The sequence below is a fragment of the Podarcis bocagei genome (assembly GCF_964188305.1).
Source record: "Podarcis bocagei genome assembly, chromosome: 10".
In the NCBI taxonomy this organism is placed as follows: domain Eukaryota; kingdom Metazoa; phylum Chordata; class Lepidosauria; order Squamata; family Lacertidae; genus Podarcis; species Podarcis bocagei.
The window spans coordinates 35,403,979-35,692,336 of NC_138135.1; the positions used below are offsets into that span (position 1 = coordinate 35,403,979).

Genomic DNA, 288,358 nt, shown 5'->3' on the forward strand with positions numbered 1-288,358 from the left:
CCACTTTTGGTGAAACCAGAGCAGCACACGGAAATGCTGTTTACCTTCCCGCCGGAGCAGCCCCTATTTATCTACTTGCACTTTGATGTGCTTTCGAACTGCTAGGTCATGGTCTGCAACCTTTAAGACAAAAAGAGCCACTTGGACCCATTTCTGAAGGGGGGAAAAAACTGGGAGCCACAAAACCGGGAAGGTGACGTCGGGACGGTGCGTGACTAATGCACGCACCGCCCCCATGCGACGTCACAGCCAGTACAGCGCCCGCCACAGTGGGGAGTGTCAGGGCGCACAATGCGCCTCCTCCCCTCGCTAGTATCTGCCCCGGAGCCGCGGCAAAGGTGTAAAAGAGCCACATGCGGCTCCGGAGCCGCGGGTTGCAGTCCCCTGTGCTAGGTTGACAGGAGCTGGGACCGAACAACAGGAGCTCACCCTGTCACGGGGATTCAAACCGCCGACCTTCCGATTGGCAAGCCCTAGGGCTCAGTGCTTTAGACCCTAACCTGCCTGTGTCCAGTATAGCTTCTAGTTGAATCTACCTGCTCTCTTGCATTCTTAGCCAAGGTGCTGCTTCACATGCCACTGTTACGAGAGCGCATTTTTGACAACTGGACCTAGACTGAGGATTTTTCTTCACATGTAGTCTTGACAACACACAACCCTCTTCTTGCTTCTGTAAATATCTTTTTTGTGATCATTTGGGGATCAGGTATATTAGTTTTTGCTTTGATATTTTGTGTTTTCATTGTACTCTAAATCATATTGTCCTCCCTATACTGTTAGTTTTGTTGGGTTTAAAAAATGCATTATTTGATAGCAACATTGCATGTTTTAATGGCTTCAAATACATAAATAAATAGCAGAAGACAGATGGGCTTATATGTACATTCCTCTTTATTTAATACAGCACAGACACATGACACATACAAAAGGGGAAAAAAACACTCATGAAGGCCCTGCCATAGTTAAGAACAGGAACACTTACACTCAATTGAACAAGGCTCCCACTTCAGATCAGATATCTGCTAGCTAACTACAGATGCATTCTTAGAGGAAGTCTGTTGCAAAAAAAAATAAAAAAATCTGCACCCTGTTTGGAAGTGTGAAAACTGGGAATTCCTGGACTTCAGAGGCAGGCATGTCATGAAGAAAATTGCTTGCTTCTGACATCAAGCAATTTTGGTTCTGGAACAAATATATGTTATTCAATATGTTATTGTTCAGGTCCAAACCATGATATAGTGTGCTAGGAGTAAAAGTATTTGCTTCCCAGATAAATAGCATTTTAAAAATTGAGCAAACCTTAACGTACACTTAGAACTGGGGCAGGCAATTGTGACAGCAGCTTTCCCTTTTTCCTACTCCAGTTTTAGATGGATAGTAAGCAAGCACCAGTTCTAGTGAGGAGCCTTACATACTTAAAAAAAGAACAAAAATACAAAAAGGAGGGCGATAGGGGTATTTACAAAATTCATGGCTGGTACAGTACATCATTTAAGACACACTATGCTACAATCTTTCAGGTCCTGAGATTATTACAAAAAAGTTAATTCAAATATTGTGTTCAGATTCGGTTTGAGAGAGGAGGAAAAGATAAAATCATTTACGCCACATCAGTAGAACACATCTCCCTAAAAAGCAAAACCAAAAGCAGTTGGCACCAGTTATCAAGTAGCTGTGTTTGGCTACTCAAGCCCCCTTCTCTAAGAGAAGCCATTTATATTTGTTGCATGGAGTACATTATCACATGGAAGATGTTTTAGGAGAGTATTCTCCCCACATGAAGCCAAAGGTTTCCCCTTCAGTTACATAAAAACTCCAGTTCTAACTAGTAAAGTAAGCCTACATGTGGAACCTAGAACACAGTTACTGCTTCAGATGTGTTTGCCAAGTATGGTTTATTACAGCACCACTACTTGATAAGGAAGCTTGTTACATTAAGGAGGGGTATACAAACTAGTAATTTTTTAAAACTACTCGTGTCAATTTTGTCAAGTAGTGAGCTAACCATGTAGAAGTTTCCTCACTTTGTATAACCTCTTCTATTAAAATGTATAGCCAACTGAGCTAGGTATTAAAAGCTTACTTCTCCCCCAAGTGAATGTTAATAGGTGAAGAAAACACACACACACACGATTCAGCAGAAAGGTTAGAACTGCTAGCCTTTAAACTTCAAAGCTCTACTGTTGATTCCCTTTATTAGGAAATGCATTTTAGTCTTTTGTTCCAGAATAATTTCTGCTCAATGCTCTGAATTTATAATGACACAGGCACTCACTTATAATAAACATATTGTGACCTAGAAAATACCAACGGGTGAAATGTAATGTTTAGGTCTGAATGTGCTAAGAGGGGGAAAGGGGGAGAGCTAGTTTATAATGCTAAAAATTCAACTCTGCTCAGCAGGTTTGAGGTCAAGTTAAGCTTATTTTAAAGTAACGTAAGTATAATTGAGTTTTTGCTTGCTTGCTAGCAGTCCAAATACGCTAAAGCTTAGAATCTACCTCCAACACTGAGAATGAATGACAAAAGTGCACCAGTTGCAACATCAGGGAGTTTAGTCAGGCAATTATTTAAACCACAGAAGGTCCAACACTGAAATGTGCAAGAGGAGGCAGAAAAGTATCATGATTCTAACTTGACTTACATTTAGAGGAGGGTCTATCTAGAGGAAGAGTTAGTTAAAATGTCCAACTGACATTTCTCTGTGTACAGGTGAGGTATTCATTCACTTGCAGATTTATCAAGTTCTGTTTGCTGATGGTAATGAAGGATATTTCTCCCATAGTTACGTGTTTCATGTCTGCATATTTGATAATGTCAATCAAGGCATTACATCATCAGATTTTAATATCGTTCTTAAAGCCATGAAGTTTCTTCATGACACTAGCTTTGAACTGGTGAAATTCTTTTTGCTTTTTATCTAGTTTAATTTCCATGTTACAAAAATATTTCTGTAGTATACACATTCAAAAAGCTATATCTTGTTTCTTTGGGTAAACGTCACACCAGCATGGGAAATGTATATGTGCTACTGAATGATAAGTCTAGTTATATGCATAGTTTATTTTACTGCCTACTGAATCAAACTAAGGCCTTGTAGAGAGAAGGGAAAGGCTGAAAACAAAGACCATCCCTGCCCCCCTGTGCTGAAAAACAGTTGCTTCTAAATAAACATTGAGTGCTATGCCTACCATTTAGCTTCCTCTGAATTTGCTTGTTTCTACCAATTTATGTTTTATGTCAGGAAAGAGCATACCCAGTTGTTATCTTTGCTGCTAAATGTCAGCACAGCAAGTGAAAAATCCTCAGTCCTTAAAAAGGTGAAAAATAATTGAATGTCGTGTACACTATTTAACTGTCTACAATAGGAATGGGTGAAGGCTTCAGAAAATTATTTGTTATATGGAACAAATACACTCTTATCCTGCACAAGAACTGCTCCACAATGCAACATTTATTGTAAGATAAAACTAGAGAACCCTGGTTTTCTGCTGTGCCAAACGAAAGGATAATTCAATTAGGGAAAAGAACTGAAAATGGTCTAAACATGGAGCTTGCGTTTCCTGGAGCGAGTGAGTTGAATGGTTCCTTAGCTTAATCTCAAAGCTCTTTTAAAACTTCAACCACCAAAAAATTGGTGGGAGCTGTAAAAAGGCAAAATTGAGCAAAACGGTCCTGAGAAGTGGATTCAGAGAAGAGTAAGGGCAATTTCTGCACTGTTACACTGATTCCACACCACCTATTTTCCCTAATACTTCCACCCATAGAAAATGACACATTTTGGGGATCTTTGATGAAGTTATGTTTAGAGCAAGCTCATTTTTTCCTAAATGTAAGTTCCTTAAAGCTTAATTTTAGGCCATAGCTCAGGCTTCAAATAAACAAGGGCATGGCAGTCTCTCTCTTCCCTCCCAATTAGAACATTCCTTGCTAAATGGAAGTTTGTTCAAACCCCTTTTTTGACTAGAGGTAGAACAATCTTCTCCCATATCTGCACTGGAATTAGGAAGAAACTAACTCACTACATAGATAATATCTCCCTCAGCCACAATGAGCCACCTTCACCTAAACAGGTATAGCAGTATTCAGCACTGAGTGCCCAACCATTGATTCAGAATTATTTTGACCGAACTTAGATTTGTTTTTGAGATAGTAAAACCTTGTTAAATAATACACTGTAAAGAAAATCCAGATTATTTTTTTTACAAATATATAACAAGCTTTAAAATGCACATTTACTTATTCTGATTGCTAGGTTGCATTTTTACTATTCTCACAGTTCATTAATTTACAGTAATAGGCGTCATAAAAATATTGACATTAAGTGAAATCCTGTTGTAATTCTTTGCTTGAAACTAGTTTGCTACTCTTTAATTTAGCAAATTTGCTACTTAATTGCAAGATTCTTGTGTGACTAATTCTGACACAGATTTTTAGATATGTATCTGAGCAACACAGGGAAGCTCAATGTGCATGGGAAACAGTCACTTTAAGTAGGAATATTTAGTCACTACTGTCACCAGATAGCTGCCTAGAGATCCAAAGAACAGGTTCCTCAGATGGAGTAGAACAATATGAAAAGGATTCTACCTTTTTAGCCAGCACTTTTTGTGCTGCCGGAACTGAAATTAACCTTGCTAGTTTGATTTAAGAAATACAAATTCTTGATACAATTTCTAAAACTTGTGGAAATTTGTTCAGTGCTTTTTTTTTTTTTTTTTTGCTAAGAATGTTATATTTTGTTGAGAATTGTGTCACACTTTAGGAATACCAGTTCAAGTTTATTCAATATTTATACCACTATCAGACTAGCACTATTATACTAAAATTTAATATGCAACCTGAAACTCCAGTGAGAATAGTTCAGCCCATTTCCAACTAACCACTCATTTCCTTACAGTTGCTCAAATACACCTAATTACCATACTCTCACCTGTGTCTGTGTTCACCTTTGTAAGTAAACATTAATGCTACAGAAAACATATGAAACATTAGGGCTGTCGGGAATACTGCCATGTGTGAAAGCAAGCACCTAATAATGAATGCCATAATACAGCAGTGATAACATTACACACACTAATTACAGAAGGGAAAAGTCATTTTAACAGCATAAAGTCATATTGGCAGGTTCAAGGTTCTTCCAAATACCTCCTAGCACTTTAGGACCTCTGAGTATACTTTTTGAGGAAAGTTGGGAACAAAAAACAAAGAAAAGGCACTTAACCAAAGGACAAAGGCCTGAATCAAGTAAGTTGGAGTGATCACACTATTCAGAGACAGAACCAAATTATATAAAAACTTTTACACGTTGCCATAAAATTAAATTGCATAAAATGTTGATCAGTTGTTTACCTTTGTGTTTAGTTTTTAGAAAATAGAAAAAGCAAGCAATTCTACAATGACCAACACTGGAAGAGACCTGGGTGAAAACCTTCCAAAGCTTAGCCTGACTGCAGGCTTTGCTTCTTCCCTGCAATACTATCCTGAAAAGTCCCAAAATAAAAAAATAAGCGCAGTCACTATATCTGTTGCCAATGCACTCCAATAAATCAAGACATTCTAATCTTCCCGTGGGCAACCAACTCTAAAACAAATCTGTAAACTAGATTTAAATTTACTTATAAATATAGCCAAAAGTTCTTTCCACAAATGTAGCAGCAAACATAAGACAGTTGGGAGCATTAAGAGACTATCTGTCAGACGATTATGGTTCCGTATAACTGATGGTAGCTTCGGAATTGCAGAATCTTTACTTTTGTACCAAGTGGAGAGGCTATGCAGAGGTTGGATTAGACTGCTAAAAATGGAAAGAAGTGTCATCTTGCTTGTCTACCCCACTTCCAGCCTATACTACTGGATAAATTAAAAGTCACTTCTTATTTAATAAAACAGATGTCAAACCCACAGCACCCACACCTGGGACTTTGACAAAATTCCCAACCATCTTCCGGGAGACAAGCAGATATAAAAGTCTGAACAAAAAGGAGTAATTTAAACCATCAACTTTTATCTTAAGGTTGGAGGAGAACAATATATTGTTAAGACAACTGACGTTTTTGCATCTTGTAGTTCAATGCCTGTATCTTTTATCTAGATTTTGGATAAATTCCAGATAACCTGGAAATTGCTAGTGTGTTCCCATAAGGTTAAGCACACATAGCAGAAGGCATAATTTAAATAATATTCAATTTCCAAACCTGTACTTGAAAATTATTGCTTGTATTTGAGGCTCAGAGTGAGCTTGCCATTTTAGTTCCTGGTTCAGCTCAGCTGCCCAGAATAACAGCTTTGACTTATTGCTTGTGAATACTGAGGGGGTTAGGACAAGAGCAACTTGAATTCCTGAAGACCTTTAAAAACATCACACAACTAAATGGAATCTTACTATGCAGGAAGTTCATCAAATTAAACCGCATTAGAATGCTATTTATCCTCTTTCTAGCCAATTCATTAGATCCAACTATTCAGCTCATGTGCCTATATCTTTTTATTTTTTTAAAAAATGCTGCACTTCACTGTGTTGTCATTCCAATATCTTTTTCCCCCTTTACTGTGCACACAGTGCAGAGTTGGCATCCATCATTATCTTACTGGTGTCACAATGTCTTCTGATACTTACAGCTGGCTGTTTTTGAAACTTGATCGTCTGAGCGTTCACATTGTATGCCCAGCTTATTCCTGTTTGACTTTTTTGTGGCGGGATGAATGACTGTGTAGTCTGACCAATCAACTCATTCACTGATGTAATATATTATTAGAATACGCATGAGCTATACTGAAGGGGCAGGCAATTTGTGCTATTTTGTTCTAAAGGAGGAAATTTCATTTTTCAGTAGCTTAACCATGGACTAAAATTTTGCTTTATAAATACAGAAGAGCTTAAAAAAGTGACATAAATGAATTGTTTGGTACAATATTTCTATCCGTGATAAACACCTGGAAGCAAAAAACTAAGTCTGCCAGAAAAACATTTGACCGCCATACTTTCTCCTACTGCATATTAGAATGAACAGAGGGGGGAAAGGAATATTGCCTGCCTAAGATTTAGTGTTCATAATAAGATCTGCAAAGGCAGACTCATCACATGCCAAATTCTCACTAAATTCCTTCTAGTTAAGCCAATGTAACCTCACATTTGATGGTATTTTACTGAAAATACATTTCTATCTCACTCAAGCAATAACTGCATTTATTACTTTTATTTTTCTCAATGTAGTCACACTTTCAAGATACATTAAAAAAGGATTCAAAACATACTTAATTTGCAATGCAGGCTTTAAATTGCTACAAGGGAAAGCCAACACTATAATAACAAGCTTGCAGAGAATGTAAGATTTTGTATGTTTATGCATGGAATATATGCTGTGGTGAACAAGGAAGTTTTTACTTTTATCTCATGGGTCAGCAAAATGAGTAAGAGAAGAAAATATACCAGTTAATAGTTTGGGGACTCTAAGGTTTGGGGGAATGAACCAGCCAAATATATTCTGAACCAAGTATGGCAAGTTTGTAGTCCCTTCTACCAAACTGCAAGAAATATCTTAGAAAAGTCTTTTGTTTACCTTGCATTTGGTAAAATTCAATATTTAACTGAGTTTTTTATCCCATGATGTTGTGCAAAGTTCTTTATTAGTGGGCTCAACCCAACATTCAGTTACTGTATTTATATTATATATTATTTAAATATATGTATATTTTTACATATAGAATTAGTGTGAAATCTAAATTAGTAAATATAACATATCTGGCTTTCTAAGATGAAGGAACATACCTGGAAACAAAAAACGTGCCTGGTAGAAGGCAGCAGCAAGTGTGATCTAGGCCACTAGACAATAAAGCTATACAGGTATGTGGGTAGAACCCTATGAAGAGGCAAAGATTTCTCTGAAGTTTTAATGCAGCCACTCATACTGTTCAACAGACAAGCTGCTTGTCTGCTTAAACTGTAGCTTGACCAATTTGCAGTTGAAGTTTCAAAGAAACCCCCAGCTATACATGTTCTCCTGCATGCGCATATACCTTTATTGGAGAATGGCCTTCATTTTCAGATTACTTAGATTTTTCAGTTTTTTCAGGCTAGAACTGGTCAAAATGTTTTAGTAAGATTTAAGTGAGAGAAAATAGATACTTTTTACAGAAGAGCACAACGTCTCATGCCTTCTTGATTTTTCTTAACAAAATTATATTTCGATCCAAATATTCCTTCTGTAATAATTACGAAGTGCAATACAAGATTTGCCTCCCCAACATCTAACATATTGCTATCAAAAACTGAATGTCAGCAAAGAAGTTGTGTCCCTGTGCAACAAGGGGGTCAGGTTTTATACCTCCTAGCTATGCAGGTATTAGGAATGCTGGAGGTACATATTTTAAGCCAAGGCTGAAGGCACCTCAACTACTCTTTGGAGAAGGCTTTGAACAGTACTGAGAAAAGCAAGATTCTGTACAAAAGCAAGCTACATGTAGTTATTGTGAGCTGGAAATCAATACAGTGTGAGACTTTTTAGAGCTATTACAAGAGGGAGAAGAACCAGAGACAAGACTTTCTTCACAAAGGATCAAAACTGGAGATTTCTGGATTATGTTTATGAAAAATAAGGCAACTCTGAAGTACTACAGCTAGATTAAGGGCAGGAAAAGACTTTCTTCAGAAGATACTGAAAGCAAGATCTGGTCTGATGAAGCCAAGTAAGTTCTCATTTTATATTTGAGTATATGAAGTTAAATTGAAGAATGGTTACAGAACACCCTCCGACTTCTCCCTTCCTCCCATCGTGAGAGGGGAAAAACTCTACCCTGGTCAATGACATTACCTATGGTGAACAATCCTCCCCGTCTGTAATCTTTAGGCTCTTCAAAGAGATAGTGACAAAATGGCCTTAGCTTGGTGTGGAGAAAATACTTTCTTCCTTGCTTTTTCTACATAATCACAATTTCTGCTTTATATGCCACATTATCCAAAGCTGTACAGAATGTTCCTAACTGGCATATACTGTAGGCTTCCCTGGGGACAACAGATGTATGGCCTCACTTGCATGATGGATAGAGATGTCTATTTTAGCTTCCTTTCACAGATCCACTATCAGATATCAGCCTGAAAGAAGGTTTGTGCTGCTGTAGGTTTGACAACTGAACCTATTTGGCCAAACCTTTCTGAGCTATTCAGAAAGGATAAAGGGCTTTGGGAATTCACTAGGAGATATCAAACTATGAACCATTTTTACATGAACACTTTCCTCCTTTTCCTTCTCTCTTTGATCAAGTATTCTTTTCTTTTTCTTCTTCTCCTCCTCCTCACCACCACAGTGCTTGGAATCAGAATATGTAAACATTGACAGAAACAGCAGCTCTGTGTCCGCGTAAGCACTTTCCCAACTGGTCAGTCTCCATCAGCAAAGCAGAACCACATTAACTCCTTGCTCATCAGGACATCACTGGGTTTTCCTCTGTAACTTAGTGTCCCCTTTACTTTGGCCTCCATCTGGAATTTGAAGATGAAAGGGGGGATTCATATAAGGTAAATTGTCTTATTATGTAAATTACTCTCAAGAAATGTCTGTTATATGATGGAATCTGCATTCCCACTTGGCAGCCTTTACAACGAAAACAATTTTCATGCAACACTTTTATGGAATTCATTGCCACACTACGTGGTACATTCCAATAGTACAGTTGGATTCAAAACTGGCAAAGACAAAACTTAGCAAGTAGGCAAATACTAAGAGGCCTAGCCATGCCAGATATGCCAGTATTCCTGCACTTGACTCCAGAAACAAGAATGTGGGAGATAGGTTAACTGGTCTGCTTCATTGAAATTCCACTCCAATTCTTTCTGAGAAATATTTATTTGAGAAAAATGCCTTATGAAAGAGCTCAGTTCACTTATTTTATATATGCAGTGACAGATAATCAAAGTAGGTGAAAACCCAAAATTCATCCCAAGTTGAGAATTCTCCTTGAGATGTAGAGATAAACAGGCCCTCAAGCAATCTCAGGAGCCATTGTTAGGTCCTAGTGTTTTCTGGTGTACTTCTGGCAGCTGCCATAATGGAAATGTTGGAAAAACAGATTCCACAGCAGTTTTCACTATTGTAGACTTACAAAAGACTTTAGCCATGATGAGAAAATTGTTCTTTCACTTTTAAAAAGTGTTATTTCACTTTCTTTTTCTTTTAAAAAGAAAAGTTTTTTTCCTTACCTGTATAAGCTTGCTGCAAGTGAGCAGGCAGAGGTGTGTGAGACAGCGCTGTTGCATGTTGAGCTCCAGGCGGTAAACTCTTCAGTAAATCTGAAGTAGTGTGGATAATAAAAAACAAATACAACCACAAAAATTAAGAGCTAATTGATGCAAACAATCTACTTTGCATAAATGCACAAAGCAGCTTTACTTATTTTTGTCCAAAACATCTTCAGTAATGGTTACCAGTTCAATATATACATGTTCTTTCAGTAAATGTAACAGATACATTGTTTAAAATGCCAAGAATGCAACTTAAGGAAATATCCTGTTTGATACCACTTTTGTTTTTAATATATGCTATCCCGTGGTAGTGGAACAAGAAATATAGCTAAATAAATGTGTCAACTTAAGACTTCCCAAGAAACTAATATTAAACATTCCAAGTCTAATATCAAACAAATACTGAAATCTACATTTGGTAAATAAGAAGGGAAAAAACTGTTTACAAAAGATGCACTTACGATATCAAAGGCAAAGCTTATTTTCGATTGTAAGCTATGGTGCTCATTTTAATCGATTTTCTGGGATGCAGAATGTTAGGGTTTTGTCCCACTTTATAAACAAAAATTTCTCAAATTCTAATTATCACAGGGCACTTCATCCAGAAAGGAATTAAAAAATCAGTATGCACATAATGTGGAAAAACATACACATTTACACACATAATATTGAGAGTTTAAAAATAGCCATTAACAGCAACCAAAAAATAAAACCCTCACCTACAAACTGTGAAGTATTTCTAGAGATCCCTGCATTTTCCTTGCAATTACAGTGTTTATGTGAAAGGAGGCTTAAAGAAATTGGATGGGGAAAATATCTAGCCTTACTTACTCTGCGCTAGGCTGTGGTGGAAAGCCGCTGAGGTAGATCCCGAGTTGGTTGTTACTCCAGCTGTGTCTGTTCCAAAGCCAAGTAGTTCCAATGGGAACTGAAAGGGCACAGTCACAGGAACAAGGCTACCCAGCATCCCAAAAGGAGCCAATGGAGCAGATGTCACATTCTGATTGGTTACAGACAGGGGTGATGTCATGAGCGTCAAAGGTGAAGCATTTGCCAGTAATGATGCACCTGTTGTTGACTGTATAGAGACAAGTGTTACTTTTAAATCTGTTTTACAGCTTTTCTGGGACACACCCAAGAAAATAAGGTTAATTATATAAATATTTGAAGTTTTACTATGTAAACAAGGGTCATGCTTTTCTACACATTGCCTATGTGGCTTCTGGTACAACTTTATAAAATATTCAGGTAGCAGTGAGTGCTGCGTTCCCTTTTTGTCTTGCCATTAGTGTAAGTTACTGTTTCCACAATTAATAGTTTTAAATGGGTGTGTTTTATAATGCTTCAACCATTCCCTCAGCTTCTCTTTTCCACAGCATTGCATCCATTGCACTTACATTTAAAATTCAAGATTTTGTAACAGTGTTACTGAAGGCATAAATTATTTCATAGCACAATTTAATGTATGCTTACTTGGAAGTAAGTCCCAAGGAGTTCAAGGGGGCTTATCCCAGTAAGTGTACTCAGGATTGCAGTACCAGTTTAGGGAACAAAGCAGCTATAACCAAGAAACCCTAGTACAAGAAGGGAAGGATTTCTACAGTTATCATAATTTATTATATGTATCACCATTCTAACATGCTCACTTCACCCTGAACATAGAAATATAGGAAGAGCAAACAAGAATCAAATGCAGCAATCTATGAGTGTGTGCTAAAACTATGGCAAGAGAATACTGGATGGGGTTTGGATGAGTTGGCCCAATCTGCCAGGCTATGCCAGGCTCTGCAACTGTTGAGCTACCAGCTTTGCACAATAAACTATGGGTCAGTGGAAGGTAGTGCTGCAGTATGCTGCTGGTAATAGCCAGCGGCTGAAATCTCCTCCCCAGGAACCCTCACACATTTGTGACTTTTTTGGCTTAGCATTATGTGCAAGCCAGCTGTGTGTCAATAACTGGATGCTCTAGAAACTAACACAGTAAATGCTGAAAAGGACTACATAAAATGGTATGAATGTATGAAGTTCAGAAAGCTCTTGGAAGATTTCATACACAAAGAAGGAAATGCAGAAGCAGAAAATATTACAGTGAAAGCCGAATTAGGCTTTTAGGTGAAGGTAAGAAGGCTTACAGTATAGCTACACTGGCTGTAGGTCCTACCATTGGATGAAAGGGAGGCTGACAAGCATAGTATTAGCTGCTTTTTCTGCCCAAGGCCCCTCATTAAGAAAGTGGTAGTAGACATGGAGTCTGAAGCAGTTATATAGAAGAATGGAGCAAATAAATATTAATTTTAGGAACAGTTGCTTTTATAAGCAATGCTTTACTTTAAGTAATGCTACATTTAAGGAAATAGAAATGATTGCTGCTTAAATTATGGCAGGATACAACAGAAGAGTAATAAAATATCAGACAAGCGCCATTGATTAAAACTGTCCAGACTGACAATATGGCCTAACTCATATGTGTTTAACTCATGAGATGGTGAGGCCTATTCCCTATATGAAATTATAGACTAGAATGAATATTAGAAGATAGAACTTGCAGCAAACATCACAGAAAACACTGTAGCACCAGAATTGTTTTGGCTTGCATATCTGGGTTATGTTCAAGTCTAAAGTAATATACAAATTTTAAATAACACTTTTATAACAAAAAGATAGAAGAAGTTGATTAAAATAAGAAAACAGAGGGAAATGAAAAAGAGTTTCTCACATGAAACTGCTTTTTCCATGTAATGTGAATTAGCCTTTTCTCTTAAGCCTTTGAAACAAATCTCAACACGCTACTGTAAATATGCTGAAGTTTGCTCCCACTGTGTATTGTGCTAAACAAATGTGTCGTTTATGCCAAGAGTGACTAGGGTTTCCCCCACCTACTTCAAATATAATAAATTCTATTGTAATATATCACTTATTCTATGTGAATCACATAAGGGATATGTGGGATACAAATCACATATATACCCCTATCTCACATCACTTGCTGCGACTGGCAGGGCAGAGAAATGCACAAAATAATCACACCGCAAAATGGGGTGAGCAATCCTACATTTTACTGAGTAAAAGCCAAAATAGGCTGCTGTTTTCAGTGTCACACAATGTGCAGTTCCACCCTTAGGGTGCAAGTTGTCTCTTTTGAACTTTAGAGCTTCATATCCTCTCATCAGTGTGAAGCTGTCTATATACATTTAGGATGTAGTCCTACACATGCTAAGTTAAAGAGTTAGTTTCACTGAACTCAGTGAGGCTTACTTCTTAATAGACATGTAGAGAATTGCACTATTAGTGTAATTACATTTATGAGGAAGGATAAATAGCCCAAAATAGAATACACATGTTATGCCTATAATGAGCTTTCACATTCAACACATACCTGCACACTGGCTGGTATAACTGTAGACCCTGAGGCAGAAGATGGTCTGTGTGGAGTTGACAATTGTTTAGTAGCACCCTGTGTTCCACTTCCTGCTGCCCCAGAGATACTAGTCCTATTAGCTCCACTTGAATTAAGATTGCTGCCTCTGTTGACAGGTACATTCATTCCAACTCCACTTAAGTTGCTTTTGCCAACAGTTCCAGAGGCAGAAGAGTTGGACAATTTTGAAGGAGCCTGAGGGTTCTTTGCTGGTTGAAGGCCTGAGGTGCGGTTAGAGGACAGCAAATTAATTGTAGGAGACTGTCTGCTGACATTTGCTCCACTGGGCTGTTTGTGAAGGGAATTGTTGCTGCTAGAGTGACTACTCTGGGATACTAGTGCACTTGAACTGGAAGAACTGGAAGATGATACAGGCTTGGGTGTTGAAGTGGACCTTGATGAGGATAGTTTAGGTGACACAATAGGTTTGGGGGTTACAGAAGGCTTGGGTGCTGTGGGCTTAGGAGAGGCAGCAGGTTTGGGGGAAGGAACCATGGAGAAAGGAGGCTTGAAACCCTGGGCAGAAACTTGTGATACCATGGTCTTGGCTAAATAGTTACTAGAGGTAGAGGTGCTGGATGCTGTCCGAGACACAAGTGGGTGAGCCATCTGGGAACTACTCCCAGACACGGTGCTAGTCAGGCGGTATGCTACTGGTTTATCTGATGTCTTGGTTATTGGGGATGAACAAGAGAGTTTAGGGTTGCTACTTAGTTTCACCACAGGATTGGTGTGAGATTTACTAATAGTTGCTTGTAGAGGAGACACATATTTTTGTTGGGCAGCTGACTGCTGGTGAACCTTTGTTATTTGTAATGCTGAAGAGCCACAACCGTGGGCTTCTGAAGAGGATACAAGGACAGACGTATCCTTTGGTCTCTGAGAAGCAGAGGAAGCTGTGGCTTGGATCTTACAGGAGGAAGAAATGTGGGCCTGTGAAGAGGAAGCAGCTTGAATCTGGCTTGACCTCTGTAATCCTTGTTGCAGAAGCTTGGCTGGCAAGGGCTCCAATGAAACCTTGGGATTCTGAATTGAAGACCCAGCAATAAGGCCTGAAGAGATACCAGTCTGAAGCAAATCCTGGGATTTCTTTGGTCCTGGTCCTGTGTGCCCAGCTATAAGACTTGAAGAATGTGGTGTCTGAACAGTCTCTACCTTTTTTGAAGATGACAGAGGTAACTTGCTCATTATACTTGCTAACTTCTCTTCTCTCAGCCCAGGCCGAGGTCTTGAAGTTGGTGTCTCTACAGAGGGCACAACAGGAGAACTCTTGGCTCCATTGTTAATAACAGCCAGAACATCAGAAATGGATTCCAATGATGGTGGATTGAAGGAGAGATCTTCATCCAGTGAATCATCTAGGCAGATGGTCTCCGGAGTAGGATTACAGTTAGAACTGGCCAGGGCAGTGACAGGTGTGCTGGTACTTGAAGCAGGAACACAAGCTGAAGTAAAAGGGGTACAGACTCTTTGTTCCTTCTTTGGACTAGAATCCTAGTGTGAAGAAAGGATGAAAATTAAAATATCATTCTGCAAGTAAGAAGGAAGAAATTTCAAAGAATGCTTGTGTTTTGCCTGTTTGTAATCATGCATGGTTCCATTACTGTAGTTTATTTGATACCAGATTGCAAAAACAAGTATACTTGCTTATCAGTTTTAATTTTTTAAGCCCTGCAGGGTGTAGTTATTTAAATGAAACCCTAAATCTACTACTGAATCTGTTAAAAAGAGAGATTACTCCCATATGAGGCCACTAAGCCCTGCTACAGGTGCTCTGTTCTAAATACCTTCTGTCCAAGAAATAAATTTGTTTAGGACATGCTGTGATGTTTCTCACTTTTGGAACTCAGTCCACGAGAAAGCATGCATGAACCATAAATTGTGTTATTTTAAAAAAATAATTAATTCCGTTGTTTACTTGATCAGGTTGGGTTAAATGGCTTTATTTTAAATGTTACTAGTATATATTGCGGTCCATTTTCCATTGTAATTTAACTGTTTTTATATTGTTCTCTACCTTGAGTTTCCATTACAAAGTATGGCAGGGTATAAAATTGAGACTCAAGAAAAAATGTGATAATAGTAGACATATGGGGATAGCTCAGTCGGTAGAGCATGAGACTCAATATGGGTCTGCTCCATATCTTAAGTGAACATGGGGCTGTGATTTTAAATATATATAGGGCTTGAGGGATGACTAAAGGTTCCCACTATTCTTATTTCCACAATCAATTTTCTGATATCTCTTTTCCACCGACCAGGAATGGACATCAAAAGGAAGTCTGACTTTGAGGATAGTGTCTGTGGAAGGAGTTGCAGGGGAAAAACAGTTATGGGGACATAGCTTAGTATCCCGTGTGTGCTAAACACTTTATCTTTGGTATCACTGGGCTAGGCCCACCTTAAAAATACTGTATAGATCTGTCTCCCATCACATGACTTTGAGCGCTAGACAACAAATCCGTTTTAAAGGTCATACCAATTAATAGTTAATAAAAGACTTCATGACACTAATTTCTAGAATGCTCACAATACAACATGATGCAATCTCTTTTTGATTGCAGAAGAAAGCCAATATTCTTAACTGAATCAATTACCATTAAGATGCATGAACCATAGTGTGTCACCAAAAAGTAATATTGCTTAAATATATTTCCTCCCCTAATTTTGTCTCAGCTTCTGGGCTGCAACGAAAACACTATGTTATATTATCCAGTTTTGCATCAGTAAACATATCAAGAGGAGCCTCAGATGCACATTTTCAAGTGCAAGTACATTGAACCTTCCAGATATCACACAAATTCTACAAGCTCTGAAAGGAATTATATACCCTAAAATTATTACCCATGGAGCAATCAACTCTGCAGCAAGCTTTTCATGAAGACCACACTGCTCAGCAATTATTTCATTTGCTGACAAAAAAGGGATCTGGGTAGCCCTGGGCTATTTTTCAGTCTAACGCATCTCAGAAGATTCATTTGGTAGCCGTGCTGGTCTGATGCAGTTGAAATAAATTAAATTGTCCAGCAGTACCTTAGAGACCAGCTAAGTTTGTTCTGGGTATAAGCTTTCATGTGCATGCACACACTTCTTCAGATACCATGTGTGCATGAACACGAAAGCTTATATCCAGAACAAACTTAGTTGGTCTCTAAGGTGCTACTGGACAATTTTTTTTATGTATCTCAGAAGATTGGTGTAAAGGTAGCACTCCATGTATATTGCCTTGAGATCCTTGATGAAAGCATGAAATACAAAGGTGATAAATAAAAAGCCAGATTGGTGGATTAAGTGCTAAAGTTTCAGATCTGTGAAACTTTACATCTTGCTGAATTTTTATTACTATTTATTTCTTCATTTTGACTTATTACTTACCTTTGCTTTGGGTTTAGGTGCCAGAATCACCTTCTTCTTTGCCCTAGTGAGCACAAATTTATGGTTAGAGGGCAATCTATGATTTTTAATTAGAAGTGTCAGAGCCCTATGAAAGGCCTTAAATCTGCTGGCCATAAACACAAGGCTGGCTAGGTATGGGCAGACACGTTCAAAGAGAAAAAAGTGGAAGCACAACTTAATTGAAACCTATGGGAGATTTTGCAAATATGCATGCACCCAGGATTTTGACTATAATTTGCTTCTGAGAAGGTAGCTCCACAAAATCCATTTGTTGATCTTTAAACTCACCAACTTACTGAACTTTGAGGTTCAGGTTGTGTGGACACCATTAGAGAAAGAAACAGAACATAGTCTCATATCCACATGAAGCACAACTACGCCAAGTCTAAATTTTGGTCCTCCTCTTGAGACAGTTCATTTAACAACTGTATTTTGAATACAAGCTGACCCCTTACTGGAGTACTGAGTCTTCATAATGAAAGTGGTGAAAATTTGTAAATGTGCATATTTGTGATTACTAGCACTCTGTCCTGGATCTGAGGCCTGAGCCAAATCAGTCATATTGAGAGGGCCTCAGACTAGTCAGGTACATGTAGTTGTGAGTTGTATGGGACTGGCCCAGAGATCCATGACTGTCAGGGGACAGAGTATCAGGCAGTAGGGAGGAACAAGCAGAGCAGAAAAACCATACAAGGAGGCAGAGACCTCTCTGATAAGTGGCTGTGTCTTCCTAGGGGAAGGTAGGCCTGATGCTGCAGATCTCCTTCCTGCCTGACAACCTGCAGGATCAATGCCTCCACTGAACTTCACAAGCAAGAAAGCCATTTACAAAGCAGTCCCACACAGGATTGGTCCTGTTAGCTAGGGATCATGGGAGTTGTAGGCCAAAACATCTGGAGGGCCGCAGGTTGGGGTGCCTGATCTAGATCAATAATTTCAAACATCATCTTTCTCACAAACGCCTCCTTCCACTTTCAACATTTCATCGCAATAATATCCAGTTAATTCTATTCTGTGATGTCAATCTGGTAAATGTATGATGTGTAGATTAAAATCTAGAATTATACAGGCAACATTTGACTAGTTCCAGAGGGATTTCCCCTTGGCATACTGAAGCACACTATCATACAATGTATTTCACCAGTAATTTGAACTACACAAAATACACTGGTTCAAACTTTATTCTAACAAGCCTCCCATCCCCGGGCCTCAGACAAACACTTTATGGGTCTGTAAACAATAGTATGAAAAGCTAAATAAATGAAAATAGAAGAGTATATATATACATATATCTATATGTGCTTATGTTACACTCACGGAGCAGATGTAAGATGATTATGAACACTTCGACTCTCTTTAAAGAGCATCCTATAAAGAGAGAGGGAGAGCAAAGAATTCCACATTATCAAACATCAACAATTTCTCTAGAATTAAATGATTCACCATATGCCATGCTATGAATTTACCAGTTTATTTGTACAGTTATTTGATGCAAGATGATGTAATTGGGTTAAAATATGCACATTGGTTTTCAATAGAGATAATAGCTACATTAGAAGAATACTGCTTACCAAATGTTGTTGTCTTCAGTAAGACTGATGAAATATTATTAATATGTTTCGATCAAACATAGTTTGTTAATCACTTCCTGACATTCAAATGTCTACACAGCTCCCTCAGGTGAGATATAAGTGAAGAGATGCAAGGACAAAAATAACTCTCAAAATCTACTGCAGGCGTTCCCAACCTTTTTTGCCCTGGGGGCATATTTGGCAATCTGAGAAACTGCCGTTGGTATCACCACAGAATGACTGCTGTGGGGGATTGCCAATAACTTGCTCTAGAAACAGAGTAAAGTGGTACCTCGGATTACGAACTTAACCCGTTCCGGAAGTCTGTTCTTAAACTGAAACTGTTCTTAAACCGAGGCGTGCTTTCCCTAATGAGGCCTCCCACCGCCGGTGCCCTTCCACCGTTCAGCTTCCATTCTTAGATTGAGGTAAAGTTTGCAAACTGGGACACTACTTCCAGTTTTGTGGAGTTCGTAAATCGAATAGTTCGTAAACAGGGCTGTTCTTAAACTGAGGTACCACTGTACAACCTCTTCATACAAGACAAAACACCAATCATCCCAAAACAAATGCTAATCCTTCCCCCCCCCAAAAAAAAAGACTCAAAACAAAAATGTGTGCCCTTAACGGACACATCTTAACCTCTCAAAAAGGAGACAGGCAGACTTCCAACCCCCCCCAAAGTAAGGAATGCACATATTTTACCAAAACCACACTACAAATCAGACAACACACACAAACCCTCCACCACTACCTGTGAACAAAAGGTAACACACACACACACACACACACACACACACACACACACACACACACACGAAACAAGCTAAAAAAATCTCTTCCCCACATAGATAGAACTTACTTCCTACTACCTCTGTCCCCCATGCTTACAATGCAGGGTGTTTTTCAAAAAGTTTTAGAATGGACTGGAAAGAAAAACACCAGTCTTTGGCTCGACACCCTCTTCCTTTCTTATGAAGTCTGTGTGGGGCGCTGAGGAAAGGGAAAAGGGCAAGGCAATTGAAGGACTACACTTTACTTCCCAGCCAGCCCAGCTGCACAAAGTAAAAAAGCAAAAAGCAAAAACAAAACAAAAACAAAACCCTGGGGGGGAGGGCACTTTGGTGGACACCAAAGAGGGTGTCAGAGGGTTATGAGATTCCCATCGGAGTTCCAAATCTATAGTACATCTTTTCACTGCTTCAGATTGAACTAATTTACAATAACTGACTGAGCCACTACAAATTGGCCCACATATTAGCTATGTAATTTCACTCAAACTGTATAATCTGGAACATGTTTAATCATAGAATCATAGAGTTGGAAGAGACCACAAGGGCCATCGAGTCCAAACCCCTCCCAAGCAGGAAACACCATCAGAGCACTCCTGACATATGGTTGTCAAGCCTCTGCTTAAAGACCTCCAAAGAAGGAGACTCCATCACACTCCTTGGCAGCAAATTCCACTGTCGAACAGCTCTTACTGTCAGGAAGTTCTTCCTAATGTTTAGGTGGAATCTTCTTTCTTGTAGTCTGGTTCCATTGCTCCGTGTCCGCTTCTCTGGAGCAGCAGAAAACAACCTTTCTCCCTCCTCTATGTGACATCCTTTTATATATTTGAACATGGCTATCATATCACCCCTTAACCTCCTCTTCTCCAGGCTAAACATGCCCAGCTCTCTTAGCCGTTCCTCATAAGGCATCGTTTCCAGGCCTTTGACCATTTTGGTTGCCCTCCTCTGGACACGTTCCAGTTTGTCAGTGTCCTTCTTGAATTGTGGTGCCCAGAACTGGACACAGTACTCCAGGTGAGGTCTGACCAGAGCAGAATACAGTGGCACTATTACTTCCCTTGGTCTAGATGCTATACTCCTATTGATGAGGCCCAGAATTGCATTGGCTTTTTTAGCTGCCGCGTCACACTGTTGGCTCATGTCAAGTTTGTGGTCAACCAAGACTCCTAGATCCTTTTCACATGTACTGCTCTCAAGCCAGGTGTCACCCATCTTGTATTTGTGCCTCTCATTTTTTTTGCCCAAGTGCAATACTTTACATTTCTCCCTGTTAAAATTCATCTTGTTTGTTTTGGCCCAGTTTTCTAATCTGTCAAGGTCGTTTTGAAGTGTGATCCTGTCCTCTGGGGTGTTAGCCACCCCTCCCAGTTTGGTGTCATCTGCAAATTTGATCAGGATGCCCTTGAGTCCATCATCCAAGTCATTGATAAAGATGTTGAATAAGACCGGGCCCAAGACAGAACCCTGTGGCACCCCACTAGTCACTCTTCTCCAGGATGAAGAGGAACCATTGATGAGCACCCTTTGGGTTCGGTCAGTCAGCCAGTTACAAATCCACTGAGGGTAGCATAGTCAAGACCGCATTTTACCAGCTTCTTTACAAGAATATCATGGGGCACCTTGTCAAATGCCTTACTGAAATCAAGGTAGGCTATATCCACTGAGTTCCCTTCATCTACCAGGCTTGTAATTCTGTCAAAAAACGAGATCAGGTTAGTCTGACATGACTTATTTTTCAGAAATCCATGCTGACTATTGGTGATCACAGCATTCCTTTCTAGGTGCTCACAGACTGTTTTCTTAATGATCTGCTCCAGAATCTTCCCAGGTATTGATGTCAGACTGACTGGGCGGTAATTATTTGGGTCCTCTCTTTTCCCCTTTTTGAAAATAGGGACAACATTTGCCCTCCTCCAGTCTGCCGGGACTTCGCCTGTTCTCCAGGAATTCTCAAAGATGACTGCCAGTGGTTCTGAGATCACATCTGCCAGTTCTTTTAATACTCTTGGATGCAGTTCATCTGGCCCTGGAGACTTGAATACATCTAAACTAGCCAAGTATTCTTGTACTATCTCCTTAGTTATTCTGGGCTGTGTTTCCTTTGCTGAATCATTTGCTCCAAATTCTTCAGAAGAAAGCCTCACTGCAGATTCAAAACCACCATGATTTCTTGAAATGTTAGGACAACCTTTCAATGTGATGCTCTCTGGATGTTTCCAATTACAACTCCCATCCTCTACAATCTTGGCCATCTGGGCTGGTGCTGATGGGAGTTGTAGTTCAAAACATCTGGAGAGCACCAGAAGAGGCAGTTTGACCATCCCCTTTTCCACAGTCTTGTTACAACTAGAAATCTTCTTCTGGAATTTAGCACAGTACATAGTCATCAGAAATAGAGGATAGGAATTCAGAATTTTTGGTCAGTCTGAGGGCCAGGGCTTAGTAACATTAACAGATTTTGAATCAGACAAGGGGAAGTGAGATTTGAACCTGTTCTTTCCAGGTGAGTTGTTAGGTATTAAAAGAATAGCTGTCAGTGAAGGTAAGAAAGTTCCTTTAAAAGGTCATCACGTTTATCATCACTCAGTCACCTAACCAGGCATATTGCATCTGAAGAGAACTACTATGCTCAACAATGACCATACATTAAGCCAAAATATGCACAATCCCCTTCGCAAGGACCCTTCAGTCAAACTACGAAGCCTCTCATTAGCTACACCTTCCCACTATGAAACTACAGTAGAGTCCTTCTGGTTTAATTACAGCTCACACAAAGGGGCAACATGCTTAATAAACTGAGATTAAGGAGATCGCTCAACTGGTAAAGAATGAGACTCTTAATCTTACAGTTGTGGGTTCAGGCCCCATGCTGGGCAAGAGATTCCTGCAAATCCAGGTGTTTGGCCTAGATGATCCGCAGGGTCCCTTCCAATTCTATGATTATTAGCTCTATGATCATCCAAGCAGGTCAAAGGGTGCAAAGTCTCCACTGACACATGACTTTTTCCTGGAATGTGAGTTATTTAGCAGACATTCATGGTAATCTTGAAATTGGTTTATCAGTATGTATCAAAATGAGACTGGCGCCCCAAGGAAATTCACATACCAATGTAGCACACACACACAAAACACTATCAAAATTGGGCAGATCTAGTAGCCATTAAAATGAAAAAAAGATAAAGGCTCTAGGAGGCTTGGTATGGTCAGAATCACTTCCAGAGTTAACACTAAATAAATAAATTATGGTAAATGAGCCACCATAGCTGCTAGAGGGCCATGAAAATTTGTGTCCTGTGCTTTTAAGACTCATCTACCCATGTACTATCTGAAATCAAAGGAGTGCATGGGTTGGATTTTTCTTTTTAGCTCTCCTACCACACTGCTTGGCAAACAGAACATGATCAGAATTGCTGGCTTTGCACATATATTTATCTAACACTATAGATATCAAACATGATTTGTTATCAATTTTTATTTAAATGAAGACTGAACCAGATATGGATCTGGCCTATGTAGCCAAAAAGGTTCCACACCCATGCTTTAAATAAGGAAACAAATTGTAAGAACAATTGACACACCTTGTGAACCCCTCACAATATCATTTGTTAGCACAAGATGTATTTATTTATTTATTCATTTATTTGCTTTACTGACCTTTATTCTCAAGCTTTTCAGTAGGAAATTTTCCAGTTACAGAAACTGTATTAGATCATGTTAGGATACTCTCATATGCAGGCTGCTAATTATCTCTCCTCAAGCTTTTCACATCCTTTCTTACCTAAGCTGATGTCCTGCAGCTTGTCTTTGTCTTGTCTATCTTAGATTGCAAATTCTTCAAAGCAGGAAACAAGTCTCGCTGTTCATAAAGAGCCAGGCATATTTACCGCACTAAATACACATTAATACACTGTAATAATTGTGCCATTGTGACAACCCACTATTAAAGGTCATATCTGACCAGCAGCCAATTAATGGACTTCATTAATTATTTGTAGTAACAATGCTGCTTATTTCAAGCTGACTTTACTGAAAGCTACAACTAGTATCCTAAATTTAGTGCTCCTATTGGACTGTCAGAGCATGAACAGTTGGAATCAGTTTAAGGTGAGGTTTAAAAGACTGAATTAATTTACTTCAGTGTACACATCTGTGTTGGACATCCTGGGATAGGCTACACTATAAAATAATGCAAGGTAGAAAGCTGCATAAACACATCAGTTAATCAGGGATTATTCTAAGTTAAAAACATGGCACATGTAGTCCAGCACCCTGTTCTCACAGTGGCCAAAGAGATGCCCATGGGAAGCTACAACAAGAGTGGTAATAAACCACTTTAAACATGTTGCTTCTCTTAAAGTCAGTGCATGTATGTGCCTGTATAGCAAAATCATATTTCAAATTTCTTTTCAGTTGTACACTACCACCAATTTTTTTTTTACAACTATAATAACTGGCAGAAATGATTACCATTGTGAATTTGGGTTACCATTATGTATTTGGGTTAGACTGTTGTTCCAAATGGCTGCTTCTGGTTTCATCTTTAGCATTTTCTACTTTTAAATAACTTATTTCAACATTTTTTTGGGGGGGGGTAAAAACTGTTTTTAGCATGATTATTGTCAAGCTCACACTTATTTACTTTTGTTCTCTAATAGTAAGCCATTTCATTATCTCTTCTTTGAATAGTTCTTGGATGTGAACTACTAAGAGGTTTCTTAAAGAAGTTGAACAGTTGCTGAAACCGCGAGAAAATCTCCAATGATTTGCTTCAAATACTCTGATAGATGGACAGAGCATCATCTGGGCTGATCACCATGCAGATCCGTTAAAATAGCCACATCTAACCTCCTAATTCAGGTCCAAATCTTTAGACTTATAAAAAAGCCAAGTTAATATTACCACTGTGAGTGGAACTACTACTAAACTGCTATTTTAAGTGAGTGAAAACAAGCACCAGTCACTTTTAACAAACAGTATCATATATTATAGTACCTATAACTCTAGTGGAACCTGTAATTCATACTACTATAATTTATATGGTATGCACGTAGGCCCAGTTTACCAAACACACGTGTTTCCTGGAAATCATTTGTTAGGTGAGCATTCACACAAGTCCACAATTTCCATTTATTCTAATCTGTGATTTGCCTAATCCCTTTGTTCCTTCCCTCCATGGTTGCACCCAACCAGCAAAAGAGAGAAGGGAAAAACTGATTTGACCAATCTCTCCTGCACTCTGATTTGTCCACTTTCTTTCTCTCCTTCCTATCTCCATGGTTTCTACCCGAAAATGGCCACCACCAACATGCAAAGCACAAACAAATAAGGAAGTAAGGCAGTTGGCAAACTCAGCAAGTATGGATTATTGCCAACTGGAGATGGAATCAGCTTCTCCTCAGTGCAACATTTTGCTACTTGTTATAGGAAAGAATATCTGTAACCTGACAAGAACTTCAAAGTTTTAGGTATAGAAGACTAAGAAGAACCTTGTTCAAAATTGTTTTCTATAGTATTGGCTGATGAAATATGAACATCAAGGAAACGGCCTCATAAACACTATGCATTTATATGCACCCAGTGACACTGCAGAACCTAGTAGATATTAAGAAAATAGAGCTTAGATGGTTCTGTCCTTTCCTATCAGGCTAGTACCAAGAAGTGGTGGTGGGAGATTGTTCAGTTTCACTATGAGACTTCACTGCAGCATTCCTCTGCATCTTGTTTAACATATACCTGAGGAAGTCTGTGTGGAGATTTGACATAAGGTGTCACTACTATCTTCATATACACTCACTCACTCTCTCGACATATGTTTTCAACTTATTCAGGCCTTACAATCTTGCCACATTTCTGTAGCTTGGTGTAATCAAGTGTCAGATGAACTAAAGGAAAGCTGTGCCTGCATTCAAACAAAACTTTTGGTAACATTTGGGAAAATGTTGACAAACAGCAAAAATCTAATCAAATCTAATCAGGTACCATACCTAGCTTGCATCCAGCCTTTCGGCCAAAGTGGCTTCACCTCAGTCTCCATAAAGGCCTTGAGGTAATCTTCTGCAGATTGGCTTTTATTTGGCTCTAGCTCATAACATCCCAGTTTTATCTTGATAAGGTTACACAGCAATGACCTGTTGAAAGAAACCCGACAGCCTCAAGCACAACTGCTTTACCATGAACATGTCAAAAGTAATCTGTGTACACCTATCCTAGAACCTCACAAACCTCCCCCCCCCCCAACAGGATTTACTAGACTTCTTGTAGCTCCACTCCCCCTGCCTTTTCTACTATACCTTTTAGGCAAGCTACACTGTGCATCCTATTCTACATTATACAACAGTTTAGTTTTTCGTTCTTTTTGTTACAGCTATATCCTTGTTTCCATAACTCACAATTCATACAACCCAGGTTATCAAAGAACTCTGCAGTCCGTTGTTCCAAATGCTACACTGTCCACACTTAATATATTTAATATAAATATATTAAGCAAAACTGCTTTTGGATTACCCTTGCCATGGAATCAGATTTAAGAAATGTTGTTAAGCAAACAGAGAATGCATAAAACACAAAGGCATGGAATATGAGGGAGGAGGGGGAGGAAGGAATGGAAGTGACAACTGGTTTTGGGGTAGAAATTGGTACCGAGACGGCTCTGGTCGCCCTAACAGATGATCTCCGTAGACAGCTGGATCGAGGCGGGTCAGGACTGCTGATTCTTTTAGATTTGTCAGCAGCCTTCAACATGGTCAGTCATGAACTTTTGGACCACTGCCTTGCCGATGTGGGGATTCAGGGCACAGTCTGACAATGGCTGCGCTCCTTTATCTCAGGTCAGGGACAGTGGGTGGCGCTAGGGAAGGAGTTGTTGTCATGGCACTCCTTGGTGTGTGGAGTGCCGCAGGGCGCAATCCTTTCCCTGATGCTTTTCAATATCTTTATGTGTCTCCTTGCCCAGATTGTCTGGAGTTTTGGACTGGGTTGTCATCAATATGCTGATGACACCCAGCTTTATCTATTGATGGACGGCCGCCCTGACTCGAGATCACATTCATCCAGTGCTTAACCAGTTGCATTGGCTCCCGGTGGAGTACAGGGTCAGGTTTAAGGTGCTGGTTTCGACCTTTAAAGCCCTATGCGGCCTAGGACCCTTGTACCTACAGGACCACCTCTCCTGGTATGCCCCGAAGAGGACCTTAAGGTCCATAAATAACAACACTTTGGAGGTCCCAAGCCTCAAGGAGGTTAGATTGGTTTCAACTAGGGCCAGGGCCTTTTCAGCACTGGCCCCGATGTGGTCAAACGCTCTGTCACAAGAGACTAGGGCCCTGCAGGATCTGACATTTTTCCGCAGGGCCTGCAAGACGGAGCTGTTCCGCCTGGCCTTTGGCTTAGACTCACTCTGACCCCTTATATGGGATTTGGTATATAAGTTTTCCCTTGGCTTTTTTGCTGGCCCATGTAGGACCAGCATGGATAGCTGGCTCGGGTGAATATCTGATATTTCCTCCCTTTACTGTCTTGATTTATGGGCTGCTACTAAAATGAGGCTGCATTTTAAGCTGTATTTTAAGCAGTATTTTAATTGTTTGTTGTTGTTGTTGTTTTTCTATTACATTTTATTGTAATTCATATTTGGTGCTAGCTGCCCTTAGCCTGGCCCTGGCCAGGGAGGGCAGGGTATAAATAAAAATTATTATTTATTATTATTAATAATAATAATTTAAAAAAACAGGCGCTTTCCCATCCCCAAAATGGAAACCAAAGAGGACTACTGCATCACAGCAGTAAACCAGACAACCGATGTCTGAGGCTGTTGTCCCGACTAAATGCTTTCTGAATTGTTGCTTCACCAGCAAATGGGAAGTTAGACCCAATTGGGAGGGTACAGCAAATAAAACAAAAGGTGCAGATGTCCATATTTTGCTAAGGAACAAAGGAGATTGCTTTGCACCCACACTTTCCTATTTCCCCTCTGCAATTACTGAGACAGGAGCCAATACATGTTAAATTGTGAGAGTCAGTTGTATGCTCTAAACATCTAAGCTATTTGTACCGGGCAGTAGAATAGCCAAGAATAATAATCTAGGCAACTGAAATTCAAAGGAGCTTCACATAATCCAAATAAATATGATCCAAATAAAAGCAAAGGTCCTGGAATTAGAACTGCTGGCATAGCCGAATATAGGAAGCACTAGTAAGGGGAAGAATGGGCAGGTATATACCATAACATAGGTACATAGTATGTAAAGTACTATATGCACCATACATTCCATAGCACCTGGGAAGTATTTTGGGTAACCTAGTAAGGTTTTATTATTCGGCTCCATTTCCCTAATGCATCTGAATGAGAAGTGATGCAGGTACGAATCAGTGCTTAAACACAATGGAAAGCATGATGAGGGTCAATAAAATGAAGCTGAATCCGAACAAAACAGAGGTCCTGTGGGTAAATGGTTCTCAGATCTGGGAATTGGGTGCCTTGTCTATTCTAGATGGAACTGCATTCTCCCTGAAATAACAGGTGCATAGTTTGGGGTACTTCTTGAACTGGCACTGGAGACTCAGGTGATCACAAGACATTTGAAGGAGCCCCTTCTGGTGGTGCCACAGCTGCTCAGATTCATCTGGCATCCATCAAGAAAAGGGAATTCTCTGCAGTGACATGTATTTGGGGAAAGTTTCCTTTTGAGATTCACTACTTTCAGTAATGTGTTTTCCACTGGCCATTAAAAATATGCTTGTTCACCTAAGCATTTTTTTCCAATTATTGATTGCCAAGCCACTTATTTTTGCCTACTTTTGATTCTCTGCTTTTATATTTTGTGTTTTAAGACATTATTAAATTATGTTGTACGCTGATTTGTCACTTTAAGTGAACAGCAGCACATAATTCCTTTCAATAAATAAATAAAGAATACAAGTGAATTAATTTTAATCTCATTAGCCTTCTAAACGTTATACCCTTGTACATTATACTAGCCACAAATCAGTTTGAATTTGTGACAACTATAATTGTGCATTTATTGGGATGCGGGGAGACTTAGAAACAGGAATTGCTAGCACTCCTCTTTCTGGCAGTCAGGGTGTGCAGTAGGTCAAGTTAGATTGTGATGTGACAATTGCGATGCAATGACTAAAAAGGACATTGCAGTGGACAAGCAAGCAACATGATACCATACCTCACTGTCTCATCCCAGCGGAATTTCTTTCTTGGACCTGCAACCCTTTTTCCTGGCTTCTCATCCTCCTCCTCCTCAGAAGCATTCTTGTCTCGTTCATCTTCTGCTTGCATTCTAGAACAAAAGAGCAATTATGTTTCTGGCAACGATATACCTTTGGACTTATTTATGCAACATTATTTTCAGAAGAAGTTGCTTGCTATTATCGGATATTTGAATGGCCATCTGTACAGTCCCATGTATGGGTCCTCTCCCTGTGCAAAGCAAGCCTAATGAACACCCTAGAGCTCTAGCCATTTAAGAGGAAAATTAATTATATTTGAATGCTTTGGGCGGCAAGGTGAGCACCTTCTCCCTGAGTTCTTTCGCAACTACTGTGAAAATTACCAATTGAAAGGTGCGAGAGTCACATGCAGCAAGCAAAAGTTTTTGTGTGCAACTGTACAAATGATCATATGAAGAGCAATAGTTGCAGACAAGCAATCTTCTTTCCTATATGGTCTTGGGGCAGTCCCAAATAGGGGTGACTGGCTAGCTGACACACCCTTGGGATGGATGATGTGTTCTCAAGCAAATAAGGACTACAAGATTGCTCAGCCAAAAGCTGTATCTTCCCAGTGCACACACATTCAGAGCATGATGTTTTAAACACAGAAGGCGTCAACCATATAAAAAAGGTGTCAACCATGATAGCAAAAAAATAAATAAATCCTCTTGACAACACATTGAAGGTGACAAGACTTCTAGTGCAATGGCTCTTAACACCAGCCATAAACGGTATATTTACTAGCTTGTGGTAGTGGAACCATGGAAATGGTTGGTTTAAAATAGTGCCTAGCGGTCATTTCCTCTCACAAGGAGACCTAACTAGGATACAGCATCCTTGTTTAGTGAACTTCAGGGAATGCAGGTAAAAGTGCCTTTCTAAGGTCATGACCAACTGCGGTAAGTATTTTCCGTAGGAGTACCACAGGCATGCAAGAAATGTAGGAAGAAAAACACATTAGAAACCATAAAGTGAGACAATAAAAGAAACAAAAAAATAGGGAACTAAGTTCTGTCATGGAGAAACTTTCTTTAGCTGCTACAAATTCAGTCAGAAGAGAGCTGAGTGGGAAAGCATTTGTTCTAAATCTGAAAACATGTGTAGATCTACAAAATCTCCTTTAAGAGCAGGGGATATATGCACTCCCTTATAACAGCTCTAGAAAGTTTCCAAAGTTTATGCTTTGCACGGGTGAGGAACCCATATGTGGAACTATACAGAGAACATAAGGAGCTTCAGCTTCTAATTATACATACAATTGTGTGACTATCATGCTCCCTGCAACACAATAACTCTAGTTCCGAGTTCATTACATTATTGCAAATTCTTCCTACACTGTTATTGGGAGTGTAACAGATTCCCAAGGGCACCTGTTGTATTTTAGATGAGATATACAGTATTTATAGTTTTGCTGTTTGCTTTATATTCTGCTATTATTATTTTTTTGTAAACAGTTTGGGTAATAAGTGATATGTAAATATAAGAAATAACATAAATAAGCAAGTACTTACCTTGGCTACTCCATACCAATACATTTTCCCATAGTAAAGAATGTGGCCCAGGAGACTGCTAGTGCTCCCTGTGGCTTTACTGCCATGGCTAGCGATTCTTTTTAAAAAAAGAATTAAAAGTTATTTTGAGAACTGCATTTAAAAGAGAATTTCTAGCTGCAGCAACAAAGCTGCAGCAGCACTAGCAACCTCCTAGGCCACCATCTCCAGAACACCTTGCTCTGCAGGAGCCCTGGCCCTTCCTCAGACCAAGAAAGAGGAGAAGGAGACCTGGAGGCAGTGACACAACCAGTGCTGCTGCTGCATTAGCAGCAACAAAGCAATTGACAAGGAAGGAAGGAAGGGAGGTAGAGAAGTAAGCAGGACTCAGGCACCTGCCTTAGGTGGTGCAATATCTTTCACTGGCCCTGTTAGGAGATGGCATAATTCAAAAGAGCAACCACAAAACAGATACAGAAGGCCACAAGTACACCCCTCCAGATAAAGTGCTAGCATTTGCATAACCCTACTTTCCTCCATAAATCTTCCACATAAACCAAGTGAGATATATCTGGGTAATGCACATACTTGGCATTCTTGGCCTGACTGTGTGCATGGCAGTCTTCCTGATATTTGTATAGTTGTTCAGGCATGACACAGCTGACAGCCAATTTCAATTTTTGCAATGGTTCCTTCAGACGGTCATCCTGAGAAAACACAATCATTAGTAACGCAAGCAGTCTTGCCAACTGATTTATGTATTGCTTCTCAGAGACTGCACAGTTCCCCTTCATCCTAAACCACCTCAAACATTTTTCAACTTCTGAAACAACTTGGATTGGGGGGGGGGAGCTACTGGAACCCTTTAATTCTGCTTTCATCAAGAATGAAGTTAGCCTATCATATTACCAATAAGAGCTTGCGTTTAATCTTTTAATATGATAAAAATGATAAAGAACCAAAAAATGAGGTTCATGGTTTCTTGCCGAACAAAACAGAAGTAGTAAATCAAGGTTTGTTCTTGGCTTTGAGCTTGTGCTTCATTTGGAGAGAAAACTATAAGCCCAGGTTCACACATCAAATGACAAGACAATGTCTTGATTCACAGCCCAGCCAGGAGTCAGACAGGAGCAGAGTGCTCTTACTAATTAAACCATGATTTAAAATTAACTCTATTTGACATCACATATATAAAACATCAGTGGCTTAATTCTACAGAGAACCCAGCCTAGTCCATCTTCTACAGCCCATGCTAAAATATACAACTGCTGCAGGTATGCTTACCTGGACATTGAGGTGCAGTTTCTTCAAACGCTTTATCAGTGTGTCCTTACTGCACGGCACAAAAGCCTCGAGGTGAGAGTATACTCCATTGCGGATGGTAGGACTCAATTCCTGTAACTGCAACTCAATACTGACAAATAAATCAGAAAGTCACAATTAATGAGAAAAATTTGACCACCGCTTCTACTTACTGTTCATAAAAAGGGCATTTATGTTATACAGACAGAGGAACTGCAATACTAGAATTGTTTTCCCCTGCATGCATTAATATAACTGTATCATGAGACAGGATTGGCTATACTCATCTTTCAGGCTCTGACAGGGTAGCCAGAACAGAAGTATAGCCCTTAGAATAGGTATAGATGTGGATTACATAAACAGCTGTGTGTTCTGCATTAAATTGCCCTAGCTACAGGAAACAATTAATACCCATTGTTTCATACATAATGTAGTATATCTCCCACCACATTCAATGTCCCTCCCTTCCCTCTGAGGTAAAAATTTAGACTAAACTCTCTTTTTGCTGCTATTACTTCATTAAGCACCATGTGGTGAATGCTACATCATATGTAAAAATATAGAAGAAGAGTTTGGATTTGATATCCCACTTTATCACTACCCTAAGGAGTCTCAAAGCGTCTAACATTCTTTCCCTTCCTCCCCCACAACAAACACTCTGTGAGGTGAGTGGGGCTGAGAGACTTCAAAGAAGTATGACTTGCCCAAGGTCACCCAGCATGTGGAGGAGCGGAGACACAAACCCGGTTCATCAGATTATGAGACTACCGCTCTTAACCACTACACCACACTGGCTCTCTATAGCCATCAAATAAACATCTTACGTAGATTAATTCAGAAGTATCAGCTGCCACACTATGATTATGTAAGTTTCCAGACTTGTACAATACAAATTCAGAAGAATTTAAACACAGTAGTTTTCCCTTGTAAATCAAAAGATTGTCAGCAAATGAACAATACTAATTAAATTTCTATGGGTAACTTAAAGCTTTTCTGTCCTGGACACTGTCATCTGCTCTGCTCCTGGATCTGATCTGTTGGGCAGGGAGGCAGATAAAAGTGCTTCCTCAGAGCGACTGCTCTTAATCAAGGGCAACAAGTGCAAGGCAGCCAGAACCACCACTGACATGGGTAAGGAGCTATAATTCTTCTAGACAGCCAGAACCTGTGCAGACAGACTTGTATAACTGTGTTACAAGAACTGCAACTTTAAGAACATGTGCATACTTTCCCCTCTTCCCTCTCATTCATTTTTCCTTGTATGCCTGATAGTTTTAGGCTGCAAACCTGGGAGCAGAGGCCATCTTAGTACTGATTTCTGTAAGCCGCTCTTGAGAGCCACTCGGACTAAAGGGTAGGGTATAAACATCTTAAAATAAAAACAATGAATAAATGAAGTCTGTTTACTTCATGGCCTAGAAATTGACCAGGACAACCATTCTGTTGCATAAGCACAACATTTTCCTCAAAACCAAGGGAACACTTACTCAAGCAAGATATTATTCATGTCCTGTGTGAAGAATTTTTTTCTGCCTTCTTTATCAAAGAGCTTGGCAGCCTAGAAAGAGCAATAAAAACACAGGTACCTTGAGTACACTTAAAAATCTTCAGAGTTTTATGATTGTGTGTGTGTTTATGATTTTGTGTGTGTGTGTGTGTGTGTGTGTGTGTGTGTGTAAAGGTAAATCACCCCTGGACAGTTAAGTCCAGTCAAAGGTGACTATGGGGTGCTATGCTCATCTTGCTTTTCAGGTCGAGGGAGCCGGCGTTTGTCCACAGACAGCTTTCCAGGTTATGTGGCCAGCAGGACTAAACCACTTCTGGCACAACAGAACACTGTGACAGAAGCCAGAGCATGCACTGAAATGCTGTTTACCTTCCCTCTACAGTGGTACCTATTTATCTACTTGCACTGGCCTGCTTTCAAACTGCTAGATTGGCAGAAGGTGGGACAGAGCAACGGGAGCTCACCCCATCAAGCGGATTTGAACTGCCAACCTTCCGATCAGCAAGCCCAAGAGGCTCAGTGCTTTAGAATTAGACCACAGTGCCACCTGCATCCACCACACCCACACACAGTTACCCTCTGCTGACTAATCATAAGATGTAACCACCAACGATGTGACAGAGAAGTTGATCCTGCAAAACCTGGCCTTAGCTCCCTTTGCAGCATTTCTGTTACAACCATATCCTAGATCAGTTAGTAATGATGTATGCATAATGCATACAAGGATGTATGCCTTATGTATGCATTATCAAATTATTTTGAATAGTTTTTTATTAGGAAATGGTAGGGATAATGTATTGCTGATGTGTGTGCGTGCTTTTGTTTATATGTATTCTAGTTTTACATGCTGTGTTGTGCATCAAAAAAGTATACAAATCAAGTGACTGACCTGCCATTTACAGTCTCTTGTAAGAAACAACAAATAGCATCAGAGAAGAAATTGCAGCATTTGCAAGTTTAATACAAACTGTTAATGACACATAACTAGAGGAGAATAAGTCTACCACTCACCCAGTGACACTGAGTTGTTTCCAATGGTGTAAGTCAGCTGATGGAAAAATTCCACCAGCAGAACAGAGAGGGAACAACTTCAGGTGATTCCCCCTCATTCCTACAGCCCCCGCTCTAAATCTGCTCCAAAGGGTAATGGAACCCCACACAAATAGGTGCAAGGAGGAGGGGGAATAGCTGAAAATTGCTTCCTTCCCCATTTCAGTGACAGAAGCCTTACTGTTAGGAACATAGGAAGCAAGCTTATACCAAGTGAAACCATTGATGCCCCTAGCTCAGTACTGACAATACTGACTAGCTCTCCAGGGTTTCAGGAAGGGGTCTCTCTGCACTAGCTTGAGATGGGATTGAACCTGGGAGCTTTTGCAAAGCAGAGGTTCTACCATCGAGCTATGGCCCTTTCCCATTAGCTCAGCCACACCACCAGATTCAAACCAATGTTTCTAATGTTACTCTTAATACTACAAATATTGCCAGCCTTAATGTTAAGCAATTTGGGTTGTAACAACTCTCTGCAAAATTCAGCACCAAGAAAGCCACACTCACAGTTCTGAGGTCTTCAATGCGCTTCTCCAGGTGTGCTGGAAGACCTTCTGGGAGGGCAGGCACCTGTTTCAGTGTCAAGACCTCAGAGGTATGGGAGGGCTGAGTGACATTTCCATTCTCCCCTGATGGCTCAGATATTGGGCTACCATTAGAAGTGCCATCAAGTAACCTATCCAAGTCAATGTCTCCCAGCATCTCCACAGCAATTTCGGCTTCCTGTAGGAGCTCACGCTCACTTGTGCTGCTAAAAATGGAAAGGACTGGATCTGTGATGATGAGGTTCAAGTCAGATACATCATTTCCACCAGTGGCAGGAGCAGCAGAAAGTTTGTTAGGTGTAGAGGTGGTCACTGACACTGTGGGGTTCAAGTTAGCTTCTTTCTTCTTAAAGGCTTCCTTCTCCTTCTGAAACTTCCGCAGCATTGCAGCAACTGAAAGAGAGTCCTTGTACATCTTTTTCTTTTTCTTTTCAGATTTGTGTGAATTTAAGGCCATTACCCTGAAAAACAAAACCACACAGAGAGAGAGAATATATAAGCAGTTAGGAAGAATTAAGTTCACTCAACTTAATTCCCATTTAGTAAATAATCTGGAGTCTAGTTTTAGTTAACATCTCTGTATTCCGCAGTGTATGAGTAACATAACATACACTGAACTAGTAACTTTTCTAACATGAGGAGTTTAGAGTTTTGTGATCTCATATTAGTTTTGACTAATGTGCTCTGGAGGGGAAAATACTAAAGAACTCTTGAATGTGGAAAGTTGAAATTTAATTATGCAATTTTTCCTTTGGTGTCTATTGAGATTTAGCAGTATCATATTTATGTGAACTTTGGGAAAGCACTCTTTTAGAAGAGGGTGTATGGGGTGTTAGGGGATGGATAGTACCTCTGCTGGCAAACACACTGTGCTCCTTCTGGGGTAGTTTGTCCACCTTTGATCCCTATCCTGCACTCAGCTCTCACCTATGGCTCCTAGAAGCTATCAGCATGCAACAGTGGCCGCACCCTGAGAACAGCTTAAGTGGCTGAGTAAACTAGGTGAGGGTAGCCAATGGGTCTCAAACACTCAGTGAGTTAGGGACTTCCTTGCATGTGAAGACAGGCTCTGGCAGATTGAGTGGATGAGGCCAAAAGTGGGTCCAACAGTCAAGAAGGCGATTTCTGCACATGGTGCAAATGGAAGTGAGGGGCAGATGGGGCTCGTCAACATGGGAAGGAAGCAGTGTTAGAAACTGGGATAGAAAAGCTAGGAGCTAAATGGCACCTTAAACCTAGGTTATGGGCACAACTACTGAATGTCCAGGCAAGCTTTTTTATACCAAGAATACAAAGCTGAAAATGAATGAACTGCAGCTAAAATATTATGTTCATTTTTCACATGGTCTAGTCCTTCCCCTGCCCTCCCCCCTAATATTCTTAAGAGGGTCTCTCCTCCAGTCTTCAGACAGAAGCTGAAAGTGGGGAGGCAGAAAAAGCTCCTCCTTTCCTTCCACTCCACAGTTTTAATCTGAAATCTTAGGTGCAGTACTGTGCCCAGAGCTCAGAAACTGCTCACGCTGATAAAATTCCGTGTCCCAAAATACGCCTAGAACAATGGGAGTTTCGAACACTGGAAGGAAGCCCATCTAGGAGAAGCAAAACTCTGGTCTTAAACCACCATTGCCTTATGGGATATCTTCAGCAGGAGAAAAGGCTAAGGAATAAACCATACACAAAGCTAAAGTGGAGTCCCTAAGATGGTGGGAAGGCGCCTTGTATGCCTTCTGGCAATTCCTGCAGCCAGGCTGCTGCCAAATGTATTGCTCTGACTTCATTTGGACCACATCAACACAGCCAAGAGGGGAGTCTTGTCATCTAGGCAGCCCAGGACCTCTGTACACACTGCCCAGGCTTGCACCCTGGGGAGGTCACTTCAGTGTTGCTAATGCAGTGGTTAGACCTTCACCCCTGGAGACGCACTCTACTGTCCCTCAAGACAGACAGATGCCAACAAGAAGCTCTAGCCATTCTACTGCTAGGTTTGTGCAGGAAACCAAAGGGGGGTGGAACACCGCAAAATCCCATCCTTTGTCCTATTCATGACTATGTCACAACTTGATTTTAATTTATTTAAATGAACAGCAGCTCAAAGTAAAAACTAACAGGAGTAATTTAACATTTGCTCTTGGCATCTCCTCCTCAAGAGGTCCGGAGGGTGACAACAAGAGAACAGGCCTTCTCTGAAGGGCTCCCCGTCTGTGGAATGCTCTCCCTAGGGAAGTTTGCCTGGCGCCTTCATTATACACCTTTAGGTGCCAGGCAAAATCGTTCCTTTTTTAACCAGGCTTTGGGTAGATTTGATTGACATCCTATGCCCTTTTAAAATGTGTGTGTTGGGTTGCTGCTGTCTTTATTTTGATTATGTATTTCGTGGTTTTATATTCTGATTTTATTCTGTGAGCTGCCCTGAGACCTGCAGGTACAGGGGGGCATGTACCGTAAATTCAATAAATAATAATAAATAAATTCACTAAACCAGGATACGCTCTTGTAAAATTAGTGTAATATGCACCCCAACTGCCGAGAAACTTTCATCTTCCGAGGTTTTTTCTCCTTCTCTGCCTCTTCCTCTTTCCGTTTGCGCTTCTTCATGCCATGGTCCTCGCCATCTTTCAGTTTAACTACCTAAACACGGGGGGGGGGGGGGGGAGAGCAGCACACCATTACTTCAATCATGAAATAGCATTCTATTATGGAATTAAGATTGTAAGCGTTTTATTATGGGATTAGAACAAGATCCATGTAATCTTTCCAATAGTCAAATGCTTCTGGAACCTTACAAGTACGGTAAGATGATAAAGAGCTACCTCCAATTTGTCCTTCCATCATTATTCTTCACTTTACAAGCAATCACTTGTCATATGTAGAACATAATACCATGCCCATGATCAGCATTTCTGGAGGGGGCTAGGATTAGACAGAACGTTCTTCCACTAGCAAATAAGTATGTGAGGCCCCCCAAAAGCACCAGCAAAAGCTTGTGCAGCGGACGAACTACCACCTACAGTGTTGCTGCCAGCAGCAGCCAGCCGAGGACCCTGAAACAGGGTGTTAATGGGGCAGAGTGGGTTGTCTATGGATCTGTTGCATTTTAAACAGGTCCATTTCCCAGAGAGAAACCCTCTCTGGGCCTCTGTACTGCATGAGCCTGCAACTCCACACAACTGCCTGCCTTAGGTGTCATGAGCTGACAAGACTGCAGATACAGTGAAAGATCCACCACTTCATGCTTCCCTGACCCCTCCTAGGATTGGCAAGCTCCAGGGTGATCCTATATATGTCTACACAAAAGTAATACAGAGTTTTCGTGGGACTCTGTGTATATAGGACTGCAGTCAAAGTTACGCATGGGTGGGTTACAGAGATTGCATTACAGCAGCACTGCAGCATCTGCACCAACTCACTATTCTTTTCTAGGCACAATTCAAGGTGCTGATTTTGACCTTCTTTTCATAACAGTTAAAATCAAATGGGGAGAGGCTACAACTCAGCTTTGCTTGCAGAAGATCTCAGGCTCAATCCCTAGCATTTCTGGATGGTAGGACTTCAGGAAGCAACTGTGAAACACACTTCTTACTAAGAGTAGACAGTTTTGAGCTAGATGGATTAATTCTCTGACTCAGTAAATTCAGCTTCACACATTCATCAAGCATCTTCTTAGAATCTTCAAAAGCAAGGGGACATAGAGACAGCCAGCTAAATGAACATAAATATTGTGGTATTTGTATTAAATAGTATGTTTACTTTAATGTGAAAACTGAAATACTTCAACGTAATAAGTGAGGTGCTTTAAAATCTGCACAGCAAACCTGTGACATCTCTAAATTTTTCTTGGAATAAATTATTTACTCACTTTAGATGGTCTATTTTTTTTGCTTTCTGTTAAGTCTTCCTCTTCAGAATCAGATGCTTGCCGGAACTGCAGAGTCCCAGTGTTTATGTAAAACCCTCCATATTTAGTAGTTAAGGATGCAGGTACCAATTCATCATACTGGGAAGGAAATAGAAGGTTTAGGTCAAGAGATCATTACCATTTTGTTAATATGGAAATAATGCATTTGCTATACCGCCATACAATGAAAAGGATATTAAACTAACCAAATACAGTAATAACACCATACTAGTGTGGAGAAAATAACTGCCAGGACTGTACAACTCACAAAGCATATTAAAAACAGAATAATATTTGGATGAAGGCAATGCTGAGATACTGCAGTGCTGACAACATTATATCCACATACAAAAATAGATTAATCTCAAACCATTACATACATTGGCTGTAACATAGCAGAGCCATGACATAATGTAAAGCTATTAGGGTAAATGTGAAAATTTATATTAATCTATTATCAATGTTTTGTAAAGCCAGCTGGAAAACAGAAAATCTCAAGATCCCTCATCAAGTGCCTCTAGCCAATATCAAATGCCATCCTAATTTCTATAACTTACCAGGGCACATTGGCAAGCGTCCAAGAACATTAGTGGCACAATTGTTTCTGGCACATATGGTAAATCATAAAAATTAACCATCTCACTATAATTCCATGCTTAACAGGTTGACAGGCTTAAATGTTGACATTTAACAAGATTTAGCTCACATCACATTCTAGAAACATCACACTAAGTTTGCAATTCTAAACACACTTCCTAGGCAGCAAGCCCCATTGAACACAATAGGATTTCTTTCCAAATAAAATATAGTGTAAACCATTTGCCTTTTAGCTTTTCTCTCAGACCCAGGAGATAATTTTATTTTAAAACATTATATGCTGCTTTTTAACACACAATGGTACTCAAGGATAAATTTGATTATTTTAATAATTTTTATATGAACTACAGAATAAATAGAAATCATTACAACAAAAAATGTAAGTAAACCTTAGCCATAGCTTCCCAAACAAAGGCAGCTGAATACAAGCTGAAATAAAAAGGTCTGCTTACAAAAAGAAGACAGAGAACACTTCCTGACATCTATTGGCAGATTGTTCCAAATAAGACCAGAGTCAGACTTTGAGGATGCTCAGCACAGTGCCAAATATGCCACTCCAACACCACCCCAATGAGGGCAGGACTCAGAACTGCTTGTGACAGCAGAAGTGACTGCTGTCACACGCTTTTTCTGCCATGGGCAGCAACGGCACCACTCACTATCCTCCCCTCACCCCAATATATGCTTCAGCCATGGATGGGAGGCAGTGCTTTTGAACAGGAGCCAAATTTGGCCCCTATCCACAGTGACATCCCACTATCTTAAATTAATGAAAATGCAATGTCCCAGCCTTAAATCTATAGCTTTCATAGATCTATAGTGCTACCCAGACTATAGATCTATGAACTCAATAAATTTCATATATCCATGGGCCAGGGCATTACATTCTGGGTAATTTTAAATGATGGGTGGCCACCACAGATGGGAACCAAATTTAGAACTTATTCAAAAGTTTGTATTTGATACTTACCAAAAGGGTGAAGGGAAGTCAAAGGCTCAGTAGAGCCTAAAATATTATGATTTTCTTTTTTATGATTTTGTATGTTTATACCTTGTTTGTATAGTATGGGGAATGGGAATAACAAGGTATGTAAATGTGTTTATTTTGCATTTGTTTGTTCTTTATAAATTCTGAATAAAAACTTAATGGGGGAAAAAAAACAAAAGTGGTACTGCTATAAAGCACCTGGGGGCGCAGCCGGGAGGGCGGTGAATGGTGGTGTTGCTGCGTCAGAGCAATGAGGGGGCCCTGGCCAGCACCTGACCTGGCCAACTGCTTTTTCTGGGCCTAGTTCCAAAGGCCAGAACCCCAGCATAAAGGCTTTGCTCTTAGTCACTGATGTTGTAAATTGTTGTGATATAGGCTAAAGCCAGACTGCTAAATGCAACCTGTGTGAGAACTGATATGTGAACTAATCCCCCTTTCCACAAAGTAGATTAAAAGAGCATGAAGGCATTTGATGTAATTTCATCTCTAAAGTGAAAAAGGTTTGCAAACTGCTAGTGCTGGAATCGTGATCATAGGCAAACCCCTGAACACTGATTGGAATGATTGAAAGAGGGCAGCATACAAGTTAACAAATAAATTTTACTCACAGCCTCTGAATTATCAATGAAAGGATCAGTTTCATCATAACCATAGCCTATGTCTATTAGATCCTGAACACGGTCCTTCCGATGCTTGTGGCTCTTTCCACCCTGCAACACAATATTTACAACTTGAAACCACTGAGGTACTGGTGCCAACCAAGTTAATATATGGCAGACACAGGCACTATAGGGCATCGGACAGGGGAAACTTTTGGTGCTACTTCAGTACTGACACAATCAAGCAATTTACAGTATAGCAGAAAATAATGTATCTTGCTGCTGCATTCAAGTTCTCAAAATCCACAATCCTCATACAAAAATATAGGCATGAAAGTTTATACTAGATAACTCTTATAGTCACAGGTTAACAATTCCAAGCTTAACAGCTCAACAATGACAATTCCGTGACCTCATTCTAGACAGGATTTCATTTATGAAAGATTATGATAGGTTAGAGGTTAAGATAGACTAAATAGAGAGTAGTGTGGCTGGAGATGGATGAGTAGGATTATGCTGAATAACAAATATTATTTATATCTTCTTCTTCTTCTACAAAAAGTACCCAGAATGATGAAAAATTAAATTAGTCCATTCTCTCAATACAATTTCTTATTTAAAAATATAATTGACTTTATTTTGTTTTTCTTTCAGCTGCCCTCCACACTAAGCAAATGGCTGCTGTGCTGGGTGAGCTATAACCCGCTATGTCTAACCACAACAAACCAAGGCTTTCTAGTTTCCAGAACACCCTGTTGAAATATGTAGCCACCAATTTTATCTTGCTCCCTATGCAGGTAGTCTAACCACTGGGGGCAAGGAGGAGTAAGCATAAAGGGGACTTTGTTTATTGCAACTGGCCCAACATGTCATTGTAATCCCAGAACAACAATTATGTATCCAGTGGCACTGGAGTTCCATGTGTTGTCTCTCTGTAGCCTCTTTCCATCAAGAAGTAGAACTGCAGCCAAAATCTAACAATATTAACTAAGTATTATAACACATGTGACACCATGAACTAAATTATATGATAAATTAAGATAACTGAATTCTTCAGAATGCATCAAGTGGCTTTAGTAAGAACATCTATAAAATATGAACAGCCAGACTTAGAGCAACATAATAAATCTGTTTACTCACATATTTTGTTTCCAATTTCTTAGCCAGCATTTCCACTTCATGCCTCTCACGCTCTTCATCATTAAATGGATCTTCAGAAAAAGCAGATTTTATCTAAGGAGAAAACCCCAGAAATCACAATTATTGTTTAAATTCATATATGCACAATACAAATGAGTAAAGAAGCCACAGAATCAGTACAGTTTATTTTATGAATGCAGCTTTGGTGAGGAAGCAGCCTTTGCAACAAGTTCAGTTTAACACTGTAACACACCAGTACTAGAAACTTTAAAGAAGGGATGCCTTACCCACAGTTTGCACCCTCTAACCAAATCTTTCTGACCCTCCAAGATCCCACCAGTCTTAGCAGTGGCAGCAAAAAGAAAAATATTAAAGTAGGCTCCGCACTGTGATGGGCAAAGCCCAGCACCTTGACAGGGATACATATTATGCCCTTCCCCAGTTATGAGATTGATTATTTGATAAGCAGAAAGGTGGTAAGATGTGTGGATGTACCCTGTCTCTCTCTCTGTGTGTGTGCAAGTGTATCAGCATAGTATGTGAATGCAATAGTGTACATGAAAAAAATGTGGGGCCCCAGCACCCACTGCTGTCATTGGCCCCCAAGAGAGCTGGCTGAGAGTGAATGTTGCCCTCAGGCAAAAGAAAAAAAGCAAAAAAGCAAGCCACCCCTACTTTAAAGTAAATTCTAATGGAATCATTAAGAGTTGCTTTGAAATATGTGTCTCTAAGATCAAGGCATCAGAATAATTAGTTGCCCTTCCCAACTTAGCATATGTATTTAGAAGCATGACGTATGCCAAAGAAGTTGGAGTGCTGTCAGCAATGAAAAGCCATACATTTTATTAAATGTGATATAACTTGACCACTTCATTGTCAACGAAATACCAGTAAGACAGTAAGATGAAATATCTAAAAAATAGCAATTTAATTGTCTATTTGTTCATTAAACTCCATTGTCAATTTTATTTTTTTCTACATTCAAGCATTTTGTTTATGAAATTCACTTAGTCAATCAACCAGTGTAAATCAGTCACTTTTCCTAGTCTGCTTGACATGCATATAAAGGTTAAAGTTAGAATTCACCTTCAACAAACTAAGGCAGCTTTCAGAATCTATTCATGATGATGATAATTAGATTTTTTACTCGCCCGTCACCATAAGGCCTCAGAGTGGCAGCATGAGCAAACCAGGATGCCTCTAAATAATCATGGTTTCTCATTCCATCCAAACCAGGAAACTCTTGATAGCAGCCCAGCTTCCAGTATGGGTGGGGGGAAATAGTTCTTACAAAATAACAAATGTGTAGCCAACCCACTACAAGACCCATTTGCCTTGTACTTTTCTCCTTTTTCTATCAGAGAACTACAATATAAAAACTTTTTGCATTTATCATGGCACAAGTTTCAGCAAAAGGTGATTCTTCACCATCCTTTGAAGACCAAGAACTCAAATAATTGGGCCGAAGAATTATATTTGATAGAACTTTCTACAAGCCATCTCACAAAACCTCAGAAAAGGTATATTTCTAGAAACAATGTACCAATGTGTCACTGTTAATTTAACAAGAGCATGTATTCTAGAGTTATGAAGCCCTTCAGAATCAGGAAAGCAGCAACCATCTAAAATAATGAAAAATACACTGTTCTACAAGCCAAGGTAGATAAGGGTCAAACAGCAAACCTATCTGCTCATGAAAAAAGATAATCCATTGTTTTGAACTATACAGTTTATAAATGTAAACAATTTAGGTAATTCTTCCGCACATTTCTAAAGGTTAGTGATATGTGGCTGAAGAAGCAACGAAACAAAAGTTGAAACAAATTCAGGTTAGACAAGCCACTGAAGATGGCTTGCTTTACAACTCAAGTGTTTCTTTTAAACCAGGATCCCCAGTTCACATGCAATGAATCAGGATTCATGATACCTAGAAGTAAATGCTGAACTCCCCACCCCACCCTGTGGGAAAAGGAGAGGAATGGGGAGCTCAGTGCACATAGCACTAAACAATGGCTTAGTGTTATGTGCAAGCCAGCCCAATTATGAGTATCTTTACAAGTAGCCTCTAAATGCACTAGCAGTTTTGATGGCCATCTGACAAGGCTACTTGGGAAACATTTCCAGAAATGCCCAGTGTTTTGTTTTGTTTTTTAAAAAAGAATTAGAACTAGGTTTTGTATAAGATAGAAAGAGGGAGATAGCAAGAAGCATTTGGAAAAGTAATGTCATGTGGAATTGTCATGGATGTTGGAGGGACAAGAAATTGGGTGGGGGCAGTTGCAAATTGCGCATGTGTTTGGTAGGGACAAGGTGACAATTCGCTGTAGGACTGAGCTAAGGAATTATACTGTTGTAAGATTCTGGCACTCTCATTTTATATATAACCAATCCAAGCACCGAGATCTAAAGAACTTTGCCTGCTAACAATAATGTGCCAACAATGTAATCTATCCTCCCATAATATATGTGGGGTTGGGTAATGTGCCACTTGGAGAGCCCAGTTGCTGAGAATTATCTTTGTCGCATTTTAGTACAGTATTTAAGAAAGAAAAAATTATCAGAGTGTGGGATATATACAGAGTACAGTGGTACCTCGGGTTAAGTACTTAATTCGTTCCGGAGGTCTGTACTTAACCTGAAACTGTTCTTAACATGAAGTGCCACTTTAGCTAATGGTGCCTCCTGCTGCTGCTGCGCCGCAGGAGAACAATTTCTTTTCTCATCCTGAAGCAAAGTTCTTAACCTGAAGCAATATTTCTGGGTTAGCAGAGTCTGTAACCTGACGCATATGTAACCCGAGGTACCACTGTATATGTAAAAGAACACTGTCAAAAGATCAATCTGTTGGCAGGTCTTGATTGAGCAAGTAGGATAATTTTATAAAATTAATTTATAGTAAGTCAAATAACATAGAGAAAGTAAAGTTTAAGCGTGTATTTAAGGAACTTAATTCGGGAACGTAAGGGGAAGATTGGAGGTCTTGTCAAACATAATCACAAATGGATGTACAAAGCAAGTATTAGTTAAAGAATGAATAATTGTTTATTTTTATTTCTTATTTTGCCTATAACATCTATTGCATATTTCTGTTATAAAGTTTTCAACCAATAAAGCAATAAAAAAAAAGTTTTTAAGAAAGAAAGATGTGCACTCAAGTTTTCAAAGAATACACACACAGAGCATGAAAATATTGATTCAAAGACAGGGCACTGCTGCAGTCAGATAGCAGTTTGTGATCCTTTGCTGTACCACACAATTTACCACATGTGCAAAAGTTTACCCACATGGTGGGGCAGAGATACGTAGGTTGGGTTCACATTACATGCCCTTAAAGTTTAGGTGGAAGCAGTGGTAAAACTGCTGTGAGTTTTAATTCTGTATTTTATCTTTAGTGTATTAATATTTTTGTAAGCCACCTTATGTTATTTCATTACAAAGGCAGGCTGTAATTCAAATAAGAGATTTCTCAACAGAAATGCCACATTGGTAAAAAGACATTGGTTACAGACTACTGTGTGTAAAGCAACTGATACCCACAACAAATGCAACAACTGGGCATCCGCTGCAGAACACACACACTTATCCAGAGTCACTTTAAACATGCCTGCTGGCTTCCCAAATGTTATTTCTAAATACTGCATCTATTGGCAGGAGACACACAGAAAGAATGCAAGTCCCTGCTCTTACTCCAGAGCAGTGCCATGGAGGCTGTGCACAGCACTCCAGGCACACATTGTTTACCAAAAGCCAGTGAGAATTACTTCTGATCCAATATCATAAAAGCTGGGCTACAGAGACTATAATTCTAAAGATGACAGGTTTGGGTTTTCCCCCAAGTGCTAATTTTAAATCAAGTTCTTATAAATGAAAATAAGTTATATTGCAAAACTGGGATAAAGGGCGTTGAGATTAGAACTTGCATTCTAGAGAAAGCTTTCTGCAAGCTCTTTTCCCAGGTGAGATGGCAGTCAACTTATGAATTATTATTGTTTTAATAAAGCGACTAACAACAACAACATTCAACATCCAAGTCATACATACTTACGATTCTCATTTGAATGTGAAATATCAATATTGGTAACTAACGGTTTGAAGAGAATTCATGTCATAAAAAAGGTAAAGGACCCCAGACAGTTAAGTCCAGTCGCGAACGACTCTGCGGTTGCGGCGCTCATCTCGCTTTACTGGCCGAGGGAGCCAACGTTTGTCCGCAGACAGTTTTGCTGGGTCATGTGGCCAGAATGACTAAGCAGCTTCTGGCGAAACCAGAGCAGTGCACGGAAACACCATTTACCTTTCTGCCGGAGCGGTACCTATTTATCTACTTGCACTTTGACGTGCTTTCAAACTGCTAGGTTGGCAGGAGCTGGGACCGAGCAATGGGAGCTAACCCCGTCGCGGGGTTTCGAACCGCCAACCTTCCGACCGGCAAGTCCTAGGCTCAGTGGTTTAGACCACAACTCCACCCGCACCCCTATTTCATGTCATAGATTGCTCAAATTTTTCATTCAGGCTACATTATTCTAAGTAGAGATAGAAAGTATGTTAGCTTTCAAAACAAAACTATGAGAAGTCCCTTTACTCCCTGTATTCACAAGTTCCTGAGAGTTTGTAGGTTTTATTCAGTTTCATCACAGGTTAAACGATTGAAAACTACATTCCCCAAGTTATTATGCCTGATCATATTCTAAGAGAGCAGCTGCAGGCAAAGGTCTTGTAAGTGTGTGAGTCAAAGTTATTTACAAACTAAAATGCTCTCTGTGATAGTCTGTAGAATCTAGGAAGCAACTATAAAAGACTAATCAATTTGAGATGGATTTTTAAAGATTAAAGGTCAATAAACTTAACTGTCTTTGCAGCATGGTCAGGACTAGACACATTCAAGGGAGCCACTCAACTGGATGGATTGTTGGCTGGGTACCCACACTGATTTTTTTATTTTTAAGGTAAATTTCATGTTGGGAATCATTAAGAAAGGGAATGAAAATAAAACTGCCAATATCATTAACACCCTTCCATCATTTTATGGTGCAACCACCTTTGCAATATCGTGTGCTGCTCTGGTCACACCTCAAAAATATTGTAGAGTTGGAAAAGACGCAGAAAAAAGGCAACCAAGGGGCTATAGCAATCCTACTTTAAAGAAAAGATACAAAAAGGGGCTTGGTAGCTTAGAAAAAACCGGCGGGTATGGGTATACAAGATTATGTATACAAGAAAGCAGACAGGGAGAGGTTTTTGTCCCTCTCATAAAATGCAACTACCCAGGATGATCTAATGAAGTTGAATGGTGTGAGAGTCAGAAGAGACAAAAGGAAGCATAGCACACAGTTTAACTATAGAATTCCCCATCAGTATAGATGCACTAATGGCCTCTAGCTTGGATGACTTTAAAAGGGGATTTGACACATTCAAATTGGATACAGCTATCAATGCTTAATTGTTATGATGACTATCTATTACCTCCAGCCGCAGAGGCAGCATGCCTCTGAATGCCAGTTGCTGGGGGAAATGAGTGAAGAGGGCTGTTGCAGTCATGTCCTGATTGTGCTTCCCATAGGCATCTGATTGGCCGCTGCAGGAACAAAATGTTGGACTTGGTAGGCCTTTGGTTTGATCCAGACAGGGTCATCTTGTGAACAAATCCCTATAGTTTGCTACATGACACGCTCCTAACATGACCTAACGTAGCACATAATGGTCCAGTGATAAACAATTAAATACTACGTAGGGAATTTCACAATTCCACAAGTGTTCTCTTGCTTTGCCTTCCCACTACTGTGGAAAAGGAAAAGAATAGGTGGATCCAGCTGCACAAAATATTTAGGAATATAAGGCTGTACTTAAAGGAAATAAAACTAGCTGAATTACAAATGAATTGTTTATTTCATTAACCTCTCCACATATTCAATATTGTTTCACAATGAGCAAAGCTCTGCTGTTCGCATATGGCCAGTGATCCCACATGTGGTCTGTAAAATCATTCATGGGCATTCCTGCATCTGCCTCCACAAACAACAATTGTCTGCACCATTTTATATTATCTCTTTTAAAAATTAAAATCACAACCTTCAGTCAGCTTTTGGGCAAAGCACTCAGGTAAAAATATGTTATACACTGCCTGGGCGTTTCAATTTAATGTGCTTTGTATGAGAAGATTTCAGATTACAGACGTATTTTTTTAAACAAAACACTCAATGATAATTTGCAATACTCCAAGTATGTGGGCCTACAAAGAAGACTAAACAAGTGAAAGACTAAGCAAGTGAAAAAGCAGAAAAGCAAAGGGCAAATGGACATGAAATTACTCCTCAGACCACATAAGATTATATTCCATAACGTTAAGATGGGTACACTTGGTAAAACTGCACAATGCCACCCTTAGGATCCGTATAAAGAGGACCAGATTGTAAAAGAAAACACAAAAAGTATCAAATTCTTTCTAGTGATGGAATACAAACATAGGCTAATCTTGATACCAGCCACCTGTGTGAACATTCTCAGTGGTCAACTAGTAAGCTGAAGGTACTACAGCTCAGATATTTAGCAAGACATCCTAAGCACAATTTAATCTTGAATTAGGATCCGTTTTCTTCACTCCTAGAAAGATTCATGCAGCCAACACAACACAACCCAGGGTCTTAACACTGTGCACTGTTAGTTAATTTGCACTCAAGACCAATCCATAAATCCGGGATTATATATTACATCATTCACATAGGTAGACCTTCCTGTGAGTGAAGAAAATGTGGCCCAAAGAAATGTCTCAACTAGCTATTAGATGTTCCTCAGTGTAATAAGGATTGTGAATTATCCACAGCTTTTATCCATTTCTCAGAACTGCACAAACCCTGCATTTCTGTAGATAAGGCTACAACACCGCTTATGGAACTCAACATTCACTGTCTCCAAAATGCTATTAAGTGGCAGTTAAAATATTCCACAACCCAAATCTGCACTGGACACCAAACCAAATGCAGAGAACAGCTCAGCTTCATATGGACAAATTACCAGCAGTATAACCAGTATAGACACACAATAGCTTCTTATAGACAAATTACCAGCAGTACAAACAGTGATTAACTGTAATCAGTCTCTGTTTAGGAAGGAGAAATGCCACCATTCCTTCCAATGGACTGGTCATGGCAGTGTTTTATCTAGCATCAACGCTCTGAGAACTCCAGAGAAAAGTAATTAGATAATTTTATGGAACTCATGTAGGTAATTCTGCCTAGTAGCCCTGCCAATTTTAGCTGGAACTTTACAATTAATATTTCCACTAGCTATTCTGAAATATTTTCCTTAGACAAGTTTCTCTAAATTGCAAAGCAACAGAGTCAGAATATCTTCATATACTGGTCTATTTCATAACAGTCAAATGTGACTGTAATTCAATTTTTTATGCAACGCTGAAAATTCTCTGTCACCCTTTCTTGCAAGAACAAGTACACTAACCCTCAATGCTATCAGCCTCCTACAGAATTGTAAGAGTAAGCCTGATATCTAAGCAACACCAGACTCTGAAGTCTAAAGCAAGGTGTTTTAAAATGTTATAACTAACTTGTCACCAATATATTTAATTGTTACAACCAAGTAATTAGCCTTAATATATACTGACTTCCTTTCTCCTTAGCCACTTTAGCTGTTTACAACTAGTTTTAACAAATTAGGCTACTCTCACAAATTTAAGCCATTCTGTGGGCTTATAACAAGGGAACATCCTGACAGTTTTGTACATGATCACCACTCTTCCTATCCAGACTATGGTACCCTGGCACAGCCATGCAGCTAGGTTCATGTAGGGCAGCTTCTTATAGCTCAGTCGTTACAGTCTGAGACTCTTACTCTTCAGGGTCATGGGTTCAAGCCCTACATTGGGCAAAAGATTCCTGCATAGCAGGGGGTTGAACTAGATGACCCTCAGGATCCCTTCCAACTCTACAATTGTATGACTGTGCCCTGGCACCACAAAGGTGGCAAGGTTGAATGAACACTCTGGATAAGTCCCATGGTGAAATGCTCACAAACACCAGATAATAGAACAGATAATTTATGTAATGCAGGTGAAGAATGTTTCTAAAAGAATTAACTGAAGACAAATTAAATAAAATGTGTGCACCCTGGGAGCTGCCCCGGCAATATAAGTATATTTGAGCCTCACACAGGTCAATATGCCAACTGATGGATTTCTTTGGACTCTGATTTGGATCAAAGGGTCACACAGCAAAAAAAGCTTGTTCCTACATGGTCACTATCATTTGACAGGGTAACTCTAGCAGCGTTTAAGCTCTTATATCCTCATAGGCTCTTCCGAGAAAGCGCTTTCATTTCCCCATCATTCGTTTCGTTCACACAGCGCTCAAGCTAAGGGACAAGAGTAATAAATAGGAGTCAAGATGGAGAGGGAGGAATTTGGTTAGCAGGTCCCGTACCCGGGGCTCGCCACACAACAGCAGCTCGGGATAGCTGAACTCCACACAGCTCTCCTCGGTGGGGTCCTTCAGCACCAACTCCAGGCGAACCGTCTGACGCGGGGGCGACGGCGGCGACTCTTGCCGGTTGCTCTCGAGCTGCAACGGCTGGTTCGACGGAGGCGGCGGCGGCTCTGGCCTTGGCGGCTCACGCTGAGGTGGCAGCAGCGGCTTCGGCGTCTGCTCAGGCCGGCTGACCTCGCGCGGTATCACCGCCGACTGTAACTCCAGCCGGGAGCAGGACTCGAAGGGCTGCGGTGGAGGCTCTGCTCGGCCACTATCGTGGTGGAGGTGGTGGTGGTGTTGCTGCGGCTGCTCTGGCAGTTTCAGGGCCTCACACACCAATGGCTGCTCCGCCTCGCGACCCCCTCCAGGCTCTCGCTCGAGCACCGGAGTCTCGCCTTCTCGTCGCCTCACGGGTGACAGACTAATTAACGGCACCCGGCGCGGCTCCGCCATCATCTAACCCCCCCACCCCCCCTTCCCACCTGTTCGGTGACCCTCCCTCACCACCCACAACTCCGGCTCCTCCTCCGCCCGTTCCCTCCCCTTAACCGGGTCAGGGTACCTCCCCCCCTTCCTCACTAGGATCTCCTCGCTGCTAACACCGCCGCCATCTTGGAGCCCCCCCACGTAAATAGAAGCAGGCCACTAGGGCACGCATGCGCAAAAGCGGGACCGCCACGGACGCGCCGCCGCACGTCACTGTTGTTATTGCTCAGGTTTTCAGGACGTCACCGCGATCGCACGTTGAAGACGCTGGAACCCCGCCCATAGTTGCCTTGGAAATATGCACGCTGCTCTACCGTAAGATTCTTAAAGGGGCAGGAGTCGAACTTCGCTTTGAATGAACGTGGGCTGCTACCCAGGCATCTTCTCTTCCCCCCGCGATTTAGCTCGTCCACCACGCCCACGGCTGGAATTTTAAACGGCCCAGAAGCACGGAGCAAGCGCAATGTCGGCAGCAACTTCCGAGAGGATACAACCACGCATGACCATTTCTGACATAAGAACATCTCTTTTTCGTTTCGCAACTACTGTAATGAGAAAGTCGTATACATTTGGGGGTCGGTTCAGATCTTAGTAACTCGTGTATAAGGAAGTGATTATCGAAAGCAGCTCATTGCCAGATACTAATCGTCACGAATAAAAATGTGAATATGGGAAAATACTTGTACATGAATTTTTTTTGTGATGCAGCTGTTTTAAGTAGATGAAATAGACCTTTGGAGATCTTCCACAACCGTGTTACCTCTTAAGCAATCTCTGCACAACAGCGCCACTGAAGTGCTTTCACTTCACTGAATTTCCGTTGAGACTCGTAGAAGAGCAGGTGGAAATTTGGGCTTATCACTCACCTGCAACCTCCCAGGACCAGTTTAATGCACTTTATGAACTCCAAATTCTCCGTGCTGTTCCTATCTCTAGAAACAGTATGATATGTGGCACCCCATATTTTGGAATGAAAAAAAATGTGGCTAACCCTGAGTTTGGGATCCTCATCTACCTCCAAAACGTTTCTGTCCCCAAAGAGCAGACATATTTTGGTGGTGGCAGGCCAAGAAAAACACATTAAAGTAACATAAAAGTCCCACTTGATCAGACCAAAGCCTCATATTACAATGGCCAACCAGATGTTTGTAAAGCAGGATATGAATTTAACAGCCCACTCCCCAGTTGCTGTATTCAGAGGCATACCACCTGCAATACTGGATGTATTACACAGCCATCATAACTAGTCACCACTGATAGCCTTATCCTCCAGGAATTTAATCCCTTTTTAAAGACATCCAAGTTGGTGGCAAATAACAGGTTTAAACTATGTACTACTGTATATGAAGAAGTGCACCCTTTTTCTGTTCTGAATTCTCCAGCAGTTCAGCTACCCAATCTATTGACTTTTTGCCTAGAAAAAAATAATAATTTATACCTAAATTTGGTTTCCAAATTTCTCAGGACTGCCTAGTTTTCTATTGATTCCCATTTTTCACCAGCCTGTGTATTTCACAGAAAGATGGAGACAGACCAGCCAGTTTTGATTCTTGTTTTCAGCAGGCTTTGATGCAAATTTACTCAATTACAAATTTTCAATTGTGTATTTCAGAGTTACAGTTGCAAAGCGCAAACACATTACCTGTAGCTGTACCTTGCATATTTTATATTTAAATTAAGATCCATAATATTAAGTCATAACAACACATACCATACAGTATTCATTTTAGTGACATTCACAAGAGAACAAATTTTCTATTTTTATAAGGTACTTAAAAATGCATAATGAGTTACTCTCTAAGTTTATTTCTATGGGATTTTACCCGAGAATTAAAATTTGGGGCAGATTACAAACATTTTTTTGAAAAGTTAGAAGCATAAAAATAATTTTGAAGTACATACATAAAAACTGTACAAGTGTGCAATGCATATTTAATGTGTTTTTTTCAATGTATGTTCTTTTGTGTCTCTTCAAAATCTTGTTTTCAGGAGTAAAATCTGAAAGCAATTCCCCTAATCCATCAAACTGATTGCAAACATTTCAGATTAGCATGTTAATTGTAGATAGCATGAGCTAACAATCTTTCTTAAATCAATTGACAAAACCTCCCTGTGGAACCAGATAAAGAAGTGAACAGCATATGATTCAGCTATTCTCTGTAAAAGGTGCCTCACAATATGCAAGAGGCCTCGGTAATTAAAAGTACATCTGAAGTCAAAGACATCCTATCATATGCTGTGGTTTTGCTACAATTCAGAAATATATTGTTTGTAATGACTGACCAGGGCTCGGATCATACAAAACCAAGCTATGACTTAATGAGAAAGAACAATAATGCATGTACCCAGAGTGAAAATCATGGCTCCTTTGCTCCTCCCTCTGGTCTTGCTGCTGCAATATCCAGAGTGAGGCCATGATTTGGCTTAGTGTTAATGTACAAACAAGCTCCAAGCGTATTAATATAAAATGCTGAGTATTATTGAGTTAATTTTGTATTTTGCTTTGAGAAGTGATACAATGAGACTAGAGTCCATCTGTGTGCAGCACAGGCCAGTTCTTGAACAGTCTCAGTACAGTACCAACACAGTGCATTGTTAAATATACAAAACTAGAACAACCCGTGGACTGAAGATAGCATGAACAGTTAAAAACTAGCAATTGCAGTACAAAAAAAATGGAACTCGGAAGATGTTGCATAACTAAAGTCACATATTCTTCCCACAAATATATGCAATACATACAGTTTAAATTTAAAAAATAATTATCAATATAAAAATAAATATCTATTCTAAATATTTTGTATTGTTACAGTCTGCATAATGCTGGTATTAGGCTAGAAGATGCCACAAATATTCCAGTCAGGCACATCACAGATGGCAGTTACTTCTATTATTTTGGTGATGTTGGTTTACAGGGGCACTCTGTTTTCCTTGGCCCACTTCTTCATTATACGAACTATGTACTCTACCTGCGGGTTACCCGTACTCCTCAAGAGATGTAACACCTCCCTTAGGGTATCTCTGAAGACAGAAAAGACAAAGATGTAAATAAAAATGAGGACAAGTCTGAAAGAGAAAGTGCCACTCAGCAGATGGTAAGAGTTCTGTCAGCAAAACAGCGAGTGAAGAAGTTTTCAGCAATTGCCCTTCTTCCCTGCAGCTTCTTAAATGCACTCTGGGCGGTAGAGGCACATGGCTGAAAACTATTCCCCTCCCTGCTCTGCTGATAGAAGCCCTACCATCAGTTGAGCAACACTGTTGGATACCACAAATTTTGTATCCAAATTGCTTTGGAAAGTATGTGTCCCATTGCACAAAAATTGCTTATCCCTGTGTCTCTTTATATTGGCCTTATTGAGGTGAACCTCTAATGTTTAAGCTTTCTTAAAAATGATTATTTACTGCACATTTTTCTTTTTTTATCTCTTGGTAATTCCTCCTTTTATTTCAGTTGTATCGATGTTGTTTTTTCAACAGCAGGACTAAAGGAAGCAGATGAGGCTCCCAATACACAATATATCAGTTATTAGGACTTTTTAACTGAAAAGGACTGGGCCTTCATCCTTCTGTTCCTATAAACCAGGGTAGAGAACCCAGGGGTGAAATGAGGCCATCTAGGCCTCCCTATCTGGCCCTCATAACCCTACGCAGGTCACAACCCTAACTGGCCCAGCTTCACACCCCAAGTGTTTTTGCCTGACTGGGATGTGTCCTTGAGCTCCCTCAATACATTTTGCTTGTCTGAATGGAGGGTGGAAAGGGGTGTGCAAGTGTGTGTAGAAACTATCATACTGTACAAAGGTAAGTTTTACATTTGTTCTGCCCACTTTTGCCCTGGACCCCACCCACCACTAGCACGTAGCCCCCAAAAAGTTTGCCCAGAAGGAATGTGGCCCTCAAGGTGAGAAAGGTTCCCTGCCCCTGCCATAAACATTTAACAGTGAGCTAGAAGAGTGTAAGAATCCAGGACACTGACCCCAAAGTAGTAAAGAGAAAATCAGTGTACGTACTTGGGTTCTCTGCCAGCTATGATCATCTGGAAGATGCCCACACAAGCACCCCTTTTGCCTTCCCAGTATTCAGGGTTAGGATCCAGTCTTTCCAGAACATCAAAGGCTTTTGCAGAATAGTAAAACTGGCCCATCTGTACAGGAAAAAAAGTTACATGCTCAAGGCACCAATCTTACATCAGAAATATAAAATAATACAGCCATTCATAAGAACAAATAACAGAAGCCAGTGGAAATTTTCTGATCCCAATCAGGGGATCAGGCACACTCCAATTTTATAAACAGGCAAGTTATGAAAATCATCTTGTGTTAAAACACTACTGTAAAGAAACACTTAAATCATACACAGAAAGGAGCACAATGCCTCCAACTAAATAATCTGCCAATTGCACAAACAGTTCTAAACACTCCTCTAGATCTAGCCGCACTAATGTATTCATCATAATGCTAATTGACTTGAAAACAGCAGTAAAAGAACAAGCCTAAGTTAAGAAACTTTTATTGGCTTAGCTTGAAATATTTTAGATACCTAGTGAAGCATGCTAGTTTGCTTCCCAATTAACACTTTTATGCTTGTTTCTTAAATCTTAGAATTAAAATTTTATATTCACTACTAATATAGGGAATTAATTTTGCTCAGAGGTAAAAGTATATGCTTTTGCAGGCAAAATGTTCCAACTTTCCAAGGGCTAGAAAATATTCAGTTCATTAAAAAAATTCAGTAGTCTCTTAGGGGGTAATAACTGATACTAATAACTAATGATGGGAGGGGAAGAGAGGGAGGCTCACTTTGTAGCAGTCATTTGCAATTAGTTGCAAAAGGCTGAAAGACTCTCCTGAGGTTTCCATCTTCAGGTACAGCTCCCAGGCTAGTCGTGGCTTCTTATTCATAATGTCTGCAATTAACAAAAAGCTAGAGCTAGTGGAGACATGTCATCACATAGTGTTTGCAAAAGTGGATAAGCATTCTAATCAGCAGTACACGTCTTTATTTCTTTCATTCAGATAAGGTAAAAAGCAATGTAACACACCCATTGCTACCTGCAGTACAAAAAGCCACATTCTAATAATCAGGAGATACAAAAAAGTGTCAGGAAATCCATCCCATGTCTAATTAGCACAGAGGTAATCTGCATAACATTAAGTTTCCATTTGGAAACACGTGCCATTCATTCCACTGATCTGTTTGTTCTGCTTAGAAATCACACATTGCCCAAATGTTTATTTAAAGGATGAAAAGGCAACATTTTATAAAGGCTTTAACTTTTAAGGATTTTAATTTTTGGCAATGAACTGTTATCTTAATTTATATAAAAGGCCAGTGCTTCTACAATTCTGCAATTAGGAGATTCAGATTCTGTGGGACAATGCTCATAAACTATAGACGTATCATGCCTGCCTTGGAATTTGAGCACATGGCAGGCATCTCCTAGTGACAGGCTGAACATTTGAATAGACAAAAAAGGTCTATTAGAAAATTCAGTTAGTAGTCCTCCTGTTTTCAACCCCAGTTGCTCTTTTCTGCTCTTCTCTATATAATATGTACACAGAAGTTAACACTCCTTGTATTTCTACACTTATTCCAAACAAGTATACACCAGTAGCATTAATTTCCTTAGCCTTATATTGCTCTTCTGTGGTCATGTAAAAACACTGGTCAAACAGATGAATGGTATTCAATTATAAAAGCATTTAGTTGTATATACCCAGTTTAGCATAAGTATCTATTTCATATCATGTCTGTAATTTTAAGGTCCATTTAATAGCAATGCTTATAAGGTTCCCAGAAATATTGGTGTTATACTTTTCTTTGAAAGGAGGCTTATTATTACTGCACTTTAAGAATAAAACTTATAGATAATTGTCCACATAATGATTATTATATATTTACATTGATATAGCTATTTATGCCTGGTGTGCTGTGGTCCATGGGGTCACGAAGAGTCGGAAACGACTAAACAACAACAGCTATTTAAAAATATAGTGCCCTTACCTAGAGTTACTCGACACCAAACACAGTAGAAACAGTTGACTCTAAAACCAATTAACACTTAAAAGCTATGACAGCTAACACCACTGCACTTTTACCAATGGCAGAGGATGATACCAATTCAGCATTTATTTTGCTACAATATTCTCTAATAGCATTTAATTGTCTGACAATTCTTCACAGAGCTCAGTAAAGGAACCAGGATTCTAAAGAGGCAACTGATTCCATTTTTGAGATAAATTCAGAGCTCTGCATACATTATTACATCAGTCACTTTGCACAATATTGCTGCACACATAAACATGCACACTGTCACACTGGAAAACCTCAATTGTATAACTTCCTGCTGGCAGAAGCTGCCACTGCAATTTCCGTAACCCCAGTGCTCTTGCCCGCGGACTGTCTTGCCACAGCGGTGCATGCTCTAGTTATCTCCAGCTTGGACTACTGCAATGTGCTCTACGTGGGGCTACCTTTGAAGGTGATCCAGAATCCAAATCCATAAAATAAAATTTCCTAGTTTTGTGCAATTCTTGCCAGCTTCCCCCCACCCCAGCAATGTAACATGTCTAAGTTCATCTAGATTATGTATGAAGCTTTTATAGAGATCTGCCTGTCTGAACCTGACTGACTTCCTTACTAAGAAACCAGATAGCATATTCTACTTCTTACTGTGTGTTGGGAGGTCAAAGTTCACCCCTTCCTATGTTTGTGTGGGTAACTGGAAAGTTACAGGGCAGAAAGTAACAGCCCATCCTATTTTAGAAGCCAAGAAAGGTGATGTTTAAGAGACAAACCATCTAAGGATTCTCTACTGTATTGTACCACCTGTATGTATCACTTTGAACCCAAACTCTGAGCCAAAATATCCTGTTTCATAAAATTATCACAAACTCTCTATGGTTAGCAAGAGCCATGTGGGCTGAATTTCATGCCAGATCTTCTGTCAAGATGGCTGCCTTTTACAACCCGTAATATGTGAGCATATTTGGTATCAATAGCTAATGAGAACTTCAGATTGCTCTCTCACAAATGTAATTAAGGTAGAGTGCTGCAGGGACCAAACAATTAAATGTTTGGAAATTTAATTGCAGTTGTCTCAGCTGTACTTGTCCCAAAGAACAAGAACAAACAAGAATTTTTACCAGTACTTGTTCTGCCTGCTGAAATATTTTGCAAGTGATACCAAGACACCACCTTTTCCTTGAGTAGACTCCCAACCACTCTTGCTTACTCACAGGCTATGGCAAGATTTACTTTTTGTAGGGCACTTGCCTCTTATAAAGGTATCCAATTATATCTAAAAAATTAATTAAATCCACCCACAAGGTTAAAACAAGTTTAAGGAGAAATAGCAACAGGGCTAATGCAACAAAAAAATCTACATTCTATAACAGGGCAAAGTGACTCACAGCAGCGAGCTAGCCAGCTGAGATAAACAAAATCATTCTTTATCTTCTCATTTTGAATCAAGAGGAACACCTGAGGGGGAAACAGATAGAAAAAACAAATGTCTGTTTGCATTAAATATCTGCTGCGTGATATATACCATAAGTATGTGTCTACTTCAAAATACAGATGAATCTCAAATAACAAAACAATCAACAGAATCATTATATAAGAAAGTTTCAAGACCTAAAAAGGCCACAAGTAGGGAAAGTCAGTCTAAGCAGAAGGATAATTAATAGCAGTCATCTAGGCATTATATATTTTTAAAAGTAAAGCAGAAAAAGGCTATCCTCAGAGCATATCCATGATGACCCAGAAGGTAATCAGGAAGTGTGTTCCTTCCTTGCATGTGGTGTTTTTAAAGAAGAAGCTACATACCTCCTCAGCCTCACTAGTATTGCCAGTAGCAGCTTTGGCTTGGGCATAGTTAAAGTTAAAAGTGTCATCATTGTAGAAGTAACTCTGGAAAATAAGTTGTGCACAATAAATAAAAAACATACTTTAAAACTTGAAAATGTACCAGACAATAGAGTAAAAAAAACAAAAAACCACCTTTATAAATAGTAGCTCAAATGGCTTTGTGACTCAGTACATAGATGAAACATTCCACAGCACTGGCCACAATGGATTTGGGGTAAATTCCAAGCCAGAAATTGCAGGGTGGCAGCTTTCTTTAGTATGCCTTTCTTTCTGGGCATGTTAAATCCTGCTGTGAAAAAACTGCCTCTTTCTCTAAATCTCTACCCAACTCTTCAAAACATTCATGTCTAATTCCATAATTTAGTTCTGTGAGTGCTGAAGATCTCCTTAGAACTATACTACAGTGGTACCTCGGGTTAAGTACTTAATTCGTTCCGGAGGTCCGTACTTAACCTGAAACTGTTCTTAACCTGAAGCACCACTTTAGCTAATGGGGCCTCCTGCTGCTGCCATGCCGCCGGAGCACAATTTTTGTTCTCATCCTGAAGCAAAGTTCTTAACCTGAAGCACTATTTCTGGGTTAGTGGAGTCTGTAACCTGAAGCATATGTAACCCGAGGTACCACTGTACTGTACTGTATATTCAAATAGTTTGGGTTCCTTAGTGCAGCAGTCCTGGAAAGTGATAAAACCATTTCAGAACTAAATTGATAAAACAGTGAGTAATTCATGCATGCAGTATTCCTAATTGCTGCAATCCATGAGTATTCTGTACTTAATGTGTACCCACATCGAAAGAGAACTGCATAAGAAATGGCCACTGGTGTCAAAAGCAGGAGAGATATATGATGTACTATGGTTTTCCCTGTAGTGATGTATGGAAGTGAGAGCTGGACCATAAAGAAGGCTGATCACTGAAGAATTGATGCTTTTGAATTATGGTGCTGGAGGAGACTCTTGAGAGTCCCATGGACTGCAAGAAGATCAAACCTATCCATTCTTAAGTAAATCAGCCCTGAGCGCTCACTGGAAGGACAGATCCTGAAGCTGAGGCTCCAATACTTTGGCCACCTCATGAGAAGAGAAGACTCCCTGGAAAAGACCCTGATGTTGGGAAAGATTGAGGGCACAAGGAGAAGGGGACGACAGAGGACGAGATGGTTGGACAGTGTTCTTGAAGCTACCAGCATGAGTTTGACTAAACTGCAGGAGGCAGTGGAAGACAGAAGTGCCTGGCGTGCTCTGGTCCTTGGGGTCACGAAGAGTCGGACATGACTAAACGACTAAACAACAACAAATATGCATAATAGGAGATGTAGAATATGTATAGGATTCTAGATTTCTTTCACCCATTTTTATGAATAGGTTACTTTTAGTGTGACAAGATGAAAAACAGGACAAGCAACCTTTAAAAGTTGTATGTAGAAGACAGAATTTCACCAGTCCAACTACACTTGATGAATTTCTCTCTTCTTCCAACAACTATTAAAAGTGCAGCAGCCTGTCTATTTTTTTTGCCTGGCTACCCTAATTACATTCGCTGCAGCTAGATGTCACATTCACTAATCATTAATTAACCGAATGTACACATGCACCCTCCTCCCCTTGTGCATTCAACTTAATATAGCATTCCCTGGTTTGCCAAAACAGAGTTTTCTGTGACATTCAAACTGAAAAACTGTGATGTGAGCAATCCCTGCAAATTAGGATTGCAAACTAGAGATTGGTTCTGATTTGGCTGGATTGTTTAAGCCAGATTGCCAGTTCAGGTAACATGTCAAATTGTTTTACAGAAATATTTTATTAAGCCAGATGCACGAAAGAATGAGACCGCAGGTATGATCCATGATCTGGAATTTCAGGAAATGTGAGGTCAGAATGCATTCACTGTGTACTGTATGGTAAGATACACCCCCTGCCCACATACTCTTGATACAAAGGACAGCCCAGAGCATATTGTCCTAAATGCTATTTCTGCTCATTTGTATAACTGCAGAAAGACAAGACATTAATCAGTACACTGAAGCTTGGCCCCATTAAGCATCAATTCTCAGTTATGAGATTTTACCTAGGGTTTCCCACACTTGGAAATATTTTCACAAACAGAAAGCTAGACACTTGCTCTTTAAAATTAAAGTGGAGATTCTTGGGATGCTAAAGTTCTGTGGAGATACTGATTTTGTGCTGTTACTGTGTGATTACTGAATCATAGAAGACATCCTTATTAAATCCCTGTCATATGCGCTCTGGGATAATTCCTTAGATCTTTCACAGATCAACTTTCCTATTTGGTTCTGCCCTTACATAAACATTGCCAAGGTGACCACACCTAAGTGACTAAGAATTTCAGAACGGTAGCAAAATAACAACCACGTAGAAATGGAACTTGATCAAAGCACTTTTTTGCCCACATCCATGCCAAGTACTTGCCCAGGAAAAAGCACTGTTCACCTCCAGTTGTGGGAAAGTCATTTGTGCTGATATCTTTGGCTGTGTGGGAGGTACAAAGCACTTCCCAGACACACTGGTTGAGAACAGAAAGTGGCAGAATGCCAACAGACACCAAGCCTCAGTCAGAATGGAATGTGTAAGCACCAAATTAACTGTATGATCAGATTATGAATCAGGCTTTGTTCAGTGCTACCAGTCTTCAGGTATGTCTCACCAGCTGCTTACTCAAGCACTTTTATTTAATCAGTTCTATATTGTACTCCGTTTTTAGACTCTCTTTGCGGGCCTTTAATTTTTAATTTGCTTCTGTTTTCATCTCTTTCATTCCTTTCTACAACAGCCCAGGTCTCATGTCACAAAACTATAGATAATGGTTTATTCTGAACACAGAAATTGCTCCTGTTTCATTCCTCCCCCCTAGTGCTAGTGGGAGCAACAAACCATGATCCCTATTCACCTTTCCCCCAACATGTCTATCTTGTCTCTATCATGTCTCCTCCTACTTACTTCTCTAAAGTAAAAAGTCCCAACTGTTGTAACCCTTCCCCAGAGGAGAGTTGATCCACACATTTTATCATTTTGGTTGCCCTTTTCTGAACCTGTCCATTTCAATAATTTGTTATTATAGGAATAAATAAGAGAGCCTTTGCAATAGGCTTGGAAGTCCAAACAGTGAGACCTTTCAAAGATGTATTAGGACAACTGTTATTAAAAATAGTAAGTTAAATATCTGGAATTAAGCATGGATAGGTAAGTTTGCACACAGCAGTAAATTATTTAGGGTGGTAGAGTCTCAGTCAGTGGGGGGAGAAAAAGCTCCAAATGTTTTCTTTAAACTGGATAGAATGTCCACAGAACGGCAGATGACATTCAACAGAAGCACAAAATCCTAATTACATACATAGTGGAGTTTAAACTGGAACTTAGAAAAAGAGGGACGACGATTGAATGCTCACTGAAAATGCCAGAAAAATAAGGCCCAAGCACTTGTGAACTTTTACAATGTTAAATGATTTGGGATCAGGTTATCTAAAGTACGGCCTGCACGTACATTTACTTAAGTGTATAAAAAAGCTGAAATAATCACCAAAGTTTCTAAGAGGTGTCTATGACCCTGTCCAAACTCAAAAGTCAGTATCACATGTCGTTCTCTCTGTCCTGTCAATAAGAAAGCTTAAGCTGATGGGTACCGGATTTTCAGGGCTTGACCTATACTTATGAAATGCAGTCATTCATAAAGTGTATATTGCCCTTTCACTGGTGATTTTAAAAAGAATTCTTAAGGCACGGGTGTCAAACACAAGGCCCGCGGGCCAAATCCGGCCCGCCAGACCTCGTCATGTGGCCCGTGTAGCCGCCGCCGGCCTTCATCTTTTATTCTCGCACGGCTGAAGGGGAAAGAAGGCGGCGGCTGAGGCGCTAGCGGGGATTGAGGGAAACTCTCGTCGTCGTCGTCGTCCTCCTCCTCCTCCTCCTCAGCTATGGCAGAGAGAGGGGCGCTCGGTGGCCAGCGGGGCTCGCTCACACCTTCGCTGCACCAGCCGGCATCCAGCGCCTCAGCTTCTTCAGCGTCCCCGGCTGCACAGAGCCTTTCAGGGCAGCCTCCGCCGGTGGCGGCGGCGCTACAGCAGCAGCAGCTGGTGCCTCCTTCTCCTCCGGCGGTGGCGCCTTCGTTGTCTCAGCCGGCCGCTCTCGGCCCGGAGGAGGCTCTCTGGCCCCGGGGGGGGCGGCTCGGGGGCTCCTGGGTCAGGCGCGGCGGCGACAGCAGCGACGGCAGGGGGTGCCCGGTCCAGATGAACCTTTACGCCACCTGGGAGGTGGACCGGAGCTCGCCCAGCTGTCTGCCCAGGTGAGGAAGTGGGGGTGGGGGTGGGGAGGGGAGGAGAGAGACTCTTTCCTTCCTTTTACATTCTTTGGTACCGCCACCGTACAGATTTTAAGAATTCAGTGGCATAGAAATGTGCATTTAATCAACCGATTCCCTGAGGGGTAAGTAGTAGCTGTGTCGCAGCAGCAGCAACACACACACAAGAGGAGGAAGAGGAGTCGTCTTTGTGGGCAAGCTGGAGGCTTAGAACGTTTATCTGCTTTGGTTGGGCTGCAAGGTTTCTTTCCCTCCAATCTCATATCCTCTTCTCCACGCCCCCCCCCGTCTCACCCCGTTATCTCCCTCCGTTTACCTTCGCAGGTGTGGAAGTCAAGCCCGACCCCACCCACTCCCTAACACCTACTTGCTCTATCGCCTGCCAAAAAGGGAAAAGAAAAGAAAAGAAACACACAGAGAGAAAAGGCGCCTCCCTATTTTAAGTATTTACGTCCCTCCTCCTTGGGGAATAAAGGATGAAACCTAACCCTTAGACGTCATTTATCTGTTCCCCATATTTACAAAGTGTGTGTGTGGAGGGGAATGATAGCAAATTGCTTCTATTAATCACACACACTTGAATGTTAAAGAGTGGTTTGCCTTTATGTGGGGCTGTGGGCTGATGTTTAAGTAGGAGTGGGAAATCGAGGGAGGTTGTACATAGTGAAAGGACGCTTGTTCCTCTCAATGGGGGGCAGCTGCACCTAAAAGTTTTCTTACATGAGTGTATGTTGGGGTCCTCAACCTTTGCGGAGAACTAATACCCCCTTCCATCTATGCCTGCATGCCTTCAAAGAGAATGAGTTATATTTTAGCTACCATCTTCCTCCTTATGTATAAAGGGGGTGTCATCCGGCCCTTTGAGGGTGACCAAACTGCTGATGCGGCCCCCGATGAATTTGAGTTTGACACCCCTGTCTTAAGGCATTTTTGTTTTGATCTGCCTTTATTCAATTGATGATGGTTCACTGATAATTTTTCAAAGGGATGTAATGTATATTTTAAGATTTTCCTTTTATATGTTTTATACAACAGTTTTTTTATGCTGCCTTATAAGGGCACTTGCCCCAAAGTGCGGAATATGTATTTATATTTTAAAAGAAAACTCTCTTAGAAAAGTGATTGAGATAACCATCCCTTCTTTTCACCTCCATTTTTGTGTGTGGCAAGTTTATGCATCACACACAGAAAGTAATACATGCAAAGATTTGTAGGAGACTACCAGCTGATATAAAACGTACTAACCTTCACTGAGTTAAGGTAAATAAGGACATCATCAAACTGCCTGAGCAGAAAGAAACAAGATGCCATGCACTGTCTCCCGGGGATTGTATCTGAAGAACAGAAGTTATATGCACATTTTTTGAGTCTGATTAGTTTATTTCTGAGATAACATAGTCTAGCATCTCTATATATAACAGCCCAGAACCACAATCTGGCTACCAGGTCAGTTTATACTTTGTGGCAAACAAGTTTGCACTCAGGGCTATTTTTCTCAACTTGTCAAATTTATTCTAAGTGTTTTTGATATAGCATATTACACATAGTGGTTTCCAACTCAACTATCAGTCAGGTGTTCTTTCACTATTTTCCTGTTTCTTAGCTGACCAGCAAGAGCCGTCCTCTTGTTCTGGGATACTGGAACTTGCATAAACATTCCCATTTGCATAAAACGTAAGCAATACTTCCACTACACAAGGAAACATCCCAGTGTAAAAATAGTCTTATGCATGGTTGAACCCAGGATTCCTATAAAGGGGGGAAAGAGCAGGCTCTTCCTATGTATTATATTGAAAATATTTTAGAGAAGTAGCCATATTAGTCCACTGCAGTACCTTAAAGAGCTTAGTGTGATATGAACTTTCATAACCTATGCAGATTAGGATGTACAAATTTAAGATCAACCTAAACAATGTACATATGATGATCTGTGAAAATGCAGTCTGCGTGTCGAGTTCCTCAATTCTCCTGTTATGTCTTCTACAACTTTTCTTAATTATGTTAGGAATTTTCTGCTAGCAGGGGATAAGCAAATGTACAGGAATGTATAGAAAAGTCAGGAAAGTGAGCAATATTGTTAAGCAATATTGTTAAGCCATGATCCAAGTAAGGTGAATTAGACATTACAGCGAACTAGACATGAGTCCTCTGTTTTTGGTGGCAGATGTAAGTACAGTGTATATATATGGTTCAGGTCACTAAGACAGAGAAAGATATTAACCATGTTTTTTACTTGACCCAGGTAACAAAATGGTTGCATTCACTGGCAATATTGACATCTGAAGGAATGAGAAAACAGAAAAGTTAAAACATACCACATTCACTGGCAGATCCTCCTACCAGCTGAAAGAACTGCTGAGCAATTTTCAAGTGGTCTCTCTGGAAAAGAAACAAAGAAACATTAAATCCATGAAAGTGCTGAGCAATGGGGCAGAGCATAGACAGATCTTTGGAATATGGAGACCGAACTAAATATTACATGCAGATGTTATGTAAAAACAGATAGAGAAACAAAGTTTATTATTATGATTTGGCTTTTAAAATAATAAGTGTAAAATAATAGAGCTCTTTTAAAATCCACTACAAGAAAACAAAAAGTCATTGTCCAGATAACAGACTTCAGCTAACAATAGAGAATAAAAGGGTTTTAGTACCTTGGTTATCTCCTCATCCACCTGCAGATGCCAAAGGAATTCAGGCAGTATGTGTGGGGGCAATTAACTTAGTCTCTCTGGTTGGCCGTAGACTGGAGAGCCTAAGTTTATTGACTTTCAGAAATATTCAACCTGTCACAAAAATGTTACTGTACGCAGGATTCCTGTTCAGTGTCCCAGCTATCCAAACTTGCCTTTGTGCAGCATAGTTCATTCCTCCACCATCAAGTCTTTCATTTCCCCCTCCCTCTCCATCAATACTCTGCATTCTGAGGCCACAGAGCACACTCAGTCCTCATGGGAGTGTCGGGCTTTGCCTTCTTAAATCCCACTCCCAATATTTTTTCTATTTCTAGAAATTCTGAGGTTCCTCTAAACATGCTCATATCACCCTATAGCATCAACATTAGTGTATATGATGATTCACAATTCCATTTTTTCACTGGCAAATATGTAGGAAATACAAAAGAGCAAGAGGCAAGTTAGTATCAAAATCAACCTGTTAGCTGAATTGCAATGTGTTCTCGTCTACTCCACATGAATTACTGATGTAAAAAAGGTATTGTACTCACTGAGCCCATTTCCTGCCCAAGGACTGCATTCACCACTCCCTTTAGAATATACTCCTAGAGAAAGATTATATAAAATGAGGCAACCATTTACTGAAGCTTTAAAGCAACTTGTGAAGTATTCTGTTCAAATTGCTTTACATAGATTTCTGAATAGCCTGTTTCCATGGTTTCTTAAGTAACTGTATTAAATATATAAACCAAAATCAATCTTGACATGCACAGTTAGTAACTTGCATGAAATAACCAGAGGCTGTAGTTCAGAGAACACATTATAAAAAGGAGGGAAATTATAAATTGGGGGGGATCTTCTGCTCAGTTTTCCGGTTCTTCTTTTGGCATTCACTAGCTCTGAACCTAATTTGAAAAGTCTGTTAAATAAATGCTTCTCTTCCTATAAAATACTGTTTCCATTCACTGTCTTTTAGTACAGAACCAGCATAGGTTTTAAGATCTATGTATTTTCCCCTGAAGTTTTAAGCCAATATATTATATGAGAACACACGTTTAAATGGAATAAGATAGTGCATATTGAAACAGTTTTAAAGTATCATATGAATCTGGAATAAATCTCTAAACTGTAAAAAAAAAAAGAAGACACTGCAATATGTTATTTGTGCTATTCTTGTGCTCCTTAAATATTTTGACGTCTTAAGGTTTTGACCAAATGTGTTGTGCGACTCATCCTTTCGTCTCTATCAAACAAAGCGCAAACAATTAAAAGATACGGAGTTAGATCCAGAGTAAGCTATTAACACTTGGTTTCTATTGAGTTCAGTGTAATCTAAGGCAAGTCAGGACTACCTTTTCACGATGATTTCTGTGGAAACAGGGCAACTAATGTACTGCACAATCCTAAGCATGTCTATTCAGAAGTAAGACCTATTGAATTCAACAGGACTCACTCCAACTAAGTGAGGTTAGGATTGCAACTTTAGTCTGGACCCAATCATAGTTTTAAAAATGGATGAAGATCTGCATGCCTGTTTCGTTTTGATCCAAGAATCATATACTTTATGTCCAAATAAAGTAAACAGATTCAAGTATCTTCTTTTAGGAAGGTGTTCCACTCTATGACAGAGCCTATCCCAGATGACCATTTCTTCCATTATATGTATAATCATATCCAAAAGGTTCCTTTTACCTGAGGGGTTGTAGGTTCCAGGTCTTTAATCAGATTGTAGGCTTCCTGCACATCATCTGAAAGAACACATTATAGTGCATATTGTATTTTCCATGTCACCTTCCCACATCATAATTCATCTTTCCATAAAGGCATTCAAAAACAAAGGATGAAAAGGAACCATAAACTGCAACAAATGTGTACTTGCTGATTATACATTTATTTAGTCTTTATAACAAACATGGGTTAAGTCATTTTTTATTTTCTGCTATTTTTTAAGAGCAAAGGTCTTTTTTTTATAAAATGGACTAGCAGATGCCTTCTGAACAGTACAGGGGCAAGATAAAAAAAATTTACATTCTTTTCTCTCATACATTTATTCATCCTGTAAGGATGGGACAGGAAGAGGGCTAACAGCCAGTGACTGAGCTTCACCTAAGAAGAATTTTTGATGCTAAAACGTTGACACTAAATAATGCAACCTTTTGGGAAATAGACTAATGCTGCAATCCTAAATCCACTTACCTGGGAGTAAGCCCTACTTACTTCTGAATACATATGCTCAGAATTGCATGGTAAGATTTTGAAGAACTGTATTTTGACTCAAGATGTTAGAAATTGGGCTTTTTCTGCTAATTCCCATCATTGTTACAACCAAGAGATAAAAGGTAATTAACTAAACATTTATTCAGATGTATAACTCACACAAATCAAGAACTGGAATTACACTTAATTTAGGCAGACTTTTTTTTTTTACTAAAAATGTTTTTTTTTTACTACAAACATTTAGCATCACAACAAAGAAGATGTTACAGATTCTCCCAATTAATATGCCTAGGTTGCAGTTTATGGGAAACAATGTTGCAAAAACAGATCTCACATTGTATAGCGTTTTGCATAGAGGAGTGAGGAGCAGACAGATGCCATGTAGCTTCCTTGTCTCAGGTGTGCTTATTTAAGTCCTTATAAAACCTCTGTATGGAAGTACAGTTGCAAAGCCATCTTCTGATGGCTCAGCTGCCGCTAACTGCAACCAAGCACACAGGTCTTATTTCATAGCGACTTCAGGAAAATGAAATGTTCCACTAGCAAAAGAATATCTTCTTGGGCTGATCTATTTTTTCAGTCATTTACAGCTGTCTTTTTTCACAAGCTAGGAATCTAAGCAATTTAATTGTAAAAAGTTACCAACCTATATGCCAGTCCTCAAAGCAAAGACCCCCTTGTACCCTATGTGGAGGAAAAGAATCACTTTAAGGGACAAAAGAAGTCAAAATCCAGAAGATGTGCTTACCTTGCCGAAGGTAGTAGATTACTAAATTCAATCTGGCTTCAGGAATGACATCAACCAGGGGAGGCAGTACTTGGAGAGACCCCTCCCCTCCTCGGAATACAACCTGCAGAAGAAAGTCCTCACTGCATTAGTACAGCAGCAAGCAACCTGCAGTGAACCATCTTGCAGTGGTACCTTGGTTTAAGAACAGCCCTGTTTACGAACTATTCAATTTAAGAACTCCGCAAAACTAGAAGTAGTGTCCTGGTTTGAGAACTTTATCTCGATCTAAGAACGGAATCTGAACGGTGGAAGAGCAGTGGTGGCGCAAGGCCTCATTTGGGAAAGCACGCCTTGGTTTAAGAATGGTTTCAGTTTAAGTACGGACTTCTGGAACGGATTAAGTTCGTAAACCGAGGTTCCACTGTACATGCATTTTGAAATGTTTATTAAACTAAGAGGCAACAAGCTTCTGGTGAATTATGAATGTGTCATATTTTCTGCTTTTGAATTTTACAAGTTAAATATTTACTCCACCACTAAATTTCAACAATTCGTGCATCATGAAAATACCAATTCCTGCACAGCTCAAAACGATTATCTTTATTTTTGTACACGACATCTTAGTTTCATAGACAAATATTCCAAAATAAGTTATTGGGGTGGGCCTAGGGGGTGGGGAAAGAAACAGAGGGAATGATGACGAAGATAAAGATTGAATACGAGCAAATGCAGTTAGTTGTGCATATTTAGAAACTTGTCTAAGGAGAGTCTTTATAGATAACAAAACCTTTTCACAGCTGGGGTTAGTTATGCACAATTGAACATGGGGAAACAACTGGAAGAGAGGACTAGGTTTACACCTCACACAATACTTTCTTGGGCCAGCCAACAAGACATTCTTTTGAATGCAGCCTATAACTTCATAAAAATTATGCAAGCTAGTTACTTTCATAATTGTTACTCACCAAATTGTGTTTAATGAGTTCCTTAGCAAACTCAAACGATGTTGAAGCACTGTCCATCAAGCTCTTAAGCTCTGCCTTAATTTTTTTAAGAAATTGCAAAACAGTGAGTGGAAGAACAGAACACACAATCAACAGAAGTAGCCATTGACACTACTCAAAAAAATATCAGAGCCAGTTTGAGAATTTTTTTGGGGGGAGGGCTTGCACAAAAATGCTCTCAACATCCCCTCCCAAGTTGCCCCACCTCTTCTTTACGGCTGCCCATTCACTTGCCCTCTCCTGTTGAACCTAATCTGCACCACTGCCCAGAGGGAGAACAAAGCTAGCAGAAATTGCTGCTCCTTCTCCTTGCCCCGGTCACTGCTCACTTGCCTTGAGATTCCCACCTTGCAGGGGATTAGACAAGATGACCCTCAGGATCCCTTCCAACTCTACAATTCTATGATTCTAGGGCAAGCAGAGCCATGAGGTTCCAGGAGTTAGCCATGTAGTGCCTCTTTTGGACAATGTGCCTCAACAGGTGCCAAATGATGCCAACCCTCTGAAAGTGGTCCTGCATCTTATATTGTGGACCTGAACTGCCACATGACTAATTCATTTGAAGTGACACCAGCATAACTAGAAACACATATGTATAGTCAGACAGACCACATACTGAGGTACAAAGCATAAAGTTAGAGCTTCTCTACAGAAACTGAAATATTACTTCAAAACTGAAACTTGCATGAAGGAGATTATGACTTTAGTGAGAAAAACATTTTAACAAAATACCTCAGCAGCCTTCCCATTGTAGAGTCGGAAATGATTACAAGCCTTTAAGTTAAGAGCAATGGTGCTATCAGGAACTTGCTGAAGGTAAACAGCTAGCACCTCTTGTGAAACATCATAATAATCCAGTTTGTAGTAGCACAAGGCAACATATACATTGAGAGCCAGGTATTCCCTGCAAGACATCAAAGTTCAAGACATCAAAGTTTATTCATTTAACTACATTCAGTGGCAGAAAATTCACCTAAAGCAGAATGCTCCTAAACGGAAATGTGCAAATAATACAGCACATGTGTATTCTCAATATATGTTCTTTCATCAGCAGAATGGCAATGCCTTTTGCTATGAACAATAGTGTGTGCATGGAAGAATTAGAAAAGAGTTTCCTGAAACTACAAGCAACAACCCAAATGGGATCACTAAGACCTATGCCTTAAATACTGAGCATATTTTAAGACATCTATGAAGAAATGCAACTGTTGAGTCACTTTATGTATATGCTTAATTATAAGATGGTTGCTTTCTGTTAAATACAGGGTTATTCAGAGGCTGTGCTTGTCAGGGAATTCAACAGGTGAGCCCAGGAAATTAACACCCAAAGGTGGTGGAGAAGAAACCTACCGTATTTTTCGCCCTATAGGACGCACCGTCCCATAAGGCGCACCTAGTTGCCCCCAGAACAGGCAACTCTCCGCAAGCCGCAGGAGCCCAGCGCCGGGCTCCCGCGCCTTGCGGAGAGCCGCACGGAGCCTGCAGAGCGAGAGGGGATGGTGCGCACCAACCCCTCTCGCTCTCCAGGCTTCAGCGAAAGCCTGCATTCGCCCCATAGGACGCACACACAAGTGCGTCCTATGGGGCGAAAAATACGGTAGTTACAATGGGAATCAGAAACTTAGGAAAACTCGACAGCTCTTCTGTTTGGCTAAAAGGTTGGAAGGTGGAATATGGTCTAACTGAAGCTGGCCAGCAGGCTCAGAAAGTCACAGCTAGAAATCAGAAGAAAGAAGCTATGACAGAAAGTGTTGCAGCAAACCTAAATTCCACAAGAAAGAAGATGAAAACTGCAGTGCAGAAGGACAAGGACAGCAGCAGAGAACCTCTGGAATGCAACCATGCCCACCTGTCAGTCACCTGACATTGTATGACATCAGGCACTGAGATCTGTAATCTCCAAACCCTGTTACCTTTTATATAAGAACTAATTGCTAATATAAGGAATCTGTGATCTCTGATCTTAGTGCTAAGTAATTTCATCCAAATTACTCTGGGAGGTCACAGGAAAATTTAAATCTTACTACTGGATCCCATTGGCCCAATGTTGTGGGTTGTACTACAGTGAATTTAAAATAAGAAGCAAGAATCTCAGAGTATAACTCTAACTGTTAGAAAGGGATACACTAAAACTTAGCCCTTCTCCATCAATAAAATGTCCAAAGAGTAGAGAGAATGACAGAATGGGAAAGAAAAATATATCCAACCTGTTATCAAGAAGTATACGTTTGTATATATCAATAGCCTCTTGGTAATGAGACCGCATATAGTGGATAGATGCTAGGCTTAGCTGATCTTCTGTTATGTCTTGCAGATTCTGGTGAAAGCTCATTAATTTCTTCTCATCACCAAACTATATGGGAAATAAGAACTAGTATTACACAGATGCAGGACATACTACATACACACTAATAAATACAGCTGGCAGTAAGCAACTACTCTTTATCCTAGTAAATTAGCTCTCAAAAGTTACTAGCCCTTTTTTAACTAGTCTGGTGGAAGTTAGAAGAAGGGGGATGGAACTCTCTATTGTGCTTCTAGTGGCTTGCTGTATCTCTATGCTGGGTGCAGAGGACAGGGCTTCTCTCCTCTGGTCGCCCACTTGCTTTTCGTGCTTGCCATAGAATAAGGGCGCACTTCTCTCCTAGCCCTCTCACTCACCTACATGGAATTTCATGCACTCATCTGTACACAATTCCTTGTTGCCTATGGCTATCAGACAAGTGATTAAATAAAAGGCTTCTCTATACATATTTTCAGGTCTCTACCATCTCCACCCCATATTTCCCTAAGATACCACTTCTCTTTCCACTGAGTATTGCCTTCCAACAGGTAACTTATCCCTTAGCTCTCTTTCTTCTTGGGTCTTCTTACCACTCCGCTTCTGGGCTTTCATCCTCTGTGCCTACCCAGCCTCTATCTCTGCCCTACCTTTCTGCACCTAGACAAGTCGGGCAGGATTCTCATTCAAACTAGTAGTATTTGAAGATGGGGGAAGGTAGGGTCTGAATTTCAGAATACCTCCAAGTACAAAATACTACTTGCCTCTGCATGGTTTTGTTTCCTACATACCTTGTGTGCTAGATGGAACAATAGGCGATTCTGAAGTCTACTTTTGGGAGCTGAAAGAAAATCCGAAAAAGCATTAAAACAAAATTTAATGCCAACACTTGGAGCAGTTCAGGGTTTGTAAATATTCATGACTAACACGATGAATTTGATCAGGTGCACCACCTTAACAACACAAATTTGTACATTTCAACTTGGTGGTACTTACTCCGAGATAAATATATATAATATTATAGCATCAGCTATCCATCTTACCTTTCAAGGCTGCTTGTTCAGCTTGTGTATACATTCCCAAGAAGAAGTAAGTGCATGCTAGATTCACCCAAACATCAGGGTTGCAGCCAGATCGCTTTGTCAGCTCTTCATATTCCTGAAACAAGTAACAGTTTTTGATATACTGCTGCCATAACCATCAAACAGAAATTATACATTTTATTTTGAGTTTTAAGCCATCTTGAGAATTTATACATATTCTTAGTAACTCAATCAATCTGTACCAACAATGTTGCTCTTTGCTTCTAGTGTATTATCAAGCAAGATGTACTACTAACACTTAGGGAACATGTTGTATAAATATTAAATGTTTCATGTTTATTTTTTCAGGAATCCTTACAGCAATGCAGATCAGTGTTATTACCTCTGAATTGCAGAGGGAGGTTAAAGACATACATTCCCAGTGCTGACCTGCTTAACTACAATACACTGGTTCTCAGCATGCCTCCAGTTAAACTGACCACTTTCAACTGACCAAGATCCTCCAAGGCAAGTTCAAGAGTTACTCTTTATTTCCACACTAAATTTTAACCCAGAAAAAAAGACTATGCAGGTCTTTAATTAACAGGTTGGCATTACAACTGTGTTCAATGTGACAGAGTTTAAAGTTGCTTACTACTTCTAAATTATGAGTGCAACAGTGCCAATGACTGTGTAGACCATAAGCCACAGCTGAAAGAAGTTGAAAGAAAATTGGGATACTGGGCACAAAAAGAGATAGGCTGTTTGGGAGAGATAAACACAATTTCTCACCCAGCTCCTGATCTCTTAACCATCAAGGGTTACATATATACCAATTTTTACATTAGTTGGGGACATGGAAGAACTCACCAATTTCAAGCTATCCCAAATAAAGTTTTTTAAAAATGTGCTTTGAAAAATCAAAATTAAATGTGCTGCCTTATGGGGAAAGAAATATAAACACAATTCTTTTTACACCAAGACATATTTTCCTTTACAAAAACATAGACTTTTGGAAAATAGCAACAGCAAACTGACAATACCTAACCCTATTAATTGTGCAGTATGTAAGTCAAATAAATAAATAATCCTGCCTTTCCCATCCTCATGCCTCTCAGATTCACTAGTTCATAAGCACGCATAATCATAATCCAGTGTGAGGATATACCATTCTGTTTCAAGTACAATGGCATGCCCTCTTTTTGCTGAACTGCTCTAGGACAGGTCTCTTTCCACTCCCATCTGTTTTTTATATTAAGACAATATCCCCCTTCCTTCCAAAAGGAAGCAGGATTTCCTCACCTCACCTCCAGTGCTCTCTTGTAGTCACCCAGATGAAAAGCACAATATCCAATCCAGAGGTCTGCATCTTCATCTTGTTCCCCAACATGACGCTTAAACTTCCAGAAGGAAAACATTAAGATTAAAATGATGCCCAATCATGGAAACTTTCATATGAAAGTTATTCCTAAAAGTAATTTTATGCTGGCAACTTTCTAGAATGAAACCACGATACAAATATGTATGTACATATGATACTAATATGTAATGGTTGACATTTTCAAGGGTTTTAACCTGGCTCACCTTCAAAAGCCTTAAGTGTTTATGACATAGCGTATTTTTCGTCCCATAGGACGCTCCGTCCCATAGGACGCACCTAGTTTTTTGGGGGGGAAATAAAGGAAATTTCCCCCCCTTTATTTCCCCCCAAAACCAGGTCGGGGAAACCGAACCAGGTCGAGGAACAGTGGGATGGCGGCGCTGCGCCTCCCTGCTGTCCCCCGAGCTTGTGGGGCTGGCCGATGTCTGCCTGGCGCGAGGGGCGCTCTGCTTCAGGGCGCTTCTCGTGCCGGGCGGCAGGCTGCTATCCGCAGTGTGGTGAGCCCTGCGGGGAACTCCTGCAGGTCTCCCCACGCTGCGGATGTCTGACGGCGCGCGGGGCGCTCTGCTTCAGGGTGCCCTGCGTGCCGGGCGGCAGGCTGCTATCTGCAGCGTGGGGAACCCTGCGGGGAACTCCTGCAGGGCTCCCCACGCTGCGGATGTCTGCCCGGCGCGAGGGGTGCTCTGCTTCAGGGCGCCCCTCGCGCCGGGCGGCAGGCTGCTATCCACAGCGTGGGGAGCCCTGCGGGGAACTCCTGCAGGGCTCCCCACACTGCGGATGTCTGTCCGGCGCGCGGGGCGCTCTGCTTCAGGGTGCCCCGCGCGCCGGGCGGCAGGCTGCTATCCGCAGCCTGGGGAGCCCTGCGGGGAACTCCTGCAAGGCTCCCCACGCTGCAGATGTCTGCCCGGCGCGAGGGACGCTCTGCTTCAGGGCACCCGGCGCTCCGGGAAGCAGGCTGCTATCCGCAGCCTAGACAGCCCTGCGGGAACTCCCGCAGGGCTGCCTAGGCTCTGGATGTCTTCCTGAAGCCTGGAGAGCGAGAGGGGTCGGTGCGCACCGACCCCTCTCGCTCTCCAAGCTTCAGCGAAAGCCTGCATTCGCCCCATAGGACACACCCAGATTTCCTCTTCATTTTTGGAGGGGAAAAAGTGCGTCCTATAGGGCGAAAAATACGGTACATAAATGTGACGAGGAGGCTGGAGACAAGTAACATACAGTAACTTGTTTTTAAAATACTTTGATAGCTGGTTTTCCCAACTTAACTCTGTGCCTTTAACAACAACTTGATAAGCAGAAATTCATTGGTTGGTCACAGCATCGCCAGTACCAAAACCAAACTACAAGTAGCCATTAAAGCTACAGTGCCTAGTGCATATGGGGAAAAGATTCCTGCATTGCAGGGGGTTGAACTAGATGACCCTTGGGGTCCCTTCCAAATCTACAATTCTATGATTCATCAGAGAACCACAAAGGCTATATGCCTATGCCTTACTGTAGAACAGACCTCCTTCAAAACAGAAACTTTAGTATTTAGACCAGGGGTGGAAGAACCACAGGCCCAGAGCAAAATGTGGCCCTCAATGCTTCTCTCTCCAACACTCAGTACTCTCTCCAGACAATGCCTCCTCCTTAGGCCACACCCCTCACTGTTCCTCTTCCATGGCCTCCTTGGCTGCTTTTCCTGGCAAGGGTGTGTCTTTAAACTGTGATAATACCTTTTTGTTACTATATGTGTTTTTTTGTTTTTTTCTTCTTTTTTTTTGATGTGTTTAATGTTTGTATTCTTGTATTGTATTGTTTTTTGTAATTTTGTATTTCTTTATGTCTATGTATGCTTGCCTATTGTGAAAACTTAATAAAATATTTATAAAAAAAATAATAAACTGTGATAATACCTTTTGCTCGCCTTGTTGGACAATACAGAGACAGGTGTGCGTGTGTTTTTATAGAAGGGAACAGGATAGTAGCAGAGGAAATGGTGGGGCTATGTCACTGTCCTGAGCATACCCCGCCCAAATGAAGACAAGCAATTTGAAGTTTAGTTCTTTAGTGGAAAAGCACTCAATTACATCAGCTCCTGAGGTGCAAGGGATATACACCTCACTCCTGCTGATTAGCTAACTAGGGATCTGCTTCTTCAAACCTATGCTCCAACCTGGATAGTTGGAGCAACAGCGTGACCACAGCCCTTCCAACTCACTTAAACCCCATCTGGTGTGATGTATGCAAGCAACTAGCAACTTCTCCTGTGTGGCAGCTCCACCTGCTCCTGTCACGTTAAGCCCCAACTTGTCCTTGGGAGACAGCAGGGGAGAGATAGCAGAAGTCTCTCTGGGACTGTCTCTTCCACCTCCGAGTCTTCCTGCAACTCTGTCCTGGCCTCCTCTCTTCCTGTCTCTGGCTGACACAGAGCCCCACAAATTGTTGGCCCTTCCACTGGATCATCCTCCTGCTCCCCTACCTCTTCTGCCCATCTCCCGGACTGCTGCCTGTCCCTAATAGCCACTCACCTGATGTCCCTCCAGCTGCATCACTGCTGCATACTGAGACAGAGAAGGGGGTGAGGTGACAGCAAGATTGGCATGGTGCAAACGTGGTGGCAGGGCACAATCTGTATGTACAATGCCAAGCTTGCCCCTCCCCCTTTCTATCCTGGTATGCAGCAGCAAAGCAACTGGAGACCAAGTAAGCAGGGCAGCTCCACCACACCATCTACTACTGCCAGAGAAACATCTGACTTTTGTGTGGCTTGTAGCCTACTATACAAAAGTATGCATCACATCCATTGCCCCACCTGTGTTTTTTTCTTTTGCCTCCTGCCATGGCTGCTATTGGCATATCCTACCAGCCTCAAATGCTATCCACGAAGGACTGGAAAAAGTTCCCCACCCTGATTTGGACATTAGAAAATGAATCAGTCGGCATAAAACTCTTGCTTTAAATCAGGCATAGGCAATCTCGGCCCCCCCCCAGGTGTTTTGGGACTACAACTCCCATCATGCCTAGCTAACAGGACTAGTGGCCACGGATGATGGGAGCTGCAGTCCCAAAACATCTGTTGGGCCGAGTTTGCCTATGCCTGCTTTAAATGAATATAAGTATGCAAGTGTTCACAGGCAAACTCTTTATACTGTAATCCATTTTGCTCATCCTCCTGTGGTTTCCTGTGTGGAGAACATTAGATTTCTTGTCCTCATCCCACAGCCTTTGGAGTATCAGCATTACACACACTTAACATCCTAACTGTATCAGGATGGTGAACAGTACTTAAGTGTATAAGTAATCTTCTGGAAGTGGTGCCAGGTCTCCAGCAGAATGCAGTTCTGTGCAGTGGTCAAACTTCACCTCCTACACCTCACAAAGCAGGAAAAATAAAAGCAGACTGAGAATAAAGGAGCACTGAGGCTCTCCACTCTCCCTCTATAGGAATCAAAGGCCGGAACAGGAGGGTGAATGTTAAGGCCCCTTATTTCCAAGGCATTAACTCCCACTGGCCATAAGGCTACCATCAGCCCTGAGCCCATCCCCACGAACAACCCAGCGCCGTCTCTGTCGGTTCTTGGCGCAAGGTCCGCATTTTCCAAGCCGTGCCCCTGGTACCTCCAGTAGGGCGATGGCCCCAGTGAAGTCCCGCTGGGTCAGCAGCTCCTCCAGCTGCGGGATTCGCTTGCCTTTCTTTTTGCGCTTGTCAGCGGACTGAGAGCCGCCCCCGACGGCGGGCTTGAGCCGCGAGAGCATCTACAAAAGGCGGAGGGGAGGGAAGAAAGAGCAGAGATAGGTGAGGGGGGCGGGATGAGGCTCCGCTAGTCGCCGCCCCCCCGCCCCCCATTCCCTAATTTTCCGAGGAGCCCCTTAAAACATCCCTGCCCCTCACCATTTTGCCCGCAGGCCTAATCCGCAACCACTACAACCCGCGGCTGCTTTACTGTTTCGCCAAGGACTCTGTTCCCCTGGCAACCGCGCGGGCGGGCGGTAGCTAGGGAAGGGGAATCTGGACAGGGAAACATCAAATAACGACCGGGTGGCAACTGCCAGCCATACTCACAGTTCCGCCGCTGATCCTGCGCCACGTTATCCCAATTTGCTTCAGGAATGCGTGCGCGCTGGCGACGCAGCAGAGGCGGGGACGCAGCCGTGGTGTTTTTTTTCGGGGAGCGGGGAGGGTGGAGGAAGGAGAGGCCCACTTGAGAGCCAGTCTCCACCAGGGCTGCATTTTACTGACAAAGCTGGGAAGCTCGCTGGTTTGTAGCTGCTCCGAGAGGCACACATTTTTCGCTGCTCCCATAGGTTCTTAATTCAAGCGACACACGCAGACAACCCGACGCAGTCGCTGATTTTTCTTTTCTTTATATGTGAAAAAATTATTGCCAGGGCGGAAAACGTATTTTATCACCAGTGTCCTGCGATTTAAAGCACATTTGTATGACTCCTGTTATAAATCAAAATGAAGACCCAGGTGGAATCTATTATTTTTTGTTAAATAATATTTATTAAAAGTTTCAGAATTAGAAAAGAAGAAAAAATAGGAAGCAACACTACAATACATAAAAAAGAAGAAAAAAAGCATAAAAACCAATACAACAATACAGCAAAAATTAAAAAAACAACACAAATCCCATATTACGTATCTTTAACTTGTTTCATTGACCTCCTCACACCTCCCTTTTTATATTCTAGTTTAATTAGTTATTTCAGCAAATTCTTTCCATCTCTCAATTTTTATTGAATAATTTATCTTAACAATTTAACCTATTAATTAACTCAACAAATCCTTTCCATCTTTCCCCATATTCTGTTATTCAAATTGCCTTGATTTATTTAACCTTATCTTGCCGTAAAATACCTTAGAGCTTGAAACTTAATACTCAATTATACATGACTCCTTATATCATTTCTACTAAAACCATATAGTTTCATTCCAACATTTTCCCTAATATTCATTAATTTTAGGCTAATTCCCTAAATAAAAATTTTTCTTTATAAATTTTCTTCCAATCTTCATCCAACGTCTCTTCTTCCTGGTCTCGGGTCATGTCAGTCCTTACTGTCCATTCCATCTAGTCCATCAACCTGGTAATCTTATGTCCAAGGCTCTTAAGTCTCTTCCATGTCCCTTCTGCAGATCTTCTTCTTCTTGTTTATACCTGCACTTTTCCTTGTCTTTTGTTGGTCTCTTTCTTAATTTATTTCCTTTCTCATTGAGGAGTAGGTCTCTGGGAGGTTCCAGCCCAAAGTTATCTCCATCTCCCTTCATCAAACCAGCCCATTCCCCACAGTCCCACTCCCCACAGTCATCAATGTAATCCAAAAAAACATTTAAGAGCATATTTCAAAGTCCCTCCGAAGTTAAGAACCTCCTCAGCTCCAGACTCCCCCTGGCCCACTCCAACTTCAGTCTTCAAAAACAGCGGCTTATGCTCCTGCAGGGCCTCGGATCTCTCCATTTGTATTATTTGAGGTGCAACCGCAACCTCCTCTATTATCTTCTGCACTTGTCCAATCAATACAGGTTCCTGAGTTGGTCCCTGAATGGTTTCTGTATCAATATTCCCTGTTTGTCCACAGTTATTGACCACAACAGTCATCAAATCCGTTTTCTCATTCATCAAATCCATCTTCTCATGCATCTGTTCCAACAAAGCACTTGTCTTGCATAAAGCAAGCACCAAAACTTCCTCCCAACTCATTTTTATTCAAGGTCAAAAGGACTGGTCCCACGATCTTAATCTCACAGCTGTAGAGTCCTCAAGTAGACTGCAGCAACAATTTAACAAGCTCCCTCTAGAGGAGACAATTTCTATTTGTATCCATCTTTTTAAGGCAAGTCCAACAAAGGAAAATTACTTTCATTTTTCAGATATTTTGTTTCTTTAGAATGCAAAAGGCAACATTGGAATCAGTTTATTTCTCTTCTTTAGCTATCTGTCAAAGTATTCCATTCACAGTCAGTGAACCTCTCCAACAATTTCTGTCTCTGACACCCTGTTCCCAGGTTAGAGACGGTGGAAACTTATCTTTCTTCACTCCCTCTCCTGCAGGCTTAAACAAAGTCCCCCCCCCCCTTTTCTCCTGCTTCCAAGGGGGTTTTAGTGGTTATAAATGAAGGAAATTTAGACTTTTTTAACGACTTTCCAGGCTTTAGCTTACAAGGTTTTTGCTTCAGTCTATATACAAAAAGCGGAAGGCAGACTTCCTGTTTTGAACCTTCCCACTTCGGTGCCAAATTAGGATATTTCTTGATCCAATTTTCCGTTTCTACTCACGGGTACTTGTTTTAAATCCAATTGTCCACAGGAAAAAGTCAGCGCTCTCCGGCATTGGCTGTGCGGCTTCACTCCGTGAAAGTAGCAATCAGTTCGCAGCACCGCGCCACTCACCCCACTTTACTCCGGAACCCCGAAATGGGGTTCCCCGTGAGTAGGAAAGGCGCTCCTGGTGCCCTGCCGAACCCCACATTCCCAGGCTTCCTCCGCCTGGGATTTCTAGCGGGTCCCTACCTTCGCCGCGGCGGGAAGACCCAGTTTCCACGGAGCCAGTTCCTCCGGTCGGAGGAACTCCGCCATTCACCGATGGCGCTAACCCGGAAGTCCCTGAAGACCCAGGTGGAATCTAGACACATCTAAAAAAATGATGTGAAAATGCTTTTCTTAAAAAGCATTTTGAAAAATATATTGAATTTGCCACAAGCTTACCATCGCCATCTGTGTAGCTGAGTCCCTATAGCTGCTTGAATGCTCTCTTAGTACATTTTAGTCCTCCCCTAGCTTTCATAAAATTGAGTAAGCAGGCGTAATTCTCGAACAGGATTATTAGGCATTTTCTCCTGCAACAAGACTCTACTTCCTATCACCAGCTTTGGGTTGGGGCTAGTGGCTGGGTGGTATTTGTAGATCTTGATACGATTCTGAGCTTTCTGCAAATGTTTTACCTATATATTCTTACACACTCCTCTCGTGTTGCAGGGAGCAACGAGAAGTTCCAGGACCATTGCTACTGAGGTTTAGTTTCATTTGGATGAGAGAATGCTGGAGACATAAAGATACCTCATTCTGTCTGTATCTTAAAAACTGTCAACCTGCCAAGTATTTGTTGCGGACTCCAGCTCTATAGATGAATAGCTCATTCATTATAGTAATTCAAATACACCAATATTCTAATGTCAAATCCTAGGCTCTTGACTAGACATTACTTGAAGCCTTAAAGTTTAAAGCAAAGTAATAGCAATAGACACATTCACAGTGATCATACAGCAAACCCACAAGAATATTTTTTACTTGCAACCAGATCAATGTATTTCCTGCCACTAGGGAAAACATAATGGACAGTGGTCTGCTTAGTGGGAGAGAAGTAGCTTAGAGAGGTTGGGGATCAGAGTTTTCATGCACAAGTTAATCACAGATAGAGGTTTCTTATTTCTATTTTTGAAGATTAAATGTGGGGATTCTTTCACAAAATACCACAGCACTGAATGCTGATATGCAGAACAAAGCATAAATATATTTACTACTGCAAGCTTCCACCTGTATCAAATCTACTTTTATGACATATAACCTGATAATATTTAGTATTTACATAGTGTGGTATAGAGGTCAGAGTTTTGGATGAGGAGTAAGGGAACATATTCAAATCCCCACTCAGCCATGAAGTTGATTGGGTGACATTTGCCCAGCCACTCAGGGCTTCTTCACATCATGTCCTGCGGCAACCCTCCACCCCACCCCAAGGAAAACCACTCTAGCACTCAATCGGAACAAATGGAAATTCGGGTTTTCTCTGAATTGACGTTTGCTCTGATTTAGAGCTAAAAAGTGGGGTTTCCTTGGAAAACAAGCAGGGCAAGCGGAAAACTACTTGGACCCATGCTTTCTAGGCATGAGACAAGCAGAGGTGTGGACAGGCCCTAATTCTCAGCCTAAACTCCCTCACATGACCAAAGTGACTATTCATCCTTGCAAGAACTGTGTAGAGTAGTTGAGTGTTTTTATCCATATGGTGCAGATATGTGAATGCAGCTGAAAGTTTGGTTTGACTAAGACCACCAAGTGAATTTATAGCCGAGGCAACATTTAAAACAGGAACTTCCTGGTTCCCATGCCATTTTCTTAGCTGCTATAGTAGCTCTCAGATTAGATAAAATATTAGATAAAGAAGATGCAACAGGAATTTAGAACACAAAGAAATACATAAAGTAAAAATTATCACCAAACTGATAAACAAGGCAGTCCTATTAAAAAGGCTTGCTTATAAAAAGCAAATAGTGATTTCAGAGGAGGGGGGTATTGAACTGTGGCATTATGCCACAATTCATACTATCAGCAGTATATCCGTTACCTGCATTATCTCAAAGATTGTGTACTTTGAGTGATTAATGAACTTGTTTATACCACATGCAATGTTTTTCAGTGACTTGGTTTATTACACGTTAAGAGCTACAAAAGGGTCTAGTGAATATTTATTTTAAAGGTTTATATTAAAATATAAAGAAAGGCTCAAAAAGGCAGTGTTAGAGACACCTAAATGCTTTTTGAAAAACAGTGTGCTTTTGGAAGATGGACACCCCTGGTGGCTGTTGCATGTACAGTAGTGTAAATGAACACAAATAAGAAGTAAAAGTAGTGAACAAATGTTTCTTGCAGTAGTAAAAGACATAACAAAAGACAAAACAGTAATTTCTCTCCCTTAGGGTAATGCTCTTAAGTTGCTGTAGGCCAAAGAGGAAGAGATTATTTACCGTATTTAGAGTACAGTATTTGTGCACTACTTTTCAGCCAAAAAGGCTCCCAGAATGGCATATCTACAATAAATTGAAACTAAAGAGTCGCTGTGCACAAACTTAGAACTTAAAAAACACAGCATACAAGTGAAAAGGGACAGGGATGGGAGAGAGGGAGTGTGATCTTGTATTTTGCCACTGGAGTTCTGGCTGGAGAGAGGCCCAAATGGGGAATGCTGGGGGCAGCCTTGGAGCTGCCAGATCCAAAGCTTCATTGTTTCCCAATATTGTGTTCTATTCTGATCCTGGATCCCACAGTACCTAACTGGAGGTAAAGCAAGGCAAGGCTGGTCAGAAGTTGCAGAAGTTTTATAAATAAATAAAAAGTAGTCATGGCCATTAATTTCAATGGGTCTGCTCTGAGTAGGACTGGGATTGGATACAACCCTTAAACTGGGGGAGAGGCCACCCCCCATTAAAGTGGCAAGAATAGAAGGGGCTGCTAACAGCATCTCCATGAAGAGGAGTTGCAGCAGCAGAGGCAGGGATAATATGAAGGCAGGGGACGTATAGTGTGGTTTACCCCAAGCCCTGAGCCTTCATAGTTCAGGAGTCCATGCATAGGCGCCGACTCCATGGGGCCTGAGGGGGCCCGAGCCCCCTCAAAAATTCGTTTGGGGGGGCTCTGCCCCCCCAATAATCTCGGGCGCCCCTCCAGCAGAGCGCCGCCGCCGAGGAAGCCTGAGAGGGGAGGGGAGGAGTTTCTGGGGGGAGGGAGGGGAGAGATCAGATTGCATGGGGAGGGGCAGGGGGAAGAGGTCACCGAGAGCCACCTGAGCATCAGCCCGAGGGCAAGAGCGCGGCGCTGAAATGGGATCCTCTGCTCACATGCCGAGGCACAATCGGGAAGGCGGAGCGTGGCTGGCTTTGCGCACCGAGAGAGGGGGAAGAGGGAAGAGGATCGTTCCAGCTGCGACTCCCATCGGAGGATACAGGCAACAGGATTGCAGCTCCCTGGGGACGGACGAGGCTGATGCAAACTTTCTAGGGCTGGGTTGCGCACGCTTTTGGAGAGTTGGTGCTTTCCTCGTGAAATGGAGGAAATAACGTCAGGTCGTCCTTTTTATTTTATTTTATTTTTTGCACAAAGAAAGCAAAATTTAGAAATACTTGCACAAAGATGCACAAACAAGCCACGATTCAGAGACGCTAGGTCAGATGTAAAATCGAGATAGCAACCTGGAAAAGAAATGCAGTTTGTGATCCGAGGGCTGAAGCGCAGGCAGCTCTGGAGCTTTGCATCGCCCTGCTCGCAATAGTCCATATCGCGTGCCTTTCTTGTCCTTGTGACATCATTGCACCCTTGTGGAAATGCACTCCCAGGGAGCTGTAACCCCCGCCTCCTCCCCACCTGCTCCCTCGCCAGCCAGCCAGCCAGCCGCGCGCCCTAGCCGGAGAGCCCCGGCCGTCCCCGTCGCGCAATCGGCTGGATCTCCCTTCAGCAGGCCGTGCTCACAACTCGGCCCAGGGACCCCCCAGCAGCGGATCTCCGGCCCAGCTGAAGAATCTGGCAACAAGCCCCCTCCTCCCCAATCGCTCCGCCGAAATACGCTCCAAAACCCCCCAGATAGGCCGCCGGCCGCCAAGTCTCATGGCGCCCTGAGCGAGGGTCTCTCCCCAACACCGCCACCTCGAACTGCGTTCTCCCGGCTACCCGAGCGAACCAGCGGCAGGACCCCGGTATGGGCCCCCCCAATATTTTTTATAAGTCGGCGCCCCTGAGTCCATGAATGATTACCTTCCTTTATACTTAAAAAGTAAGGCTGTCATAATTCAGCCCCCATTGGAGGATTTGTAGTGCAGCATCAGAATCCTGAATTTGCATGAAGTTAGAGTGCAGTCCCCATTGGAGGATTTGCCTCATCACAATCCTGGATTTGCAGGGTGCACAGCAGGGGAGCAAAAGAGAAGGCAGAATTTAAACTGGTTTTGAACAATAGAGTACAGATTTGAATAAAGAAAACAGAGAGGGGGAAGTGGTGATTTGAAACAACAGCAGATATTTGAGTAGAGTAAGCCGGGAGTAACACTGAGGGAGGGAAAGTGGCAGTTTAAAACAAAGTTTGAGTACAGCCCCATGTGCAAAAAATAAATTTATAAGTCTTTAAAGTGCCACAATATTCTGTAATTGTTTTGCTTGTAATATAAGTTAGGCCTTACGTGTGAGGAAATGAATACTGGACTAATTGTCATTTATCCCTCAATAGTATTGAATACGTATTTTAAAATTTGTAATTTGGCCTTTGCATTTGTATGGGGTAGATCTAGACAGTACTTTAATAAATTCCCTTTATGAAGTTTATGTCATGAACTACATCATGGGAAAACAGTTTGAATTGCTGCATGTTGAATACTCGGATTGTTTGCACAATAGGTGTTTAATTTCCCGTTTGTTCAAAAATAATCTCTGACAGTTATAAACGTTACAGTATATTGTTTGCTCAAGGGAACTGTGGGTAATCTTAGAGTTCATGTTCCTATTTTCAAAGACAACTTAATGGTGCAATCATTCTAACAATCTATGAATGTTTGGAATATGAAATGTGAGTGTGTATACAACATATTAGCAGGTTTTTTGTTTTAATGCACTTTTAATAAGTGTTTTTTCTTTAAATTTGAGTAGATGACTGGTTGAGACATTCTGTTTTTGAACTTAATAGGTCTCAAGAGAAGGTGATGTTCAGTTTAGGAAAGTGTAACGTTATGTACAGTAAATGCTAATTTCAGATATACAGTGAAGATTTCTGAATTTGGATGGCTATAACTAACCAGGAAATAAATATTTGAGTCACGGCGGATTGATCAATGAAAAGTAAATTTAGTGTCACATGCACAAGCAAGAACAAACCTCAGCAAGCCTCAGGGTCACAGTCCATCCCACACCCCTAAACACACACAGCCAGAAAGAGAAGTTAAAAAGCTTGCTTTTGCTTTCCCAAACTTTGGCTCATTTCATAGTGTCATCTGGTTCAACAAATTGTGATTAAAGCTATCATCACTTTCAAACAAGCCCATTTCAAAATGGGGTTATAGAAGCTGGCTGACTGACATTACCAGTGCTTTTTTTCCTAAAAAAATATTTAGGGGTACTCTTATTTTGACTCAAGTAAACCACCATTTTATAGTTCAAATCGGGGAAAATAAATACAGCAAATGGACAAAAGTACAAAGATTTACAAAATGTTTAGTGGTATGCATACCCCTACATACCCCCAGAAAAAAAGCACTGGACATTACCCATAATTAGTATTGACCAGTTTGCCAAACTAGATGACATGGCAAACTGTGGTTGATGGAGCTCCCAAACTATTCATCTTAGCTATACAGGAGGGGGAAAAGGAAGAGAAGCACACAAACCTACTGGTAATACTCACTGTGGATCACATCTTGCTAAACCATTGTTTAGTATGACATACAGACATGGTCTGTGTGGGGCAGCAGTGAAAATGCTGAAGTATTTGAACAGTTGTCCTACTATAGAGTATGTAATGTTTGCAGCTTCAGTTGGAGATGATAGTTTCTTATACAGACATTGCATTACATATTTTCTAGCATTCCATCTTTCAGCCTGATTAGCTTTCTCAGTCATAGCTAAAGGTAAGAGTTCCTAGTAACACATTTATAACTTCATGCAATGATATAGGGGCTGTCATTATTTCTCTTTCTTTACCTTCTTCTGCTTTAGAACTGCTAGTGTGGTGTTTCTTCTTTCATCCTCCCATTCCTCTGATCTGTGAACATTCTCATACAGGTTTCTAAAAAGGAAATAATCCATGTCCTGAAAGTGCATTTGAGTATAATCAGGATCATCTTAAAGGCACAAATAAGCCAAGCAAACGCTTTTTTGTGGTAGCAGGAGAAGAACCAGTATTTTCAAGGCTGACGATAAGACAGGATTTGAAAAGTGCTTCCCAACATATTTATTTATTTAAATTGGTCTCCCACCCTTTGTCAGTTTCTGATCCCAGGGTAGGTCACAGAGTACAAACCACAATATCAATTATGACACCATAAATTAATCTGCTACCTTTAAAACATAATGCAACTAACTGAAGCAACTATTTCATAATTGTCAAATCCGCACAGCGCTCCCCCTCCTCACCCCCAAAGGACCTAGGTGAAGAGATCACACACCCCTTATACATTTCAAGGGATTGGGGCTGGCCCAAGTCATTTTGGTACCTAAGGTGAACCACAAAATTGTGCTCTCCTCATTGCCAGAGAAAAAAATTGGGAGTGAAGATTGGTATCAGGAATAAAGGGGGATTAAAGATCTGTATTGGGATCTGCTGCCCCTGTGGATCCTGCCACCTGAGGCAGTCACCTCACCTTGCCTCATGAGTGGACCAGGCCTGCAAGGAATCCTACTTAGTTCATGTTGTACAGTTGCTTAGGGTAGCACAATATATTGGAGTTGCTCTAGGAATATTCTGTTCCATTTGGTGTTTGTTTTTACCATATCTAATTTGTGAGCAACTCCATCACTTCAAATATAAATACAGCTGCTGGTATTAATCATGACACTAATTCTTTCTCTGAAGGCAGTGAGGAGAGGTTGAGAACCTGCATTCATTTATAATCCATACATTTGAGTTAATTTATCTGAATTTTGACAAATGGATCAATAGTAGATTGTTCATGGGCATTTTTAATTGATTGGTTCTTTGGAAATGCCATCCTATGAATATGTGTGTGTGTGTACACATATGGAGAATGATACAGCCAGACACTTCTTGTTAGCAGCAGGTCAAACACAAAAAATGAAACTAAAAACTCGAAGTAAAGCACAGTGTTTATTTAGTGCACACGGGAACTTCCTTTTTGCCTCTCATTTTACAGCTACCACGAGTTACTTGGAAAAGCAAAACAAACAAGAGGCAGCCATCTGATTTATCCTTCTGCATTAATGGTCTTTTAATTTTATTTCCATTTTAACTGGTTTTCTTCCATTATCTTCTTGGCCCCTCCTCTTCCCCTTACCCATCATGTTGTGTCTTTATCTCACGGTGACTAATGCCTCGGTTTTATAGCTCTAATGTTCTCAATGGCAAACATGAACAACCAACCTTTGGCCCCTTCGCATTTCACAAGTTTTGCTGCTCTTATATGCTCGCAAGCAGAAGTACCAGCCGGGCAGGTGCGGGTGGAAAGGGAGCTAAGAAAGGGAACGGAAGGACGTATTTGAGAGAAGAAAAACTTGACCAAGTGGTGGGCACAGAGCAAATATCCTTGCTTTAAAATAACAAGCGTGCAGTACGTGCAAGAAGCAACGCTGGCATGGACTACGAAGCATCATGATAGAACCAAAAGCGGGTCAGATTTTGGGGGGACTGCTCTTCTTGACCCAGCTTCTGTGGCATGCTGGTGGTGTGATCAGATGTGACGAAGGTGGCTACATGATCAATGTAATGCTCATGAATGACTCTATGCTTCCAGTGAGTGCAGGAGAAATAGAACCAGCTGTGGAATGGGGCATGGAACTGGTGAAAGATGACCTGAAAGGTAAGAGCATTTCAGTATCTTTTGAGGGTCAAATGTCAGGCCCTGAGTCTATACAAAAGAATGCTTCCACAGGCTGTCTTCCTTTCTGCCTAGCACTGCTGCTCACGTATTATCCGTCTTTCACCACGTGAACCATGCGGTAGTCACACTTGTTTTATTGTCTTTTGGGTCTTGGCAGAAAGGTGGTTGATGGTTATGATTACTTTGGTTATGGTTGCCATTATGTACCGTAAATCTTTTCAAGTTGTAAGCTGCCTTGAGCATGGTTTTAACTATGGAAAGGGGGGATAAAAAAATAAAATGATGATGACGATGATTCACTACTATTACTAATTGAGTGCTTATGTGTTCCTTAAAAATGTGACAAACCTGAGCTACTTCCTTTCCAGGGAAAATCCCCCACCCCACTGTTCCATGAGTGTCTATTTTAAAACTGTTTTCAGTTACATGAAAGACACTTCCCTATCTGCAACTGAAACAAACGTCACTACCCATCAATACAAGCAAACAGAGGATATGATCCTACTTCACGGAATGAATGTCATAAGTGCACAGTGGCCAATTTGCCTTCCACATGACAAAACTAGTGGAGATTGTTTAAAGTCTGCTATTCCATTAACATTTCTCTTAAGGAAATGCTTTTGTGTTTTTAATATTGTGATTTTATGTTGTGAACCGCCCTGAGATCTATGGGTATATTTAATAAATTATTATTATTATTATTATTATTATTATTATTATTATTATTATTATTATTATTATTAAAGAGAAAATTTACATACTTGATCAGGCAGCCCTACAATCAATGCCTAGTCAGATAATTATCATCTCTTTATTATTTATCTACTTATTTACACTCTGCTCCTTACAACTTGGTTTACAAGATTCACAAGTTCATCATCTGTAAATCAATAAAATCGAAACAGCCAAAAAGTTGTCAAATAAAATTATGAATTGGAATCATACTTTATTTTTAAAAGTATGTTTTAAATCAATATTTTTATATTATTAAACTTGGGGGTGCCTCCTGCTTGCATTGCTCGCCTGCCACCCACTTACCACCCAGCTACCACCTATGTCTTAACAAACTGTCCTAACTATTCCTCTGCAGCACGCCTGGGCTGCCCACCACAAACACCCCTCAATAACTTACTTACTCGCCTGCCTGCCTGTGCCACTGACTCTTCTGTACTCATGCTGCAGCGGACTGCAGCATCATGACATTTGTTCTTACAAAAACATCATATAGTTTCAATACCTAACACTCCCGCATTTCGTGTTACAGCAAACAACATGAATGTGAATGTCAGTGCCGCATTTGATGGCATCGACACGTCACTGTACGTCTCCAATGGCTGCCGCACCAGCACATGTGAAGGTGTGGAATTCATCAAGCAGATCTATGTGAGTATTAAGGCGCATATGTAGGAATCATCCTTTTAGGTCAGGAGTGGGGAACTGGATGCAGCCGGTGGGCCAAGTCCTTAGCTCCCCTTCCACTTGCATGTCAACTTTAGCAGTGGGTAGGACCACCCACCTGTCAGTCACATAACATAACACTGATATCAGGGGAAGCATTCTCCTCTGCCCGTGCAATTCGCAAACCTCGCTTTTGGCATGGACCTGTGTCTTTACCTGCCAAACCCCTGACATCAGGTATTATGTCAGGTGTGGGGCATCTGGGTGTAGCTTAGCCACAGTGGCCTAGTGGGGCCTAGTGGGGCAAATGGGGAGTCCTGGTGGGCCTAGTTGCAAGTGCTGGCTAGAAACCAAATACACCAAGCACTGGCTTGACGTACATGTTTTAAAAATCTCATCATAATCCATGATTTAAAAACTGTTACATTCCCTTCCAGTTATGTATCAGTGTGCTTCACTGTAAATCTGCTTGTGCTACCATTTTAATACAGTGGTACCTCAGGTTAAGTACTTAATTCGTTCCGGAGGTCTGTACTTAACCTGAAACTGTTCTTAACCTGAAGCACCACTTTAGCTAATGGGGCCTCCTGCTGCCGCCGCGCCGCCGGAGCACGATTTCTGTTCTCATCCTGAAGCAAAGTTCTTTTTTTTAAAAAACAACAACATTTTTTATTGCATTTTTCCAGATAAAGATACACAGTCAGATATACAAAGACATAAGAACAACAAGAAAAGAAAAGAAAGAAAAATAAATCATTTCAAAACTTTTTTCAGTCTTCTACCGGACTTCCCCACATCTCCCTCACCGTGCATTCTTAACAATAAAAGTATCAGCAAATTATAACCTTGTTTCATGCGTTTCTTTTGTACTTTCAGCTAATTGCTTTTTAAGTTTAAATTACTGTACTTAATTAATTTACTCCAAAAACCAATATGTTATTTTAAACATTTAAACATTAGACCTTTCATTAATATTGCTTAGTTTCATATATCATCCACTCTCATTGCAAGAGCTAACCTTTCCAAATCATGCAAATTCTTATGATTCATATAACTTATAGAATTTTTGCAGATAGTCCTTAAATTTTTTCCAGTCCTCCTCCATTGCTTCTTCTCCCAAATCTCGGATCCTGGCTGAAGCAAAGTTCTTAACCTGAAACACTATTTCTGGGTTAGCAGAGTGTGTAACTTGAAGTGTATGTAACCTGAGGTACCACTGTACTTAAAGGGCACAGTTATTCCTTAGACAGACACCTACTGTACATAGTTTTAATTCATGCCCCTGTAGAGGCCATAACGTCTCTCTTACTTTTTAATCTCCATTTGTAGGCTCTGTTATCCAACACTCATCTTGTTTTTATTACTGCAATGTCTTAGTATCTTCCAGCCATTTGCTCCATTACCACAGTATTACTTTGCATCTGCATGATTGTCCATTAAACTTTATCCACCCCTCGCCTCATGTCAGTCTTTTCTATTTCAGGCTGATAAAAAACTTGGGTGTACTATTCTAGGCCCAACGTGCACCTTTGCCACATTTCAGATGGTCTCGTAAGTATCAGCTGAAGTGTTCTATTCAAATAATGCTAAATACTGAATAAATGTGATGTCTGCTTAAGAGCCTAGCAAACACTTGTGAAAAAAGGGGTGCCCTGACCACTTTGGCTCTTGCCCTACTTACTGCCAACATGTGACTCTCAACAGATTCCCCTAGAAGGAATGCGGTGAGAAAAAATGGTTCCCTGCCCATTTTAAAGCATGAAGGAGGAAATGAAATGCAAGTCTTGCATCAATCCTCTTTATCAGCACCATTTAGAAAGAAGAACTGAGCACTCTTAATGGTTTAATTAGTGCATATTCTTCATAGGATGACATCTGGGTTCAAAGTGATGGGACTGACGCTGTGGAGCATGTTTCCTTTATGTTTGTTCTCACACACAGAGGTATTAACTATTCAGAGCCATCTGCCCAGGTTTTTTGTGAGAGAATTTGTAGTATAGTACTCATAACTTTTTGGCTTCATATTTATTTTGAAATCAAGGCAAACAAAAGAAGAAACCAAACTATGTGAATACTTAGAATTAGCAAAGATGACAGGTAATCAGAAACCAAACAAATCAAAAGTTTAACAGTGAGTGGGAGTAGAATAGAGTATATTTAGAAAAACATTGCTCCCAAACAAAATCCTTAATATGCTTTGATTAATTATGTAAGAGCAATGAACGAAAATGTGAAAAAGGACACAGTTTAAAAGAAAAAGAAGATGTAAGGACCTGTAGTGAGGTGGAGGGGAAGTCAACTTTAAAGACATATGGTTGTAATGCTATTTAAAGTGGAGGTATTCTGATTTTTCTTTATGTACTTATTATGTTTTGAATAATGAGTGGAATAAATGTATTATTTAACAAATTTAATAAAGATTATTGCAGAAAAACAAAAGAAGAAAGGATTGGAAATATGGCCCATATTGATAAAGCATCTATCAATGTAGCAGCCATACTGGAATTATTTGCTTTTCTTCATGTGTGGTGGTCTTGTAGTAAGGCTTACTGGGAAATGATATGTAATGAATTGAAAAGGATGTTTAAAATAACATTTGTAAAAAAACCCCAAAAAACCAGAAGCTTTCCTTTTGGGAATTATAGAGGTAGAACTACCTAAACTGTATATAAATATATTCATGTATGCAATTACAGTGGCAAGAATGTTATTTGCCCAAAAATGGAAAGAAGAACTCTTGATGAAAGAAGACCGGATACAAAAACTTATGGAATGTGCAGAAATGGCGAAAATTACTGGAAAAATAAGAAATCAAAATAATAAACTTTTTACAAAAGAATTGAAATGGTTTATTGAATATTTACAAACAAACTGTAAACAGATAAGGACACTGGCAGGATTATTGTAATAACCTGCAGTTTCATAAGAGCATATATTTAAAGTAGATGAATAAAAGAAGTTAAGTTAATTTAGAATATGCAGGAAATACAAAAAATAAATTTAAGGAACTGCATAAAGAAGAGGAAGTCCAGTTTTGAAATGTTAGAATGATTGTAAAACTATTGAAATGTATATAATTTTAAATCATAAATAAAAATGATAAACTTTTCTTTTCTTTTGTAGATTAGAGATGGAGTTGGTCCCCCCTCTGATCTCTGCAGGGAGTTTTGGGTTGACTTGTGATTACCAAGAAAAGTTAACAAGGCTGTTGACTCCAGCCAGGAAGTTGAACTACTTCTTGGTTGATTTCTGGAAGAATTCCACGTTGCCATTCAAAAGTGTCACATGGGAAACTACTTACGTCTATAAGGAAGACAATGACACTGAAGATTGCTTCTGGTAGGGAACTTTCCCAGTATAACCAATGTTTCAATTATTTTTCAAACACTTTCTGTTTTTACATAAAAGACTTAAATCATATATTGATAGTATTATTGACTACTTGCAATGGGAATTGGCTATGCCATTTCCTGCTTGGCAGAGTCTTCTATGCTGTTTGAACCAAAATTCAGTGTTCCAGAATTATTATCACACACACACACCACCCCTTGAAAGTAAGTGTTGTTTGGGGGAGGAATTAGGGTATAGTATTAAAAAGAGAATTCCCTGGATGCCTAAGATCCAGGTTTGGGGCAGGTACTTTGGCGAGAGAAGCCCAGCAGAGATTTAAACTCACAAAATATACAGCAAAGTAAAGTGTGGAAATGTAAGAACTTTAAAATATTCACTTTTAAGCTGCTTCCAAAGTTCCCGCTTTCCTTAGCATAGAAACAGACCACACATTTGGTAAGTTAAAAATGATTTACAGTGGTACCTCAGGTTAAGTACTTAATTTGTTCCGGAGGTCCATTCTTAACCTGAAACCATTCTTAACCTGAGGTACCACTTTAGCTAATGGGGCCTCCTGCTGCTGCTGCTGCGCCACCGCTGCACAATTTCTGTTCTCATCCTGAAGCAAAGTTCTTAACCCGATGTACTACTTCCGGGTTAGCAGAGTCTGTAACCTGAAGTGTCTGTAACCTGAGGTACCACTGTACTTACAAACTCTTCAAGAGTCGGATTCATGTGCTTTTTATATAGCAGTAAGAAAATACAGGCAGTAAAACTTAAGTTGCAAAGTGGTTAATGTTTCTAAATTACCATATAGGATGCACTTTTTCCCCTCCAAAAATGAAGGAGAAATCTGTGTGCGTCCTATGGGGCGAATACAGGCTTTCGCTGAAGCTTGGAGAGTGAGAGGGGTCGGTGCACACTGACCCCTCTCGCTCTCCAGGCTTCAGGAAGCTATCAGCAAGCCTGGGGAGCCCGCGGGAGTTCCTGCAGGGCTCCCTAGGCTGCGGATAGCAGCCTGCTGCCCGGCGCACATAGCGCCCTGAAGCAGAGCGCCCCGCGCGCCGGGCAGACATCTGCAGCCTGGGGAGCCCTGCGGGAGTTCCTGCAGGGCTCCCTAGGCTGCGGATAGCAGCCTGCTGCCCGGCGCACATAGCGCCCTGAAGCAGAGCGCCCCGCGCGCCAGGCAGACAACGGCCAGCCCCACAAACTCGGGGGACAGCGGGGAGGCGCAGCGCCGCCATCCCACTGTTCCCCGACCTGGTTTGGTTTCCCCGACCTGGTTTTGGGGGGGAAATAAAGGAAATTTCCCCCCCTTTATTTCCCCCCCAAAAAACTAGGTGTGTCCTATGGGACGGAGCGTCCTATGGGACGAAAAATACGGTATTTGTGTAGAAACATAAAGATGGAGTGAGCTTGTTTACTCTTGCTTGGGGATGGGGTAAGGACCCAAACCAATGGATTCAAGTTACAAGAGTATGACTAAACATCAGGAGAAACTTTCTGAAAGTAAGAGCTGTTAGACAGTTAGATTTCCTTGGAAGGTAGTGGACAGTCCTTCCTTGGAGGTTTCTAACCAGAGTTTAATGCTTTAGTTGAGATTCCTGCATTGCAGGGGGTTGGACTAAATGACCCTTAGGGTCCCTTCCAGCTCTACAATTCTATGATACTATGTTCAACAATTTGGTTTCTGAATTCTGCACCAACAGCAGTTTCCAAATTGCCTTCAAAGACAGCCCGACATATAACATATTGCAATAGTCCAACCTAAAGGCTACCAGAGCTTAGACAACAGAAATTATGCTATCCCTGTCAAGATAAAGGCACAGCTGGGCCACCAAATGAAACTGATGGAAAGCGTTCAGCACTTCCAAGGCTAATTGATCCATAAGTACCCACAAGCTATGAACCTGTTCCTGCTATATTAACTGTTATGCAAATGACTGCTAGTCTAGTGGGGATGGCAGATTTTAAAAAAATGTACCCATGCTTACAGAATAAATATATATTGGTTTGTTCAACATATTAATTGTTCTAATAGTACTGATATGTGTGAGGTACCTTACTTCTTAGAGGCCCTCACACCAAACCTTTAGCCCAAATCTATGCCATTGCCACAAGCTGATTTGCAATGTTCATTTCCTATTCCAATTTCAAGGTATATGAATGCTATGGAAGCTTCAGTGACCTACTTCTCTGTAAACATGAAATTCCGGGAGATCCTCAGGAGCTCAATAGAACTACAAAGGATTGTGAATAATCCAAAAAGAAAAAGTAATGGTAAGGAGAAAATAAGAGTTTAATTGTTTCTTTTTTAATTTTTTCCTATTTTTTTTTAGTGGTTCTTATTTTTATCTACACGCAGCCTTGAGTCCCGTCAGGGAAAAAGGGAGAAAAGTGAATTAATGAAAAAATAAATAAATAAGAGTACTTTGTCTCTGAAGTCCATTTGGTTATATACTTTCTGGGTATTTATAATCTGAATATCAATGGCGAATTCTATTAATGGAAGAGGAAAGAAGGAGGGAGAGAGAGAAAGAGAGATAATTTCTATGCTGTACAGAGTTTCCCCGCTGCTGTTTCCTGAACACTTGTCTGTTTTGCTGCTGATACTGGGCTCAAACAGGGTGCTGCTTTCCAGAAGAAGTCTTAAGACTCTTTTCCTAAAGACCTTCTTGCATAGATTGTTTCTGAAGATGTAGCATCATTATGAATATTATTTAGCTGTGCACTGTGGAAACTATGCAACTGGTTTCCAGAAGACATGGGGACTGTGATCAACTTAGCTTTAAAGGAGATTAGGCAGTCGTGGAAGATAAGGCTTTAATAGCTACAAGCCATGTTTTGGCGTATATTATTGCCTCCAGGATCAGAGATAGTACTACACCTCTGAATACTGGCAGTCATTGGATAGGTTTAAACAGTGGGGGAAAGATTGTTATCGGTGTCCCGCTTGGGGGCTTCCTGAAACCATCTGATCTTCTACTGTTGGAGTAAGTATGCTCAGTGCTTTTCTCCTAGAAAAAATGGGTCCCAGTACTCACATGAAGTTGCTACAGTAAGTACCACATTTTAAACCAGTGCTTTTCTCCCAGAAAAACGGTGCTGGTTCTATGTACCTTTGAGTACCCCCAGAAAAAAGCACTGAGTATGCTGGACTAGATGGTAGGCCTTATCCATACTTACCTTTCCTCTGCTCTTTACAGACATGGTCCACCCTTTAAAGCTCTGTGTCTAAGTGCCATCTCCCCCCCCTTTATTTTTGCTTCGGGGCTTTCCCTGCAAAAAGCTGCTCTTTAAAGCTCAATCAGAGCAAGCAACAATCCCAGGGCTAGGTTGAGAGGGACACACACACGCTCAGACACGGAGCTTTTAAGCGAAGACCTGTGTCTGGAAAGAGCCGAGCAAAAGGTGTGGATGGGCCATTAGTCTGATCCAGCAATGTTCTTTTTATATTTTTATGCAACTACGCATTTTTCGCTCTATAGGACGCACCAGACCATAAGACGCACCTAGTTTTTGGAGGAGGAAAACAAGAAAACAAATATTCTGAATCCCAGAAGCCAGAACAACAAGAGGGATCGCTGCGCAGTGAAAGCAGCGATTCCTCTTGCTCTTTCTGGCTTCTGGGATAGCTGTGCAGCCTGCATTCGCTCCATAAGACGCACACACATTTCCCCTTACTTTTTAGGAGGGAAAAAGTGAGGCTTATAGAGCAAAAATACGGTATGTCCTTCCTCCTTCCCACTCCAGCGCAGGAAATGAGCCTATTGCTTCTCTCCTTTGCTCTCGGGAAGAACTTTTAAATGCCAAAATGGTAAACTACTGGAAGGCTACTTCCTCTTCTGATAATCATCACATTGCTGTGTTATCCAATTTACATTATTGATCTCTAGATCCTGCAGAAGTTTTCTGGGACCCACATGCCTGCAATGAGGATCTGCTCTGATGGTTTTACCTCTTCCTCTGTTCTAAATCCTGTATTTTCAAAGTAGGAATAAAAATGGCTTATCTGCTGACTCTCTGTCTATCATGCTCTTGTTTGCAGTGATCATCACATGTAGGTCTCCAGGTGACCTTAAAAGACTCCTAGGAAAAGCAGAGGTGGATGAGGACATAGTTATCATCCTGATAGATCTTCACAGGTAAAAATGTTACAATATTGGGGGTGGGGCTGGAATCTAATGAGTAAAAAGGCCATTTTATATGTGGAAGTTTTCCCCTCAAGAGTCACATTGAGTGTTGAGTATATATTTTCATTTAAATAATAATAATCATTTGCCAGTGCAACCTAAATTTTGCACTACAATTAAGAATGGGGGTTACTCTGAGACCTATATAAATCCTGTAAAGAATATTATTTTATAAATAGGATTTTCTGTCACTGGTTCCAATTCTGCTAGAAATGGAGTGGGACAAAGCAGGGAGAATCCCTTCATTGACTTCTACATTTGCCACCATAAGGTCTAGAAGAGAAGCCTGTGTGTGAGCGTTTAAACTGCTGCTGCTTGTTAAGTTTTGTTTTAACTTATTTCCATAATTTGTTATAATTGAAATGCACGTCTTCAATAATGAATAGGTGTATATCAGCAGGGAATTATGAAAGTTTTGCTTAGTAAATCTGTTTTTCATTTCCTCCAAATTGAAGCCCATTCATTCAGATGTCTTTAGATTGTTCTAAGATCCTAACAAGTATAAATCATTAAGGAATTTGATTATAATATCAAAGCTTTCTGCTGGATTACGTTTCCATGAAGCTAAGCACTATTTACTACCAAAGGGGTTCTAAGAAGGGAAGAACTTGTAAAATGCTGGATGAGATCATAAGAGTTCAATTTTTATTATTATTCTGGATTTGGAACTGCAAACTGAAGGAGAGAAAAATGTTTATTCATTACCATGTTGAGATTTCCACCAGTAGACTTGCTACAAGACAGCTTTGTTTTTGGTGATGATCATAGGCTAGGTATATGGTGTTGGAGGTAAAATATAGTGATAGGTGGAAAGGTTAGGCCTCTCTTCTAGCACACCACTACTTTGCTTCAAATTGCACAAAAGCAATGTGTAGGCTCGGTTGTCTAACTTTATATTCTAGGCAAGTCCCTTTGAGAGTCCTTTTTAAAAGATAACAATCATACAAATGCACTGAAATATAAATAAGCAACCCATTCCTTCGCAAAATCAATACATTCACCACCTGTATGCTGCCAACATGCACTTTTCTTGTTGATTTTAAAAATCTGCGAAATGGGTGAGCGATATTCAAAACTTGCTTTCACATTTTTCATTAATGCACTCAGCAATTGCAACAGTGCTAGGAAACAGGGCTACACACCTCACACCCCAAGTCATTGGCAGCAGCGTCAGTCTCAGTCCTACTGCATCAGAGGGGTCTTCTGATCTTCTCCCTCTTTAACACATCTTGCCAGCTAGATGTGCTAGATCTTGTCCCACAGGTCCAAATACAGACCAGGCAAAGGATAGACAGATGCCCCAAAGGACCCAGTTGCAGGGATTCCAAAGAAAGATGCACAAAATGCCCCGAGAGATCAGTTCTAGTGCTTTATTGTGGAGCTATAGCAAGAGACCTACACGCAGCAACTCAATGCAGGATTCCTTGCTACCACACCTTAAGATGGCTTTGTCTGTGGGGGGCTAATACGTTAAGCGTTACTTATACAAAAAGCAAGTTACAAAAGCTGGCAACAATAGCCCAATTAACTCACCCCTGCCTTAGAAGTCCCTTCCCACCTTTCATCCCTCTCTCGGATAAGGGAGTAGCTGACTGAACCAAAACTACAGCTTCAAAGCAAACAGATAAGCATATATGATACCATTTTACAGCTCGAGCCAATTAGTCTCAGGGTTATCTTGACTACCAAGTTGGTGTTTACAGGTCTTTCAGTACATTTTCACTGTTTGGTTCTACACACCTATGTACACAGGCATTCTTCCAGCAATACAGACTCATCTGGATTTGGGTCTGAAAGACCAAGGTATGGGTGCATTAAGGGTAAGTTGTAAGCAAGTACAATCTGTGGCATCGCACAACATCCTTGCTGATCATGGGGCACATCTGTTAAGGGATCTATCTTGGCTTCTGCTTTCCTGGTTTAGTGTAGCTTGAATAAACATGGGATAGCCTTGTCTCTATATTAAACCATCAGGGTTGTTGTTGTTTTTAAAAAAGAAAAATAGTTATTTAATCAACATTGGCTTCATTTGTCATTTGGTTGACTAAATGCTTTTGCTTCTTACTACATTTGGGACTCTTGTGCTTTCTGTTTTCAGCAATGTGTACTATGAAGATGCTCCCTCATACAGCTACATGAAGAATGTCCTTGTCCTGACTCTGGAACCATCAAACTTCACTGCAGTTTCAAACAGTAGTGGGATTCCTTGGACTCCAGATGCAACGCCTTGGGTGATTTTATTTTATAATAATTTATTTGCTCACTACTGTTGTGCTCCTACGGCACAGCCCTGGAAAAAGAGCCCTTTCAGAATTGTTCCACGGGTCTGAAGGCAAAGTTAAACGGAGCAGCAGCAGACCAGTATCGTTGAATGCTGATTTTCACTATGTAAACTAAGCAACAGTGAAGCAATGGGTTGCCAGTGATATTCAGCAAATATGTCAACCTGCCAGTTTTCCTTTCAGTTCCAGACATCCTGAATCTGTGCAAGCCCCCACTCCTACAGTCACCCAGCCTGCCCAATACTTAGGCATTTTGAATATGCAAGACTGTGTCTGAGCAGCCCTTCAATAAATAAGCACGTTCCAGTTGGCATCCCTCTGTAGGAGAAGAAGTAGCATTGGTTGCAACATCAAATTACACTATAAAAATATAAATACAGTTGTACCTTGGATCTCAAATGCCTTGGCTCCCAAACAAATTGGCTCCTGAATGATCAAAACCTGGAAGTGAGTGTTCCAGTTTTTGAACGATTTTTGGAAGCCAAACGTCCAGTGCGGCTTCCAATTGGCTGCAGGATGCTCCTGCAGTCAATTGAAAGCCGCGCCTTGGTTTTCAAATGGTTCCAGGAGTCAAACAGACACCTAGAATGCATTCTGTTGGAGAACCAAGGTACGACTGTATAACAAATATTTTAAAACACAAAATACATAATAAAATATAAAAAACAAACAAACCAATTATCACTGCTCCCACAGCACATTTAAAAGGGCATTGGATGTCAGTGAGCCAAAGGTTTGGTTGAAGAGGACCATTTTCGCTTGGCGCCTAAAGGTGTATAATGAAGTCGCCAATCAAACCTCCCTGGGGAGAACATTCCACAAACAGGGAGCCACTGCAGAAAAGGCGTGTTCTCGTGTTGCCACCCTCCGGACCTCTTGTGGAGGAGGCACATGAATAAAGGCCTCAGATAATGAACACAGAGTCTGGGTTAGTTTACATGGACAGAGGCAGTCCTTGAGGTATAGCGATCCTGAGCCATTTTAAGACTTTATAGATCAAAACCCGCACTTTGAATTGGGCCCAGAAACTAATTGGCAGCCAGTGCAGTCAGGCCAGAAGCAGTTTAAGAATATGCTCATCTACATTCATGTGGGAACATGCAGGTTCCCAGAGAGGAGCTTGCAGCCACCTTGTTCTTCCCCTGCCCTTTTTACTACTGTGCTGAGCTAAGCCAAGGTTTGGTTTGCTTTAGCGCATCATCCAAACTGGGACTTGTGATTAACTTCTCTCCTAACCACAAGCTGTAGCCAAGGGACTGGCAAAGCCTCTGGAAACCAGAATGGGAAGAAGGAGGCCATCTTTGAGCAACTCACTCAGGAACACATTGGGCCCAACAATATGAGAGGCAGTGGCTTAATCCCTCTCCTTTTACTATCTCTTATAGATGAAAAATGACTTTGCTGTTGCCTACTTGGATGCTGTTTTGCTCTTCGGACATGCCTTGAAAAAACTTTCTCTTGCAAGCCATTTCATTACTCCCACTAGCTTCAACAGCCAGTTTCGGAATGTTACTTTTAAAGGTAATCACATATATGTTTCTCTTAATTCTCATTAATGGGCAAGGCAATACTGTAGATTAATGGAAGCAAAAACAGAATGATTTCAGTAAAAAGACTCAAAAGGGGTTAAAAATATTGATAAATGTCAGCAATAGTTTTTCTCTAATTAAATGTATCAGCTTTACCTCCAACAACCCTGCCTCCATATTGAATAATGGTAAATCTTTCCCTCTTTACACATATAAGAGTCTCTCTGTTCTGATCATATATTGAGATAATATTCCACAATGCTTTTCTTATTATGTATCTATTTGTCTGCACCAAGTTCTGTATCTTCAATTCCCACTTCCTGTTGCATTTGCCATGTTTCTCCAGCCTTATCTAATATCTCTTCCAGGCTGTGGCTTCTGATGTTCTGCTCCGCCTACAGAAATTGAGATCGAAATTTGTCCATAACAAAGTGTGTCAAAAGTGTGTCCTCACTAGTCTCATTCTTCTTATTGAATATTATCAGTACAATAGAGGTGCTGTGAGATGAATGGTGAATATTGGGCTGCTGGCTTGCCTGTCATGTTCAGGGAAAATTATCAGGCTTTGATTATTATTTTTCCCTTTACAGGTATTCTTGGTCCTGTAGTCCTGGATAAATTTGGGGATGTTGATGTCAATCTCACCCTTATGTACACGACAAATAATTTAGAAGTAAGTATAGGGCCAAACCATGCCTCTAGCTGGAGTTGCAAGTAACCCAAGGAACTGTTGAAGGTTTTCGGTGCAGGGAAGTGGTTGGTTAGCATCAAAGGCAGCTATTAGATGCCGCACCGGAAAACACTTCAGTAGCTTTCCCCTTGCCTAACTGTGCCAGTTTGTATTTCTCCTTGCCCTCTGTTATTCCAAAAAGGGTTTCTCCTATATTTACCTTTCAAAAAATGAATTTGGAGGCTTTATGTACACTTCTTGAATTATATTTATATATCTCTATCTATCTAGCTCCATCCCATTCAGTCTTGTAGGCACAGCACCAAAATAGACATGTTGTTAATGCATGCAATTAGTAATCATGCAAATAATCTTTTAAAAGTAAATAGCAGTCAAGTTTGACAACAGTGGGGGAGCATTTAACCAGATGCAAAAAGTAGCTGGAGAGGGGGAGCTTAAGGGCCACAGCAATGTAAATGGGATAAAGCTCATGCCGTGGTCCTGATGGAAGTCCCCATTCCGCCATGGATGCTGTTTGCTGCTGGGAAATAATTTTTGCAATTACTAATTTGTGTGAATGCTTTCATTTCTAGTTTGGCCCACAGAGTTGAAAAGTGCTGTTATTACCTAGCATGAGCAGAGTGATAGTCGATGAAAGCAATCTATTTTGAGCGAAGGAAAATAATGTGAGGGATAAATGCATACAGGAAAAAGGAGGGAAATCTCCCCTGGTGACTCTATGGTTACCGGCTATGGGACAACCCAGGATATTAAACCAGGGTTCAGGTAAAATGGGATGCCATGGTTAATTAGAAGCTTCCTGATTCAATCTCAGCTTGTGTGAAAAAAGGAGCAAAGAGACTCTGTTAACAAGCCAACCCAAACCAGCTCAATATGGTGGAGATGCAGGGGATCCAGGATGGAGGGAAGAAAAGTGTGGGGAGAGTGACTGAGGTCCTCGGCTGACATTATATTCACATCCATCAGTTTTCTTGGGAAAAGGAGTTTCAGACTAAAACCTTCCTCTATTTTCTCATTCTAGTACAAGGCCCTCCTACGGTTTGACACTCATCTGAATGAGACAGTACCAAAGACGGACAAACCATCATTCATCTGGAAAAAAAACACCCTGCCTAGTGATATTCCTGGCACTGGTGAGACAATCTATTTCTTGCGAAGGGGACTTGCACAGAATCAATGAGACTTGTACATCCAGTTTGAACACAGGAACCATTAGGCTGGTAGTAAAACCAATAATTTACCTTAAAAAAATAATCCAAACCTCTCTTTTTTTGTTCTTTGAATGCCGAGTTCTGAATCAACTTGTCAACTTAAACAATCTTCAATGTATGCAGCAGTACCTAACATGGGAGTATTTTCTGAGACCATACAGTTCAAAAATATGTCTGAATATGTCAGTGCTGATGCCCATTCTGAGTTTACTTGATTTGCAGGATTCCCAGTGTCCCCATCCACCTTACTTATCATTCTTGCATGGTAAATAATTCACTCACTTACACTAATCCCTTCTTTATCATTTGACCCAGATCATTTGGCCCAAATCTTGCTCCCCAACTCTCCCATACACCACAGGGAAGCAGTTAAATATACCCCCTGTCCTGTATTGTACCACTCAAGTTTGGAGCTAAATGAGCAGTTTCCTATGCACCTGGCCCCAGATGTTAGGAATTTGTAAACTAGGGCAAATGTACTAAAGCACTTAAGCAGAGATGTACATATCTAGCCTCAGAGCTCAGCAGCTTCCCATTGTAGCACTGTGTGGTGTGAATTCTCCAATTGTTTGTCTCCCCCACAATTGCTTGTGAGCTCACAGATTGTATGATGCAGTTCCCATTAATGCCAGAAATGTTCTCCCATTTCCAATAGCAGTTTTTGTTTAACACACAATGTTTAACACACCCTTGGCAAGAATAAATTACCCTAATGGTATATCAATATACTGTGACTGTTAAAAGTATATGACGCCTCAGGTGTAGAAGTTGACCAGAGAGTAAATATGGTGCTGCCTAGCTAGAATACAATGTCTCAAACTTTCAGCATAGGTTCAGCTTGGTAATTTATTTATTTTTTTCAAATTCTAAAAGCATGATTTCTTAATTTACTAGACATTGTTCTTTCTATATCCAAATAAAACTACATAATGAAATGCCTTGGCTGTAAAGGGGGCTTCTTTGTTTTTGGCTGCAAATGTTATTGTATTTCTTATCAGACTAGATGTTAAATTGAAATGAAGTAGAGGATGCAATACAAAAGGAAAAGAACAATGAAAACCTGAGCATATTGTAGAGAACATAATGTTTCTATTTTTCAATACCTTGTTTAATTCAAAAGTTATTAAGTGCCCTTTCATAAATTTCATCTCAAATTCAGAAATATAGTGTCATGTATCACAGTAACAATGTGCAAGGCAGAAACCTGAATATTTTTCTTTAAACTGGGTGCAAAAACGTGGAGGGTGAGAGAAAGTCTTGTGAAAGCTCTTCTTTTTCATGAGGGGATGACTGAAACCACGAGAGGGCAGCAGAACCTCAGAAATATAAATATGTCGTCCAATTTCTAAATTCCAGACATCAGCTTGTAATTTGTTTAAAGCGTGCTTGGAGCTATTTAGCCTTTTGTCACTCAGCCCAAGGTGCAGGGCAGAAAACCATCTTGTAACTTGCCAAAGACATTTGCTTGCTAACTGATTTATTTATTGGTGACCCAATGTCCTGCTTTCTGAGTAGGATCAGCCAGCCCGGGTGTTCTGACAAGGATGACCTTGTTGTCAGAGAATTAAGGAGAAAATAAGATTGGCCTTCGGTGAAGAGGTAGATGGAAAGCATGGGCATATGCCAAAAAAAACAAAGGTCAAGTGTTTGCCAAGTAGTTGCTGCAAGCATTTTCAAAAGGGTTTAGTGGAAATCATTAGGCCTAGACTGATGGTTGTACAGGCTTAATTTTTTCAAAGGTTAACAATGCAGTCTATACATGTGCAAGTAAATCCCATTGCATTTAATAGGGTTTACTCCTAGGTAACAATACAGGATTGCAGACCTGTCCATGCTTAACTCAATGGAGCTTGTTTTATTTGTTAAATTTATATACCACCCTTCATCTGAGGATTACAGGGTGGTTTACAGTATAAAAACAAAAAATACATAACATAATGGGAAACAAAACTATTACCCTCTGCCCAGTTTAAAAGGCCATAGATTGTTTAATTAGCCAGAGGTCCGGGAGAAGAGGAAAGTTTTCCCCTGGCACCTAAAGATATGTAATGAAGGCACAAAGCAAGTCTTCCACAAAGTTCGCTTCTGACATTTATAAAATTACACTGCACATTTTTGTATATTGCTTCCAGCACATGTGAGGTAGAAGTGTTCAGAGCACCGACTTGTCCCGGTTTGTGAGGATCAGTTTCAGTTGTTACAGCCTGAAGATGCAGACAGTGTCTAGCCTACTATCACTTCTCCTGAACCTTTCCCATCATGGCTAATAAAAGTTAGCTAGGATTGTCTGACAGGATGGATTCAGGGCGTGGTTAATGCCTCATTTAGGAAAGCAGGAGGTACTCCTGGCCATTCTGAAGGGGACAGAAGTGAACTGCCTGTTTTCTACCCTACTTTTAGGCATCAGCATAAGATGAATTTATTTTTCGGTGTTTATGGTTTTGGCTGATGTAAAAGATAGATTGCTGCTGGATTGTCTGAATGTATGGTTTATCTTTTTGATGTTTTGTTTTGATATTTGCTTTATATTATTGGTTTTAAGGTTGTTGTATTGATTTGTGTATTTTAATATATTGTTATAAACCACCCTTTGAGGGAAGCTTCAAATAGAAGACCAATAGTAATAACATACATAGCTGTTAATAACAGGGGATAATGGCTGGCAGCATCCATTCAGACTGATATTATAAACCAAGGGTAGGGCAACTCCAGCCCACAGGCCAACCTTGGGGTCAAATTTGGCATATAAGGCCATTTTTCAAAAATCATGCCCACCTGCTGATCACTCTTAATTCAAGAGGGTTAGACAGGCCTTTATCTAATGAGATGTCAACTGAGAGTCTTTAGGTTTGTCTCTGAATTCCTGAGACAGAGGGATGCAGGTATTATTTATTTTATTTTATTTTATTTATTTATTATTTTTATTCTATTTATATACTGCCCTTCACAAGATCTCAGGGTGGGTCACAGAATAAAAACAAGGTAAAAATACAGTTAATAGTTAAAACAAAAACAACAAAACTATAACTTCGCCCTTCCCACAAACACATTTAAAAGGCTGTAGGATATTAATCAGCCTGACGCCTAAAAATATATGATGAAGGCACCAGACAAACCTCCCTGGGAAGAGCATTACGCAAATGGGGAGCCACTGCGGAAAAGGCCCGTTTCCGTATTGCCACCCTCCAGACCTCGGATGTAGGAGGCACACAAAGAAGGGTTAATTACACTCTTGATTACCCTGAACTTTCTTCTTAAGTTTGTCTGATTTCCCATTTCTCACTTTTACAGGGCCGCACATTCTGACAATAGCTGTTTTCACACTTGCTGGGGTTGTGGTGGTAGTTCTGATCATCGCTCTGCTGCTACTGAGGTACAGTCCTCATTTCCTCTTCCTCTGTCCTTCCTTGACCTAAGTCCACAAATCCTTTCTGAAATTTATGCTCTTGAAGTCTCTGTACAAAGGTCACCTAGCATAAAGGTAAAGGGACCCCTGACCGTTAGGTCCAGTTGCAGACGACACTGGGGTTGTGGCGCTCATCTCGCTTTGCTGGCCGAGGGAGCCAGCATACAGCTTCCGGGTCATGTGGCCAGCATGACTAAGCCGCTTCTAGTGAACCAGAGCAGCGCACAGAAACGCCGTTTACCTTCCCGCCAGAGCAGTACCTATTTATCTACTTGCACTTTGTGCTTTTGAACTGCTAGGTTGGCAGGAGCAGGGACCGAGCAACGGCAGCTCACCCCGCCGCGGGGATTCAAACTGCCGGCCTTCTGATTGTTTAACCCACAGCACCACCCACATAGATTAGCTAAATTGCATAAGCTCTGGCACCCCTTGCTCTCCCAGCTGTTCAAGCCCCCTGTGGTGGATTTGCTGCTTTGACTATGTCACCTACTTGGTCAAAAAGGTTCCTTCTCATTCTCTCCTTCCCTTTCCCCCTCCACCTGACGCATGCTAGCAGATAAACTTCAGTAATGGAATATCTGCATCCCATCTTTGAGTTGTAGCAGTTTAGTCATTGGGAGTTTTGATACTGGCTTGAGGTCAGTGCACACTTTAAGGTTACTTCTAAGAAGTCTGCTTTCAGCTTGACTCAAACTGACTCGTCAAAAAGGTCAATATTTCCATTCATTATCAGACAACTAGCGTCTGAAGTTCTTAAAATATCGTGCCTGTCCACGAATAGTTCTAATTCCATATTCAAATGCTTCAAAAATTGCTGCAAGTATACCTGTCTTTCTGATGTACAGGAAATATAGAAGAGCCATTGAACTCCAGAAAAAATGGTCCCACATCCCATCTGACAAGATTATTCCTCTGGAGACTAACGAGACAAGTCATGTTAGTCTGAAGGTAGGAAACAGCAGCTGTCTATGGCACATGTTCTCCTTCACAATAAAGTGGTACTAGGTGCCTCCTGAACATGGTAAACCATGATGTTGGAACCATAGACGCTATCTAGAAAACTCTGTGATATCCTAATCTCTGTGTATGGCCTCACATTGGCTAGGATGGAAGGTGAGAGGGAGAATAGCTGGAGAAAAAATAAGTGTGCCATCTCTGTACAACTTGAGCCTAGATGGAGGTGGTTCAAAGCTTTACATTTCAAGAGTTTTCTGTTTCTCTCCTCACTGTAGTCTTGTGGCCCAGCAGCAAATCAGCCATGTCTCTCTAACTTCCTCCTGTCCACTTACATCACACAGTTCCTACTAAGTTTTCATGGTCTCGCTTTTCTAACTCAGGGAGGGGTGCCACACTTTTGATGTGCTAATTGATCATTATCCCCCAAGCCATTACCTCAGAGGAAATTAGGCTGACTCAATTTCCTTTCAACTCAGGTTGATTTCCTTGGATTAAGAAGTACCTAATACACAATTTAGTAAATTTGCCCAGCATAATTTGCTTTCACACATGCTAATTAAATGATTAGAAGCATCTAGTACACAGGTCAAATGCACTTCTTTAACATCCGTGAGTCTGGTTATTTCCCAGTTCTAACACCCCAACCTTAATTAAATTCTAACACTAACTTGATCTGGAATTTAGGGTTTCTTGCACCCACAGTAACAATATTTAGTAGATGTCTATCATCTTACATGACTTACATTCCAAATAACATTCACAATTCTGCTACTCTTACAATTATTTATTTTATTGGAGTGGCAGTTGAGGAAGGAACCAGCTTTTCCCAGACATTAAATGTCATGATCTAAATGCTTAGAAATACAGTCTTCTACCCCACAGCAGAGAAAATTATGAACTGTGAGTTCGAAGTGGTAAATGAGTATGCATGTATTGTTTAAAATCTCTTCAAGCGCAAAGGACCACAACACAACTCATGTTTGGAGAAGTATATTTGAGTCTGATGCCCTTACAAATTGCGGGAAACATAGGTGCTAAATTATATTTTTCTTGCACACACCAGGATGGGATATATTACCTGTGGTGTTGTAATCTGAGGTTGCAGTGGGTGGAAGACCTGCTATTTCTGCAGCAAGGTCCTTGTCACCAGCATCTTAGAACCACCTAATCTGCCTGAAACGGGAGCTTTACAGCCACTATATGCTCGAAAGCCAAGCATTTAGGAACACAGAAAACACAAGATGCTTAGTTTCAAGAGAATGGTGTGCAAGTGCTGCTAAGTACCATAGAACTTCAAGGAAAGCATAACAAGTCACTCTGAAATATGATATTGGAGCATTCAAAATAATTTGCCTATATAATGTGCACAGAAGCAGTAGATCTAGCTGAAAGGCAACACAAGGGCACCTGCACTGATTAATTCAGTGCACCCCTAATGGTTATTATTGTGTAATTATAAGGTTATTGTATAATATTAGAAAGAATATGGCTGTGACCATCATGAAGGGACCCTGCTCTTCTGAATCTAAAACTACGCTAAAACTATGCATTCCTGAAGTCAGCTAAATAAGCCTTCTTTGATTCTCAGATTGATGACGACACAAGGCGTGACACTAGCCAGAGGCTGCGTCAAGGCAAATATGACAAGAAGGTACATTTACTCCAGCATCTCTGTTTTTCTCCTCTGGAAATGATCTTGTACAAGATAAGGTGCCATTTCATGCTCATTCCCAGTTACTTGCAAACCACAGGGATACAATAGAGCAGAGGTTCTTAAACTGTGGTGTGCCAACCATTTTTGGTCTATCTGCTCTATGTAGGTAGTCCTTGGAAAGGCTGCAGAACTGTTGCAATTATCTATACTTGGCCTTGCAGTTGATTTATTTTTTTACAGTAATGAAGGTTGAGGCCATTTTGACGAGGACTAGATTACTGAACAGGGCAACAAGTCTCTGTTTTGCACAGCACTGTTATTCAACAAAGCCTCTATATTAAAATTTTAAAAACATAAATAGGATCCAGCAGACAAAACATATAAAGAGGGATTGGCAGTGAAGGGAGACAGGAATGTGGAAGCAGTGAGGTTAAGGGTAACCTAAGAACACAGAGAGGGGTAAGAGTTGCAGGAGGAGAGGGTGCTTGCCAAGCTCCCTGAAATGGGAGTTGGGGCAAGAAGAGAAGTGCTGCTCTTTCTTAGCACAAAAAGAGTTTGGATTCATTTTCAGAAAATACCAACCAAATGGACAGATAACAATTAAGTCATCAGACCCATCAGAGACATTTTATATTCTAAAAGAACAATTTGAATAGTTGTGACTTAAGCTTTCCTGGTCTACTTCATGAGAGACAATTAGATCATCTGACTTTCCATGGTAGCTTCCTGCAAGCGTCTGTAGTGCTTTGCTACATTTGGCTGTTAACCAAAAAGGCTGGTGGTTCAAGTCCAGCCATGGATGGTTTCTGTTGTTTTATTTTGCTCCCATCACAATTATTTCACACTGTATCTAGTCAGAGGAATTGTGGGTGAGGCAGGGGGTGGAGGGGTACAGCTGTAAAATATGTGTGTCTATATATGTGGCCTGTTGGGTAAGAAGATGAAGTAACTAGGCGTTGGGAGGTACAGGCAGTACAACTCCAGCAGTTTAAAGGCTCTTTGAGAAAGATAAAAGGGTCTCCTGGTTGCCTGATCTTGCTTTTTCAAGAATATTGTCACAATTCCTTCCTTCCTTCCTTCCAATTCCTTTCAGCTTCACATATTTGAAGTGTAACATTTTGTGCTCTTGGTCCATCCAGCTTTCTAAGGCTGCTGTCCTAGCTATGTGTCCTCAGAAGTAAATCCTGTTTCATTCTAAGGGGGTTACTGCCAGGTAATTGAGATCAGGATTGCCGCCCAAGAAGCAAGCTACCACTACCTATCTCTCACTGTGATTAGTTCTGCTGCCCTCCACATCAGCTCAATTGAACTATGATGCAGCCAAAAGAAATATTATTCCTGTAAATAAAATAATCATCACTGAAGAGCAACTGGAGCAGTTGCATATTATGGCGTAAGGAGGTCTCATTGATGTATTGAGGCTTGGGTGGATATTGGGAGGACTTGCACACAATTGCAGAGAGGTAGGCAAATATCAGTCTTGTGCAAGACCTCCATTATTGAAGATTAAAATAAGCAAACAAATGGAAATGGATACCCCCTCCTAAAAATATAAATTTGTATATTGTAAAGCATAATTGCTTAGGTTGGCACCATTTGCTTTTGTAGTCTTGTGCACTACTGGGAATTTTGTGGTGTTTTTTTTTAAATAGGTGCTTACACAGTTACAGAAATACATGGGCTTGTACCCATAAAGAAGGCAGGAAAGGAGTGATTGAGGGAAGAGACAATAATAAACACTTGCGATATTTTCCACCAAGCTCTACCAACTAATATGGATGGCAAGTGGTGGAAGAGCAATGAATATAGTAACTCAGAAAACAGGAGTGGACTTACTTGAGTCATTTGCGCAATGTGCATGCCAAAAGGAGAAAGTGTATCTGAAAAACCCATTTGCAGGGGTTGGGGAGCCGCTGTGTGGACCTGAACTGGATAAAGCTGACTGGTGAAATGTTTTGTTCACCTAGTTCTTCTCTTGTTAGCTCTTTGTATGTATAAAGGATTGTCATTACACTGAGATCATATCACAACCCTTGCAAAGGATAATGGTGTCCATTTCCCCATCAATGGTTAAGTAATGTAACATTTCATGTAAATGTATTTCTAAAATATAACCTACATATCCAGACCTCTCATGACAATACATGGATTACTGTGATGCTGCTATTCATTCCTACCAACCCTTTTCATTTTCCAGGTGATAATCCTGAAGGATTTAAAGCACAATGATGGGAATTTTACAGAGAAACAGAGAATAGACCTAAACAAGGTAAACACTAAACCCACAACCACAGCATATCCACTGAAAAATGTAGACCACAATTTCCTTTCTTCTTATTTCTTTCATATTGCAGATGTTAAGCGCTTCCTTTTCCAATAAGCCTTCTTCAGTGTGCCAGATCTCACTGCAGAGGCAATGTAGAAAGCTCACTTTTCAGAGCTTATTCAATGTAACCCTGCGGGCATTGGCATACACCAGGGGTAGGCAACCTAAGGCCCGGGGGCCAGATGCGGCCCACTTGCTTTCTCAATCTGGCCTGCGAATGGTCTGGGAATCAGTGTGTTTTTACATGAGTAGAATGTGTCCTTTTATTTAAAATGCATCTCAGGATTATTTGTGGGGCCTGCCTGGTGTTTTTACATGAGTAGAATGTGTGCTTTTATTTAAAATGCATCTCTGGGTTATTTGTGGGGCATAGGAATTTGTTCATATTTTTTTTCAAAATATAGTCCGGCCCACTACATGGTCTCAGGGTCAGTGGAATGGCCCATGGCTGAAAAAGGTTGCTGACTCCTGGCATACACTTTTGAACTGGAAAGCACTGAGTGATAGTAGCTGAACAATATATCCCCAAGCAGCATAGAAGGACATCATATTCCCATACCACTATATCTAATTTTCCACGTCATCATTCTGCTTCTAACATGCCCATTATTTTTGCCCTAGCTCCTTCAGATTGACTATTACAATCTGACTAAGTTCTATGGAACTGTCAAGATGGACACGATGATCTATGGAGTGATTGAATACTGCGAGAGAGGATCATTGCGGGTAATTAGCTCTGTAGCTCACTCATCAGTTTGTACAAAGACAGGTGATAACCCATCACATCAAAGACAAGTCCTTGCTGGCTCCAGAAACAGGTAGTGGGAAAGAAGGGTAGTTTGTGTTGCTCTTGGTCTTGTAAGTTTCTCAGTACTACCATCAATATTCCAACTGGAGAAACACAATCTTTAGTGCTGAATTGCTATAAACAGCAATTGGGCTTTCCAATGATTGCCATTTGTTCCAATTTATTGCTAAAGAACGAGTTTTCCAGGAGAAGGCGGTGGGGGAAAGGCAAAACCACTCAGCCCCTTCCCTTTTAGGCACAGGACAAGCAGACGTTTGGATGAGCCCTTTGTGGCTTCAACATTAAGCCAGCTTTTCTATCCTGCAACCCTTCACACCCTTTTGTTTACTAGTTAGCCTGATGAAGAGTTCTGGAGGGCTCAAAAGATTGCTCACTATTTTGTGACATGTTGGTTGGTTCTAATTAGCTACCATGTATGAATTTTGGATTATTATTTTTTAAAAATGAAACAACACTACTTCCTTTGTTTTTAGAGAAGATTCTTACCGCAGCTTCTTTGTCATCTTTTCATCTCAGGATGTCTTGAATGATAAAATCTCCTACCCAGATGGCACCTTCATGGACTGGGAATTTAAGATTTCTGTCATGTATGATATTGCAAAAGTAAGTAGATGGATGGCAGTGAAGAACATAATGAGGCATAATCTCGGCTTGAGTGAATGATGGGATATAAGGTATTTTGCCGAAATATCTAACAACAGGATTCTATAAGTACTGTTTGCCCTTTGATAGGAAATCTGATTTTTTTTCCTGTTGAGAGCTGGGACACTTAATGCTTGTTAAATTCTGACATTTTGCTGAAATGAGAGAGGAAATAATAATACTGCACCTAAATGAAAGAGTGAGCTTTATTTAAGAAATTGAGATTGTGGTTACCATTTTTGTTTAGAAATGTAAAAATAACGCTCTCAGTAGGAAAAGGCTTTTCGGCTAAAGTGGAAAGAAATTCAAAATGAGCCACAAATTAAGAAGGCATCCACAATGCTGGAGCTGAAGATAAAAGTTACCTTTACCTTTAGTGCTTTTAAAGGCATGAATTTCATGCATGGGAATTTTAATCACCCTTTTGCTCATGTGAGCCCCCACCTGCCAACAGATATAGGTGACCCAGGTTTACAACTTCAGTGAGAACTAGGCCCTATACTGTATATGTCTATGCAAACCTGATTCTGCAGTTTTCTGCTTTGGTACACATGTAAAATATTGTTGGCTTATAATCCGCTTCATTTAAATTTTTACGATTTTTTGGTCATCTTATCAATGTCAGAATGGTGTTCCTGTTTCTAAGATTTTAGAATTATGGGAACAGTTTTGAAGGAAATATGTACATACACAAACCCCAAATCTGGCCCTGCTACCTATCAGTCCTTAGCTCCCATATTGTTTTGTTTAATTGGACTTATGTGTCCTGGGCCTATTTCTATGTAGCAACATATTATTATGAAGTTAATTATTTATTTTACATTTTTTGTTAACTACCCTTCAAAATGTAAAATATCAAAATATTACAGCGTGGTCTACCACGATGTGAATAAAAAGTAATTCACACACAACCCATAAATACAATTCAATTTAAAACTTAAAAATTTAAAACTAGTGAACAAGCATTAAAAAATCAACAAATTTAAAGGAAATTTAAAAATCCCAATAAGCTGAACAACTAAAGAACAAACTAGAACAAAGAGAAATAATTTAAAATCTACATCTGCCTGTGCGTATAGGAAGATCTTCAGCTGGTGCTGGAAAGTACCGTATTTTTCATCCCATAGGACGCTCCGTCCCATAGGATGCACCTGGTTTTTTGGGGGGGAAATAAAGGGGGGAAAATTTCCTTTATTTCCCCCCCCCCAAAAGCAGGTCGGGGAAACAGAACCAGGTCGAGGAACAGCGGGATGGCAGTGCTGCGCCTCCCTGCTGTCCCCTGAGCTTGTGGGGCTGGCCGATGTCTGCCCGGCGCGAGGGGTGCTCTGCATCAGGGAGCCCCTCGCGCCAGGCGGCCGGCTGCTATCCGCAGCGTGCGGAGCCCTGCGGGGACTCCTGCAAGGCTCCCCACACTGCGCATGTCTGCCTGGCGCGGGGGGTGCTCTGCTTCAGGGCGCCCCTTGCGCTGGGCGGGAGGCTGCTATCCGCAGCGTGGGGAGCCCTGCGGGGAACTCCTGCAAGGCTCCCCACGCTGCGGATGTCTGCCTGGCGCGGGGGGCGCTCTGCTTCAGGGCGCCCCTCGCGCTGGGCAGCAGGCTGCTATCCGCAGCATGGGGAGCCTTGTGGGGAACTCCTCCAGGGCTCCCCACGCTGCGGATGTCTGCCCGGCGCGAGGGGCGCTCTGCTTCAGGGAGCCCCTCGCGCCAGGCGGCAGGCTGCTATCCGCAGCGTGGGGAGCCCTGCGGGGAACTCCTGCAGGGCTCCAACACGCTGCAGATGTCTGCCTGGCGCAGGGGGCGCTCTGCTTCAGGGCGCCCCTCGCGCTGGGCGGCAGGCTGCTATCTGCAGCCTAGACATCCCTGCGGGACCTCCCGCAGGGCTGCCTAGGCTGCGGATGTCTTCCTGAAGCCTGGAGAGCGAGAGGGGTCGGTGCGCACCAACCCCTCTCGCTCTCCAAGCTTCAGCAAAAGCCTGCATTCGCCCCATAGGACGCACCCAGATTTCCCCTTCATTTTTGGAGGGGAAAAAGCGCGTCCTATAGGGCGAAAAATACGGTGTATTCCTTTCTCTCAAATTTTAATAAAAAAACCAAAAAAACAACCAACTTGCCTCCTTGGAGAGGAAACTGCAAAGTTGGGGTGCCATGGCAGAAATGGTGAAGTTGGGGTCCCAGAATGCAATACAGCTCCAACAGGGGACCTGGAGATGAGCCTCTGCAGAAGATGTTAATCAGACATTAGCTCATTTTATGATCAGAAGGTAGGGTCAGTCTGATCAGTTCCATTTGTTTCTCACATTATTAGCATAATATATATATATTATTTATGGATTCTGGTTTACTTTGGATCTGGACACCTCTGCAGAATCTGCACGCTTGTTTACATTCTTTGTAGGGCAAATAACTGCAGGCTAAGGCACAGCGGTTACTGAACGTTCTAGTCTCTGACACTTCTTTGATGCATCTTTAGGACAGAAGTTTGAGTCGCTGGGTCTTCACTGTGAACTCAAACTACAAGGTCCCTGCCTCACAACAGAAGGGAACAGTGTCTGTTGCTACCCTTCTCCTCCTGATTCTGAATTAATCCTTCCAGTCAGTGCTTGGATGTGAGGCAAAGATGGGCATTTCTAACAGCATCTGCCTATACTTCAGTTCTAAGGCAGACATTTGACACCTCATTTTAAGATCAGTCAGCTGAGTGTCCCAACCTTCAGTTGGAACATGGCAGAAGTGTTCCCTGGAAGAAACATAATCAGAACCATGGTGCAAAGAACTGTGGGGTCTCCAACCCCATATTTGCCTGCTGTTTAACTTGGCTTAGAACATCTCTTGCGGGAGATAGGCTTCTGCAATTCAAAAGAATTTCTGGCCACTAATGCAGGTTAAACATTTGCTTTACACATTGATTTAAGTAAAAGCTGCTTTAAGCTTCCTCTCTGAAAACTCTGACAGAGTGTACTCTTCCAGAATAAGGGGAGAGAGGTAAAACGTTTCTGTATCCTCTCAGCCTATCAAAAGATCCACCAGACCTAATGAAGAAATAGGCTTTCACTCAGCCAGCTTCTATCACATATGGCTTTCTGTGGGGGGTGGATGGTGCAATCCATGTAGTTTAGCCCTCTCAGTGTGTCAAAAATGCCAGAAGAGAGGGTGTGTCAGGAAAAATAAGAAGCTGTAAGTGCAAGTCAGACTCGTTTTCATTTCCTTCTTAAAATGTGGTGTTTTGCTTGTTCTTCCACTTTTATTGCCTATTGGCATATGTGTATTTTTCACCTCCCAAAAAATTAAGATCCTTTCCATTGGAGAAGGAGTGTACAGCTTCCAATTTTTATTTTTAAATGGAGAGAAAGCTGAGGAGAAATAGGGAAATATGTTGTCCCTATGGTGGAAAGACAATCAGGTTTGTTGCTTCAGATCATACTATAATAGAATTGCAGAGTTGAAAGGGACCCCAAGGGTCATTCTAGTCCAGCCCCCTTCGATGCAGGAATCTCAACTAAAGCATCCATGACAGATGGACATCCAACCTCTGCTTACAAACCTCCAAGGAAGGAGAGTCCACCACCTTCCAAGGGAGTCCGTTCCTCTGTTTAACAACTCTTACCATCAAAAAGTTCTTTCTTATGTTTAGTTGGAATCTCCTTTCTTGTAACTTGAATCCACTGGTTCGAGTCCTACCCTCCGGAGCAGGAGAAAACAAGCTTGCTCCATCTTCCATGTGACAGCCCTTGATATATTGGAAGATGGCTTTCATATTGCCCTCTCAGTTTCCTCTTTTCCAGGCTAAACATACTCGGCTCCTTCAACCGTTCCTCATAAGGATGGAAGAGCCTGATAATCCTCTCTCAGCAGAGCCAATGGGGTGGGCCTGTGTTACCAATTCTGTTGCTGCTGCAGCCTCATGGAATGACGGCCGGGTGGCAGTTGCTGGAGGGAAGAGCTTGGTGGAGCTGATCTCTCAGCAGTGCTGGTGGAAATGGTCCTTCAGTCCTCCGACTTCCTCTGCCGCAGCCAGATAAAACAGTCATTCCCCCTCCCTAGGAAACTTGGGGCAGGCACTAAAATTAGGCAGTCACTTGTTGCTGTTTTTTGTCTCTCTTCATATCCTAGGGAATGTCCTACCTGCATTCCAGCAAAACAGAGCTTCATGGCCGCCTGAAATCTACAAACTGTGTTGTGGATAACCGCATGGTTGTGAAGATAACCGATTATGGCTGCAATTCTATTCTTCCGCCAAAAAAAGGTACACAAGGAAGATGAATTCCTCACTCGGGAATTCCTCATGAATATTTGTAGGCTGACTGCATCTTATAGGAGAACTGTCGGGAAATGTGGCATTAATATTCTGTTATTTCAGTATAGCACTATAGTTATGGTATGACTATATTTCCCCCCCAACTGCCTCCGCTAAGCCACACAGCACCACAGCTTGAAGAAGTAGTGTAGCTAGGATAATCCAACAGTGGTATGATGTGATTTCTGATGCCATCTGCATGAGGATCAGAAACAGCTGAAATTGGAAGATATGCCTGTGCCCAGGGCCAACCCTACAATTGGGCCGACTGAGGCAACAGTTGTGGTGACAAATATTGCCCAACCATTTCTTCTGAGATGCATGGCCAGCCATTCTCCTTTGTCTCAGGAAGTAAAATGTGTTGGGCCAACCCTACCGATGCCAGTGTTTTGTTTGGTTTTAGTTCATTTCATAAATTTCGTAAATTGCTTTTCGCTGAGCCCCCAAAGCAGTAGACAATTGTCGACCAATTTCATCCGCTTGTTTCTGTCACACACACACAGTTCTCTTCCTGCTCCTCAGATCTCTGGACTGCTCCTGAACACCTCCGCCATGGTGACATATCTCAGAAAGGCGATGTGTACAGCTTTGGAATTATAGCACAAGAGATCATACTGCGTAAGGAGACATTCTACACTGACAATTGTCGGGATCATAAAGGTAAACATTGTGCGTAATGAAAAGGCTTGATGACAGGTTTTCCAGGGATTGCCATTTGCATTTGCCATTCAGCAGTAAAATGCAATTTTTCCTGGGGAAAGTTTGAACATGTGAAGGGGCAATGAAAGAGCATGGGCCAAGCCTTGCCCCTACATTGAGGCTGCATGCACTAGGCCAATGCCCTGCCCATGTGCTCTGGTCTTTAGTTTAAAGGAAGCTGCCTTGCTTTCATGTTGGATTTCTACCTGTGGAGCATGTTAATTAGAAATCTACTTAGACTTTCCAACATGGGGATAAGAACCTTGCTTGACCACAAATGTTCAAATACTTGTAACAGGAATGTGGTGGGACACCCAGGATGTGAGATGGCTGGGCAGAGGGAGGGAGAAATGGGGGATGTAGATTCTTTTTCCTCTTTTCATCTTGCATCTTATCTTGGTGCCGTGCCGAAGAAATGCAGATATCTTCCTCAATCTGTCAGTTCACCCCAGTAGGCACTCTTAATTTCGCATGTCTCACAAATCGAAAAACCACCATATGCAGACCTTTATCAAAGAATGAGTGTGTTCATTCAGGTATAGGATTTTGGTCTAAGCCCATCTTGTTTTATATAATACAACCTTGACACAATCTGCTTGCCTAGAAAAGCTCTGCTTCTTGTGTTAAAGTGTCTTCTTCATGTGCTGAATTGTTCTGTATATCTTTTCCCCTCTCCTGTTTTAGAGAAACTTTGCAGAGTAGAAAGCAATAAAGGAGCAAGACCTTTCCGGCCGGATCTTCTATTGCATTCAGAGGGAGAGAAAAAGCAAGAGGTAAGGCCATGTTGAAAGAAAGCCAAGCTCAACTGAATAGTAAGAGGTTATGCCCACGGCATGCACAGGTTAAAACTAGCAAGTTTGGCAGAGAGGAGTGTAATCAACTTTTTTTCTTCCAGTGTTTTGCCTTTACACCACATTAACATCTCCTATTAGCAATCCCAATGCACAGAAGCCAATGTAATGAGCTTTCATACATCATAGTAGCTCCTGACTTAGCTGCTGGTTATTTTAACAGTTTGGAGTGGGTATGGTATCGGGGAGGGAGGGGTGCTATAGGTTAACTTAGATAACACTGATTACCTGGCAAGTGTGACCTGCATTCTGATTGACTGAAAAAGTGCTAGGGAAAATCTGGGAAGTGATCAAGAGCAAAAATTACCAGTTATCCAACCAGTTTAGTTAACATGCTTCACAACTGGCAGAAAAGGGGTGTGTCCTTTTTTGTGATGGTGGGGCAATTTCTGTTTCTGTTTGCTTTAAATTTAAGGCTAAGGCCTTGCATAAGACTGATAAAGAAGTATTGTGCAAGACCTCTGTATTGTTGTTGTTATTATTATTAATAATAATACAATGTCTGCATTGCTTTGTTGTCTGCTCTTAAATGGAGTGTGTGCCTTTGATCATGTGGCAAAGGTATTTGGGTTCAAATCTCCATTTTGAAAGGGAGTTGCCTTTTAGGCTCTCTAGGAGTGAGGATGTACAAATGAGCCTTTCCAAGAGTGACTACAGCTCCAGGCAAAATGGAAGCTGTAAGGAGAGGGAGGCCTTCTAGGTCTGTTTGGAATTACATTTTATTTCTTATAAATGCTGAGCCTATGCTGGACATGTACAAGATATTGTATGGGACTATTTGGGTGTATCTTTTATGTTTTGTTCTGTTTTGAATAAAATTTTGTAAGTAAAGCTTGAATCAAACTAATGGGTCTGAACAACAGTTTAGTCCGAAAGGAGTAAGTTTTTATGCATCCAGTTGCTTCAAGCTGCACATTATTAATATCTACAATACTTTGAACAGGGCATCTGGCAACTGGTGAAAATAGGATCTCCCCCCCCCTTTTTTTGGTATTGATGGGCCACCAGAAAAAAATGGTATAGTTTGTGCTTAGGTGAGGATCAAAAAGAGATATAGGTGTGGTTATGGAGATCACCCACTGAAACTTCACCACACACATTACAAACTGCTTACCATAATAAATAAATAAAACACACTAACAAGCTTCCATACCAGGAGTGACTGCAGATGTAAAATGAGTTATTTTACTAATCAGATTTTCCATGGCAAAGGAAAAACTGGATTAAAACTGGACATGAGCAGCACCAATTCCACAATGAACTCCTATCTGGAATAGGTGACCAGCAACAACCCATTACACCTGGAAAGGGCATGTCTACCTGAGCTTGCAAAAATAAGGGGTGGAACCTGGTGCTCCAGAGAGTGGCTGATTGAGTTATGAAAATGGTGGGAAGAAGGTTGGATATTGTTACAACATAGTCTTTGAAGCCAGTTTGGGTTGCTAAGGATTATGTGGTGGGGGAGCACTATTTTAGTTTTCATCACGGAAACCAAAATATCTAAAGTAGTCCTGTATTGGATTGTGCATCCCTAGGTATATCTGCTCGTGGAAAGCTGCTGGGAGGAAGACCCAGAGAAGAGACCAGATTTTAAGAAAATTGAGACTACCTTGGCTAAGATATTTAGGTATGAAAGTGATTTACTTTGATAGAAAAAAGTTCTGCTAAACCAGAATGATAGTTCAGAGGGAGAAGTCTAGCAGATTTCCACTCTGGCCACATGGCAGCCATACACTGGTGTCATGTACATGAACTTCCTGGTGTTGTCAGCCTTCAAATTCATCCTTGTCCTTATAACATTCCCAGCAACTACCACAGCCAAACCAATGAAAGCTACATGGACACCTTAATCCGACGCCTGCAGCTGTATTCACGGAACCTGGAGCACCTGGTAGAAGAGAGAACTGAGCTGTACAAAGCAGAGCGAGACAGAGCTGACAGGCTTAACTTCATGCTTCTTCCAGGGTGAGTGCTGTCCAATCAGACAAGAAATCACCGGGGGGGGGGGCTCTAAACAAGTTATCATTGCTTATTTATAGGATTGTGTGCACCCCAGTCTCTGAGGAGCATGTGACTCAAGGGGTTCCAGCATTAAGCCAGGATTTGGTTTCTTTGGAATGAAGGTCAATTGAGACTTTGATGTATTTAGAATATATGGCTTTGTTTACACATATACACAATCTGACCATAGGATAAAAAGGCTCACAAAGTTGACACTCCAGCAGATCTTGCTTCCCTACTAGGTTTCCAGGCTCCACAAATCCATAGCTCTGGATTCAGCCCACAGAGAAATGCCAAGCGTCTCTGTCCAGCCCAGCTAAAACTCACAAATAAAAACCCTAGCAGGGGTGATGTCAGGGGCACACTATGTTGGCTGCAGCCGTCTGCAGGTGTGTGCCCAGCTGTGGGATTCAGCCAACCTGAAGCTCATTTACTAAATGTCTCTTACGTTTTGCCTTAGTTGCCCTTTACTAAAATGCTCCAACCTCTTAAGCATTTTGTAGGAAAGATGCTCCCTTCTTGGTAATCTTAGGTCACATTTTCTGGATCATCTGCAGCCTTATGTTCTTTTTTTAGAAGTTGTAACTAGAACTGCAGGCGCTCTGTTGTGTGTGAGAGAAAGACAGGCAGATATTTAAATGACTGCTAAATAATGAAGGGCAAGTAGACAGAATAGTATATATGAACATGAAGTCAATCCAAGTTTGGTTTCAAGATAGACTTGTACTTCCTGACATTGTGTTAACTACGGGTTTGAATCACATATCTGGAAAGGGCACAATTGGACTTACCCCATATCTTCAAGGAAGCGCTGGTCTCTGCCGGCATGGGACACAACTGCCTATAAGCTTTTGCCTGCCCCAGCCACCAGCTGCCATGGTGTAGCAGAGACAGAAATTTAGTAAAACAGAATAGAATTACACAACCTGGAATTCTGCCAGGAAACAGAACTTCCATGTTAAGAGAAAGGAATTGTGTGCTTGAGTTTGTGCATACAAATAAGCAGTTCCAACACCAGTTTCCAATTCTGAGCAGGTAGGTTAGAGTCAAGCAGAAGAAGGTTTGTCTCCTCAATTATAACACGAGCACTAATAGCTTATATATCTGTACAGCTGAAATGTCCCTGGGCATGAAAGAGGATCAAAAGGCCATCCTGTCAAATCTGCAAAACATGACCAACTACCCACTGACCTCTAACATGTTTTGAAAGGAGACGGAGTGATTGCCCATATCATTTGTGATTTAAAATCTCAATTACTTAGAATGGTGTTGTCTTTTATCATTACCAGGATTAATAGAACTACTGTACTGCCATATATTTTTCTGTTTTTTAAAACACACTTTGAAATTGAGAAGCTTCATCCTATGATACTTATCTTCTTCCTTTTGACAGGCCTGTGGTAAAGTCACTGAAGGAAACTGGACGGGTAGAGCCAGAACTGTTTAAAGAAGTCACCATCTACTTCAGTGACATTGTAGGCTTCACAACCCTTTGTAAATACAGCACCCCTATGGAAGTGGTGGACATGCTCAATGACATCTACAAGAACTTTGATCAAATTCTTGACCCTCATGATGTCTATAAGGTGACCAGAACTGGGAAGAGAGAACAGAAGGCTAGGTAGAATGATTTGTGGTGGAAGGAGGGGGGTGGGGAGCAGAGCATTGCCACCAATCCTTTAAGGGGCTAATCCATGCTCTACCCATTAGTGTGGACGGGAAACATTGCGATAGATTTCAGAGGCAGAAAATTGAAAGTGCTTATGTTTGGGCAAAGGTCTGCAAGGCAACAGCGAACCTCATGTGCATGAATTTCCCACTGTGGAAACAGTTTAAGAGAGACAAAATAAAAGGCGGGAATTGGTTTCTTCTGAGACAGAAAGCAAAACAAAGCATATAAGAAAAACAAAAAATAAAAGGTAGTAGTTATTTTCGCTGTTTAAAATTGTTGTGCAAAATAGGGAAAAAGGCTTGTTTCTCTTTAACATTTTAAAAGAACAGTTCTTCACCTCAGAGAAAATCACAGTCATCTATAGATATTATACTGAGTACTATTTGTAACTCCAAATACCTGTGTAAACATGTTTGTTAACTGGGATGTGATAAGCATTCCCAAGCAGGAAAGAACAGGAACGTTCAGGTTTTTCCTATATTGGATTGCTCTTTCGTTAGATAAAAAAATAATGACTTTGGATCTTGTTTCAACAGGTAGAGACGATTGGAGATGCATATATGGTAGTAAGCGGTTTACCAAAGAGAAATGGCAACCGTCACGCAGTGGACATTTCCATGATGGCATTAGATATACTCAGCTTCATGGGCTCCTTTGAACTCGGACATCTACCAGGCCTTCCTGTATGGATTCGAATAGGAATTCACTCTGGTATGGTGTGATATATATCAAATATTTGATCAAAATAAAATAAAGGAATGAGGATGGGAAAGAAACTTGGGTTGGCTTCCTTTGACATAAGCCTACCCAATCTGCTTTTCCTGAAACTATACATGACTATCCTTTGAAATTTGTACTTCTCCAAATTTTGCAAAGCCATTCTCCAACTAAATACTGTGTTCAGAAATGAGTATATTAGGGGGGAGTGTGGATGAAAAATACATAGCGTGAAAATTATATTAAAAAACATAATATTAGGGGGAATTTCTTTATAATATTAGGGAAAATATGCTTCAGTGCTTGTGGGTGCTTAGAGAATGAAATAAAACAAATGAAAAGTAAAGCAAAATGCACTGAAAACTATGGGCCATTTCAGCATGGAACTAGGTACCTCTCCTGATGTTCACCACTTTTCTCTTAAAAGGCTTGATGATCACTCCCATGTTGGAGAGGTACAATGAATAGAAAATTCAATCTCTAGAGTTTAAAGCATTGGAAACAAGAAAAAAGTACAGTTACAAAAGCACATACAGAAAGTCATAAAATGGCATAGGAGGAGAATGTTGTGCCATTTGCATCAATTTACATACCAGCAGCGTCCAATAGTTACCACTTACCATCACATTCTAAAAAGTAATAGCATTAACAGTGGGCATATTATACAGGATACAAATCACATTTTACCAGGTACAAAAAAAATAATACAGAGCATCCACTGGAAAATGCGATATTCCTGAAATAGAATGCCATCTCAAGGGGGAAGTACTCTCATCGGCACGCAATAAATAACAACTAGAAGTTTGCAATGCTAAAAACAGATTTCTGGGATGACCCTTAGAGGCTCTATTTTAAAATTAATTATCAAAATAATTACAGTTTCTGTAACTGGCTCAGCAGCACAGAAGATATATAAGAGCAGGACGTCTACAGAGACCCTTATCACAAGCATTTTTTGGGGAATACATCTCTTCTTTTTTCCCTTCCCTGACCCCAGTGCTTACGTTTCAGTCACATAGTGTTCCACTAGAGAGAGTTATGCAGCAGCTGAACACAGCTGCTCTTCACTGTCTGCTATCGCTAATGGTTGCTTGGACAAAATATTCTACTAGCACCTTTAAAAAACCCCCACAGAGAATGAAGAGCCTTCTGGAAATTGGTTGCTTTATAGTTCAGGTTGCCGTCCTTTGAGAGGAAAGGAAACAACAGATCAAAGACTGAAGTATGACTTAGCGAATAAATGTTTTAGGATATATAATTGTTTTCAGTTCTGTACAGTATAATAAGGGTTGATGAACTGTGTTAGTGATGGCATTTTCAAAGGCAATCTTGTGGATCATAAGAAATGTTGGCTTAATGCACGTGTTCTGTTGACCCGTCGAAAACCCTTCTGAAACGAGAAGTCTCTTCATTTCCACTTTGGTAATTCTCCTATAACAGTGGCTGTCTAAATACTGCCCTTTTCACCGCTCTTTAGAGGGTGATTTTGAACAGAGGAAATACGGAAGGAAGGTAGTACAGAGATGATACTTAAAACTTTTGTGGGTAGCTGAGAGTGGGAAGGGAGGCATTAAATCCACAAATGCTCCTACTGCCTCATAGCTTCTGTCCAGCTGCAAGTTAGTCACTCTGAAATTAATAGAACTACGTGCTACTGCAATTTCTAAGCAGTGAGATTTCAGGAGTACCACGTGCACATACCAGGGTCTGTGTTTTCTTTTGGGCAATGAAGCACTGTGGAGACTGTGGTGTCTTTATAATATATGGCTTATTTACACATACCTACAACCTGAGCCTAGATACAGAGAGTACAGAGCATTCACATCCTAAGAGGGTCCTGTTTCTTCCATTGCCGGATTCGAAGAGACTCCAAAACATTGTGTCTTACCTTCTCTGCAGCATAAAACAGACAGCCCCCTCATGCTCTGGCCCCCGCTCCAGCTTGCAAGAGTGACACTTTTGTCCTGTTCCTTTACCTCATTGACCAGTGCCATTTTTCCCTTCCTCCGGAACCACTGGCCTTTTGTCTCTGCTAACTATCTGTCACGTCAGGTAAGGGTTTCCCCCCATTTTCTGGCCTGCCCAGAGAGTCTCTGTTAATGGCCCTCTTAATGGGTTCATGGCTCGGCCATTCCAATGATGAACATTTGATGGCTTCCTTGATGGGTTAATGACCGGCTATCACCAGCCTTTGTTCTTCCAAAGCCCTAGCTGGATGGGGGCCTGTTACAAGCCCACTTTTGAGCTGGCCTTGCTCGTTAGCATAAACTAACGAGTTTCTGTGTTTGGCACAGTTTAATCAAACCTTGATTAATTCTAACTTTTACTAATTCCAGGATTTATGGGTGACTTGCACCCACAGATTCTGGTCCTGAAAATTTATAACATAGAACCATAGAGTTGAAAGGGAACCAAAGGTCCAACCCCTACAATGCAAGAATCTACAATAACAATACTGTATTGGAAGAGAGACAGGCATGCATACATACAGGAGAGGACAGAGTGAGTTGATTCAGCAGATGTCTGTAGCCTGTTGCAAGCCGTCCATCAACACCTTCATTTATTATTCTCTGTATTTAATAGCTGCAAGTCTGTTCTGGGGTGGTGTAGGATGCCAAGAAAAGCGATGGAGTTCATGCATCTACCAACTGCCTCTACCTTCATGATTTGACAAGTTCCTCCTCAGAAACAGTAGTCTTCATTGCATCATAGAAAAAGTATCAGCAGTGGCATTATCTGTGGATGTGGGGGACAGAATAAAGCAAATCTGTGAAAGTGAATGCTAGGATCCGTGTGGCTATGCTTTGTGGCAAAGCTCCAGATTTGCCTTGTCTGGCTCCTGAAGTGTGGAGTATTGAAACAACTTAGTCCCTGGCTGTAGAAGCAGAGGGGAGCACTGTTTCAAAATCACAAATAGCAGTCTTTCATAGTGAATTCAATCTCTAGGTTGTATTCACTGCTCATCCTACTCAAAGTAGACCCATTAAAGTTAATGGACATGACTATGATTATCTTAGAGTCATTCATTTCAGTGGGTCTACTTAGGGATTAATGCAGCTTCCAACAAATTAAAGCATCAAACACAGTAAAGCATCAATCATTAAAAACTTCCCTATACAGATGTCTTCTCTTCAGAGGTCTTCTAAAGGTCAGATAGTTGTTTATTTCCTTGACATCTGATGGGAGAGCGTTCCATAGGGTGGGTGTGACTACCGAGAAGGCCTTCTGCCTGGTTCCCTGTAACCTCACCTCTAGCATTGAAGGAACTCCCAGAAGGCCTTTGGAGCTGGAGTAAATTGAATACAGTCCCAGTTGTGCTTAGTTGAGCAGAAACAGCCCTTAGACTTCTTATGGGTAGTCTGATTTTCCTTGAAAACCTTTGCTGCTTATTGCTAGCCTTTAAACTCTGACATACAGGAATCCCTATTTAGGGAGTGCTGTTTAATCTGATTGAATATCCTTTGCTTGCTTCTATCAAGATACTTGGTTAAATAAGAAATTTTGTTGTATGTCTTCATTGTTTTGCTTGTCTATCTTATGATAGAATTGTCCATTTGTTGTTATTGGACATGTTTTTGTGATTTTGAAACTTTTGTATATCATCTTGTGTGTTTTTATCTTTATTACTTTGTTCCCTGCTCCAAGCTATAAATTCTGTAAATGAAATATACAGACATACTCAGGCAGGACAGACCTTGTACTGGCCTGGTCAGATCTTGGCACCTTGGAAATCTGATTCCTAATGAGTCACATTGATGACTTCAAATTAATTCCTGCTCAGTTTATGATGTGATCTTGAGAGTGTGTGGGCTAATCTTTTCCTAGGCAAACACTCCCTCTCCTTCTTAATTCCTGCTCTGTGCTTTATTGTTTTCAGGTCCATGTGCAGCTGGTGTGGTTGGGATTAAGATGCCTCGTTACTGCTTGTTTGGAGATACTGTGAACACAGCTTCAAGAATGGAATCTACAGGATTGCGTAAGGACAAATTCACATCTACACTACAAATTACTTTTTAGGATCTAATCCAGAGCTCTTTACCCAGAAAAAACCCTATTTTATCATAATAAAGCAGAAGCTGACTGGTTGACCTTGAGCCAGTCACTTTCTCTGAACCATATAGGGATTGTGAAAATAAACTGAGAGGAGATGCACTACACACAGCACCCAGAGCTTTTTGGAGAAGGGCTAGGATAACATGTAGTAAATAATCACACCATTAGAAGGTTTTTCTCAAAGGACTGCTAGAGTTTCTATTTCTGCTGTATTTTAGGTGTATTTCTTAGTCCCCTCCCTCTGCTTGGTGAGACATCTAACCTTCCTTCCGGCTATAAATATTCAGATTAAAGTAGCCACAATAATTAGTTCAGGACAATCAGTCTGACTGAAGCCGGTAGGACAAGTCCAATATTACTTGAATGCCTTGAGGATTATGATGTCAGTTGCCTTGCTCTACTTGCAAATGCTATTCAGAAGATGAACATATTTTTGAGACAATTGCGTCAGCTCATTTTTACTAATGGAACACAAGACTTAACTACATTATAGACTGGCACAACACAAAACCAAACATTAAAAAAAGCAAATTAAAACACTGTATGTTTGTTTGCATGCCTATAGCTCTACGGATTCATGTAAGTGGTTCCACTATTGCTATTCTCAAGAGAACAGACTGCCAATTCCAATATGAAGAGCGAGGAGAGACATATTTGAAGGTAACAAACAAATGCACGTTCCGGTGACCCACAACATTTTGCTGACATAGGCGAAGGACAAGATTTGTACCAACCTCTACTTCTATGCAGAGAAGCTGACTGGGCAGACAGTAGAATTGTATTTCAACAACATCCTCCACCGCACTGGGAGGCAGCAGGCTAGTTTAGGCTTGGAGGGGAGTGCAGGGCAATGCACATGGCAAATACAGTTTTGTCTTCCAACAACTTGCTGCCAATTCTGCACACTTCCCACCATCTACCACCTAGATGCCTCACTCTGCCTTATAGAAGGCTGACCTAACACATGCAAACACACACGTGCGTGTGTACACACATAGCATGTATTCAAATAGCCATAATTTTTCAAAATAAATCTAGAGATGGCACATATCTAAAAGGAGGAAACGTATTATTATTATTATTATTATTATTATTATTATTTTAAATTTCTAGTTGGGGCCATGATCCAGTGAATTTCATAGGTGGCTAGGCATTTGAACCTGCATTTTCCACATCTAGCCTGACTTTCTTATTATCTCTAACAAGACTTGTTGCCATTGAGGCTAGACAAGATTCCTGCATTGCAGGGAGTAGGACTAGATGACCCTCAGGGTTCCTTCCAACTCTACAATTCTCTGATTCTGTGAACAGAACTGTAATCTCAGGTAGATTATTCTGGTTTCTTTTCCATATGTATTGGTTTTAGTTTAAAACACCCAGTAGGAATATGCCTTATGCTCCCCATGTTCGTTAAGTAAATTATGCAAAGATTATAAAGTGCTGCAATATAAAGAATATAAAAACATACAATACAGCAATCTAATCTCAAAGTATTATTCCTTATTTTGTATTAGGGCAAAGGAACTGAGATCACTTACTGGCTGACAGGAGTGAAAGACCAGAAATACAATCTTCCAACACCTCCTTCTGTGTAAGTGATTCTTGGAGAGCTGATTGTTAACAGAATGCGCAAATCAATATTTACAGTATCCTTTCTTTTCTCTCTTTCTGTGAATATCTTGTTTGGCGTGCACTTGGCAGAGATCAATATGGCAACTGTGCAAATGTGCATGGGGACGCATGCACATATCCTAGGATCTCATGAATCCTCAATGTTGTGCAACCCACTATTCTCCCTCCAGCTTCTCCCAATGGGAAAAACTAGTGGAGGATGGAGTGCTGCATTATGCACCGTTTGTGCCATGGCCAAACACACACCTTTATACTGCAGTCAATTTTTTTGTATTGAATAACAAGGTCTAAAAATTATCCTTATTCATTCACACTTACTCAAGCATACTAAAGCAGATGTCCAGTATGAACATAGGTTATGAAGAGGTCAGAGTTCAGGCGATGCGTCACTACTACATGAATCTCCAACATCCTAGGTTCACAATTCCTTGCGTTACTCTTTTCATCTCATATGACAAAAGTTATGTCTGGGTAGTGTTAATCAGTCTTATTTATACCCATATTTCTGGGAATAAGCTCCATTGAACTTGGTAAGACCTCCAAGTAAGCTTGTAGGATCACACTGTCAATGACTTGATAAAACAGATAACAATGGATGTTAGTCATCTAATTTTTACCCGGAATAGACCCATCAGAACTAATGAACATGACCCAGTTAGAGCCATTAATTTCAGTTGGTCTACTCTGAGTAAAACTTAGTTGAATACCCCCCCCCCCGCATAAAATTATTTAGCTAAAACATTTCAGCTTCTGCCTGCTTCATTAACAAATTTGGTTGGATTTAAAATCAGGCAGTTGGTAGTCCAGGAGTTCTAAGAACCCCTTGAGAACAGAGGGAATTTCCAGCAAAGGAGAAGCTGTTCTATAAGTGGGATAATTAAAAAAAATAATTAAAGGTAAAGGTAAAAGTTTAAGAATTATCCCCCAAGGCAAAGCCATGTGGCGTTATGGTTTTCAGTCTGTATCTAAAAAACTGGGGTTTTTTTCTCCACTGGAAATATTCCCAAGTCTGAAAGGTCAAAATGTTTTGTAACAGGTTGTTCAGGGGTGTTGTGTGTGTGTGATTGCTGCCTTAAGATTTCTGAAATAGGCATGAAAGACTGTAGTTGTTTTCCCAACATGCTGCAGATGGCATTCAGAGCATTTGCATTCTGTAACATATATTATAGAACTAAGGTGGTATTTTGGTTTATATAATAGGTCTTGCCAGTCATTCTGCTCTTGAAGATTAGTTTGCTTAGTTTGAAATCCAGCTGTGTTACAGATCTATGACAAAGCTTAAACAATTAACACAGTAATTTCAGGTCTCTCGTGTCTTAACTCCTGGTGTGAACATCCTGCTACTCCTTACAGGCTTGCACACTGGTGTGTTGGGAGGGGCCCATAAGTAGGCAACACTTTGACCTAAGGTGAATTACACATGTGGGGCATCACCGCCTTTTTATTTAAAAAGCATTTCTAAACCACTTAAGTGTTTTTAAAATTGCTAAGCAGTGCACACACTATATACAATACAAACACAATATCCATTAAAACAAGCATGTTTTTAAAACACAAAAACGTTTGTTTAGGTTTGCTCTTACAAAAAGGTAAAAGATTGGGGGAGAGAGTAGGATATATTTCCTTTATCCAATTCAATTCAATCATTTTTATTATTTGTTGCCAATGGCCATTACAATACAATATGAACACAAATCACAGGATATCACAGTTGACTGTTTTGAACAACATTTGGAAGTATACCACTGTGATTATTTTTTCTATCTGGCATCTTGATCCTGTGGGTCAATGAAAGATGTGATGTTAATACAATGGTACCTCTGGTTACAAACTTAATTTGTTCTGGAGGTCCATTCTTAACCTGAAACCGTTCTTAACCTGAGGTACCACTTGAGCTAATGGGGCCTCCTACTGCTGCTGGGCCACTGGTGCACGATTTCTGTTCTCATCCTGAGGTAAAGTGCTTAACCCGAGGTACTACTTCCAGGTTAGCGGGGACTGTAAATCAAAGTGTTTGTAACCCGAGGTACTACTGTACTGACATGCACCACTAAAGCTGATGTCTGTGTGCTCTTACTTAGTTTTTCAGGAAGCTTCTCTGCCTTTAATTTATGAGTGGTACAGCTTTGTTCATATGAGGTTATTCAAGGAAGGGGGAATGGGATCCTTTGCTCAAGTGACACTTTGCTCAAGTGTCGGATTATAATTCTTGGAATGTTTATTACATTTTTCTGTGCTGAGCCTTCCTTCTTTCTCTTGCATCAGTTGTTTCCCAGTCACTCTCCTTTTTATTTTTCTTCTTTTATAGAGCTGAAATATTAAGTACTGTATTTTTCATGTATAAGGCTAGGTTTTTTTCCTAAAAAATAATGTCCAAAATTTGGGAACGTCTTATACATGGATAGATCTCTCCCCATTTTCTTAAATTGGAGTCCTTAAAAATAGGGGGCGTCTTATACATGGGGGCATCTTATAGACGGAAGAATACAGCAATTCTTCACTACTTTGAATATCTGCAATAATAGGCTTCCTATATTAATGTTGTTGATATATTGATGAAATAGATCTATTTTATATTCCAAATAATAGAAGATACAGAAAGAGTAAAGGAAACAGAGAATAAAATTTGACAGCTGTTTTCCCCAGATCTAGAAGCTAAATTTTGGCTGGGCTTGACTTGGTACAGTAAGGGATATTATCCATGTCGAAGACAAGTCCAGCTAAGCCTCTGATATAGATCTGAGTGTCACTAGCATACTGCCATAATACTAGAACTCAGGGGAGTTCAATGAAACTGAATGTTGGAAGAGTCAGGATAACCAAAAGAAAGCACTACTTCATACAGTGCATTGCTAAACTATGGAATTTGCTTCCACAAGAGGTAATAGTGTTAACCAAATTGGATGGCTTTAAAAGAGTAAACAAATGCATGGAGGTTATGGCTATCAATGGCCAGGATCACTGTGTTCTACCTTAACTGTCAGAGGTAGTATGCCTCTAAATACCAGATACTGTATAGGGAATAGCAAGCGCCATTGACTCAGATCCTGCTTGGAAGTTTCCCATTGGCACCTGGTTGGCCACTGAGAACAAAATGCTGGATTAGATGCACCCTGACCCAATACAGCAGGCACTTCTAGGTATGTTCTTAAGTAGGGCAAATCTAATCCTCTCTCACTAGGCTGTGGCCCCAGTCCAGATCACACAATATATCTGAGCTGCTAAACGCAGAGCAAAAACACTTGTAGCTGCAAGTTTTCCTCTCTATAGCCAATAGGAGCTGAAGGGAAAGAGACTTAGCTTGGGGTTGCGACATGAGGGAGGGGGTTAGAGTTCCCCTATACTGGAGCCCTGGGCTTAGTCCTTCCCCTATATAAATAAGAATTATAAATATAAGAATTAGCCCAGGAAGCTATCTGTGAAAATGGTTAAGTTGCACCATTTCTACCTTGCTTCCATCCTACATACTGGGCTTCCACAGGCATCCTTGACAGGAAATTCCCTATATTGTGCTGTGTAGCAGCAGAGATGGGTGACATTCCTTCACTACTCATCTGCAGTTTTGTTTTCTGCTCCCTATGGAGGTGTCAAAACACCATTTAACTGATATACATGTCAAACCTCAAGGCCGTTTCTTGAGGTCATAAGATGATTGGAGGATTCAGCTGCCCCAACGTGCCTCACCTCTTGGTCCAAAGAATTCTTAAATCCAATCATGTGCTTTGGAAAATTTTGAACATCCAACTTGGCCTTCACTAGCATTCCGATTTATGAGCATTTAGGTGCTGCATAGTAGATAGAAACTATCCTTTAAATTTGGTTTGTGATGGCACTCTTTGTCTGATCTCTGTTTGCCCCTAACTAATCCCCCAGTTTTTACTGCTCTCTGATCGTAAATAAATCTTTCTTCTATTTGGGATTTTGACTGGTTGACTTTGTAAGCTCAGGGGGTATTCCTCTCTCATATGGCATTACTATTTTATGTTACTTGGGTAAACCAAGGACAGGCTGGAGTCACCTTGCAATAACGAGGGGATTACAGGTATAGTTGGTGCTTGTTCATGTCCTGGTTTGTGGATAACCCAGAACCTTTGGGACCTTTCTGACCAGAGGTTAAGGTTCAAAGGAAGTAATGCCAGTGGAACTCCTAAGAAGGTGGCAGCCCTTGGAAGTTGGTTGCAGTGATGATCTGAAAAATTCTCCATCAAGAGCTCCAAACAGAGAGCTCCAGAATAATGTGTAGTTGGCCTTCAGCATTATGAACGGATTTCAAATATCAAGTAAGGAGGGTTGAATAGAAGAATCTTTGAATGCCTTATAATTAAGAATCATAGTAAATATATCTCTCGAGTCACTTAAACCAATTTTCTCCTTCTATTTCCAGGGAGAATCAGCAGCGTTTGCAAGCTGACTTTGCTGAGATGATAACCAATTGTCTTCTGAAAAAGCAAACAGAAGAATTTCAGGTGCAAGAGATTACACGTGCGCCTAGTTGTCGCAAAGGCACTCTGGAATACCTGCAGTTGGCTACAGAAAAAACCAGTACCTACCTGTAAAACTGGATAAAGAGCACGACCCAAGAATCCCTGAAAGTTAGATGTAAATAATATAAGACAAATTTTACACAACTTACATATTTGCAGTATTGTATGGGTGGATTGAGGACAGAAATGTGATCCTACCTTTGTGAGTACTCTGTAGTTAATATTCTGCAGGAAGAACATTCTTTCTACTACATTGGCAAAACTGCAAATGACTCAATGCAAGATGCTTCTTGATGAATTGGAAGCTTTACTGGTATACTGCTTCCTAAAATTGAGGAGGAAGGAAACAGGGCAGCTCCCCTGAGGGCACCTCCCTTCACATCCAGTCTGGTGCTTGTGGGCTAAAGTAGCAGTGAAGGAAGACAGCAAAGCAGGCACCTGCACAATGCAGATACCATTTTTGCACTATGATAAAGTACAAAAGTGGATGTCAGAGGGCAGTCCCATTCTTGCTATAGCCTACATTGTCATGGATACAGCTGGAGTGAGGTCTGGTGTAATTTAGAGGTATGGGAAAACTGCATCTGACAAATATTCTGTAAGCCATTTTGAGAATTGGGGGAAGTGTTTTACATAAAACAAATAAGCAAGCAGTACATGCGCTGTATAAAACTGACTATGGGTCACATTCTAGCCAATGTAAAGTTTTATAATCATGTTATACTTCAATTATTAGAGACCCATTTAAGCCACAGTCCATAGGTATAAATATGCTAAGCCAGAAAAAATGACATTTCGGATAGCGTACCTGAATATATTTGGCAGTAACCCTCAATATCATGGGCAAAGGCTGCAATGGAACAAATAACTGAAAGCAGAAAGCAGTTAAATTGAACAAACTCCATAGCTGTATCGTATACTGTGATGAACATTTTATTCATCTGTATTTGTCAGCTGTAAATCATAAACTGAAGCTACAATGTAATAGCACATCTATTTCTCCTTGACAAGAACTTGTAATTTAGAGAAGTGTAAAACAAGAAAAGTTGCTTTGTTGTGAAATAAAGTACATCTCTAACTGAAAAATCTTGTTTAAGAAAACAAAACCATAACTGCATACACATGTCACTGTTTATTAGTAGGACTTTTATCCTTAACACCTGAAATAAGGCATACCAGCACTTCCTGTGGGTAACATCTGTAGCAGACTGCATTCTTCCTGCCACAGGTTCCATGTAAAATCAGTTTGGGGCAGAAGTCCAATGTGGATCACTCTTGAACTAATGATCTTCTGACCCACATGTGAGATTACTACAGGGAATTAGAATGGTAACCATGGATTTGTACACATCATTCTACATTCATATACTCACCATTTTGGCTCCTTGCAAGTGAGAACAGAACAGCACCTTCTCCCACACAGTAGAAAATCTATTTGACCTTGGGTTGATTTTTTTCCTTAACTGTCATGAAGTTGGGGATTAAAAATACCACTACCTAAACAAACCTTTGGAAGAAAAAAAACTTTCGATCTTGCCTCTGGACTAAATCACAAGATTGCTTGGTATCTTTAGAGTGGAACTTTGATAGGAGACTCTTTTCTTCATAGAGCACATGACTGGGATATTGTCTCAGAAAATGCCAATCCATGTGCTATTTGGACAACTGAAAATGCTGGGTGTCTCACAATATAACAGCACAAAAGAGGTTTGTATACACAAAGATACTATAGAAAGTAATGCTTTTTCTTTTCATCTTTAGTGAGTTATGGATTTGGATAATCAAAGAATGGTCCAATGGTCTTAAAACTTGAAAGGTTTCAAATCCCTATTTAATTTGGTAGAACAATAATTGTTTTCTGGTGTGGTGTGTAAAATTTAGAAATGATCTCAATTTGTTACAAAATGGACTTTAAAAAGAAATGAAACTCCAACCCCAACATACAGTATTACAGAGAAGCATGGCTACCTGCAATTTTTGTTTTTCTCATAAAATACAAGTTTAGCTTTCCAGAAAGTTATCCCACTCTACAATTGTAAAAAGTTGAATTTCCATGCTCTCCAGCCAATGGGTAACACTACCTGGATCTGGCTTTACTGGCTCTTTCTCACTTCACCACCAAAAATTAATCTCCAGTTTTGCTAACATGTCAGATGTTTGGTATCCAACAGCCAGCTAACCTAATTAATAATAGTCTAATAGAAAGAAATAAGCCCCATTGAGTCCAATGGAAATTACTCAGTGCAGCTTACTTCCAAGTTACAAACCACACACTTTGGCACTTTTCATCATACTGTTCAGCATCTTTCCCCCACCCCGAATTTTTTTGGGTGGGATATTTTATCACATTTTGTAAACTACCCCGGTCTGGAAACATTGCAGAAAGATAGCATCTGAGTCTTTCATATATTCATTCGTGTGTGTGCGTGTGTTGTGCTTGCCTTACAGAGTATCTAGCCTGAAAAATAGCTTTGGAGAACTTGAATACCCATATTTTTACCACTCTTTTAACAACACCTCAATAAGATCTAATTCCGTATAATGTGATCCCGAACAGAGACTCTTAAGCACGCCTTAGTAGGGTTTGGAAGGGTGGTTCGTAACCCACTTTTAAAACACTTTTATCCACCCCGATTAGCAACTACCACAGGGAAGCGAAAGCGCACGCGGGGCGAATCCCTTCGCGTTCAGTAACTTTAGGGAAACCACAGACCGTGCGTTTCATTCACAGAGAAACGCCTTCTTCCCAGCTGCGCCTGACTGGCCTTCAGCCTCCCTGCACAACTAATAATAATATATACAAAGAAATGAAAAAGGCGAAAAAGCCCGGGGCGGGAGAGGAGGTGGATGGCGACGTTCCCGGTTTTCTAATCCCACCCCGCCAAGCCTGCTAGGGCGGGCCTGTTGTGGCTACCCCGGGGCAGCGGCGGGGCTGGCAGAGGGCGGGCCATGCCCTGACTGAGGACGGCAAAGTTAGCCAAGTCGCGGGGCCGCCTCCGTCTGAGACACAACACGCACACGCACATACACCAGGCGCAACTCGGCATGGCCCGGCTCGGCGGCGGCGGCGCCTCTTTCCCGCCCCCTTCCTCCTCCTCCTCCTCCAGCCGGTGGTGGTCCTGCTCTTGGGGGGTTTTCCTTCTCTGGGCCGTGGCAGAAACTCGAGCAGGTGAGAAAGACCACAGACGCGTGTCTGGAAAGTCCCCGGGAACAGCCTGTTCAGGCTCGGTACTAGGATACGTTTAGGGGAAACCCGGTTCCAAGGGAGGAGGGAGGGAGGGAGGAGCAGCCGGACACCTTTCTGGAATAGGCTGTCTCTTGTTTTCACCCCCCGCTGCCCCTTGCTGAAAGAGATGCAACATTTTTAAAAAATGCTCACGGAGACGCCGCTCGTTCGGAGCTAAAACGGCGCCGAGCGCTGATAGGTCGAGGCTGCCCAGGTTCTAACATTTCAAAAGCAAAGGGACTTCTCCTGGAGGAGTTGGGGGTGCATGGCATCTCTGTGGGGCTGCAGGGTCTCCAAACTCATGCAGCTGTTTTGTTCCTCAAGAAAGACCCCATGTCTTGTCATAAGAGGATGTGTGTGTTTTTGTGTGTGTGATTTGATGAATCCCAAAATGAGACATCTCCTCCAACCACCACCACCATCAATGGTAATTTTACTCTATACTACAAAAAGGCGTTTTTCCTTGTAGTTGTAACTTAATCTTCGTACCTTAGCCGCTGTCAGGCCACATGGATCGAAAAGTGGCATCCAACAGTAAAAAGAAATGCAGGCATAAGCTGCAGTTAAGCAAAGCTGCCTGCATAGCTTGCATAAAGTCTTCCATCCCTCAACTGCTCGTTCTGCTAGTCGGAGAACAAATTGTACACAACACTTAAGGGATGTGAGACACCATCAGGGCACTCTGTTTTCTGAATTATGAAAAAGCCTCAAGAGTCCACATCAAAGCTTGGAAATATTAGCGTTGTAGGAGCTATTGCCTTGTAGATGAAGTTGTGTTTCCTGTACTTTTAAAAGAAGCCTTGCAAAATAGAAGAAATGCCACTGAATCCAATATTAGCATACTGTACTGTGTTAATGTAAAGTATTTTTATAGCACATCGTCATCATAACTATCACATGGCATTAACAATGGTGCTTGTAATCTTGGAATATATTATTAAACTGTGCATGAATCAGTTGAAGCTATGATTTAACGATGTTGCACAGTCTTCAGCTTTAATGAGAGCTGAAATAGATGTGACAGCAGCCACATATATACCTCACTTGTGGTCCACCATGCAAATTGGTCCATCTGTGGAGAATCAGGACACCAGCAGATAATATGTACTGCTGGTGTATTAATTCTATGGGTGAATGGGCAAGCTGGCATAGTGAGTTCGATTATACATTCAAGTTGCTGCAACTCTTGCACAATTTCTGCCTCAACATATTCCCCCCCCCTTGTCTCTGTTGTTTTAAATCTTTATTTAACATTGCCCAAACAACTTGGGCACACCTTTAGAGCTGCTGTCTTCAAAAAATAATCTAATATACAATATTATGGCATATCAACATATTTCCATTGGCCATATTATTCTTATGTCTCACTTTGTATTTCCTTTGAAAGGCATGCTAACCCTTTGGACGCAGGTGCATGTCAACTCAAAAAGCCTGGCTTTCTTAACTTTCTGACAGTAAGAGCTGTTTGACAGTAGAACAGACCTTTGGGGATCCCTTCCAACTCTTTGATTCTAGTGCTTCAGCAGAGACATAGACTATGTACACACTATAACTTTAAAGCATATTTGAAGCACATTAGTTGCCTCAAATAATTTCTGGAGCTACAGTTTAAGGGTTGCTGGGAGCTGTAATTCCGTGAGGGGTAAACTACTGTGCCCAGAATTCTTTGAGGGGGAAAAAGTGCTTAGAAGGGTGTACATTACTGCAGTGGGACTAGAACATGGCAAAGAAGTCATACAGTAGTCTTGAAAAAGTTGAGCTTTCACAGCACCTCAGAAAAAGGAAAGTTCAGCAACTGGATGCTTCAGGGAAGCCCACAAGTAGGATAGGAAACCTTTTTCCATTTGTTCACCAGTTACTCCTCTTTAAGGGACGCAGGTGGCGCTGTAGGCTAAACCACAGAGCCTAGGGCTTGCCAATCAGAAGGTCAGTGGTTTGAATGCCCGCGAGGGGGTGAGCTCCCATTGCTCGGTCCCTGCTCCTGCCAACTTAGCAGTTCGAAAGCACGTCAAAGTGCAAGTAGATAAATAGGCTTGGAAGCTGTTTGCTGTCTCCTTTGGCCAGTAAAGCAAGATGAGCGCCGCAACCCCAGAGTCATCCGCGACTGGACCGAAAGGTCAGGGGTCCCTTTACCCCTCTTTAGCGGATCTAATTGCAATCATAACCCCGATGAGCCAATATAAATAAAGCTACAGCATGCTTTGAAGCCAGAACTTGGCAAACTCAATGTTGTACAAATGTAGGTAAATGGATAGTTAGCTGAGCTACTTAAATGCTCAGTGAAATATCTGATTTGGCACCACCAGTCATTTCTGCCTGTACATCCAATTTCCGAAAGGGTACAAAAAATTTGTTTAATGTGTACAAATAATGTAATAATAACAGAAAGGAACTATGCATTTCTGAAGATGACAAATGTTAAGCTTGTCCTTTAACTTCAGGGTGTTGTTTTTGTGGCAGAAAGTGAAACGGGTAACTCTGATCAAGTTCTGCAATTGTGGCTACTCAGCAATTCAGAAATGGTTTCCTCTAAAAGGAGATAGGGGAAGAGAAACCATTTAGTTCCTTTGCTGTCATAAGTTTTAAAAGCAAAGAGATTTTGGGAAGAATGATTTCTGATCATGTTTTTGAAATCAAAGTTGACATTTTAAAAAATACAACTGACCAAAAAGGAAGATTTTAAAAGGTGGTGTTTTTTTAAAAAAATAAATAAATATAAATAGTTCCCCCTTCCCATTTGTTAGTGCTTATTTGAAGCACTTGTATATTTATCTGGATAGAGTTAAGATTACCACAATAAGCTGAAAATAAGTGTCAAAGTAGTTCTACCATCCTGAACATAGTTCTTTCTTTAGTTTATCACACTTTAACATATGTATAGATGGAAAACCTGCAAATGGAACATTGTGACTTGTCTGGTATGCATGTTGTTATCTCCTTAGGTCTCATTTGTTGTCCATTCCCTTTGAGTCTAAGGGTGATGTTTGCAATTTTTCTTGTTTTTCCATTTTTGTGTACGCTTTGTGTCTTTGCATAACTTTGCACATCTAGATGAATATCTAGAGGGTGGAAAATACATGTAGAATATGCTTAGCTGTGCAATTCTTGCCAGAAAAAGTGTCCATGCCCTTGCAAGAAGAACTAGAGGGAGGATAGAAATTGAACCACATTAAATTTATGCTAAGTCTAGATATGCAGCTATTTCTCTGGCAGGGATCCATGCCTTTAAAAATCTAAAAAGTGCAGCTTTCTCCATCAGTATGTCTTCATAGGAAGAAAAGCTGTACCATTTGGATTTCTGCCTGCAGGTGTTAAAAGCACAGAAACCCTGCTTTAAAAAAAAGATGTAGCAGATCTATCTATAAAGCAGTGTACCTTAACAAACAAACAAACAAAAAAACAAGCCTGCATTGATGTGCACTGTTCTGTGGCCTGTTGTTTGGTGGTTTTATTTTAGGCTTTTAATGTAAATGTTATTTGTTTTTAATTGTGATATTTTTGTAACCTACCCTGAAGCACAGTCCTTCAGAAATCCTGGCACATCCACGCTGAGGTCTGCCCAACATGGGCAGCTGAGCAGACAAATCACCTCAGCTCTGCCTCCCTTTTATACTTTGCATGCTGATTGCAGCATCTGGGCTTGACGAGGCAGGTGACCCTCACCTGCTCCAAGCCTCCTCCAGTTGAGGAATCACATACAGTGGTACCTTGGTTTACGAACTTAATCCGTTCCGGAAGTCTATTCTTAAACCAAGGCGTGCTTTCCCATAGCAGCGGGGGACTCAGTTTACAAATGGAACACACTCAACAGGTAGCGGAACATGTTCTGCTTCGAAGGCAAAGTTCACAAACCAAAACACCTACTTCCGGGTTTGCAGTGTTCTTAATCCAACTCGTTCATAAACTAAGCCGTTCTTAAACCAAGGTACCACTGTACTTCTTCCCAGAACTAGTGAGCCCCACCTGGCCAGGTAGGGAGCTGGGCTGTGGGCCCTTGTCTGCCTCAGCCTCCTGGTGGCACTCCTCTTACTGTTCCCTACGCCTCAGAGCCTGCCATATTTATGGAGACAGGAATCTCTGATGCGTCCTAACGCTCTGGTTCCTGTGCACTGACTCCCATCCCCTTGTCATCCTCTGTCACCCCGTGAGTGCTTCCTACACCAAACTCTCCTTCCCCATCCCCAGCTTGCCCTGGCGTATCCCAGTCCTGGCTACACCCTTTGCTGGGATCTTCTTCCTCTTCCCCACTGTCCTACCCGTTCATGGCAGCAACTTGAATTTAGTCCGGTATTCCTTCCTTCCTTCCAACCTGAAAATATATTTCTTAAGAGAAACTCATTAACACATGTTGATTAAAATTATGTTGCCCTGCCAGTTAAAATTGCCTCAGAGGCTGAACCTGAGCTGGCTTCTGTAGCTGGCCCTCTCTTGTCTGTGAATAGGCATTCACTTCGCAAACAGAAGTGCCAGAGAAAATAGATGAAAAAATACAAATGGACTGTTAATATAGCTTTGCCACCATTAAACCTATCCAGCGATTCACTGTGGTGTCAGCGAAGCAAGATGGCAAATGTTTTAATTATTAATACTTGGTTGGAAAATAGACCTCTCACACCTGATAGAAATTATAAGTTATTATCCCACATAGTAATTTTGGTTTTGAGGATCAGAAAATAAAATAAAAGAGAATGCTTGCTGTTCTTAGGTTGCCCAAAAGAAGCAACATCATATGTATTTTTGAAATGGAAGGCAACGTGAATTGCTCAGCCAAACAGTTCTGCCTTCACAGGAAATGTTGAGAAAGTTTACTGTAGTTAAGTTGAAGTACCGTAACTATAAAAGTTAATCAACAAACACCAGCCATATGTAAACTGTGTAAAGGTTCAGCTTTGCCAGACAGAAACATCAGGTAACCTTGAGGTGCAGTTATAAAGCTGGCAACAAAATGACCCTCTGAATTTAGTAATAACAACAATAAGTTCATTACCATTACATCTACAAGCAGAACTGAGGGTTGGGAATTTATATTGGCTAGTCTAGTTTTATCTGGATGCATTTTCTTCTGTTATTTTCATTTTTCTCTTATTGATAACTTTTCAATCTATTTTTAAAATAAAGGTGGGGTTTTTTTTAGAAGATCTTCTCAAAAATGCATGTTACCATAAAAAAACTTTCAAGTCAAAGCTGAGTGTTTGTTTTTGTGTGTCTGAGGCCTTATTAGTCGTCCCATATCTAATTGCCTTAGTTTGTTGTGCCAGTTGGGTTGTTTTTTTTTTTAAGTTCCAAAGGTTAAGAGGCTTTTTAGTAATACAGTACGGTAAAAAGCCAACAACAATGAGAAAACACCCCATGGTATTTGTGGTTAAGCAGGTGTTGGTTTACCTCATTTTCTTGCCTCCTTTTCCTCTAAGACTTTGCTGTCACAGTCATCTTAACATTTCATGTTTTCTTCTTTCTTTCTTTCCTCACCTTCATTTATAACTGCTCAAATCTTGCCTGGTGATAGCCTGGAGGCAAGAACACATCAGGTTATGCTTACAAGCAATTATAAGCAGACTGAGAGTGTGTGTGAGTTTTACACACAAGCCTTTGACTGGGACATTGTTGTGGTAGATGTAAAAGGAAAAGCGTTTCTCTTCAACCAGGCATTTGGCTGGCTGACATTCTATGGCTTTTAAAATGTGTTGTGAGGGGGTTATTGGTTTGTTTTTCTATTACCATGTATTTTGTATTTTTATGTTGTGAATTGCCCAGGAATCTTCTGATGCAGGGCAGTTCCTGATATGAATCTTTATTCTCCACTAGTTACTGAATTAGATCTTCACTCACCCCTACTTCCCTGGCATGGGGGACCCTGCCATTTTGGGGTTCGCCTCAAGTTCAAAAATGTATTGGGCCAGCCCTGGTATCAATTCAAATAAGTTTATCACTTTGGTTTACATCAGATTGTATCCTGCAACATAGCAGCTAAAGTCTGGATATATTCCTAGTTAAATGGGCCAGATCTGGTTAACACTACAATTCATTATTAGAAATAGCTGTTGAAGGTTAGCAAAGCCTTCTGTGGGCGTCCGTGAACAAGCAAGGCTCATATGGAACTTATTTCCAAGTATAGTTGTTTGTTTGTTTGTGTGTGTTTATGTATGGGTTTTTAAATAGTAGCATATTTCACAATGTTTAAGATAAAAGCTCTCAAGTGGTTTTGTCACGTAAAATGTGCTTCCTGGTGTGTGAAGGTATGAAACTGAAATGCTGTAACAAAGAGCATACTAATGAGAAAATTAGGTACAAGAATACTGTGGAGATTGGAAAATGCAGATGTTGAGAACAGAGAAAGTAAGTTACCTTATTTCAATCAGATAGGAACATTTTCATAGTGGTAAAAGAAACTAGCTTTTTATTTGCTATGTCAAAGTGTTCAGGCAAAATGGTTTCTTGTAGCTATCAGTGTGACAGATTAGGCCTACCTTGAAGCAGCATAAAATTACATAATCATCCAGAAATAGTTCAAAGAGAATAATTCAAAACCTGAATTTGTGTGTAGAGAGTAAGTGCATGGTGCCTATACATCCTCTGGTCTTAACATTTATTGTTCAACATTTTTATGTGAGTGTTTATCTCTGATTGGCACAAAAACATCTTTTTCATTTCCTTTTGAAGTCTCCAAGGCTGAGCCATGGATGATGCCTTTTGGTGGAAATACTTCAAAATCTGAGCTTTAACATCCTTTAAAGTGGTTTTGTTTTTGTAAAGATCATGCATTTTATACATTTTTGTGCTACAAATAGGCCAGAGACTAAGGAGAGCATTTGTTGGGGGGGGGGGTGCAGTTGGAAGTGGGAAGTATGAAAGTCCAATTTAGTGATCGGAAAGCTCTTTGCAATTCTTAGGATTGAAGCTACTGTTCCTTTTGGGTTTTGTTTTTTTTAGGGGAGCTAATTATTCTTAATGTTGATATATTCCGCACCTGGAAAATAATGGCCATGTTACAACAAACGTAAAAAAAAAAAAAAAATCTGTTCTCTAGCTCTAATAAACTAATGGAATTATCATAAGCCTGTCAGAAGAACCATTTATAATAATATGGGTTTTTATTATTGACAATCTGTTTTAGGTACCCAACCAGACACACAACGGTTCTTAATGCACTAATTTGACTAGGAAGGAAATCTCTCCCACTCACATTTACTAATAGTCCCATGGGTGATATACAGCAAAATCATACCCAGACTATTGAAATAAATGGATTTGAGTAATTGAAGTTAATTTATTTAAGTAGCTCTACTCTGACTGTAGGGCTTGCTGATTGGAAGGTCGGCGGTTCGAATCCCTGTGATGGGGTGAGCTCCCGTTGCTTGGTCCCAGCTTCTGCCAACCTGGCAGTTCAAAAGCACGTCAAATTGCAAGTAGATAAATAGGGACTGCTCCGGTGGGAAGGTAAACTGTGTTTCCGTGCACTTCTCTGGTTTCGCCAGAAGCTGCTTAGTCATTCTGGCCACATGACCCGGAAAAACTGTCTGTGGACAAACGTAGGCTCCCTCAGCCAGTAAAGCGAGATGAGTGCCGCAGGTTTGTGACTGGACTTAACTGTCAGGGGTCCTTTACCTTTACCTTACTCTGAGTGTAATTTAGAAACCACCCATGGAATAACAGAAACATTGCCACCCGACCCCACCCCCACTCACTCCACCTCTTTCCCGCTTTTCTTCCTAAAGTAACACTAATGTCTCAACAAATGAAACTGATCTGTAGAAAATGTAACTTGAAAAAAGAGACATTGCACATACTTTAGTAAACCAATAAATCTTTAATAAAAATATGTTTTGTTTTTTTTAAAAAAGGAACCACCCGTGGATCTATATTTTCCTATTGAAATGAGTTATCCAGTACTTTACGGGACTGCCATTTGCAGTATGGTATTCTATTTTTCCAATTTTCTCTTTGAATTATTTACAGATACTCACTATGCCACCGTATATTGGCAGAAAACTGAGAAGACCTTCCAGGTTAAGGATGTATTGGATAAGAATGGTGATGCTTATGGCTATTATAATGACACTGTACAGTCTACAGGATGGGGGGTTCTTGAGATCAAAGCGGGCTATGGTAACCAGCCCATAAGCAATGAAGACCTCATGTACGCTGCAGGTTACTTGGAGGGCTATCTCACTGCTTCGTAAGTACCTCTGAAAACTAAATGGAGTCATCTGGTGGGGGCATTACAAGTATACATGTTAGAAGAGAAGAGCCAATTGAGCTCATTGTATATTTATTGTTACAGATTTATATTCCTTTTAATCATAAAACATGTATTCAGTGAACAAACATGAAACCATGTAAAGCAATATACATTTGAATCATCTGTAATAATATATAATAAATAATAAATAGCTGAGTCACACATCAGGGAACACGAATAGTAAGTTTTAGTCAATATGGAAAATTTAATATTGAAGATGCTTGCTTAACATTAGCTGGAAGGGAATTCTAGGTATATGGGGGATGTAATTGTTCATTGAGAGAGAGCTACATTGTTCTATAATAGCATTCAGGTTCCTGAAATCTGTCTGTGATCAGCTATAAGTAAAATACACATTATCCACAATTTATTTCTGAATGTGGTTTATGGCATCATATGTATTATTAAACATGGCTGGACAAAGCATCTTAATGTTCACTTGGCCTTAAAGTAATGGGTGGAATGGATGGGACAGAAATGATCTGTATTGACATGGTGTGACTTCAGAGGCATCCAAACTTATTAGATGAAATGTGGTATCTTATTCAAAACTTGGGATAAACTGGATATTTGGTTAGTGTTCTGGGCCCATCTTGCCAAAGCTAATTTGGGACTTCATATCAACATTCCTTACTGTCATATCATGCTCAGCATTCATTATGAATGTATCACAATGTGTGACGTATGACTTGAGATACATGCTGGACATTTGGCCTAGAAGCAGATGGTCTATTGTTTTGTTGTTGTTGTTGTTTTTTAATGCATTTTCATAGTTTGAGCTATAATTTGAGGGATGAGGAATGCCTTTTGAGCTGGGCTGTTCTAGCTCCTGCTGGGTTTCATCAGCGGGTTGGGACAAGTTCCAACGAGCTGGGTGTTGCATGGCTAATGGTACTTTTCTCTTCCTGGAGCGCTTCCAGTTGTGTGCTATAACGCTATACTGAGTGGTGTGTCATTATGCTCTACTGGATGTGTGGGAGGTGGGGAGAACATGCCAACCTAGATATTATGCTTGTTTCTTCAGAAGTATGAACCAGTGAGAGAGGTTATAGTTGCCTCACTATGCCAATATCTTTGCTCGCCCATCTCTTCTTCTAGAAGTTGTTGGCCAAAGCTAAAGTCCTGCTTGCTACAAGAAGTGGGTAGGTGTGGTGCAAGGACCGTGGACTAGCTGAGCAAGAGGTCAGGAGGCATGGAGTGTTCCAGACCTTTTATTTGCAAATTTAACAAAACTTTTTTTTAAAAAAAGCAATAAAATAAAATTAACAGCCATCACTTCACAATGTGAATTCAGTAACCATCAGCACATACTTCTTGGGTTAAACATGTCAGTTAATATAAGTTCTCCAAATGTCCATATAGGTATCCACACAAAACTGAGGTCTATATGAAAATAAGTTCAAATGTAGCCAGAGCCATGAGGTCCAAGACCATTGTCATGGACAGTGGATATTTATATTTATAACATTTCCCTCCTCTTTTTTCCCCCCAGACACATGTGTGACCATCTTGCAAACCTGTATACACAGCTGATTAAGAATGTCCTCATTGAGAGAAAAGTTAAAGATTTTATGCGGTATGTTATAAAAATAAAATGCTCTTTTCACAAATAGGAACAAAAGTTGCCTAGAAGTTCCAGTCACCCTGGTGATATTTTCTTGTTTTTGCTGAACAAGTTGATTCAGGAAAATATTGTGCCACAATAAATTTCTTAAGTCTTTAAGGTTGCGCAACATTAATGGATTTTTGTTTGAAATAAGACAGTCCTCTAGAAGCATCCTGGGAGATGTTGCAAGAGTTGACAGTGTACGGTGTCTATAGAGATGCAAGTGAACGCCCTGTACCACCCTGGTTCTTGGGCAAGTAAATTTCCCTGAGAGTATATAATATACAAACTGTTCCCATATAAAATTATAAGTGAAACAAGTTGAAAGGTGACCTGATTTAGTTATCTCTGAACAAAATAACATTTATTAACACAACCTGAGTTTTGTCAGCAGGCTACAATGTTTGTTTACTTGATAAAAGTGTGATCTGAGCTAAGCATGTTTACTCAGGAGCAAGTGCCAATGGATCCCAGTTGGACTTAAGGCTATCTGGCCTGTGAAAAAACACTCTAAAGTCACATTTTCCTCTCTACAGGAAACAAGATAAGTGGACCAGACAACAAATTAAAAAAAACAAGAATGACCCCTTCTGGAGGCATGCCGGGTACATCATTGCCCAGTTGGATGGGCTGTACATGGGAACAGTGGAGTGGGCTAAGCGACAGCAAAAAACAGTAAGGCTCATCACTTGAAGGGGAAAGAGAGTTTACACCACACACAAAAACTGAAAGGATGTTTTTACTGCTTTCTTCTTTCTTTACAGCAAAGAATCATATTTACCGCAGCTATCAAATAGGTGCACAGTATCAGAGTTCAATATTAATTCCAGAAACTCTTGTTTGCAACTCTAGGCTTTTAGGTAACTTGGGTGGGGTGATGAAGGTCTGTCTGCACATGCTCTACCACACACACAGAATGGGAAGTGACACTGCATGCAGCTGCTGTCATTGTAGCCATAATTGTTGTGTAGGCCGGCAGCCCTCTGGGATATCAATGAGGCGGCAGCATTGAGAATTAGCAAGTTGAGAACTGACTGGAGACAAATAGCTTTCACCTTTATTGCCAAGCTCAGCCATTTTATTTCACACTGGGAGAGTAGAGACACGAATAACTAACTGACCTTTCCGTCTTTGTCTAAGCACTGCAAGGAAACATGGAGCCCAGGGTTTATGAAGGCAGGATCAGCAGCATTTAAAATAAATAGCACTTATCCCCTGATGGTTTTGCTTCCAGCTTTCTCTGAAAGTAAGCTGCAGAAACAAAGAAGAAATGAAAAAGGTTGAGAATTGTTTCACAACCAGATCTGTGATCCTATTAAGCACCTTGGAAGTAAAAATACAGTTGAAATACATTGACCTTGCTTCTGGATAAAATACATTTTGAACATGTGTGTATTATACTAGAAGTTAACACAAATATGTTGTAACCTTCACATACCGCATTGGCCTGAATATAAGCCTTCCCCCCCCCCCCAAATTCTGACTGTGAAAAGTTAAAGTGCTGCTTAAATTTGTGAGCTTACGAAAATGGGCTTTTACGATATCACTGCTGAAACAGACATACCGTAAAATGGAACGGGTGTGAGTGCCTAAACGGGTGTGAGTGTTCTAAATGATTTCTCACAAATGGTGAGATTGCAGCTGTGTATAAGGGAGGATTCATTTTGGGGATAAGGGCTGTGGTGCAGAAATGAACAGTCCTCAAATATTCTCAAAACTTAGGAGCGTTGCTCCATTATTGTTTATCTGTCTCCGTGTGCACACATGTAATACCAAATGTATTAATTATCATGACTACCGCCCTTTGCATAATGTCCTGGGAGTAAGCTGCATTGAACTCAGTGGTGCTTAATTCTGACTGCATAGGTTCACTTTGTAAAACGCACTGATCTTTAACAAAAGAACTTTAACCTGCTGAAATGCAACAGTTGGCTTTTAATTAGACATGCAAACAATCTTGCAAAGAAGTGTTCCCTTTGAAAGTTCTAGCATGAAGTAGGGACACCATCAGAGTAAAAGAAAAACATATCTCACCTCTGCAGGATTTTTGTCCTCATTCTCTGACTTTGGTCACATCAGATGAAGTGCATGTTTCACAAAATTTGCATGAAGGTAATTTTGATGTCAAACATAGTATTTTACAAGAAACTACAGGATAGAACTGCAGCATGGATAACATTATGTGTACAGATTAAAAAACTGTGAGTGCACAGGAGCCAGAGTACAGTATACAATAATGTATACACAGGATTCATCCCATTCTCTCCCTCATTTAGTCACTTAGAAAATTAACTTAACCCTGTGTGTACCAAAATTAGGAGCAGTTTTTCATATGATACCAGCTGTAGCAATATTTGGCCAGAGCCACACGCTGTTGTGCACAACCTTCCCCCCAGAGTTTTTGTTTGTGTTGCACTGATCGAGTCAGTAGTAGTGATGTACATGTCTTTTCTGTGCCTTACTTGTCAATATGGTACTTAAAAGCACTACAGTTCTTAAAGTGGGTCATTCATTCTCCCTCTTCAGCATCTGAGGCACAGCAATCTGAAAAGATTAAATTATACACAGCACAGAGCAAAATGGGACCCAGGAAGAGAGCATAAAATCAAATCTGTTACAACAGCTGGTCTGTCTTTGCATATTCTGGATGGCTATGATAGAAGTAGTATATAAACTGTCTTCTACCTGTTCTGAGCTCCATTAGAAGCATCTGGCAGAATTCCATGAGCTGCTTTTGAATCCATTCTCTTTACCTTCTTACAAAATAAGCTCTGGGCAATAATCACCTATATTTGTTTTTCAAGGATCCATATGCCTATATAAACAAAAGTCTATTTCATCTGTCTCTTTGTTAGGTCAGTTGTTACTGCAGCATCCCATGCTTGCCAGATCCAATAACTCTTTAACTTCTGACATGCAAAACATTCCTTAGTCAAGCAACTTGGTTGGTTAGAGCAGGTGCTGATAATGCCAAGGTTGCAGATTCAATCCCCGTATGGGACAGCTGCATATTCCTGCCTTGCATGGGGTTGGACTAGATGTTCCTCAGGGTCCCACCCTACTTCACAGTTCTATTATTCTGTCTGTTTAAATACCTCACATAACTTTGAGCACCACCTTTCCAATACACTGTCAAGCATCCTTTGCTCTGTCATTAGTCTAGATCTTAGGACCAAAGCATAACTCTTTGCTGAAGGAATTTATTTATAGTCACATTTTCCAAAGAAATGAGGGGTTTAAATATTGAATATATTTAGAGAACTATGTATACATAACATACAGTTGCTTTCCTTAATTTCATAATTTCAGTGTTTAAAGTCGCTGTCTAAACCACTTCTTGCAAATATCTTGGCAAATAGTATATTTTGGTACTAGCTGCATCTAAACTCTTATATTCAAACTCCACATAATTCTCTACCCTTCTTAATCTTAAAGAAGGCTAGGAAAACAATCTTATTCCCTGCTATATTCTGAAGAAGCATACTGAGAGGATAATTTTTTTTGAAAAACTTTATTGCTACACAGTACTTTTGATTAGGAAACCAACTTCTACCATGTCATGATAATTCTGGAAGAATTATTAGCAAAGAGTTTGGATTTCCTGTTTCTCAAGGCAAAACTAATTCTAAAAATGATATTGAGAAGAAACATACTGACTTGCTGTACAATCTCTTCTGTTCTAGCTGTTTCATAATATTACATGCTCAGCTTGTATTATTCCACAGTACTAGGAAATCTGCTGTTTTCACAGCTACCAGCTACAGTTTCCTCTGCTGACATGGTTTCCTTGAGCTCCTAATCCCCAGCCCATCAACCATGCTGAAGGAGGGAGGCTTGCCCTGGCTCTGTCATTCACTAATTGTGCATTTTTTGAGGGAAGAACCACCTTCCCTCTGTCTCCTCCACCAGTCCTACCTAGTAACAGGAAGAACTGCAGAGGGAAGTTTTGTCCTACCACATCTTTCTGCATAGGAACAAAGGAAACTGCCTTGTGGCAAGTCAAATCATTGGTTCTTCTAGCTTAGTATTGTCAACACTTGACTTTCTGGGGTGCTATGCAGGAGTCCTTCTTGGCCCAACTTGGAGATGCCAGGGATTAAATCTGGGACTCCTTGCATGTAAAGCATGTGTTCTACCCCCTCAGCTACATTCTCAGTATAAAGAGAATGGGATACAAAATCGCCATTATTGGACAGCCACCTCTTCTGAGGGAACCAGAACCGTGTTCACCATCTACATGGCAGCCATATTGTTAATCGAGTTCCTCAATGAACCCCTTTTCAAAATTGGCATTGCAGTGGCTTTTTTTCAGCTCTTGAATAAAGTGGCCAACATTGGTGATGTTGCATATCCGTTTGCAGAAAAACGGCAGTTTCACATCTGATCTCTTCAAGAAATTTCAGGCCTGTACTATATCCAGGCCTGGTAATTTGTTAATTTTTGATTTGTGCACTAGAACTAAAATTTCATTACTTGTCACTTGACTTAGTTCTTCAGACTCCCTCCTTGGATAAAAAAGTCATTCAGGCATAGACAGCTATTACTGTGTTGGGTACCACTGTCATGGGAAACTTGAGTCTAAAATTACAAATATCTCATCTCTCTTTACTTCCAGCCTCTCACTCCCTTCCAAGTCTATTTCCTGAATGCAGTTGGAGATCTGCTTGACCTCATTCCTGCCCTATTCTCAGGTTCAGCAATGACTAATTTAATGACAGGAGACTCTACACAGTACCTATGGGATATGGGCCATTGCTCTGCTCTGATTAAGGTGAGACCAACAACATTCCTGTTTCTATGTTTAGGCCTAAAAGAAAAGATGTAACCAACTGCACCCCAAAATGGAATTTATACTTTGGACCCCATTTTTCATAGCCTCATGCATACATAGCATTGATAATTAAATCTCATACTGTTGGTTTTACAATACTTTTTTAAAAAATTAATTGTCGTTGTCTGTTCTCTCTAAAATAGCCCCACTTTATTCTGGGAGAAAGTTTCAGAAGTGTCCCAGTCAAAACTGTAATCAAGATATTGGATATGCAATAGTTTGAAAGAAAAGTCAAGTCCTAAGAATTCCCTGTCTCAATCAGACCAATATTTGCATAAAATGCATATTTTACTAAAACTGATGTTCACAGAAATGGCAAATACCAAACTAAAATATATTATTGGAGAGAGAATTTTGGATTTATAAATTATTCATATACACCTTGGAAATATACAACAGGTATTCTGATATGGAATCTAAGCAGATGTGCAACATAAGAATTCAAATATAAGTAAATGGAAGGGTTAAGATGCACCCTACTGACAGTGTTTTGACAGGCAATCGAAAATGTTGAACAAAAATGTTACAAGGAATATCCGATTCAGGGATATGGATGCGATTTCCTTTTAAAAGAAGAAAAATAAAATTAGTCTGTCTTTAAGCTGCCACAAGACTCTGTCATTTTGACTGCATGAGACTAACATGGCTACTACTTCTCTTGGCTAGGTCCTCCCTGGATATGAAAATATATTATTTGCTCATTCTAGCTGGTTCACATATGCGGCTACTTTGAGAATCTATAAGCATTGGGACTTTAAAGTTGATGATCCACAAACGAGCTCAGGCCGTGCTTCATTCAGCAGTTACCCAGGTAACTTAGATGTGTGGATGGAACTCTGTGTGAGTTTGTTACGTGTGAATGCAGGAGTCTTGCCTGTATGCTGTAGAATCTCATAGTTTGCTGCCCTGTAGGAACTTGAATTCAAAGGCAGATAGGGCAACAAAGACTTTATTATCCAAATAAACCTGCAGATTAATACGTAGCAAGATTTGCTGAATGGTTAGACAAATTGGATATGGATTTGGGCTAGTAAGGAGGTTGTGCTTCTTCAGTGGACTAAATCCAAAACTTTATTGCTTAGCCAAAGGTCATCACTCATAAAACAGCACAATAAAAATGGGAAGACCATTCAAAATTTGATTAATACAAACTAATAGCATGACCACCAGCTGACGTAATCTCCCTCACCCTCACTGAACCTGTACCATTGAGTTTGCCCTAAGGAGACTCACATCCCTGTGTGTGTGATCTTGGCACCAGCCCAGTGATACTGGATATCACGAGCCTGCTTTTCAAGTCTGCCACACAAGCTTCAACCACAAACCATTACAAACCACCCAAGTGCCTAGTAGTGTTTTTGTAGTGTTGCACCTACTGAGAACACCGCATCCTTCAGTCAAAATATTTCAAGATGCCTCTAGCTGGCCCTGAATTAATTCCAGTTAGTGTGCGTAGGAAAAGGTAGATGGAATAACTTTCCTTCTTAAAGCTATGCCCCAAACTTTTAACAGCATGTTTTTAACTGGCTTTTTTTACCTGCTGTTGTCATTTTGGTGCCTGGCAGATAATTTATTTTTAATTTTTAACTGCAGTTGTAATCCTGTCAACTGCTTTATGCTGCTTTTATAATTTTGTAGTTTTTAGTTTATGTTTTTAAAATATATTTGTACTGTAATCTTTTTATAAACCACCCTGGGAATATGGTTGAAAGGCAGTATAAAAGGTAGTATTAATAAACAAATACTTTGCATCCTATGTTTGTGCAAGCAGAAGGCAGCTTGAAAGGTCAGTACTTCCTTTCCTGCCTCCAAGGGTGGTTGGAAGCCTTTTCAAAAGTGTGGGCAACAGTGTGCTAGGAACCTGCAGAGCACAGCGTGGGGAACCGCTGGTATAAAATTCCTCAGCTCGGTTAGCAATCACATGGGACGGGGGCAAAACAGCACCTCTCCAAACTTTGTGAGGGAGAAACTTTGTGAGTGCAAGATTTTGCATGTGCTGAGTATAAGGGTTTGATTGTTAAGTCTGCCTGCTTTTAACAACAGTGCAATATTGTACATGCATGATTGGGTGCAAGAGAAGAAACATGGGTATAGGAAGAGAGACGTTAAGAAAAGGAAGAGGTCCAGAGAGGTGGCATGTGTGTGGCATGGGATCCCTGTGTGAATGTGCCACTGGTCTTATTATTTTATTTATTTATTGCATCTATACCCCACCTTCCCTTCCAAGGAGCTCGAGGTGGCATACATGGTTCTTCCCTCCTCAATTAATCTGCACAACAGCCCTGTGAGGTAGGCTAGGCTGAGAGGCAATGATGAGCCCAAGGTTGTCCAGTGAGTTTCGTGGCTGAGTGGGAGTTCTAATCCTGGTTTCCCAGGTCTGACACTCTTAACCATTACACAACACTTGGCACTTGTAGAAGATTTCTGTTCCCTTGCTGTGGTGAGAATGGATGAATGCTGCGGTATACATTTATATGCACAAAATTTAAAACAACTTGCCTGGAAATACTTTGTGCAGTGCTTGTAGTGGTCATGCTGTAGCCTTCCCACATGCTGCTGCCTTTCTACCTGTGCAACATCCCACAATGGAGCATGCTTTTATTTTATTTTTTATCGCAATAGGGAGTGTATTTTATTTATTATATTTCATGCTTGTACCATTTTCAGCACAGTCACTCCTGTTTCTGATTATGTCTCGCCCTTTGGGGGGACTCCTTGAAACACTAACATCACCTCTCATTAATAAGGCTGTGGTGAATGAGGCTGCAGGGCCCCAGTGTTCTCTACAAGGTTTGCTGAGTAGCTACATGGCTTGGATCCAGAAGATGCAATCAGAAACACTTTTGTTTGCATTGATAGAATTATGGGGCTCATTCAAGGATCCTTGAGAGTGAGCGATAGGGAGACTGGCTTACAGATGAAGTAGATAAACCGTGTCAAGAGGCAATTTCAATTACATCAAATTCTCATAAGCCCATGCAAATAGAGAAACACAATGCTGACTAGGCAGAACTTCAGAGAGCCGCCGGTGCTTGTAGTTTTCATTTTCAAGTACTTTTCCTTGGGGATGCTGATTTCCCCCTGCTATTTTCCAGGGCACATACCTGTTACAGAATCACAACCTACAAAATTAGTTCTAAGGGCTGTGTACATGTCTCTGTGTGATACCTTTTAGAAACCTATGTGGAACCAGTGAATGTGAACACCTAGGAAATTGTCATGTCAGCTGTTTGGCCATCTGTAGTTTTTAGATGTCTCTGTAAGAGAGTTATAAGCTCATGTCACATAAGCAGCCCATTGTGAAGCTCATAATGGAACTGAATTGTGACTTTGATGTTGTTCATTTAACTTAAACAAAACATTTATTTCATCTTTCTTTAATACTGTATTTTATAAAATATTATTCGGTCCTCCATGGACTACAGAGGTTTCATCCAATGTCAGGGGATTCTCTGGTAAATGGCTGGGTGGTTATGGTGTAAGTCAGTCTGGTCAATTTTATTTTATATAGCCAAAGGCCTTTACAATGGACAGCAGAGAATAAAAGGAAAACTTTCTTCTAAAATCATACAATGTAGCCTGTAGGAGTTTACAACATAAAAAAGAAATTGACTACATTAAAATTTTAAATTGGAATGCATTCACATAGCTGGAACGGAGCTTCTTGGCTGCCAGTGCAAATTTGGCTCCCTGGTGTGTAAATATATAGATGTTTATCTGCTAGGAATTCAACTGTCACTTCCTGTGTGGATCGACCTGGAAGCTAATTAAGAATTGGCAGTATAGTTTCCTCTGGGCATTGTGTACAGGGGGCAAATCAGAAGATAGTGTGTGATGTCCTCTACCTGATTGCATCCATATATACATTTCAATCCATATGGGGAATTATTTTCTAAATATGTTGAGGGCATCTGTTGGAATCTTAGTTCTTCAAAGGCCCTGTGTAGCTGTGGGAAGGTCAGAGTCTCAAGGTGATGGGGCCTTAATTGATTGGTCATAATTTAGGAGGATTTCTGGGCTCCTAATCACTTAAAAATAGGAGCAACAAAATGACTAAATTAGACTGCAGAAATGAAGACAGGTGGGCAAGCCAGGGATGGATTTTTGTGTGGAAGGTCTGTGAGCTCTCTTAATCCCTGTGTTCAGCTGTTCAGAGGCATTGGTTGCTTTCATTCTTAGCTCCAGATGGCGGATCTTGGAGTTCCACTAAAATATGAAATAGATCCTGCAGAACTGACACCTCCCCTCCCCTGTTATACATCTGTGGACTGCGCTCAAGAAAGGTGGCTTATAAATTAAATTTACAAAAATCATCCCAGTCAGCGGACTGCTTTGCTAAGCCTCATAACAGTGTGTTATTATGTCCATTGATTGACAAGAAGATATTGTAAACTGACTGCCTAGTATTTGACCATAGTCCATTATTGCCAAATATTCCATGAAGTCAGGAATGTCTGACTGTATAGGTGGCAGTTCCCCATTTAAAATTGTTTATAAGGGTGTCCTTTCCTAGCAAGGTTGGGGTGAGGACTGCTTGTCCCCTGGCCTTGCAGCAGTCAGAGACAATCCAGGAGCCCAGCGAAATTTGTTGGAGAAGCCTCAGAATAAACATTGTGAAGCATTCATTTATGAATAACAAACCATCTCCCTTTATTTCGTATTCAGGTTTTTTGGTATCCCTAGATGACTTTTACATACTTGGCAATGGCTTGATCATGTTGCAGACAACAAACAGCGTATACAACCATTCTCTTCTCAAGCAAGTGGTACCTGAGAGTCTCTTTGCATGGCAGAGAGTCCGCATTGCTAACATGATGGCCCATTGCGGAAAGTCCTGGGCACAAGCCTTCGAAAGGGAAAATTCTGGTTGGTATATTTGAAGTGAATCTCTTTGTGTACAATTCTCTCAATCCTCTTGTCCCCAAAGTTAAAAGTTTAACTGTCTCCTCACTGACTTTAGGTACTTATAACAACCAGTACATGATACTGAATACAAACAGGGTCAAACTGCAAGAGAGTCTTGGTGAAGGAACCCTTTATGTCGTTGAACAGATCCCTAAACTTGTGGAATATTCTGATCAGACAAGTATTCTCCGTAAAGGTAAAAGCTTCAAAAGGAGTTCTGGAGTTTGGGTTTGGGTTTGTTTTTTTTAAAAAAAAGTCTCTGCTGAAAGTTATCACTTTTGCTTAACTAGGGTGAATTAGAAAATAGTCTAGGAGAAATTTGTAACACACCAGTAATTCCAGATTTGTATTTGTGCAAAAAGGGGTGTGTGTGTAGTAATGTAATGTTTGCAAGTGACTCTAGCACGCAGCAGCGTAAATGATAATAGATGCTCAAAAGACTTCCACTGTTTTTGGGTAAATGCTGAGATTCTTTGGTATGTCAGCCTCTCCAAGTGAAATTTGCTTTTACAACTGTTACATTCCTTCCAATGCAAGTTCTGTCCCACTCATTTATTTCCTTGTGAGTGATAGCAAGCTCTAGAAAGAGGGTTGTTTTTCTTGCAGTTCAGCTTTCAAATTCAAAACTTTGGGAACTTTCAAGCAGTGTCCAAAACCTCTTCTCCAATGCTCCTTACCCTTTCGTGTCTGCTTTTACAGGATACTGGCCTTCTTACAACGTCCCTTTTCATGAAAATATCTACAATCTGAGCGGATATACAGAGTATGTTGAAAAATACGGCCTAGACTTCTCTTATGAGATGGCTCCCAGAGCAAAAATCTTCCGACGGGACCAAGGAAAAGTGACTGACATGGAGACCATGAAACACATAATGAGATACAACAGTATGACATTTTTAATTATCCTTTAACATATGGCCAGGGAACCTTTTTTCTGCCTAGGATGACATTTCCTCTGGTGTAATTATTGAGGTCCAAATGCCAGCAGCAGGGCAGGGCAGAAGCTGATGATGGATGGGGCCATCCCAAATTTTTATCTCTCTTTCTGCCATACTTGCTGTCTATCCTTGCCACCCATTTCTTTCCTCTTCCTTGCCATCCAGGGAGGGATCACTCTTGTCAGAGGTGTGATATGATCACTTGCAGAGGGCTTCTCAATCTAGGCTGATGGCACAGGTTGTCCACCCCTATTTTACAGACATTTCCCCTCCCATCTCCACAACATGAAAAGGCTCATTGCAAGGAATTAGCACTGCCATCATCTGTGTGCTTGCTAGCCTTTTCAGGCAACTCAGAAGAAATCATAAGAGTTTTCCCTTGCTGTTTTGGTTTCTGAACCGAACTGGGACAAGGAAAGAAAGTTGTTGAACTTTAACTACCTGGACACAGTTTTCAAAACCCATTGAGATTTTGAGGTGGGAGCCCAAATCTAACAACATATTAGTCCTCCCCCTAAAAAAAAAGAACTTTTCAGATCTTTGGGTTTAGTCCCTTACATTTCTGTTTATTCAGCATCCATCGTGATTTGCTTGCAGAAAGTTAATGCAGAGGTTAGATTATACCTAGAATCATAGAATAGAATCATAGAATCATAGAGTTGGAATAGACCACAAGGGCCATCGAGTCCAACCCCCTGCCAAGCAGGAAACACCATCAGAGCACTCCTGACATATGGTTGTCAAGCCTCTGCTATTGAGACCTATTGAGTCTGATTTGTTTGAGGGTGTTTACATGTCTTCTCATTAAACACTTTTTCATTCCACAGTTTTCAAAGCATTTCTATGTCACTTTCCAAAACTTTAAAAAGCCTGTGGTGTTGTTGTTTTTAAGCAGATTTTTTGCTAGGGTGATAAAGTGCTTTTCGTCCACTTTAAATGTGCAGACTGGAAGTTTTGGTATGCAATCAAATCACATTCCCACAAAATACTGAGTCTGGAGAGCTTCATTAACGTGTGACCCCGAAATTTTGGATCCCCTCCAAACTGATGCCAAGTCTGGCAGTCCCCCCAGTGTTGTCAAAATACCTCCCAGTGTGAATGAGACTCAAGTTGAACTGCGGTTAAAATCCTGTCTGTAAATACCTAACTCTGTGAGCAGTCGGCCATTTGCATTCTGCACTGTAACCCCTGAGGCATTTGACATCTAGCACAGAATGGCTGAAGCATTTGTTTTCAATGCAAGGGTATGAGTCACCATTGCCTTTGCTCTCCCTTTAGCCCTGTGATCAGCCCAGGCTTGGCCATGAACCTCACAGAGTGATCTTGAGCCTCTCTCCCTCTCTCTCTCTTCTCTTTCTCTTTCTCACCTACCTTATAGAAGTGCTGTGAGAATAAAAGCCGGAGAGGGCCTAAACTCTTTGAGGTCAGGCCAGGTAGGAGGATGCGAATGTAAATTAACAAATACAGTGGTACCTCGGGTTACAGAAGCTCCATGTTACAGACGCTTCAGGTTACAGACTCCACTAACCCAGAAATAGTACATCGGGTTAAGAACTTTGCTTCAGGATGAGAACAGAAATTGCGCAGCGGGGGCAGGGGGAGGCCCCATTATCTAAAGTGGTACCTCAGGTTAAGAACAGTTTCAGGTTAAGAATGGACCTCCAGAATGAATTAAGTTCTTAACCCAAGGTACCACTGTACAGAGAAATGAGGTGGGTCCTCATGGCTATGAACACTTACTTAAATCCTCATTCTCTGGTTCCTTTGTTTTCTAGACTACACAAAAGATCCCTATACAAGGCACAATCCCTGTAATACCATTTGCTGCAGAGGAGACCTGAACCCTGAGTCTCCAATGCCAGCTGGCTGCTATGACTCCAAGGTAAAGACTCCCAGAAGAACTGGCCTGTTCTAGATGCTTGTGGGGAGGGTGGATTCATTCATTCATCCATTCATTCATTCTCTCTCACACACATACACACACTTCCTCCTCTGTTATGTCATTATATGCAGCCCAAAGGTAAGGACAGTGACAGATTTATACGTGGGCTGGGCGGCTGCAGGCCAGGGCCTCATAATGTAGGAGCGCCTCAACCTCTTGCCAAAAAAAGTTAGAAAACAGATACCTTGGCTCAGTTGCTTGGTAACATTCAACCTGTGACATATGAGTCTATGACTCTGTAACAGTTACACAAGTGCATATTTACTGTTTAGTAAAGTTTGTGGAGGCTTTAAAGCTTCTCATAGAGTTATATGATAAATAAGTAGTGCTCTACTTTCACTGAGTAGTAGAGAAAGAAGAAAATGAGGTTTTGTTTCTCATGATCAGATTCTATTAAGTTTTGGTCTCCCAAGGTCTCCTAGCCCAGGGCTGGAGTTGCTTTAATCCGGCCCTGGGTAAGAATGCAGCCTGCCCTTTCTTGCGGAAGGCACATTCACGGTATTTTAAAAACTGCTCTTTTTGTGCAGAACTCTTCATGCACAAAATAGTTACCGGTATATTAAAAAATAAGATTTGCCCTTCTTTTCATTGTAAGCCGCCTTGAGACTTTGGAAAGGAGACAAATAAATTGAGTGCAATGGAAGCTGAGCAAAATGGAGAAGGAAAGAGGTTAGATAAGTTTTGGACCATCAGTGTGCTGGTGTTGTGTGTGTGTGAGAGAGAGTAGCTCTGTGACTTTTGGGGTGTGTGATGATACTGCCCCCTTTCCTTTTACAATGAAGTATTCTCCTATGATCCTTCACAGGTATCAGACCTCTCTATGGCTACGAACTTTGCAGCCTATGCCATTAGTGGACCAACTGTGGAAGAGGACCTGCCTGTGTTCAGCTGGACGCGTTTCAACAAAACAAAGCACCAGGGCTTGCCAGATTCATATAACTTTGATTTTGTCATTATGAAGCCAGTGCTGTGAAATAAGCATCAGAAGCTTTAACATCTAGGGAGGGGGAAATAAGTTTTTTAAAAAATAATTTACGCTTTTACTGCCATACCAAATAAACCGGCCTGTGCCCACCTGGGATTCTGCCTCATGGTTTCCAAACTAGCATTTAGTGAGATGGATGTAGGCCAAGGATGTCGTGCAATGACATCACCTGCCTGCAACAAAATGAAAGTGCAGCAGAAAATGGGATGCAGACTACTCCAAATCAAGTAACTTCGCTGCATTTGCAGCTGTTTACTTATCTCTACAGTAGGGAAGATAGTTGCTATCTTGCGGGAAAGGCTTTCAGTTCTTGATATTACACATAACAGGTTCAAGTTCAGATTAGACTGGCCTGATCTGGTTCCCAGAATAGGTTTTACATGCCTGATTACTGTAGGACCCAGATGAAAGATTCAGGAGTTGCCCTGCTGTTAGGCAGAATGAGGTTGCCACCTCAAGCAGCAGATGCTGGGGAGCAGGAGAGCAGCAGTGACGTATAGGAGAATATTGTTGTCTTGCCACGTGCCCAAACTAATAAGGCTCTGTTTACAAAACCTTAATTTAATCCAAGTTGCAAATTTCAGCTTTTCTTAATGCAGAACTTTGTATGAGTGTTTTGGGGCATTTAAAGCTACTGACCAAGGAAATGGCTGCAAGAATAATGCTCCTTCTCTTTCAGTGGAATATAAATCAAGCCTGTTTTCTGTATCTTCAACATAGTCATGCAACAAGCAAGAAAAGTTATGTTGCAGCTGTCGAGAAAACATTGGGCATACACGGAACACACTGGACCTATTTGCTTCTCCACACCCCTAATACAGAGACAGCTGTGCGAGGAGAGGAATACCACCCACAGGTCAGCTTTCAGGACGCTGGATTTTGGCAACTTGTCCAGAGCATGACAATCACAAAGCTTCCCAGCCAATTTCACCCCTTTACGCAACCTAGCTTGAAAAAGGAGCTCGCTACACAGTTGCTCTGAAAGCAAGCGTCTGATAGGCACAGGGAGGTTGCTTGAATCTACCCTATGTTTTCTACACAGTTATGTACTTTCAGCTGTGCTGGGCTCCTGGCTTTGTATAGCATCTCTGAAAAGCTACACTTGGTTCCATGCCAGAACAATACTTACGGAGAAGCGGTAAAATATGGTTTCTGGTGTAATTAGAAGACTCCTTTGGGTACACAGCTGGATGTACCTGCCTCTCGCCTCTCTGATTTCGCTTTGTGTTCTTGACTATAGTGATCACTCCTCAACACAGAACAGGAATTATCTTTTTGACATTTGGCAGCGTAAATTGCACAGACGCGTTGTGACTGAGCACCTGCGGCTCTTGCGGAACGATTTTATTTCAACTAAGCCAAAGGAGAGAATATCTTCACACAAATTTCAAACATTTGAAACATTCAAACAGTCCTTCCTTCCAGTGAAGTTCCAGGTCTTCAAAATCCCCTGCAGGTTGGAACCTGAACAAAAAGACCAGCAAGCACCAGGTAGGACAGCAGAGTTTTCATGCTCTGCTTTGATTGGCTCTTGCATTCTCTATAGAAGCCACTAGGTGGCAGCAGAATCTCATGTGTGCTACAGTCTGAAGATATCCAAGCAAATTTATGGCAGTCCTAACACAAATCTCAAGACCTTTAGTCCTCCCGTGATATATAAACTAATAAATTAGTTTTAATTCAGTAAATTTGAATATTTTTCCTCTATTCAGATGGAAAAACAAAGTCTCTTTATTCCTTAAAACGGGTCTGGACTTTTTATTACTGTATTTTTCGCCGTATAAGACGCACTTTCCTCCCTCCAAAAATGAAGGGGAAATGTGTGTGCGTCCTATGGGGAGAATGCAGGCTTTTGCTGAAGCCTGGAAAGTGAGGGGGGTCACTCTCCAGGCTTCAGGAAGCTATCTGCTAGCCGTGGGAGACCCAGCTCTCCCACGGCTAGCGGAGAGCTTGCCGGCACCCAGAAGCTTGGGGCGCGCTGAGCTCAGCACGCCCCAAGCTTTGGGCTTAGTGCAGCGCACCTGGGGGGGAAATAAATTTTTTCCCCTTTATTTCCTCCCCCCAAAACTAGGTGCGTCCTATGGGCCGGTGCGTCCTATGGGGCGAAAAATACGGTAGATAGATATAAATTTATTATTGTGCCTTAATTAACTTGTTACTTTCTACAGTGATGGTACAACAGACTAACCCAGCTACCCTTCTGGACATTATCACAGATGTAATGAGACTTCAATATTAGGTAAAATACATACCCTAGAAGTGGAACATATATCTGTTGTTGATATATACTGCAATCTTGCACAATATTAAATTGCAGCTTCCAACTATATTTCGAATAGAACTGCCTTAAGCATTTTCTCTCCCCTGCCCTCCTTTCCTGTCCCCCACTGCTTCAACCACCAGCTAGCAACCGATCATACTCAACTCCTATTGGTCTGTTTTGGGATCCTCCGCCATTTGGGTTTTGGTTTTTTGTGTTTCTGCAAACATTGGGATTTCCCCCCTGCCCCCAGCCTCTTGCATGGAGGAAAAATGTGTTTTTGGCTAACTAAGGTTCACAGAGAATGAGGAAAGTATTGCTTTCAGAACTTCTTATTGCCAAGAGATTTATTTTGCACATTAGGCCCATCTTCTTTAAGTCATCTATGGCGTCTCTAGGCATACATTCAGGCCAGGAGGGCTTGAACTCCACCCAGACACTGCCCCCATGGGAGGAACTGCTGTTGCAGTGATGGCTGCTCTTCCAGACATCACAGCTGCATTTAACACAGCCTGTCTTGTCCGTCTGCCTGGCATCCCCCTTTCCTTTCTATTTGTCTCACTTTGCTTCTTCCTCTCCTACACCTCTTCAAGTATGGTCTATGTAGGGTCTTTGTTTTTCCCTTATAAAAGAGGAGGAAACATGAAGCCAACACAAAACCTAGTAAAATAAAGACACTTGTGGAAAAAGCTTGTCACATTCCTCACCTAGCTCAGCACTTGTCTACACTGTCAATAGTAGGTGGAAGCTCTCCAAGGTTTCAGACCCAGGTCTCTCCTGAGATTGAAGCTACAACCTTTTACAGGCAAATGAGTATCTAGTGACCCTTAAAGGCAAAGTAGCCCATAGTGTAAATTGTCAAAGATGCCTCGTTTATCTAAGCATCAGACAAGAAGACAACAAGTTGACATTCAGAATGGCTTATTGCAAATGATTTGAAGTCCTCTGTCATTCGTTAGGCAGGCAAGTTGCTAAACGGGTAGACTTTTCAGCCTTTGAACCTCTCAAATGTTAGGTCAGGTTTTCCTTCACTACATTGGCAGCACATGCAAGGTAGACATCACAGGGAATATCTATTTCATTTGTATCTGACTTTCACTCCAATGTGCTGTAGGTGGTTCTTTCTCCTTGTTGCATACCCTCACAACACCCCTGTGAGGTAGGTTAGACTGAGACAGGACTGCCAGCTCAAAGTTACCTAGTTTGCTTCAACACAGCTTTCATCCTTTAAGCCCATGTGCTACTTAAGGGGTCCCTGAAAAGGCTGCAGGATAGTGATGAGCTCACAACCCAATAATGGGACTCTGGGTTACATAATTTTCAAACACTTACTTATTCATTAATTGCATTTATATCCCACCATTTTCTACAAGGAGATCAAGGAAGAGTTCCTGCTTCTCCCCACTAGGTATTGCTAGCCAATTTGGCCCCAAGTGACTTAAATAGTTTACTGCATTTTATACCTTACAGGTGTCACTTAAAAGCAATACAATAAAACAACAACAAAATAGCAATAATAGGCAGCACCTACAAATTTATCCCCTAGTATAGGGGATCCAAAGACTACTATGATTGTCTTTTCTTCTGCTGTCTCACAAGGGATCGGTGTGTTCCTCAACAAATAAAGCAACAAGTAGGCGAAGCCAGGGGAAGGGAAGCCCAGCCCAGAGGCCACCCTCCATCCAATCAAGACTTGCTCACGCATCCTTTTTTCTTCACATTCTCTTTTCTTCTCCTGTTCTGCCCCTTGCTTGAGGGCTTTTGCCAGTATGGAATGTGCCTTTGAACTATGACAATACCTCTTGCTTGGCTGAATGCAATGGTGACTGGTGCTTATTGGCACTGGTAGGACAGAAGTCAGGGAGTCTAATAATAGGTGGCGCCAGAGCCAACTAATTCAGGTTTTGTCCTCTTCCTAATTCCTGCTGAGTTCTGCAAGAGTCAATACTGAGTTGAAAGAGCAAGAGGAAGCTATCTTCTCCTGGTCTGGGAGCAAGAAGGCAGGCAGATGGGGGCTGACTGAAGGCAGGCTGAGGTTGGTGGGGTAGGGCCCCATTTGCTGTAATGGACCAACATACACTGTCTGAATCTATACGCAGCTGGAGATGGGAGAAACCTCTAGCTTTTTCATAGACAGACTAGTCTATGCATACTGAAAGCCTGCCCTTCCCCCTGCCCAAAGAAATCCTGGCTGTACTCATGGAGTCCATTCTCACCACTCTATTCTGCCTTGGTCAGACCCCACCTGGAGTCGTCTGCAGTTCTGGGTGCAACAATTCAAGAAGGACATTGACAAGCTGGAACGTGCAGAGGAGGGCAACAAATATGATCAAGGATATGTAAACCAATCCTTCCAACAGTTGAGGGAGTTGGGTATATTCAGCCTAGAAAAGAGGGGACTGAGAGGGAGATTTGATAGCCATCTTCAAATATCTAAAGGGCTGTCACGTGGAAGATGGAACAAGCTTGTTTTCTTCTGCGCCGGAGACTGGGACCCGAAGCAATGACTTCATATTACAAGAAATTCCAACTAAACATCAAGAAGAACTTTCTCACGGTAAGAGCTGCTCAAGAGTGGAATGGTCTCCCACAGAAGGTGGTTTGATGGCCATCTGTCATGGATCCTTTTGCTAAGATTCCTGCATTGCAGGGTGTTGGACTCAATAACCCTCAATAACCCTGGAAGTCCAGCTGTACAATTCTACAATTCTATTATTCATCCTACATGAACAACATTCTAAAAAACTGCCAAGCATTTCTTTACAGCTAGACATTGCAGAGGACTGGTAAACAGAGCTGTCTTTCAGGATACTTTGTCTGAACCCTGATGAGCTTGTAAGGAAACTCTAGTTTCCTGCAAGGCAGCTTGAAAAACACAACACTTAATCCAGAATGATCTAGCTGAACTATGCCTGAAAGGATATCCATAATATCCATGTGAATCAAGTTCATTTTGTGGTAGAATTTTAAATGAGTTCATTTTCATGTTCATTTCTGCAGGAGGCCTGGGCTGTTTTCATTAAAAACCAAAACCAAAAGCTAAGTCAATTGGGAAAGTATAAAGACCACTAGGAAGCAAAATGCTGAGGTGATGTTCTAAGGGTTATTAGGCAGATATGGAGGCACTGTTTTTGACATCACATAAGTAACTGTTGCCAAGTAATCAGAAAAAAGGATGTGAAGCATTTCCTATATTTTTGCTGGAGAGTAGCATAACACAAGCAGCTTGCCAATCAGTATGGAGAATACTGAACTAGATGGGCCAATGGCCTGACTCGATGTAAGAGTCCTCCTTGTACAATCTTCTTCCCTGGAATCGACTTTGGTGAAGCCTCTTAGTTTGCGCAGAAGCTACATTTCAACACTGATTAGTTGGCCCTTGTGTCAGTTGTGGAAGACAAGATATTCCTCGCTGTTGCAGCGTATTTTTTTAAGTGAAGAAACAACACACCAGCTTGTTAAAATATTTAAAAGTAAAGAACCAAATAGATGTTTGAACAGGTAAGTAAATATTTTTAAATAGAGAGGTATTCAAAATGAAGTTTAACAACAAATTTTTGTGTCTGCCTCCCTACATTTTTATTTGTGTCATTGCTAGATATAACATTTCGCACTTGACTATTAAAAATAAATTCAATATATTTAGCTTATTAGTACACACATAATTTTACCAAAGAACCCAGTGCAATATGTGCCCTTAAAGAAAACATTCAAGTTAAGAGAAAAAAAAGGAGTGGGGAGCCTTGAACACAGGTCAAGTTGCTGTCATAGAAAGGCTTGTGGTCAGCTTTTTAAAAACAATGCAGTACTGCCTTGATGAGAACCAACCACACAAGACGCCGAAGGTTAAAAACCCAGTAGTTTATTTCAAAGTATAAATCTCAGGCTTGTCAGACAAAACCCCACTACAATTAACACGTATACAGACACTAATCTACAATGCATACAAAAGTCTTGGAGAACTTGCCATTTCCCTGCTCAAAATGGACTTTTTGGTACGTCCTACATTATCTTTATTTACACGTTCTTCTGTAGAAAGAAAAAGGGAAAAAAGAGTGCAAGTTTCTATAAGGAGTTTTGTAGGAGTTTATTTGCCAGTGGCTGATAAGTTACTGAAGTCCAACAAGTACCTCAAGGTTTTGGCTGTCCAATTACTTTATTTACAGATAAAACTTCAACTTAGACAGCACTTAAAATATATTTTCAAACAGGGAAAGCCAGCACAATAATGTGAGAAACCATGTTATAAAATATTGATTAAATTCAATGATAAAATATCACATTTTAATTTGTACTCATGTCTACATTCACCTCTCGACATAAAACTGGTTCCAAGAAGGATGGGATCACTTGTTTTTGGCAATACTAAAAGACTTTCCTTTGTGTTAACAAAACACTGTGTGCCAAAACACACTAAAAGAAAGCAGTATTTTCAATATATCAAGCTTTCGGTATTTTTTGCTGTTGACTGAATAAAAATACTAAAGGGGTTCCATCTAGACTTTTGTGTACTGCAATTGTAGCTCTCCTACTTAATACTGTAATGTGGCAATTTGAGGGAACAAGGTACTTATAGGCTGACCTTACATGTAACATGGGTTCTCAGATCACAGACCACTTAGTATTCAACAGAGCTTTAAATGAAAAGGTGAACCAATGTGATTTATTGCAGCACAACTTGCATCATCCCAGCAATATCCCAGACACCAATAGCTTTGCCACTATTTCTCATGAGTCCCTTTTGTGCAAAATGTACCTTAAGTAGCACTGTAATCATGCCGAAAATGCAGCCCAGAACTAATCTTAGTGCTTCAGCAATCCCTGAAGAACAAACTTCTTTTTAAGTTCAGAGAACACTTGCCAACCAGCTTTCCCCATTAAGTGGCAAGTACAGAAAAATGTATGCTGTACACCCCACCCCTTCCAAGTCTCCAGTCTCCTAGCCACTGAGGTCTTCCTGAAAAGGCCTTCTAGCTGTAATCTGAGAAATAAAATGGGAGAGACAAACAAACAAGTCAACCTAAGGGACTCACAATAATTTAGCAGCAATAGTCACACCACTTTCTAATTTTAAACAGTGAAAACATTTCACTTGTCCTTTCCTAAGACATGGAACTTGTTACTAACTAGAACAAGGATTCTCAAGTATTAAAGGCAAAGAAGAGAAAACAGCAGAAATACAGATGGAGACATACTTCAGTATCACATTTAAATAGAAGTAGAAAACAGAATTTTCAAACATGGGCCAGCCATATACTGCAGTAAGGAAAACGTGGTGGGTGGGTGGGAGAAATACTGACACAGGAAAGTGTGGACGCTGAAATCCCCCCCTGCCCCCTTTCTTTTCTTTAAGAACTTTAGGTTTGCCTAATCCATAACACACAGAGAGAGTGCTGAGCTGAACAGTTTCTCAATAAGCACAGAGTAGTAAAATTCCAATGACTCTGCAGCTTGGTATTTGTGCAATCCAGTTTAGCTTATAATACTTTGATAAAAAAGAAATATTATTTTCCAATGTCTGTTATAAAGATTTGTAAACTCTCATTTCTTTGGGGCAAAAGCAAAAAAGAAATACAGCACCAGATACAAGGCCAAAAAGTCACTAATTATGAGCACTTGTTGACAACTAACTCAATTAAAGCCTGTTTCTGCCTTTCCCTTTGTGGTGCCCTACATAATTTGCCTGACCAGATCAGTTCTGCTTGAGAAAGTGCAAGTCCCACCCCCACAATAGCCTCACTGCCATTTTCTATTCACAGATCTAAAGACAAAGTCCCAAGGTACGCATCTTGGATCCAACTTAACAGACGCTGTAATTAGTACACCTTATAGCTGATTGATAATGGAATAGTATCTAGTCCTAGAGAAAGAAGAGTAAGCAACAGTAAAATCTTAGCTAATTATCTGCTGTATCGCCATAACAAGGGGCAAGAGGTACAAAGTATGCAGATGTACTTTTCTCAGACTAGGGTTCACATTTTTCTCCTGCATATATTTAGGGAATGTTCATCCGTATTTTTTTCCCTTTCCGGTGGCAAGGTCTTAAATAGAATGCGACCCAGCTTCCTCCAGTGTTACAAGCCCTACAAAAACATATTTCTCTTCAAGTTGCACCCAGGCTTGACTTTATTGCCCAAGTTCAATAAAAAAAGTGAAGAGGAACTTCTCCAGCGTTAAGGACCCAGTGCAGATAATAAACTACATCTTTGGCTACACATAACTGATATTGTTGAGTCAACAGCAGAGTGGTAAGCCCCTTCCCCAATAAAACTATTTTTGTAATGAAATTCTCCCTTGGTTTTTGGTATACTTCCAATGGGAGTTGATTCTGCCCCTCCCCCCCTACATTATACTTATTAAAATTAGAGGTGGCCCTAAAAAAATATCATTTTTGTAGGTGATTGCATCACTGTTAGGCAAGTGAGACAAAGTGTTGAAATGCCAGCTGTTTGCTTTGGGGGTGAAGTATTCCATATACATACGATCTAGCTCTGAGACAGTTCTTGACTTTAGTCATTAGATAGATAAGCCAGAAATTTACAAGAAAAGCTTTCATGTCACTCAAAACGAATATAACTCGGAGGACGTAAGGCATACCATATAAAAAAATGTAAGGAAATTTACTTTGTGTTCTCACAATGAGAGAATTAAGACCCTGTCTTTCCAAAACGTACAGCATCAACAAACTTTAGACCATCCTCTTACAAACCTTAAATTTCAGTTTCAACTCTTATCAGATTTGAAGTAACAAGTTAAGGAAACTGCTGGACCCTGGTCAGTCAATGAAGTGGGAACAGCTGCCACCCACTTCCCAACTGGAGCTGATACACCAGGAAGACAATAGATGCGCTGCTTTTCTCTGGAAGACGGCATAGTGAAACTTTCTTCAACATCTGTCAGGTGTGGTTCAAGTGTTCGTGGTGGGCACTAACTCTTGTTGGGATGTAAGGACGTGGAGGTACTGTATATTGTGTTGGCTCAGCCATTGAAAGAATGAAAGGTTCTATTAGAAGATTGAGTTGATTGCTTTCTTTTAAGCGACCTTATCAGATTGGCTTAGCATAGCAAAAAGTGTTCATGTATGTGAGGAGAAGGAAGTGTCTTAGGCTGCCCACATCTCCTTTGGCCAATCCACAGGGCACACCAACTTCCCAAGGAGAAGTGTCAAATACTGTCTGCATGACCCAACTTCACAGACCAGTCAGAACTAGCAGGTTAAATGATGGCCTGAATGATCTCAAGTGGGAATTAACTCAGGAAGGTTTTGTGTGCTACACTTTTGGGCAATCTATAAGGGAAGGTTATGACACTCTGGGGCTAAAAAGAAAGAGCAAAGGAAGAAAGGGTGCACATGATGTGTGACTACGTTTACTTTTGAAATTATTCTTTTAAGGCACAAATAAATCTTTTTTAAAAAAGAGGACATAGAGATGAGGATCAGGAAACTATTGGAAATGCAATTGAAGTTTTCTATAAATCTGTTTTCAGACTGGCTTCAGAATGTTCCCTGGTTTTGGTGGCAAGTATTCTACAAACCAGCCAGAGGGCTGCTTAATCCCCCACCCCTCAAATAATCAGACACACCTACATTTCTCAAGCACTGGCCACATACAAGGTCTTTTGCCTTCTAGAAAGCAGGCTGTGCCTTGTAAGACTAGTCACTGTTCCAAAACAAAAGAAAGCAAGACCCTGAATCCTGACTTCCCTCCTAACCTGACCCTTGAACACTCCTCCTGCCCTTTGGCCTGTGCATGACACTCCTCTTCAGCCTAGGTCAGCTGGAAGCCAAATTCCCAGGGGTCACTGTCTTACAGCTTAACAGGCAGAGCAGCTTGTGAGGGAAGGAGAGAGGACTTCGTACTTCAAGAGCTTATCAGAAATACAGGCTCTCCCACTGCAGGCTAGGAATTTATTTTGGTTTTGGTTATGGAGTTTGTGTAGTGTATGACATTGCTGTCCAAACAATCCTGCAGGGGGGATTTTTTACAGTGAGTTTCATGCATGAGAATAAACCCAAAACCAGAGTAAACCACAATTGTGGGGCAAGGAGAGAAGCCTTCAGAGTCTGAAGTTTAACTGCTTTGAGAAGCAATCACATCTGTTGACTGGGGATCACAGAAGGGTCCAAAGCGTCCGTAGATGTCTTTAGCACGAACTGCAAAATAGTATTTGCTTCCAGACACAAACTGTGTAAGTGTGCATGCCATAGGCAGGGGGAGGGCCTTTACTTCCCCAATCTTTTTCCACTGAGAGGGCACAGTAGCACTGGGGTCCTCATGGTATGCATACAGATGGTAGCTATCCACACTGGCACAGCTCCGGTCCACTTCCAAAACACTCCAGGATAGAACTATGCCATTCTGACTTTCTACACGTGCTAGCTTCAGGTGTGGCTTCTGAGGCAGAGAGGTGTTGGCAGCTTCAGGAGGCAAGCGTGATGGCTGTGGGGCCTCTGGCAGTGGGGCTGGATGCACAGGCCGCAGTGGCTCCTGAGGAATAATGAAGAGACGCAATGAGGATGGCAGAGGAGACTGTCTCATCCTGTTGTCAAAATGCATATATTACCATCCAAGTATTCCCAAGACCAATTCTCAGCAAACGCAAGATTACGTTTAAAACTAGCAAGTCTGAAATGACAATAAAACACTCATGTGCTTCAAGGTGGAGAAGTCAAAAGGAGTAAAGGCTGAAACCTATTTAATATTGGCCTATTCTTCAAAGTGGGAGTAACTAACCCTTTACCCACATCCAGCCCCTCTAAAAGCTTCATAATGGCTCCCAACTCCTCTAAAATTTATCATTCTAAAAAAATGCAAGAAAGTGCTGCAAATGATGTGTCCATTAAAGTAACCAAATTAGTCTGTTGCAGTGTGTGGTGTTACTTCAGAATGAAGAGCTGACAAATATGCAATGGGGACTAACGGTAGACACTGCATATTACACCTTGTGGGGAGTAAATGTATTGTGTGAAGAAACACTATTTTGTCCACCCTGAATCTCCCCACATGCAGCCGCACTAGATAACCTCATTTCTAGTATTAGAAGAGAGGGAAAAGTTTTTCTTGATTCATTTTCTCCACACTTATACAATTCACTCATCTATTCATTTTCTCCACACATACAAAAGGGTGTAATTTTTCTACCCTTTTATTATTTCCCTCCTTACTTACCTTTCCCCCCTAAATGACATAGCCTCCAAAGTTGTAATCTTTCCTCATTAGGGACTTGCTCCAGCTACCGGTTATTATAGTTGCCCCTTTCTGTGCTACTTCAAGCTTTTCAATATCCTTTTTAGGATACGTGAACCAGAAATGTACACAGTATTCCTAGTGTGTGGTTTCACGATAATGGTGTATACATACTTTCTTTTTAAATTTGTTTTTTATTGTTTTATCATAGTTTCCCACCTAGAACTCTTTTGAGAAAGGTAGGATAATTTTAAATGAATGAATGACTGTAAGACCATTTAAAGTAGTGACTGTCCAGCTATGCAAGTCCCCAATTGCTAACAGATACTGCTAAAAAACAATAGCATATATGACATGGGAGATAAACTCTTCTCCAAACATTCATCTCAACAACTGGACACGGGTGCTTACTGAATGCACTTGAGCTGGCCGATGGTGAACTGTGAGTTGAGGCCCTCCAGATCCCAAGGTTAGCCCATTGTTTACAACATACGCAGTTGTCTGAGGCACTCGTACTGTCACACCTAGAGCGATACACAAAGGCACAATATGTTAAAGAAGTTAATAATATAATGATACATTGTGATGAGTTTAGGTCATTTATTTGCTTAACACTGCAAACTATCACAAAAAATATTTGGCAGACACAAAAAGATAGTATAAATCTTGCCATAACTATACTTTCTTTTACATGTACATAGGATGTTATAAAAACACAGTCAGATATCATATACACCCTAAAGTCCAATCTCAAAATGCTTTGAATATGTATGTTTGCACCTTGCTTTCTGGGCAAGCTTTCTGCTTCAATATATTTGTCTAATTCTAACAAAATTGGCATCTCCATTCGAACCAAGGTACAGCTGCACATCTGCTAATATATAAACCGTTCTCTGACAGATGAGCTTACCAGAGTTTTGTGGGTTGACCTGCCTTAAACTAGGGCTCTGCATGACTGTGGTTCGCACAGGATTCTGTCCTGATGGTGTAGGAAGAGTAGTATAGACTACTTGATGGTTAGCAGGGGCTCTTGGTATTGGGAGCCTGGCAGGAGTCTGAGTCACTGGACGATGGGTTACATTCAGAGTTGTCTGGGCTAGAAGCAAAATTGTAATCAAAAGAGTATAAAATGTTCTCAGCCTAGAAAGCATATGCTGCACAAAACCAAAGCATACAAATCAAGCAATTTCTCATAGTTCATTGACACTTAAATTTTAGTAATGTGATTTACCAAATAAAGAAAAGATTAAAAAGATAGCTTTCAAAATTACTGAATGACTACAGTAAAAAAATAATTTATAAAACCCAACTGGATTCTTCAGAACATGGATCAGTCTGGTGCATACACACAAATGTCTTTCTCCCCTATAATTTTCTGAACCTCAGTCTGTAAGTTCACCATCCCTTTGGTGATTAATGGATGTAAGCTCTTCAGAGCTAAGCAGGCATTCTCATAGTAGTTCCCTCTACGTCAACAATATTTTAATGCATTATCCCCTCTGGGCATCATTTAAGTGTAAAAAAACAACATTTTCTATAGCCGCCTGCAAATACTGCATCCAAGAGGCAATTCACTGTTCTGGAATCTCTCTCCTTCCATACTGAACTATTTCCTTTCCCTAGGCTATGCAGTCTTACCTGTGGGGAGAACATGTATGGTTGTCTGCGACAGGCCAGTTGTTGGCATGCCTGCTTGTTGGAGAGGGCTTGTCTGTACTGGCTGCAGAGGACGAGCTAAAGACTGGGTTGACAGGCTCAATGCAGGTATAGATTGGTTCTGCTTCTTGCCACCTGCTTAGGAAAGAAAAAAAATCAATGTGCAATTATAAACAGAAACAAGCAGCTGAAAAACTGCTGAAAAATTTGCTGAAGTGGCAGTCAATTGCAACACAGATTCTCCTTTCAGTTTTTACAATGAAATAAAAACATCCAATTAAAGGATCTTACCTGTACAGTTCACAGCTTCATTTTAAATGCTCAAATTGGGGCCAACAACCAAAATATTGTAACCTAACTGGGCTTTGAAGGGATAGATATAATACCTACCCCACTATCTATCTCCTGCTCCTCTAAGGATAGAGTAACGAACAGACGGGGGTTAAAACTTATGGAGTTTTGTATTGCCCATAAAAATGGACTGCATAACTTTCCTGGTGACGATGAGTTTACTTTTATCTCATCAAGGGGTCATAGTGTACTATTGTATCTGTTCTTTAAATCTACACTCTGATGTTAACTTTTCTTCTATCGGCCCGAAAGCAAGATGAGCACTGCAACCCCATAGTTGCCTTTGACTGGACTTAACCATCCAGGGGTCCTGTACCTTTACTTATTGGAGTCCATACAGAAAGTGACCACTCCTCCTTACTTCTGACTATACAGTGGTGCCTCGCAAGACGAAATTAATTCGTTCCGCAAGTTTTTTCTTCTTGCGAGTTTTTCGTCTTGCGAAGCACGGTTTCCCATAGGAATGCATTGAAAATCAATTAATGCGTTCCTAGGGAAACCGCTTGCCAGGCTGGCGGTGCGGAGAAGGGCTTTTCTCCGCACCGCAAGCCTTCAGGACAGGTACGGGAACAGAGGGGAAGGCGCGCAGTGCTTTCCCTCTGTTCCCGGGGCTTGCGTGGGAGGAGGGTTTTTCCTCCCCACCGCCAACATTCAGAACAGCATTCTGAATGTTGGCGGTGGGAAGGAAAACCCTCCTCCCACCCCAAGTCTTCAGGAAAGCCATCCGAAGCTGGGCGGCGGGAGGTGTCCCCGCCCCCCCCGCCCGGCATCGGAGCTTCGTTGCGATGCCGGGCGGCGGGAGGAGGCGTTCCCCCCCCGCCTGGCATCGGAGCTTCGTTGCGATGCCGGGCGGCGGGAGGAGGCGTTCCCCCCCCCCCCGCCCGGCATCGGAGCTTCGTTGCGATGCCGGGCGGCGGGAGGAGGTCGCGCTTCCCCGCTGTCCCGGAGATTTCCCTATGGGCTGTCGTCTTGCGAAGCAAGCCCATAGGGAAATTCGTTTTGCGAAGCGCCTCCAAAACGGAAAACCCTTTCGTCTAGCGGGTTTTCCGTCTTGCGAGGCGTTCGTCTTGCGGGGTACCACTGTACAATGCGACCCAGCAAATAAGCCTTGTAACTCAGATCAGAACTTTCATAGCATTCTGAAAAGGATTAGATGATCCCCGCAATTTGAAGGGGTGGTCGCCAAATTCCTGGACTCAGACAAAATATTGCATTTGAGAGCAACCCTTACTAACTCACATTCTATTAACGTAGTAATAACAAAAGTTGGATGACTTTGGATGATTTTATGATTTTACTATTTTAACTTATGCCAATAAAGGCTAGCAGTAGTAGTAGCTTCATTTTATAAGTTTTCAGAATGTCTGTGAATGGCAGCAATGACCAGAGTTCAAGAATATTACACTAGTCAAGTATCTGTATGAAATTTCGACATCCTCAAGACATGGTGTCAACTGCTTTATTTAGAGTAATATAGGATGTAGCAAGATACGCTGGCAGCAAATTCCGCATTTAATTAAACATAATTATGCCAGCCAATTTCAATGGGAGTAAATGTACATGACTGTAGGCTCATAGCTCCATTATGCACGTGTTTAAGGGATTATTGGGTACTGCTCTACAAGGTCCTCTTGTTTATTTACATCTTCTAAACCAGGGATGGGAAACCTCCAGCCTGTAGGCCAAACATGACCTTCCAGGGGTTCAAATGTGGCCTGCAAAGCTGTTTTCTCCAAACCATGCCTGTCTCACACCTGAATCCACTATGTCTGCACATTTCATCAAATATAAAAATGGGAGAAAGTTAGTATCTTGTTTGATATTTTCCATTGTAAGTGAGGGTAGGAGGCACAAAGCCAGCTTGGACTAGAAGATAGAAGTATTGAAACATGTAAGAGCAAATATCTAAACACTAAGTTCTGATGGTGGGAACAATCCTATACACTCATGGAAAACACATTCAAACAGAACAGTAGGATATCTGTCAAAACTTGAACATACTTTAATGATGTAAGGACACACTGCCCAAATATATTACTAAATATATTACTAATACCTACATTAGAATTGCTACCTAGAAAACTGGATGGCATTTTAAGTTTAAAACTTTAATAGTGCTGTCTGATGGAATCTTTTGACTTGGCAAATATTTATCATCTTTGGCAGTTAACATTTACCAAAAAGCAGGAGATGTCCAGTTAGTCATGCATATCTTCTGGCTTACCTTGAGAAGAGCCATCATCTTCATCATCCAGTGTGAGATCAATTACTCCACTGCCTGTGGCCTTTCCACTCTGGAAGACAAATATTTGTTTGTTTGTTTGTCCACTCCCTTTCCAACAAAGTTTTAAAAGTAGCATGCAATAAAATCTAAAATCTTCACAAGAAAACATAAAACAAACTCAATAAATCCCAGCAAATGCCTTGACAAATCTAAAGGGTTTTATCTGACAGCTGAAACTATAGAAATAAGCAGACAATTTAAGGAAGTCCTTTACTTTTCCAAAGACATCACTAAGGTAGTTTGTTCTACATATACAGAGGGCCACATAGATCTAAAGCAGAGTAAAGGAAGAGAGATTATGTGGCATCTTATGGGACTCCAAGTTCTTTAAGAAGGAAGGAAACAAACTTTGTTTGTTTTTTTAAATGTTTAAATATTATAGAATGTTAGCATATACTACAAAAGGAACACCCAAATGTTGGCCATAGGAGTTGTGGATGGAAAGGTGCTGCAGTCTCTTCCTGGAAGCATGTTAATGCACTGTTTGGGAGAGGCAGATTTGGTTCTATAATGTCCTGCAAGGGCACTTGTGTGCAACATTACAACTGATGACTGAGGGTTGTCATGATGGAGTGAGGGTTGCCAGGATGGAGTGGGAGTGGCTGTTGGTGTCTATTATCTCATTTCTACTGCCAGGCAAGATGCAAAAAAAAGTTGATTATTAAAATAAATTGTAAATACCAAATTTTACTAAAATAATATCAATAATAAATTATCTGAATATAAGCACCTTAGTTCTACAGGTAATCTGTAGACTGAGAGTGCTTTCAGACAGGCAAACTCAATCTGGTTCTATTTTATAGGATTTTAAAAAATGCATTTATTAGCATGGAAGTTCATCTGTGTTGGCCAGACTACTAAATCTTCATTCAAATAAACACTGTCTGCCCATTGTACAATTTTAATCCTTGAACTTTGCTGTTTCTCTAACTGCTATGGATAATGATTCAGATGCTATCTGAGGCTATTAAAATAAGTATAAAACACAGATAAAGGACAGAACTTTTGAAATATTCTATTTACTCTCCACTTAGTCAAATGCTTTTTCAGCATCTAAAATAAAGTGACTTTCTTTTATATTATGAATGTTTATTAGGTCCCATACTTTCCAACTACTAGTACTTACTAATACTACTAAGTATTAGTCTTATTGATGTTGGTTAACTGGAGACCTGGTTCAGCTCAATATGGTTCTTTCAAGGCAGACATTTAGCTTGGCCAATGACCAGTAACTGCTTCATTCTGTCTCACTTTGCCTATATATACAAGTATCAGGAAAAGAAAATATGAATGAAAAGGGTTGTAAATCTTTCATCTACGTGAGATAATGCAGACTAGTAACTTCATTTCTAGTACGTGTCCAATGGTATAGAAGGGCTAGATACTCAGCTCACATATCTTACTTGCTTTAACCCATATATACCCACCCACTCAACTTGATATGTGGAACTGGCAGTTTTATAACTGTCACATGATGTCTGTTCTGCACTTGTGAGGAACCAATCTTTCACTGGGGTAGAACATACACACTTGAACTCCCTGCCTATTGGTATTAGGTAGGTACATTTGTTCTGCTACTTCTGGTGCCCGATAAAAAAAATTGTTTATGGAAGCCTGCACAGACATGTTTTAATATTAGTACAAAGGTGGCTTCCGGTTCCGGTCTGAATAGATGCAGCTCCCGTGACTGGGGAGATCGTTGGCGAAGGAAAAACAAGGATGCTTGAGGGTAATTATCCTTGCAAATTCCCCCTAGGGACAAGGGGGAATGGGCTTCACTTGCAGTTCGTCTTGGTACCTGGCTCTCGCTCTGGCATAGATTGCGGGAGGCAGGGAGGCGCTGAGTGCAAAAGCCTGCTGAAAACCCCTCCGCCATTAAAAAACAGAGGTTCTCCTGTTAATTAGTTTAGTTGGACTAAAGTACAGGCACATGCTAGAAAAGATGAGATCATACAACTGCAGAACATAAACAACTGCAAAGACTTTAAAGTTTGAATTTGAGATTTACTGAATCATTTGCAGTTCAACAAACCACTCTTCTTCCCAGGCTGAGAGGGAAAATGGTGAAAACGGGTTATTTATTGGGACAGTCATTTTTGCAGCTGTTGTTAAAGTTGCAAAACAACAAAGCACGGGACGGAGCAATGGATAATTTTTTGAAACAACAATGGAATATCAGCTTCGCCCATGGCAACAACTGGTAGAAAGAAAGACATAACATCTTACCGGGACAGAAAGAAACACTGCAGACAGAATAATCGCCACACACAGAAAGGACAAGGATATAGTTTGAGTTCCTCACTTGTAGTTTTAAAATGTTAAATTAAGATCTTTTCTGTTCTAAAGAAAATGCTTTTGCATTTTTTTTATCTCTGCATCCATAGTCTCCTTTTAATGCCTTTTTTTTCATTTTAATGCTGTCCTTATATTTGTTGTTAATTTTTACAGTCAATAACAGGAGTTAACTTTTTAACTTGCAGAGTCTCTTCTTCTTCCATATAAACACACATTTACCTCTTCTCATAATTTAGGGTACATATACAAGCAGTGACCATTTCACACAGGGGTTCCGTTCCTGACCCCCATGCATGTAGGTGGAGCACACATAAGGTTTATGTTCAATTGTGTTAGGGCTTTTCAAGCTTTAGTTAAAGATCTGTGTTCTTTCACAGATGAAGTCATTTTGGCATGTAAGTGGTAAATAAAATAAATATAATCTTGTATATCAACTACCTGTCACATACTGGTATCATTTTTTTAGTAACATTAATTTTCTGCTAGCATTTTGAAAAACAAAATCTGTATTTGCTAAAAATGTAACAATGTTCAAGTTGATTTACTGAATGAGGAAGAAACTGAAACCATATAAAGAAAAATAAAAACCAACCTACCTGTGCAGCTGCTTCAGGTGCTTTTTTGTTTGCTGAAATATCTGCTGGTGGCAGCGAAGGTGGTAGCAACCTGGATGTTTGACTCTCTGAAGGAGGCAAGAAACCACCACATTTCATTGGCTATTAAGCAATGTACTTTATAACACATATACTTAGTTTAACAGCAATCATTGCAAACACTTAACTGTCAATCATATATGGTGAACTGAGTACTAAATATGGAACTCTGAAAGTTCAGATTTCTTTCAAAATCAACATGTTCCCCCGTACACCAGTTTTCTACCCTAGTGCAAGTGCAGTGGACATATAAAACTTACCAACTCTAGGTGCTGCTGCAGTGCTTGCTTCAGAAGGAGTTGTACTGCTGAAGGCTGACAGAGGTATCTTCATCTGTATGGAATTCCTATTGATGGGAGGAGTATACACCCCTGATGTGCTTACAGTAGCCAAAGTAGTCCTTGCGGCTTGTGCAACAGGGTGTGCTGTTGATACAGCCTGCACAGCTAGAGTTGTCCCTATAGAACACCCAACACCGGCTGAAGTGTTCCTCTGAATGTTAGAGCTGGGCACAGATGAGCTGCTTGGTTTTATTGAATTAGCCGATGACAGAGACAATGGAGTTTTGGTCAAGTTGCCAACATTAGAATGACTTTGTACAGGTATAAATTCCACGTTGCCAGATTGCTGGTTAGTAACCAAAGTACCAGTATGGCTTTGCAGGATCTGAGGCTGGGAGGACATTGCAACAGGTACATGCAGTATTACTGGCAAAGACTGCAATGAAACAGACATTGGCTGTGCGCTTCCACCAGCCACTTGACTCGTGCCGACTACTGTTGCTGTGTTGGCCGCAGGTAGAACAGAAGTTGACAAGGAGCCAGAAGTCAATGGTGCAGAGGTGACAGGAGTCTGTGGTTTGGGAGGTCCACTGACAGCTGTCTGTGGAGTACTAAGAGGGGTAGCAGACACTACAAAATAATAAAAAGATAATTGTTTTAAAAATCTATGCCAATTGAACTACTTCCATCAATACAGTAGAAAATATCAACTTGATATCTGAGGTCAAGATGGACTGAAGAAGCCTGTACAGGACGGGAAACAGGAATCATGATTATAGAGAACATTCTTTGGAACTCACTCTTTAAAACATGTTGTAATGGCGTGTGCTAATTAGAACCTTTTTCTGTGGTTTATTTCTGTAGATCATGGCACCAGTAAAGTTGTCATAGCTTGATATAAAATATACCCTTCAATTAACTATTTTAAACTTGGTACAAGGCCTTATCTTAAAATGTATCCTGGAAGGCACTCTAAATATCCTGACCTCTTAATACTTAATGTAAAGAACAGCACAGGAAGCTGGTATTATCAGCAAACTTAATTATCAGCCCCTGTAGTTCTGCATAGATAATAGACTCTTCACCTAAAAGTAATCTCAGAATTCAGGGAATATATAGATAACCAATTAGTCATTTCTCACTGGGGTCATGCCCTTTCAAATTTCAAAATGACCATGGTAAATAAAATAGAAGATAGAAACATGTGGGAAATAAACAATAAAACAAAGAAATAAAATTTTAATGACTATTAGTCATTCCCTTTCCATAAGGATACATTGACTAAAAATAGTACAATGGCTGGGTAGCTCACAGCTCAAAAGGGAACCCCTCTTTGCCGCTCAATGATCTCACGGAACAGTCCATGCTTCACTGGATCATGGACCAAGAATAGGGTGAGAGTGACTCTGAAGCCTTGCTCGTACAGGTTACTGATGTGGAGAGCAAACCTCTCAAACAGAGAGAACCTAGCAAAATATTCTAAACCTCTTGGGAGTATGTGTAGGACACAAGTGTTGAGTCAGACACATCTTGTTACATAAGACTGGTGGAGAAAGCTGGCAGCAAGAGTGACTTGAGATGCAAAATTTAACCTGACATGTTTATTTGTAATGTATGCCATTTGGAGAGCATGAAGCAAGTTATGTGTGTTTCCTTCTTTTTTCTATACTATGCCACTATATGGCTAAATTAGAGATATAATTCAGATGGTAGTCTGAATTTTTTGAAGGAAAAAAGGTTTCCTATGAATGTTACTTCCTTCTGGCTGCTCTTGGCAACAAAGCCTGTTTGCAATGAGGCAGGTTTTGCAAACTGTGTGCAAATGGTGGAAACTGAGCAGTAAAAAAGTTTTAGCTCTAGAGAGCTTTGACTGATATGAGTTTCCCCCTTGATTGGCAACTTTTAGAAATTTTGAAAGATCTTATGACCAAAGGTTTACAGCTTTGAATTTTATTTGTATGGTTAAGGGTTTGAAGCCCTAAACCATTAAAATCTGTCCCTGAATAGTTGGCAGCAACATCTGTGAATCCCTAAATTTATGTAACACACCCCTTCCTTGCATGCAAAGCCTTGGTCTTTTGAGGATAATTGTCTCACATAAAAGTTTACGCTTAACAGAACAGAAATTAGTTTTGCAAATTCACAGGGTTCTTTGTGGAACCTTTGTGGAATCCCAATTTTCATTATATCTTTAAAGTTTGGGTGACTCTGTCCCTGTGGTTCTCTTGAAACATTATCGGCCAACAGCATTCCTTGGAAGCCACTGGAAACCGAGTAAGACTAGCATTCTATATATTACAACACAGAGGTGTATGTCAATTTTTTTCTTTGAATTTGTACTCTATTTGAATATTTTCTATGGGTCTAGGTTTGGTAAAGACTGGCTGTTTCCATCTATAGTTGTGTCCTCAAAAGCTCTTCTGATCACAAAGCCTCTGATGCAAGAGCTGTCTGTTGCATCAGTACCTGCGTTGACTTAGATGTTTTATTGGTTTCAGAATATCTGAAGAAGTGTGCATGCACATGAAAGCTTATACCAAGAACAAACTTAGTTGGTCTCTAAAGGTGCTACTAGACATTTTTTATATATATATTTGGTTTCAGAATTGATATGGAAAATGTTCTTACATAAACATCTATTGTAGTAGTTTGGATGAGTACTATTTAATTACACCTGAGGATGCTGACAAGAGCAGACAAGTTTCTAACAGAAATCTTAAGTTGCAACCCTTGTTTTCCTTGGCTTCCAATGGGCTAGTTGGCGCATACACTGAACCTCTTAGTCAGCATGAAGCTTAATGCATCCTTCTTGGAGGATGCCAGAGGAGAGATGTAAGGGGCACAACCCTGGATTTTCCAGTAGTTTTCAATACTACAGTATTCTTCTGGGTTGGAAATTGTGGGGTGTGTGCTGTGTTACGGTGGTTCTGCTTCTTTTCTTGACAGGTTATGGGAAGTGGTGCTAGAATAGTATTATTCCTCAAATTTCTGTTTTTTCTTCTTTGCTTTGAAACATCTACATGAAACAACTGATAAAATTAATCTGAAGTATGGGGCTCTGTGTCATCAGAATGCTTATGGCATATAGTTCTTTCATTTATTTCAGATGAGATGGCGGCATCCCTAAATGCACTATTGATATCAGGACTGATTTATGAAAGGAGAGGCCAGGGGAGGGGACGAGAGAGAACACAGGAGAGCAGAAGTGTCCCACACTAAGCAGAAAAACTGAGAGCAAACACTTTTCATTTCTGTGTTCATTACAGCTCTTGAATAATAAAAGGTGATCTGTAGTAGTGAATAGATGTTGTTTCTATAACAAGACATCATATACTGTCACCACTGAGTTCAAAAAGGAGAGCAACATCTGCTGCTGCTTTTGATACTCATAACTTTCATCTGAAAGATTTATAATAAGGCACTTTTCTTGGATAAAGAAGGGGGGAGAGGTTAAATACATATCTGAGACGTGAGAAACATTCTACCTGTATTCACAGGGGACTGTAAAGTATTTGATGTGGTATCTCCTACATTTCTCTTGGATTCCAGCATTTGTCTCACTGTTCCGGCATTTCTGTGGAATAAAGATTCTTGTTAGCTGTACTTGTTAGCTGTTAGGTGAAGCAAAGAGCAGTACAGGGGAAAGCTATTTTTGAAATTTGAAGTAATTTATCTCTATCCATTTATTCAGCAGTATCTCACAATATCACTAGTTCCATTGTATATGTGTAGGAGTGTAATAAGCCACCCAGAGGGGCTGGGACAACTCAGTCAGATGGATGGGGTATAAATTATTATTATTATTATTATTATTATTATTATTATTATTATTAAGCTGAATTCCTGAAAAATTGAGAACCAAAACTATTATTGGCTCTAATTTTATACAGGTATGTTAATTTTTGATGACTGCATGAGAACTGATAATAACATTCATATTTTTAACAGTAGAAGAGAACAGGGCACAACTACCTAGTTCACATGTCATTATACACCATAGTGAAAAACAAACTATGGTTTAATGTAAACTAGCAGCATGTTCAGTGGTTCTTGCTCTGTCTCTGTGCTGCTGGCCTGTTATGAACCTCGACTCGTGGTTTGTCTCCCTCAAACAAACCACGGTAGTAAGCCAAGAACAGATCTAAAGATATGCTCATGGTTTATTTGGAAAGAAATGAGCTTGGATTTGGATGTCATGAAAAGTCAGATGCTGGCTTGTTTCCCAGCAGAGGTGCAGCAACAGGGAAGAAGTGGAACGACAACACGTGCACAGTGTGCACTAGCATGCAGATTGTTCACATTAAACCAAACTTTGTTTTTAATTACGGTTAAATATGATGTGTGAACTGGGCTAGTATATAACAGGAAAACTAGTCCATCAGCCAAGATATATTGTATTTTTTTGCAAATGTGTCATTCCAAGTACATAAGGCAAGTTCCACAAGTCCACAATATGAGTGTAACAGCTATATTCTCAAAGCTTACCGATACGCCACGCTGTTGATATTGCCTGTGTCGCCCACTGCTTTTCCTGGGGAATGGGGTGTGTTTTGTAGATTCTAAAAAGTAACGCAAACCAAGGTGAGACCTATGTCTTCAAAGTCACAAAGCATACATGGTATACTTTTTTACTGTAAGGACTCCAAAATTATTAAGTTGCTTTGTGAGCACCTCGTTATACAGTTGACTCACAACTTGCATATATTTAACTTGCACAATCGCAGCTTTATGTTATTGATGGCTGGCCAACTGAAATTACACAAATTAAACGCACACAAGGGCCATCCAAGATCTTATGAGAGCCTCCCAAGCATATAGGAGAGCTTCCCAGAGCATCCTTCACTGCCAAATCCAGAGTCCCACTACTCCCACCAGACAAGGCTGAAAAATTGGGTGGAGGGATGCTTGGGGAGGCATAAAATGCCTCTTTGCTGAGTTGGTGCAGTGAAGAGGCCTAAACTGGGGCAGTTTGCTGTCACATGACAGAAGTAGGAGAGTTCAGGATCTCACAGATCCTGTTCTGGCTCTGCCCCCTCAATACCCCATTTCAGGGGTTTCCGCTGGTGACACTTCTGCTTTCCCATTTGGAAGGCGGCATTAGAGATCTCATTGCCATCTCAACCAAAACCCCTCCAGAGCAGATTGGGTGTTAAATAACAGAGCAATTCCAATCACAGACTATACTTTTGCATCTCATTAACATTCAACTTTTGCCATCCAGTTTTCTGCTTTATATACCTGCTAACTAAGATTTCACCATGCATCTAGTGAAGTGGGCTTGAGTCCATAAAACTGAATAAATTTATTAATCTTTATTTCTCCTTCCTACTTCAAGAAGAAAACTGTGGTCTTTTAAGTTCTTCACTGTGAGCTATGGTCATTTCAATAAAGTCCAATCTGATTACCACCAAGGTAATTTTTTGATCTAAACAGTAATCAGAAACATAATAAAAATATCTGTCCTTACTTCTTGTCTTTTCTTTGAATCCTCTCTGGCTGCTCCAAAACGTCTAGTTAATCTTGCAATTTTAGCCTTAAAAAAAGAGAAATATGACAGAGAAATCAAATACAATCTCAAAAAGTATTTTAGTTTATCCCTCTCTACACCTCCATTCGCTTCTATAATTGCTGCCCAAGAGCCAGACCCTTCTCTTCTGTGAGAGTGGTTAAGCTGTAAGGTAAAGGTAAAGGGACCCCTGACCGTTAGGTCCAGTCATGACCGACTCTGGGGTTGCGGTGCTCATCTCGCTTTATTGGCTGAGGGAGCCGGCGTACAGCTTCCGGGTCATGTGGCCAGCATGACTAAGCCGCTTCTGGCGAACCAGAGTAGCGCACGGAAATGTCGTTTACCTTCCCGCCGGAGCGGTACCTATTTATCTACTTGCACTTTGCCGTGCTTTCAAACTGCTACATTGGCAGGAGCAGGGACCAAGCAACGGGAGCTTACCCCATTGCGGGGATTCAAACCGCCGACCTTCTGATTGGCAAGTCCTAGGCTCTGTGGTTTAACCCAGAGTGGCACCCACGTCTGGTTAAGCTGTAGCTCCTCATTAAACACAGCTTAACAAGCATTTCCTAAAAGAACCTTTTCTTTTGCCAAAAGCTAGCACTAAACTGATATGTAGATTGTATTTCAACACAAACGATAAAACAAACACAAAACCAAAGAAGAAAAAAAAAGAGTACTAATATCTGAAGGAACAATTACACACACCAACAGGAGCCTTACTTATATTTTTTGAAAAACAATGCCACAAAGTCTTAAGCAGATCTGCATATATACCTGTAATTCGGTAAGGACAGTTTTATGTCTCTTGCTACATTCAATCTTATCTACTCTGGTTTTCAGATCTGCTAGATTTTTATCAAACACAGCACACTGCAGTGCGTTGAACTTTTCTTCTAGCAACCGCTGGATGACCTACGAAAACACATGAAAATGCTAATATTAACATTTTATATACAGTACAATTAGCATGTATGTCACTCAGCATTACATAACTCTTTATTAGGTTATCTAATTAAACTTTATTTTAGTATTTAAACAAAACTTAAGGTCAATAATTAGGTTTTTGCTTGTTAATCATGTAATTTCATTAAACATGTCTATGCAAAATCTTTTTTGGATCTCAGTGTTTGCAAGCAAGTGAAATCATTCTCAGCATTCCTTTTTGGATCCACACCCTTAATGGTTTTAGAGGAAGAGTCATACTTGTTAGTTTGTAGTGTCTAAAATGCCAACTATGTCCCATATTTATTTGTAGACTGTGTTCTTTACAAAATGCATTTGAAAAGGGATTTCCTCTTATAGTTTAGAGCACAAAATCTACAACTTATTTAAGGGTTATATTTGTATATAACATAGAAAGTTACAGATAGACAACATCTTCTAGTGTCTTTCCAGCACCCACTAAAGACTTTCGTCTCCCAACAAGCCATTTAAGTGGATATATTTATCCCAGTTTTGACCACAATGTCAATGAAACTGTATTTATATATTTTTATTGTTATTTTGATTATTATATTATTTTGGGGTGCATTATACAAATCACCTTTACTGATTTGCATATAAACAAGCATGCACAGGGCTGCACTACATGTGGCATACAATTTAGAGAACCCTCCAGATGTTGCTGGACAACAACACTCATCATTCCTAAGCCACAAGCCATACTATCAGTCTAGTCTGAGACTTTCCTAATCTCACATGTTAAGGATTATATTGCATAAGGATCTTGATACGATACAGCAAGATCCTACTTAAGCCATTTTAAGAGATGTTCGGTATACGCTCTTAATTAATAAATTAAAAAGTCAGATCAGTAGTGTTCTTAGGACTAAAGACTTAAACAGCATTCTTTGCAAAAAAAACAACAACCAGCCCCACAACCAACAGGCAGTCGGCCAGTAACTGCCCAGTGGTTCATGGTCTACTCTGTGTTCACCACAGATATAAGGAGCTAAAGAGGAAGAATGTATTTCCTGGTCTGACTGTTGCCAAACTAAATATGAAATATTGGTCTACTCCAGTATTAAATATTTCTATCTGATGGGATCAATGGAAACTTAATAACAATACAATGGTTTCCTTTCACTCAATTCACCATAACACAGACAAAGATTCTGATCTTCAAGACAAAATGTTTGCAAGTTGATGCTGGTGGAAAAGAAGTGTTTGAAATTAAAAGGCCAAATGTCTGCAAGATAAGCGGGAATCAACTCTACCTTTTCTAGTTTCTGATTAATATCTCCTCTGGTTGTAATTTTTACTTCAAATTCTGCTTCATATTCTTCACCCATATGTCGACGGCGTTTAGAATGGACATTGTCCATATCCTCTGATTTGGAACGCTTTCTTCTTGATGCCTCACCTAGAAGGATACAGCACACTCTTCAAGGAACTCTACTGACCACCAATATATTCTTCATTCAAGACAAATAGCTTAAAAAATAAATATTCATCTGGTTCTCTCACTGTGAGAAGCAAAGTTACAGGAAACCAGGTAGAGGGCCTTCTCAGTAGTGGTGCCCTCCCTATGGACACCCTTCCTTCAGATGTCAAGGAGATAAAATAATTACACAACTTTTATAGAAAACATCTGAAGGGATTTCTGTACCAGGAGGTTTTTAACACTTGATATTTTTATTATGTTTTTAGATATGCTGCAAGCTGCCCAGAGTGCCTGGGGAAACCCAGCCAGATGGGTGGGGTATAAATTATACAACGGTTGTTGTTGTTATCAGTTTAAAAGGAATACAAAATGCATGGCATAATAACTTTCACTTATTTTACTGCACTGTTCCCACCTCATCAATTACTGCCAACACTATGTTACATATACTCATGAGGACTTGAATATGTTGTTCTGAGGTCTGTTGTAGCCCAGAGATTCTGTAACAAAGTGGCAGTTGATATGTCTGAGAACTAGAGGGAGGCCTTGAAACACATTTGCCTCCCAGCTACTCTTGTCCCAATAGCACATGCAGCACACATCAGCAGCAGTTGGGGTGAGAAAGTCCTGTCCAGTGATTGACTTTAACATCTGCTTTTATTGTATTTTAAATGTATTGAAAGTCCTCGCCCCCCTCCTCTGTTGCTTTGTTCCTCCGTTTTGTCAAATGGGCGGTCTTTAATTGTATTTTGCCGGCAAGTTAAGAAACGAAAGTAGTTGTTACCGCTCCAACATCGTTATAGGTGAGCGATTGATGTCCCCCCCCCCAAGGTAAATAACTGTGGCAACTTAGGCTCCCCCCCCTTCATGGGTAGATCACTTCCAGGATTTCTATACTGAGAGCAGATCACAGTCTCTTGTGAGTTGGACATGCCTGCTATACAGTGGTATCTCAGTTTTCAAGAGTCTCGTAAGCCGAACATTTCGAAACCGGAATGCCGAAAACCCGGAAGAAATTGCTTCTGTTTTTGAACACGCCTCAGAAGTCAAACGGCTTTCACTGTGTTCCCCTCCCTCCATTGACTTTGCCGACCGCCCTTTGCGCCTCGGTTGTCTAACATTTCGGAAGTTGAACTGTCTTCTGGAACTGATTATGTTCGACAACTGAGGTACCACTGTACCTTGAAAGAAAATTATATGAAAATGATGTGTTGTTGATATTTAACCCCTAGCAAATTAGCCAAAATATATAAATCAAGATCAAATGCATGCTGGAAATGTAAAGAGAAAGAGGGCACCTTTTATTATATGTGGTGGATGTGAAAAGTAGTAAAAGCATTTTGGGAGATGATATACGATGAGTTGAAAAAAATGTTAAATATAACATTTTCTATGAAACCGTTTTTCTTTTAGGAGTTTTAGGTGCAGAAATTCCAAATGACCAGAAGGGACGATTTATGTATGCTACTACAGCTGCCCAGATTTTGTTAGCTCAGAGATGGAAAGAAAATACAGTACCTGCCAAGGAAGAATGGCAGAAAAAAAACTTATGGACTAGGCCAAAATGGCAAAACTGACCAGATGAATTAGGTACCAGGAAGAATCAAATTTTAATAAGGAATGGGAAAGTACATAATGTAGCTGAGAAATTATTGTAAACAATTAAAATCATCAGTAGGATTGATATAATACTTGTAGGCAGTGCTTTTTTTCTTTAAAAAATGTTTAGATGTACTCTCATTTTGACTCAAGAAAATCACCATTTTATAGTTCAAATCGGGGAAAATAAATACAGTAAAAGTACAAAGATTCACAAAATGTTTAGGAGTATGCATGCCCCCAGAGAAAAAGCACTGCTTGTAGGTAAAAGCTGAAGTATGGACTATTTAAAGATTGGTAAAATTTGAGTAACAGAGGAGATGCAGGAGAAAAGCATTGGCATAAGGATCCACAAAAGCGGTGAGGGAAGTCAAAGGGGATTTATTGATTAAATCTTAATTGCTTTCTTCGTTGTTTGTAAACTTGAAAATGCAAAATAAACTCTTTCTTAAAAGAGGAGAAAATGAGAAGGGCTGCTCCATTCTCCTTTAAGTTTGCGGGATATAAGGGTGGGGAAGATATATCACAAGGGTAAAAACTCTGCTCCCCTTCACCATACAGGGATGTTTCAGGAAGAAGGAACAAAAAAGACTACCTTTTAGCTTTTCTCACTCATCTGCTATATAGCCCTGAACCTTCTAGTACTATAACACATAGCAAAGCATGGCTAGATGGGGAAAACAAAGCGTGAACAGCACTACAAACTCCTGTTTCAAGATGGCTGGCGAGAAGTGCTCCTGTTAAGATAGTTGGAATATAGGCAAACATTTCGGTGAAGATATTACGGGTGTACACAACGTCCAACAGTGTCTGAATACAGGAATGCAGCAATTCAATTCCTTGCAGCAAAACTATTTCTCATCTTTGCCATACATACCTTTTTCTGGTGGTCTCTCTTCCTCCTTGTCATGCTCCTTTTCTTCTACTTTTTCCAGTTCTTTTTCATCATCTTTGCCTTCTGTGAGAAAGATAAACCACTTTAACCTTATTGAACAAAGCCTGACCAGTTATGTGTTGAAAAAGATGTTCACAGCTAGTTATGTAAGTTACTTTCTTATGTGTACAGCTAAACACACAGAAAAAATACCGTATTTTTCACCCTATAGGACGCACCTAGCTTTTTTTTGGGGGGGGGGGGAATCAAGGAAAAAATTTTTATCCCCCCCCCCAGTTTTGCGCAGCCATCCCCAAGCTAGAAGAGGGAGACGGAGCGCTCCGTCTCCCTCTTCTGCCTTCAGGGACAGCCTCTCTAGCCTCCGTGGGGCAGCAGCTTGCCCCGCTGTCCCCCGAGCTTATGGGGCTGGCGATGGGGAGAAGCAAGCTTGCTTCTCCCCCCCCCCGCCAGCCTCCACATCAGGTCGGGGAATAGCGGGGTGGCGGTGCTCCGCCTCCTCACTATCCCCCGAGCTTGTGGGGCTGGCGGGGGGGGGGGGAGAAGTAAGCTTGCTTCTCCCCCCCCCCCGTCAGCCTTCAGATCAGGTCGGGGAATAGCGGGGTGGTGGCGCTCCGCCTCCCCACTATCCTCCGAGCTTGTGGGGCTGGCGATGGGGAGAAGCAAGCTTGCTTCTCCCCCCCGCCAGCCTCCAGAGCAGGTCGAGGAATAGCGGGGTGACGGCGCTCCGCCTCCCCCGCTATCCCCCGAGCTTATGGGGCTGGCGATGGGGAGAAGCAAGCTTGCTTCTCCCCCCCCCCCCCGCCAGCCTCCAGATCAGGTCGGGGAATAGCGGGGTGATGACGCTCCGCCTCCCCGCTATCCCCCGAGCTTGTGGGGCTGGCGATGGGGAGGAGCAAGCTTGCTTCTCCCCCCCGCCAGCCTCCAGATCAGGTCGGGGAATAGCGGGGTGGCGGCACTCCGCCTCCCCACTATCCCCCGAGCTTGCGGGGTTGGCGGGGGGGGGAGAAGTAAGCTTGCTTCTCCCCCCCGCCAGCCTCCAGATCAGGTCGGGGAATAGCGGGGTGGCGGCACTCCGCCTCCCCACTATCCCCCGAGCTTGCGGGGTTGGCGGGGGGGAGAAGTAAGCTTGCTTCTCCCCCCCCGCCAGCCTTCAGATCAGGTCGGGAAATAGCAGGGTGCGGCGCTCCGCCTCCCCACTATCCCCCGAGCTTGTGGGGCTGGCGGGGGGGGAGAAGTAAGTTTGCTTCTCCCCCCCCCGCCAGCCTTCAGATCAGGTCGGGGAATAGCGGGGTGGCGGCGCTCCGCCTCCCCACTATCCCCCGAGCTTGTGGGGCTGGCGGGGGGGGGGAGAGAAGTTAGCTTGCTTCTCCCCCCCCCCGCCAGCCTCCAGATCAGGTCGGGGAATAGCGGGGAGGCGGCGCTCCGCCTCCCCGCTATCCCCCGAGCTTATGGGGCTGGCGATGGGGAGAAGCAAGCTTGCTTCTCCCCCCGCCAGCCTCCAGATCAGGTCGGGGAATAGCGGGGTGACGGCGCTCCGCCTCCCCACTATCCCCCGAGCTTGTGGGGCTGGCGATGGGGAGGAGCAAGCTTGCTTCTCCCCCCCGCCAGCCTCCAGATCAGGTCGGGGAATAGCGGGGTGGCGGCGCTCCGCCTCCCCACTATCCCCCGAGCTTGTGGGCTGCAGGCTGCTGCCCGCAAGCTTTGCGAGCCGCCGGGACCTCCCGCCGGGCTTGCAAGGCTTGCGGATAGCTTCCTGAAGCCTGGAGAGCGAGAGGGGTCGGTGCGCACCGACCCCTCTCGCTCTCCAGGCTTCAGGGAAAGCCTGCATTCGCCCCATAGGACGCGCACACATTTCCCCTTCATTTTTGGAGGGGGAAAGGTGCGTCCTATAGGGCGAAAAATACGGTAACCTGAAATTTTAGTTTTAAAAACCCCATACACCATTACGTGTGGGAATTAAGACTTTACAGAGTTATGCAAAAGAGAACCCAGGCCATTTCACCCTTTTCCCACCTATAAAAACTTTAAAACTCTCTTTTAAAGTTTAAATAAGTAACTTTTACTCAGTGTACTTGCACTTGTTAAATATACAAGGCAGGAAGATGTAACATACGTTACCAATACATATTACATTGATTTATATCTAAGACAAAACTATAACAGACTAACTCCGAGGCAGACAGCAACACAGCAGTTCAGCTGCTCTCACACAAAATACTGCTACTAACTGGCATTACTGTACCAACTGACATAACTGTCTCAGGTATATGACATCACAGGGTTCTACAGTTCCTGAGAGCAGTAACCCTTTAGTTAACATTCTGGATGCTTTCATCCCACAGTTACATCAACCAGTAATACCTTAGCATTACTCCTCGAGTAAGTAAATCACAATGTTTTCTAAACATTTAAAACCTCATTCTACCATTTAATCAATATGCAAGCACTCACTGCTAAGCACTAACGTTATTGCCACATTTATTTTCTCAAGTTTCAGGTCTCTTCCTAAAAACTTTTAGTTTCAGCAAGATGGGATTCCAGTTGTAGGTTTATTGCAGTATTTAGGAAAGGATAAAACCCAAAGTATCACTTAAAGAAGTGACAGGGATTTATGAAATTTATTATTTAACAAAGTTGAACATATTTTTTATTTATTTATTTATTTATATATTGCATTAGCCATGTGGCCATAGCATGATCTACATTAAAATAACAACATAAAATGGGGGTGGGGAGGTAAAGGTAGATATCGTCCTGGGCGATTACTTAGAGAAAGAAAAAAAAAAACTGCTGAGGCTGGAGGAGGACCGTTAAAGGGTCCTTCGGCTCCTCAGATTTGTCCTAACTCGATTGTCCTTGTACAATAAGGCTACTTGGAATTTTGTTCGATTGTGCGGTGTGTCGCCTGCAGCTGTGGTGTTAAGGAAGAAGTTAGTGCCGCTTTCCTCTTCATCACACTAAGCAGGAAGTTAGCTGTCATCTCGGTAATCCAACAATCAGAATCCTGCAAAAAGAGGGACACTATCCAAGGCTGGATTGGGAGATGGAACTTATTCACGAGGGGAGTTAAAAACCGAGATCTTTCATCTGTCCAGTTGGGACAGAAGAGCATTACATGTTCCATAGTCTCTAGGGACGTGTCATTACAGGTGCATGTTCTATTTGCGATGGGAACTCTGGAATAACGACCCGAGAGAACTGCTGTAGGAAAACAGTTGAGACGGGCACAGGTAAAGGCCCTTCACTTAGCCTCCGAAGGAATTGTGAAGCAGTATAGAGGGATCCCTTCAGGGGGTGGAATAGCTAGGGCTAGGCCTGAACACGGTCCTCTTGCATAGGAGGCTGTGTTAGAGAAGTTAACAAAGTTTATATAGCACCTGTTAAAAAAAATAATTCACTTCTACGCAGTTTACGAAACATTGAAATTTGTAATTAGAAAGTTTAAATTGGGTGTTTTTAAAGCATTCAAAATATAATAAAAATAAATTGTAACTAAAAAGAAATAAAACACATGAAACATAGGTAAAAGTAAAGATACCCACATCCTGGACATGGAACATACCGTATTTTTCGCTCTATAGGACACACTTTTCCCCCTCCAAAAATTAAGGGGAACTGTGTGTGCATCCTATGGAGCAAATGCAGGCTCCTTGGCTTCAGCGAAAGGAACCTGAAGCCTCCGGAGCGCAGCGGGAACTCGCGCTGTGCTCCGAAGTCTTCAGGGACAGATGCCTGAAGCCTCCGGAGTACAGCGGGAGGTCCTGCTGCGCTCCAGAGGCTTCGGGTTCCTTTTGCTGAAGCCGGGAGAGCAAGACTCTCCCGGCTTCAGCAGAGAGGGATAGCTGTGCAGTGCCCCTTCAGCCAAGTGGGAGGAGAAATGGAAGGGGCTCTGTTTCTCCTGCAGCTTTGCTGAAAGGGCGCTGAGCAGAGAGGGGGAGATTTTCTCCCCTTGTTCTCCCCCTCTAAAACAAGGTGCGTCCTAGAGAGCGAAAAATACGGTATCTGGAGAGGCTTCAGGAGATTGATCTTGAAGCACTCCCTAACTCCTTAGGGGAGTACAACCCCATCCAGGGCAGGCAATTGACCACCTTCTTGGACCAGGAACCACCAAGATTCAAACTCAGCTTGTTGTCTCTCATCTGTCCCACCACTGTGGCCAGGTAATGAATCCAGGGCCTGCACAGCCTCTCTGGATTCAGATGTTATAGGGAATTAGAGTACTAAAAACACCTTGCCCGCCCCCAATATTAATGACCACTCCCAGTAGCACCCATAGCGTAACCACCACGGGGCCAAAGAGTGCTGCTTTCTGGATTTGGTCCCATAGGGAAGACTAGAACCACTGTAACACAATGTCCCCAATTTCCATTCTATGGAGCTGTTCTAGGATAATATCATGGCCAATGGCATCAAAAGCCACAGAGAGATCTCTGTGAGTTAACATAGCTTCACATAGAATAAGTTAACATAGCTTATTTCATAATGCAGGTTAATTGTTGGACTGGGACCAATCAAAGGGAGTATGTCTTCACTGTTTACAAGAGCAATTCAAAGTGCTGCTGCTTACTTTAAAATATCCTGATTCCAGGCAAACTTTCAGAACTACCACCTCTGTATCAGCACATAGGAACACTGAGGTAGCAGTCAGAGGCCCACCTTCAGGTGCCTCCACTATCAACAGTGAAGCAAGAGCAGAATTTTTAAAGGCAGATGGTGACTGGGAAAAGGGCATTCTCAGCTGTGGCACCTTATTTATGGAATTCTTTTCCCCAAAGAGGCTTTTTTTCATGCTAGGTAGCGACTTTCTGATTTTCTCAGAAGCTTGACTGTAAATACTATAGGAGTCTTAGTGCTGCCAGTTTTATCTGTTAAACTTTTAAACAGTAAATGTTTTGCTGTGTTTGGCTTTTATTGTTATGAGTCTCCTTGAGAATGCTTGCACTGGTAGGCAGCATGGAAATCATTTGAATAAATGTGTGGGTCTTAGAACAAATGTTCATGTGTAGCTGAGGTATTAAGATCTCTCTCATCACAACCAGTTTGTTAGCTGGTTACAGAGTAGCTTATCTTATTTTTGCACTACATCTCTATTCCACCTTTCCCCAAAGGACTTCAAGGTGGCATGCATAGTTATGCCCTTCCTCACAACAAACTTATGAGGTAGGTTAGTCTGAGAGGCAGGGACTTGGCCCAAGTTCACTCAAAGAATTTAACAGCTGAGTGAGGATTTGAATCCTAATCTCTCAGGCCCTAGTCCAGATCACCAACCACCCAATTATGATTGCCCACACACTAACAAAGAGTGGTTTCTTATCTACTATTAGTTCTAAGGGTGCAATCCAGCAGAATACATGGATTTTGAACAGTGTGATGAAGCCAAATTGCTCAGCGAGACTGTGATGAGTTTCCCGAAAAGAATGCTCTAAATTCACTTCAATCCGATTTCTGTCCTTGTTTTGAAACTAAAATGACAAATGGACAGGGAGAGTACAGACATCTTAATCCCCATTTTCAGTGGCTTTTGATATTACTGGCTATAGCTGCAGAGGTCAATTTCATCCTCCAGTCTGTAAAACATTTACATGAAACCATCTTCATGAAATGTCTGGGGAGGTCACCATTAACCAGAGATTTGGGCTGAGTGATCACCAGTATGCTGATCGTATCCAGTTCTGGCATCAGATTCTAGGGAGAAATCTGTGTTCCTGCAGATTTGATATTCACACTATATATTTATTACATTTCCATTCCACTTTTCCTCCCAAAGGAGCCCAGTTCGATATATACTAGATTGAATCTAGAGCCAAGTAGTAAGTGAGGCAAACTTCCAGGGGAGGAACATGGTAGATTGAACATCTTTTGTCAGCAGGCTCCTGATGGAGATAATTATCTGGCGATAAATGATAGCCAAACATGATTCTTTGCTAAATAATTCACTCGGGGGGGGGGCAGTGAATAGAGGACTAATCCCTGATGTTCTGAAAGAAGTTTTCTGTGTCAGGAGAACAAGAAGCTGTCAGCTCCTTGGAACCCTGAAAAGGTTAAGTGAATTGTGAGTGGAGGAATCAACATCATGCCCAAAAGCCATAAGATCCTGGTGGGTATGTGGTCTGCAAAAGCCTCTGTTTCTTAATTATTTCTGAGAGGGTTATAATTTATGACTCAGAGATTTCACCATCTGCCAGTTGAAATTTACATTCAATATGTGAACTGCTTTCTGGCTTCAAGAAGGGAAGGGAGGTTGCTCATTAAAGGCCTGAAGGCAGAACAAAAGCCTGCTCTAATTTTTTAAAAGAACAAGGGAGTTCTGAATGCTATTCCCCCCCCCTTCTTTTGACCAAAGTGTTGCCTAGAAAGCAAAAGTAACTGCCACTTGATCCTTCATGGAAAAGGAATGTGTTTACTTTAATGAGAGATAAGGCTATGAAGATTTCAAGGGAGACCAGAGATGTAATACATTTCAATTTTACCATCTGTTCTCTCCAACTCTACCATTTCAACCTCATGTTCTGCCATTCATTTATTATTGTTTATTAAATCAGTATATTTATTTTATAGTTACTAAACGATTATTTTTAAAAGTTTTATTTATTAAAATAAAAAAGAGGCAGTCAACAACCCTGGTTCTAGATCAATTTCAGGATTCCTCAATGCCAGCTAAGCACCTCTTGAAGGAATGGAAGTCTCTTAACAAGGCAGAACCTATACAGGTCACAGCAGTCCTTAAATATGCTTGCATACTTTTTGGAAAATATAAATTAGTCCTTTTGTAAAAAAAAGTTTTATGTAAGAACTTTTTTGATAAGGTAGCCAAGTACCATATCCACCAATACTGTTAGAATTCCTGCTCCGTGATTGCAGTCATGGGATTGTTGTCCATCACATGACGGTGTATGTTTTGACTCCACAGTGTGGGAAGTGACAGAGACAGGATGTTTGTGTTACTGTGTTCCGTGAAGTGGGACTATTGTCCTTTGCTCTTTTCCTCTTTGCTGTCTGATGCTAGAAAGAGGGGGAGCCATGTTGCAGTGCTCCGTGTGTGTTTATATGTAAATAAAATAGATTAGCCAAAATGCTGAGTTGCGGAGTTCTGTTATGCAAACTGCGAACACTCTGCGGATCCCTAGGTGTGCCAACGTCTGTTGGCATCAGTCGCTGTGATGTTCGGGCAGAAGAAAGTTTCTGAAGCTCCCGATCGACCAGGAGGGAGAGAACATGCCAGTCGGGCATGTCTCTCTGCCAGGGTCCTACTCCGAGTGTAGGACAAGCTCCTGACAAATACATATGACAATGAAATGTGAAAAAAACACAGTGAAGCCAACATGCTTTCATGGATGATCTTACATGAATTATCAAATTCACTTAGTAGGTTTTTATGGTGATTCTTGGTTATGTAGAGTGTGGATGTTTTAGTGTTTTCCGCAGGCATGGTCAAACTTGACCCTCCAGCTGTTTTGGGACTACAACTCCCATCATCCCTAGCTAACAGGACCAGTGGTCAGGGATGATGGGAACTGTAGTCCCAAAACAGCTGGAGGGCCAAGTTTTTCCATGCCTACAGTGTTGACTGCAAGGTTTTTTGAATGCTAATGGCTACTTTTGAGAGATGGGGGAAATATTGAGTATAATTTGAATTGACTGTCCATAATAGGTCCTGGCAAGTGACTGTGAATGAGAAGTTACATCAACCCAATTAGGCAATGGAGGAAGACAGTATATTATGGGGCTCAGGTAAGGAGGAGCAGCAGCACAGTCATGGGCCATGTCCATTCAAAATCTTTTTTCAGTGGATGCTGGATACAGTATTTCTAGTACCAGCAAGTACATATATCTAAATTATTTATGGAGACACTACAAACCTGGCTAGATAGTGCAAGGTGGGGCAATTTTAGACCAATCAGCTCCAGCAGAAAATAAGTGTACAGGTGTAGTCTATAGGGATTTTATCCTTTCAGCCATGTATCCCCTATGAAGTTTAACCAACTGTGACTTCAAGCACTTTGTACTAGGTGCTAAGGAGGGCCTGGAAAATCTGTTAGCATACTGCCTGTTTTGATGTCTGGCAAACTCTAAATGTATACAAAGAAGTGTGCATCTTGTGTGAAAGTCTTTTCCAAAGCAGTTCTGAGAAACATCTAAATCTACAGCAACACACTGAAGCATTTAGCTTAGTATTTGATAGTTGCCATAGAACTTTCCTAATATACTGTTGACATAGATTAATTTGTTTGTACAAGCCAAAAATAGGATGTTCAGTTGTAACAATGATACATTTATCATGGACAGATTATTTTCTGATACAGGGTTAGAATACCAGGACACTAACCAGAACTGCAACTCCTAAATAGTCAAAATGATCTGCCCTCAGAAGCTCACAGAGCTCACCTTGTCCAGAATTATGAAGGATTTGTAATCCAGTATTTCAAAAGAAAATGCAAATAGGTGCTTCTGTTGTAGCTGCAGTTGGGCAACCCTCTGGTTTATTGGGGGATTGCAGAGAATAAAGCATCATGACAGCTTGCAGATAAATGGTGCAACCCTCAGCTGAATCCAACCAAACATATATGGAATACATTTGACTTATGGCATACTGATGATGGAAGTAGAGATGTTCTTACCTGCACCCACTGCATCCAAAGTATCATTCATCTGATTTTTTCTAAATATAGTGAAACAGGTTGTAGAAGTACACTAACCCAGAAAGTATGTCCAGATATGTCACTGGTTCACTGCTGAGATATTCCTCAAAGGCACTTCTTAACTGTTCCTCCACCGCTGAATGTGAAAAGGATCATGACCAAAACTGGGGTGATGTACTGAAAAGGCCCCAATTTTGGAATGCCCTTCCAAGGCAGTGTTTGTTGACTTTTTGGCATGAGATGGAGAACCTTTTCCTGGACGAGGTGTTTTAGAACTTGTGAATTTCGTCTAAGACTTACCGGTACTTACCTTGGCTACTTGGTTTTTTGCATGTGATTTTGTTACATGTTAAATTGTTAGCTGCTCAGAGTGCCTTTCCACTAGTGGAGCTCAAAAACAGACAGCTGTTTTATGTATAAAACTGTTAGGATTTTGTTCAAACTAGATGCCATGACATCAGGTCACCTGCTCATCACAGCTGTTCCTTTTAGTTTGTTTTTATTCTTTCCATTGGCTAGTTGCATCCAGTCATAAGACATAGTTCCAAGAGTTAAGGAAAATATCAGTGCCATTTTTTGGGAGAGGCATGTGATATTAATCTTTAAAAAGCAGTGGCTACTATTGCTGAAGAAGTCAACTTTACATCAAGATTGTGGCCATCTCATTTACGTTTTGGAGCACTAAGTGGGAAGTGGCTGTGGCCTGAGGCATTCTTTGTGGAAATAATATCAAAGCAGACTGAACTACAGAGACCATTCTAGTTTCACTGATTGCAAAGTCTAGCTGTGATCCAAAATATCTCAACTATATTTGAAAATACTGACCATTTGTTCTTCTGGGCTTGTAAAGGTCTAGAGATTTTATACAGTAATTTCATACCAATTAGTGTCTCAGGATATAGAATTATGAGATACTGTCCTGCATTCCTCAAGTGTTTGATACTGTCCCCAACACAACATTTACATGAAGTCTGTGGTCAAATTTATGTCCATACACTCCTCAGTATGCTGATGATACCCAACTGCATTTTCATCTTCTGCTCATCCCAGGGCAGCTACCTCCACTGTGAACCAGTGTCTAAACCCTGTAACGGTGAGTGAGGGTAAATGAAATAATATAAATCCAGATTAGGCAGAGAAGACGGGTGGTCCTCTTTATTTGAGGGAGGTGAGTTCATACTAACTGCTAAAGCAATTTTGCTGCCTGCAGTGCACATCGAAGTTTGCTACTTGGTGTTCAGGCGGTGTTTGTTGTCGGAAGTCCTGCATATCAGCTTCAGGTAAGTCAATTCTACCCTCTTCCTCAATAATTGGTATCTGACCACTGTAATCCATTAAACCTCAAGAACTGACTTGTGAGCACCCTTGAAGATGATGAGTATCAGCAGATTGTATAGACCATAGCTACACAACTTTTGAACGATCTACAGCACCTGTATTATGGCTTCAAAATTTATCAAGATGGTGGTGAAAGTCTATAAAATACAACTTTGCACTGAATCCCTTTTCCTCAAAAGGGAAAGGAAATAGCATATATAGCATGCTTCTAGACAGGGACTTTGTATTAGAAACTGATTGTTTGGATTTAGTTTTTTCTGTGAGCACCACTGTAATGTGACTGCCCACACACTTCATGTTTCAGACTTTTTTCATAGGTATTCCACTATTCTCACTTTCACCGATGTACAGTCCTTGATAAAATATTTACGCTGTTCTCTGGCCTCTCTCCTCAACCACTACTTCCCTGTCCTCTGCTGCCTTTTCCTGTTATGGTTGCATGTGTAGTTCTGTACTTGTGTGCAGGCATTTTCAAAAACATATCTAGCCCGCCACCTACTAGTTAAAACCTCAAATATGTTGCAATCTTAAGAATATAGTTCCCCTGGGTAGTGGAAATTCAGACATGTTTTCAGCATATAGTAATTAGTGAAATAGGCAAGTTCCTATTGTTTAGACTGCTGGTAACAAAATAACTAGGTTGTGCTCATATGGTAACGGCTTGTTTTTACTTAATGGAATTTCTGCAGGAAGAGGAAATTCCAATTTTAAATGTTAAAAAATACAGGTTGACTTTTCTTGATGATATTATGTGAACAATGTGAAAATCTTGTGTGAATCAACAGCACCAAATTCCACAACAAACCTTGGTCTGGAAATAGTCACTGGAAATAGTCACTGAGAGCCAGTGTGGTGTAGTGGTTAAGAGCGGTAGTCACGTAATCTGGGTAACCGGGTTCGCGTCTCCGCTCCTCCACATGCAGCTGCTGGGTGACCTTGGGCCAGTCACACTTCTTTGAAGTCTCTCAGCCCCACTCACCTCACAGAGTGTTTGTTGTGGGGGAGGAAGGGAAAGGAGATTGTTAGCCGCTTTGAGACTCCTGAAGGGGAGTGAAAGGCGGGATATCAAATCCAAACTCTTCTTCTTCTTCTTCTATTGCAGCTGGCAGAATGGGGAGTGAGATTTCTCTTACATATGAAATTGTTTTATATATGTTTTAATGTTGATGGCTTTATTGTTAAAATGCTTTGAGAAGATTTATAGTAAGTGATTCACAAATGAAACAAAATAGCTAAGTAGACATTGAGTAGGGAAGGCGAAACTAGAACTAATAAAACCCAGTCCGACTGCATTTAAATATTCCATAAAGCCAAGAACTTGTTAACAGAAACAAAATCAAGCTTCTTCTATTATCCATGTGTTGTAACTAGAAACCACAAGTAGTAACCAGTAGCATATGTCATACATGTTTAGGACAGCTTTCAGACAGGAATTGTTCCAGGTAAACCAGCAGTTTGCTCTGTAGAACTCTTGAAACCACCCTTTAATAATCTAGCATAAAAGCAATAGATAAAATTCATACTAAATTTAACATTAACTTGTCCACTGCTGAATAGCACATTCCCTTAAAAAAACAAGCAAGCAAATTTCCAAGAACACAGGAAGATAATTCAGAACAGTCTTGAAAAGACTGATTTTTTAAAGAAAGGAAGAAAAAATACCACTCACCTGAAGGGGTTGAATCATTCGGCATTATCACTTCAGCTTCTTTAACAGAACAGAGTTCCTCTTCATCTGAAAGTACCAAGAAAGCTTCTTTGGGCAAACTTTCGCTGCTTTCATGTTTGGCTAAAGAATTTAATGGGTTTTCTGCTTTATCTTCTGCATCAAAGTTAGGATTTTCTACTGGAAGCATAGTAGATTTGGGGAAACAACTTAATTCACCTGCTGGAGCCAGCTTTTCTAAAATTGGAATAATTTCCTCTGTTTCCATTGTGGCTGCATTTCCCAAAATGTTTTCTGCTGGTTCATCTTCTACAGCTTTTTGAGTGCTGGTCTCTAGAGGTTCTGCAGATTGAGTAGCTTCCTCCTTTGGATTTACATCTGTATCAATACTACTAGATATTGCTTCCTCATCAATGTTCTCTTTTAGAAGAGTTTCCTTGGTACTCTTTTCTTCTTCCATAGGTGTATCAGGAGCAAGAGCTAACTCATTTTTTTCTACTGGTTCTACTGAGCTGTCATTAATATCACAGCTTACTTTGCTTTCCTCTTCAGGCTCGCTTGGTGTGGCTTTCTGGTCCAAAACGTCTTTTATACAATTATCTTTGTGGTCCAAATCATCATTGACTTTGACTTCGTCCTGCAAGTCATTATCAGTATTACAGTCAAGCACCTGATTTTCAGGTTCAGAGCCTGGAGCAGTGCTAGCATCCTCATGTTCTTGCTCAGAAACAATGTTCTCAGGGGTCAGGGTTTCAAGTTTAGGAGTCAGGTCATTAACCTGGTTCTCTTTCACATCTGGACTTTTGGCATCCATGAGTTCTTCAGAGTCCATTTTTTGTCCTTCGGAGTCAAGGCATAAATCTTCTATGCCGTTCACTTCTTTGCCCTCAGTACATTCAGAAATGAGTAAAGGGGAATTAAGATCTGAATCCCCGTTTTCATGTTTTCCATTTAACAACTTGACATCTGTGGTTTTCAGAAGTTCCTCCTTTACCTTATAGACACTCTCAAGCTGCTGCCTGTCACTTGCTCTCATAGTTTTGCGGGCCTTAAAAATCTTTCTTTGACGTTCTTCACTGTTTTCCATCTTGATTCTGTAAAGGTATACATTTTTAAGAAAAATGAATGTTAATGCAACACACACACACACTTTACCAAGATCACCTTGTTCCATTTTTCTGGCTTTGGTGTGGTTGGTACATCAAGAGCACTGGTATACATTTATTGTTATTGCAAAAAAGTCTATATTCCTGCACTTATAAAAACAAACCATTACAAACACTACACTTCTCACTGTAAAAGGAACAAGCGTTTTACACATGTTCCCTTCACATCAACATCCTTTGTGGATGTTGTGACACAGCAGATCATAAATTGTGTAAATTATGAATATTTAATATGGGTCTTTGGTTTCCTTATCATGAGCAAACACTATTTTGCCCATTAACTACCAGCTGTTGATTCTGGAAAGTTCTAAGCACTTCAAACCTCCAAGTATGTGATCCTGCTGTCCTTCATATAAGAAAGAATCAAACAGAAATCTTTAATTTCCCAACTGTTCTTCTAAAGCAAATACACTCATACACACATATACAAAATGCACGAGGCTGCATGACTAAAAGCTTTGAAGTATGCTCCCAAGGTAATAAATAATAAATTTAATACCATTTTTTAAAAAAAAAAATTGTAACAGAATAATTTGTCACAGCAAAATGCATCTTTTCCCAGGAAATACAGTGGTACCTTGGGTTACATACACTTCAGGTTACAGACTCTGCTAACCCAGAAATAGTACCTCGGGTTAAGAACTTTGCTTCAGGATGAGAACAGAAATCGTGCTCTGGCGGTGCGACGGCAGCAGGAGGCCCCATTAGCTAAAGTGGTGCTTCAGGTTAAGAACAGACCTCCGGAATGAATTAAGTACTTAACCCGAGGTACCACTGTATGTTTTATGCAAAAAATGGGAACTAGATTAAACATGATGATTTGAAATGTGCCCTTTCCTTGGTGTTTTATTTACCATCTTGACTTAAAAAATAACCCACAAAGGTCAGTACACAAATATGGTTAATTATTCTGTGAGCCTCAGTATGAAAAATATATAATTAATTAACGTGATATATTTTTTCTAATTTACTCTTTTGCAGAACATAACTCCTGAAGTAGTCAGACATATGTAGGAACTTTGGAGTTCACATAGGCTTGGTTCATACCATGTTACAGCCAAGCCACAGATGGTCAAAGAAACTATGGTTTGCCTTGTCATACTCTGCTCTCCTTCCATCCCACCTACTTCCTGCCTTTAGCTCTCTCTCCACCCAACTTCCCCAAACCCTTTGTGGCGCTTAACATCTGATACAGCCTCACCACATCACCATTTCTCCTCCATGGATTGTCTGTGAGAACAAGGGTATGGGAAACTTGATTTTCTGCAACTGTCATGAAATAGTTGCTTTCCCCACCTATTCCCCCAAGAAAGAAGTGCCCATGCTCTAGTCCTTTCCTCTGCAATCACACTTCTTATTTTTCTTCTCTCAACCAACCACCAGTTGTTACCATGAATTCATTCTGTTTAGTTAGGATCACCTACACTGGAATTACCAGATTTCTCTGTCAACAGGGTTGAAAGGCAGCTTAATACACACTTAAGTAGTTTCACCAGTTTGCTATAGTGACTGTAATGGCACAGAACATCATTTTCAACTCCCCCCCCCCCCACATTTGACACCCATTCTTGGGTTTCTACATTTTATTTTTGTGTGTCACTATCAAGAATTATGGCTATTCTTGGATAAAGTCATTTGTTTTTAAGACAGCACTTCATCACCACATTAATTCCCAACCAAAGCCAATCAATCACCCATCAGTCGAAACATCTCCAAAGCTATAGTTCAAAGAAGTTCCATTTAAGTTTTCAATTCCCTCTCAAGCCACAGAAGCAAATCGAAGCAGGAATGGAACAGGGAAATTATTATATCAGCCAGTGATGTCATCCTCGGGAAATGTAAAGTAAGAGTTGCTGAAAGCAATTACATTTTCCAGAAACTCTTCCCTAGTCTCTACATTGCTTAGTGGGTGATTTGGACATGTCAATGAAACAAACCACACTTAAATCAGTTAAGGAGGTGCCAAAGCTCACATGCAATACTGGACCATAATTAAAGTCAGTAAAACAGCAACAAACCATGGTTTATTTTCCACACACAAACCATTGTTAACAAAGCATCATTATGGTACCAAACTGAGTTCACACAGAACACTAATAGGTTTTTTATTCTAACATTTATTTAAACTGTGGTCTAATGTGATGTGCAAAACAGACCTTGGGAGGGGATGTTTTTAAAAAATGGTTTTGTCTGCGCAAAACTCCTAAAACCATTTAGTTGAACATGCACCAAATTGCTCATCTTGTAATTCTGCCACAATTTTTTAAAAAAGAAACTCACATTTGCCAAATGGCCCCGAACGAACAAACACTGAAACAAGTATTGTAAACTGATATTGCATTCTCCCACCACAACTTGCCAACTTGTTATTTATGTAACAAAAACTGTTATACATACATAACTTTCCTAACAGGATGGATGTATACAAGCTGATTTTCATTGTGCAGGATGAGTTAACAAATTCAACAGTTAAAAGGTTTCCTGAAGAACATTATTGAAGTTCTGGCTGGCTGCCTTAGACCTATTTAAATTTGAATTTATCATTAAGATATTTTGACTGTCACACAAAAATATTTAAGCCTTATCATGACAGCCATATTATGTGACCTGCAACTGATAATCATAGAAGCTAAAACACTTAACAAAATAATTGTAATTTTATCTTTATTTTGTCATTCACTTATTTACATGGAAATTTCTCTATCTTGCCAAAGGATCCAGATCTTTGTTGAAGGCATGCAACCCTGTCCATTATGCAATGTTTAAGTAATAAGACAACAAATGAAAGATGGTTTGCTAAGCTACCTATATATCATATGCAGTAAAGACAGATTTTACAGTACAATTTCAATCCACATCCACAAGGGTGCACACTGTACCACTTAATAGAACTACTGAAGGAAATAGGACACACAAAGCTGCTGGGGATTTAGATCACACAGAGCACTTGAGATAATTTGGCCATATTCGTGCAAGCCAATCAGCAGTTCTTTCATATGTTTTCTGGTTCTAGGAAGAGCAGAGGAATGGTAAAATTGTTTTCTTACCTGAAAATAGGTGTATATTCATTTGATTCTGGGAGATCATACTCATCTTATTCAGTGAGTAACAACTTCCATACTTTAAGCCTCTTCAAAAATGGTGTTATGATTCACAAGACCAAGTTCATAAGAAAGTTAAGCTAATTTCTGCATGTACACAAAGCAGTAGCATCTAAAAATATACTGCATTGTGAGAGTTTTGATCTCTTCTGGTGTAAGCGAGGATTCTCAAACTGCCCCAGAGACAACTGGTATTTTAATGAAGTTTATGTTCCAGCGCTGTTTGGTTTGATTCAATGCATCCAAACACACCTCTTATGGATATGCCCTTATTGGTTGTGTGCCAAATAAAGAAGTATCACAGAAGAATTCAACAGCTTTCCTTCAAGAAAATGATGTTTTACAGTACAGCGCCTAATGCTCACTTTAGAAAAGTATACAAATGCATAAATAGTAGTGAATAGTACTGTTGTATCTAAACACCACACATTCTCCTTCCATAAGAAGTCACAGTAATATGCTAAACATTCTATCCTTTTGTATAAAATCACCACAACCACAAAAGATTCCTCAAGTCATTGCTTTCCCCCCCTTAGTAATAAACAACCCCATGTTGTAGTTGTAAGTGCTTATATGGTAAAAGGAGTGTACCACTGGATCTTTAAATGATACCCAAAAGGATCCTTGCTCTACCAATGAGGTAGTTTTCCTTCCCCTCCCCTCCCCTCCCCCATGTTTTTCCCTTAAGTGAGATCACTGCTGCATGGCAACAAAGAAAGTATTAGCATAGCTGCTGTGGATTAGCCCATAATCGTAAACTCATGTGAGCAGCTCTTGAGTAGCTGAAAAGGTTAGCCAATCAGCTGCTAGTATTTTGAGTTTTGCCTGGCAACAGGGGGGGAGACTGTAAAAGGATTCTCAAAAGGCAGCAACATAAGCTAGAATACAAAATGACTGCATACAGTGGTTCTCTACATAATATAAGTACTCTAGAACAGCACAGCCATTGCATTCGCAAAAGCATAGTGTTTGTCCAAAGCACTAATAGAATCTCTACAAGAATAAAATTATATAATCATGTAGCATTACTGGTAACCCTGCAACTTATTACTCCATATAGTCTAGACAAGCAAAACTGACTTGCATGTAGTAATGTCTGCAAAAAAATTAAGGACAGTCATTGGCCAGTGTATCTAGTTCTAGATAAAGGGTCGTAGATTCCAGCCTTGCAAAAACAGAGTACAGAACAAAATGTTCCTTTTCTAGAATCTGGCTGGAACATTTCCAAATTACCTATTAAAATTCAACTTTATGCATACTACACAAAGAAGATCTGGGAGCGTGTTGAGTGCCATATGGAAGAATCAGTGTTCTAGATTAATTTCCATTTTCATATTTAATTTCATCACATTCTGTAAATGCATTAGTTTTTCATCAAAAAAATGCAATATATATATATTTATATTTAATAAGCTTGATTTGAGCTTTTAAAATTATGTATAAATTTACAAAAAAAGAACAAATATAAATTTACATGCCACAAATGTTCTCTACTACATTAAATAAAAATGAAGTATATCTCTTTGAAAAAGAAAAGCATGCATATCGCCAACAAAGAGGAATTATGTCTAATTGCAAGTTAGCGCTTATGTATCTTATTTCTACCTCCTAAGCATTTAATTAAGATTGGGCTGTTTAAGCTATTGTACACAGAAAACTATTTTCTCCTTTACACAATATTCATCATTCCAAAAGAACATTAATGAGGAAAAAATAATAATAATAGTAATAATAGTAATAGCACTCCTCCTCCCCCTTGTTCTTTGAGACCTTGTAATTTCTGAAACATACCCAAGAGGGAGCCAGCTGTAGCCACACTCTTAGTTTGTGTGATCTTCACACAGGGAAAATAAATCGGCAGCTTGCTTCATTGTTACCGAGTTCTCTCCCCGTATAATTTTACCTTATCCGATTGGCTTGAGGAAGCAGATACTCAACTACCAATCAGGAGTATGCACTCTCATATCTGCCCAGCAACAAGAAAAAGATGTTGCTACTGAACATTTAGATAATTTCTTATTTTCAGACAATAACTGCTGAATAATTAGAAAACTTTAAATGCATAATCCTTTCAAATGTTTTTGTTAAAAGAGTCTGAAGATTAACCACCACATTTAACTGACATTTTAAGCATAAGGCTTAAAAATGGTTGCTTACAAGAATATACAGGAAAATTTGGAACTGGAGGTTTTCACTGCAGTTGATTCAGAAATGGTGAGAAACAAGTAGCCTAGCCCAGAGTTGAACTTACGTATGTTTTCTATAACTCAGATGTGCAACCTGCACATTCCCCTTTAGTGAAGGAGACATGAGAACATTTCATTCAACAGAAAAAGAAAAGAAAAAGAAGTCCAGAGGACAAGCAAACCATCTACACTTCATTATACCTCAAAATTCAATACCAAAGTTCTGAAATTATCAAATCTACAGGTGTTTTCAGACAACAGTTGTCTCCCTAGCAGTTACCCATATGCAAGTTAGTTTACATTCTATACAACACACTACTACAGTGGTACCTCGGTTTTTGAACGTAATCCGTTCCAGAAGACCATTCAACTTCCAAAACGTTCGCAAACCGAAGCATTACTTCTGGAAAACTCAATACAGAAGCCGTGTGGCACATTTAATTTCAGAGACATTCAAAAACCAAGGTACCACTGTACTTCATACTTATTCATCAGAAGCAACAGCTTTATCAGGCTGAAACGGAAAATGGAACACTGCCTCTAAAGTTAAATACCACAGAATAGCATGTGCAAAACTAATTATTTTCACACAAACATGCAAACATCAGCTCCTAGAGCTAAAAGAGGCATGGTAATACATGGCTTTTAAAGTTTTATATGAAAACAACTCTCTGGTAGGTTTTCAGTTCCTAATGAAGACATATACTCATTTTAAAGAAGCAAGTTAATATTTACTTAAGTGATACTTAAAGCTATGCAATACTTAACATTACCAATGTCTTGCAAAAGATGGTAATGTGCCAAAAGGGAAAACCCACTACTATGTACTCATACATCTTTTACCGATTTCTTCCATTCATGTACTATAAGCAGAGTTGATGCAAGTGTGACCTTTATATTTTGGTACTGAATATTTAAACTCACAATAGTCTGGTGTCATCTTTAGTAGCCCTTTGAGGTCACTAATAAAATTTCATGGGAAAACAGAAGAGAAAGGGTGTGCAAAAAATATGGAGATTCAACATTAAGAAACTAGCATTTATAAAGTACCATACAGTAACAATAGTTTAAATATTCTAGTGTGTAGAGACTTTAATGTTCATGATCGAAAAAGGCAATTTGAAAACCTTGCCCAAGGTGTAGCCAATTGATTTCTCAGAAACATCTTACTTGCATACTTCTTTTTTCTTAGGAGATTTCCTTTCCTCAAGGAAATGAAATGCATCTGTTTGCGCATGCACAGTCAGACACTGAGGTCACTGCCAACCTCCCACCAAAGTCATAAATGTGGGAAGTAGGCAGGACTACAAGTTCAGGCAGCGTGACAAATTAAAGCCTAGTTACAATACTGAGTTAGCTTTTCTCCCTGGTTTCTTACTTGCCTACATTAAAAAGTATAGTATGTTTTGCATGTGTAAATAATATACTCTAATAACGAGCCCCCTGAAGCCATGTTGTTATCTTATCAGCAAGCTGAGCAAGTAAACTTGACTCGTCTGATGTCAGACGACTGGACTGAAGATTTGCATAGTCACGCTGGTTGGCTCCTGAAGATCAGTTTGTAAAAGCACATGAATACCAGAGGCTGAGAATCAGCAGGAAGCACAGATCTGCCTGGCAACAAGGCTAAAAATAGAATCAGTACGAAGCACTGTAACAGTATGAAACCAGGAGCAGAGCACAACTCAAGCCTTCCTGCCTCTATATGCAAAGTTACACAAATAGAGGGGCATACTCTTCACCAAAGATTAACCCCTAATGCTCTCTAAATAGCATAGGCAGATCAGCATATATATCATGCATGCACAGCAACCTTTTATGCACAGTCTTCACAAATGTACTGAACATTTATTCTCCCGTCGTATTTTGTTTTTTAGAATTAAGGAATACTTCCCAAATATCAGGTATGCAATTTTTGTAACTGTAATGGGAATTGGGGTTGCTCGTGCGTAAAGGATGCTGAAGTTCTAGGCCAGTGTTTCCCAACCGGTGTTCCGCGGCACACTAGTGTGCCGCGAGATGTTGCCTGGTGTGCCGTGGGAGTCTAACGGTTCTCAGCACCCTTAACAAAATACAGTTCCCAGGATTCCTTGGGGGGGGGTAAGTCGTCGCTCTTTAAAGTGGTAGGAGATACCGCTTGAAATGTGAAGGGCTGTTGTAAGAGAGGGAGAGCCGCAGCTGGCGCGGAAGGTGTTAAGGGGAGTCGGAGGCTCCTCCTCCTCACGGGAGTTCGAGTGTCGCTCTTTCTCCGGCTGTACCATTCGTCCTGGAAGCGGGGGGGAGGAGGAGGGGAGGAACCATTAAGCCTTCGCTGACGGAGAGCCATCGCGAGCTTCCAGCGAGTGGCAGCAGCAGCAGCAAGCGCCCGCCTCGTCTCTAGAGGAGGAGGAGCTGCAGTTGCCGCCGCCTTTTGCACGTAAGAATGGGTGCATACGCGTGCGGGAAGGAGGTGCGTGCAAAAGGTGGAGGGATGGGGCGCCTGGGTGAAGCGAAGGCCTGGTCGTGGAGGCGGCGGGGCAAAATCCTCCCTCGTAGCCGCCGGAAGGCCGCCCCTCCGACTCGTGTCTTGAGCAGCCTCCCTCCCTCCCTTGAGACTGAAAGCCGGGCAAATCCCAGCAATGGGAAGCGCGGCGGGGGAGGCCTGGCTGGGCGCGCATTCGCACGACTGAGGTGACCCGGGTTACGACATGCACGTCAAGGTGGTCCAGGGGAGTGCGTGCCTCCGTCTCTCCGGGGCAGGCCTCCAGATGACTGACAACGTCAGCCCCGCCCCACGCCCCTTCTCCAGCCCTGCTCTAAGCATACAGTCAGACAGCAACCAGGTCTGCTCCTCTGCCCTTGCTTTCCATCTTTGGGTAGGGCAGGCATCCAGATACCCGAGGCTGAAACCTCCAATCTGTCCCCTGCTTTCACAACTGTGCCCGCTGACTCCAATTTCCTGAAAAGGCCAATGCACTAGGATAACACAGGACTACGCTGCTGGACTGTAACTCCTTCCTACTCAGCTAAACAGGTATTAGCAAAGCAGAGCTATTTTGCACTGCTGGCAATAAGCGGTGCACCCTCAGCTGCATAGCCCAGTGTTTCCCATCCTTTTTAAAAGTTGCATGTGGGATTGTGGCATTGTGCAAAATGCATGAATAAACCTTTCATGGAAATGGGTAGTGACACAAATCCGTAGTCTTTATATATACTTTATATATAGTCTTTATATATATATACACTATATATATGCTTTCGTAGATTTTCACGGGTACAGGAATGCAGGTTTTGGTGTCTTCGGGTGTCTTCCCGTGTAAGAGTTGGGGTGTCTAGGCGACGTTTCGACGAGCTGAAGATGACGAGTGAGACCTCGTCGAAACGTCGCCTAGACACCCCAACTCTTACACGGGAAGACACCCGAAGACACCAAAACCTGCACACTATATATATATATATACACATACACACACACACACACACATATATATATATATACATATATATACACACACACACACACACACACACACACACTTTATATATAGTCAATATAGGCACAGAGTTAATTTTTTAAACATTTTCTAATGGTGGTGTGCCTCGAGATTTTTTTCATGAAACAAGTGTGCCTTTGCCCAAAAAAGGTTGGGAAACACTGTTCTAGGCAACGCTGCCTGGCTAAACCTTTCCCTGGCTGGACAGCCCTTTCTCCGTGGCTGTGTCAGTCGCTGGCAGAATCCGTCAGTGGGCGTTTCCTGAATTTCTTCCAACATAAAAATTCCTTGACGCCCAGTCTCCGCCTAGCCTCCCTGCGCGGAAGCTTTCTGCGCAGAATAGGCGTAGCCAGCGGAGGTCCTGGACTCTCCCCGCTGGTCTCTGTGGAAGAGTCTTGGAGCCCTCTCTCCGAAGTCCTTCCCTGGTTCCCTTCCTCCCCGGTGTCACGCTGATAACCCTCCCCAAAGGGAGTGTTCTCTCTCCCTCTGCTGGTCCCTTCTCCTGCATGGTCGGGGAGCCTTACCTCCACTCTTGGCTCCGATGGCAGTTCCCTGACAGTAACTTTAGAAAATTATGCCAATTCCATTTGCACATGTAAAGAACTATTCCAATTGTTTTCATTCACCAGGAACCAATATTAGAAGGGTAACTACCTGTTAATAGTCATGTTAATATGTCATTTTTGTATCATGTGTTTGAAATTAGCCAGGTGCCAGGAGAATTTTGCACCTGATTATCGGCTACTTGCGACCACTACTTGCGACCACAAGTGAAGATGCCTCAGTGCTAGGATGCTTCCTGACATCACCATCTGGAGGCACATGCCTGGGGACCATTGACATAGCTGTCAACCGTCCCTTATTTGGCGGGAAATAAACCGTCCCTTATCCCAGTGCCGTGTCCCGCTGCTGTCCCTTATTGATGATGTCCCTTAAATTTCCCAGGTTTCAAAGGAAGCAGCTCCTCTCCCTCCCTGCCTGCCGGCCAGGGAGGAGGGAGGCTCCAACTGTGTTGTTTGGCTCCGTTGCTCACCCAATAAGGAGTCTAAGAACAACTGGGGGGGTGGAGCTTGCATGCCTTGTGCCGATCAAATCAGCCGCGTTGCCTGGGGACTCGCCTTTGCTCAGTGCTTCCCAGCGGAGAGTTGACGGTGGTTTTCCTTGCTGCATCCCCTTTACCGGGTTGCTGTGCTGTGGAAACCACAACTTGAGGCTTCGTTTGGCTGCTGGCGGGGCTTTCTGCCTTTGGCTTGGAGGGGCTCAAAGTTGAACATGCCTGTGCCCAGAAAATCCCTTATTTTGGCTGCTGATCCCTTATTTTCGAGGCTGCTGGTCCCTTATTTTCAAATCTGTAAGTTGACAGCTATGACCACTGGATCTTGACTGTTTTCACACACTAATACCACATCCTGAAGAATTACATCAGTTATATTTTTACCTGCACAAGTAGAATAGGAACCAAAATGCTTTTTCTGTGCAGCCTGAAGCTTATCCTCAGCTTATCTTCAGTAGCTTATCTTCACTTCACTTCACTCCTCCGGTCCTGGGGTTGAGATATCTCAATCCAATGGCTCTCCAGGATCATTAGCAGCCTGGAGATCTGCTGGGGAATCCTGAACTCCCTGCTGCTCTTTCTCAGGAGCCCTCAGGTTTGAGGTATGAACAGCACTGAATCCTAACCAACCATGAGAAAGAGGCAGCCCGCCGCCAGGGTAAAGGCAGAGGCAGAGGCAAATCACCAGATTTGCCAGTATGAGGGTACTTTTTAATTACACATTTCTTGGATATGAACATTCTTGTACTTTCTTAGATAACTGCTTATTTAATTATTTGTTCGTGTTTTACACCAAGCTCTCAAAATACTCATGAGATTTGCATACATGAAACAATATGCGCCGCAGCGTTCTTTTAAAACATGGATTTACTGTTTGTGTATCTGCACAAATAATGGAAATGCTGACCTTGTGGTGAAACATCAAGAGTTTTAACTGGAATTTAAAGTCAACATGACACTACCATCAACTTCACTGGTGAGCAGGTGAGGAGTGAGATCAGCTACAGATAGGGAATGTTGCAATACAAACGTCCCTGCATTTACATGTGCCCTACTGACACATGATTACGTATACACTTTATGCAATTTCACTTATGTGTGCAGGGCCCCCAGAACACAGCCCCCAAGTGGGGAGTCACCTGTAATGAGCGTTTGGATAGTGGAAAGTCTGAGATCTGTCAAACTGAGGAGAATCATTCATATGTTTCAGAAATTGGTGGAAGCAGGGGAGTTTGTACAAATGCTTCTTCTGGTAATTGGTGGTAACAGCTTGAATCCCAGCTTCCATGAGCAGAATTTCACTTAAAAAACGGTTTTGTGTGTGTGTTTTTTACTCCCATGTGCCTCAATAAGACACTTCTTATGGCTCAGGGGCTCTCTGGAAAAGAATATGTGATGTGACATGGAGCAGTTACAGTAGAAAGGGTAAATCAGGAAGTCACTATCTGCTTGCCCACCACCACTTTTGGATCCAAGCTATCGTTAAAAGTAGGCTAAGTGAAAAGCATACTTTTAGGATCCTATTGTTTTTATCTTTTTTAATTGTAGTAAGCTTGAACTATTTGTTGCAGCGGTAGTGGCACTGGTAACAAAATCGGACACAGGATATTATGATTTATATGTTAAGGTGGCTTCTGTAACTGTTTTGGACCTGACAAAAGGAACTGTACATTACTTTTACAGTTTTAGTACAGAACTAAAATAAGCAGAAGAACAAATAATAATAATAATAGAGTTCGGAAAGAGGCCATTGCTGATTGGTAGAATTTATGTGTTGTATGCAAAAATCCATGGCGACTCCACTTAAAATAACTCCAGTAGCAGGTCTGGGAATGGCTTTCTCTCTGCCCGAGACCCTGAAGAGCTGCCAATCACAAGTTTCCAGTTTTTCCAACCTAATGTCTTCCAGATGTTTTGGACATCAACTTCCATAATCTCTTACCACTGTCAATGCAGACAGGGGATGATGTAAATTTTAGTTTAAAGTATCTGGTGAGCACTAGATTGAGGGACAATAGACTACTAGACAGTACTGGGATAAATTAGCCATTCATCTTAAGGCAGCTTCATACAAACTTTCAATTCACTGAATTTTCAAGAAAGACCAGAGCCTCTTAATTTGCAAAAAAAGGTACAAGGGTTTTCTCCTGTTCCACTATTTCAAATAATATTGTTCACATGCTTTAATTCACCACTTTCCTTGATTTTTTTGCCTGGTGCTTGTATCATTTAGAGCCAATATTTACTTCCTTAAGAATACACAATCATATTTAGCTCAGGCAGAAGGAAAGGTTTAACCTAGCAATAAATCTGCCTACAAAATGAGTGGTTCTGATGTGTAGATGTACAGAAGAAAAGAATATACTCTCAAAGCTTGACTGCTGCATTGCATGAACAGATTATGATGGCAGGATAATAGGCAATACTGAAGGAACATCCTCACAACTGGCTCAGGCAGCAAAGCATCATTTTTTTGCCCATTAAATGGATGGAATTACAAGTTTGCAGAAATGAACAACATTCTGAAACAAAACCAAGATTATTTCCATTTTAAAACAAATCAATATGATTTACCCATCTTTTTTGATGATGCAATTTACAATCTTAAGAAAGAATGATGACAGAGAATCCTGCCCAGACCAACACAACCAGGGACTCAAATGTTCAGGGCAGAGATGGAACCAACCGTGTTCCATCAGATAGCTTAGTTCTGGGTCACCAAAACTGCAATACTTAACTTTAGCTTCTTTTTGCTACCACAACATCTTTTTCATGATACAAAAACTATTGTACAAAAAAGGCTCATCAGAGAACTCACAAATGTATCAGTGTTGAAAAGTAAACTAAAATTAGATTCTAAAATAAACTAATAATTGCTCATAGTAATAAGCTTTCAACTGAGCAGCCCACAAAGGAAGTATTGCTGCTGCAGTTAAGATGAGCAATTTGCACGAAGGGCCACAACCTATAACAGGTATATTGCCATAAGTAATTTACCTTTTACACTTGTTATTCTTCAACTAACATTTGGTTGCTTTTTAAAATGCAGGGGTGGGGGGGACTGCTACTCTCAAGTGTGAAAACAGTAACTAAACCCTTGAAAAACTTTGACAGAGATAATAATCAACTTGGGCTACTGATTTTTTAAAAAAAAACATTTTGATGTCAAATTTCCAGCACTTCTCCATGCACTCCTGAGGGCTAGAAACATCACGATAATCTGTGAATCTCAGAATTTTCCTGAGAAGCTAAAGGCTGAACATAAGCTTTTTGAGAGGGAGGGTAGGATCAAAAGGTAGTCCATATTTTATCACCCATGCCTGTATGTCAATTCAGATACCATACCATCGCAGTCTCTTTTAGCATTTTTCTTAAATATAAACAACTCCCAATATTTACTATTATTTATGTTGAAGGAAACTACAATTTCCCGCCAAATGGACTTACACTGATAACAATGTGGATTAAAACAAACCCCCTTTTATGAGAGAACCACTAACTTGCTCAGACATCTTATTTTAGAACCATAAGTTCCACAATAATCTGTGACTCTCACAAACCACCCCAAAAGCCCACACATATTCTCCTACAACACAGCAGAGCATACAGCTTTTAAAATTCATGATTATTATTTTTTTAAATGTAGTAAGTTTGCAGTAAGATCTTGCCAAGGCCTGTGAAAATGTTATGAAGGAACTGGTTGTCTTACCTGGAGGCAGCTTGACATACATCAAGAGAACTTCCTCCTCAGCTCAGCAGCTTACATATCAAAACAGTAGAAGAACACTTCTAGGTCGGCCATCTTGAGAACAAACCTTATTTGTCTTCACACAAGCAAAACATACTGCACTTTAACTAAAACCTGACTACTGTGTGACCTTTCCTTTAGTCACCCACATCTGTGGAATAGCACATGCTGAGATTTTTATTTACACAATAAATGCTCCTAGAGGAATTGCATTAGCTCTTATAAAGCACATAGTCTGCAAATGCCAGCTGCAATGGAAAGTCTTCAGAATGAGCCTATTTGTACTGCTTGCTGCAGTGCTAGCAGTTGCCTGCCCAGAAGCGTGTGCAGTGCGATACCTCCCTTATGCCATGCAGAAGCATAAAAAAATGCATATCAGAACTCAACAGAAAGCAGTACATTAAACCATATAGAGAAAAATCAGTGTCTGCATGCAAGTCTTCCTTCTGGATTTGTTACACTTAATAAAACTACCATATGCTTAAACAATATACTATTATCTCCTACAATTCTTCAGTGCGGGAAACAACCTTGGGCATTACAGACAAGGCAGAATCCATGACATAACCCAAAGCCAAGCTACAGTGCAGTTATAGCTGTACATAAAGGGGCCTTCGTTTTGTAAAACAACTGCTGCAGGATATTGCAAGGTAAAACATCCCCTGTCCTCCATGTCCAATGACTGGTTCTGAACATGCCATTTAACAGTTTGTTGACAAAATGCTCAAATAAGAATGAGATTTACTTAATACTTTCACATATCTATTAAGTTAGTGTTTAACACATGAAATATTTCAACATGCTTTGTATGAAAATGCATGGATTTATCGCTCATCTTTGATTCCTAAATATTCACATAAAATTCTGTAATAAATATCAGTTGCCTCTAGCCTCAGAAAATTCCAAATATGATCTATTGTAAAACATAGTTTGAAGTTATGTATACTTCACGTATACATAACAAGACAATTTAGCTTACTGGAAAATATATGTTCTTACTTTTCTCTCCCTTTATACTCCATATGACTAACAACATAGTATGTATCTCTTTTCCAGTCAGTTTGAATTGTGTAGGCTATGTTTCTAGAAGTGTATTAAAATACAACTTTATCTAGGGTGTAATGTTGATGAAATGTAAGCCATATTTATTTCAGTTAGTGGGTCCTTTTCATTTTCAAAACTCTTGAGAATTCCAATGGTCACAACTTTTTGAAACAAGTTACTTCACTAAAACACCACTGTGGTTTGTGAAAGGTAGAGATCTTTGGATGAATTTTATAAAGATGTATACAGGGCGGTGTGTTACCATTTAAACACTGAATATTTCCTGTAATTGGCTAGGGCATCTTTGTGACATACCAAATAATGGGGGGGGGGCTGCAAACTGACCAGAAGCCTGGGTTTCATTAATCCCTTTGATAATGGCTAATGGTCAGAGATTACAAGGGCTGAAGTTCAACATCTGGAGGGCCACCCTTAAAAGAATTCTGTTTTTTTCTTACTGGTAATTCAGCAGAGAGGTATAAAATTCTAATCCACTTTATAAATTCTTTGTGGGGGAAATGGATTGAATATGGGATATATTAATTAATCATCTGATAGGAAATGACAAAAATTATCAATCTGAACCTATTTAGGATTTAAATATCAATTACTGCCAAGTTCAGATCTTCAGTTACAGCAGTTTCTGGTACCTATATATGTGGCCCATCTCTTTTGAGCACTTAATCTGTTGGACAGAATTACAGGATCCTTTCAAAAAGTTAAACCGCTGTGTGTAAATGCTTAACAGAACTTTGTAACAACTCAGAGATGTGTGGAATAGGGGATTAAAACGTATCACACAGCCTAAACAATGGTATATTACTTGTGAATCTATATGGCATGTTTCCTTAGACTTGCAATTAAGCAAGATCCAGCCCCCCCCCCCAAGATTTCAAGTACATTGGGCTCCATCTCATTTGCATAGGAAGGCACTGTTCTAATACAGATGTTGGAGGTGTAATACTGAGAATGCCTAGTTGAGGCACATTATATGGGCTTGCCCAGTGATATTCTTTTTGGTCTGGTGTTGTTATCGGCATCATTTTGTACTGGTGAAATCCTTGACATCTTCAGATTTTCAAGTACTTCTAAATTATATTATAATTATAAATTATAAAGTATGGGGATTGGCAGAACTTTGTGAGCCCTCATTGTCATTAAGAGATTTGTACTTCAAGTCTAGAGGGGTAAATTTCCAGTCTATTACATAATGGGCCATACATGAATGCATGATTGCATGTCATTCAGATACACCCAAATCGGTTGTTGCCTGTACTTGCCACCATCGTTAGCACCAAGCTAATAACTTTTTGTTCACCCAGGGAATTGGTAATTAAGTTGCCTCTGACTGCTCATCTTTTAGTTAGATGGATAGGACTTGTGCTTATTAATATATTGCCGGGTGAACACATTTTATACATTTTTGCACTGTTCATTGTTTTAAATTTTACGGATTTTACATTGCTTTTATTTATTGTATTTTATCTTATTGAACTGCTTTGAGACTTGCCTTCTGTATAAAGTGACTGACAAATGTAATAAATAAAGTTTTTAGATGCTTTAACTAATGTTTCGTGATGCCCATAGTTTAATGCTTTTGCACACTGTCCCAGGCTCCTACAGGAAGGGTAACACATAAACACAAGAAATAATAACAATATCAAGGGATCTGTAAATAAATCATTATCAAAGTGGCAGGGTAAATGCCTTTAACTCAAGTAGCCAATAACTTCCTCTAAACCTTTTCTTTAGAAGAAAGGTTCTGCTGGAGTAAAAGAATTCAACAATGCAGTCAAAGTGAATTTTGAAAAATGAACTCATCGCAAAATCTGAAAAAGAAATTACTTAATAATAATATAGTAGTAGTAGTAGTAGTAGTAGTAGTAGTAGTAGTAGCAGCAGCAGCAGCAGCAGCAGCAGCAGCAGTAATAGTATTATTTACACCCCACCCATCTGGCTGGGTTTCCCGAGCCCTTCTTGGTGTTGAATCTTCGGCTGGGGCATTTTTTAAGAGGGAGCTGTTGTTGATGGTGGTTTTTTTGGTATCTTTATTTTGGATCTTATTATTTACATAGAAATTGTTTAATTTGGTTGAGTACTTTTTGATGTTATGTTTGTAGTTATGTAGTTTTTTATATATTGCAAGATGACTTGAGTGTGGCTTTAACTTTGGAAAGGCGGCCTACAAATAAAACGATTGACTGAATTTACCAGTAAATAATGGAATTTGGTCATTAGAAATAATTTTCATTATTTCTCAAAGGATTTCTAAAATGTTTATCAACTTTCTCACATTTGATTTATTATGCAATTTTGTTCATTTAAATAATGATAAGCTTATTGCCTAGCATAATTTTATAGCTCTGGTAAATGTTGTCATTCATAATTGGCCCAGCTTGCAAGTCTCTTCTGGATTTTACCTGATGCCCACCATATGGAATACTGTCCTGAATAGTTCTAGGCAGAACTCACTGTGAAATGCCTGAAGAAAGGCTTTGTAAATTTCTGTGGCTTTGCTTACTAATCCAATTTTAGATAAGCAATGAAGAAAGACATCGGTCCAAGTACACACTTATATTACTAGTTTTCTTGCTATTTTGTCCATTTCTTCCTTTCAATACTTTAGTTTAATAATAGTTTCTAATAATAATTCTGTCTGAAAAGTATCTGCATTTCAGCCGTGTTTTATCAAGTATTTTTCTTGAGAAAGACTTCATGCCAGACTATCAAGGAACCAGAAACTAATTAGAAAATACAACAGGCATTAAGCAGCAATCTGTAATGGCAGTATCAGTTGCTTGAACACTTAAAATGCTCAGAACTTTCCAGAAACAAAGGGTGGTAATAACTAGGCACACCTTTGTCTATGAAATGAAAAGCAAAGAGGTCCACCCTCAGTTTACACTTTAAGAATCCAAATTTGCACAATAAACACAACACATGACCTATAATTTTCCTCTGGCTCATTGTTTTTTCTAGAAAAGCATCAAAACAATGTACTTGATGGAGGGTCATTGATTCAGTTTTATGAAATGGGTGTATATTTGATTTTGGTTGTATTGATGCCATTAAAATATGTGAATGTATTTTAAAGTTCTTAAAATGTTTATTTTAAAAGGGACACATAATATAACCCTTTAAAAACAAATCATGTTTTATTCAACCTAGTTTTAAAAGGGTAATCCAATAATGATTTTTTGGAACCCAGGAGTCATGTAGCATTTTGGCAGTACTATTTTTAGTGTTAATGAAATTATCAGTTTGGAGACAAAACTGAATTAAATTTACTTGCTTTAATTTCTAGCAGAATTTTACCCCTCAGATTCTACAAGGGAGAGGAGAATGAATATTATGAAGCAATAAATGAAAAACCTATGTAGATTTTGCAAGATCAGTCTACCATGCAGTTTCTTGCCAGCACCTTCTTGCATAATCCATATAGATTTTGAACAAGTCTATAACTATTAAGATGGTAACTATTATGTTTGTTTGTGAATATCAGACCAATCAAAATACTTAAGCAGTTCCAAGCACAAACACAGCTTTTGAAAGTCAACGCCATCTCATTAAGGGATCATGACAGCGGAAATGGTATTCATTCTGCATAAAGGACAAATCATCTTGCAGTGCTGATGCTGACAATATTTTTAAATCTCAGAGGAAATGGGAAATAATGCAAACCCCAGAATCAGACTTTTACAAACACTCTCAACAGGCTGTATTTAACCTGAAGACAAACTAATATTTCAAATAAAAACATTTCATGACTGTCACTTTAAGTGTCTCTTTATAAAGTCAGTTAAGTACTAGAGACACAAACAGTCATCAATCTGGTTGTGAAACATCATAAATACAGAATAAATTGTTTCACTATCTGCGCTCTCCTTAACACTGTAATTGTTATACTGGTCTTCCCTGAAAGTGTATATTTATGACATAAAACTCTTGAAGATAGTGTGCAAGCGAGAAGATTTTGAGAAGCCAATGGCCCTGCAGTCAATATAATTGGGGATGATTTAATCTGATCTGATTATATTTCTATACTGTACCACTTTTCATTCAAATGAATTCCAAAGTGGCTTACAAACAATAAATAATATGATAGAACATCACAAATGTGGCATAAATACATAGAATATGAATAAGATAACTATATTAGAGAGATTTAGGCAAAGTGGAGCCTAAGGTAATTATTTTACACCCATTATAAAGTTAAGTGCAGTTGAATTCTATTAATTCAAATGGTAGAGTCATGCTGAAATCAATAGCAATCAAAACACTTGGCCTCAGCTGCATCTCACACAAAAATATGAAACATACCTGAAATTTACTTATCCCACAGAGTAATAATTGAATCCAATTAGGCATGGGGAACCTCTAGCCTGTGGGCCACATTAATTACTAAGCTAGTATTTCTTGAATATAATTAAAATAGCCTACCAATGCATAAGACAGCAAATGGAAACTCTAGGATTTTTTTATTGTACCTATGCATTGTCCTCAGTCAACTGGCACAGTACTGAGAGTCAACAGGAAAAAACAGTGGCATAAAGATACAGTCAAGCAAAACCATTTTGGTCTGCTCCCTGATAATTATTCTCTTGTTTCCACTAGCTGAGATATTTAAAAAGGTCCAGATTTAACAGCTAACAAATAAATCTAGCTAATTTTACAAGAGACCTTCCAACATATAATTTTAATTATTTGCAATATTTAACAAAGAAATTCAACTGGCATACAGGTAACGTATGAACACTAAACTTAATGAATAAATACTGAAAATTTGTTCTACATAAAAGGTACCACAGTAAACAAAACCACATTCCATTCAATGTACTTAAACTATTTACGTAAACTTTAGTGAAATCTAAAAGAATTTGTTTTCAGTAGTATTTTTACTGTTTAAGTTTTATTACAATTATCAAATTTGCCACAAGAGAGCCGCCCAGAGTGGCTGGGGAAACACAGCCAAATGGGCATGGTATAAATAATTAATTATTTTTATATTATTATTATTATTATTATTATTATTATTACAAATATGGGTCCAACTCACATACAGTGGTGCCCCGCAAGACGGAAAACCCGCTAGACGAAAGGGTTTTCCGTTTTGGAGGTGCTTCGCAAAACGAATCTCCTATGGGCTTGCTTCGTAAGACAATGTCTTGCGAGTTCCTGGTTTTTTTTCCTCCCCCCCTTTTTCTAAGCCGCTAAGCCGCTTATCAGTTGATCCGATCAGCAGATAAGCTGCTAAAAGCCGCTAATAGCGCTAATCCGTCAATGGGCTTGCTTCGCAAGAAGAAAAAACCGCCAGACGAAGAGAATCACAGAACGGATTCTTTTCGTCTTGCGAGGCACCACTGTATTGCATTCTCATATCCGTATGAGAATGCGATATGCCCATTTTGCAGTTACAAAGGACACACATTTAGTTCAGGGGGAAACTGCCCACTATATTACTTGAGATCCATAATTCTACAAATTAATTCTCCATGTAAGAAATGATACCTACTGAGAACGAAGGATCATAAATTTTGATAGGGTAAGTAGAGAAGATATGGTTTGTTTCCCCATAACCTCTGAGGTGGCAAGGAACGCAAACCCATCAGCTCCTCCCCAGAACGGTCATAAGAAAGAAAAAGGGGAGACACTGCCCCCCACTGTCCCCACCATGGTGCTTCTGTCAGCAGAGTCAAGACCACGAGCAAGTTTCCCCCATTACTCGAACCATTAAGAATTAGGTCCGCTGAGATCTAAATTGTTTCCAAATTACAAAACAGTGTGACCATGCTGGGAACTCCATTTTAGAAAGATACCTGACATTTCCCCTATTAATTGTGGTGTACCGCTTAAAAAATTAAGAAGTCTATGTAATGTTAAACTGTTCTTATGTAGACTTCACTTATGTAGGACATAATGCGCAACATTATGGGTCCTGAGTTCAGGAGCAATATTCAGCTTCTACCCCTAAAGCTCATGTTTTGGAAAATAGTCTTCAAGCTGGAAATCTAAATGTTACCTTTGTAAGCATGTGCTGTCACTTACCTCATTTTCTGGGCCAGTGAAAATCTTCACGGTACACTTAATATATTTAAATAAAAATATATGCCATAATTTTTGTGTTTTAAATTAGCTCATATCTAAAATGGAACAGCGTCAAGGTCTAAAACTTAAATTTTATTTCTATTATTTCTTGCAATACAGTAAATTCTAAAATTATTATTTCTGACAACACCACACTGGATAAATGCATAAAGTAGTTAAGTAATTATTTAGCAATACAATGGGGTTCTATATTCTTCCAAAATTACAATAATCTAAGTATCTCAAGAATTTAAGATTAAAAAAAAAATGTTGGTGGCTGCGCTACTGCTTCATCCTTTATACAAAGTTGAATACAAAGCTAGCAAAGATCCACTATTTTCTTTTTTTAAAAAAATCAGCTGATTCTGACTCCTCAAAATGGTGGCAACACCAAATTACAGCGCCTTTTAAGAACAGTGACCTTTGACCCCAGCAAGCACCTCCACAATCCTTGTGAAACACGCGTGTGAAACTTACCTTCACCGACAGCTGAAAACTTAAAAAATACCCACTTTGCCAATAATTGGGGTTTTTGGTCTCACACTTCTATGCACACACATCCTGAACTATTTATAGAAAAGCAAAATCCAGAATTGTTTCTTACCTCAGAATCTGTAACATGTGACTTCACCAGATATGCTCATTAGCATACAGGCAGGCTAAACAGCTCCAGAGAACATTTCGTCAGCCATTTTGAGACTGCACTGTTTCAGCTACACTGAAAGTGCGACTAAGATGGCTGCACTGTGTGCATTCAACAGCAGCCAGTAACAACGCAGCAGTGTGTAAAGCACTTATCACAAAGCACCTCCCTCCTTACACAGTAGTACACACACACACAGTGGCTATTAGTGCACATGCTGCAGAGACGCTGCAGTATCTTGGAGCACAAGTGCTACAAACAGAAAAAAACTCACAAGGCACAAAGAGTGCCTCTCTGAACCAGTCGGTAGATCAGGATATAACACTCCAATCCTGATCTGAATCCAAGCAGCTGTAAGTCCATGTCACATATTATTGACAACAGGAATGAAGCCAAATATTACTGGCAGGCAGGGAATGCTACTCAGGAGCCAGATTTCAGTTCTCTCTTTTCTTAAGGCATTAGAAACCCTACTCAAATCATTCACACTATAAACATTACAGAAGCATTTTTCAAAAGTTGTGCAGGGGAATAGGTAATTAGGTTTTTTCAAACACCAATGAACTCAATTCCTTCCTTAAATATGTTCTGGTTTAAAGACCTACAACAGACTTCTGTCTAACAGGATAGTATGCAGAGGTGCAAAATTGCTTTAACAGAAGCATATATGCGAGACAGATTAAGTATTTGCAGTAACATTTGCCCTTTCAGCCACAAAGGACAGAATACACATAGAATAGAACAGAGATTAAATATACCTCATGTCATAATAGGAGAATCATAATTTGTAGGCTTGTTGTTCACTCTAGATAATTATTTCAGCATGATTTCAAGTATAATATAGTTTTCCTTTCTTTTTGCATGTATAATATTTTTATTGTGTATTTTCCTATTCTATGCATGAAGGGTTAAAAACAAGAAATTCAACTAAATTACAGAAGTTAGCAGTAGCTACCTCCTTATCATACCCCATGATTATGAACATCAAAATAATGTAGATAGTGTTTTAGAGTGTTGCACCTCACATAAATCATTGTAGAAATTCTTGCTATCATCCCTGTTTGAACATGATAGTAGTGACATAGCAAGTTTGTGGTTGTGGTTAACATTTGAACTAGAAATTTCCTGGCTGCCAGCTCACATTCGTTATTACTAGGCTACACCACCTCTCAAATACAGCAATCAAATTACAGATTATATCTGTCTTCACTAACTGAAATATAAAAGTTATAGATAAACTACACTTTCCAGGACTAGTATGGTGCAAAAACATGGGTCCTTGTTGTTTTTAGAGAGGCTAACTGAAAGAATCATTGATTGTTCAAATCATTGTTCTACAGATACGTTCTGTGATTTGCTGACAATTTGCTTGGCATCCTATGTAAAATTCATGAACGTCAATGAGATCACCTGATCCTGACTTCAAGCAGATTCAAGCATCTATTGCAATGTGGAACGTTTTGCTGACTGTACCACTTCAGATTCTACCAGGGGGAGGAGCATATCTGAATGCTTTCCAGTTTTTCTTTTAACCCCTTCCCAAACTTTATTTCCATGGTCAGGGAGGTTTTTTTTTATTGAAAGAAACAGCAAACATTGAGTCAGAGGCTTTGCCCAAATTTGTTTATGAGCTTATAATGGTGAAAGTTACAGACAGGTATTACACCAGATTCCCAAGTTCTGTGCCCAAACAGTTTTATGGGAAGGGAGAAAGGGGGGGGGCTTCAATACAGTGGTACCTCGGGTTAAGTACTTAATTCGTTCCGGAGGTCCATTCTTAACCTGAAACTGTTCTTAACCTCAAACACCACTTTAGCTAATGGGGCCTCCTGCTGCCGCCGTGCCACAATTTCTGTTCTCATCCTGAAGCAAAGTTCTTAGCCCGAGGTACTATTTATGGGTTAGCGGAGTCTGTAACCTGAAGCATATGTAACCCGAGGTACCACTGTACCTGGTTTTATATATATGTTTGTGAGAATACAGTGCTGATGCACCCTGCTTGCTTGCACATCACCAAAACCTGGAACAGGCACTCACGTGATGAGCATGCACTGCAGACATGTCCATAAAAGGTAATTCTAAAGCAGTCTGCAGACAATCCAAGAGGTTAAATGTAACCCTACAAAACAGTTATTCAAAGGATCTACGGGATTTCGACACATTGTCCCCTCAGTACAAAATGAAGTAAAGAAACATGTTCAGCAATTTATACTTTTTAATTGCTTGCTACTAGCAATGTGCTTTTGAGCCCTAAGGTACTATCTTCAAAGATATATCCGTAATTAAGTTTTGAATTCACTTTGTTTTTACTAAAACACCATTCAGCTTCATATCTCATCCATTATAAATATCTGAATTATTACTCAATTAATTTTGCTATTTTAAGATGTTTACAAATTTTATGCTAAAAGTATGCCAAGTGATTTTAAATTACAAAATCTGAATAATAATGACAGATATGATATGAAGCTGAACACTCTGAAAATCAAAACTGGCAAGTTTTTTCTTTAAAAAAAAATCTGGTTTCAACATTTAAGAGGATTTATTAGCTCTGGTCTCACTCTACTACTTCTAGACCAGGCTTTGTCTAACTCTGCCCAGATGTTTTTGGCCTACAACTCCCATGATCCCTAGCTAGCAGGACCAGTGGTCAGGGATGATGGGAATTGTAGTCACAAAAACATCTGGAGGGCCGAGTTTGAGGAAGTTCTAGACTGTAGTGTCAGTTATTACAGACCAAACCTTGGCTCAAAACGTGGAGAAAAATGTGGTAAACAGCGACACACAAAACTCACTTTGCAACATGTAAACGTGTTCAAAAGATACCCTTTCTGGAAATTCAGACTGCTACTGTGCCAGGTGTTTCTCCAAATAAGATTCAAAGCAGCTAGCATTACTACACAAGCTTGTTCGGAGCACTATGATCTGAATGTAATGAAAAATTCAATTCAAGGGTGTGGTGATGGAGTTTTTAAAACGTGCCAAACATAAATGTTGTATGTTTATCTTAAATCTTGTTTTTTGAACATGGCAACTGCTGACTCAGAGCTACTTCAGCCTTCCTCAATGAAAGGATTTTTATAAGCCACACAAATTGCCTACCCCATCACAAAATGCAAGATTGTTAACCTGAAACAAGGTACAGTGGTGCCTCGCAAGACGAAAATAATCCGTTCCGCGAGTCTCTTCGTCTAGCGGTTTTTCCATCTTGCTAAGCAACCCTATTAGCGGCTTAGCGCTATTAGCAGTTTAGCGGCTATTAAAGGCTTAGCGGCTAAAAGGCTATTAGCGGCTTAGAAAAAGGGGGGGGAGCGAAAAAAATCGCAAGACGTTTTCGTCTTGCGAAGCAAGCCCATAGGGAAATTCGCCTTGCGAAGCGCATCGAAAAACGGAAAACCCTTTCGTCTAGCGGGTTTTTCGTCTTGCGAGGCATTCGTCTTGCGGGGCACCACTGTACCATGGACATCCTGCAAATGCAGCTCAAACGGCTTTCTACTACGCAACCAAACTTTGAGAGTTGGGGGAAAGAGTTCAGGCCAATCTAGAAATAACAAGGATGTGTGGCCTTGATTCCCCTTGATCTCTACAACTTTCAATACCAATTCGATTCAATTTTCCTGAATTGATTATGTGGTATGGAAATGAGAGGCCTTGTATTTGGTGGTCCTACTTCTACTTTACTTCCAGGAACACTGGGTGATTATACTTCAGTCTCATGGCAATTATACTGTTAGGGTTCCACCTTGGCCCTAAAATTACTGAAGATCTTATAAAGCAGTCAATAGAAGATTTAGGCCAAGGAGTCATCAACACAAAGACAATATCCAGCTCTATTTCTCTGCAACTTCCAAGTCAGCCTAGATATGACTACCATTTCACTAATTAGTTTTCTCAAAATTTGAGTGCTCGGGAACAAACAGTATAACAAAGAAGATTAAAAGGGTACATTTTTTACCAGCTGAGTAGCCAGTATAGCTTCCAAATGTGTATAGCCTTCATGTAACCAAACCAAAACCTTTTCAGATTTGTAAATATCTTAATACTAGATACAAACTGGTTTGGATCTAGACTTAGTAATGCATGACTATGCCTGGATTCAACTCCGTTTTTCAGAGTTTATGAACATGTCTGATTTCATTTAATGTGAATGGGTTTTAACATTAAATAACAATGAATTACAAGTCTTTAATGAGTCTCAGTCGTAAACTAATCATTTGTGAATATGTGAAACAAAATAGAATACAATAAACACAATTTGAATCTTTTTATAGTTCTTTTTAGGCAACTTAAAATCTTGCATTTGTCTTCCATAGTTTTTTAAAGTATTTCTTTTTTCTCAGAGAAAAACAAAGGAAGAACCACTTCACAAATTCTCAAGTTTGTATTAGTTTTCGTGGACATCCACAGATACATATGATACAGTAACAATGCAATGTGCATGGTAAGATCTGAGAAATATCCCTTCAGGGTACATTGCAGGAAAATCATTAAAAGGAAAATGGGTCAAACAAATACTAATTAACTCAATAAAATTATTATAATCAGGCCCAGCATTTCAAGCTTGGAATCTTGGTCTTTCACAGAGCCAAGTGCAGTGCCACATTGTCAGATTCATTGAAAACCCTAATGAAACATGCATAATGCCTTTTTTTCTGGAAAATTTCCCAGTGTCTTTACATTGTGGCCCAAACCAAATCATACACACCATGCTAATAACAATAGCTGAAAATAGTTAAACAAAAATATTTGATGGGAAGGGGGCTGGAAACAGAGCACATTAGCTTGGCTTATATATTGCTTTTTAAAAATCAAAGTTTTATTCAAAATTATTTTTATTTGAACACTTGACTGCATACATTTCCCTTGTTTACATTGGGAGAGCGGATGATGGTGCTTATTCACACTAATTTTAGCACATCCAAAGAGGAGTGTATTTCCTTTCAGTAGTATAGTAATCTGGAAAAAGATAATATATTTGAAACAACTAAGTTTAACTAGTATTGGATCAATTTATGAGGTTACTAATTAACTTTATGAAGCAATGAATTTTCTGAAATACCAAATTTATATGAAAAACTACAATAGAGGAAAATTGCCCAGAATATGGGGGGAGGGGAGCTATCATGCGTCACTGACTATCAGAGCCTGCTGATCTTAGATTATAGTAAGAGGTCCCAAATAAATAATATACAGTGGTACCTCAGGTGTCGAAAGTAATCCGTTCCAGAAGACTGTTTGACTTCCGAAACATTCGACAACCAAGGAACAAAGGGCTGTCGGCAATTCCCATTGAGAAAATTGAAAGACACCACATAAGCCATTTGACTTCCAAGGCACATCCAAATACACATTAAAATCATAGGAAATTGCCTCATACCACTGGTCCATCCATCTCAGTATTATCTAGACTGACTACCCATCCTCCAGGGATGGAGCATTTTGTATGCCTGCTAGGGAATAAATCTGGGGTCTTCTGCATGTGGCTCTATGGCTGATCTGTGGCTCTTCATAAATGAATCATAAATGGTTCACTCAAAACTTTGTTGAGGAAACGTATACAGGACGCATGTTTCAAGGCCAAGGCTATATCCAGTTGGATCCAGGATGTTCCTGACAACTAAAGCCAATATAGATACACTTCTTGATGATTACAGGATTTTCTTGGAATATTTGTATCCTACCTCTCAATTTCAAATTGTAGATGATTTGTCATACAAGAACTGGAAACTGGATTTGTCATAGAGATAAATGTTACTTCATTGTCCTGGCTAAACAAATCCCAGGTGCCTGGTTGTCCAGGCTATGTGTTATGATACTAGTGCTTAAGATATTAAACAATTGAAACATGAAGCAGTTTCCTGAACAATGCCTTTGAGTTCCTTAAAAACAAAACAACAAAAAAAAACCTTCACACTAAAAAAAATCTAAAAACCTGTTCTTTTTCTAGCATTCTCCTATTTAATATTCACTACTGAAATAACATTTTTGAAAAATTATTATAATTAATACATTTGCTTACTACGCAAACTTACTAATTTAGTTATTACATTTATACCCTGTTTTTTTCCAAGGAGCTCAAGGTACCATACATGGTACTTCATCTCCCTATTTTATTCTAACAAGTATGTGAGGTAGGTTAGGCCAAGACACAGGTACTGGTCCAAAGTTACTCAGAGATCCTCAACTGAAGAGCTGCTGGAAAAGGAAACTTTAAAGAAAAGTCCATATAACTACCTAACTAAAACTGGGTACATTACCTGATGGAACTGCTCAGACCTTTAAAAGGATAAAACGAATTGATCATCCTTCCCCACCGATGCAATCAATGACAGCGGAGGTACTATGTCTTCTGACTAACAGGATCAAAGTAAAACCCTGATTAGAAACATGAAGGCCTCCTTGATCAGTTGTTGTTGTTGTCATTATTATTATTATTATTATTATTATTATTATTATTATTATTATTATTATTATTATTAACTTGTTAAGATTTATATACCAGCCTTCATCAAAAGATATCAGGGCATTTCACAAGATAAAACTACAATATAAAAACACAAGTAGTTAAAACAACAAAATAATAGCACCCTCTCCCACAAGTACATTAAAAAGGCTGTAGAATATTAATCAGCCAAAGGTCTGGTTAAAGAGGAAAGGCTTTGCCTGGCACATACAGATATATAATGAAGGCACCAAACGAACCTCCCTGGGGAAAGCATTTCACCAATGGGGAGCTGCCCCAGCGCAACGGCACTATTTCCCCTGGCGCTGTTGGGGCCACCCTCATTGAAATGTAGTGTACCCACTTCATAGAACACCAATTTCATGAATTCTTACAAACTACCCCAGATTATCTTGTGGGGGACTTGTGTGAGGGAAAACTTAATAATTTGGAGTCTCAGGCAGGGTTTGATCAAATAAACAATAAAGATGTCATTAAACAAAGGAAGTTTATGACACAAGTGGGTCAAACATAGGATACTTCAGATTATAATGTTATTTCAGTTCTTTCTGTTGTTGCCCAGCTGTTGCCGCTTAATTCTTTGGTCCTTACACACCCCTACTCCTGAGGTACTCCAAGAAACAGACTCAAGGGATCACCACATCCCTCTTAACTGGTTTGAGAGTCTTCTCTTTCTAGAAGAATCTCTCCCTTCCTGACTGGAATGAGTCCTAAATAGACTGTATTTTCACAGCTTCTCCTGGCTCAGGCTCAGCATCCCAGTTAATTCCTGGTCGAATTACTCCTACAGGACGCCACACACTGTCCTTCACACTAAACTCAGAGACTTCTTTCTCTAGCTTTTGATATATTCCTGAGAGTGGATGTTTCTACCCTGACCCAACTCTCTCTCCTCTCACTCCCTACCTACCAACTGTCTCTCCAAAACCTCCCCTTTTCAACTCCCTCTCCTGGAACCCCAGCCAGTCATAAGCTGCCATTCATTTAACCATTTAGGGGCAGGGAGAAAGAAGAAAACACTTGTTGACCCAACCTGCCCAGCAAAAACAAACTTTTCTGTCACAGGAGCCACTGCAGAAAAGGCCTGTTTTCACGTTACTACCCTCCAGACTTCTCGTGTAGGAACACGAAGAAGGACCTCAGATAATGAACACAAAAGCCTGGTTTGGTTTATATGGGGAGGAGGTCCTTGAGGTATTGCGGTCCTGAGCAGTTAGTAGAATGCAATACACAACACTAACCAAAAAGAGTCCAAATAGAAGGAACCTGAATATAACATCACTAGCAGTGTTACCTGAAGATTTGTAAGATGAAATTACTACCTACTCAGGATAAGTAATGTAATAACTTAGGTAATGATACAACAAGAATAGGAAAGGAAGTGAAATGCAAAGATACAAAATTTAAGTTTGTAAGGCAGGAGTGAGGGGACGTTGTTAGGCGCAGTTGAGCCAAAGAGATTTAATAAGAGGATATGATGTTACGCAATGTGATTATATGTAAAACTAATAAAAAATTATATCTAAAAAGAAATAACCTGAATATAAACATCAAAATGATGATAATCTAGAGAGAGTGCAAAAAAGATTCTGCATTATATTCATGATCTTCTCACATAGAAGGAAAGACTCACAAAGGAGTTTAGGACAGGCAAACGACAGGCATGTTTTTGTTGGCATCCTTCTGTCTCAAGAGGGTGTGCCTCCGAGGGGTAAAGTCAAACTGCTGTGTTAGCAGAACCAAAGTGACCTCCCGGGGCACAAGCCTAGGCTGTGTGTGCGGGGGGGTGTCTTCTGCTAACACCCATGGGGGAACATAACCCCTGCACAAAACAAGGATTGCCTGTACATTAAATTATATAATCTCTTCACTGATGTCTATGAGCAGCTCTATCTTCTGCTTCCAGAGTAATTTAAAACTAAATGACTTTAGATAGAAATGGCTTCTATCCAAACAATGAACTGATCTTTTCTACTCTTTATATGTTTTTGTCTTCCGGTTCCAGCCACACAATTCTACTCCACTGCCCACCCCCCACAGTGTCTCTGTCTCCACAATCCATCCTATTGATTCATTAAATGCTGGGGCAGGGTCCCATCCCCCCTTTAGATTTGTTCCTTAGCTTGTACATACCTCAGCATTACCTCAAGTCTGGAAGTACGGCTGTCTTGTGTTTCAGTAGTACAATTTTGGTGACAAAAAGCACAAGAATAGGGACACTTGAATAATCATTAGTATATAAATAACTAGATGACTACCCATCCATTCATCATAAATCAATGGTGTATTTTCTACTATGAAGTCAAAATAATGAAGCTGCATCTTGTATGAGATAATCAAATGAAAGGTGATTTGCAAATATTTAGGTAAGATGAGCACTACATATGCAGTCTTCAGTACACTGCATATTTTGATTCAGTCCAGAATTATTCTTTATTACACAATACATGGCTTTATGGTGATATAGCTTTATTAGTGACCCACTCTCCTCTCTTTACAGCTGTAGCAGTTTTCACTATTAACAACAAGTAGTTGCTTAATCATTGCAGTTTAATAATTTAATATTATAAATACCAAAGCTCAATGCAAATTACCATTTAATTAGACTAGCAGGGGTTCACAAACATGTCCAGCCATGACAACTACTCTCCTTTGCCTCCTAGTTCTCAGCGAACTGAAGAGCACTTTGTGGAAGGGAAGCAACCACCTCTCATTTTATGCTGCAGATTGTGGAGGGGGGAAGGAACAGCAGGAATATCTTGCACTGCTCAGGAGAGACTCCATATTTCCCCAACTGTCTTCAGACCACCCCAAGTTCCCCTTTATAAGCCAGGACAATTTCAAAAAGGGAATAGGGTTGGTGCAAACAAAATAATGGTGGACGTAAACAAAAATTTGTAGGCTTCTGAAGAAAACGTGTAAGAATTTGCCATTTAATGAACCACACATTATTAAGACAGTAGTATCTACTCTGTTTCCTCTATTAAAGTTTAGGAGTCAGAAATATAGACTATTAAAGTAACAGTAAAAAGTAAAGTATGTATTTGTTTTGTTTGTGTGTGTGTGTTTTAAAAAGAAAAAAGTTCAAATCCCATCAGTACTCTGGAATATCTAGATAAAGAGAGAAATTGGGAGTGATTCAGCTGAACAGCCACCTTAAATGGTCTGTGCTATTGTCAAGAAGGAAACACCCATTCTAACTTCACTCTGAAATACAAAACATTTATTAGCTTTGGATACAATAGGAAGGAAACACCCAGTGTTAAAGGTTGGGTTTTTCATCAAAGTTTGGCAAATTGGGAAGAGGAAACTTGCATGCTACTCAGTGTTTTGCTTCAGCTTCAGGTCCACCAGTCTAAACTGATACTGATCATTTGGACCCTGCAACCGTTGTTCGATAAATCAAAGATGTATTCAAAATACAATTGAAATAAAAATAAAAAAATTGTCCAGTAGCACCTTATAGACCAACAAAGTTTGCTCTAGTATAAGCTTTTGTGTGCATGTACACTTCTTCTGATACACTGAAGCGGAAGTCACCAGACCCTTATATATTGTGGAAGGGTGGGGTGGGGTATTTCTCAGAAGGGCAGTAGGAAATGGGTGATTGGCTCAATGGGTATGGTAAACCTGTTGACGACTGTTAACGACTGCAATTAGTCTTACAGGAAAAAGCAAGTGATAGTATGCAGATGACCAAAAATTGCTTTAGCATGTGTAATGAGACAAGAATCCAATATTTCTATTCAGACCAGGTCTCTCCATAGTTTTCAGTTTGGGAATAAGTTGTAATTCAGCAACTTCTCTTTCAAGTCTATTTCTGAAATTCCTTTGTAATAAGACAGACTGTGTCAGACCAACAAGGCTACCTACCTGAATCTAGAATCAAAATACAATATAGTGGATAAATCACAACACAAAGCCATCTCTGTTCAGTCATGAAGTTTAGCAAGTTTGTCTACTCTCATCACAAAGTGTAACCTACCTTACAGGATTGTTGTGAGGATTAAGTGGGAAACATCTTATGCATGTTGCTCTAAATCCCTTGGAGGAAGGGAAGAACATAAAAGGGGTGAAATAATTCTCTGGGGGATAGGTTAGCAGTTTTGCAACTGATATTTTCCCTTTAATTTCTATTATTTCTGCACTTTATATTATGTAGTCCAATCCAGATATATAATGCATATATGGACTGTTCACTGTTCTTGAAGGACAAGTAATAGTAAAACATAACACAAACTACCAAGTATAAGTCCTGTTTAGTGTGAAGGATTCGCATTGCACATCACATACCCTACTGAGTTCATTTAACTAAAAACTGAATTGGTATATTTAGTGAAAAATAAACTTTAAACAGTTGGGTGATGAACAGACTTCCTTAAATAAAGCATATAGACAGAAACTTGAGGCACGGTATTTCCCTCTATTCCATCTCCCCACTTGGAAGCACAAAGGCCCCAGGCTCTTATACGGAAGTCAGAGGTATGTGTGCACTTCCCCCTTTCATTCCAACCCCCCTCCAAGAATCAAAGATGGCTTGATAGAGGTATGGAAGGCGCACACACTTCCTATTTCCCCATTATAACTTGGTGCGCTTGCCCATGTTCCCAAGGAGGGACAGTAACAGAAGAGTTTTCTTTTGTGCCCCATGGGGATCCCTTCACATGTGGGGAAACTGCACTTGCGCATGTGAGGATTATGCTTACACCATGAAGCTTCATAAAAGACAGCCATTTTGAGCTTAACAGCAGTGCATTTTGCACTACAAAAACTGTGTCCAGAATACAAGCTAGTTTTTTTATGTATAGATATAGAAAAGACTATGAAAAGTATCAGAAGAGGAGAACTGGAGTGCGGTGGGAAGACTTAGATTTGATAATTTACCATTTTAGCAATAAACTAATAAATAAAAACTCCATACACTTATTCAAATAAGTGGAATGGTCTCCCCCGGGAGGTTGTGGACTCTGGTTCCTTAGAGATTTTTAAGCAGAGACTGTATGTCAATCTGTTATGGATGCATTAGCTGAGATTCCTGCGTTGCAAGGGGTTGGACTAGATGACCCTTGGGGTCCCTTTCCAACTCTACAATTCTATGACTCCATGAAATACAGATTTTTATTTTCAGTTTCCTGCACTTTCAATCTTGCAATAACTGTATGAGGGTTCCTATTAGAAAAGTTCTAATTGGGCCATTCTGACATAATAAACATTTATATAGTGCTTTTGAGTGTTCAACAAACTCAAAATTAATCTGTGATATAACCAGACCAGACATTCTGCCATCATGTAATAAAGGCATGCTTATTTATGCAGATCTATTTAATATGAAAGTTAATACGAATAGGTGTTGCTGTTATGTAATAACAAGGCTTTTCCTTCTGTTCTTCAGGTACCAACCATTATCTTCTCCCTCCTTCAAACTCTGGCACAATATTTCTGTCAACATCATCACTAATATATTTTTACTTTTACAAGAGCAGGCTAAAGGCGCACTCCCTAATGAACGTGCACACAACAGCCTACTGCTATGTTGAACCAACAAACAGTATCTCACAGTTGCTGTTTACAACTGATCTCCTGGATACACATGCATAAATGGGGGCAACAAATACATTCAGATTTTATTCTGTACCCTATCCTGAGACAATAGAGATCCTCAAAGAACTACCCTCCTAGTGGGCCATGACTTGTTTATTATATAGTCAGTCCCAGCAGCAAGCCTATTTCAAAATTAAACTTGGCAGCTTGCAGTCCATGAAACCAGAAAGCCAGAGTATTGTACTATTATTATTTAAATGGTGCTGGCGGAAAGGAGAGGCGAGTGAGAGACAATCACATTTTTATGGGACATTGACATTTTTAGAGCAGTGCTTGTTTTTACTTTATGTATTGGATTTAGATCACATTTTCCTCTAGCACTAAAAGTATTCTGGAACTTTCTAAATGGGGACATGAAAGTAACCAGGAAAAGTTGCCCAACCCAATTTTACTTCCTTCACCCACTTGAAATAAACATTTTAGTAAGCTAACAGAAAAGGTCATTTGACAGCTGTCTGATTAATCATAATGAAGCTGCAGCAACGATATAAACCTTTATAAACAAATAAATAAATAAGACTACTTGCATTCAACCAACCAACATGCACAGAATACTGTAAGTTAAAACACTAACCGATTGCTCCGAATTCCAGCTTATTCGTCCTCCTGTGCTTAGAAGCAAAGCGAACCGCAGCTCGCTCGGAAGCCTCAGATCCTCGTGGCGCCTCTCACCCCACGAGAGCTACAGGCAAGGGCTTCGCGCGCGCTTACGCACTGCGCATGTCCGGGAGCAAGCACTTCCTGCCAGCAGGGAGGGCTCCTCCTCCTCCCGGCCAGACAGGCAGCGCGTGGGTGGGGGTGAGGAAAGAAGCAACCAGCAGCTGCCGCTGGGGGCAGCAGAGCGCCGCAGGGATCCTCCAGAGCAGCCTAGATCCGTGAGAAGCAGGTTGGAGGAATCCGAGAGAAAAGAAGAAGCCTTCCCCTCGCGACAAAACGCAGCCTGAGGTGACTAGTTCAGTTGCTTTCTGGTAAAACTGCCGTTGGTTGCCGCCGTTTCCGACGCAAGCCCTGACTCGTACCCAGTAGCCCCGCTCCCTCCCTGCCCTTCAGAGTCCGAGTGGTACCTACGCGCGCGTCCTCCTCCGCCGCCGCCCGCGCTTCAGTGCTCTGCCCACGGCCGCTGCCGTCTGCCTCCTCTGCCGCCGCCGATTCAAAAAAACACAACCTACAGCATACGTTTGGCCGTTATGCAAATGAGCACCGATCTCTCCTCCCACTCCCTTTTGGCCACACCTCCTACCGGGAAGCAGGGGGCCGGATGCTCCGAGCTGCTTTTTTTTCCCCGCCGGCCAATCCGCATTTTGGCCGTTTCAACAGTTATGCAAATGAATCACAATTATTTAGCATATTTTGCTCGTTGCTCCTCCCCCCAGGATTAAGGATATTATTGGTCAGCGCGACGAGCGGCTGATAAGGGATTTAAGGTGGAACGGCAGTGCTCGCTTGCTCCCAGTTAACTAGTGAGGACGCGGGTGGTGTTTCTGGCGCTTATGAAGCGAACGAAAGTTAAGAAGTTCTCCCCTTCTGGCTCAGCAGGCGCTGTTTGCTTGTAACTGTATACGTGTGAGAATAATGGTGTTCCTGGAGGGAAGCTCCACCTTTTAGTCGGAGATGAGTCACTAGTCCTCAACGCCTCTTCCCAACTGCAACTGCTGGATCAAAATAATTAAAAGTAAAACAAGGGGCACTGCTGTTTCGTGCAGAAATAACATAAAAATAGGTACTGGTGTCCTAACAACACCAGTGTTGTGTTTCTAGCAACCGCTTTTTCCTTTTCCTTTTATCACAATAGTTGGTTCCCTTGACACTAAATTGGCTATAAATATTGATACTACAGCTAGGTGATGTATCCATTTATTTACTAAGACTACTTCCATGTGTTTTATTTTATTTATTAAGTGTAACTTTTAAATTGTTTATCCATAATTACCTAGAGTTGCAAAAAAAAGAAGGTATACTAGGACATGAGTTTTAACTGCCTGTGTAAAGTTTATTGTTTTAATTTGTACACTGACTTTATTCACAGGAGTTCTTAATTTTTTTCTCTGTTGCGGAGCTCTCATTCCCCAGCATATGAAGTAGTTTTTAGTGCTAACAAGTCCAGTATTTCGTGAAGAAAGACAGCACAATATCTCACAAATTTTATGGATTAGGATTGCATGAATGTCATGGACATTCTGTGGATGGTTACTGTGTCATGACTTCTGGCGTATGGTATTTTGTCAATATTTTTCATTTGTTCTGAGTTTATGAACTCTCCCATTCTATTTAGTGTCAGGAAAGGAGCACTAATTGGCAATATGGGGTGGGGGCTGATGCAACTCACAGCTGCTCAGTTTTGTTCAATCCTGCTTTGGGGGGGCACTAAATAAAACCATTATTCCTCTACAAATCCTGTGTGCTTAGGGTTGCCATACGTCTGGATTGCCCCGGACATATCCAGAATACTGCAGTTGGCAGCAGTGTCTGGGCAGAAATTGGGGAAATGTCTGGGAAAATCTGGACATATGGCAGCCCCTTTTGCCATTTTCCCATAAAACTAGCTTTGTGTGTGAATTTTTGCCCCAAAAGCTCAACAACCTTTTTTCACTGTTTGAAATATGGCAATTCTATGTAGTAATGCTGTTCTAAACTGTTCTGAAAATCATGTCAGGATGAATTCAGCACAGTTAAGAAATTGTGGGAGTACACAATACTGGGGGGAAAGCATTTTTGGTGCACAGTGGTTGATCATGTGGAAAATAGTGAGAATCATAATTCCTGCTAGGTACAGTATTGGATCAGCATTCCCAGCTGGCCTGCCGTATTGTGTGCAAACACATGAATGCCTCTTGAGAACAATGATTTCTTTTCTAAGCCTTTACATGTTGACTTTTATCAGGGATTGGAGTATATACTGCATTAGAAAGTCTCAAGTCAATTCTCAAATAGAAGTCTCAAGTCAATTCTCAAATTCAGTAGGAAAAAGGAGAAGAGAGTACTAAAGCTCCAATCAGGCACTACCTTTCTGGCCCATGTGACGGAATGAATTCTGGATTGGTTTTAAATATGTAATAATTGGTTGTGTTGTGGCTGTTGAATTTGTTGCATGTTTTAAATAATGTATCCAGTGCTTTTTTTCTAGAAAAATAGGTTCTGTTATGTACCAGGAAGTTGTGACGGTAAGTGCCACACTTTTAACAACAACAAAAGAGCAGTGCCGGTACTGCATACCCTTAAGTACCCCCTGACGGCTCAAGACCACAATACCTCAAGAACTGCCTCTCTCCATATGAACTGACCTGGATCTTGCAATCATCATATGAGGTCCTTCTTTGTCTGCCTCTTCTGCGAGAGATCAGGAGGATGGCAACACAAGAATGGACATTTTCTGCAGTGGCTCTCCAATTATGAAATGCTCTCCCCAGCAAGACTCACCTGGTGCCTTCATTGCATGTCTTTAGATACCAGACAAAACATTTCTGTTCTTCCAGGCCTTTGGCTAATTCAACCATCTATGGCCTTTTAAACTGTGGTGGGGGGTATTGTTTTTGTTTGCTATTATTTTATGCATAGTTGTGTTTTTATATTGTAAACTGCTCTGTACTCCTCAAGAGAAGGCAATAGAGAAATAAAATAAATAAATGACAAGCTACAACAGTGGTACACCCTGCCAGCAGAGCTGTTCTGCCAGTGACAGTATGCTGGCAGAGTTGCAGGCAAAATGTAGATGCACAAGGAAGACACACTTATATTGCTTCAATGTATGGCAACGTTTTCCCTTGAACGGGAAGGAAGGAAACAAAATGTAACTGCCTCCATGTCAGCAACCATCTTATTTCCATCTGCATCCTGAAGAATAGGATGCAATGTAACTCGTCCCCCAGAGTGTACCACGAGCAGTATGTATAAGAACAAAAGAAGAACTCTGCTGGATCAGAAGAAAGGTCCATAGAGTCCAGCGTCCTGTTCTCACAAAAGCCAGTAAGGTGCTTGTAAAAATGCCCACGTCCAAGAGCTAAACACAAAAGCCCCCCCTCCCCAATCTTGTGATTCACAGCAACTGGTATTCAGAGATATACTGCCTCTGAGACTGAAATTTATGCTTCCCAAGGAGCCCATGGTGGCAAATAAAAGATTAGCAAAACAATACAATTCATTAAAATTAAATTTAAGGCATTAGAAGAAGAAGAAGAGCTTGGATTTGATATCCCGCCTTTCACTCCCCTTCAGGAGTCTCAAAGCGGCTAACATTCTCCTTTCCCTTCCTCCCCCACAACAAACACTCTGTAAGGTGAGTGGGGCTGAGAGACTTCACAGAAGTGTGACTGGCCCAAGGTCACCCAGCAGCTGCAGGTGGAGGAGCGGAGACACGAACCCGGTTTCCCAGATTACGTGACTACCGCTCTTAACCACTACACCACACTGGCATTTCATACCCTAAGCTAATAATATCAAGGTTCCTTCTGAATGTTAATATTAAAAGAGGCAGACATACTTCACCAGGGAGAGCATTCCACAAATAGAGGACTGGCACCAAGAATTCCTTACCTAGGTTAGCACAAACAGGTAGCACATAGCAACACCACTACCACCAATGGCCTCCTTTGCTGACCATAGGACCCAAGATGGTTGATAGTGGAAAAGGCATTCATTTAGTTACTTGGGTTACAAGCCATTTGGGGTTTTTTGCACTAGTGTTGACAACTTGAATTGGACCTGGTAGGCAGTGCAGCACTTTTTAAACCGATGCCATATGATTCTATTAGATTGTTCCTGCCACCAACCTTACAGCTGCATTCTGCACTAGCTGCAGCTTTGGAACTATCTTCAAACATAGAGTGTGCATTGTAGTAGTCAAGGCAAGTCACTAGAGAATGGACTACTGAGGCCAGTCTTCCTCAGGTAAGATTTGCCATAGCTGATGAACCAGACCAAGCTGGGCATAAGTACTCCTCCACAGAAAACACTTGGGATTTAGTGACAGATTGGAACCCAGTAGTACTTCTAGAATATGAACCTTTTTAAGGAGAGCATCCCCTCCCAGAAAAGGCTGAGAAATCCAATAACTGGATTGTTCTCTCCTGATTCTCTCCCAATAAACGTCATCACACAGGGTAACCACCAGTCTTTTGGGGCTAAAACTGGGCTTGAGACCACACTGAAATAGATGTAGAACAGCGTAGGGAACAGACCACCACAGCCAACCACAAATGAACAGCCACACTCTAGGCCAACCCCAACCTCTCTCACCACCAAAGGAACACAAGTGAACAGCAGAGAACCCGCACAAGCAACGCTGACACAAAACCCCACATATATTAAATAAAATAGAAACATCACCACCAGACCCCACCCCCACTCATCTTTACCCCTTCCACCTCTTTCCCCCTATTCTTCCTAATGTCTCAACAAATGAAACCGATTTGTTGTTTTTTTTAAGTGTTACATGGAAAAAAATACAAGAGACATTGCACATACCTTTGTAAATCAAGAAAAGATTTAAAAAAATACATTTTTTAAAAATCAGGTAACCTGTTTCTGCCTGTGTTATTCAGAATCAACATGTGCAAGCAAAACAACTTGCAAAATGCCTATGATCAGCTGGTAGTCTGAGACTAGGGTACTTTTAACCCACAGCACCACCTGCGTCCCTTCCACTCTGGGTAGCTTCTAACAAAATATTACAATACAGTGGTACCTCAGGTTAAGAAGTTAATGCGTTCTGGAGGTCCGTTCTTAACCTGAAACTGTTTTTAACCCGAAGTACCACTTTAGCTAATGGGGCCTCCCGCCGCTGCGCTATTTCTGTTCTCATCCTGAAGCAAAGTTCTTAACCTGAGGTACTATTTCTGGGTTAGCGGAGTCTGTAACCTGAAGCATCTGTAACCCGAGGTACCACTGTAGTCTGTCAGACATTAAAAGCTTCCCTAAACAGGGCTGCCTTCAGATGTCTTCTAAAAGTCTGGTAGTTGTTTTTCTCTTTACATCTGGTGGGAGGGCATTTCACAGGGCGGGTGCCACTACTGAGGTGGTTCTCTCACCTTTGCAATATGCTGGCATTCTGCTCATAGACAATGTCTTGTGACAGCAACTGTGTGGCCTCCACCAGTAACCTCTCTAATTCCAATCTTATTAGATAGATGCACAATAAACATTGCACGGTTGTAGGCTGCCCTTTGCAGCTCTGGTTAATCTGCTTCCGAACATTTGCTGTTTTCTTTCACTCTTGGAAAACCTTGTAGAAATATTGATACTAAGCTGCATACCGCAGTTTCACAATTGTTTTTAACAATACCGCCTGGCACTGGTTTGTGCTGTAATAACAAAGCACCTCTCTTTCTTTTATATGTATGAGTGGACACACCCACCCTCACCACAAACTCCTTATATTTTTGACAGTCACAAAACACTATACAGAATATTTCTAAGACTCAAATGCACATGTGCTCATTACTATTGTTAATGTATTGTTGACTAGAACTGGTGTCAATGAGTGTCTGTTGCCATTTTTCAGGAGACCAATAGTACAGGTTTGGCCTGGCTGCAGCTGTGATAGGAATTTTATGGTCTTAGATATATGGTAATGTTCATAAGTGTACCAACCAAGCACGTACATAGATCAGCACAGGAAGACCAACCTGGAACCATTTTGATTCCTAAACTGAACAAATGTTTTCTCTCCAAGGTCAAAGTGCGAAAACCTCCCCATTGTCTCTTTCCTTGCAAATCCTGTCTTAAGGGCACATTTAAGATATGAATAGGTGTGAGCCTGTGACCTGGCCCACTAAGTATTTAACATTACAAAAGACTGGCCAGGCTCTCCAGGCAATCCAATCAAGTAACCTGCCAGACAGGAGATAAACAATGACAGGAGAAAAACAACATTCAAATTTCTGTTTTCGATCGCCTTTTCTGTGATGTAGGTATGATGTATCTGAGGGGTGGTCTTAGATTACACCCCTTCTGTGATGTATGTATGATGTTTCTGGGGGTGGTCGTGATCTACAGGGTGGCAATTTCAAAAGTCTTTATAAGGCCTTGCACACCATTGTTCTGGGTTCCTCTCCTGCAGGTGAGGGGAGCACCCTGTTGCAACAGTTCAATAAAGATCAAGCTTACTAGCTGCTTTGCTTCTCAATATTCTCTGGTTGGCCTCTGTTATCTTCTCCTACCAATAGGGAACCTATGTAAGGACTCTATATGGGCTCTTGGATACCCCATAAGGGAAAAGGGCAATTTTTGTTTACAACACAGCCTATGTGCCACCACTTTGATCTTGTTTCTAGATAAGAAATTGTTTTTCTTGTCATCTTGTTTCCTTCATCAACTGCTGTCCCAAGTCTTATTGCCCTTCATCTCTGCCATGCAATGCATCAGATGATATTCGACTGGGATGGTTCCCTGCATGTCTTTGGTTGTGCACAAACCGTCATTTTGCACAATGATGATTCTCTGCCATCCATGGATAACCTCTTTTTAATGATTCTCATAAATTGGACTTGGTACATTGTCTGCATTCCTTTCCTTGGTATTGCTACTGAATTTGCTTTTCTCTTCAGCATTGTTTTTCTTTTTTTTAATATGATATTTATTGAAAATTTTTGAAATGACAAAGAAAAAACAGAGCAGAAAAAGAAATTAGAAAAAACAAAGAAAAAACAAACCACCTCAAACAATACAAATTCAAAAAACAAAAATACACCGCAAACAAAAAATAAATCCATCATTCTCAAATCCTCAACTCTCATTACCTTCTTTCTTTGACCTCCTCCTCCCCCCTTTTTTTGTACCCTGGTTAATAATTGTGCAGCAAATCCTTTCCATATTTCATAGTATTCTGTCGTTACGTTGCCTTAATCTATTTTCATCTTATCTTTTAGAGAACCTTAAAAACTTAAAACTTAAATCTTATTTTTACCGACTTCTCACAACTATAATATTCTTACCTAATTCTTTAAACATTTTTACTAGAGCCAAATAATTTTGTTCCAACATTTTTCTAACATTCATCAATTTTATTAAACAATCCTGATAATAAAAAGAGAAATAAAAACAATCCAATCTTCATCCAGCGTCCCTTCCTCCTGGTCCCGGGTTTTGTCAGTCCTTTTTATCCCGTCGATCTAGCGCATTAACCTGGCAACCTTATATCCGAGGCCCTTAAATCTCTTCCATGTCCCTTCCGCAGCTCTTCTTCATATTCTCCTTTCACTCGTGGGAACTCCAGCTTGGTGATGTTTTTGACCCTTTTCAACAAATCAGCCCCTTTTCCATAGTCCAAACTCAACTCCATGTGGTATTTAAGAAGATGTTTCAGAGCCCCTCCGAAATTGAGAGCCCCCACAGCTCCAAACATCTCACGGCCCATTGCCAGACTCGGAAAGTCCAAACATCCTTGCATAGGGGGGTCTATCCAACCCCCCATTTCCAGACCAGTCCAAACTTTATCTTTCCAAATCTGGCTTTTTCCAAGTTAATTTGTCAAATCCAAAAGCTCTTGTTCCTGCAAGGCCGCAGCTCCCTCCATCTCTGGCGCCCAAGATTCAGCAACATCCTCTTCTCTCATTTGCTCTGTCAGGACACACTCCTGATCTAGTTCCTGGGTGGGCTCCACATAGTTTCCCACTGCCTGTTCAAAAATTCTGGCCGCATTAGTCATCAAATCCATCTTCTCACTTAACTGTTCTAGTAGGGCACTTGTTTTACAGAGAGCACACAACAGAGCCTCTGAATACATTGTCCTACAAGGTCACAAGTCCATTCCCACGATTGTAATCTGAGACAGCTGCAAGCTCCCTGGAATTAGTTACAGTTTCACAGTCTCTAGGGGGAGAACTTCTATTTGTTCTTGCAACAAAGTATCTTTTTTGAGATATTTTGTCAATATTTGTTCCTTTAAAGTGCGAAAGGAAACAATGGAATCGCTATGTTTCTCTTCCTTTAACTATCTGTCAAAAAGTTTGTCTCTGGCCAATGAGCTTCAAAACGTCAGTCCTGACACCCCGCTCCAGGATCAGGACAGTGGAAAGTTACTTTACTTTAAACTCACTTCTACAGGTTTAAACAGTCCAAAAAAGATCCCCCTTCTTCTCCTGCTACCGAAGGGGGGGGGGTTCAACAATTTTAAATGATGAAAGCCAATCCTTTAGAAGCAATTTTCTGAGCTCTAGTTTACGTTGTCTTTGCTTTACTCTGTCTACAAAGAAACGGAAGTCTGACTTCCTGTTTAGACCTTCCCGTTTCAGTACCAAATTAAAATAAATTTTTAAGTCCAATTCCTTTCTTCTCGCAAGTCCTTATTTAAAGTCTGATTGTTCAAAGTTTAAGTACTCATGGGTGCTTATTTTAGAAGCCAAATTGTCCCAGGAAAAAGGCAGCGCTCTCCGGCAACGGCTGTGCGGCTTCGCTCCACGGAAATAGCAGTTGACTCACAGCACTGCGCCACTTCCCCCTCTTCACTTCGGAGCCCGTTAGTGGGTTCCTTTGTGGGTTGGGGGGGGCGCTAAGGGTGCCCGCCGAGTCCCATGGTCACAGGCTTCATCCGCCTGTGATTTTTAGCTGGGTCCCCGCTTCGCCGTAGCGGAAAAGACCCGTTTCACGCAGAGCTAGTCCCTCCAGTTCAGAGGGAGTCTGCCATTGCCGACGGCGCCACCCCGGAAGTCCCTCTTCAGCATTGTTTTGAGTTAAACACAATTCTGGGAATCTACAGAAATCCTCCACTACCTCACTTGGCTCAGTAGTACACCGAATAGTCACATTTTCTTGAACATTTTATTTTCTATCCTCATTGATCACAGATGTAGTTTGAGATACAGCAGCAAGCTTCCTGGTGCCCTTCCATGACTGAATATGCCTGAAAAGAAGTCATCCAGGTGCATGGATAGAGTTCTATGTTTGATTTCTGTACATTGAAATAAGTCTTACTGGAAGCACTGCTGGCTGTAACACCACCATACCCATAGAATGGAACCATCACAATGGAATCAAATGAGAAACTTTAACTATGTATTTTATAAGGACTGGAATCATTTGTTGGTTACTTCTAGTTCCAGGAACAACTTTTGTGTTGACAGCATTGTTTTATTTACCATTTACTGCTGCACATTTGCCAGAAGGAAGGACCAGAAGGAAAACAATTACGTAACAACAAAACACAGGTGGCAGTGGCAAATACTAAAAACCATTATACGTAACAAAATTATGTCTTGCGGAAGATCTGTTGAAATAAAGCTTTGAACAGGCATCTAAAATAGCATAGTGAGGATGCCAGTCTAGTATTACTGAGCAGGGACTTCCAAAGTACAGCACAGGTGCTGCCTTTTGTTGTTGTTACCTGACCTTTATACAACTTACAATAATATTGATGAAATACTTTTTCATATTTGTCTTATCTGTTATAGCATTTCCATATTGTAACTTCAATATCACTTTCCTCTCTTTCGCCTTCCGCAATTCATGTGCCAACCATTTCCCCAGTTTGTTGTTAGCAAATTAAAAAAAATGTTTAGCAAAATTCAGTTTCATTTCTATTTCCAGCATTGTTAACATAGAAAACTCTCTGCAACATCTTAATTTGCAAAATATAATATTTATCTTAGTTGGAGATCAGTTCTTTTTCTGCTTTCTAATTTCAGACAAAAAAAATTTGTAGTTTCTCCTGTCTTTCTTTTGAGTAAAGAATTATGTTATATGAAATAGTCTCTTATGAAAGATTTAGTCTCATCCCAAACCATTTGTATCCCTATGTCTTTATCTAAATTATTCTCAAATAATCATTTAATCTTTGTTGTTGTTGTTGTAAAAGTGTTCCCTTAAGCCTCAATCTAAAGGAACCATTTTTCCTTTTGGAAGTCATAATAACTGGGTTATGATCTGAAAAAGTCTTTGGTAATATGTCAACTTTGTACACCCCAGTAGCCAACAATGTAATATTTATTCTTGAGAAAGATATGTGTCTCTCAGAGAAGTATGTAAATTCATTTACACCACCATTTTTAATTCTCCAGATGTCAGCAAGTTCCAAATTATCCATCATTTCAAAGAAAATTTTAGGTAGTTTACCCTGGGAAATTTTAATATTTTTCTCTGAAGTTCTGTTCTGTATTGGGGACATTCCAGTCCCCAATTCAGTTCCCCATTGTAGTCTCTCATAAGGCAACAATTTTCATATTAAAAATCCATCTCTTAAGTCCTTTATAAAATACTTTGTCTTCATTTTGGGCCTACACCCAAAGTTTTATTCCCTTGGATATTAATTTCCACCCGAACATATCTACCTTGTGGGTGCTGCCTCAGTGCAATCAAGACAGCATTCAGCCATTCATTAACTGGCAGCGCTGAGGTTCCTGGGTGCTGTTGTGACCTTCATCTTAGCATCAAATGTACCGTGTATCTCCTGTGTAGGATCTTCCATTACTATCTGTTGGAGGGATATTTGTTTAGCCTACACAGTTTTCAACATTGAAGGGACAGAGTGTGAGAACTGAGTGACATTTAAAGGATTTGTACTGTGCATTGGCAATCATGCATCAATTGGACGCACCTAAAATGGTTGCCACCTGTATTAGAGGCAGAACCCCATGTAACTCAAATCTATCATTTGAGTTAGTTTTCCTGGAAGGGTTTAATATGCTACTGTTGGTGTACTATGATTGGCTGTAGAACTAGTTACTACATGTATATCCTGCCTTATCTCAAAGGAGCTCAAGGTGGTTCTCCCTCCACCTATTGTATCCTTACAATGCTGTGCTGTCATGGCTGTATAGGAATTGGTGGAGGCAGTGTTTTCTGGTGTTTCAAGTTACTTCAGTGGGAGTGTAAACACACCGCCTCTTTTGCCAGCATAACGTTATGACATTGTTGGGGTCTTGACAAAGTTCTGTGGAAGTTTAGGATTCTTAGTTCTGCTCCTTCCCTGACATTCTCCAATGCTGTCTGCTTTTGGGGTCATCCCCCCCCCCACTGGGGGAGTTCTGATATACCTGAGCGTTTTCAAGCTCCATCAGCACTGATTTTGTCATGCTCCCAGGGTTCTCAGCTGTCATAAGATGACCATAGGTCTCTCTGGTCAACCATGCTGCTGCTGTTCATCAACACTTTCAGAACTGAGTTACTCTTCGCCACACCATTCATGAATAACAATGCGGCTTACAAGCATTTCCTTAAAAGCTTTGTGGAAGATGAAGGGGTACAGAGGTGTCTAACAATTATGTATTTCAAGATTACAAAATAAAAGATTGAAACTACTTTCAGCTGCACGAGGGATGTGAAAATCCAAAAAGGATTTTCAGAAACCAAGTAGTAATTATCATAGAAACACCATCTGCTCTTTTGAATTATGGCAGGTTCTGATGTGTGCTCCCTTTTCTACAAAATGATTGATTTATTACTTACATGAAAGATGCTGGATGTTTTTGGTCATGCATAGTACAGTCACACTGCATCATGGGTTTTTCAGTTTAAAGGATACGTGAACAGGTGGTTTTGCACAGACTAATTTTGATCTCAAGATAAAGAAGTGCAGGAACGTGCCCCAACGACAGGTTCCCTCATTAAGACCATACTTTCAGAAGAAAAATTTGCTCGTGCCACACCATTTTTTATTGATAAGAAATACATTAGAAAAGAAAAATGAAACAACCAGCAGTGCTTGATTCTGAAAAGATAGATATCCATATTTGTGTGTGTGTGTGTGTGTGTGTGTGTGTATAACTACACTGAAATATTTTAAATGTTCCTTTGATGGTCCTTGAATCTTCCTGCCACACCTTTTGAGAACCACTTTCTCAGATGCAAGCACATCAGTAGGATTTCTGAAGGTGTTTATTTTGATAAGGTGCTCTTACCTGGGTACCTCTAGTAATGTTACCAGATTTTTTTCAATGAATCCGGGGACACTTTTCAACTTCAATGGATTTTGTATGGGGACTGATTTGTAAATCTGGGGACTGTCCCCGGGAAACGGGGACGTCTGGTAATCTTACTAAAGTCACATCCTTCTTTTCTCCCCAGCCACACAGGAAAAATTCTCTAATTTATGGCAGAATTTACACCTTGACCCATAGTTAAATATATTTAAACAATAGTAACTTGTAAATTGAGAAGAAATACATTTAATAGGTTAAAGTTTGGGTTCTGGTATAATATTTGAAGTGTTCACATCTGCAAAATTAGTTTTTGTGCATGTATATTATGAAAATATATTTGTGAATAGTTACACGACTCAGTGTTTAAACCTTTGACTCCTATTTTTTTTGCTAGATGGTTGCAGGGGTAGCAACCAACCTACTTCATTAGTGAACATTTGTTTAAGTCATTTACAGAGTACCAGTTCCTTGGAGTCCCTGGGACAAGTATTGATCCTGGATTAGATTTTGTATCAACTGTGAATGGTCTTGGATCAGTCAGTTCTCCAATCTGTGAAATGGGAATAAAAATTACCTACACTTGATACAACAAAATAGCTATAGAAAAAAGGTGAGAGAACAAAAAAAAGAAGAGTTAATTACCCAACTAAGAGAGTGCGAAAAGAACCTGATAGAGAAACCGAATGATGAAAGAAACAAGCGACTGTATAAGAATGTTACAAACACAATATTCAATATTAATAAATCAAGAGGTGGAATGGGGAATTAAGTTAATGAAACAAAAATTTTTCGAGTCTGCAAATAAAACTGGCAGGGATAGAGGGCACATTCCTGGAAGGAATAAAAGCAATTTATTCACAACAAAGTGCTAAACTAATTATTAATAATAACTTAACAGAATCCTTTGAAATTTCGAAGGGTACAAGACAGGGGTGCCCTCTGTCACCTCTTTTGTTTATTATGGTGTTAGAAATAATTACAAATAAGATAAGGAAAACTTCAGAGATACGCAGAATAAGAATTGGAGTGAAAGAATATAAATTGAAAGCATATGTCGATGATCTTATGTTGTCGCTGGAAGACCAAAAAAAAAGCGTTGGTAAAGTGTTAGAGTTGCTAGAAGAATATGGAAAGTTATCCAGCTTTAAACTAAATAGAACAAAAACTAAAATGATGACTAAAAATATGATAGAAGAGGTAAAAAAACCATCTTGAAATACAGACCGGGATCAAAGTAACTAAAAAAGTAAAATACCTTGGAATTTGGCTAACAATGAAGAATATAAATTTAATGGAAGACAACTACACAAACACATGGAAAGAAATAAGGAAGGACCTGGATACCTGGAATAGAATAAAACTCTCTTGGTCGGGAAGAATGGCGGCAATTAAGATGAGTTTATTACCGAAGTTGCTGTTCTTATTTCAAAATATACCGATAATCAGGGGAACCTCAGTATTTAAAGATTGGCAGAAAGTACTCTCGAAATTTATTTGGCAAGGGAAAAGGCCAAGAATTAGATTCAAATTACTCACAGATCAAAGAGATAGGGGAGGATTTGCGGTTCCAAATTTGAAGTTGTATTATGAAGCCTCGTGCCTTTGCTGGGTTAAAGACTGGATTGTTATCAAAAACACAGATCTATTAGATTTAGAAGGCTTCAACATAAGCTTTGGTTGGCACGCTTATTTATGGTGCAATAAGGAAAAGGTCCACAAAGGATTCTCTAATCATATTATTAGAGGGCCACTGCTGGAAGTATGGGAGAGAAACAAAAAATTATTGGAAAGAAATACCCCTTGGTGGTTATCACCTATTGACATCTTAACAATAAAAAAAAAAAAAATACTGAAGGAGAAAGATGGACTTATGAAGATTTGCTAGTAAAAACAGAAAATGGATGGAAGATTAGGCCATATGAAGAGATAAAAAATAAATTGACAGGCTGGATCCAATTTCATCAAATCAATGCTATGTGGACTGAAGATAAAAAGAATGGGATGAACGAAAAAAATTCCAGATTCCAGGTAGAAATATTAGAAAACAAATCAAAACTCCTATAAAAAATGTACAGCCAGTTGCTTAAATGGGACACTAAAGATGAAGAAATAAAAGAAGTAATGGTGAAATGGGCGATAGACTTTGGATACAACATAGAGTTTGATAAGTGGAAGAAACTTTGGAATAAAGGTATGAAATTTTCGGCATGTACAACACTTAGAGAGAACATGAATAAAATGATGTACAGGTGGTACATCATGCCGGTAAAATTAGAAAAAAAGTATAAAACCGGAGACAAATTATGCTGGAAATGCAAGATTAAAGAAGGCAATTTTTACCACATGTGGTGGTCTTGTGAAGTAATTAGAAAGTTTTGGGAATCTATTTACAATGAATTAAAAAAAAATTTGAATATACCTTCACAAAAAAGGTAATGAGTGGCAATCAAAATTATTTGACTATATAGAATTGGCAAAAATGACACAGAAAATAAGAAACCAAAAAGGTACAAAGTTTAATAATGAATGGAATAAATTTATGACATATATTGAAACAGATGTAAAAAAATCTAAAAATCACAGTAGGCTTGATATAACGCTTGCGACGCAAAGAGTTTTAAGAAAACAAAACTGCAGATAGGAAACCTTTTGTAACATATTCCAAAACCGAGTTGAAGGGAAGTCAACTATTGTTGTGTGATTTAGTTATTTAGTTATTGTAAGTTTAACTTGTTGGTGTTTTGTGTTATGTAATGTTTTTCTTCTTTTTTGTTGTTTTCTTGTGTTTTGTTTGTCTTTTTTGTTGCTTTAATGTTTGATGTTGCATAATGAATTTGAAACTAATAAAAATTAAATTAAAAAAAAAGATTTTGTATCAACTGTGAATGGTCTTGGATCAGTCACAGTTCTCCAATCTGTGAAATGGGAATAAAAATTACCTACCTCCCCAGAGTTTTTCTGATGATGAATGAGACTGGATTTTTTAAATAAAAAAACTTTGCATACTTAATGTGATGACTGAAGAAAATTAGAGCAATAAACTAGGATTACAGAACAGCTGCAGTAGAAATGAAAAATGTATGTCTCTGTGATAGTGGTCAAAGCAAGACCTTTGAGACATTTTGTTGCAAAACATTAGAGCAAGGTGAAAATGGAATTAATTCATGGTATTTTTTTGGCTGCTCCCTGCCACAGATGGTTGCTTTGACAGGGGTACTATGGTAGCAAACAGCTGAAAGAAAGGAAATAGAGAGATGTTGCCATGGAAGCTAGCCACATGGAGAAGTGAGGGATGTTGCTTAGCAACTGTGAGGGCTTCAAGGCATGAGCATTCCACAGAGAGCTAGGAAAGCAACAACTGGAATGATTGGGGGAGGGGAGAAAATTGAGTTGAAGGGCACTGAAACAGTCTTTGGTATGGGGAAAATGAAAAATGGAAACAATCCTGAGGGAGGAAAAGTAGGTACCTAGGGGAAAACAAGTACCACTAGCAGAAGTGATAGCGAGAGTAGTCTGACTTTACAATGAAACTTTGATGTAAGATGCTAAAAGTTGGTATGCTTCAGAAATTCTGCTGTGCCATGCATTTGCCAACATTCTTTTCTTCCCAGAGGAATCCCCAAAAGGAAAGGGATAGTACAACATCACAGACAACATGGAGACACATCTGGAGTCTTCATAAACTGTTTCTTAGAGCCTTTTCATATAATCAATATAAATGTGCCAAATTGTGTTGTATCCTTTGCACAACACCTCTACAAGTCCCTGGACCAGCCCAACTGTACAATTAATCCAAAGAGTTGCTTGGTCTTGATGTGGTTTAGAGACAACTTCTAGAGAGGTAGCCACTATAGTTTGTTGCAGCAAAAAGAACGGCCAGGGGGCACCTTCAAGACTAACATTTATGGCATACAGCTTTCATTGTGGGAAATGGTGCCATGGTGCCAAAAGGTGAGTGATTGAAATTCCTGTGCACCCTTTGTTTCTAAAGGTGTATTCATAGTGCCAACTGGTGACTGTATGTTTGTGTTAAGAAAAAGAATATTAGCATGAGTACATTTTCAGTGGCATGGTTCAGACATGAAAATGTAAAACAATCACCTCTGGCCATGCACAGGGGATCCATCGCAGGGACAGCTGAATAATTGCAACTCGTCTGCATTGTCTGAGATTAAGGAGAACATATTTGACCTTTGAGCTGGGGGCGTAGGATGTCAGTGTGACATCCACATGTGTGAGACATTTCATTTTTGAAATTCACTGATCAAACCCACAAGAAAACTAAGCAAACCAACTGCAAGGTTAAAGTTTTGGACTGAATTACTGAGAAACCACAACTCGGCTTGTTGCTTATAAGGGTTGATGAGAGAGAACAGCTGTACCATCCTGTACCTAATGCTTAGTCTCATGCTGTTTTTCTAAATAATGTACGGTAATTTGGCAACCCACTACTCCCAGTCCTCCTCCAACCATTAGATAGTGCAAGATAGCAGGTAAAAATCACAGGTAAAAATATCCCTAAGACAGGACATTATGGGGAGGGGGAAGCTTTGGTTGGGGGAAAAGGCTTTGGGGGGGGGGAGGCAGCTGCTACCCATGCAAGGTAGCATCCTCCTATAAGATAAAGAAGACCAATGAACTGAAATGAAAGACTACTTGCAGTAGGAAGATTATCTCCTTAGCTGTGTCCAAACAAACCATTAAGGTGTTTCAGGAGCTGAGGATTAACTCACACTTGGAGGTCACATCCTCCAAAAGTATGCATGGTCCTTGCCCCCCTGAGAATGGGTTTTGTGCACATGCAAAATTATGAGCATCAGCTCCATTCAATGCTGGAACCTGGGGCAAAACTATGTCTGTCCATTGATGCGCATCTAGAACACCATCACATGTGCACAAAGGATGTGGGTGGTAGGGATGTGTGACACCAGGTGCTGCAGAGTGAGGATTGTGGTTTTCCCCTCCCACATTTTGAATGTATATGGGAGGTTCAGATGAATCTCCTACATATCTTTCAAAAAAGTTGAGAGTGCGGCAGAGTTCAGTAATTCTTCCAGGCTGAGGCAAGGTGTAGTATTGAATTGCTGGCAGAAAGGAGGAAAGTGTGAATGAACCATCTGCTGAATACTGCTTGGAGTTTCAGCCAAGCAAAAAGCCCCTCCCAGGAAGTCAGCTTCAATGAGTCTGCTTTCAGTGGGTCTGTTTTCTCTTGTTGTAAATAAAAATATGCCCTTTTCCCTTATGGGGTATCCAAGAGCCCATATAGAGTCCTTACATAGGTTCCCTATTGGTAGGAGAAAACAACAGAGGCCAACCAGAGAATATTGAGAAGCAAAGCAGCTAGTAAGCTTGATCTTTATTGATCTGTTGCAACAGGGTACCCCCCTCACACGCAGGAGAGGAAGAGGACCCAGAACAATGGCCTGCAAGGCCTTATAAAGACTTTTGAAATTCCCCTTCTCTAGATCAGGACCACCCCCAGAAACATTATGCATACATCACAGAAGGGGTGTAACCTAAGACCACCCCTCAGATACATCCCACCTACATCACAGAAATTTAAATGTTGTTTTTCTCTTCTCCTTGTTTATCTCCTGTCTAGCAGGTTCCTTGATTGGATTTTCTGGGGAGCCTGGCCATTCTTTTGTAGTGCTAAAATACTTATTTCCTGGGCCAGGTCACAGGCTCACACCTTATTCAAACACAGATTAAAGGAAGAGACAATGGGGAGGCTTTTCCATTTTTAACCTTGCAGAGAAAGGATTTGGTCAGTTTAGGAATCAAAATGGTTCCACGTTGGCCTTCCTGTACTGATCTATGTATGTGCAGTTATGAACATTACTATATATCTAAAACCATAAAATTCCTATCACAATTTCCCCCCTCTGGGGCTAGAATTTTTCTTAAAAATTTTTGCCCCACAAATAATAACATCGTATGTTGTAAATGGATGTCTTTGTATGAATATATCATATAAAAATAACACATGTTGCGTTTTGCTACTAAATTGCTTGTGGCATTCTAACACTTTGGGAGAGACCATTTACTCAATAGTGTTCTATGCTTTACACCTAGCAGGAAGGTAAGGTCCACTAATGACTGAAAAGTGCAGTTTGCTTCCCCCCCGCCATTTTAGTGTTCTCAGGTGTCAAGGTAGCTCTTCTGTGGTCTCACACTGACATAGTGCTACAGCAACACATCCTGTCTGTTGAATCCCCTCAGGGCTTTCATTTAACCATGTCGCCTGGCATTCACCATAGCTGGCACAGGTTTTGGGCATCTCGTGAGGGAGAGGTCTTCGCCTTGGCCTTTAGCTATGGGATTTTATTATAGGCTGTGGTCTTGGGCTCATGAGAAGTTGCTCACTTGCACTTAAAGGACCAAAAAGCTAATTGCAGCCTGGATACACTTGCCCAATTCAAACTGAGTCCAATTTGAATTTATCTTGCCCCATGGTTCTCAAGTCTTCAAACCAATCTGTTAAAAGAAAACCATTCTTAACAAGGGCAGTTGTCCAAATAAGTCAATTTAAGTCTATAAGGAATCATTCCTGCTAAACCAAAGCATATCCACCTTCATGTACCTGGTGTTTTATGGATCCAGAAGTTTGTCATTGGCAAAAAGAGGTTTAACACATATTAAAATGGATAGGGAAAGTTGGCAGAGTGCCAGGTGGAACAATGTGGTTATAAATTGATCTAAACATTGGACTACACAATAGTGTGAGCTATTAGAAAGTATAAAATGCATGAGAATTCTCCATTGGTGTGTAAGCAATAAGACCTTAAATATAAAAACAGTTACGCACAATAAATTGCCCCCCTTTGTGGAAATCACACTGTCAGACACATTTCAACATTCTTACATAATAACACATAATACAAAAAAATAATAATTAAATATCTGTTACATATCTTGACACAATTGTGATCTTTTACGTATGTATCTTTTGAATCCTGGAGCACAGTCTTAAGGTTCAAGTGAAAAAATGTCCTTGCAATTCAACTCCTCCCCCCTTTGTCAGGTCCACTCCCCCCCTTCAGTCTATAGCCTTTGAAAGAGATAACTGTGGGCACTTTGAAAACTCTGGTGTTGCAGGTCTTGTGAGTTGAGGGGTTGTTGCTGCTTTTCATCATTGCACATCTGTAGAAGTGATATCCTGTAAGGGGGCAGGGTTTTGGGGAGACTTAAAAACACAGTTAGACAAGAAGGATGTCCTCCAGTTTCCATGGGAAGCTGCAAATAATAAAAAATCTTAGCACATTAAGCATTTTATTTATTTCAATATTATTATCACATTTCCACATAATTACTGTTATTATCTGCTAAGTTTGTTTGCTTCCTCCACTTAATTTTTGTTGTTGTTGTTCTTTTCATATTATCAAATAAAAAATTACTCCACATGTAGAGAAAGAGAACTGTAAAAATACAAGAAAGGTTAAAAAATAAAAGGAAAGCAAAAAATTAGATTACCAGTTAGATGAAAACAAACTTGACACAAAAACATCAGATTCAGAAAAGACCTATTATTAAATATATTATCAAAACCACGCAGATTACTACTAGACTGAAAAAAAATACAAAGGTTAAAAAATACAAAAGAAAGCAAAAAATTAGATTACCAGTTAGATGAAAACAGACTTGACACAAAGACATCAGATTCAGAAAATAACTATTATTAAATAGTACAAAGATATTATCAAAACCACACATATTACTACTGGACTGGAAAAAAAATGGGAAAACAATGGGGAAAACTTAAAATTCACCATGTGCTATCCAATAAAAGAACTTCATGAGACTGACTTTCAACATGTGATGAACATGTCCCCAAAGTAAAACACAAACACACAAAATGAGCTATGAGGAACCAAAAATAAATAAATGCTAAGACACACAATTAATAAGTAACCTGAAGTAATCTGTTTTGGCATTCTAACATCCCAAATGAAAATAAAAGAGTGTTTCTTGATGTGACAACATCAGCTGTAATGTTAATACTGGGAAATGAGTTAATACCAATAAAAAAATGAATGGCAATTTTAAAGTTGTGCAGGTACCTTGCACTAGCCAAAATGACAGAATTAGTAAGAAATGCTCAAACAATGTTTGGTTGTGCTTCGATTAACTTCATAGACATCATGGAGAAACTGATTAAATAAATGAAAACAGATTATTTGTAACTTAAAGTGTCAAAGCCACAAAGAGATAGAAGGAAATCAACTAATGTAGCAGGGATTCAGACTTGTTTTGCTGAACAGAAAGAAAGTGACTGTTTGGCTTTAAGTGAAGAAAGACAAAAGGAAAAACAAATGCATTTACTTTTTATAGAGTATTTAAATCACTGTTTGCATCCCTTCATTATCATTTGTGCTGTGGGAGAAAAGAAGGGACACTCTGTTAAAAGGGAAAATTATTTCATGTGAGAGGTCTGTCAGGAAATGCTATTCCTAAAATGCATAGGCATATACACATACACACACACACACACAAAAAAAAAAACTTATGAAATTTAAATCCCATTGGGGGGGGGAGAAACTACTCAAGAGAGGAACTCACAGTGGGAGTGCTTTGATATTTACCTGTGAAAAGAATTTGGCATGTCAAGTACTTAACTATTGTCTTCCTGGAGCAAAACACATTAAGGATGATTTCCCTCAATGGCTCCCAAGTTTTACATAAGGAAATTTGTATAGGTTTCAGGCTCTCCAAACCTTCTCATCCCCCCCTCCTTTCTCTCTCTCTCTCTTTTGTAAGCTGATCTAGCCTCTGTGCATGTGCAGAGTTCATGTCTCAGCAAACCTTTTATACCATTGAAAATGTTGCATCTTTTGGCTCAATTAGAATAAGGAAGGGAAAGGTAAGGAGTAGATTTTAAAAATAGGGTTAGATTTTAAAACAACAAAAAAGAGAAACTCAGCAATTTAAGAATTCACCAAAGCTAGCAATTTCAGCCCAAGCTTCCTTTATGTACAGGAAAGGGCTATCATTATTGGTCATTTTATCTGGTCATTCGCGGAACAATCAACCGCTCTCTTATTTATGAGTAAAAATGGCCAGGTAAGGAGTGGTTTTTTAAAATAGGGTTAGATTTTAAAACAAAAAAGAGAAACTCAGCAATTCAAGTATTCACCATTCAGCCCAAGCTTCCTTTATGTACAGGAAAGGGCTAATATCCCTCTGGCCATTCGCGGAACAATCAACCGCTCTCTTATTTATGAGTAAAAATGGCCAGAGCGTTAGAATTCATAGGATTTTTTAACAATTATTAATATTATTTTCTGCGCCTTAATTTACAGGAATGTCCAAGGCTAATTGTACTTGATTATTCATTTGTATGTGCTTAAACTTTGAATTGACTTTTAAGTTTGATTAAAAAAAAATAGTAGACAAAATGATAAATACTGTAATCACTCAAATGCTTGATATTACCAGTTGTGCTTCAAAACATCATGGCTTTTACCTCTCACCTTTTAAAACTAAAAAGCAAAGCTAGGCTGAATTTCAACTCCATTACCACACCAGAATTTAAGAATTACCCTCCAATGCTTGCAGACACATGGTCTTCCACACAGCCACAAATTGGGAGAGTTGAAAGGGACCCTGGGGTCATCTAGTCCAACCCTCCAAAATATAGGGTTCACAGCAAGATTTCGCAGCAAGATTTGTACTACCAGAAACACACACATTCACCTCTCACCTTTAAAAACAAAGAGCAATCTGGGCTGGATTTCAACTCATCAGCCACAAATTGGGAAAGTTGAAAGGGACCTGGGGTCATCTAGTCCAACCCTAAAATACAGGGTTCATAGCAAGATTTGTACTACCAGAAACACACACATACTTATGTACACAGACACAACTGGGGAAGAGATCACAAGCCATGCGCCTATCACAAACCATGCGCCTATCATGTACTAAGGAAAAGGAAAATAAAAGTACCCAATTCTATACAGATCTTGAAGCTAGTTTGAGTGAGTGTTTACTTCCTTAGACTAAAGAGTGAAAATTCCTATAGAAATTATCTTTAAAAGAAGATTGAAGTTAACATTTTTCCTAAGATAGGGAGAGGATCTTTTATAAAGCAAAGTTTAAACAGCCATAGATTTGATTTAAAAGGAATACAAGAGTGAACAATTTTTCCTGAACTTGCAGAGGAATAGTAAGCCTAATTTATGCCCCCCCCCTTTGCAGTTTCCTTTAAAGGAAGCTTACTCGGGAGTAAATTTACCTGGCACAGAATGAGAAGGAGAAAGGGAAAAAACCCTGAAAGAGACAGAATGAAACAAGGGGGGGCATTTTCTAAGAAAAGAGGCCAGGACGTCTTATAGAGACTGATATCAGGAGCCTTACAATAACTCTTCTGTCCAACCAGATCAAAGTTAAAACTGGACTCAGATATTTTTCTTAGAAGGAACACCATACTTTCATAGGCATATGCTTAATGAAATACATACACTGCATTTTAGCTTGAGAGAGCAGTTGGCTCAACTAGGCTTTTGCAGCAGAAACATTAGGTTAACTTAGACTGGAACACAGGTGTACTTGCAAACTCAAAAGTTACAACAAAACATTTACCATTAGACTTAAATCGCCCTCCTCACTTAAACTAGAGGAAGGAGGTGGGGTAATTCCCTTTTCAGAACACAAGTAGCACGTATACAAGATTTTACCACTTGGGAGGAAAACTCTTTTAGAGCCTCTCTCAAATAACAAACATTTGCACACTTCATTCTCCATTTTGTCTTGTTTTTAAGACTGATAAGGTTCAACATGGCTTCCTTAGATTTAGAATTTGGAGCAAGCTTGCATTTTTATTTTAGATGGCACATTTTAGATAAGCAGCTGCTGGATGTTACCTAAGTACAATTTAAACACAGGAACAACGTTTCTTAAACACAAATTGAAGGGGACTGTCAGAGTCCAGGCGGGAAGTAAGCACCAACTGGGCTTCTTTCACGCCAGGGGTCTGGGGACTATTTTTCTTTTGACTGAGGTGCACCCATTTTCAATTAAAAGGGTTTTGGACCTGGGCAAAACTCCGAAGGGTCCGGAAAAGGGGAAACCTGGACAAAAAAACTTGGGGATACCTGGACAAATCTCCGATGGGAAAAACCTGGGGATCAGAGGGGAAAACTTGGGGAAACCTGGACAAATCTCCGAGGGGAAAACTTGGGGATCCAAGGGAAAAAAACCTGGGGATACCTGGACAAATCTCCGAGGGGTGGGGATCCAAGGGGAAAACTTGGGGATACCTGGACAAATCTCCGAGGGGAAAACTTGGGGATCCAAGGGGAAAACTTGGGGATACCTGGACAAATCTCCGAGGGGAAAACTTGGGGATCCAAGGGAAAAAACTTGGGGATACCTGGACAAATCTCCGAGGGGAAAAACCTGGGGATACCTCACTTAATCTCTATTCTACAACTCACAGCAACCTCCCTGCCTTTTACAATCTAACTCAGAGTCCCTACTGAACGCTTGCACACTTGCAATGCCAGATTGAGACTCAGAAATGACAAAGAAGGAAAGGAATCAGGTGCCCTTGCTTTCTCCGCTCACAGGTCATCTCTAACAAAGATCGCCATGGCAGAGGTGCGGCTACACCTGGGAGTTATAGTTTTGGGAATTATAGTTTTCAGTGCAGAAGAAATTGCACAACCTTTCTGGGCAAAACTCCGAAGGAATAGGTTGGCATACAGAGTTAAGTGGAAGAAATCACACACAACCTTTGCCTGGGCATACTCCGAAGGGCTAGGGCTGGTGTTGAGATTGAGGGGACAGAAAGGAGTAGAAGGCAATTTTTTCAAGAGTTAAAGTGAGGAAAGAAGTAAGGATTTGAGAAGTATAGGTTTGCTGTGGTTTGCAGAATCCCACCCCACTACCCATTTTTCCTACTCATACTCACTTCGCAAGCGCTGTCCTGGTGATTCTGGGATCTCTTGACTGGTTGTTTAAGGCCGGCCTGATCAAGCTTTGCTTCCCCTGGTTAGCCTCGCTGAACTCCAAGTTATTGCCAGACCCTGGGACCGATGGAAGACTGGCTATTCCTCCTGGCAAACTGCCTGGTGCGCGCTGGATAACCAGTCCTTCCTCGTTTCCAGAATCCGGGTAACCAAAAGTCCCTTCGTGGTCGCCATCTGTTGTAAATAAAAATATGCCCTTTTCCCTTATGGGGTATCCAAGAGCCCATATAGAGTCCTTACATAGGTTCCCTATTGGTAGGAGAAAACAACAGAGGCCAACCAGAGAATATTGAGAAGCAAAGCAGCTAGTAAGCTTGATCTTTATTGATCTGTTGCAACAGGGTACCCCCCTCACACGCAGGAGAGGAAGAGGACCCAGAACAATGGCCTGCAAGGCCTTATAAAGACTTTTGAAATTCCCCTTCTCTAGATCAGGACCACCCCCAGAAACATTATGCATACATCACAGAAGGGGTGTAACCTAAGACCACCCCTCAGATACATCCCACCTACATCACAGAAATTTAAATGTTGTTTTTCTCTTCTCCTTGTTTATCTCCTGTCTAGCAGGTTCCTTGATTGGATTTTCTGGGGAGCCTGGCCATTCTTTTGTAGTGCTAAAATACTTATTTCCTGGGCCAGGTCACAGGCTCACACCTTATTCAAACACAGATTAAAGGAAGAGACAATGGGGAGGCTTTTCCATTTTTAACCTTGCAGAGAAAGGATTTGGTCAGTTTAGGAATCAAAATGGTTCCACGTTGGCCTTCCTGTACTGATCTATGTATGTGCAGTTATGAACATTACTATATATCTAAAACCATAAAATTCCTATCACACTCTCATCCCTCCCCTGAGATGTGTTTATTATGTTTGCAGGTGGGAGGTAGAGGAGGCGGTGCTTACAGGCAGCCAGGAATCTTGTTGCAAAGCTTGGAATAGAAGAAAATAGACTCTGTATAGCCATCTTTGGGCATTCTTATGAGTTTTAAGTACATATGCACAGGAGGGGCATGGGGTGAGTGTGCTACCTTCACCCCCACTCCTTTGCAGTTCTAGTTGTTCCCCAACCCAACTCACAGAGGGGAAATGTAGGAAACAATGAACACCCTGTACTTACCAGGTTTCAGGTAAAGATATAGCCCACAGCGATCATTTTTTTAAAAAAAGACATTTCAAACCATTCCATACTAAAATGAAACAATGAAAAATGTTCTGAAACAGTAACTGGATACCGGTGCCACAGTTGCATGAGGATTTGGGGATCACATGCCAGCCACCTTCTTCTGTGATAGGTTGCTGGGGCGATCTTACTTGTATCTTAGCAGAGACCCTGCAAGACTTTGAACATTTTCACATGTAATGAAAAACCAGGATTCCTGGATTATAGTTTACTACAAGCAAGGAGCAGGCTGGTGCATAGTGCCCAATTGCTCCTGCTTCACTCCTACCCCGGGCGTGAGGCAACGGAAGCAATCCAGGAAGCTTTGGCTTCCTATTATGTTCAAACAAGGAATCTTGGTTTGTTTCTCCCTAACAAGCTATGATCACTAGCCATCCTGAACTTATCATTTGGTATTGCCTTATGGATTAGGAAACAACAAATCACAATAGGTGATGAGTGAAGCAGCAGAGATGCTCATTCATGGAAAGCTACAACAAGCCACACACAAAATAATGGTAGCCATGCTGGCTAAGAGATAAATTCCAAAGTCTTTATTATGGCAATAACTTTTTGGCCAACCAAAATATCACAAAATAGTGTCTGAGCTTTGAGTTTCCCCAAATGCTTAAGTAAATAGAACAATGAGGGGGTGGGGGGTGGGGAAAGAGTTTGCTGATACTGAAGCCATGGAGTCTGCATCCATGCCCTCACAGTCTTCAGATGGAATGAGGGAGTTGCTAACAGACATTTAAATGAGATTGTTTAGGTGCAGTGCAGGTATCAGGTTGCATCAAGGCCGGCTGGGAACAAGAAACATAACAATGGTCTGTCTCCCACCTCAGGAACTACAAAAACAGGCAGTTATTCCATCCTTATGCAAAACACAGGTTTCTTCACAAGTGGGAAACAAAAGATCAAGAGAAATGAGCCAGGCTTTATGTTGGCAAGAGGGGGGAAATTAATTTAAGTTGTGTGCTAGGTAAAAAGTCAACAGAAGTCAAATTGGTTATCTTTATTCCGCAGCAGGAGGGAATGTTCCCTAGGAGAACAAAGCCCCATCTCCAGATGATGTAAAATCCTCATGGCCATCAGGAGGAAAAATAAATAGCTGCTCAAAAATTCTGACACTTTTATATTGAATGAGAAATATGAGCTAGTTACTATGCACAAAGGAAATATGGGAGCTAGAGGAAGAAAAAGCTGGACTTGGTGCCCGTTTAACCATTTGCTTATGTCTTAATTATTTTATTTTATTTTCTGCAAATAGCTGTTGATAGAAACATTTCAGCTGTCGGAGACAACTGGATGGCAGGCAGGAGCAGCCCGCCCCTGAACAAGTTCACCTGCTTTGCTTCAGCTCTGATGGGACAGGAGTGGTTTTTGTAGGGAAGGGTTCGTGGGCGTAGCCAGGATTTATTTTAGTGGGGGGGGGGCAGAGTTTAGTTATCTGTGAAGCAATTGGTCAGTAAAGTCTTTTTATTTATTTACTTGAAGGGGGGCAGTTGCCCCCCTGGCTACACCCATGAAAGGGTTGGTTTTCAAGTGTGTTACAAGAACTAAAACTTTAATTTAATTAATTTCCCTCTCCTCTACTACCCTTTACCCTCATATGTCATTTAAGTTCTAAGCCTCAGGGGTGACAATATATTAAAACTGATTTTTTTGTCTAAAAAAATCTTGATAAGTAACTATGTTAGTAAATTGCAGCAAAAACAACAGTCTTATGGCAACTTAAAAGATTAGCATAAGCTTTTGTTGATTTAAAGTTAAATTTTATCAGATGCATGAAGTGAAATCTTAGGTGGAAGCTATATTAATGGGGAAATTGTAAGGTGGGAGTTGAATGGCAATGAGATGCAACAATTACAGCCAGTGAAGATTAGAACTTAAATATGTGTTAAATACCCTCAAATTGTACAGATATATCTGTGTTTCTTGTGAATGGTTCTCTGTCCCAATAAAGATGTTAACAGAAACTTCAATAATGCTGAATTGATTATCACTAATCTGTTACTGCTACTGCAAAAGGGTTGTTTTTTCTAAGATGCTCTGAGCTAAAGTGCTTCAAATGATAGACAAAGAAACAGTTTAAATATGTTATTTTGGGATGGAGTTATTATCAATGTGCTTTTAAGAAAAACATTACTACTATACTGATGAAATTTTCCTACTACAGAATAGCTCAGAATGGGAGTCAGTTTCTTTCCCTATTGAAGCCATGGGCATTGCCGGGGGGGCACCTGCCCACCCAATCATGAAAATAATTAAAAAATACTTAACTAAAAGTAGAAATAATCAGAATATTTGAAATTGAAATGCTTGCTAAGGTCACTTGGGATGATGTGGTGCATTCTAGTGAGGCAACTGGAAACCCAACTAAATGATAGGCATGGCTTCCACAAACTGACCCATCACATTTCAGGCTCGGTTCTGGAGCAGGACAGGTGGGTATCCTGCTCCCCCCCATAAATCCTGGGCACGCCCATGATTGAAGCCACAGTTGGAGGGAGGCATTGAGGTTCCAGTCTCCAAAGACTCCCACATTGTGTTCTGCATGGGGAAGGAATACAACCTTCATACACGCTTTCCATGTGTGTCATCTACTTGCCCTACGTACCAAAAAGGTAGTTGCAACATTCTGACATACACAAATAAGGAGTAGCAGGAAAAACATGGGATAGATAAGAGGAAGAAGGAAAGGGAAGTGTTTTTATTAAGAACGTTTGGTTGTACCAAGGCAAGTTACAATTACTTTTTCTATGCCTTTCCTGGAGTGAAGCATTTAATGGCATAAAGCACAGACAGTCTGACAAAAGAGACCAGAAAATGTACAGAGTCAATGGCTCTGAACAATGTTCATGCTTTTGTGGGTCCTTTGTAATGAAATTTGAATTATTTTGCTTGACAATGCAGAACATGCAGTCTTATTTGTTTTGCAATTGTGTGCAATTCAAAGGAAGACTCGCATTGTGAATGGAGAATGTTCTTTGTGGGTAGTTCATTGCATGCTAATTCTCCCTCCACCCCCTTCTTATTCTGAAGGGTTGCTGCTGTTCCTCAGTTCAGAGGTTGGGATTTGAGAGAATTGAACAGCTCCCACCCATTCTTTGTTTGAGGGTTGCTGTTCTTATTGGCCTGCACCTTAACGCTCCCTCTACTTTTCACTCCTTGCAGGCAGGGCTCACCCTCCTATGCCCAAAGGGTCTAGGGCAGGCTTCCTCAACCTCGGCCCTCCAGATGTTTTTTGGCCTACAACTCCCATGATCCCTAGCTAGCAGGACCAGTGGTCAGGGATGATGGGAATTGTAGTCTCAAAACATCTGGAGGGCCGAGGTTGAGGAAGCCTGGTCTAGGGGGAAGGGAAGAAGCCAGGCATTCAGAGGAAGCTGATTTCCCCTATGCCTATTGTAGGATGCCCTACCTGTGCAAGCAGTCCTGTGCTTTATACTGAAAGCTATCTACAAACTGCTCCTTATATAGCACTGTCATAGGAGTGTCCCAATAGACATGCTACAGGGCTGGCTAGGATCATGGGGGAGATGGAGCCAGACAGGCTGGAGCCACAGGGTGCGGGTGTGGAAGCCCAGCCCTTAGCTTTTATGGGAAGCTGGCTGTGAAGACTAATTCATACTAACATGTATCAGATGAAGTGGGCTGCAGTCCACAAAAACTCCTGCCACAGTAAATGTGCTGGTCTTTAAGGTGTGTCATGACTCTCTACATTTTATACAATCATTTTTTTCCACTTTTAACTCTAATTTGCTTCAGGGCAGAATCACAGATTGAGGAAGCACTGAAGTACAGTGGTACCTCGGGTTAAGAACTTAATTCGTTCCGGAGGTCCATACTTAACCTGAAACTGTTCTTAACTTGAAGCACCACTTTAGCTAATGGGGCCTCCTGCTGCCGCTGCACTGCCGGAGCACAATTTCTGTTCTCATCCTGAAGCAAAGTTCTTAACCTGAAGCACTATTTCTGGGTTAGCAGAGTCTGTAACCTGAAGCGTTTGTAACCTGAAGCGTCTATAACCCAAGGTAGGTTACAGCCTACCACTGTAGGCTGAAATATTCCTGCCCATTCCTGTCCTTCCTTTCCTGCTCAGATTAGCGGCACTGTGAAGGGCTCAGTGACCCCTTCAGCAATTCCCAGTGCCAATCAGCTGGGATTACTGACCAGGTTATTAGCACTGGAGAAGAGCTGAAGAGGTCCTTCCAGCAACAATTAGCTGGGCTCTGAGACTCCAGCACATGCTTCCCTCCTACTTGCTTGTGGGTTTGTGTTTGTCTGCCTGGGTGTATTTGTGTCTGGCCCATCATTCAATGAAACCCTCCAGGCCAAAAAGGTTACCGACCCTTGATATAAAGAAGAGTAGGATTCTTGTTCCTGATATACAGAGCAGGGGGGTGAAATGCAAAGTTTGTACAGTGACCAGTGCACAATGCCCAGTGAATATGAGAAATGAATAATGGGTTTGGGGTTGAAACATACTTGAATTTTTGTGTCCTTTAAGCAGGAGGTGGATTTCTTATGAGAAGAACCCCAAATAAGAACCTTTGACAGTGTTTTCAGATGTGAGGTTTAACCAGCTTTTCAAGCATTCTATAATGTAATTGTAATTACATTATTATAATTTCTATAATTACATTTTTATAATTTCACACACACACACGCTAGAATGGTTGTTTGCTTTGTTGACACTTCACCGATTTAAGCATCAGATGTGAAAATGCTAGGCAGAGGTAAAGCAATTTCCCATATCTGTGTCCACCTACCCCAAATAACAACTTTCAGATTGGAACCAGAAGGAATCGTGTTTTCTTAGTTCTGTGGTGGTAGCAACAATGGTTTCTGCTATGCTAGAGTCCATGCAGCAATTCAATATAGTGTTATATCTTTTCTCATGGCTAAAATCTTTGCATATTGTTTACTCATTAGAAAGATCCACTAAATAAAGCTCCCTTTCAAGGTTAATTAGAATGTTTGTGTTTGTAAGGCCCTTCTGCTTTATTCTTCCTTGCTTATTGTAGCTGGAGGAAATAGTGATTAAATGCTCCTTGAACAGTCTCACTTAATTGTTGCAGTGTCAGTTTCTCTACCTATGTGGGATGCAGTGGGGGAAGGATTAAAGCACAATTCCCCCCCCCCCCCATTTTTAGCAATTTCCCTCCCTACATTTCACTCTAGAAAACAGAAAGGGAAAATTTATGCAACTACATCACTAATTAAGCTCACACTGCAAAACCAGAAATTGACACAGAGGTAATTAAGAGACACACAGCACCCACAAGCTGTAATCAACGGGCAGCAATAAAATGGACAAGACCTGCAAACAGGAAACATTGTTAAAATCACAGGACCTTTGAAAAACCTCAGTAGTGCTTTATTGTACTTGTTCCACACTGCTATTCCAGTTCCCTTTTTGATGTAGAAAAATTGCTACAAATCAGGTCTGAATAGTACAGGAGGTCAAACTAGAAAACACAGGACTGAAACAATTTTACATCTGGATCCTCTGTATAAAGTGATTTAACAAAGGATGACAATTCATAGTACAAAGCAATTAAAGTTCCTTTTCGAAAGAATAATGCAAAACTCTCTTAGTCTTACAATCATTGTAAGCACACAACCTTCCCCTCCCTCCCTGAATACACAAGCAGATGGGATAGAACAGACTATGATTAAGACTGGTGCATAAATATCCTATTTCTTTATGTTTGCTGAAACACACTGATGTTGTGGTTTACTTCACATTACTTTGCACAGACTTTGAATCTAACATGGCCATGGAAGGTTTCGTCAAATATCCCTTCAATCTTCTATATCTGAATATACTTGCATGTGGATGTAATAGTGAAAGATACGTTCAATATGCAATCTAATGGACTTCATAAGCTTCAGCTTTTTCTTTAGTATTTATTTGAAATATTTATAAAAAGCTAAACATAATATATAGGTATAGGACAGTAAAAATTAATCAGGTTGAACACTTAATAAGAAAGAAAGAAAGAAAGAAGGAAAAGAAACACTGCCTGTGAGTAAACTCAATCCCCTGGGAAAGCCTATTAAAAAATAAAAAAGGTTTTAGCTTTCAGTGAAATATATACAATGTCAGAGCATAGGCTCAATGGGCAATGTGTGCCACAGCTGTGCTGAAAGATACTGTACTTGCTTACAACTTAGCCTCTATGCACCTGCATTTTGTTTGGTCTATCAGTCGCAAATCCTGATAGGAACTCTGGGAACTCTGAGACTTGGGTCAATGCTGTATTAATGTTTAGTAAGATATATGTTTTTAAACTCTAAGCTCTTAATTTGGATAACTAGGCCTTTTGCACAGCTCATCTTAAACTGCAGAGCACAGCCCTGTGAATGTTTAACAACAATTTGGGCTTCTTCTTCTTCTTTTTTAAAAATAGGCTTAATACTAGTTCGTTGGCTTTGGACAAAATCCATCTCCAGGTCTAATTGATGCCACACCACAAAATATGCTGTTGCATGTTTGTAATAAAAAAAATGCATTTGTTGCATATTGAAGGGTACAGAAGATGCTAACTATAGTAGTAAGCAGTACTTACTATTACACTGAAAATTTGTTACATAGCAATTTGCCTTGAAGAACTCATCACTATGTAAAGTGCTGAATGCAGATAAAGTTTAACTCCTTACTTAGCCATCAAGACGGAAGCATACAACAATTCTGCAATGCCTGCTGTTTGTCATGTGTGTTGGAAGTCAGGTGTCTGGGTTAATCTTAGGGACACACAAGCCTTCCAATTACATTTTTAGCTAAACTAGTCCAAGTCAAAGCCCAAATTCGGATAGACAACCACAACTCATGGAAGCTCTATCTTACAAACAGTTTTACCATTTTCTATGAGAGATGCTAATCTTCCTTTGGTTATACAGAAATAATACTTCCTAGGATTCCTCAAAAGACTTTTTACTCTCTGAAGAGCAGCTGCTGAACGTTACCTTTAAGGCCTATTTAAATAAAGGAAAAACATTTCTTAACATTTTAAACCTTAGGTACAAAACTTATTCACTCCTAGAGAAAACAAAGATCTCTAACAGGAGGGCTATTTCAGAGAGCTATTTCAGAGTCCCATTGAGAAGAAAGCACTGCCCTGGCTTTCTTCTCAGCACGAGTCTGATTGGTCGACACTTTTCACAATTTGAGGCATGCTATGGTTTTCCCAGTAGTGATGTATGGAAGTGAGAGCTGGACCATAAAGAAGGCTGATCGCTGAAGAATTGATGCTTTTGAATTATGGTGCTGGAGGAGACTCTTGAGAGTCCCATGGACTGCAAGAAGATCAAACCTATCCATTCTTAAGGAAATCAGCCCTGAGTGCTCACTGGAAGGACAGATCGTGAAGCTGAGGCTCCAATACTTTGGCCACCTCATGAGAAGAGAAGACTCCCTGGAAAAGACCCTGATGTTGGGAAAGATGGAGGGCACAAGGAGAAGGGGACAACAGAGGACGAGATGGTTGGACAGTGTTCTCGAAGCTACCAGCATGAGTTTGACCAAACTGTGGGAGGCAGTGGAAGACAGAAGTGCCTGGCATGCTCTGGTCCAAGGGGTCACGAAGAGTCGGACACGACTAAATGACTAAACAACAACAATGGTTCTTTAAGGCGCCTGGTATTAGACTTTCGACTGCAGGCAGGTACTCCCCTAAACTAGGAAACAATAACTTCAGGACCTAGTGGTCCTTCCAGTCAGTATCCTTCCAGCTAATCAAATAACCAACTGTTCGCTGTATACTAGCTACTGAGTGGTCACAGCTGTTAGCTTTCTCCTAGCTACTAAGCTGTCAGCGGTATGGGTTTTCTCCCTTATTCCCCTTCTATATGGACATTCAACAGCCAGGGAGCCCACAGCAACTGTTTCCTGTTACAGAAAGGACCATCTTGCAATTCGGATGCCAAGGGCAGAAAGGTCCAATGACGGTACAGAGGAAATTAGCAAAAGGGTGTCCTTAGGCTACGTCCAAGGGGGGATAGGACAGGGGAAATGTAAACAGAAGAAATGCAATATTTGCTACCAAAATTGGCCCAATGGTTAGAGCCAACCTGGCATCAAGAGAAAATAGAGCTCAGATTCCTTGCTGTCAGGTTGACAGGAACGAACATGGGGTTGTCTCTCCTCTAACATTGACTTTTACAATGCAGGAGACTATTGCCCCAAGGGTCGAGTTCTCTTCTCACAAGTGACATTTACAACGCAGGAGACCCCTTCCCTTCCAGACTTGGCTTTCTCTCTATACCTTTGGCTAAGCCAATCCCGAGTCAGCAAAAAAAGTAAGAATAGAAAAGGATAGTGCAGGGAGAATTTTCAGTTGTTGTGGGTTGAGAGAACCCGCCTGCTACCCTTTTCCCATGCAAGTTATACTCAGTTCCACATGTGCTGTTCCTGGTGATCCTGGGATCTCTGACTGGTTGTTTTAGGCCGGCCCAATCAAGCGTTGCTTCCTTTGGTTGACCTCGCTGGAACGCCAGTTGTTTCCAGACCCTGGGATCACTGGAGGACTAGTAGCTCCTCCTGACAAAGGCCTGGTGCACACTGGGCCACCAGTCCTTCCTTGCCCCCAGAATCCGGTCAACCAAAACTCCTGGCTGGCTCGCCAAACTGTTATAAGAAAAAACTGCTCCTTTATCCCTTATTGGGTATCCAAGAGCCCGTATAGAGTCCTTATGTATGTTTTCTATTGATAGGAGAAAATAACAGAGAATATTGAGAAGCAAAGCAGCTAGTAAGCATGATCTTTATTAAACTGTTCCAAAAGGGTCCCCTGCTCACCCCATGCAGGGAGGGAGGACAGGAACCCAAAACAATGGTGTCCAAGCTCTTATATAGACATTTGAAATTGCCTCCCCTGTAGCTCAAGACTACCCCCCAAAACATCATATATACATCACAGAAAGAGGTGGTCCCCAGCAGAAATTTGAGTGTGTTGCTTCTCTCCTGTCTGCCAGGATACCTGATAATGCTTTATCTGATTGCCTTTTCTGGGTAGCCTGGCCATTCCTTTGAGATGGTAAATATTTAGTTCCTGAATCTCTTATGCATATTGATAGTGTGCTCAGCTTAACAGATACTTGCCAGACTGTATTTGTCAGCTTCGCCCTTGAGCCAGTGCCACCGACTAGGCTCAACCACTTCAGCCCTGACTGGGCCAGGCGAGCTGGGGTAGCATTTCCAGAGACCTTCTCTTCAGGAACAGGTCTAAGTGCTGTGGACTCACAACTCAGAGCTGTGAGCACCGAACTCACTTCCAGAAGACAGCCATGCACAGCAGAGTATAGCAGAGCATAAATCACTCGGACGACAGCGCTGAAGAATATCTTCTTTTATTCACTAACAGCTACTGTACTATACAAACTATATACAAATGGAGACGCTGGACTGCACTGAGTGTTACAGCTGCTTTCTGCAGCGACCTTATCTACACAGAGATAACACTCAGTCTCTCCCTTTTAAGTGAGGCTGGAGCGTAATAAGTAGCAAGCACAATCCGCCCCCTCCTCTCTGGAAAATCAGCAGATTCTTGCAATGGGAGGGGTGAAATATCCTCATCCTCCCCCTTTCATTCCAACCATTGCAGAATCTAGCATAACTGCAACTTGCGTACACACTCCAAAAGTTGTTCTTTGCTAACATCCTTTGTTAAAACACCACTTTGGACACATTCCCAAGCTCGATGAAGCTTGGTTTGCAGATATTTTGTCCTCTGCTTACATCCTTCTGAGTTGAGCAATGTTATACATGCTTTATTATCCTGATACACTTGAACAGGAAAAGTGACCTTCACTTTTATATCCTCAAACAGTTGCTGCAAACACTCTATGTCCATCAGGGAAAGAGTTAAAGCATTAAGCTCTGTCTCACAAGAACCTAAGCTTACCGTTGCTTGCTTTCTGCAACACCAATCAAAAAGACATTGATTGTACAGATAACACACTCCTGATGTGCTTTTGCCGTCAATTGTGTCACTACCAAAACTGGCGTCTGCATAGATCTCAAGACCTCCAGATTTTTGACTAGTAAATCTTAATCTGTAATCCACAGTTCCTTTCAAATATCTTGCTATTCGTTTTAGCGCTTTCCAATCCTGAACTGTGGGTTTATTTGCATATCTGCTGATTAAATTCACAGTCACAGCAATGTCTGGCCTTGAACATCTTGCTATGAAACTAAGTTTACCCAATACACTTCTAAAAAGTGTTGCATCAGGAAAAACATCAGCTTTAGCATCATGCTGATAACCTTCAGCAAAGCCAAACACGATCTATTGTCTTGATACACTTGTACAGGACATTTCACAGATACTCTGATGTCCTTAAACAGTGGCATCAACCATTCACAATCCATGAGTGAAAATGACAGAGCATTGAGTTCTGCTTCACAGGAACTTAGGCTCATTGTTGTCTGCTTCTTGCACAACCAGTCAAACAGGCAGTGGTTGTACATGTAGCATACTCGAGAAGTGCTCGTACCATCCGTGGTGTCACTTCCAAAACTTGCATCTGCAAAGATTTCAAGACCTCCAGTCTTCTGACTGGTGAACCTCAGCCTGTAGTGCATAGTCCCTTTCAAATAGCGGGCTATGCGCTTCAGAGCTTTCCAATCCTGAACAGTAGGATTGTTAGCATGTCTGCTAAGCAGGTTACAGCTTACAGCTATGTCAGGTCTTGAGCATTTAGCAATGAAATTCAACTTGCCTAGAATGCATCTGTACAGCGTTGTGTCAGAAAACGCTTCAGCAGTACTGTCTACCTGGTAACTTGTCACCATCGGTGTGTCTGCTGGGTTTGCATCCTGAATGCATCCTGCATGAAGAACTTTGTTAGTTTGTGCAACACAACAGGAATCAACATTAGACACAACAGCACCAGTGTCGTCATAAGTTATACAGAACAAACTTTGCATGCAAAATGTCCTCTTTGCCTTTTCTGATGACACAGACGCTCCTCTTGAAGGAAATCCCAAAACCACGCCCAGTAAGCTGTGGGACACTGAGCAAGTTGCTTGCAGCGCCTGGAACATAAAGTACATCTTTGATGGTTGTGCGCAGACTTGCCAGTCTCACAGTCCCTTCTCCTGCGATTTGCAACGTCTTTCCGTCAGCCAGGTGGACCTCACCTTCTTGAGGTTTGAAGGAGATAAATAGGTGGCGGTCTTTCGCGACATGGTGGGTGCAGCCTGAATCCACAACAAACCTGGCTTTGGCCTTTGGAGCAGTCTCTACAGCAAGCAAACCCTTGTTTTCCACCGGCGTGGGCTTTTGCAGCTTGCCCCCCTGCTCCTGGCCATCAGACTTGCCTTTAGCCTTTGGTGAAGCTGTGCCAGCAAACAAAACCTTGTTTTCCACTGGCATGGGCTCTTGCAGCTTGCCCCCTGCTCCTGGCCATCAGACGTGCCATTAGCCTTTGGTTGAGCTGTGCCAGCAAACAAAACCTTGTTTTCCACTGGCGTGGGCTCTTCACCCTCCCTCTGCTTCTGGCCATCTGCAGGTGTCTGCCTCTGTTTACCTTTGCCCTTCCAGCCTCTGCAAAGGCGATGACCTTGGTTCCCATGAGAAACAGAGCTCTCAGCTGCCGACTCCTTTGCTCCCCCTAGAGGGTGGAATGCTGCCTGGGATGATGTGACAGTCAGCTCCCCCTGCAGCTTGCAACCGGTGCCCTCAGCATCCCTGCATTCACTCGCATTCTGGGAAACAGCCATGACCTCCGATGCAGTCAAACTCTGGGCTGGGATGACTGGCTGGTGGGCTAACTTCAAAGCATCCCACATCTTACGTGCAGTGACGTGGCCAGCCAACGTTGCAATTTCCTCCAGAGAGACAGACAAGACTATTACGTCTATCGCCTTCGAATTTTCGGCTTTCCATCTTTCTGTCAGAGGAACTGGAGGGGCTACAGACACAGTATGCCACACTCCAAACTGACGCAGCAAACTCTCACACCATTTTGCCCAGGTTTTATGATTGTGCCGATTTAACTTTGGGCACTCAGTAGCCTCAGAAGCTTGGAAAAACTCCATTGCAGCTTTTTCTTTGAGCCGTGAGTCTCATTCAATTTAGAGACGTCTTATCTCAGCAGCTCATTAATCACGAAGCCTTTGGCGCGGCTCCCAGTTCATTAATCTGCTGGAGTTCAAAGGCTCTTGCCACAGCAAGCAGAAAAGCCGTACTTTCGCTTTTCCTCCACATACCTTTCAACGCAGTCTGTCGCAGTCTTACTCTCCTGTAAGTGCCATGAATCTGGGCCCATAACCTGTTGTTGGGATACTGCCAGGGAGATAAAGTCTATCATGGCCCCCAAGCCGGCTGCCGGACGATCCATCGATCTCCCATAGTCATGCAGTATGAGCGATTAGCGACACGAGTTTCCTGAAAATACCTTGCCACATTCCAGGGCTCATGCACACTCTTATCAGCAGATAATGCACAGCCAGAAGTCACACTCAGGAGAGCATTATTTACAAGCTTTTATTCAGCGTTGATCAGAACAAAGAAAGACATGACTGTCTGCATCAGTGTCTTCGACAGAGAGAGAACGAAAGCAATAGCACAACAGAAACATCCTGTGAAAACAGGAAATATGCAGGCTGTGACACAAACATCCTGCTCCCTTTTAAGGTGGAACGGAAATATCCTAACAACTTTTAGGTGGTACACCCTTCATAGTTCTTTCGGATCTCCGCAAAACTCTCTGATCCTATGGGTCTGGTGTCTCCTCCTTTTTGGGAGAATGGTGACCTAAAGAAAATGAAGATGCTGAGTCTGAATCAGCATCAGACTCATCTGAGGCTTTTGGGCTTTGTTAATCTGTGTCATCACCAGGATCTACATCAACATTAGAATTATCATCAACCACAACAGAACTTGCCTCCCTCTTAACTGTTTTTGCACCATCATCACAAATGGGATGACACTGAAAAATGCCAACTCTGTCCCATTTTGGATTATAGTCAATGCTGCTGGTCAACTTGATTGTTTTCGTGTCAGTGGTCAAGACACAATAAGAACCCTTCTCATACCCTAGAAAAACACCATGTTCACCATGCTTGCTCAGTTTGTTATCCTGCAAAGTATGCACCCATACCTCCGAACCAAAATTTTTGAAATGCTTTACATACGGCTTCCTTTTGTGAAGCATCTCGTATGGGGTGCAATCTATAGCAGACTGATACCTTCGATTGTACATGTGAGAGAAACACGAAAGAGCTTCGGCCCAAAAGGGATTGGGCATGCCCGAATCGTGCAAGAGAGTTCTGATACCTTGTTGCAAGGTTTGGTTTACTCTCTCACATAAACCATTCTGCCAGGGTGATCTGGGCGTGGCAGTCATATGCTCAATGCCCTGTTCAGTAAGAAAACTCTCAAACTCTTCTGAACAAAACTCTCCACCCCTGTCAGTGAACAGACAATGCTCTCATTGTGTACATTCCTGAGCCATGTACAAAATTGGCGAAACTTGGTGAAAGCTTCAGACTTTTTCTGTAGCATATAGACACAAACATCTCGAATAGGAGTCTATCAACACCATGAATAACTGTGAGTTGCCTCTAGAGAGCGCTAGAGGCCCCACTAAGTCAGCATGAATGACTTCATATGGTTTCTTGACCTCTCTCCTAGATTTTGCACCTTTGGGAGCTTGCCTTACCTTATTCTCAGCACAAGAAACACATTTCATATGGTAAGGACACTTTTTCAACTTCATGCCCTCAACCATATTAGGCATTTTTGCCACAGCCTAAAAATTCAAATGGCCATAAAGATGGTGGTAATCATGAATACATTGATCATGCAGCTTCTCATTCTTATCTACTGATATGTTACAGCATGCTTTCTCAGTTGCTTCAGCAGTACCTGTAACAAAAGGCAATTGGTACAAACCATCAACACATTTGGCATACAGAATGAGCTTGCCATCTCGACAAATTTCACAATGAGATCCAGCAATAACCACCTTAAACCCTTGATGATCAAGCTGCAAAACACTCAAAAGATTGTCCTGAAGATGAGGAGCATACAGGACATTCTTAATTGTTGCATTCAGGCTCTTTAAGAACACAGTTCCCTTAGCCAAACTCGTGAGAACAGTCCCACCAGCTTGATGAATTGCTTTCTCTTGCTTCTCAAGCTGAACAAAGAGATTCTTATCTTTGGCCACGTGGTTCGTACAGCCAGAGTCGACCACAAAGAAACTCCGCCCACATTGATTGGAGCAGCAAGAGATCAAAGCCTTTGAAGTAGCAGGTGCTTGGGGATTTCGTCCTCCTCCCCCTCTGCCTTTGAAGTTTCCTTTCTTCTTTGAAGTTTTCTTGCTGCACTGGAAACTCAAATGGCCTTGGGCTCCACACAAAAAGCACCGCCACAATTTAAGAGCTTTAGCAGCAGTTTCACTTTCCCCTGCTGAAGACTCAGGCACATTTGCAACAGCACTGCCCCGGCTTTCTCTAACAGCCTGTCTGCGATCCCACTCATTCAAGAGCACGCTAGACACATAATCTTCTGTTAGCCGGTCAGCAGGCATGGTAGAAATCTGAGCAGCTATTCTGTCGTAGGAATTGTCTAGGCTATTTATCATCAGCATTGCAAACACAGCCTCTGAAATAGCCAGGTCTCACTGAACAAGGTCCTGTCTGAGGCATTTTAATTGAGACAGATGGCTAGACAAATCACCACCTTTCTCTAACTGCAACCCGCACAGCTTCTTGAAGAAAATCACACTGGAACTGGCCATTTTGCCTCAAATGCATATCTCTCAGTTTATGCCAAACAGCTCGTGCAGTCTCTTGACCCTCTAAGTTTACCAACAAGTGGTCTGAAACATTCAAAACAATTGTCCCCTGGGCTCTCATGTCTGCAGCATGCCACTCAGGCCATTCATCTGCATCCTCCTGGGGAGGGTCATCTTCTATGGTGTGAAATAGTTTCTCCCTCTGTAAAAGCGCTTTCATTTTGACCTGCCACGTTGCATAGGTCTCGGGCGTGAGGAGAGGAAAGGACAGAGCCATCTAGCCAGAATGTGCACAGGCCATGTCTGCTATTAATTAAAGCAAGACACTTCCCTACGTGCAACACAGATAGAGCCTTGGACTCCTTCAGCCACTCTCTCTCCCACTCAGAGCACAATTAACAGGCAAACAGGGATGCTATCTTCTTTTCTTGGCAGCCAGCAACATACCTCCATAAATCAAGCAGCAGCAGCACCAACAGCTTGAATAACAGCTCTGAAACAGCTCTGCTTCTGGGCACCGCAAATCAGTCCAGCACACAGCCTCCGTTCTGCCGTCCGGCAATCAGCATCAGAAGCCTCTGGCGACTGGGACAACTGGGACGACGAGGACAACGACTGGGCCCATAACCGATGTCAGCTTCACCCTTGAGCCAGTGCCACCGACTAGGCTCAACCACTCCAGCCCCGACTGGGCCAGGCGAGCTGGGGTAGCATTTCCAGGGACCTTCTTTTCAGGAACAGATCTAAGTGCTGTGGACTCACAACTCAGAGCTGTGAGCACCGAACTCACTTCCAGAAGACAGCCGTGCACAGCAGAGTATAGCAAAGCATAAATCACTTGGACGACAGCGCTGAAGAATATCTTCTTTTATTCACTAACAGCTACTGTACTATACAAACTATATATAAATGGAGACGCTGGACTGCACTGAGTGTTACAGCTGCTTTCTGCAGAGACCTTATCTACACAGAGATAACACTCAGTCTTTCCCTTTCAAGTAGCGAGCACAATCCGCCCCCTCCTCTCTGGAAAATCAGCAGATTCTTGCAATGGGAGGGGTGAAATATCCTCAGTATTTACAGGGAGGTGTAAGCCCCTGCAGTCCAAAGACAATTGGAAAGCTTTTCCCATTTCCTTCCTCCTTGCAGAGAAATATTTGAGGTCAGTTTGGGAGAGTCAAAATGGCTTCAGGATTGTTCTCCTGTACTATTTCAGACACATGGTTTATATACTTATGTATGTGTTTGCCTTGTACATTTGTATGTGTGTGTGTGTGTGTGTGTGTGTGTGTGTATAACCTTAGAATTCCTATAACACTTGGAAGTCGAACGGAATCCATTCCGGAAGTGTGTTCAACTTCCAAAACGTTCGGAAACCAAAGCGCGGTTTCTGATTGGCTGCAGGAAGCTCCTGCAGCCAATCTGAAGCCATGGAAGCCCTGTCAAATGTTCAGCTTCCAAAAATAGTTTGCAAACTGGAACACTCACTTCCGGCTTTGTGGCATTTGGGAGCTAAAATGTTCGAGAACTAAGCTGTTTGAAAACTAAGGTACGACTGTATTTATCCCCAGTGTAAGCAGCCCCAGTGTATTTTTCTCTGATTGTTTCTTGTGAAGAGAGCCAGAGAATCCAGTGCATAGCATTTCTTGCTCTTTTCTGGACAACCCCCCTTCTCCCTTTCCCCCAGTATTTACCATGGTATTCTGTCATGTTGGCACCATAGTAAGCTTTAACCAGGATTTGCAAAGCAGCTTAAAATCTGCCTTCAAATTCTGACTGAGTGAGATCATAGTTAAGATGAACTCTGATGTTGATATAACACCACACTATGGTTAACGTTGAAAGGTAGCAAGAGGGGAATTTGTGTGGTAGAGAAAAGGGAAAGGGAGCATGTAAGAAAACACAGTGTTCCCAATCTGTTATCAAGGTTAAAAGATCAGGAAATGTGCCTGCACTAGGCTACTTATCTGAGTTTACATTTGAACTGTTTGAATAGACAGGCTCAGATAAAGGAAGCTGTTTTCAAAGCTGACTGGAAATAAACATGTGCAGAGTGTGTTTCTGTAACTATTGAGTTATGCTTTGAAACACTTGGAATTAGGGTACAGAGTTTACAGGCCAGGCAGTATGTATTCTAGATGGGACCATACGGCAGTGGTTCCCAATTGGCTAATTGCTGAGGACCCCCTATTTTTCAAAAGCCAAGTCACAGACCCCCTACTTTTGAAATTACCTGTGCAAAGCAATTTTTTTAAAAAACATGTGGGGTGGCCTCTAATAAGCAAAGGATTTCAGGTAAAAAAGAAAAAAAGAAAAAAGGTAAAGGTTAAGTCCAATCAAAGGCGACTATGGGGTTGTGGTGCTGATCTCACTTTCAGGCTGAGGGCGCCGGTGTCATGTGGCCAGAAAGGGGAAGGGATCCCTTACATTTTTAAAATGATAACCATGTGAACCTGTCCCATGGAGCAAGCCGTTTGCACTCTCTCTCTCCCCCCCCCCCCATTGCAGGAGCCCAAAAAAACTGTGTCAGAGGTTTTTGCCCAATCCCAGTTCACTTGCCATCCAGCAACTCTGTCACAAGTTTTTCCCCTGCCAGCAAGCAGGCCCTGGGCACGAGCAGAGCCTGGGTGATCCCTAGATCATCAATGGGGATTTCATTGTGCAATTAACAAGATAAGTGAGTCCCTGGCGGGATGGTGCGGCTACACTGTGAACCCCCTGGATGTGTTCCATGGACCCCCCAGGGGGTCCCCGGTCCCCCAATTGGGAACCACTGCCATATGGCTTTTCGTCTCAGAATTCTACACTTCTGCACACTGAAAACGTATGTTACTGACTGACTGTCAAATGGACAAGCTTACAGTTTAACAAACCAAGTTAATGTATACAAAGAAAATCAAGTGATTTCTGTGCTGCTCTCGGCCCTTTCGCTGAAGGATAGGTTGCTCACAAGAGCACAAATGAAGAACAACGCACCAGGGAGGAGAAACACTGTGCATTTGGCTGCATCAAAAGCTTTTGCACACAGCCCTAAAACCTAGTTTTGCACACGGCCCTAGCAATTCTGTTGGCCAAATGAGAAAAGAGGCAGGGGGGAGGGGGAGGCTTCTAACTACAGTTGCTGTGAAACTGTTGGAGGCAGTTTACTTATGCTACTGGGAGTGGCTATGAGTTTCACATTCAAAGTACAGTGTGCCAGTTTGGAAAGCAGTTTTAGAGAGGTGTGGTCACAAGTAGCTTCAGCTGTTTTTAGCAGGGGGTGTGGTTAGATTTAGCTTTTGTCTGCAGTGGGGGAAAGGCTGGGGAGCAAGCATTTTACTTCACATGGATTGCCTGATAGTCGCCAGAATCATTTTCCCCATTATTATTATTATTTTACTGTTTCACTTGATAAAAACAATAGGTACACCATAAACAGGCTTAGAAAATGCCGTCTTCTCAAAATGTGACTGTTAGCTGGAAATCCAGATTAGCTACCCCTCCCCCAGCAAACTGTAGAACGGACATTGCTCTCATAATATAGACATGCAGATAAACTTCCCCAGGGTCATACTGAGATATGTATATATACTCCTCCTGCACATGTCCTGTGGGGAGTCACTCAACATGAGACTTGCTCTACCAGACTAATAAATTATTACAACATTCATCTACCAGTATTCGTGCTAATCCCTGATCTAGTAAATAAATCATCTGGATGTGGTGCAACAAACCACTGTTTATGCTGAAATCTGGTTATTACGACAATCAGTGTGAAAGAACAAATAAAACCCAAGTATCCTGGCAGCATGCTGGAAGGTAAGGTTTAAATCTCTCCGCAGATGTCATCCTGACAAAAATCACCTCCCTCGTTGTTAGCCTTAGGGGGAAAACTTCCATTGGAGTGTCCTCTCCCCACATAGAGCTAAGGGGGGGGGGAGGGGCGAGTTTTCATCTGGATCATATTGGGAGAAGGAAGGGTTAAATCTCCTCCCCCTATGGGCTGCAGTTCAAATGAAAATCATGTTTCATTACATTAGCTATTAAATAATTTTTAAAGAATATTGACATACTGTCTCTAATGGCATGTTTGGCTCTGAAATAGTAGGTTTTTTCAAAAAACAAAACAAAACCTGGCCTGTTTTTAATTATTTCCCCATATATTTAACTTGGAGTACTTTAAAAGTACTGCTTATCTGTGTTTCACAATCAGCTTTTATGAAAACAGCAAGGACAGCATGCACCAATTACATGTCTCTTGCACAAGTCCCTCTGACCATTACAAGTGATTAATGAACACAATGTGATTGTGCAACTCCTGTGTACAACCCTGTTAAGTAAACTGAACAGTGCAGAAATGGGTGGTGGTGACAGCACACATCCTTCTTCCAACTGTTCACAATCTAGTTTGATCACTTCACAACAAAAAATCAGCTGAGGAAAACAAGCGCCATTTGTCTCTGTAACCAGGTCACATGGTAGGAAAAAAGCAGTGGATCAAGTGCTCTCTGACCTATTTATATAATCTTCAGAGAAACAGTGTAGTCCCTTGGAAACTACAAAGATCTCAAAGAGAATACTAAAGTGTACACATATCTCTAAACAAAACCTTTTTTTAACAGTAAATAAAAGGGATTGGCTCATTTATTTTACAAAGCTTGTTTTATGATTCAAATAGCACATGGCTCAGTTAGAACTGAAGCTCCTGCACCAACAGCCTCTTGCTGCTGAGCTTCCCCGTCAGCTAATCGTGAACAGCAGATTAGAGTCAGTGAATGACTCATCATTTAAATATGCACTGTGGGAGGAGGGGAAGTAGTGAGCCAGCACTGGCATTGTGCATGCTAAGAGTTTTCACATGTTTGAGCAATGCACAGTTTGAGCACTATTTCTGGGCAAGAAGAAGCTCTTCTTGCACAGCCTCCAAAATGATTCTTGCAGGGAATGACATTTTGTAATTTAATTAAATGCAAATACATTTTGCGCCCCTTTTGCTCAAAAAGAAATATGCCTGTTCTTCATACTCTGTTGAACTACTATTGATCCCTCTCCCATCTTCAGTTTGTGATCAGAGACCACAGTTTATTTGCCAAATATGTGAACATCTTGTTCTCCCTCTGTGAAGCATACTAAATCTTTTCTATTGTAGTTTTAATATAATGAAACAATAATGTATTAACACTATAAAAACCACAAACTAAACTTGCATTTTTATTTTTATTTTGCATATATGTATCTATTGGACCTAGAAAATACCCTGTTTTGTAAAGCATTGAATAAAATAGTTATTTGTCGACCCATGATTTCATAAATAGTTAAGCAGATAATGAATGGAGAGTAACCAAAGGAAAAGCACATCAAAGTGCATAATAAACTCTTTGAATCAAATACAGATGTTTCAGCCAGAGTTCATGTTAGTGTAGGAAATCTAGCTGAATGTTCCCACAGAATAAATAGGGGGTTGGGTGAGAGCATAACAGGAAGCCACAACATTTTCATTACAGCAGGGCTTCCTCCCTCTCTTCCTCGCTCCCTCCGCCCCCTTAGTGCCAGACAAGCAGAGCGCTGCAGCAGGAGCCACAGAAGATTGGCTTGCCAACCTGCTAGCAGTCACAATGGAAGCAGTGGTTTACTTCTTAACCCTCCCTTTGGAGAACAGAAAGAAGCCTGCAACCTTGGTTCAAATTCTGCTGCCAATACAGGATCTTTTTGCCCTTTAAAAATAATTACTGGGGAAAGGTGTTGGTTAAAACAGCCATTTTGAATTTTGCGCTTGTAACCTGTTAGATATGAAACCAGCCATTTTGAGCAGACTTATATCCATTTTGTGATGGTGTAATGTTATTCTCAGTGCTTTTCTCTGGGGGTACTCAAGGGTATGCTGTACCAGCACCTCCCCCTCCCCCCAAATTTAAAGTGTGGCACTTACTGTAACAACTTCATCGGTGAGTACTGGCACCTTTTTTCTAAAAAATAAAAAAGCACTGGTTACCATGCACTCTTCCCTCGGAATCATAGTCAAAATTATCAGTTAGTCTTTAAAACTAAATCATTTTAACATTTTTGTCACAGAGATTAATAAAGGGGTAGCGTGGTCCTGGGATTAATTCCATTTACTTCCATAACCAATCAAAACACAGTTAGTTGAACTAAAATGTTCTTCCATCCTCTTACATTGCTAACCCATCACCCGCTCCCATGTTTTCAGACTTCCACATCCCTACACTGTTGAAGCTACGTACCTCAGATCTTGGATGCTGTTGCACTCTGAACTGCCTGGCACCCTGCAGGTCTAAACACCATAGACAATGCTTCTTCTGAGGATAACTAACTTTTTAATAAATAACTATGCAGAATGCCCTTTAGGCCAAAGATTAAAATGGAAAGGTTTCCGCAACAATTTAAACTACCACATCAAGTAGCTGCACAGTACAGCATAGGTACTGTTCCCGACAGCGTACAAATATGCTGTCCTCTTCGCTCTCTCCTCTTCTTCCACTGTTTTAATTTACAGTGTGCTGTGGTGGATGGTAGCTTTGAAAAAAGCAAGCATCTTTCCTGCCAGTTGCTTCCCAGGCTTTGAAGTGAATGGAAGTCTGGATGAGTCCCAAATGTATAAAATCCTTTCACATATTCGTTAAGTGTCTCTTTGGTCGAGGCCATTGAACGTGAATCGGTTTAACTGGTTGAATGCTTAAATATAATCCTGATATTTTAACTTCAAATCCCTTCCAGTTTAAATTCAACAAATACTGTATTCAAATCGTTGCAGTATTGGGGGTGAGTGTGATTTTGGCTAAAGTTCAGGGCTGGGTTGACTTCCTGATGGAAACAGAAACAGACACAAGGGGCCGAAACCAAGAGACAACTACTGATAGAACATGTGATGCTGTTCATCTGGAGTTTGGATGTGTTCAAACATGTACATGGTGGTGAGTAGTGAGGTGCATAATGATCCTCTCAGAACCCTCTCAAACATTATGGGAGTGAAAGTTAATTAGTTGAAGAGCCTTTGTCTTTACAATGTGGATATAATTCAGTAGATGAAGCCTGTTTAGCTAGTCCATCAGCATTTCTTGCCCCTGGTCAAAATTAGCTGTCAACCAGGGATTTGTTTTTTGTCTAATCGACACACAAAAACTCTAATAAGAGAAATCTGTAGCTGTTAAAATATCAGGGCCCTAATTATCCTATGCAAATTGCCATTGGAAGGCTCTCTGATTTGATAGCTCCAATAATCTATTATGGAAAAGTGGACGGGGACATCAAATTTGTTGTTATTGCTGTTGTTTCTATATCACCCTTGAGGATCACAGCATGGTGTATAATATAAAACCATAAAAAATAACATAGTAACAAACAAAAATAATAACCCTCACATGTCTGGATTGTAATGTAGTCCCAATCCAGTAAAAAGGATCAAAGTGTGTGTCCTGAAGTGCTGAAGGGCAGTACTTTTTGTCTAAAAAAATGTTTAGGGGTACTGTAGTCTCATTTTGACTCAATAAAATCACCATTTTATAGTTCAGATTGGGGAAATAAATACAGTAAATGGACAAAGGTACAAAGATTCACTGAACGTTTAGGGTACCCCCAGAAAAAAGCACTGCTGAAGGGTATGTGTGTTTCAGTAAGGAGAACCACCTGTTTCTGTGTGATTATAGCAGGAAGCATGTTGCCCTTTTAAAACTGGAGCCCAGCAGCTCTTTATAAATCATGTTATCACAGCAATTAATTCTGTTTCAGGATTATGAGTTCTTGAAACCAATATGGTTCAGTGCATAGTATAAATTAAGGGCACTTTCACCAGTGCAAACATTTTTGTCTCCCTCTGTCCTTGTATCCTTATAATAAAGTTTTTTTTTAAAGATTCTGCTGAATAGAATGTGTATACCTGATTTAAAAAATTACTCTCTTGTGCTTTCTATCATATACTAATATTTGCAAGCAATACTAGTCCAAGATGCACATACACCTTGAAATATAGAGATAATCATAGTGATGCTGAAAAGTTGCAACACAGACGCTAACATTTAGACTCTTAAGGTCCTGGGTTAAGTAAATTACCGTATTTTCCGTCTATAAAATGCCCCCATGTATAAGACGCCTCCTATTTTTTGGTACTCATATTTAAGTAAATGGGGGGAGATGGCCCCGTGTATAAGACGTCCCCTAATTTTTGACATAATATTTTATAAAACCTAGTTTTATATACGGAAAAATACAGTGCACATTGTTCAGCCCTTTTAGGGGGAAAGCTTAAATCATGCCAAGCAGTTGTGCTGGGAGTGAGGAGCAGGAGGAGCTGAATCTAGCACTCCCCACTCCATCCTGAACAAATAGGATTTCTATATTTTTTCTAAATGGCTACATGCATATAGCTCAGGGGTGTCAAACTCAAATTCATCGGGGGCTGCATCAGCAGTTTGGTCACCCTCAAAGGGCCTGCCGCGCATGCGTTGTAGGCTGCCGCGCATGCGCTGAAGAGGCGGCTTTCTTGCGTAAAAAAAAAAAGTGAGAATAAAAGGTGAAGGCTGGCGGCCGCCAGCGGCTACACGGGCCACATGACGAGGTCTGGCGGGCCGGATTTGGCCCGCGGGCCTTGTGTTTGACACCCGTGATATAGCTGCAGATGCTGGACTGAGCTGGGAAATTGCCCATGTAACTTCCATTTGCAAGAGTGACTTCCCATCCAGCTGGGGATTCACACTGAGAAAATGGTTTCTATGCAGTCATAGCTCCTAGCTTGAGTATAACAAATGTTTTCATGTTATTTTTTCTTTGGTGATTTAAAAAAATATATATTAATCTACAGAGAGCTACACATTTTATTTGTATTTAAGGAGTGTTTGTTAAGATGGTTTAGATGATTAAAAGCACAATGCATTGCTTCTTTATTCAGAAGTTCACTGGAGCTTATGCCCTTACAGGTGTGTTTAGGATTGCAAACTAATAAATCAAACCTTTGCTCACAAAGAAACACAGATATTGAGCTTACTTGGCATAACCAAATATGGATGTAATGCTCAGTAATTATATATATATGGACGCGGGTGGCGCTGTGGTCTAAACCACTGAGCTTGCCAATCAGAAGGTCAGCGGTTCAAATCCCCACGACAGGGTAAGTCATGGAACTTTGGAGTGTCAGGCATAGCCCTATTGGCTTTAGCCCAAACGTAGCAGAGTTTTCCTGCACAGCAAAGAAGCTAGTTGCGGCAGTAATGACTAGTCAGCTAGACTCAGAAGAACTATTTACAGGATTTATTAAAAGGAAAAATAAAACCAGCAGAGTTTCTGCATACAAATAAAAGCAAAATAAACCCTATCTTTCTTTCTTTCTCTCTCTCTCTCATAACCATACACAGCACTTCTAACTCCTAACACACCTCACACCAAACTGTGCTAGCAATCCCTAGATAACAGAGTTGAGTGCTGCTCGTTAACCAATCAGAGTGAGTAGTTTCTAGGTCAAGCAGACCTGGGCTTTCTGCCAAGAGTAAATTGACACCAGCTGGAGTTAATTGGTGAAGCTAGAATCTGCAAGTTTCCCACGAGAACCAATTAATAGAAACTGAAACCGAAACTGAACACCCCCTCACAGATTCTGCTGAACAATTAACACCAAATACACCTATGTAGAAGATCATTTTTCCAGCAAACCTAAACCCTTGCACATTCGCTTGTTCTTTATCTTTGCCAATGGTTTAGTTAATACATCTGCTACATTTTCTTCACTTGACACATAAGTACAGGTGATTACATTGTCTTGTACACAGCAACGTACATTTTGGTATTTTACAGAGATATGTTTGGAACGCGATTTGAAACCCTCTGTTTTACTTAATGTTATACAAGCTTGATTATCAATGTAAACTTGTACTGGTTCTCCACAATTTACATTTAAATCTGCCATCAAATGCTTGAAATAAATCACCTCGTTGCACAATTCACTCAATGCGGCGTACTCTGATTCCGTTGATGACACACTTACAACGTCTTGCTTGCGTGACCGCCAGCTGATTAAAGCTCCACCGACCATTATGACTAGTCCTGTGACAGATTTTCTATCCGGCAAATTTCCCCAATCACTATCACAGTAGCAACTCAACATTTCATCCTCTGAAGAATTTAATTGTAACATATAGCCAATTGTCTGCTTGAGATATCTCAGAACTTGTTTTACCCCTTTCCAGGCATTTAGTGTGGGTTTTGAGACCAATCTACTTAATATGCCTACTGCATAGCTAATATCAGGTCTGGACCACTGTGCTAGATACAATAAACTTCCAATTACAGAGTGATATACATCAGGATGTTCAAATTCAGGACTCTCATCTACATGAAGTGTTTTTATGAAACCTGGATCCATAGGCACCGCTGCCCCTTTGCAATCCTGCATCCTGTATGTAGTCAGTAGTTGTTTAACTTTGTTCTGCTGACTAATTAGGCAGCTGCCATCTTGGGCCCAGCACACTTCCAACCCTAGATATGTCCTAACCGGGCCTAAGTCCTTCACTTTGAACTTACTGGACAATTGCTTGGCAAATCTTTTAGTTTGTTTATCTGTTTTGCAGGCATACAATACATCATCTACATAAATCAGACAAAACTCTTGAGCACTGCCTGTACCACGTACATAAACACAATTGTCAGCTGTACTCTGCTTGAAACCAAATGACACTAAGGCCTCATGGAAACATTTGTTCCAAGATCTTGCAGCCTGTTTGAGACCGTATAGAGCTTTGTTTAATTTCAACACTCTATTGGAACCTGTCTCATAACCAGGCGGTTCGGCTAGATACAGGTCTTCTGATATTGGTGCATGTAAATATGCAGTCTGAATATCAAAATGGTTCAACAGGAGTTTTCTCTTTGCTCCAAGCGTTAGAATCAGCCTTACACTGTCCCCCTTAGCAGTAGGGGAAAAAGTCTCGTCATAATCTTTTCCAGGCCTCTGAGAATATCCTTGAGCAACTAAACGAGCTTTGTATTTGTACTCTCCTGTCACCAGAGGTTTAAGTTTGTACACCCACCTGCAGCCTACAATCTTTGCCCCCTCAGGCGCTGCTACTGGTGTAAAAACCTTGTGCTCATTCAGAGAGGACATCTCTTCCTCCATTGCCTGTTTCCAGCGCTCTGCCTCCTCTTTTGGTAACTTTAACACCTCCTGAAAACTCTTGGGTTCTGCAATTACACTAAACACATTTGCAGTATCTGGGGAAAAACGCACTGGAGGCACTCCTTTGTTTTGTCTTTTAGATCTTCTGGGAGAAAATTTTTCTTCTGACCCACTTTCCTCCTCAGAACTACGACCTCTCTTTTGTTGCTTAGCAACTGGGCTCTGGCTAATTTCACTTTCTTGAGAGCTCTTATCTGAACTTTCCTCCCCCTCAGACTCTGACTCCCTGTGTCTACCTTCAGAGTCATGAAGCTCCTGGGAAGGTTCAAACCAAACCTCAGTATTGGCATGTAGTCTCTCCCAGCCACTATGTTCACAAAAACTGGCATTCCTGGAGATCACAATGCCATTTGTCCCTTCAGCAAAGCGGAAACCTTTTCCCAGCTCCTGGTAACCCACAAACACTAGCTGTTTGGTCTTAGGATCTCCCTTTTTCCTCATTTGTTTCGGAATTAATACCCAGGCTTTTGATCCAAACACATGCAAATGGTCAATTTTGGGTTTTTTCTGAAACAATTTAAAGTACGGGGTTGTACCTATTGTTTGATGAAAGAGCCTATTTTGGAGATAACACGCGGTGAGCATGCTCTCCCCCCAATAAGACATGGGTAAATCAGCATCATCAAGCATGGCAAACATCATATCTTGTAAAGATCTGTTTTTTCGTTCTGCAACGCCATTCTCCTCTGGGGAAAAAACGTTTGTTTTTCTATGCCCAATGCCACGCTTTTGTAACCAATCTTTAAAGGCATTTGACATAAATTCGCCACCTCTGTCCGTCTGAATCCTTTTGAGTTTAATGGACAGAAATCTTTCCACAGATGCCACCCAGCCTTTAAACTTAGTGAACACGTCACCCTTATTCTTCATGGGAAAAACCCAGGAGTAACGCGTGGCGTCATCC

The 288,358-nt window shown here is 40.8% G+C and overlaps 5 protein-coding genes and 3 long non-coding RNA genes across 22 annotated transcripts; 2 read left to right on the top strand and 6 right to left on the bottom strand.

Annotated features, from left to right (window-relative positions):
- Window positions 1-873: 873 nt before the first annotated feature.
- UBN2 (ubinuclein 2) lies at window positions 874-52,117 on the bottom strand. 2 transcript variants are annotated; one of them, XM_081209488.1, is made up of 17 exons: window positions 50,187-52,095; window positions 41,755-41,847; window positions 40,624-40,725; window positions 38,392-38,529; window positions 37,051-37,163; window positions 34,498-34,996; window positions 32,921-32,991; window positions 31,416-31,545; window positions 30,720-30,838; window positions 28,596-28,709; window positions 25,404-25,547; window positions 18,372-18,422; window positions 17,034-17,076; window positions 13,617-15,152; window positions 11,072-11,318; window positions 10,199-10,288; window positions 874-9,481 (listed from the first exon to the last, which is right to left on the bottom strand). In XM_081209488.1, the coding sequence occupies exons 1-17, from the start codon at window positions 50,685-50,687 to the stop codon at window positions 9,432-9,434; spliced, it is 4,041 nt and encodes a 1,346-aa protein (XP_081065614.1). In that variant the 5' UTR covers window positions 50,688-52,095; the 3' UTR covers window positions 874-9,431. The 2 variants fall into 2 exon arrangements, 1 of the variants encoding a protein (XP_081065614.1); XR_014012027.1 differs by lacking the exon at window positions 11,072-11,318 and having other exon boundaries at window positions 9,442-9,481; window positions 50,187-52,117.
- A 386-nt stretch (window positions 52,118-52,503) lies between these two features.
- Window positions 52,504-78,547, bottom strand: IFT56 (intraflagellar transport 56). Of its 3 annotated transcripts, none has more exons than XM_081209526.1 (18): window positions 78,256-78,547; window positions 77,811-77,948; window positions 74,137-74,229; window positions 72,851-72,965; window positions 72,599-72,648; window positions 71,734-71,879; window positions 70,259-70,430; window positions 69,488-69,562; window positions 68,541-68,643; window positions 67,268-67,323; window positions 66,127-66,180; window positions 65,216-65,279; window positions 64,146-64,234; window positions 58,545-58,628; window positions 58,130-58,199; window positions 55,517-55,623; window positions 54,728-54,861; window positions 52,504-53,738 (listed from the first exon to the last, which is right to left on the bottom strand). In XM_081209526.1, the coding sequence occupies exons 1-18, from the start codon at window positions 78,493-78,495 to the stop codon at window positions 53,627-53,629; spliced, it is 1,902 nt and encodes a 633-aa protein (XP_081065652.1). In that variant the 5' UTR covers window positions 78,496-78,547; the 3' UTR covers window positions 52,504-53,626. The 3 variants fall into 3 exon arrangements, with proteins under 3 accessions (XP_081065652.1, XP_081065653.1, XP_081065654.1); XM_081209527.1 differs by lacking the exon at window positions 78,256-78,547 and adding an exon at window positions 78,085-78,211; XM_081209528.1 differs by lacking the exons at window positions 77,811-77,948; window positions 78,256-78,547 and having other exon boundaries at window positions 74,132-74,227.
- Window positions 78,548-82,062: 3,515 nt separating this feature from the next.
- On the bottom strand, window positions 82,063-91,379 carry LOC308595471. The gene is made up of 3 exons (XR_014012052.1): window positions 91,214-91,379; window positions 86,358-86,738; window positions 82,063-83,248 (listed from the first exon to the last, which is right to left on the bottom strand). It is a non-coding gene; the product is annotated as an uncharacterized lncRNA (long non-coding RNA).
- Window positions 87,211-134,420, top strand: GUCY2C (guanylate cyclase 2C). Of its 2 annotated transcripts, XM_081209509.1 has the most exons (27): window positions 87,211-88,485; window positions 89,771-89,889; window positions 91,388-91,455; window positions 93,028-93,243; window positions 95,393-95,514; window positions 97,283-97,379; window positions 99,526-99,658; window positions 101,095-101,230; window positions 101,829-101,911; window positions 102,951-103,062; window positions 106,432-106,513; window positions 107,392-107,494; window positions 109,092-109,154; window positions 111,355-111,426; window positions 112,105-112,209; window positions 112,808-112,894; window positions 117,042-117,174; window positions 117,748-117,885; window positions 118,609-118,697; window positions 120,311-120,402; window positions 120,582-120,740; window positions 122,170-122,362; window positions 122,985-123,159; window positions 127,043-127,141; window positions 127,784-127,878; window positions 128,733-128,809; window positions 133,235-134,420. In XM_081209509.1, the coding sequence occupies exons 1-27, from the start codon at window positions 88,278-88,280 to the stop codon at window positions 133,404-133,406; spliced, it is 3,228 nt and encodes a 1,075-aa protein (XP_081065635.1). In that variant the 5' UTR covers window positions 87,211-88,277; the 3' UTR covers window positions 133,407-134,420. The 2 variants fall into 2 exon arrangements, with proteins under 2 accessions (XP_081065635.1, XP_081065636.1); XM_081209510.1 differs by lacking the exons at window positions 87,211-88,485; window positions 89,771-89,889 and adding an exon at window positions 90,025-90,141.
- On the bottom strand, window positions 120,398-126,212 carry LOC308595462. The gene is made up of 3 exons (XR_014012043.1): window positions 123,560-126,212; window positions 121,262-121,378; window positions 120,398-120,663 (listed from the first exon to the last, which is right to left on the bottom strand). It is a non-coding gene; the product is annotated as an uncharacterized lncRNA (long non-coding RNA).
- Window positions 130,483-133,527, bottom strand: LOC308595454. Its single transcript, XR_014012032.1, has 2 exons — window positions 133,401-133,527; window positions 130,483-133,289 (listed from the first exon to the last, which is right to left on the bottom strand). It is a non-coding gene; the product is annotated as an uncharacterized lncRNA (long non-coding RNA).
- A 1,750-nt stretch (window positions 134,421-136,170) lies between the features above and the next one.
- On the top strand, window positions 136,171-160,102 carry PLBD1 (phospholipase B domain containing 1). Of its 3 annotated transcripts, none has more exons than XM_081209539.1 (11): window positions 136,171-136,503; window positions 144,517-144,736; window positions 146,292-146,375; window positions 146,942-147,080; window positions 151,021-151,176; window positions 151,903-152,047; window positions 155,902-156,102; window positions 156,197-156,337; window positions 156,841-157,026; window positions 158,855-158,961; window positions 159,827-160,102. In XM_081209539.1, exons 1-11 carry the CDS (start codon window positions 136,380-136,382, stop codon window positions 159,992-159,994), a joined length of 1,671 nt encoding a protein of 556 aa, XP_081065665.1. In that variant the 5' UTR covers window positions 136,171-136,379; the 3' UTR covers window positions 159,995-160,102. The 3 variants fall into 3 exon arrangements, with proteins under 3 accessions (XP_081065665.1, XP_081065667.1, XP_081065666.1); XM_081209541.1 differs by lacking the exon at window positions 136,171-136,503 and adding an exon at window positions 136,832-136,987; XM_081209540.1 differs by lacking the exon at window positions 136,171-136,503 and adding an exon at window positions 142,818-142,896.
- Window positions 160,103-166,112: 6,010 nt separating this feature from the next.
- ATF7IP (activating transcription factor 7 interacting protein) lies at window positions 166,113-238,468 on the bottom strand. Of its 9 annotated transcripts, XR_014012028.1 has the most exons (16): window positions 229,760-229,845; window positions 201,007-202,097; window positions 189,343-189,423; window positions 186,700-186,845; window positions 185,258-185,395; window positions 184,442-184,507; window positions 183,460-183,533; window positions 182,460-182,548; window positions 178,954-179,604; window positions 178,637-178,722; window positions 175,686-175,755; window positions 173,093-173,248; window positions 172,365-172,550; window positions 171,866-171,978; window positions 168,976-170,755; window positions 166,113-167,247 (listed from the first exon to the last, which is right to left on the bottom strand). XR_014012028.1 is itself a non-coding variant. In XM_081209500.1 (15 exons), exons 2-15 carry the CDS (start codon window positions 202,088-202,090, stop codon window positions 170,339-170,341), a joined length of 3,357 nt encoding a protein of 1,118 aa, XP_081065626.1. In that variant the 5' UTR covers window positions 202,091-202,097; window positions 236,631-238,468; the 3' UTR covers window positions 166,113-170,338. The 9 variants fall into 9 exon arrangements, 8 of the variants coding, with proteins under 8 accessions (XP_081065626.1, XP_081065625.1, XP_081065624.1 ...); XM_081209500.1 differs by lacking the exon at window positions 229,760-229,845 and adding an exon at window positions 236,631-238,468 and having other exon boundaries at window positions 166,113-170,755; XM_081209499.1 differs by lacking the exon at window positions 229,760-229,845 and adding an exon at window positions 236,141-238,468 and having other exon boundaries at window positions 166,113-170,755.
- Window positions 238,469-288,358: the final 49,890 nt, after the last annotated feature.

Bases quoted from the DNA above. Each gene is read 5' to 3' on its own strand.
- UBN2 (XM_081209488.1), bottom strand. From the start codon at position 50,687: ATGATGGCGGAGCCGCGCCGGGTGCCGTTAATTAGTCTGTCACCCGTG. The intron at 30,839-31,415 runs GTAAGCATACCT...GTGTTTTCTCAG, and splicing joins AACTGCACCTCAATGTCCAG to GATGACCGTCTGAAGGAACC. The intron at 28,710-30,719 runs GTATGTGCATTA...CTTTTGTTCTAG, and splicing joins AGTCAGGCCAAGAATGCCAA to AATGCAAGCAGAAGATGAAC.
- GUCY2C (XM_081209509.1), top strand. From the start codon at position 88,278: ATGATAGAACCAAAAGCGGGTCAGATTTTGGGGGGACTGCTCTTCTTG. The intron at 101,912-102,950 runs GTAAGTATAGGG...TTCTCATTCTAG, and splicing joins ACACGACAAATAATTTAGAA to TACAAGGCCCTCCTACGGTT. The intron at 117,175-117,747 runs GTACACAAGGAA...CCTGCTCCTCAG, and splicing joins TATTCTTCCGCCAAAAAAAG to ATCTCTGGACTGCTCCTGAA.
- PLBD1 (XM_081209539.1), top strand. From the start codon at position 136,380: ATGGCCCGGCTCGGCGGCGGCGGCGCCTCTTTCCCGCCCCCTTCCTCC. The intron at 157,027-158,854 runs GTATGACATTTT...TTTGTTTTCTAG, and splicing joins ACACATAATGAGATACAACA to ACTACACAAAAGATCCCTAT. The intron at 158,962-159,826 runs GTAAAGACTCCC...GATCCTTCACAG, and splicing joins CTGGCTGCTATGACTCCAAG to GTATCAGACCTCTCTATGGC.
- IFT56 (XM_081209526.1), bottom strand. From the start codon at position 78,495: ATGGGAGCAGCGAAAAATGTGTGCCTCTCGGAGCAGCTACAAACCAGC. The intron at 64,235-65,215 runs GTATGTTTTAAC...TCTGTTCTTCAG, and splicing joins AGGATCTGCCAGTGAATGTG to ATACAATCCCCGGGAGACAG. The intron at 58,629-64,145 runs GTTAGTACGTTT...CTTATTTTCCAG, and splicing joins TTTACCTTAACTCAGTGAAG to AGTTACTTCTACAATGATGA.
- ATF7IP (XM_081209495.1), bottom strand. From the start codon at position 229,806: ATGATCAATTCGTTTTATCCTTTTAAAGGTCTGAGCAGTTCCATCAG. The intron at 189,424-201,006 runs GTGAGTGGTATT...TCTTTCTCACAG, and splicing joins GAATGATTCAACCCCTTCAG to AAGGCAAAGATGATGAAAAA. The intron at 185,396-186,699 runs GTAGAGTTGATT...GTGTTTTCGTAG, and splicing joins TTAATCAGAAACTAGAAAAG to GTCATCCAGCGGTTGCTAGA.